The sequence below is a fragment of the Mustela nivalis genome (assembly GCF_964662115.1).
Source record: "Mustela nivalis genome assembly, chromosome: 9".
Classification (NCBI taxonomy): Eukaryota; Metazoa; Chordata; class Mammalia; order Carnivora; family Mustelidae; genus Mustela; species Mustela nivalis.
Window position 1 is genome coordinate 93,846,878 of NC_139028.1, and position 218,374 is coordinate 94,065,251.

At 46.0% G+C, this 218,374-nt stretch overlaps 2 protein-coding genes across 14 annotated transcripts; one reads left to right on the forward strand and one right to left on the reverse strand.

Moving 5' to 3' along the window:
- Positions 1-287: 287 nt before the first annotated feature.
- On the forward strand, positions 288-145,303 carry PRR5L (proline rich 5 like). Of its 12 annotated transcripts, none has more exons than XM_082748970.1 (10): positions 288-425; positions 912-1,066; positions 94,536-94,824; positions 96,215-96,295; positions 109,243-109,291; positions 121,799-121,856; positions 126,447-126,538; positions 129,534-129,674; positions 134,432-134,558; positions 142,571-145,303. In XM_082748970.1, the coding sequence occupies exons 3-10, from the start codon at positions 94,661-94,663 to the stop codon at positions 142,963-142,965; spliced, it is 1,107 nt and encodes a 368-aa protein (XP_082605096.1). In that variant the 5' UTR covers positions 288-425; positions 912-1,066; positions 94,536-94,660; the 3' UTR covers positions 142,966-145,303. The 12 variants fall into 12 exon arrangements, with proteins under 12 accessions (XP_082605096.1, XP_082605088.1, XP_082605093.1 ...); XM_082748967.1 differs by lacking the exons at positions 288-425; positions 912-1,066 and adding exons at positions 74,687-74,975; positions 87,008-87,085; XM_082748973.1 differs by lacking the exons at positions 288-425; positions 912-1,066 and adding exons at positions 74,793-75,090; positions 87,008-87,085.
- A 19,562-nt stretch (positions 145,304-164,865) lies between these two features.
- Positions 164,866-181,448, reverse strand: TRAF6 (TNF receptor associated factor 6). Of its 2 annotated transcripts, XM_082748959.1 has the most exons (8): positions 181,089-181,304; positions 178,558-178,738; positions 177,219-177,536; positions 173,206-173,356; positions 171,700-171,858; positions 170,255-170,326; positions 168,260-168,337; positions 164,866-166,167 (listed from the first exon to the last, which is right to left on the reverse strand). In XM_082748959.1, the coding sequence occupies exons 3-8, from the start codon at positions 177,512-177,514 to the stop codon at positions 165,298-165,300; spliced, it is 1,626 nt and encodes a 541-aa protein (XP_082605085.1). In that variant the 5' UTR covers positions 177,515-177,536; positions 178,558-178,738; positions 181,089-181,304; the 3' UTR covers positions 164,866-165,297. The 2 variants fall into 2 exon arrangements, with proteins under 2 accessions (XP_082605085.1, XP_082605084.1); XM_082748958.1 differs by lacking the exon at positions 178,558-178,738 and having other exon boundaries at positions 181,089-181,448.
- Between the last annotated feature and the right edge of the window lie 36,926 nt (positions 181,449-218,374).

Sequence of the window (218,374 nt, forward strand, 5' to 3'; positions counted from 1 at the left end):
AAGTGACATGTACAGCTCAAGCATGGTCCTAATTGCTTTGCCATGTTTAAACTCATTCAGTTCTCACAGTCACCCATGAATATTCCCAGTTTACAAGTGGGAAAACGAAGGGTCAGAAAATGAACTCATAATCCATGGATAATTAGTGGCAGACCAAGGATTTGAAGCCAGGAGCAAATGAGGTCATTTTGCGAGTTTGCTCATAATAGAGCGCTTGGTCCATGGCGGGGGCGGGGGGGGGGCAGGGGGTGGTTCAGTGGAGGCTGCTGCATAAGGATTCACCTGGGTTCGCAGACCCTGCTAACATGCTGCACAGCCAGGCACTCGTCCTGGTCAGGTGCCCCTCACTAAAGCCAGGGGTTGGAGTAGATGACATATGTGTTTGGAGAGATGATGTCTGCCATTCTTTCTAGCTCTAACTTGTGGTGAGTCTCTGAAAGGTAGCAAGAGAAGAGGGGAGGGAGAGGAGAGGGGCATTTGTCACCACGTGATGCCTGGAAGACTAGTGGATACCCATCTGGTCCCTCCTGAGGGGGCGTCTCCTGTCTCCCCAATTCAGAACCCCATGAGCTGGGAGTCCAGATTTCTTCCCCGGAGCTGGCTAGCCTGGAGGCTGTGATTAGTGGAGTTCAGGGCGCATCGGGCTGGGAGGGCACCGTGGCCTCGTTTCTCACCCTCCCGTCCCCAGGAGTAACACAGAAGTGGCTGGTAAGCCACGGCATTGTCCTCACACACAGGGCCTCTTTGTTTCCCTGATACACAGAGAGGAGGCTGTAACAATGGCCTTGAATGGCACTTTGCTCTCCTTTCTCCAATGTTATACTTGTGTTTTTCAGTTCTGGAATCAGCTAGACAATTATTTCCTGCAGGAGGTATCAGCTTTACATCTTTCCTGTCTGCTTCTCTGGCAGTGCTCAGGCCCCGGGTCGGTGGGAACTGATGGAGAGCTAGGCCTAACGACAGCGGAGCCCATCAGAATGTCACCTTCTCAGGAGGCTGGAATGCAGTGGCACCTCACCTCTCCCCTGCGAGATGGCACCTGTCCTGGAGGAAGGAACCAGACCAGGTAACATGAGAGACAGGCAGAGAGCTGCTGGTGGGAAGCAGGGCCTGGAAGCGGTGGCTGAGGGTCCAGCCCGAGGAGGATGGGTTTCTGTTTTCTAGATACCCTGCTTGCTGGAGAGTGACGGTCCGCTGGCAAACAAATGAATAAGCCAAAGCAACTGAGGTCAAGTTCAGCAGCCTCCTGATTAGGGACACACTCTGCCTGTCTGACCCTTAGTCAGTGCCTCTGATGTCCGGGTAACAAGAAACTTCAGGGTCTGCGTGGATTTATGGAAATGACTATTCCCTTAATCATTGCTGTCATTATTAAGCTCTTCTTGAACTTCCTGTATTTGTGTGCAGATCACTATATGTATCTTATGGTACTGATAGCAATTACAGCAAACACTTAAACAATGTGTTTTCCATTCTCGCTTGGCAGAGAATGGAAAACAGGCAGTCTGGTCCTAGAGTCTGTGCTTTTCATCACATGCTTCTTACATAATGTTTTGCACAATAAATCAAGGTCACTCCAAGGTTGCACCTTGAGAGGCAGTGATGTATAATGATAACTACGAGGAGTATGTATAGTGAGACCTTTGCCCTGTGGCAGGCAATGTTCCAAGGGTTTAGCATCTATGTCCTCATTTATTCTGGATAATAACTTTATTGGAAGGATACTTTTATGGTCTCCATTTTATTGAGGTGGCAATTTCAGGGAAGCTAAGTAACTCTCCCAGGGTCACACCGCAGTCACGTGGCAGAGGCAGGCTTTGAGCTTGGTTCTTTCTAGAGTGTTGTGTGACTCTAAAGCCTGCCCAGCCCCGTGGCCAGTTTGGAGTTAAGTGGCCTCCTCTGGGTCATGAGATAGAGAGGGTGGCGTTCTGTCCCTGGCTTTGCAGAACATCGCTTAACGTTCCTGGCTTGAGGAGTGCAGAAGGTCTGAAATGGTTTGTCCGTTGTTCGCTTTCGCCTTGCTCGATGAAGATAGACCTGCCCGACAGCGGCCAGAAAAAATTTGCAGGGATGATAATTGCTTCACAAATAACCTGTCTCCTTCTTGGCCAGAGCCTGGGCTGAGCCGCCGCCTGGGCAGGAGGACATATGGTAAATAAACAGGACTCATGGGGTGGGGGGGCATTCAGGAAGCCAACTTTACTTTTGTCTATTACCGCACCTCAATTTTTTCCTACACGGTCCCCTTCTTTCCTTGTCCCAGGATGGAAATTAGGGTGGGCCCATGCTGACTACCTTTCTAGCTCCAAAGCAGTCTCAGTTCAGACCTTCAAAGGCTGTTCCACGTGGAGCCTCTCTCCCACCTCCAGCTGGGGCCTGGAGCAAAGAAAGGGAGACTGTGGTTGGTTTCCCCGCTTCCCGCCTATGCTGCCAGCTGGCTCACTGAGGCTTCTGACCCCCAGCAGGGGCAGGAGAGGGGGAGAGGAGGACCCAGAAGAGCAGGGAAGTTCTTAACTTGGTTAACACTGCGGTTAGCTGGCTGGACCTGGTGGGTGTTGGCACCTGATTCTTTCTCTCTTGGCACAATTTTATAAATACTTCAGAGAATACCCTCCTTCCTCATTTTTGGGGATTTCTAAACTCCCGATCCTTTGAAGCTGGCTGCCTAAGACTCCTTCTTCCAAGTCTGAGCCGTGCTTACTAGTTTGGTGGGGTTGCCAAAACAAATACCACAGGCTGAGTGTCTTAACAGAGACTAAGGCGTTGGCAGGCTTGGTGTCTTTTTTTTTTTTTTTTTAATTTTATTTATTTTAGAGACAGCAAAAGCAATCAGAGGGAGAGGGAGAAGGAGACTTATCACTGAGCAGAAAGTCCACTGCAGGGCTCGATCCCAGGACCCGGATATCATGACCTGAATCCAAAGCAGCCATTTAACTGACTGAGCTACTCAGGCACCCAGCAAGCTTGGTTTCTTCCGAGGCCTCTCTTGTTGGCTTGGGTTTGGCCGTTTTCTCCTTGTTTTTCACACCATCTTCCCTTTGCCTATGTGCATTCCCACATCTTGTCTTCTTCTGAAGATACCAGTCAGATTGGATGAAGGTCCACTCTAAAGACCTCATTTTAACCCAGTCACCTCGTTTAAAACCCTAACTCCAAATACAGTTACGTTCTGAGGTACTGGGAGTCAGGGCTTGAACATATGAGTCTGGAAGGGGGCTGGGGTAGGGGGGCACAGTTCAGCCAGGCCAGGTACCGTCAGCTTCTATTTGGGGAAGGGTTCGTGCTCTCCTGGAGGCCCTCTTCCAGAGGATCTACGCGACTCCCAGGGTCCCTTGTTGCACACCTCTGGCTTATCAGAAATACTCAGCTCCTCTTTACCCAGAAAATCCAAAGCCTCCCGGCCCCCTCCCTCCTGCTGGGTGCTCCGTCTCTCTTCACCTTGGGCTTCTAAGGTGTGATGCAGACAAAAGTCCTTAGGGATACTCGAGCTACAGAGATGCGGCTCACTCCCAGGAGGTGGGGAGTGGGCAGCTGGGACTGGGAGCACCTCTGTTGTTCACTCCAAAATTCTCCCTCCGTGCTCCCACTGTTTCCTCGTCCAGCCCTCCTTTCAGGGCTGGGGATGGTCCAAAAAGGGGGAAACTGGTATCATTTGCAAGTCCTGCATGACGGCGTCACAGCTCCCTTGGGATGTGTCCCCGAATGGCTTGTGTCTTCAGCACACGCTGAGATTCAGGTAGCCTTCCCACTCTGCTATCCCTCTGATGCCGCACTTAATTTTCATGAGGAGCCCCATGAGGAAGAGGACGGTGTCCTCGTCGAGCCGAAGGAGGGGAAGCTGGAGCTCAGACCGGTTCAGGAACGTCCCCCAAGGTAGATGGTAGAGACCTTGGGGAGCGGGGAGCAGAGATCCTCTTTGACCCACTTCGGTCACTCCCCTCGGCCTTCCCCACCAGGCTTCTGAGAGCTTCAGACTGCTGCCCTTTTTTGTTCTGGGCTGGAAAGAAGTTCCTTCTTAGCAGAATGTCACCACGGTAAAAAGCTGGAGTCCCCGCCTAGTCTGAATGCTGCATTTGGAATGCAGGGGCTGGTGCTGGGGTGGTGGGTCCAGGGTCAGATGGGGCTCTGTGTCCCCAAGGGATCTCTGCTGGAACCTTCTGCCCCTGCCCCAGCGTAACTCCTTCAGAGCAGTAATGGCGGGCGGTGCAACAGCTTTCTTTGCAGAAGCGCACAAAAGCAAAATTGCATCCTGAAAATCTTATTTGAGGCAGAAGGGGCTGTATGGTCTCACCCTGTATCTCCTAAGATGTACTTGACCTAAAGAAAACTTCAAAATAGAAAGACCTTGATTTTTAAGCTGACTTTTTCTGTTTAGATTTTTAACTGTTTTCTTTAAATATAAGTTCGGGCCTACCGTTGCGCATCCTTGCACAACTTCCCAGGGAAGGAAGAAGGACAAATGGGTCTGGCGGCTGTTTGGAAGCTGTGTGCCGAGGCTATATCCAGGATCTGTCCAGAGGCAGCGCTGGACTGGCCTGGCCTGGCCTGGAGTCTGGGGCCCAGGGAATAGGACAGGGATGCATGCGGTTGCCGCTAACTTAGACCCTTAGACCAGGGAAGAAGGAGAGGATAGTATTTCTCTTTAAGCACTCAGCAGTCATTTAGTGAATATCTATTACACTCAGGGCCTTTATAGGTCCTCTGCCAGGAAGCGACGGGTCATGAATGGTCCCTGGGAAAAGTGACCTGTGGGGCAGGACAGGGCTTGGAGGAGGCAAGACTGGACCACTGGAGAATCAGAAGCGTCAAGACTCCCAGAGCTGGGCAAGGAAGGAGGAAGGACCAGACCACAGTCCTGGCCTCCAGAATGGAGAGGGGAATGGGTTAGACAGGAGACAGTGTGGGAGCTAAGTGGGGTCAACCGACGGAAGCATCTAGAATGCTCCTCTGGTTTCTGACTTGGCCCACGGAAGTGATGCTATGGCATTACCAAAGGGTGAGTGTGTACATGTGTGTGGGGGGGGGGCGCAACTGTGCTGGGATTGGAACTGGCTGACGACCCTTTTCTGCAGAAAGAATTGGGGCATAGAGGTTGTTCTTTCTTGTAACAAATAGGTACTGAGGGTTTGCCATAAGCTGAGTGCTGGGGAGAGGGAAACCAAGGGGACACATTCCATTCCTCTCAGAGCTTACAGCCCAAGTGAAGGAGCAATTCAAATGAAATGTAGCAGAAAGACTGTAAAAGGGAATTGGGGAAGGGCTGGGGAAAATTGGTTACAGGCCAAGTATTCAGCGACATTAGAGAATGATTCATTTCTAAAAGTGTGATTATGGCATTGTATTTTAGGTGGGAGAATACTCCTCAGTTTGCTTCCTTTTTTGGAGATGCAAGTTAAAAGAGCATGATGTCAGTAATTGACTTGGCAACAAAATGAATACACACACAAAGAGAGAGCAAATATGGTAAAATGTTACCAGTTGCTGGGAGTCTATGAGAGCTCATTGTACTGTTCTACGATTCTTTGGGCTTTGGGTTTTTCCATGTGAAAACTTTCATTATAAAGATTTAAAAATACAAGGTAACAAGTGCCTCAATGGGAAGTAAGGGTGCAGTGGGAACACAAAAGAGGGCACCTAATTGGAATTTGATGAGTGAGAGAAGCCTTCCAAAGAAAATAACATCTAAGAGCGGAGAGATGAATGGACGATGGACAGGGGAATGGGGAAGTGCCTTGGGGAGAATATAACAGGCAACGTGTGTGAATGCTTGGTAGCCTGTTTTGTTAGAGGAACCACATAAAAACACACACAAAGACATTTAATGGGAGTGTTGAATGTCAATCAAGGGGTTACCAGGAGGTGAGAAGAGAAGGCACGGGTGCTGTGGATAAATTTGGACTTTGTCCCGACGTGAATATAAGCAGGGGGGTGTGTTTCAGAAAGAGGAGGCTACCGTGTATTGAGCTGTTGGGTCTGGCAGCCGCTGCTGTAAGGGCTCCGTCTGTAGTAGTCCACTTAACCCTCACTGGCTTCCCAGCACCTAGCGATCAGCACCGCTGTTTTACAGATGAGGCAAACTGAGGCCCAGAACATGGAAGTAGTGGCTCAAGTGGCTCAAAACAGGTCTGGAGGAGGCAGGTCGGAACCCAGGCAGCCTGGCTCCAGAGTCATGCTTTTAACCCACAAGGCCACCCACCACCTCTCAGGGCCAGGCTGTTCTCGGTGGAAAAAGATCTGGGAGCAAACAGGACTCAAGGCAGGAAGACCACTCAGGAGGCAGTTGCAAGAGCCCTGGTGAGTGGGGAAGGTGACTCGAACTAACCTAGAAAGAGCAGAGATGGGGAAAATGGACAGGATGGAGTTATTTCAGAGGGAAAGCGCGGGACTTGGTGATCAAATGGTTGTGTGTGTGTTGGCAGGGCATGGAGTGGTGGGGTGGGGAGTCAAACACCCCACTGAGAACCTGCCCCACTTTTGCAGGAGAAAGGGGACCTGGAGCAGTTCTCCTCATGACACACAGTGAGGGCATGCGCAGATCCCTAACATCACCTCCATCTGCGAGGACCAGCCTATCGTACAGCCGACTCACATCTCTCATCCTGGCCTCTGCTAACCATCATTTCTGATGCCATTTGCTATCTTCACTGTTAGAATTTCATCACCTACAGTCCTTGTCATTTCTGCACCCTAAGTTTTCTGGCTCTGGGAGGCCACAGCCCCCAGTTGTTTTCCTAATTGTCTCCCAGCTCACCCAGCACACCGTAAGCCAAAAATGCTGCCAAGGGGAGGCCTGTGCTGCTCCGCCAGGGGCCCTGAATCCTCGGGCCCCCTTCCCTGGGCTCAGCCCGGATGACGAATTAAACAAATATTGAAAAACGATAAAAAGAAAAACACTTGGCGGTGTCCTTCTAATGCTTATTGATTTTTAAGATCTTCCCAGGCATGAAAACGAGATTCACTGCCGTCATCTTGACATTGGATTCCTGTTAGCTGGAAGAGTGGCTCATCGATCAGGGTGGGGTGCCCGGCAAGGCGGGTATGGGCCTGTCTCCTGTCTGGGTCGTCAGCTCCAGCTATGGAGCGTGGTGGGGCTGAGGCGGGGTGGGAGCTAGAGACTACTCGCTTCAAGCAAGGGGCACTGTGGCCTGAGAGGGATCTCTTGGCATCTGGGAAGCCAGTGAGGCCACTTCTCTATATGCAAAGGGTGTGGGGCTTCAGAGCACAACATGAGCTCTTCTGTATATACTGCTCTCTCTCTCTCTCTCCAAGGAAATCGTTCATTTAACAGCAAATATTTATTTAGTTGCTACTATGGGCTACGTCCAGTTCTAGGTGCTGGCGATATAGCAGTGCCCTCCTGGGAGCCTACCTCCCAGGGAACATTGTGAGGAGCTTTGTGGGTAACCTGTCTATGCCTGTATCACATCTGTCTCTAGGCCTGGGTCTCTAGGTTCACGTTGTACACACGATTCTGTGAGTCGCTTCTTCACTAACAGTGTCTTGGAACCCATTCCATGTCAGCCTAAACGGACCTGCCCCGTCTTTGATAGTTGTGTGATGGTCTTCTGCAGGATAAATCCTTGCAGGTAGACATATGGGTTCTTCTAATATTTGCCACCCACAGAGCTGCAGCCAACTTTCTTCTACATATACTGCTGTACACATGGGAGTCCATACATGTACTGAGTGACCATGGGTAAGTTAATGAACCTCTCTGTGCCTCAGTTGCTTCATGTGTAAACTGAAGGTAATAATGGTACCTCCCTCTAATCATGAAGGAAATGCAAACAAATGACAACAAGATGCTGCTTTATTCCTGCTAGGATGTCTATAATCAAAAAGACAGGTATTAACTAGTGTTGGCTGGCAAAGCTATGAAGAAATTGGAGTCCTCGTATACCCCTGGTGGGAATATAAAATGGTGCAACCACTTGGGGAGAAAGTTTGGCAGCTCCTGAAAAGGTAATTCAGAGAATTACAGCAAATGGCCCAACAACTCTCACTTTGATGTAGAGGCCCAGGATAAACGAAAACACATGGCCACACAAAAACATGTATGCAAATGATCATAGCAGCCTTCTTCCTATTAGGCAAAAGCTAGAAACAATCCAGATGTCCAACAAGTGAGGAATGGATAAACAAAATGTGGTATGTCCATGCAATGAATATTATTTGGCATTAAAAAGACAGGAAGTATTGATATATGTTACAACATAAATGAGTCTTGAAAACATTAAGCTAGCAGAAAGTGGCCGGTCACCAGGGACAACATATTGTGTATTTCACTGATGTGAAAAGTCCAAAATAGGCAGATCCACAGGAACAGAAAGTAGGTTGGTAGTTCTCAGGGGACTGAGAGGTTGAGATAATGAGGATTGACTCCTAATAAGTACAGGGCTTCTTTTGGGGGTGATGAAAATGTCCTAAAATTGTGATGATGATAGCACAACTCTGCAAATATACTAAAAAAATATTGAACTGTATACCTTAAAATGGGTAAATTGTATGGCATGTGAATTGTATCTCAGCAGAGCTATTATTTAACAATAATAGTAAGACCACCCTCCTGTGTTGTGAGGATGAACTGAGATGGCATATTGATGCAGAGAACAGTCCCGGGCATCTGGAAGCTCTAAGTATCCACTATTCCTGGTGTCGCTCTGGAACAGAGATTCCCAGAAGTAGAAATGGTGAACCAAAGGGCAGGTGCATTTAAAAAAATTTTAATATTTTAAATTTCAAAGACTGCAAAGTTCCCCTCCAAAACCATCTTCACCATCTCACTGTCAAAAGTAGTGCACAGGATGTCTGTTTTTCTCCTTTCTTCTTTTCAAAGAAGTAGCCACCACAAAAAATCTAGAAGAGCATAGATCACTGTTCACTGTGGTTTTCCTTCAGGTGATGGGATCATGTGTGGATTATCTTTTCTTCTCTCATAGTGTTTATCTGAATTTTTTTCATATTTTCAAAAACAAAACATGTGGTTGTAAATGGCATGAGTTCATTCTTTTTCATGGCTGAGCAATATTCCATTGATTGATTGATATGCCAGTGAAATTATCTATTTATCTATCTATCATCCATCTATCTATCTATCTATCTATCTATATCACACCTTCTTTCCATTCATCTACAGGTGGATACTTGGGTTGCTTCTTCACCTTGTCTATTGTTAATAATCCTGCAATAAACACAGGGGTGCATCTGTCTTTTCATATTCATGTTTTCATTATCCGTGGGTAAATACTCAGTAGTGGAATTACTGGGTCACACGTTAATTCTGTTTTTACTTTTTTGAAGACTTTCCATACTGTCTTCCATAGTGGCTGCACCAGTTTGCGTTCCCCCCAACGGTGCTCGGAGGTTCCTTTTTCTCCATATCCTTGCCAACACTGTTATTCTTGTGTTTTTTATTTTAGCTATTTTGACAGGTGTTAAGTGAGATCTCATTGTGGTTTTAATTTGCATTTACCTGATGATTAGTGATCTTTTCATGGATGGACCTAGAGGGTATGTAATGCTAAGTGAAATAAATCAATCAGAAAATACCATAAGATTTCACTTTTATGTGGAACTTAAGAAACAAAACAAGTGAACAAACAAAATTTAAAAGGAGGCAAAAAAAAAAAAAAACCCAAAACCAAACTCCACAGACTCTTAAATATAGCAGATGGATGGTTGCTAGAGGGGAGGTGGATAGGGGCCTGGGTGAAACAGATAAAGGGAATTAAGAGTACACTAATCATGAGGAGTACTGAGAAATGGTAGAACCGTTGGATCATTTTATCATAAACCTGAAACGACTGTAACACTGTATACTAATTACACTTGAATAAGAATTCTCTTAATTAAAAAAAAAACCAGAACACATAATTACATAATACTTATGAGTGAAAGTATCCCCCATCTAATTTAAACCATGGGACTTTAACTCTTGCCGGCTTTAGTGGTTAGAATGGGAGACTTTACACCTATCAGTCCGCCCTACCAAGACACAGGTCCTTCCCATTATGAAGCTTTTATTGCAATAGCCAGAGGACAATAACATAGGGAAGTGCAGAGATGGCAATTATGAGCCAGGCTTTCTCACTCAGTGTTACCAAAAAACCATACCTGCGCACCATTTGCACCGCTGCCAGACACCAGATCTTGCAAGTTCGCAAATACTTCGTGGGCATCGTCATTTAGCCTCCACAAGGATTCTGTGACATAGTTACAGGTGCAAAACAGGAGCTGGAAAAATCAAGCGATTGCCCAAATGCGCGGTTAGGAGGTGACTGAGATAGATATGGCTGAAGAGGCCTTTAGCTGTGAGTCAGGAGTCACACGCCAGGATCTTTTATTATCTCACTTAAAAGTAAGGACAAGGGGCACCTGGGTGGCTCAGTGGGTTAAGCCTCTGTCTTTGGCTCAGGTCATGATCTCGGGGTCTTGGGATCGAGCCCCACATTGGGCTCTCTGCTCAGCAGGGAGCCTGCTTCTCCCTCTCTCTGCCTGCCTCTCTGCCTACTTGTCATCACTCTCTCTATCAAATAAACAAAATCTTCTAAAAAATAAAATAAAAGTAAGGACAAAGTTAGAGCAAGCTTCAGGGAAGAGGCTGATTCAGTGGCTTGGTGATATCTTCAGGACACCCAACCTTTTCAACTCTTTGCTTTGCCATCTTCCTGTTTCCATCTTCAGAAAGAAATAGGGCTCTAGCAGGACTATCTAGACAGAGCAGGGTTCAGAGAAAGACAGAAGGTCAGTTTATTTCTGGGGCTTTCTCCTTAAAGTGAAATAACTTTTTCTAGAAGCCCTGCCCGCATCCTTCTAGCAAACTTTTCCCATAGGCGCAATTTGTCTCCTGGGCTGCTTCTAGGTCCTTTACCTATTCTTGAACCAACCATGGGCAAAGTGAATGGAATTACCTCTCGACAAATTTGTCCTGTCCCCAGGGTTTGTACTGGGGATGGGTCACTGTTCCTTGAGGAAAGGGAGTTCCCTGAGCAAAACTGAGTGTATTTGGAAGGGGAAGAGGAAATGCGTGTTTTGAGGAGTTGAGCGGACAAAGCCATATTATCCAACATAAGGGGAGACTTATACTGTCAAAGTTGGGAGTGTTTCTTTCTAGTTACTGCACTGTTCTGCATTGTGGCCAAGACTTCCATTGAAGGAAATTGATTTTTTAAGGTGGAGCTTATAAATCAAACACATCCACCCCTTCTCTCTGTCTGCAGGTCCCATCCTCTATGAAGGGAGGCTTGGAGGCTTGATTTACAGCAGATCACTGCAAGTGAAGTAGTGCGTTTTAAAAATATCCCAGTGGCAACTAGGTAATTTCCATTTTGGGATTGCTAGTCTGGAGAGCTGCCATTTCACACTCCCCTGGGGTCTCCCAGGAAAGGCCCCTTTGGGATGATCTCCTCTTGGCAGCTTATAGGACCGACTTTATTAATAGGACAATATCAGTTTACGGATTTAGAAGATTTCAGAAAGAGGTATTTGGCTTCCCTTCATGAGAATCACTTTTTTAGCTCATCGTGATAAATTGGAGTATCAGTCAACAAATTTTCATTCACCTCCCTTGCGGCTTAGGACATAGTATATTTCTTGCCCACAGTGACTTTGGGCTTGGCCATTGACATGACATAGCCAATGGGATATGAATGGATAGGACTCTAGCAGCGGCTTTAAGTAGGGTGTGCTACCCTTGTGCTCTTGTGACCACCATGAGAAGAGAACACCTTAGGGAGCCACTGTCCCTTCTCTCTGGCCTCCAAGGATTAACCACATGAAGCAGACCAAACTCCCAGCGGAAGCAGAGTTCCCCTGCCCAACCTGTAGATTTGTGTGCAAGAAAAATAATGCCTTGTTTTCATAAGTCGCCAAGTCTTTCTTCTGCAGCAGTGTTGCAGCAAAGTTGACTGCTACAAGGGATGTTTCTGAGTGATGCCCAAAGGGTCTGGTTGGTGTGGAAGACCCATAGGACCAGCTATGAGAACATGTCCCATCAAAACAACCGCTGGAATACCACATGCTGAACATAGTTCAGGGAGGGAATGAACTGGAGATGTTTTGGTATTTTCTTGGAATGACCCAAGTTCTAAGAACTTTTTATAAACTGTTCTCTGACCCCTTCTCAACAAAACAGACTTACTGGCCAATAAATTGCTAAACCACGTGTTTCATCACCAGTGTTCAAATGTAGTAGAATGTAGGGGAAAGAGTGCTGGATGTGGTGTGGTTCTGTACCACAGTTCAGCTCAGGTCTTGTCTGTAATATTGGCTAAGTCATTTAATTCCTATGAACCTCATTTTCCTTCTATGCAAGCTGGTGTCGGCAGGGGGTGGTTACAAGAATAAAATAATCATGCGTATCTATGGTTTCCAAATTGTACTTCTAGTGGGTGAGGTTTTTCTCCTAACAAAATCAATATATAAGACTAATAACTGGATACAGAGTTTGCTTAAATATTTATTTGGCACGAAGTTTTTCATTGTTGGCAGAACCTGCCAGGTTCACAGGGATGTTAGAGTTCCCTAACACCCGTTTAAAAACAATTACAGATTAAATTTGTAGAGTAAAACCACTCTACAAATGGCCTTGGTGATGGTACTGGGGATGGCGGTGCTGGTGTATGTTCTCCAAAAATGTTTCCCTGCCCTCTCTTCTTCCCAGATTTCTCCCACTGACAGGAATCTGAAAACCAAATGTAAAGATTTAAGTGTGTGTATGTGTGTTTTGACACACTCTGAAGCTTGAAGAGACTCAATCAACTTCAACAAGTCAACCATAATTACAACAAAGTCACTGCTACAGTGACTCCGTGTATGTGCAGTCGTCTGTGGTTATCCCTCTAGTCACACAGTTGCTGGTCCACCCTAGGTCACTATTTGAGCAAAGTAATGTACCACTCTGACCTGGAAAACTTTGCATCCTCTCAAAAGAACATATGATCATTCTGTGTCTCCATATAACACAGGGCTTCTTTATTCTTGCATGCTACAAATTGGGCCCCGTGTTACTCTGTCTTCAAGGACATTCTCAACTTACAAGTCTGTCTGACAGTGTGTAATAATAAGTGCAATCAATTGTTACAAAAGATGGATTTTACCTGTAGGTCATAATTTGTCAGCATGCCTGTAGAAGCTTCCTGTGTGTCCAAGCCTACTGCTTTAGAATCACTGCTTAAGGATATTTCTTCTTTTAAACTCTCCTCTCTGGGCCCTATCAGTCATTCACACTTTAATCAGAAATAGTTCCTCAGAGTCTCTTTTAAGAACATTAGATGAGAATGGGATAGAGTGTCTAAGTTTGGGTTCCCCTAGAAGCAGATCCTGAGACAAAGATTCACATGTAAATTGTTTACTTGGAAGGTAGGGAAGCAGTACTATAGCAGTAGGGAATTGATGTATGCAAGGGAAAGTAACCAATTATGGATATGTTGTCAATCAAACTACTATGTGTGTAACTGAAGACAAATCCTAAGAAACCCTGGGAACTAGCATGGGAAACACATCGTACAGTTATCCCACCCAAGGGGAAAGGGATATGGGGTATTTACACCAAATTCCTTAGCCACAGGGTAAGTGTGCTCCCAGCACATGCATTTCCTGACTTTTCTAGCCATGTGCATAAGTAGAGTGAACCCTGGTGGCCAGAGAATGACCTTAGGTAAAGAGACGCATCTAGATGGCAAGGCTTGAACACTGAAAGTACCCGCTACAATCCACCCCTTGTACCATTCAGATCTCCCCTTGTCCTCTTTCAAATTCTTTCTGTTCTGTCACTGAGTCTTCAAGATGATGACCAATCATACTTCCTTTATTTTTTTATTATATTCAGTTAGCTAACATATAGTACTTTGTTAGTTTTTGATGTAGGATTAAAGGATTCATTAGTTGCGTGTAATACCCAGTGCTCATCACAACACACATAATACTTCCTTTAAAGTAAACTAAAAGGCTGAAAGCAGAAAACTTGTGGGGGCACATTCACATGCTAAGGGAACTGGGGTCTGCTCTCCTAACCTTCGACTCCATTTTAATTCCCCTAACCCCATTGCTTCGAGTGCCTTATACACCGAGGCCACCCAGACCTCCATCCTTGAAGGATCTGAGCCTTGGATTACTGTGTCTCTGGCAACCCATGGTTACTGTGGCCGACCATTCACAGTTATCACTGCACATGGGAACATGTACCAGTACCCCCAGAGATTCTCTGAATTGCAGACATACTCCTCCCTGCCTTCATTAGGTTCCTTAAATAATCAAGGCTGACATCTTTGCCTGGATAGTAATTCCTTCCTTTGCACCCCAGTTTACTAGCAATTAGGGACCCAAAATGGTGAGGCATCAGTTAGAGTTTTAGGTTTTGTGTGGTTCTTATCATGTCTCTGTTAGAAACATTGTCTTCCCTGTGCATTAGGACTTGGCAGATACTGAAGATGGGAGAATGGAGAAGTACAAATTCTCTAAGTGGTTCACTGGGAATGATGGCAAGAGAAGCCACTCCTATTTAAACTCCTTGGTATCCAAACCCATGTGGTCCAGCCATTGGAGACACAGCACCATACAGGGACCAATGGTTAAAAGTCTACACGACGTCTCAAAGCACCTCACTCCACAAAGTGTCCTCTTACCTGCATCCAACCAAAGTTGCATCTTATCTTACTTGCATTTTTATGAAGTCATTCTAATCTTACCTTAGACAAACAGCTTCTGAGCGATGTGATATGCAGTGGGACCAGTAGATCCTGTGGTTATCATCCCTTCTTGGCTAAAAATGAGTCCTTTGGTGAGGCAATGCTATGCAGACCCCATGTTCTAACAAATCAGACCTTCTGTGAGCCCTCAGACAGTAGTGCTAACCGAGGCACTGAAGGCAGGAAAGGCAAACTGGAATACGTGGTCCATCCCAGTCTCGCCGCCCTATCAGGACTTCCACTTGGTCATAGGAGACTTGCTGGGGCTATGAACTCATCAGGCTTCTCCTATTCTGGGGTATGACTTCATCAGGCTTCGCAACTTTGCTGTTCACATGATTAGATCCTGTGCTTGACGTTAGGTGTATCTGCTGTCTGGCTGTAGGACATGAGACTGTTTTCAAGGGCTTTAAGAGGGGCTATCTGGCTTCTTAGCCATAACTTGGGCTGCTAGCTGGGTGGTTGGAGCCTGTCATTCTCTTTCAGTGCTCCTATTCTACTTCACTTCTGAGCAACCAAGCAGCCCTGCAGTCCTTACAATTATCCTTGATCCCGCATCTCTCCAATGCTGGATATTGCATTTTTTAAAAAGATTTTATTTATTTATTTGAGAGAGAAAGAGAGTGAGAGAGACCATGAGCAAGCGGGAAGGGTAAAGGGAGAAGCAGACTCCCCCACTGAGCAGAGAGCCCGATGTGGGGCTCAATCCCAGGACTGTGGGATCACGACCTGAGCCAAAGGCAGATGTTTGACTGAGCCGCCCAGGTGCCCCTGGATACCCCATTCTTTTTCATCCATGACGCATCCCAATTCACCTCCTATAGTCTTGGTTCTTGTGATGCTACTGACAACACCTCACTTGCCATCAGCAACTGGTCTTTGTTGCCACCTTCCATCTTCCAGAGTCCCATCCTTAGATACTGCTTCTTAAGAAAACTTCTGGTACCAAGAAGACCTGGAGACAAGGATTCCAGAACCAGCAGTTCATTTGGAAAATGAAGGAAGCACTAGCAGGGAGGGAGGAAGTCACCAAGGGAAAGCTGGTAAATGGCACATTATCAAGCAAGTTACCACAATGAGCTTAAACCTGCTGGGGGGGGGGGGGTATCGGGAAAAAAAAAGACATAGAATGCAATCCTTAGACTTATCCCCCTGAGTAGCAAGGGAGCTGGCATATCTATGTATACCAGCTTGAGGGAGTCATGGGTTGAATGCTGCCAGGCAGGCATGGTGGTCTTATTAATCACTGACCCCTTGTAGCCTGTCTCATGCATGAATAAAACAGACCCTGGTAGCCAGACAGAGCCCTTAGGCAAAAGATGCAGATTCTGGTCATGGAAAATCAGACCCACACGCCCTGAAATGTTACCACCCATGGGAATGTGAGAGAGCCACCAACACCAACAACTGCAGGTTGGGGGAGACGGGGGAGATAGTTTGAGAACACACTGACTGAGTTTAGGGAAGGCAGAGATGTTAGGACTAATCAAAGAGCATCCAAATTGTCCTAATTCTCATTTTTGAGGGCTAGTCCCATTCTAAGGAGGGGCTGCTTGGCACAGCTGTTTTTAGCAAAAAAACAAAACAAACAAACCAAACCAAAACAAAACCAAACAACCCCCCCCCCAAACAACTATAAAGGAATAGAAAAAGAAACACGCAACATCCCTTGGTGACAAGTCCAGCACTTCATTGTCCAACTGCAGGCATGCATCTTGGGCTCAGATGGGGGAGGGCTGGGGAAGCGAAGGTCTTAGTGGAGAGGACTATCTCTTAGCCCCTCATGGGCTGTGTCAGGGAGGCAAAGGTCCCAAACTTGGCCTTCACTTGAATTGGTAGGCAAGGCTGGGTTGAATTGTCTATTATCTTAATGAACCCCTTGAAGTTGTAGTTTTAAAAAATGCTCTCTGTATAGATCACCTAGTTCAAGATGTCATTTTTTCTTTGGGGTAAAGAGAAATGGAATATTTGGAAAAATATAGACATGGAAGCCTCTCCTGGTGTAGAAAGATCTTCTTACGGTGGGGCTTTTGCTGAGTGTGGTTTTCTTCTTTGTTCTGTTAGAGTGCAGTGGTGGATAGCGTTGGGATTTGGGGATAACCATCAATCTGTCTCCTTCCTGAATTCAAACCAACTGATATACAGACGCAAGGAAGCAAAGTACCAATTGATGACTAGCAAACCATTGGAGACAATCTTGAATGTTCATTAATAGGTGGAAGGGTAAATAAATATGGAATGACCAGAAAATGGAATACTATGCAGCTAAAAAAAAGGGGGATGAAGATGCTCTGGGTATTGACAGGGGAAGAGCTCTAAAAAGAATGGGAAGGAAAGAGGGAGGGAAACATAAGTGTGTAGCATCCTAGGTGAACCTAATGTTTAGAGGGAATCACTAAAGAAAATACTAATAGGTAGAGCTTGGCAGTGGGCACAGGGTAGGTAGGGGCCTGGGTGAGAGGGAGACTTTTCATGGAATACCATTTTGGGGAAACATGTAAATCAGTACCTATATGGCTAGACACCTAGAAAATGACTCGGGGGAGGGAGGGGACATAGATGGGATGGATTAAAAGAGTTATTGCCCCTCCTCAAAAGTCACCCGGTTATCTCTTGTCATGATTTCAGGAAAGGAGACGGAAAGAGTGGTGGGTGGGAAAATATGAGAAGGTACAAGTGAAGAACTTCATGAAGGCAGAGTATTACCGTGTGCACCTGCTGCCTGTGCCATTGCTGTGCTCCCATCTCCGTTCACTGGGTGTACCTTACACGGAGGAGGTGCCCAGAAATACAACTGCCAGGGTCTGAGTGCACCAGGATTCTGAATAACCTGTTGGCACAGCTCTTGGCTGCTACCCACTTGGGAGGCAGTATGGGGTGATGGTTAAGAGCACAGCACCCGGCAGCAAACTTAGACTATGTTCCTGACTCCACCACTAACCAGATGTGTGGGTGTGAGTGTCTAATTCATCTCCTCCTCATGTGAAAAACAAGAGAAATACTAGCACCTACCTCACCATCATGAAGAGTCACACACAAGAGTGCATGGGACAGCACCTGGCCCATTAGAGATGCTCCAGAGCATTTGGTATTCATTTTTGCCAGTTTCATCATTTATTGCTGTGGTTGGTAGCACAGATCCCGACTCTTCACGGAAGACAGAACAGAGTCTAGCTTCTTGCCTGGGCAGGGCAGCTGACCCTTCCTGACATTGCTGGCTCATGTAGCATCTGCCTGCCTTAGATGCCCTTCCAGCATCTAAGGTCCTGGGGTGGGGCTCACCGGAGGAGCAACTCTGCTGACAGATGTATCCTCTAGGATTCCAGAGGTGATGCCAGATGTTGGCATGCAGCTGTGCTCACAGAACACCCTATCAATGTTTATCCCCTGCATAATTGCAAAGTAAATGGCTTAATGTTATTGTGGAAATGACTCTAAAAGTTAATGGTTCCTCTAAGAGGAGAACCCCGCACCCTCCTCCCTCCTCCCTCCTCCCAATGGCACCAGGTCCTTAGTTCTCAGCCTTTTTCCTGTCTCATGGAAAGGAGCCATGGACCTGATGACACCCTGAGTGAGAAATTCACTTGGAACTCTGCTGGTGATGATCTGATCTTAGTTGTGGTGAAGAAAAAGTAAACAGGTGTCATTAGAGAGCTCCCTTGATTAATTCTGTTGTTTTTTACTCCATCTTGTAAAAGAAGTTTTAAGCCACAGCAATGTCCAAGGTTCAAAAAGTTAAGTGTGTTTCAGGTTTTAAAACCATTTAATACATCGAAGATAGTTTTGTCCTGGTCCCCATGTTCTGGTCAGAGATAAGCTTTGCTTTGTTGTGTTGCTAAATACTGTCTCTTGTTGAAGCAGCAGGTGAGCCGATGACAGACAAGCCTGCCCTTGGATATAACTGGGCAGAGTAAGCTGTGCTCAGAGCAGCGGGACTTGGGGACCAGATATCTGGCATGTCAGCCCCACCTCAGCCCCAGTGTCTTTCCTGTAGGACAAAGCCAAACACGTCAGCAAAGGGGCCCAGAGCAGCCAAGGGCCACTGACCATACGTACAATGCCAATTAACTCTACATGGAGGAAGAATACTAGAGAGAGTACGGACACTGCCAACTCAGCAACCAGACGTCGGATGTTAGCACCCCGCCATTGCAGCCATTCTCCTCAGTGCACCAACCTTCAGGGAGCATGTGCTGGACGGTTTAGTGTTAGGGGTCCAGACCATGTGCTCTGAAAATGGTCTGCCTGAGTTCAAGTCCCAGCTGTGCTGCCTACCAGCAGCTGAGTGGTTTTGATCCAGTCACTTCTCTGTGCCTCGATTTCTTTTCTGCAAAATGGCAATCATAATAGCGTCCCCTTCATAGGGCTGCAGGGAGGGTAAATGAGTTAATATAGGTCAAGTGGCTGTTTCATGGTAAGTGATATAAAGTTGTGGTCTCGGACACCCTGTGATGAGTCGCCCCCACCCCACCCCACTAAAGAACACTCCATTCATTTGAATCATGTAGTTGGCAAAAAGGAACTATAAAAAGCTCCCCGTAAATGACTTCTAGATGGATGTCAGTGAGTCCCTTGGACTTGGGTGTTTGCGTCCACAGGAGCGATCTCTGTCTTGGCCTTGCAGATCTCGGTGCCTCACCGAGTTACCTTAGAAGAGCCTCCTTACAAGTCAGTGAGCAAGGCGAATTTTACTAACAGCATCCCCATGAGGTGTGAGGAGGGGCTGATTGGAGGGATATCGCAGTGCACAGCCCCACACACACGTGTGTGTGCACACCACCGCAAATGACTTTCACACCTCCTTTAGGATTTCTTCCCTCTAAAGCTTGGCTGCACTTGGGTGGTTTCCCTTGTTGCCCTTTTCCCCACACCAGCCTCCAATGTTCTCTCTCTGCCTCTTGGGAACTTTAAATTCCTTGCTCTCTGTAGTAAGCAGGGCTGTCTGACCCTGTCCCAGGTCCAGCGCGCACTTACCCTATCAAACACACAATGGCCAACATCTCCACCTTGATTCAGTAGACGTATCAAGATGGTACATCAAAGCACTTTGCAGACATCCCAAAGCCCAGACCCAGATTGAGTCCCTACTGCTCTGTTATTTACTAACTCTGTGTTGGTGGGCAAGTTACTCAACCCCTCTGAGCCCCCACGTTACTCATCTGAAAAACGAAGGTGAGGCTACGCCTGGAGGGGCTGTTGTGGACCCAAAGTGAAACCCAGAGCACTGCCCGGTTTTGCACAGCAATGCAATCTATGCTTTTTGAATAAATAATAGCCTCATCTCTCACGAAACATAAATGGGATTTCTCCCAGCAGAAAAACGGGCATCCATAACTTTTTATGAGATGTGTACAAGGCACTATGGGACATAAAAGAATGAATACTTAGGTCTATTTAGATGATGCTGGGAACTTTTGCAGGTTACTTAATCACTCTGAACATTAGCCTCCTCCATTGTAAAATGGGGATAATAATAGTACCTATTTATTTGGCTGTGGGGAGGATTAAATGAGATAATGCATATGAAAACAGAGCCATGGTCCAATGTGAAAGTTTAGAAGACTGTAGCTATTATTATTAAAAGCTTATGCCTTGAACTGAACTGCTAGGATAGGGAAATGTATTTGCCTCTTTTTCGGGTATAAAATTCAAATTTGCAAAGTTCAGATGCATTTAGGAAATCCCAATGCTATTTTACTGACTGCTGTAGTCAAGACAGAAATTGATTAATTTAAGCTGATAGCTTCGGCTTTAGAAATTTTAAATCACTACACAATTCATAAACTTACTAATGGCTCTCTCTTGATATTTCATTTTGGAAATCTTAAATTCTTTGTGGGCTGTTAGCTCTGTAGTAGCTTCCTCTCATCAGCTACATGTCAAGAATTAATTTGAGGTACAAGCTAATAGCTCAGCACTTCTGACCAGTGTTCCCTTTGATTTTGTGTAAACTGTGAGCAATTGGCCATATTCCATGAGCAACTAGTTATGAAGATGGAATATGCATGAGCAGAGTTTAGTGCTGAGATCAAATAAGGCTTGCAACAAACTTAATGTGATGTTGTAAAGGAGATGCAAGATCAATATTGTGCTGTGGGGTAATTAGACATAAATGCAGTTCACACAGATGACTGTAGTTTCCTTGCTCCCAGAGAAGTCCTTCCAGGATTAGCTACCAGAGGAAGAGGGGTGGGGGATTTTGGAGCAGAAAGCAACTTTGGGGACCCTCAGAGCATCCTGATGTCTCTCCTTTGGGATAGGGCCTGGGTGACCAGGAAACTTGTTGTTTGGAACCAAGAGATGATGAAAACAACCTCATCCTGGTCCTTGGAGGGGTTTGACTACAAGGAAAGTTGATTAGGGTAGGCCAGGAGTCAGTAAACTTTTTCTGAAAAGGGCCGGATAATAAATACACATGAGGCCATAGGGTTGCAATGACTCAACTCTGCCATTGTATGTCAGAAATAGCCATAGTCTATACGTAGACTCATGGATCTGGCTGTATTTCAATAAAACCATAAAGAAACAGGTGGGGGAGCCTGGGTGGTTCAGTTGTTAAAGCCTCCACTCTTGGTTTCTGCTCAGGTCATGATCTCAGGGTCATGAGATCGAGCCCTGCTTTGGGCTCTGTGTTCAGCATGGAATCTGCTTGTCCCACCCCCTCTGCTCCTCGCCTCTCTTGCATTCTCTCTCTTTCTAAAACAAATAAATAAAATCTTGGAAAGGAAGGAAGGGATGGAGGGAGGAAGGAAGGAAGGAAAGGAGAAAGAAAGAAAGATGATGGGCTGGATTGAGCCCATAGGTTGTATTTCCGGACTCCTGGTCTAGGGTAAGACTCCCAGTGGGGAACTGGAGAAGACAATCCAAACCAACACTTTCCTGAGGCAGGCTAGCATCTGGGTTGATGGATGACATAGGGGTGTGGAAAGTTGGGGTGGAGGGAAACTTCTCTTCCCCTCCTTTACAGGGCTTGCCTATCCTAAGGAAGGCAGCCACCTAGAAAGGTGGTAGAGTATGGGTCAGAATGTGGGGATGGACTGGGATCGGGTTTAAACCTTGGCACTGTCCTTATTTTGCTGTGTGACCTTGGGCAAGTTATTTTACCCCTCTGAGCCCATCTGTAAAATTGGGAGTGTTAGAACTTGTGTCATGGAGTGATGGGAATTAAATGAACCATGTTTTATAAAGTTTAGCAAACACGAAATGGCAGATATAGTGGGTCTGAATATTGTCTTCTATGAGCAACTTAAGGAAGCTTTGAGAGTAATTTTGCCTTTGGGGGATTTTCCCCCCACCTTTCATACAAACTTTAGAATACAACCCCCCCCCCCGAGTTTGGTCTATGTTCAGTTATTTTATTAGTCCCATGATATGCCCAGGACTGGAACTGTTGGGTCGCAGGTTATACATGCTCAGTTTTACTAGACATCCAACTGCTTAGTTGATGTGAAGTAATTTTCCCAAATGGCTATATTTATTTATATTTCCATGAGCCTTGTTATAAGAGCTCCCATTGTTTATGATTCTGGTTTCTGGTGGTTTTCACTGGTGTCCTCCAGTAAGTAATGTTTGTGCACTTGACATTAGTCATTTGAATATCCTCTTCTGTGAAGTGCCTGTTGGAGGGCCAAGTCTTCTTATTGATTTGTTGCAGTTCTTTCTGTAGTCTGGATCTGAGAATGTCAGCTGTTTTCTGACAAACAGAAATCTCTGATTTTAATATAGTTGGCTATTTATTGACCTTTGTTGTGATGTCTTAAGGTTCAATGACTTAAGTAAATTACTGGGTACTATTTATATGCCCTTGCTTGTTACTTCACACGGCTGATCAAGGCACACCAGTTAGAACCATTGGATGAACTCATTTCTTTTTAATCCTGAGATTTAATGAATCCATGAGACTTAGCCAGTTGGTATTCATTTGGTTTCATCTTCAACACACTTGAGAAGGATGGATATAGATGCAAGGACTACTGTCAGCTCCGAACCATGATGTACAAGGGGAATGGGAAGCCTGAACTAGGGCAGGATGTCAGGGGTGAGCGTTTGGGCATCCCTGCAGTGTAGCCTGGGGAATGTCCTGGATATCTGGAAAACTGAAAAGAAATTGAGATGGGGGGTGTCCCAGGATAGATGGGAGGGAAGAGAGATGAAAGGAAAAGACAGAAATTTGGTAGCAAACATCAGAGACTCAAATAAAACAAAAGAAGGTGTTCAGGGTTTTCTTAAATTTTCCCAAATTTTTTAGTAGGAGGTCCTAAAAGAACAAATCACATAGTAATGACTTTTCTTTTCTTTTTCTTTCTTTCTCCCCACGCCCTTTCTTTATACTGGAGGCACTTCATACCCACCATTTTTTTTTCCTGATGGGAAATAAAATGGGTTATTAACTTTTGAATAGGTGCTGTATAACATAAAAGTTGTAAAGGAACTTTAGAAGTGGAAGCCAGCACCGTGTAGAATATATATCCCATGTCAAGATTATACAATTAGTCCAGCCTAAAATAAATCCTTCCTTGTCTTTGAGGGTTCCGTGTAGACCGTATTGGGAGCCCCCGTCTATCCCAAAGAACTCTCGATTGCTACTAAGTGACTGAAATCCAACCTGAAGGCTTCAACGGTAAAAGGGAAATGGTGACTCTCAGATCGGCAGAGTCTAGAGTGGATGCTGGGCCTGGAGCGTGGCTTTACCCAGCCACTCCAGGGACATCACCAGTTCTCCATAATTTTGCTCTGCATTCACCAACTTCATCCGTTGCTGTTATGCATGGTCACTCCCACCCCGAGGTACCCTCCTCACTCCCTCGTCGCAAGAGCAAAACAGCTACAGCAGCTGGAGCCCTCACCCTACACCCAACACCGAAAGACAAGGAAGGTTGTCTAAGGTCTCCACCGCAGACCTGGGATTCACAACCTCTCATTGGCCCACACCGGGTCACGTGCCCTCGCCTCACCCAATCACGGGCTCTCTTTATTAGGCTCCAGCCTGTTGTTGGGTGTGGACCTGGTCCCGCCCACGCTGCCCGGTTGAGCCCCCGGGACAAGTGAATTCGCCAGTAACCGGAAGGAAGCTGGTGCCAGGGAGGGGGAGGGCCCGTTAGACCTAGCAAGGGAGGTTGGAGCATCGGGAAAGCTTCGTGACCTGTGACTTAGGAGCCAAAAAGCAAACAAAGCGCACCTTCCTGAAATTGCTGCCCGAGTCGTGAGACCTGGCTGGATCGTGACTCCGAAGCTTAATAATTGGGTTTCTGAGTCTCAGAAACCGTGGGCAACCTGCTTCCCCCTCTATCTCTCTGCTTAATAATTGGGTTTCTGAGTCTCAGATTCCATATCAGTCCAGCGTGAAAAGGATTCCAGTCCTCTTGTTGGAGAAGAAAAGGAGGGAATATTTTCCGAAAGGCTTTGAACAGTATAAGACAAAACACGTGGATATGAATGTACGGGGTTTTTACTAATAAAAGATCCTCGCAGGAATAAACAACTCCCAAGTGCAGAGTTTCTACTTAAAATTTGACTTGTGAAGCTAATATTCCTACAATGTAAAATTCCTGTTGGGCCATCATTAATAATGATCAGGATCATTGTGCTGATTATGATAAAAGTACCAATCACCAACATCTGTTAGGGCTTTCCACGGGCCAGCCACTGTTCTAAGCATTTTTTTTTTTTTAGATTTTATTTATTTATTTGACAGAAAGAGAGAAATAGCACACAAGTAGGGGGAGCAGCAGAGGGAGAGGGAGAAGTAGGCTCTCCACTGAACAGGGAGCCGGACAGGGGTCTAGATCCTGGGACCCTGAGGTCATGACCTGAGCCCAAGGCAGGTGCTTAATGGAATCACCCACCCAGGTGTCCCTACACACCTTTCATGTATTATTTCACTTAATCTTCAAATAACCTTATGAGTTAAGCGCCATTATTATCCCACTTTACAGATAAGGAAAAGAAGCTGCAGAGAGGTTAGCACCTTGCCCATCATTCCCAGGTAGCTGGTGGGGTTGAGATCCAGGACCATGTTCCTGAAATCTGAATTCCAAACCACTATTTTATCCACAACGAAGGGTGTTGAAATCTACCGCTTAGTGGAGCCAAATTTACCAACACCTTTCTGTGCACTAACATAGCTAGTTAGTACAAAATACATTACGAGACTCATTAGCCTGTGAAAGTAAAACTTAAATAGAAGTAGTTAGTATATGGGGTTTTTTGGTAGTGACTTGCTGCTTAACCTTTGACCTGCATGTGTGTGGACACATGCCATAGCAAAAGCATGTTATTTGAGGGATTACAGCTTGTAGAGTAGAAAGAGTTTGGAATTAAAAGACTAGAATGACCAGCATAGCTCAATTTCCAGCTATAACCACTTCACATTTCTTATTTTCTCTTTTATAAAGTAGAGATCACTCCAGAGAGTGAGCATGGGGCCAAAATCAGGCAGTGCATAGAACTGTCCTTTGAAAGCTGTCAAGCATTATACTTAAGACATTTATTACTTTTCTTTTTTTAAAGATTTTATTTATTTTTTTGACACAGAGAGAGAGATCCCAAGAGAGGCAGGCACAGAGAGAGTGGGGAAGCAGGCTCCCTGCTGGGCAGAGTAGGCGCCCCTACTTTTCTTATTAATAATGCTTCCAGGGGCACTTGGGTGGCTCAGTGGGTTAAGCCTCTGCCTTTGGCTTGGGTCATGGTCTCAGGGTCCTAGGATGGAGCCCCGCATCGGGCTCTCTGCTCCGTGGGCAACCTGCTTTCCCCTCTGTCTCTCTGCCTGCCACTATGCCTACTTGTGATCTCTGTTTGTCAAGTAAATAAATAAAATATTTTTAAAAACATGCTTCCAGAGACCACTTGTGTGATTAACGAATTGTGTCTCATGGAAATAGCATTAATACTTATCTGTTTTTCCATGGTATTGTGCTTTTAAGTTTCCTTGGAGTCTGGCCCTCCTAAGTGGCCTGATTTCTTTCTATGGAGCTGTCAGAATCAGCCATTGGTATGATGTAATGTGTTACTTTACCTACCTTGGGGACTCACCTGAAGTCAGTGTAAACCATTGCTTTATGGAGGTCCTTGAGGGATAATGGGCAGCCTGTATAAACACACAGATCTCTAGCATCTTCTGCTTAGCACCACAAATGTTTTGCCTACTGGTATAAATACTTTGTTTCCTTAAACCCCCATACTATTTCCCATTTTACCTGGTTTATCAGTTAGTGCTCCATAGTGAATAATTGTGTGGGGTTTTGTTCATTTGTCTTACTTACCATCGATTACCGATTTATTTTTATTCTGGTAGAAGAAGTCCTCATTATGGTTTGGGTGCATGTAGCCCAGTGCTGGGTCTGAGCTGGTGAATTAGAGCTGACTGTTAAGGATCAGTCAGTTGTCAAACGTGGCCATTAGTAAAACTTAAATTACATAAACATGCAGTTAAATAGCATACAAAGAGCAAAAGTAATAAACACTCCAAGTTTATCACTTCTTAATTATTTTGCTACATTTTTTATTATCTCTGCCCTTGAGAACATGAGTCTATTGTATCTATGGTGGAAAATACATAACAGTGTGCTACCCGCTCTTTCCAGCGTTGCATTCTGGGACATATGAGAGCTCGAAGTCGGCCACGGTAGGAGAATTTACACTAGGGAATTCAGCTAGTGTAGCACATCAGGGCACTTTCCCCCAGATCCTGGTTTACCCCCACTCTCAGCTCCAGGGGATGAACCCTGATTGAATTAAACCAATCATGTCTCTGAAGACAGTGAAAGGCTGATACCGGCTGATGAGTGTCTGCTTGAAGACTTTTATTTGGGTGTGGAAGGGATGAAGCTGGTGGCCTGTAACCATAAGGGGAGAGCCAGTCCGAGAATCCTGCTCTCACGTGGAGGAAAGCAGCTGGACGTTGCGATGGAAGGCCTGGGTTTTGAAAATTTCATTGAGCCCCTGGATCAAGCTACACCTGATTCACTTCTAAGTCAGGGATTTGCAGACTTTTCCTGGAAGAGGGTGGACAATAAGGGTTTGGGGCTTTGTTTTGGTCATAGCTATTCATCGTTGGTGTTGCAGCATAAAAGCCATAGACAACAACAAACCAGTGGGCATAGCTGTGTCCCAATTAAACTATTACAAAGGCAGGTGGTGGGCAGAATTTGGCCCAAGATCGAAAGTTTGCAGATCTCTCATCTAAGTCACAAAATCCCCTTCTTTGCTTAAGCATATTTGGGTTAGGTTTTCTAATTAATGTAACTCAAAAAACCTTAACTGACCCAGGTTCATGGGTTGTGGACACTAGAAATTGACTCTGAACTCCTTAAGGAAAACAAATTTATTATCAAAAGAGTGTAGCAAAATTCAAATTCCCAGAAGAAAGATTCCCATTGTTCAGGTCACATGATCACAGGAAGGCAGTTTACCCATCCTTCCAAGGCCACATGCAGCAGAGAAGGAGGTGTTTCTGTAGGGAAAATTAGGGGGCTATTATCAGAATAACCAGCACTGGGGGTTGATCTACTCCATTAAGACAGGAAAAGGGGGCTCTTGGGTGGCTCAGTCGGTTAAACATCTGCCTTCGGCTCAGGTCATGATCCCAGGGTCCTAGGATGGAATCCCACATAGGGCTCCCTGGTGAGCAGGGAGTCCGCTTCTCCCTCTCCCTCTGTCCCTCCCCCTGCTCAGTCTCTCTCTATCTCTCTTCCTCTCAAATAAATAAAAATCTTTAAAAAGAGAGAGAGAGACAGGAAAAGATTCCAAAATCAAGTATACCCAGCAAGCACCCCATACATGAAGCTCATCACAGGCAGTTTTGTGTGCTACAAAAAAACTCTCCTTGACAGAAGACCCAGGTCCCAGTTGTACTTCTGTCACTAACATGCTGTGTTGCCTTGGGCGAGATACGAAACTTCTCTGGGCCTTAATTTAAGTACAAAAAGAAGGTGATGAAATGTGGATCTTTAAGGCCCCTTTGAGTGCCAAGTTTTGGTTGTTTCTTCATGTACCAATTACCTGGCTTGTTGGCCTCTAAGATTTAATACTCCTTGCCCTGTGGTTCACCTGTTTGCATAGTCACTAGCTGCAGGAACTCCTTCATATTACTGAATTTATGTGAGTACGAATTTCCTCATTTGTTATTGACTCTACCCTGGAAAGGGTGTGAGGATTAGGATTATGCTTAGAAAAGTGGTATGTGTGTCCTTTTAGAGTTGGGGTTTGGAGTTATAGATTAGCAGGACTCAATCCTTGCATAGCCTTTTTCTTGCTATAACATTGAGCAGATTATTTAAACTTTTGGAAACTTGGTGTTGTTTTCTGTAAAATGGGATTCTTATATGACCTTCATGAGATTGTTGTGTAGATTCATTGAGATACTGCATACAGTATGCTTAGTACATAATAGATAATCTGGAAAGTGTAATTAATTTTATTTATTATAATTTACATTTAATATAGTTTTATTATTTGTTATATTTGCTTATTTTATTTTAATAATTCTAATTGCTTGTTACCGTTTTATTTGGTTTTTAGAAATAGGTTCCTGCTAATAAGTTCCTCTTGTTGTTTTTCTTTTTACTGTTCTTATTATGCAATTTTTCAAAAGAAATTCTTTGAGTTTTGGTGCTGTCGATTGCTTTTAGTTACTTCTCTAAAATTGTAAAGGTAAAACATGCCTTTTTTTTTTAAATTAAATTAATTTATTTATTTTCAGAAAAACAGTATTCAATATTTTTTCACCACACCCAGTGCTCCATGCAATCTGTGAGAAAACATGCCTATTAAAAAAAAAAACCCATATTTGATTTTCTAACTATTAGAGTAGGATGCTTTCAGTTAGTGTTACAGATTTATATAAGAAAGGGCATTTATTGTCCCATGTCATCATCAAGTCCTCTACAGCTTAATACATAACTCAAAAATGTCCTCAAATATTATTTTCTTCCTCTCTCTACATTCTGCCTTCTTTGGGCGTCATGAAATGGTAAAAAGAGACTCAGTCCATGGCCATAGATGGGTGCCCGTAGATCTAGGCACTCCTGCCTCCTCATCCTAGAGAAAGAGAAACGTTCTCTCCAAGTGGCTCTCAGAAGAGCAAGGAAGTTTCTTTACCGTAAGCTTCTAACAAAAGTCCTTTCGAGGCTCATTTGCCCGGGTGAGGTCGCGAACTCATTCTTGAAAGAAATTGTGTCCGCCGAGGTTGGGCATCACTAATGTGCTCAGCCTTGTCCTAGAGCTTAACCCGCGGAGCAGCCTGACTGGCCGGGCAGCATCCCCGAGGGTGAGGACCAGCGCGCCCGTCGGAACCTCCACCGTGACCGTGACCACGTTGTAAGACCAGAGCACCCACTCCTCTCCTCCACCCGTTTTAATCCTCTGTGTGGTTTGTCAGTCCCCACATTCATCTGCTAGGGCTCTTGTAAGGAGACGCCACAGACTGGGTATGGTTCGAACAATAGAATTTCTTTCCTCACAGTTCTGGAAGCTAAAAATCCAAGAACAAAGCGCTGGCAGGGTTGGTTTCTTCTGAGGCCTCCCTCCTCGGCTTGCAGATGGCCACCTTCTGGCTGTGTCCTCACCTGCTCTTCCTTCCGGGTGTGTTTGGTTCTACTCCCCTCTTCTCAGAAGGACACAAATGAGATTGGATTAGGCCCATCCTAAAAACCTCATTTACCTTGATAATCTTTTGAAGGCTCTATCTCCAAATTTTGTCACATTCTGAGGTACTGGAGGTTAGGAACTCAGCCTATGAGGGTTTAGGGACACAGCTCAGCCCATAACAGTTCACAGCCTCCATGACTACTCCTCAGAAAAACATTCTTAAAGAGTTTTGGTGTATAGTTATACTTTATAATTGTTCCAAAAGCATTCTTTGAATCAAACCTATACTGGCATTGCCTCAGAGATGAAGGCAACCATTTTATCCAGGAGATTCTCTCAACAGTCAGGAAATCTCTCATCTGCCTGACACTTTTCCCTTAAAAAAGTTTTAGGGCAGGTGTTACCAGTAATTCAAGTACTTATTTTTTAATATACTCAACATAAATACTTGGTGAACCTCTCAAAATGAATTGGTAATACATATAACCCTAGAAAATGGAACCTAATAGTTTAGAGTGAACTGTGGTGACTATTAGTTTCATGCGCTAGCACACTTTGGTCATTCCACTTCTCTTGGGTTCTTTGGGGGAATTACTTCTCTGCTCCAAGTGACCTTTGGGTATTAAACCATCAAGTTAGTGCCCACTACCATTACTACTCTGGCTTCATCACAGCTTGTGTCCTTGGGACATGGTGATTAGTTGGAGGACTGAAAATATGGGCTGAGTCAGGATTTATCTGAATGTTGAGAAAGGGAGAGGGAGAATAGCCATCCTGTTGTGGGTTGAATTGTGTGCCCCTCAAAAGATATGTTGAACTCTTCATCCCTAGTTCATGCGAATGGGACCCTATTTGGAAACCAGGTCTTTGTAGATATAATCAAGTTAGGATGAAATCCTACCCAGCTAGGGTGAGGCTTCATCCAATATGACTGGTGTCCCTCGAGAAGAGCAGAAGAGACACAGAGACACATGAGGAGAATACCATGTGAGGACGGAGGAAAAGACTGGAGTGATAGTACAGCCAAGTGGCATCTATAAGCTATGAAACACCAAGGATGGCTCCCAGCGCCAGAACCTAAGAGAAAGACGTGGGACAGATTCTTCCCTCAGCCTTCAGAGAGAACGTGTCCTGGTGGCTCCTTGACTTGAGCCTATGGAATTGTGAAAAATGAAATCTAGTTTGTAGTACTTTTGTCACAGCAGCCTCAGGAAACCAGTACAATGCCCATTCTCTTGAAGAGCAAGCTGAAGCTGAGGATTCTGGGTGATGACCATCTCCATCAGCCGGTGGAGAAAGAGTAAGGCCAAAAGAAAGAGAGAAACAGAGATGAGAGATGGACCAGTAGGGAGGGATTTTAATCTCTTGGTCCTGTTCCCATAGCCATTCTTAATGGTGTTGGATTCGACCTACCTCAGAGCGTCCCAGCTCGGGCACCAAAGGCGGCAGGGCTCTAGGTGTCCTGAGAAATGGGTCTCCTCAGCCTCTCATGTAGCCAGGTTGGGGATGAGGTGAGCAGGCTGCCTCCAACTGCCACCAGAGTCAACTCAAGTTAGTATTACCCCCATACACTCTACATACATTGTCGTTTTCTCTCTATACCACGATATGAAAACGTTGGGAAGGGTTAACCTACTCCACAGCCTTCCGAGGGACATGAACCAGTCAGTGCCCATTCTGCAGACACAGTTTGCCCTGGCTTTCCATCATGTGCACTTACAATGGTCCTGATTAGTCCAGCATCACCAGCTCTAATGCTGCTTAGTTGGAGAATGCCTACTAAAGCTATTTGGGCTAAAATGTAATAGGCTGATAGTACTACAGGGTGGCAAAGATAGGGAGCCTCTGAAAGTCTTGTGCCAGTGCAGGTGGGGCTATAAAATGGTCCATCCTCTTCGCAAAGCTGTTCGGCAATTATTTGACCAGCTAACCAGTTAAATAACTTACAAGTTAGGAGAGGTTAACCAGTTATGCACTCTTAGGTATACACGCAAGAAAAATGATTGTATATATCTACAAAAAGACTCAAACTACAAAGTCCATAAAAGAATTATTACTAGGGGTCAATAATAGCTCAAATGCCCCAGAAACAGGATAATAAATACATAGATTATTGTGTATTTATATAATGGAGTTCCATTCAGTTAGTAGAAAAGACCAGACCACTGGAACACATAAGAATATAGATGAATTGCATATATTGTGTTATAGAAGCCAGACATAAAAGACTATATACCACATAATTCCATTTAGAATTCCAGAAGTATATGGAATTCATATACTTTTGATATGAATTCCAAATTGCTTTCCAAAAATGTATTAATTTACACTAGCAGACATAAAAGACTATATACCACATAATTCCATTTCATGATGTTAAAAACAGCACACAACTGGGGAATGGACATTAAGGACAGCACTGGGTGTTCTCTGCAATTGATCAGTGAACTCTACATCTGAAATTAATGATACACTGTATGTTAATTAACTGAATTTAAATAAAATAAGTTACAAAAACAGGAACAGCACAAACTTGTCAAAGTTTATAGAAGTCAAAACAATGGTTACTTCTAAGAGAAGGGAAGGGGGCAACGAACTAGAAGGGTGTCTGAGGGAAACTTCTGAGGAAGCAGAAATGTTCTAAATCTTGATTTGGGTAATGGTTACCTGGGTGTGCACATATGTAAAGAAAAGTCACCAAGTTGGGCACTTGAAATTAGTGTGCTGTAAGGTGTTATCACGCCAAAATTTCTAAGAAAAATAAACTGATTTTTGAGTCTATAAAACATGGTTATTTAACATTAAAAGTCTTTTTAACCTATTCTTTTCTTAATTTATCTGAAAACAAATACATATTTCTTGCTACAATTTTAGAAAATGCAGAGAAGCAGAAAATAAGTCATTCACATTCCCACTTACAAAATATCATTGTTGACTTCTGACTTTCCATTTTCTTTTAAGTCAAGGAAGAACCTGGTCATAGGGTACCAATTGTTTTGTTACCTTTTTTAAACCTATTGTGAACATTTTTTATGTCCATAAGTATTCTCCAACAGCACCATTTTCAAGAAGGCATAATGCACCAACACATTCTTTCGCTATGAGTTCTTGAACTCATTTTAAAATTTTTATTATTTTTTATTCTTTTAACTCCTTTTTTACTCAGAGTCACTATGATTGTTTTCCTTGTTCTGACATAATAACGCCCTCTGGAACACACATCCTCTCAAAGATCTTTACACATATCTGGGATTATTTCCTTAGGATGCATGCCTATGAGTCCATTGTTGGAGTCTACAAAAATGTCGAGGCTTTCTTTTAAGAAGTAAGCATCTTTAGTACTTTTGATATGAATTCCAAATTGCTTTCCAAAAATGTATTAATTTACATTAGCAGCAAAGACGTGTGCTGTCTTATATTACTTTGCTTATTTAAATCTTGAAAATGTAAAATTAGGAGAGTCCCGTGAATCCTCATGTCCTTATTGTCCAGCTTCACTAATCACCATTTGGCTGTTCTTGTTTAATCTCTTGTGCTCTTCTCCACCCATCTGAATCCCAACAGACCCTTCTTTATAATCCTTCTGCTTTGGGACTGATGCTCCAAAACACAGGAAGCATCACTTCTTACAAGCTGTGTGACCCTCGGCAAGGTGCTTAATCTCTCTGAGTCTTAGTCTCCCTTATCTGTAAAATGCAGAAAAACACAGGATTATTATAAGAATGAAATAAAAATTATCCACCCAGAGCTCTTAGATTAGTTTTTGGCTTCCAGTGGGATTACATGTATTTAAGCCCTCTGATTTCCTGCCACCATGGAATTGGAGTTAAAAGAAGAGATACACACAGAAATCAATATTAATAAGAGCTATTTTTAAGTACTAACAAAAATAGTAACAATATTCCCAAAAATCTTCATGAATGCCTACGTCAGCATTTTTACATCTTCCTCACTCCTGTCCAAAGCATTCTCCTCTCCACCAAAACAAAGACACAGCTCAACCAGCAAAAACCAGAGAGTGGCCACAGTGGAAGCTGGATCAGTTGCTGGTTTCTCCTTCATAGGACTTTGACAGCTGGTGGGCAAAAAGAGCAGTTGTTGAGAATATCCTGTGGCACGAAATGAGCCTGGATCTGAGACCCAGCTCCTCTGCTATGTAACCTAAGTGGTTTTCTTAACCCTCCATACCTCATCCATACCTAATTTTTTTAAAAGGTTTTTTTTTAAGATTTTATTTATTTATTTGACAGAGAGAGATCACAAGTAGGCAGAGAGGCAGGCAGAGAGAGAAGAGGAAGGAGGCTCTCTGTTGAGCAGAGAGTCCGATGCGGGGCTCAATCCCAGGACCCTGAGATCATGACCTGAGCCGAAGGCAAAGGGTTAACCCACTGAGCCACCCAGGCACCCCTCCATACCTAATTTTCTGATCCTAAATCCATTATTTCCTAATTGCCTCATCAATCCATCCATTTCTCTCCATTTCCACTGTCCTCCCCTACTTGGATCCACCACCATGTCTTGTCTGAACCCTGGGAGTCTCCTATCTGGTCTTTCTCTTTCCAGTCTTACTTTCTGCAATCCATAACAGGAGCTTTGGCTGACAGTAACAGAAAATCTAAAGTAACATTGGCTTAAACACAACGAAGATGGTGATTTTTTTTCTCATCTAAAAATCTAGGTAGCCCAATGGCACATCCATGAGAATATCTAAAATTTTACAGTCTGACAATACCAAGTATTGGCAAGGATGTGGAACAACTGGCCTTCTCATTCACTGCTCATGAGAATGTAGAAAGCTCTACCCACTTTGAAAATTTGGCTGTTTCTCATAGTGTTAAACAGATATCTACCATATGATGTGTCCATTCCACTCCTAGGTATTTACCTAGAGAAATGAATCCTATGTCTACACAAAGATTTATATAGATGTTCAAAGCAGCTTTATTCACAAGAGCCCCAAAGAGTCAACAACCCAGATGTCTATCAATTGGTGAATGGATTGAACAGTTAGATCTATACAATAGAATACTACTGAGCAATTAAAAGGAAGGAATTATTGATGTGACATGGGTGAATCTCAAAATAATTACACTGAATGAAAGATGTCAGACAAAAAAAAGAGTATATACTGTATGGTTTCATTATATAAAGTTCTAGAAAATGAAAGCTAGTCTATAGTGGCAGAAAGCAGATCAGTGGTTGTCTCATGCTGGGAATAGAGGAATGGGTGAATTGCAAAGGGGCACAGAACAATCTTTTGTGGCGGGGGGTGGAGGGTGGGGGTATGCCTGGCTGGTTCGGTTGGTAAAGCATGTGACTCTTGATCTCCAGGTTTTCGAGTTCGAGCCCCATGCTGTATAGAATACTTTAAAAAGAAATCTTTTAGGGATGGTAGAAATATTCTCCAAGTTGCTCATTACATGGATGTGGAGAACTGTCAGATTTACCAAATTATATGCTTCAAATGAATGCAGGAGGGGTTTTTTGTGTATAAAAACTGTATATAAGATATACCTCCATAAATTAAAAAGCTGAAGGAGCAGTCTGAGATTGGTAAGCTCTCCATAATGTCAAGAACCCTGCATCTTTCTTCTCATTGCTTCTCCCCGCATGGCATCTTCCTCATAGTCCAAGATGACAGCATCTGGATGACAAGTGGCAGGATGGAGGAGGGAACCAAGAGGAAGGCAAAGAGCACATGCAGTTTGCTGCTCTTAAATGAGGGTCTTAGAAGCTCCTCCCGCCTGACAATTCTGCTTGCATGCCATTGGCCATAATTTAGTCACATACACATATCTAGTTGCAAAGGAGGCTGGGAAATGTAGTCTTTATTTCAGATGGTCACATGTATACAGAGGAAGGGGAAAACAAATAGAGGAGCAGTTAGCTGACTTAGTTTTTTACAAAGGCTTCTTCATGTCTTGCCTTCATATTGTGCACGGGATCATAGAACCCTCTCTGCTTAAAACTCTTCAAGTGGCTTTCCACTGATCTCTGAATCAAGGCCAAACTCCTTGCATGACCTCCCCAAAGGTGCTGGATCTGGTTCCTTCCTGCCTTTGTACCTTACACTCTTGGATTGGGGAGCTCTGGCCAGTATTTCCTGCCTTTAGCCATACTAGCACATCAGGGTTTCATTTACTGCTTCCTTCTGTTTGGAACACCTGCCCCTCACTCTGCCTAGTTAACAACCCTATCCCTTCAGCTCTTGGTTCGTCCTGACTCCAATGCTTAGGGCAAATTCCTTGTTTATTTTACACATACCTTTCCTATATGGTGCTTCTCACAGTTTGTAATCTTACATTAGTGTGTCGGTAGGATCACTATCTTTCTCACACGCTAGGCTGTAATCTCCTTTCTGTTTGCCTGTACACACCAGTGTCTAAGGGAGTACCTAACAAGGCAGAAGGAGCTAAATACACTTTTACTGAGTGTGTGAATGAATGAATGAATGGAGAATGAATGAATGCAGATATCCAGGACTGGTGATCGAAGTGAGGTGACTAAGGAGAAGTTTTGTAGTTCTGCTGAGCCCTGATTACCTTTGTTAGGTGTCAGTTTTGAAAGGCTTAATCGTATTTTATTTGATCACTCGCTGTGTACCTCCATCCTAAATGGTCATCTGTGTTTTGAGGGACGATCTTTCCATAAGTATTTTCTGCTTAGGTGGCAGGATGTTTGTGTGTCGGGGGGGGGGGGTGAAATGAGTAACGTTTCTGGAAATAAAAATTACTATACGGTTCATTACCTTCCGGCTCCCTGGAGGGGAGTTGGGGGGGCATTGGAATTATTGAGTGTGGGAACAGGAGTGGCGTGCAAAGGGCTTGGGGGAGGGCAGCAACATTTTTATGTTGTTTATTTAACTGGGGAGTGAGACTCTGTTCATCTACTCGAGGGACAAATTATTCTCAAGTACATGGTATTTATTTAGAATGAAGATACAGTATGGTCTGCGTAAGTGGGAGCTTTGACAGAGTAATTATAGGATATTAATAGAGTCAGAAAAACAGGTTCTTCATGGTGCAACCCATGGTTAGCCAACTATATAATAAGCAAAAGGGAAAATCACTTTTCTTTATAAATATTTTCTTATTCAAAGTTTCCTTGATTTCCGAACTTTTGCCACAGTTAATCCAATTAGTGGGTTTTCTTATAATTTCAAAGTGGAAATACTCTTACTAACTCTTGCATACTCTGCAGAACATAGTCAAAGAAATAAACAAAAGCTCTGAGATATAAACAGAGGATGAGCAGGAAGTTGGGAGTTGGGGATGTGGGCATGCATTTCTTGTGGCGAGCAAAAGTCCGGAAACTCCTTCCAATGGGCACTAAGCTATGTTGGGCCCAGCGTGTCCCAGGTCTGGATCATTCTGTACCACTGTCACCACTTTTGCCTTATCTGCCTACCCACAATGCACTGCTTACTTAAAAAGATAAATTCTGTTCTCCAAACTTAGATTGACTTAGAAAGGACAACTAACTGAATTGTAAACAAAATGTATAATGTCAGCTCAGGCAGGTCAGGAATTCTTCTGTTTTGCTCTCCACTGGATCCCCTCATTGGAAAATACAGTGCCTGGTAGGTTCTCAAAGAGTGTTTGTTGAATGACTAAATGTCATCATCCATAGAGAAACAAGTGTTTCTCTAAGATACGTTATCGGTGTTTGGCTATCACAAACAACTAAAACTGTTCATTTGCTTCCCATGTAAAACCCTCTTGCATGTCACTAGCAGGGTATATGATGCACCATGCATTTTTTTTTCTTTTTTTAAAATTTAAATTCAATTAGCCAACATATAGTACAACTCCAGTTTTTGATGTAGCGTTCAATGACTCATCAGCTGCATATAACACCCAGTGCTCATCACATGTGCTCTCCTTCATGCCCATCACCTAGTTACCCCCTACCCCTACCCCCTTCCCCCTCCACAACCCTCGGTTTGTTTCCCAGAGTCAAGAGTCTCTCATGGTTTGTCTCCCTCTCTGATTTCTTCCCATTCAGTTTTCCCTTCCTTCCCCTATGGTTGTCTGCACTGTTTTTTGTATTTGTGCCATACTTTTCTAAGTAATCATCACTGCAGAAGTGATCTCATTTCATCATTTACTTACTGTCTTACTCACTAGCTAGGTAACCCCCTTCTTAACAGTTTTGTCCACCTCTGTATGCCCAGTGCCAAGCACGGTGTGAGGCACGTAACGGGTATAATAAACACCTGTGTCCGAACGAGTGGCTTATCTCATCTGATTCTTACAGCAACGCTAGCACATAAACTTATCCACACTGTCCTACAGATGAAGAAGAAACCAAGAGATGTTCCATGACTTGCCCAAGGTTCCAGAGCTGGTAATTGAAGGAGCAGGGATCTGACCTCAGGCAGTTAACTCAGGAGCCCTTCTTTTTAAATAGTACACTAGATTTTTTTTATTTTTTCTGGTCCAGCTGAGCTACCGAGCCCATTGATTTTAGTTAGACCAATCAAGAAGGATGTGGATTTTTAACATTTTTATGCCAGTTCTTGGGACGCTTTTCCCTCAAAACAGTTTCTAGCACATACTCAATTGTGATGATTGATTTTATGCATCAACTTGACTGGGCCACTGGGTGCCCAGATTTGATAAAACACTATTCTGTGTGTGTGTCTGTGTTTTTTTTGGATAAGATTAACACTTGAATTTGTAGACTGAGTAAAGCTGATTGCCCTTCCCTATGTGGGTGAGCCTCATCTAATCAGTCAAAGGCCTGCATTCAAAAAAAAAAGGGGGGCTGAGTGAGAGAAAATTCCTCTCTCTACCTGACTGTCTTCAAGCTAGGAAATTGTATTTGTGCTGCCGAAGCGAGCACTTCAAGCTAGGAAACTGATCTCCTCTTCCTTTCTTTTTCTTTTGAGAGAGAGAAAAACAGTGAGAGAGAGAGAGAGAGAGAGAGAGAAAGAGAGAGAGAGAGAGGTGGGGGAGGTAGCAGGAGAGGGAGAGAAAATCTTAATCAGGCTCCATGCCCAGCGTAGAACCAAAATAGGGGTCAATATCACAACCCTGAAATCATGATCTGAGCCAAAATCAAGAGTGCAATGCTTAACTGACTGAGCCATTCAGGTGCCCAGTCTTCTTTTACTTTGCGTTCACACTAAACTATACCATTGGCTCTCCTTGTTGATTACAGATACTGGGATTTCTCAACCTCCAAAACTGCACAACCCAATTCTTGTGTGTGTGTGTGTGGTTAATATATATGAATATATATTAATAATTATGAATAATATATATGTATGTATTCATCTTGTTATTTGCCAGCTCATAAACTTTCCAGTGTTAGCCTACTATCCCAGGATAAAGTATGAAGTCTTTGGCTTGTTCATCAGTTAGGATTAGGTTTGCCTGCATTTTAAAATAAACACCAAAATAACAGTGGCTTAAGCAGCACAGTTTATTTCTCTCTTGTGTGACCATCATTTCTGAAACTGGTGGAGTCATCAGGGATCCTGGATCCTTCCTTCCTCTTCCATCAACCTGAGCAGTCTGCCTCATGATCTAAGATGGCTGCCAAAGCTCCAGCCATTGTGCCCACATTACAGAATTTGCAAGTAGGACTTTCACTTAAGTCTTAACCAAATCAGAACTTAGTCACATGGCTGCATCCAGCTACCAATGAGGCTAAGGAGTGTAGCGCATTCTGGGCAAATAAATTGGAAGTTTTATTAAAAAGGAAAGGGCAATATCTAGTAATCTCTACCCTAGCTTGGCATTAGAAGCCTTTTTCAACCCAGTTTTCCAGATTTCCTTCACCAACCAGCTCTTCTGAACATTCTGTCCCCATCAGATTCCTTTGCTTACTGTCTGTGAAACACACCTAGTACTTTATCACCCTGTCTCTGTTTACTCAGCCCTCTTGGAATGCCTTTTTGTTTCATATCCAAGCCACACCTTTGTCACCATGAGACCTCCGCCTCTCTGCTTGAATCTCAGATGGTTTCTTTTGAGGCTGAGCTCTTCCAGCAATGAGAATGTGTTTAAGTTGTTCAGAAATCCACACACTTCTATCTCAGACTGTTCTTCTTCCGATGAATTGAACAGCATGAATTTTTAATTGTTAATTTTTTATACATTTAGGTCTTGTCTCCTGCCCCCATCCCTTATTCTAGATTCCTTGAGGACAGCAGCCCGTTACTCAATGAACATTCACTGGCCTCCTACCTTATATTCAGCAGGGTGCTTGATGTTGGGGATGTAGTAATAAATAAAGCATTGGACCTGTCTTCCAAGTCCTAATATTTCCCATGGAGTCTTATTAAAACTTAGAAACGTAGGGGCTTCCAGGTGGCTCAGTTGGTTGAGCATCTGACTCTTGATTTCAGCTCAGGTCCTGATCTCAGCTCAGGTCTTGATCTCAGGAACGTGAGTTCAAGCCCCGTGTTAGGTGTGAAGCCTACTTAAAAAAACAAAAAACAAAAAACAAAACCAAAAAACTTGCAAACGTAGGGGCGCCTGGCTAGCTCAGTCGGAAGAGTGTGCAACTCTTGATCTCTGGGTCATGAGTTCAAGCCCCACCCTGGTGGATTACAAAATAATAATAATAATTAATTAAAATTAAACTTCAAAAAATAAAAACTTGCACACCTTACGGACTTCACAAATTTCCATTGCACTGTTGAGCGATAAGAGCTGGCATATACATAAATGATTATTACTTATGCTCAAAATAACATTTATCAAGTAATTACTACATGCTAGGCCTTTCACATGTATCCACTTAATTTCTTTATTCAACAGCTATGAGATAGACACTGCTGATGTTTACAAATAAAAATGAAGCACAGAGAGCTTAGGTCACTTATTCGCAGTCACACAGCTGGTAAGGGGTGGAGCTAGGATTTCATCCAGGCAGCTTGGTTCCTGAGCCCAGGCTCGGAGCCACTATCAAAAAGGTAGCTAGAAAGTAAGGGTGACCTCATGATTTGAAGATTTAGTGGCCCTTTGAAAATACCCACCCACAACTGGGGCTTCTCCTGTCGCCTTGTCCCAACCAGAAGATTTCCTCGACTGGGTTGGCCTTTCCCTGAGGCATGCCCCCCAGACAGGGCCCTGTAACCTCCCATTCACCATCTGAGCCTCAGCGGCACCCCAGGTCCCCTCTCGTTCCCTTGGGATGATCAAATCCTCCTCTGGCTACAAGGAAAACAAGTCAGCACCTCTGTATTTTGCCATCGCAGCATAGCTTCACTCTCACCTCCTCTGACTTGATGGGGTGGAAGCGAGCAGAGGCTGCAGTCTGGAAACCTCTCGCAGGATCAGCCCCCCTGACTCGCTTCATCTTGGGCAGCCTGGTGTTTAATAACTCTTTATAAATTCATTGTCGGTATCTATGAATTCGAGGATGCCATGCAAAACTCTGGATTTTTGGCTTCTTTTGAAACACTGGAAGATTTCAGAAATAGTGGGTCTGTCTGCCCAAGGGCCCAGGTTGCCAGGCTCCACGGAGGCTGTTCCTTCTGAATGGGCACCGTGTCCTCCTCCCTGGTAGCCTGACACCGAGGGCCACCTTTGTGTTTCTGACCCGTCTGCGGCAAACATTGCTCAGCACACGAAGCACGCGTATCGACCCTCCGCGCCAGACCTCGTGCTGCATGTCTTTCCATCGCTTTGGCCGGCTCTGGAAGAGGTACTGCTCCTATCCCCACTTTACAGATGAGGAAGTGAAGGTCCACACTGCTAGTCGTGGACGGGCTGGGACTCACCCAGGCTTTCGGGCTCCGGGCTTTGCCTTGAAGCCCTCACTGGTCCCCCGCTGTGGAGCCCTGCTGGAAAGGGAGAGCGAGACAAGAGGGGCCCTGTCCCTGCCCCACCTCAAAAACACAACCCCAGAGAGCTGACCTCAGATACCAATAACAGGCAAACAGAGAAAGGCTCTGAACTGAGTGGAACCTGCACCAGAGGAAATCAGGGCCCTAAAGGGAAGCTGGGTGAGAGCCTTTGGGGCCATCTCAGAGCCAGCCGGCTGCGGGGGATGGCTTTCCCTAAACTCCGAGTCGGTCTCTCTTGGAAAAGAGAATTTATTGATTCTTTTAAGCCTCCCTCCAACTGTCACTTGAAACATTAGCCCATAAACAAGTGTAATCCATCTCAGCCCCGTGGGCTCCCTGGGGGCAGGTGATGCCAGCCCGGGCAAACGTCGTGGCCTTCACGCTAGCATCCTCCAAGGTCCCCAGCCTGCCTGAGCCCACCTGGGCTGCTGAGTGGGTCCACAGGGGGAATGAATGGAGCCTGCGGCACAGAGAGGGATGCCTTGGGCTGGGTCACCTGCCTGGTCAGCTTTCAAGTACCCTGAGGCAGAGGCAGGAGGGATGCAGCTGCTTTGGGTGGGTGACAGCTGTCCCACGAGGGACAAGCATCTCTGAAGCTGTGGATACAGAGCTGGCTGAGCCTCTGGCACAGTCAGGGTGACCCTAAGATCCCAGAGCAGAGCATTCTGGAGAGTGAAGCACACAGGCTTCAGGTGGGCCGATCTGGGCTCACTGGGACTTGTGGTCACAGCAAACAGAGCCTTTAAGACTCCTCCTGGCTCTGGACAACTTCTGTGGGCAAGTTCACCTCTGACCGATTATTGCTGTGAACACAGGGATGATAACCGTCCTGAGTTCTTACCTCTCGAGAATGCGAGGATTATTTCAGATCATGTGGCTGGAATGTGCTGAAAGGTCCCTCGCACGAGGAGAGGGCTGGAGGCCAAGTTGTTGGGCTCTGGGGACTGAGACGGCTTTGTAAGCTGAGATGCCCCACGGCTTTGTAAGGTGAGCCTTAGTGCTTAATGGCTCTGGAAAATCAAGGGAATTAATAGAGGCCAAAGGAGGGGAAGAGAAAGAGGAGAAACAGAGACAACTGAAAGAGGAAAGAAATTTGGGTGTGGAGTGGAAGGAGACAGCCAAGGAGAAGCTGTCTAGGTCGCGGCTGTGCAGTGTGCTGTGTGATTCCAACAGGCTCACAGGTCTTCAGTGGGAGAGCCATTGCCATGAATCCTTGATCAGGCAGATGTTTTGGGAGGATGCATTGGACTCAGGGTAGGTGGGTGGTGAGAGCTGAAACCAGCCACTCCCGAAGGCTCTCTCCTTTGGAGTTTACGAATTCTGAGGGCTCAGCCTATTGCAGACCACAGGGGGGGCGCCGTTGGTGTTACCTCCTGCCTCTTCTTACTGCAACCGTTCGTACCACGTTACTGCAACCGTTCGTACCATGTTCGAAGGTCACATTCAGTCTATCAACACCGACCTGGAAACACAAAGCTGAAAACCTTTGTTTCAGGGGTGGGTTGGACAGGAGGACAGAACTGCCCCCTGAGGACGAGAGCAGGGGGAGGACAAGGCAGGTGGCTGTTGTACTCTAACACACCATTCCTCTTTCCTCGAAGAAAAGCCTCGCGTGTGGCAGAACCAACCTCATCGGCCAGCCTTGGGCAGCTCCAGGACGGCCCCGGTCCTACCTCCTAAGACCTGAGTGGCACTCCTCCCAGAGGGCTTGTTTGCAGAATGAGAAGAATGTTAATTAATCCTGTTATCTGAGCCGAATGCTTTCTGGTTTAATTTCTCTGATAAAACCACCCTGAATAGAGAGCTCTCAGAATACCAAAGGAGGCCTTTCTATGGGATTCCTGAGGTGCAGTGAGACCTGGAAGGGATGGGGGTGGGGTGGAGATCACCTTTCTGCCCTGGGAACCTTGGATTCAGCATTGACTTGTTCAGTGTTCTGACTGGGGATCCTTACCATGCAGCCTACCTCCCCATTAAACGTTGGCCACACTTCGGAAAGGAATGGGAAAAAAAGAATTCATTAAAAGAAAAGAGAGAAAGAGAAAGAAAAAGAGAGGGAGGGGAGGAGGGAGAGAAGAATCCCTAGTTCATAATCTATAAGGGAGTACATGTAAAATGCATGTACAATGCAATGTCAAATTCAGAAGTTGGTGTTACCTAAAATTTTTGCAGCAGATTTAATAATCACTAATTGCTGTGTGTGGACCCGAGTCAAGGACTAGTGGTACTGCTTATAGGTCCTATGTCTGTAGTTCCCTGTGCATCATGTCAGCGTAAAGCGTGTGATATTTGTGTGTATTATCTAAAGTGACGCCTGGGGCAGCTACCCCTCCAATCGATTGTCCATGCTCCCAAGTAGTCCGCGAGCATGATGTCAGAAAAGTCTAATCCCAGAAGGGACGTCTGAAGGGCTTCAGCTACCTACACCTCTAAGAAACACCAGGTGATTTGCCCATTAGCCAGCTAAGTGTCAGAAATGGGTTTGCCTTGGTGATCCTAGCAACGTGTTGATGGGAATAATGGAGGTCAGAAAGGGGGTCTCAGTTATTATCAGACAGTGTTACTCAAGGTCTATAGATTGGCTAAAATATTTTATTACTGGTACCCCCACCTTCATGTGAAAAGTATGTAAGAATTAATCCTTATGACCCTAAATAGCCCTCTATCTATTTTGAGAATTTCTTCTTGGTTACTGAAGCCTCTTTCCCAAAATGGAGTCGCTTATGCTACCCTCTTCCCCAAACCCAAACTTGACTTAGTTACAGTTTCAGGTCTCCCAGAAATGGAATCCTAAATGACTCAATCAGAAATCTCCCGGTCAGCCCTGGTGCTCTGCCTGATAGATCCTTGCCATCCCCTAAGGGAAACTAAGCTTGCAATAGTCAATCCTACTTTTTCCTTCTAGTATAATATCTCCTTATTCCTGCTTCCTCCTGCTTCCTTCATATAGAAGTTTTCATTTCATAGAATTCCTTGAAACACTTATCTTTCTGCTGGATTGGGTGCTGCCTGATTTGAGTTGATTTTGCTCAAATAAACGTAACATTTTTAATATATTTCACTTTATCTTTTAACACATGCAAGGTGGTTGGTCTGAACAGCCAAAAAAGACAAGAAGGGACTTCAACTGAGCACATAGTGTGTGTTGGGGGAACTACATGATTCCTGCTCCCTACTAAAGTTTAGCATCTGTGGGCAGTGTAGGGGAGGGAAACATTTTCTACTATCTTCTTAGGTTCTGTATCTGGGGACTGTGAATTAAACTGACAAAAAACAGGTGAACAAGAAAAAAAAAGGTTTATTTTGTTTGGGGGGGTTGCCCACAGAAAAGAATGAAAAACCCCCAAAGTGGTTAAGCCTGGGAATTTATACACCATTTTTTAAAAGGGATATGAACTGTGGGAAAATGTTGAGGCGTGGGAAGAGGGCGTGAGTTTCTTGAGGTGGCAAATTATGCAGAGGTAAATATATGGGAGGAATGAATGGACGACAAGGATTGTGCAGGAAGGTTTGCAATGCATATTCAAGTCTTAAACTAGTTCTGTGGTGCAAGCACCGTAAGACCTCCACTTACTGCTGGGAAAACAGGTCTTGGATGTGTCTCATCCAAGGGCACAGAGTCAGGATCTCTATAAATCGGGGTCATTTGATTTTCAATGCACTCAATGATTCTCTGTGACCTTTCCACCATGCGAAAATAAGATGTATGTTTTTTTTCTTGGTTTTGCAAATATCACATGCTCATGGGAAAGCAGGGAAACGTATGAGTGTGTAAGACAGCCTCATTGCACTACTTAGGCACACTTAGTTGAGACTGTACAGGGGTTCATGGTTTCATGTCCTGCTTATTTAACATAAACATTTTTTCTTATCATTGATAATTATTAACATCATTTTTTAAGGCAAACAATATTCCAACGAGAGGTCTGTGTCACGTCACCTATGGTCAGGCATTTGACTTCCTTCTGACTCTTTACACCACCAATAACAAGGTGGCCCTCTTTGGAGATAATCTCTCGTTTGTACTTCTTACTATGACTTTGGGGCAGATTCCTGGAAAGGAAATTTCTGGGTCAAAGGGTAAGAGCGGTTAATGGACATTATGAGGCATTAAAATAGACCACAGGGTACTCTGATTTTGTAAATAAGGAAGATCAACATTACTTTCTAAGCATTACTTTCTAAGACTCTGTTTAAAAAATCAAGATAAACCAGTGAGCATTTCGACCAAGAATGGACAGACCAGTTGGCAGGTTTGTTTGGTGCTACTTTTCTAACCAGTAGGGGGCAGCACAAACAAATATCAGTGGAGAGCCCTTGGCCATTGAATTTGACATTTTTGTAGGTTTTTTTTTTGTTGTTGTTTTTTGCCAAACTTCCTTTGTTAAAATTAGGCACACAAAGCCACCGAATTTACAGGCAAGAGCCAGAAAGGAAAATCTAGTTTACCTGAAAGATTTATGGCTTTCAAGAATGTTCCGGAAGACTGATCCAGATGGCAAAGGGCTTGAGGGAAAAGGCTCTTTCCAATGTAGGCTCTCACGGGAGGCTAGGAAAGCAGGTCAGGGTGAGAGAAGCAGGAAGAATGGTTCTTGTCAGTGGGGTTGGTCAGTGGGCATTTCGTGCCAGGCAGGAGGTGCCTGAGGGCTGGGAAGTGAGTTTATCTTGCCCAACAGAATAGCCAGAGGAAGAAGGAGGCACGTGACAGCCAGCCTTTGGAACAGCAGGCACAAGGTCAGTGATGCAAGGAAGGAAGAGTTAATGAATCACAGAGAAATTTGCTGTGTCAAAGTGATGACAAGAGGTGGGTAAGCCTCCCTAAGGAACGTGACTGCCGTGTACCTGGGGCAGGGGTGGTTAACCTAAGAGTTGTGTGCCATGGACAGCATCTCCAGGAATTCTGTGCCATCTCTGAATTTATGCTGAATTCATACAGAAAAATACACAGGTTTTTCTGGGGTTGCGGGGGGGCGGGGGATCTTTAGCCCTCAGGCATCTACAGCATGATCTGTGTGTATTTTCCATTTCTAGGATCCAAGGCACTCTGTCCCCAGAGCCAAACTCCTTCTGCTCTGTTCCAAAGGCACAAATACCCTGCCTGGCGGGAGGGGTGGGTGCCATCCATGGTACTGCTGTGATCTGTTTTTTATAAACGTGTGACTTTTCCACACCAAGCAATTCTCTACTGCTCTGTGGACACCAGCCAGGTGTCCTATGAGTTGATTTAATTGTGACACGAATTACCCAGAGTTAGCCAGACCCCAGAGGGTAAAGGCCCAGTCCCCAAAGACCACCCGCTTCACTTGGGATGCCAATCAGTGGTGGGCTCTCAGATTGCTCACTCTTCTGTCTGACCTGGGTACAAATTGGGGGTTCCCATGACCCCTTCCTCAGATTTGATAACTTGCTATAAGGGCTCACAGAATCCTGGGAAACACTTTCCTTGCTATTGCCAGTTTATTGTGAACAATATTAGGAAGGATGCAAGTGAACAGCCAGATAAAGAAGTATATAGGGCAAGGTCTGGGGGGTGGGGGGGATCCTGAACACAGGAGTTTCCATCCCTGTGGAGTTTGGGGGGGCACCATCCTCCCCGCACAATGATGGGCTTACCATCTCAGATAGTCTCTGAACTCCTTCATAAAGGGTTTTATGGAGGTTCCATGACATAAGCATGCTGGATTTTATCATTGGCCATCGGTGATTCACTCAGTTTCCAGCCCCACTCCCCTCCCTGGAGGTGGAGAGGAGTATGGGAGCAGGGCTGAAAGTTTCAACCTTCTAATCACATGGTTGCATCCCTTGGCACCCAGCCCCCATCCTGAAATTCTCTAGGGGGCCCAGCAAGCCTCACCTCATTAGCATAAACTCAGGTATTGTAGGAAAGGGCTTTGTAATGAAGACTCAAAATATTCCTCGCAACCCATTGCTCAGGAAAATACGAGGGTTTTAGAAGCTCGTTGCCAGCAACCAGAGAGGAAATCAAAATATACATTTCTTATCACAAGATCACAAGTAGTGACGTTGTAGAATAAATTGCAGTTCATTTGTATTATGAAATATTAGATAACTTTTAATCTTTTTTTTTAAGATTTTATTTATTTATTTGACAAAGAGATCACAAGTAGGCAGAGAGGGAGAGGGGGAAGCAGGCTCCCTGATGAGCAGGACCCTGGGATCATGACCTGAGCCAAAGGCAGAGGCAGAGGCAGAGGCTTTAACCCACTGAGCCACCCAGGCGCCCCATTAGATAGCTTTTTAAAAAGAATGTTAGATCTATACACAGTGACCTGAGAGATGTTCATGATATTATCTAAAGTGAAAGGTTGGAGTGTAGTACATAGGGCAGAGAGGGGCAAACATTTTCTATAAAGGGCTGAAGGGCAAATATTTCAGATCCTGCCATTGCAGAGCAAAAGCCGCTTTAGACAATATGTAAACAAATGGACTTGGCTATGTTTCAATAAAACTTTATTTATAAAAGCAGGCAGCGGGCCAGATTAGTCTGCAGGTCATGGTTTGCTGACACTTGGCATAGGAAGTAATCTTTTTTAAAGGAACCCTTCTATTTTGTGTGTGTGTTTTGCAAAGGTAGGATCCGAACTTAATATTGGTTATATTGGAGAGAAAATGGATGGTATGGGGAGTATGAAGATCATTGGCTTTTTCTTTACTCGGTTCTCTGTTGCTTAATTTAAAATGGAACACCGTGTATTGCTTTTGAAATTTCTTCTTCGAATTCCTAAAATGACATCACAAAGCATTTGCATTTTTCAGCTGTGTCAGAGTGCCTCTGCCCACAGAGTTTTGGAAAAGCTTTGACTTGATTTAAAGAGGTTTATTTGACCACGATCTCCATTCAAATCAGCAGTCTCTTAAGACCGAGAGCCGTTTGAGGCCATGAAAGTGAAAGTGTGATTTTGTGAAAGGTGAGGGAAAGGGTACCAATGTTCTTTGTACCAGTCGAGTCACATCAGGGCTCTCTTTTGAGTTGGGGGTGCTGGGTTGTAAGGCAGGCATGGGCAAGCTGGACTATTGCCAGAGACAGAGCCTGGGAATGGGAAGGGTGTGGAAGTTCTGTGAAGAGGAGCGTGGTTAGCCTGGAGGAAGGGCGGGCGTGGAGGATGCTAGGGTCTTTACCTGGTGGTGAAGTGCAAAGGGGACACTCACCCTCACTCCCGAGTCTGTGTCTACACCACTGTGACCCGCCATCTCTTGTCAGGCAGAGGACGGTCCAGTCATGGGGAGCATTGGATGAGAGTGAGCTAGACATTCCTTACAGGGCCCCTTTCTTTAAAGTAATTTTTTTTAAAGAATTTTATTTATTTACTTGACAGAGAGAGATCACAAGTAGGCAGAGAGGCAGGCAGAGAGACAGGAGGAAGCAGGCTCCCCGCTGAGCAGAGAGCCTGATATGGGCTCCATCCCAGGACTCTGAGATCATGACCTGAGCTGAAGGCAGAGGCTTTAACCCAGGTGCCCCACAGGGCCCCTTTCTAAAATGCTCTAGAACATGCTGGTCTCCGCAGGACTCAGGAAGCAGCTGCTGTGGTGCTTTGACTCCCGAGCTTCAGGGTAGACCTCCGTGGATTTGCAGTTGACCTTGTCTGTTCAGAGCCAGCCACCTTGGGGAAAGTTTCTGAACCTCTCTACACCCCCACTTTTCCTATGTGAAGGAAAGAAAGTTAATAATAATAGTAATAATACTACCTCTTTCATAAAGTTACCATAAGAACCAGATGAGTCTACACACGGCATTTTCCATGACACCGGGGCACAACAAATGAGCGCTTAGTAACCGTTAATAGTTTGTTGTCACGGTCCTTAGTACTCGGGTTGTCACTATGACAACCGCCAGGTTACTCTCTCAGCTCCCCCCTGAAGTTGAGTGTGACCAGCCCGCCCCCTTAACCTTACAACTTTTGCTACATGGTCTTCTTTGACAACATCAAGTGGATGCTTGGCCAGATGGCTTTCTGTGGGTCTCTGTTTTCTCATCTACAGCACAGATTTCGTTGTAGCTCTTGTGCCTCTCCAGTAAGGCAGGTGATGCATGAAAGATGTCAGGGGTCCACCCCAGGAAAGCACAGTGAGGGAGACGAGTGGAAGGTGACAGGACACCCCAAGCTTAGAGCTCCCCACCTCACCCTTGTGCACACCCAAGTCCTGCTCTTCCGATCACGTGGGGATCTCCTGCCACAGAACATTCGTGCACTTCTGTCCCTGTGCCCGTCTGGGCTGGTAAGGCTCTGTCGTCCTGCTCTGTGTCACATGTGCGTCATTTCCCACGTATGTGTCACGGTCACAGCTTTGGAGAGCTGGAATCCATCCTAGGTATGCTCCAGTCATAACTGTTAATGAGAGATCATGAAAAACTGATAATCGATGCAGAGCTCGAGGGGATTGCTGGTGTCAGCTATGGCACTAGATGCCTTCACGCGGAATTAAAATTTAAGATTATCCCAACACCCCTGCAAGGCAGCTACCAGCGTTCTCACTTTATGGATGAAAAACAGGGTGCCGGAATGTCATTAAGCAGCTTCAGTAATTAAGCACCACCCACGCATCTGAAGAGGCAGACTGTTTCCTTCTCTCTAGGGGCTAGCCAGGGTATTAGCACACAGTAGGTGCAGGGTAAACGGGAAGAAAAATACCTTTGGTGCTCCCTATCTGATGAAGATTATAAAAATTTTCAATTTTTAAAATATTTTAAAAATTTAAAAAAATGGCTTTTTAAAGATCTTAATTTAATTTTAAAATTTTAAAAATGTAAAAAAATTTTAAAATTGTTATTTCTAAAACCATCTGAGTTGCTTTCAGAAGCAACACACACACACACACACACACACACGCGCGCGCGCGGGTGCTGAGTTTGCACTTGGCCCCTTCTGCATCTGTTTTCCAAACAGGCAGAGAGCTCACCTGGAACGGACCCAGGGTGCTGAGGGAGGGGAAGCAGGAGGCCCTAGTAGGGTCCAGGTTTCCTGCGGGGAAATCCAGGGATGGAGTGTCCCTGCTTCCTTCTGGTCAATTGTTCATGGGAAGGAAGGCAAGGGGCCTTCTGTTCTTTCTCCAGAATCCCGTGATGCCACTCTTTAAGCAAGCCGAAATAATGCACATCCCTGCCCCAGAGCACGCCACATCTTCCCCTCCTTGGGGGAGAGGGTTGTAGGAATGGGGGTGCAGTCTCCTTCATTGCTTCCTTGATGGCAAGGACGGGAAGATTTAGCTTATCACTTTTCCTAACAACTCATCAGCTTCTGAACCCTCCTGTACCTAAGGCGTCTTGCAGATGGTCCAGATGTAACTGGGCTCACTCTTTCCTCCAATAATTAGAAAACAGAACAAATAACAAAACAAAACAGAACAAAAATGGACTCTGAGACCTGCACATTCCCACGAGGCCTCGGCAAAGGAGAGAGTCCAGCACCATCGCAAACTTCCTGCCATGGGCATTTCTCCATCCCCATCGGCCCCCTCCTCACTGATGCTGGGGCTGCTCAGCTCTCTGCACCACGTAGACCCTGGGGCAAGGGGGTATATTTAGTGCTCTCTCAGTTTTAGTTCCCATATTCTTCTGAGCTAACAGAATTACATCACAGAGCAAGCACACTGACGTGTAATACCAGAAATGCAGTGAAAAGCACAAATCAGGCTGCCCAGGGTGGGGTTCTAGCTGTGCCTCCTACCAGCTGGCTGGTGTAAAGCAAGTCACTTAACTTCTCTGTGTCTCAGTGTCCTCATATGTAAAAGGGAGGTCACAATACCAGTGGGGATTGTTGTGAGGATTAAATGACCTGACACTTGTGAGGGGCTCAGAACCACGCCTGGTGACACGGTTCTGGATAACTAAGCACTAGATAATGTTACTGAATAACTGCCATAGCATCTGAGAGGTCTCCAACCTTGACCTAGTCAAGCTCTGTATTGCTGGGGCCTGTGTGGGCTCTGACCCTGAGGAGTAACTGCTTTCATTTTCTTCCCCATAGACTCCTGGGCCTCTCAGATGTGTGTACAGCCCAGGTTGCAAGGGGAAAGAGAATTTTTATTACTTAATTACAGAGAACACATTCTGCTTCCTTTGTTTCTGCTTCCTCATTCTGGTCTGAGCCAGAGAATCTTCTATACCTAAGGGCTCATCACCATGTTCTTTTAAACAAAAGATGAGTCCACTCCTCTCCCCTCTCCCACCATGGTGACAATAGAGAATATCTCTAACTGTGCACGTAATGCAGAAACAGCTGTGGTGGGTAGTTGTCTAATAATACTTTTACCTTTGTAGGGGAGGGGAAACTTTTCCTCTACCCTCTTAGGTTCTGTAACTCAGGAATGTGAATTAAGCTGACAAATGATGGAGTAATGGGAGAAAAGCACACACATTTTACGTGGTGTTACATGGCATGGGGAGCTTCATAGAGAAAAAACGAAAATCTCCAAGAAGCTCTTCGATTAGGGAGCTTAGATGCCATTTAACAAAGGGTGATAAATTGCAGAAAAGTAGTTGGATGAGTCAGAGGGCTTTGGGCTTCTGGGGTGGCAAAGTGTGGGAGCTTGTCTTGAAACACATCGGGGAAACGAAGGCAAGATAAGGGCTATTTAAAGTGCAGGTTCATCTTAGTGTCAGCTTTCCATCTTAGGTAGTAGAATGTTCTTTTCTTCCTGGTACTAGGAGGCCATCTTTCACAGGGGAAATTTATGCCCAGCTTTTAGGCAGAGAAGGGTACTAGAGTGTGAACAAAGAAGAGGCTCTTCTGCTGACGTTGGGGAAATTTCCATGAAGAAGGATTCTGAAGCTGCCCTCCAGGGAGGGTGGACAGCGAGAAGAAGAGAGAGAACGTTCCCCAGGTCACATGGGAGGGGCTGTTGGGAATCCAGGTCAGAGGATTCACCCTGGAGAAAGGGAGGTTGATTTGGAGCATCGGCCTGTAATCCAGGCAGGGATAGTGGGGCCCTGAGGAGAGGAATCATGCATGCGTGCGAGCGTGCAAGTTTGTGTGTGTGTAGGGACAGTGGGGGTGGTGAAAAGAGGCGATTGCAAGAGGATCTTAAAAGTGGACATAAAGGGCACCTGGGTGGCTCAGTGGGTTAAAGCCTCTGCCTTCAGCTCAGGCCATGATCTCAGGGTCCTGGGATCGAGTCCCACAGCAGGCTCTCTGCTTGGCAGGGAGCCTGCTTCCTTCTCTCTCTCTCTCTCTGCCTAACTCTCTGCCTACTTGTGATCTCTGCCTGTCAAATAAATAAATAAAATCTTAAAAAAAAAAAAAGTGAACATAAAGCTTGCCTTGAAACTGGATGTGAATTGGGGGATAAGTTTGAACAAGAAGTTCGACTTTCAGCATTTGTTAAAACTAGAGGATTTTAGAGCTAGAAGGGTTCCCTTTCCCCACCCTGCACGCACACATACACACACACACACACACACACACACACATACACACACACACGCACATTTTAGATGAAAAGTGGAACCCAACATCTCGCCTAGAGGAGCACATCATGGTAATTCCAAGGTGTCAGGGCCATCAGTTGGATCTCTGGATCCTCGAGCAGGATCCCCAGTTTCTTCCCTGTTCCTTCCATTCAAACAAGAGGCCAACGCCAACCCTGGGTTTCAGCCCTGGGCACTCAGATAAACAGGAAGGCTTTTGCATTCCCAACCCGTCTCGGCCACGAGGACACCACTTTTAGGAAGAGAAACCCTTCCATCAGGCTTCCCAACTTCAGCACGACTGACATTCTGAAACTGAAATTCTTTGCTGTGGGTGACTGTCCCGTGCTGGAGCACCCTGTCCTTAGATGCCACGATGTCCTCACCCCCTTCTCCCCACCCCCAGCCATGGGAACTAAAAATGTTTCTAGACGTTGCTGAATATCCTGGGCAGGAAGATGGTGACGGTCCAAACCCACTCCAGGCTGAGAACCATCACCTTGTAAGGGTGTGCTTGCAGAGAGTTCCAGCCCCGCACGGGCCCCAAACCACAAAATCTTAGAAGCCAAAGCTTTTAGATTGTTTGCTGGGGATGAAATGCTTTACATTTTGCAAGTAATTGTTAGGCGATTCGTTCATTCATTCCACAAATACGTATTGTTTATGTACTGTGTGCTGGGCGCTGTGGAAGTCCTTAGAGAGATAGGGGGTGCATGAGATGGCTTTAAAGGGTTTCTGGGCAAGATCGGGGATGCTGTGAAAATAAATGGAAGAGTCCCACAGCGAGGAGAAGAAGGGAGAGAAGCCAGGGGAGGCCATGGACAGTCATGTGTGGATGGACAACAGGGAGAGCATTCTGCTGCACAAAATCAGCCTAGAAACTGAGCCCCTGAGAGCCTGGGCTTTGAAGTCAGGTGCACCTGTGACTGAACCTCAGCTTAGTGTGACTTGGGCAAATAATTTTCTTAACCTCAGTTTCCTTATCTGTAAAATGGAGATAATAACAATACTCAACTCACGGTTGTTTTGAAGATTCCGTAAGATAACGTATGAGAAGCTCTTCGCACGGAGCTTGGGACCTGGTAAGCACTCAGGCTAGTGATGTAGAAGCTTCTCGAATCATTGCTCTGCTTGCACTGTTTTATAATTAAGAACAAAGCCGGGCTCTAGGTAAAAGCAGATCCACCACCACCAAAGAGGAGTAAGACCTTGGGACAGTTCTTTCAGCCTCTGCCACCTGATTGTTGTATGGGTCTGCTGGGTTGTATGGGTGCTTGGCTTTGAGCCTATTACTAAACCCTTCATTTTCTATATGCGCGAAAGCTCCGAGGTTGCCAAATGTGCCGCTTAAAAGATATTGGCTCATCGTGGAAATGAGAGCAAAGGTCATTTTTTTCAAAGTTGGGCATGAGAAAATGCAGAATTCTGCACGTGAATTTGAAAGAATGCGTTGGTAAGCAGGGACGATGATACCCACGAAGTGCTTAGAAATCGCCTTTGAACTTAGTAAGCAGCCTAGAAATACCTTCCACCACCACCACCGTCCTCATCCTTATCATTATGTAGAACAAGGAAGGAATCAAATAGCTCCTGAAAGATTTTTGAGCTTCTGCACGCTACACTTACCAGCCAGGGGCAAGGAAAAGTGAAGAGCCGATTGGAAAAAAATCGCAAGTACATGGCTACGGCGGAGCGTCAGTCTTGGGAACCTCATGGAAATTTAGGAGGCGCTTGGGGGTTGGAGAATGCAGGGGCTTAGCTTGCGGGAAGTGGAAAGTGCCGCTTGGTGATGTTTGTTGCAAGCTTTGGATGTCCCGTGAATTTAAGATTCATCTGAATTTGTTCTTCATTGAAGTGAATCTTGGATGATCAGAGTATGGATCCCATAATTCTCTGAGACACTTAGGGAGACCCTCTGGGGAGGAAGTGCCATTCACCTCAACAGATTTCCAAATAGTGGATCTATTTTAAGGAAATATGGCCAAGAGAGGGATGTCTGAGAGCAGCAAGGAGGAACATAACCTTCAGAGCATAAACTAGCCCTTCTATTTGGTGTTATGGGAATGGGTCCTGCCAACGAAAACCCTCAGTCACCTCAGATTTACGAATTTTACATCAACAATGACTCACTTTTGTTGAGCGCGTACTACCTGCCAGGCTGTGCGCTAAGCACATTTCGTGGACATTCCCCAAGACTCTATGAGGTACTGCTGTGTTCCCATTTTACAGATATGGAAGCTGAGGCACAGCTTTGCTTAAGGGATCCAGCCAGCCCATTCTGTGACCAAGAGGTGAATCATGCAGTCTGGCTCCAAAGCCCTTGCTCTTAACTACTGAACTTACAAATGGCCTTTTAACCCCTGACCTTGTTTAAGTATAAAAGTTTCCATATTATCAGGACGACTATCGCTATGAGGGAAGCATGGTTGCTGGCAAGGAGAAAGCCGTTTGATTTAGAAACAAGCACATCATTGACCTTGATTGGGTGGTTTCTGCAAAGCGCTGGGATGGCAGCCAGACAGCAAAGGCTTCCGGGCACCCAGGGAAGTGAGAAAAGGGAGGCCTGCTCTGGGAAGGCTTGTTTTTTTTTCTTCTCCCCAAGGTGATGAATACACATTGTAAAGAAGGAAAGCGTGCTGATAGAGGGGAAGAGGATGGAGATGCTGAAGCGGGAGGAAAGATATTTCAAATTAACCTCTGGGAAGGAATGATGCTCTCGGGGCATGAGCAGAGGCTTTGAAGTCCAGCTCGGACTCGGAAGAGATGTTTTCGGCTTTACTTGTTAATGATCCCCTGATGAATCCGTGGTTAAATGTCCAGTAACCTACACTCACCCTGGCCTGAAAGCCCACATTCATCTGATGTGGAGGGTTCGTTATCTAATAGTTCGGAGAAGTGGGGTCTGTCTCAGAGCTGTCACTAGATAGCTATGTGTTCCTGGACAAATAAGTCACTTCTTTTTTTTTTAAGATTTTATTTATTTATTTATTTATTTGAGAGAGATAGAGAGTGCACAAGCAGGAGGAGAGGTGGAGGTAGGGGGAGAAGCAGGGTCCTCCCTGAGCAGGGAGCCCAATGTGGGGCTTCATCCCAGGACCCTGGGGTCATGACCTGAGTTGAAGGCAGATGCTCAACGACTGAGCCACCCAGGTGCCATGCCCCTCCCTTTCCTGTCTTGACTCATAATTTGGGCACCACTTTTTCTTTTTTTCTTAATTTTTAAAGATTTTATGTATTTATTTGACAGAGAGAGGGAGAGAGAGTACAAGCAGGGGATGCGGCAGGGAGAGGGAGAGAGGGAGACTAGCAGGCTCTCCCTGCTGAGCAGAGAGCCCGATGTGGGTCTCCCTTCCAGGACCCTGGGGTCTTGACCTGAGCTGAAAGCAGACACTTAGCTGACTGAGCCAACCAGGCGCCCCAAATAAGTCACTTCTTGTCTCTGAGCCTCAATTTCCCCATCTGTCAAGGGGCAGAGTTGAACTACAGATCCTGGGTCCCTGCACCGGCAGGAGGGTGAACTTCTAATATGAACAGAAAAATGTCCTGCCACTTTGGGCAAGAGATGCATTCCCCTGTCGTGTGATTTTGTTTGAGTCGGAGAGCAGCCGCAGTCACTTCTCTCTGTGCCGGAGAGGGAGGTAATTTGACCAGAATTGTAAATGGGTCTGCCTTATATTTGTAAATGTGTATAATGTTCCTTAAAATGGATTAATTGTTACCAGAAATCTGGCACCTGGATGGCTCAGTCAGGTGAGTGTCTGACTCTTGGTTTCAACTCAGGTCTTGATCTCAGGGTTGTGAGTTCAAGCCCGGCGCCGGGCTCCTCCACTCAGTGTGGAGCCTCCTTAAACAACAACAGCGACAACGGTATGTCCTTTATCAGCCATGTACGCATGTGAGCCTCGGGCCATAGTGCTAGCTGGTTGCTGGAGAACAGAGCTTTGTCGTTTGGCTACGCTTATCCAGACGTTGGTGGTAGGATTGCAGATTGCGCTAAGAGCCTCGTTGTCGGGAAGGAGGACCAAAGGTTGTATTTGTGTGGCCAGCCATCTGTTGGTGACAGCATTTAATAGGTAGCATCTGCCCCAGCCACGAGAACTGTAACTCTGCAGATGCGCAGAGCACCTACTATGTGCCAAGGCACCAAACAGGAAAAGGAGTTTTCTTCGTATCAGTTTTGCTGATCAAAGCCCGTAACCACAATAAAAACACAAAACAGGAAACCATGGTTAGTATCTGACTCTCTGGTGTGCAGCCATGTGGAACACAAGGGGTGCAGTGCCTTAGCTAGAGGTGTGTGTTTCTGTGTGTGTGTGTGTGTGTGTGTGTGTGGTCAGTATGGAATAAGAGGTTGAATAGGGTGGAAGGTTCTGCAGACACCCAGGGAAAAACCTGCACAATGACACCTTTCTCTCATTATGGATATGCTCTTATTCAAGATCACTTATACCTAGTGATCCGGCAGCTTAGACACACACACACACACACACACACACACACACACACACTCCTACCTCTGTAGCACCTCGGTGTACACTGTGACCCTAAGCCAGCCCTTTGATTCAAGATGCAAGTAATAGGGCACAGTAACAGTTCTCCAAGCGTGGTCTGGTGGCCCCCGAACTTGCCTCAGAAGCTGTGCAGTCACGACGGGGGCCCGGCTTGGAGTAACGCTCTGCTGTGGTCGCCCTGAAATGCCCGATACCTTTTGGACAAGGGACCCCACATTTTCAGTTGCACTGAAGCGATGTCTCTGGTCTTACTATTTGAGAGCCTTAGTCATTTGAGAACACTGCCATGGGGTTCATGAGCTCCAAACTATTCAATACTAATACATCGATGACACGGGGCTCCCTTACTTGCCTTTTCTTTTCCCAGTCTCACTCAAGAGCACGGCGGCGTTTTCCAGCAACTGTAGGACATAGCTATTATAACCGAATGCAGAAGCAGATAGAAGAATCCGGTTATTTTCTCTTAAGCCCGGCACTAAAAAGGTTGGCAGAAATGAAAAACAATGCTACTCTTCTCACTGCATTTAGTTTGCTTTTGGAAGATAGAGTCAGTCTTCATAAAAATGCCATTTATGTTAACATGCGATGGGTGAATCCCAGTCTGAGGCTGAAGGAGAAGCTGGAACACCAACGTCCAAAGGTAGGAGGAGAGGGATGTCCCAGCTCAGGCAGAGAGCAGATTCACGCTACCTTTGCCTTCCGTTCTACACACACCCTTCAAGGGACTGGGTGAGGCTCCCCCCCATTGGTGAAGATGATCTTCTCTACTAGGTGTACCAATTCAAAGGCTAATCCCTTCCAGACCACCCTCCCAGACACACCCAGAAGCCTCTTACCAGCCATCTAGGCACTGCTTAGCCCAGTCAGGTTGGCACACAAAATTAACCATCACACTTGGTCATTTATGTCGGTAAATCTATGTCTATCAAAAAATGAGGCAAAGACACTATTTGTTCCTTACCCATGACCTTCTCAGAATTTCCCAAAGTGGCATCCGACGCACTTGCTTTCCTCCTTCATTAAAGTTTCAGGCTGGCTGATTCCTGGTCACACCTAGCCACTGGGGTGTCCCAAAATGGAATGGCTGCTTCAAGAGGCAGTGAACTTCTCTTCCATCTTTTCCCTCCAAGGGTCCAGGTAGAAGCCATTGTTGACCTTTGTTGACCTTCCTGTGGGTGCTGGAGAAGGGTCGGCATGAGGCAGAGAGTTGGGAATAGTGACCCCTGAGGTCTCTTAACCTTCTAGAATGGCAGATGAGAGTCCAAACTCACGGGTTGATAACTCACCCATTGATAACCAATGGGTCCATATCTTAAAAGGAAAGAGAGAGAGGGACATTCTGTCAGCACCAAAACAGTGGAATAGTCCCTGGAGATTTCAACCTTGCTCATGAGACTGGGGTTCCACCTGGAGCCCGAAGAGAACTTTCTCCCAGGGGTGTGTGCCAGGGAGAACCAGGACAGGGAAGTGGTCGGCAGAGTGGGAATGGGAATCGCGTGTTCTCATTCTTATGACTCTGACTCACTGAGATTGACATTTTTTTTTAGTCACTAATATCTCCCTTCCCTTTTTTGGGGCCTCTTTCCTTCGCTTTTAGCACCAAAGTCCTGACAGGCTTTCCCCCCACTTATCTTCTGAAAATCGATCTCATAAATGGATGTTGAGGTGCTTGGCTATACGTAGTTGAACACCTTACCCTTGGAAAAGAAACAAGGAAGTTCCGGAGACAACACCGTTACCCTTGAGGAACAAATCTCCTAAGCAGGAAAGGTTAGAGGCTGGGCAAACTGTACAGACATTTGGGGGAAAGAACATTTTCCTAGCCCTTCTCCAGCCATGCCTGTTGTTTCAAAGGGCTGATCAAGTGTGCCTGTCCTCCCTTCCTCCCGGCATCTGTCTTTCCTTCTTCATTCCCACTTCTCCTCTCCTGTTAAAGCCTCTGTGATACGTCGGGAATTGCTCAGGGTTTGGGATTTGGGGATAAGTAACAAGGCATCGTTGACTGCGTGACTGGTGAGTGGAGACAGGTGAGTTACACATGGAAGCAAGGCTCTGACTTGCTGGGGCCCCCGTGCTGGGGCCACCTGCCTGAGGTGCTGGGGAAGGATAAGCCCTTGACCCGGCTCATGGAAGCAGAGGTGGGTGTTTATCAGGGGGAGCAAGAGAACCAGGTGCTTTAGACCCTGGGAGGTTAAGTAAGCTGCCCAAGGTCTCACTGGTATGTTGCTGGGCCAACCCTGAAACCTGCTTTAACCTCTACAGCCTGCACTCTTGACAGGTGTGCGGCACCGCCGTTTCCCAGACCACCAGCAGCTCCGTGGGACCCAGCACTAGGGGAGGTGGAGGAAAAGAGTGGCCAGGAATGAGGCCCGCGGTCCAGGCCTCACTTAGCATCATCCCTTTAGTCCCAGGGATAAACAGAAAAGGGAGGCAGACATTGAGGGGCCAGAGAAAAGTAAGGCCCAACACTTTGAGGCGCTGTTAACTTACATTCATGTCCCAGGATAGCTACCATCCATTCACTGAGGCCCTGCCCTGCCCCTGGACGGACACCACTCCCACCGTCTGAAGCTCCTGTCCTGCCTCCTCACGGTGTAGCTGGGGACCGGCTTGCTGAGCTAGGCAGGATGCCCTGTGGCTGGTTCTGTCACTCCCACGGATGCTTCTCATCACTTCCTCGGAAGACCTTCTGTCTCTTCTAACAAATAACCTGACTCGTTTTTTCTTTCCTCCTTTCCTTCCTCCTGCTCCCTCCATCCCTGCTTCCTCGCTCCAAACTCCTGCTCCCTCCATCAGAAGAGCTGCGAACTGAGCCCAGGGCAGGTTTCCTGCCTTGGGGAGAACAGGGTCCAGCTCCTAGAGGAGCCAAGTAAGCAGAAGGTGACCCATCTCCGCCGCAGGGGTTTCGTCCCCTTGACCTGCCTGACACTGGCTGAGAGCTTACTTTCCCCTGCCATGGCAGCCGAGGAGGATGCCCCCCCCCCACAAGAATGCAAGGAAACAATCAGTGATTAATTTCCAGTGGGATGAACAGGAACCCACTCAGCCAGGAAATCTAAATTGAACAGTGATTAAGTCATTCAAGCTCCCTGGCCCCATTAATTTCCAGAGCTGAGGACGATTCTGTGTTCCTGTTTGCGGCCATCCTCGCCCCCTGCTAGTGGGAAGATGTCTCACTTTTAAAGACCATTTATTTATTTATTTGGCAGAGAGAAAGAAACGGCAGCGAGAGCAGGAACACAAGCCGGGGGAGTAGGGGAGGGAGAAGCAGGCTCCCCGCCAAGCACAGAGCCCAATGGGGGGCTCGATCCCAGGACCCTAGGATCATGACCTGAATCGAAGGCAGATGCCCAACCGCCTGAGCCACCCAAGCAACTCGGGTGTCTCACTTTTAAATGAGGTGCCCGCTTGCTCTCAGCAGACAGCACTCCGTGGTTCAGCCCAAGGACTAGGGAGCCCGACTCTCCTGGTTTGGATCCCATCTCTGTCACCTGCTGGGTGGGCAAGTCTCCCATCTATGGATACAATGCCTCTGTTTGCTCATCTATGAAGCGGGGATAACAGTTGGACCCGCCTCGTGCTGTTGAATCCTGGCGGTATGAGAGTTAAATGAGTTGATACTTGGGATGTGCTTAGAACGATGCAAACACTTTTATGGGTCAAAAGTAATGAAATAAATGTGTTTAATGATCCAGCTTCAGGTGCTCTGTCTTTCCTTTCCTTCAGGACGTCCGTCATCGGTCATAGGGAACAGATTTAGGAAAAGAGGCTAAGAGCAGGGAGTTGAGGGTGAAATTGCTTCAGTTCAGATCCTCTTTCCACCACTTAATTTGGGGGGGGGGTCACCTAGTCTCCCTTCCCCTCAATTTCCTCATCTGTAAAATGGGGGTTATAATGGCACCGATTTCCCGGGAGTCATGGAAACAAGTTGGGTCAAGTTCTTAGTGTTGTAGATGGGATTGGGAGGGAGACAAACCATAAGTGACTCTTAATCTCACAAAACAAACTAAGGGTTGCTGGGGGGAGTGGGGTGGGGTTATGGACACTGGGGACGGTATGTGCTATGGTGAGTGCTGTGAAGTGTGTAAACCTGGCGATTCACAGACCTGCACCCCTGTGGATAAAAATACATTATATGTTTATTAAAATAATAATAATAAATAAATAAAAGTTCTTAGTGTTGTGCCTGGCACATAGTAAGTGCTCAACGAATTTTGGCTGTTATTGGGGTGCCTGGGCAGCTCAGTCAAGTGTCTGCCTTCAGCTCAGGTCCTGATCCCAGGATCCTGGGATTGAGGACCACATCAGGGTCCCTGCTTGGCGGGAAGCCTGCTTCTCCCTCTCCCACTCTCCCTGCTATTGTTCTGTGTGTGTGGTATGTGTGTGTGTGTCTGTCTGTCAAATAAATAAATAAAATCTTTCAAAAAAATTTTTTTAGCTGTGATTATCAGGCAACCTCCTAAAGTGCCTATAAATGTACCAATTTCTTTTTCTTTTCTTTTCTTTTTTTTTAATGCACCAATTTCTGTTGCACCAACTACAGTAAGGCCAGAGCTGACACCCTGAGCAAGTGTGGCTAGAGGTTCAAGCCAGCTCCTAGGGGCCGGCTGTGTGCTGGTTAGCAAAAACACAGCAGCTTGGCGAGGTGTGGAAGATCTCAGCCACGCTACCTCCGAGTCCTGCCTCTCCTGCTTGCAAGAGGTGTGACGTTGGGCAAGTTACCATCTACAAACCTCAATCTGTTTCCTTCCTCCCTCCCTTCCTTCCGTTAATAAATATTTATTGAGTGTCTCCTCAACAGAGGCACGGTGCTGGGTTCTGGGTGTTTCCCCCATGGACAGGTCAGTGGTGCAACCGAGGCAGACTGGCGGGAGGAAATGACTGCCTGTCTGGCTGAGGGCCCAGCAGGGGTGGGGGGCGGCAGGGGGCCTGATACCCAGCATGTCCGCAGCTGACATGGCTGCTCATGCTAATTTCCCAGCAGAGGTCCTTAGTTCACATCTGTCTCTGCTCTCACCATCGTCTCTTAGGAGGAAGGTGACTGGTTCTCCACTCTTTTCTCCAGCCCAGATGAGATGCTTAAGCAGGTCGGGGAATGATCGTTCAAGGTTACTTGTTTTGTTTCTGCAGTGGAAAGTCAAGCAAGGATATTTTTTTTCCCTGTAAATTTGGATACTATCAGTAGATTAGTCATCCAAGAAATTAAAAATCGGAAAGCAGAGTCTACCAAGTAGACTCAATTAAGATCCTGCCTTGATCTTATTTGATCCCGGGCCTTCTTCAAAGCAAATTTGGCAAGCAGGCACTTCTGCCTAGGATAGCATCACCCTCCTCGTGTCCTGTGGAGCACCATACCCTCAAACGTTGATAGTATTCCATGAAAAGAAATTAAATGATTGAGTTTCTTTCCTGCAGACCACCTCCAAGTTCTTGATATACTGATGCCTGTTACGCCATTGTATGGAGTACTTTCCCCAATTATTTGGCTAAGGAGCCTTTCTCCAGCAACAGTAACTACGTCTTCTGGTATCACCCTTGCTCAGAAGACAGCCTAAGAGTCGCCCATCCTCAAGATCTAAGCTAGACGTCATTGATGGAAGCCATGCCGAAACACCCAAACTCTAGTAAATGAATATTGTACTTAGGAGGAGAAATAGAACAGACGTGGTGAGTAATGGGCTGGTCTGTGCTCCTATCAAGCCAGAACTGCCCCCACTTAATGTTAGAGAATGAACAGGGAGTTCTTTGTGAAAGGTGGCCATCCACTTACCAGCTTGGCTCATCTTGACTGCAGGGGACATTCAAGGACCGCTGGGTACTGCTGTCCTAGGGGACAGGGCATCTTTCCTCCATCCGCTTTCTGCTGCTGCAGAAATCTCCTTATTTCCCATGTCCAGCACAAACCCTCCCTGCAGTTGGTGGTGTGAATGAGAATATTTATCTTCCCCAAACAGCTATGCAACTTCCTCTCCCTCATTCGGGAGGTCAAGTTGACTAAGGGGAGGGAAGCGCTTACAATGGGAAATAAAACCTTGGGGTTATTTTTACTTCTGACAAGTGTGTGACCTTGAGAAAGGACTAAACCACCCCTGTGAGCCTGGATTTCTTCCTCTGTAAAATGGGAGTAATCATAGCATCTATGTCCGAGTGTCTGAGATGGGAGATACTGCGTTCAAAACACCTGACATGGTGTCAATACATCGTATGTTTATGTTAATTGAAGTTGTTGTTGTTATTGATTCCATATTTGTGTTTTCCTGTGTGTGTGTGTGTGAGAGAGAGAGAGAGAGAGAACAACAAGAAGGAGGAGGGGGAGGAGGGGGAAGAGGAAGAGGTAGAAGGGAAGGGCGAGGAAAGAATGTGCAATGCTTTGGGTGTAATGAGGATTCCATCTTGCAAAGGAAGATTGGCTTACAATGGAAAATGAATAAATTTCCTACCAATGCTGACTCTTTCACCTAAAGAGATCATTTACCAATGTGATTCTAAGAAGAGTCCTAGAAACCAATATTACTGACAATAGATTAACTAGTATCTTAATTTGTACATCAGGCTCTGGAGAATCTAGTTACTATGCATCAATACCAATACCAAAAAGCTCACTTTGCACAGAATGCTCCTTGAGGGTATATCATGGTACCCAGGACACCATACTCATAGATAGGACTGCGTGGGCAGTTCTGACTCTGAGGAATGTGGCCTAGATTGTCCCAAGGGATTTTTCATCAGGCCTCTTGACCATAGCCTAGATGAACTGTGCTGGCCAGGACTCTCTGTCTTTCTCTCCCTGTCTCTTTCTTTCTCCTCTTCCCATCACTTCCCTTTCCTCTGTTGCTCTCACCTCCCCCTCAGACAGGAATGAATAAGCATAAACACATTTTTGTTTATTGCATTTGCCTCTGTACATATCCAACACAGACTACTATCTTACATTGTTATAGTAATGTGATTAGACTTTGTTTTACCTGTTTTCAACGTGGGGAGGGTCTGAATGTCATGGTTTTGTTTTGTTTTGTTTTGTTTACTGATTTAAGGTTTTATTTATTTGACAGACAGAGATCACAAGTAGGCAGAGAGGCAGGCAGAGAGAGAGAGGAGAAAGCAGGCTCCCTGCTGAGCAGAGAGCCTGATGCGGGGCTTGATCCCAGGACCCTGGGATCATGACCTGAGCTGAAGGCAGAAGCTTTAACCCACTGAACCACCCAGGTGCCCCTGAATGTCATGTTTTAAGATTGCCATGTTCTTGGTTGAAATCTCCCTTACATTCAGCAGTATTTTTAACATGATGGTAGGTTTGTGTTATGGTTATATAATAAACATTTGAGTATAAAGAAAGGATAAAACATACGTGAACCAAATTGGGAACTGAAGACAATCCTTGGCTTTACCATCAAGGAATCGGGATTATTTATCTAGGAAAACAAACACTATGAACAACAAACACAATGTTTGAATGTGACGCTTCATTACTTTTCTCTGGCCACTCAACAGATTGTACAATAGTGGGGCAAGCACTATATACACTCTCCACAGAACTCTCATAAATCTCATATAGATCTTACAAAATCCCTTAGCCAACTTGTGTCTGCAACATGGATTCCCACAGATCAAGGAACTGCCCCCTGAATAGTACCAAAGTCTAGGCTTCTTCCCCACAAGGAAACACTTCTTGACTGCAAAGCTTGGCTTATAATAGGATGACTGTGCTGATCAAGACGTGTCGCCAAGGACAGCCTTACCCGCGCCCTGTACCCTGTACCCCACTATCTCAAATGAAAAGGCAGGGCCCTCTCAGGGAACCAAGGACAAGCTGGGTTTCATGGGAGCTGGGGCCAGGAAGAAGCTCCTCACCACCCTCCCCCACCTCCCTCTGTCCGTGTGTGTCTGTGTGTGCATACGTTCATGCTGGTGCAACTCTTCTATTGGGTTGTCCTCATGATCTGAAGACTCATTCATCCATTCCTTCAACAAGTATTTATTGAGTTCCTATGCGGCGTGGAGATCACGGGCAACCTTGACAGTGGTTTCCTCAGAAAGGAGAGGAGAAAGCCTGACTGGAGAGGGCCAAAGAAAGAAAAAGAGAAGGAGCAATGAGAGCAATGAATATGGAAAACTCTTTCAAGGTATTCTGCTCTATGTAAACCAACATGGTGGGAGCAGTGACAGGGCATTCCACAACCCCCTGCACCCCCAAACAGAGGAGGCATGTGGGGGATGGGATTTGGTGCACAACGGAGTGCTTAGCCTCAGATTCAGCCCTGGCAGCTCATCTCCAGCAACAGGAGGAGGCAGAGCATGGAAGCAGACTCTGGCAGGTGGATAGGCACAGCAGTGGCAGCGTACAAGTCATAGCTCTGCTGTTATAACAAGTACTGCAGGCTGGGAACCTAAACAACAGACCTCATTTTCTCATGGGTGTGGAGGCTAGGAGATCCAAGATAAAGGTACTGGCAGATTTAGTTCTTGGTGAAGACCCTTTCCACAGCTTGCAGATGCCCCCTCCCATGACTTTTCCTTGGTTGAGAAAGACAGAGACAGACAGAGATTAGCGATCTTGTTTCTCTTTCTCTTTTGGTAAGGGCACTCATGCCACCATGAGTGCCCTATCCTCATGACCTCATTTAACCCTAATCACCTTACAAAAAGCCCACCTCCAAATACCATCACACTGGGGACAAAGGGTTCAATGTATAAATGTGGGGGGAGACAAACCTTGAGTCCTTAGCATTGTGGACATTTTGTTCCTATGTTCTCAAAGGAGCAAAGGTTCTCAGATGAGAGTGAGGATGCGTGAGAAAGTTTGGGATTGTTGGAGACAGTGGGACAGTGACTAGAGACATCTGGTGTGGGTCCTGAGTGGCACTGGAACCCAAGAGGGTGGTGAGTGCGGATTCAAAGTGAAATCAGGGAGTGTGGTTGGGTGTGTTTCTCCAGGCATGTTTAAACTGAGGCAGGCACCAAGGAGAAGGAGAATCAGCCTGGAAAACCTTGACCTAGCAAAGTAGATCCAATGTAGTGAGAAATCGCAAGGGAGTGTAGGGAGCATGAAAGGAAGTTAATATGATAATAGAATCTACTCTGGCTGAGGAGGGAAGGGAGGGATGACAAGCCATGAAAGGTAATGGATTTCAGGCTTTTCAGAATTCTGGGAGTCAGGGTACTGGAGAGGTGAACTGCAAAGTTAGGGAGTGGGAGAAGGTAGCTATAGGAAATGACAAAGTCAAGGCTGACCAAGAGAGTGAGTGACTGCGGTAGACTGGAGAACAAGGTCACTGGAGCAGAGGTCAAAGAATGGAGCTGCCAGGACATTGGAAGGATTTTGTCTATGAATATTGAAATCATCAGGAATTGCAACAGGAACAGTAGCTAAGGCAGTGACCATGAACGGGGGGACTTAAAGAGAGGAGAAAAACCCAAGAGCCTGCAATGACCACAACAAGGAGGGGAAGTGAGTTGACTCATCTGATGGTTTGATGGGGATTTTTAGGAAGAGACGGGGATAGAAGGAGTGTTGGAGAAAACCCACCACCATTTGAGAGGATTGGGGGGAAGGAGAGGTCCTCAGGGAAGAACACAGGCGCCATTAGAACAGTGACTCTCAAAGTGTAGTTTAGGAACCCCAGGGAGTCTCTGAGACCCTGTCACAGATCCACAAGTCAAAAACTTCAAAGTAAGACTACAGTATTATTTGTCTTTTCACTTTCATTCTCTCACAAGTACACAGTGGAATTTTCCAGAGGCTACATGATGTATGATAACACCACAGATTGAATGCAGAAGTGGATACGAGAGTCCAGCTGCCTTCTATTAAGCCAGAAGTTAAAGAGATTTGCAGAAATGCAAAACAACTCCATTCTTCCTGTGGCTTTGAAAAAAAAAAAAAACACCATTAGTTTCCATAAAATATTTGATGGCTTTATTAGTTATTTTAAAGTTAGTAAATTAATTTTCATGGTCAGTTTCAAATCCAGTATATCTAGATAGATATAACCCACCCACAAAAGTACTTTGGAGTCCTCAATGATTTCTAAGAGTGTCGACTGAAGGTTCCAGAGCACATGGCAGAAGGTTCTGGGGAGCAGGGAAGGGCTAGGAGACAGCTCAGAAATGGGAATGGAAATGGCCATGTGGTGATGATAGTCTGGAGGATTAAGGGTAACCTTGATCCCTGGCTTCTTGTGTTGATGGGCAGAGACAGAGATGAAGACCATAGGGAGGCCAGTTCTGAGTACTTGAAGACAGAGGGTAGTGATGAATCTGAGTCTGAGTGCCGCCAGAAAGCCAGGAGTACACCGAGCCAGCTCTTGCTGGGATAGACATGGCGCCAGGGGACCACCATCTTACATAGTATTTGAATCCTTAAAGGGTAGTCTGACTGGTGCTTCTCACCTGCTCTTCTGTAAGGTGCCCCTTCCCAAGACCAGCCATCTGTCATAAGTTGTAGGATGGTTCACTGTCCTGTTCTGCAAAATCTGGAAGAGAGGGTATGTTGGCTGGAAAAGAGGGTATGGTATGGGCAGGCATTCTCGAATGCCTGCTACAATGGCCAAGGAAAATGAAAGAATTTTTTGAGAACACCTTTGAGTATTTATTTGGAATGTTTTCCATTCGGTTTTGCCTGAAGGTGCAGAGCTGGATTGAGCATGTGCTGATCTTACATTGTGACACCAAAAATTGGGGTACATGGTTTGCTATGAACGTCTTCCATTGCCTCTGGATGAAAAAGGTCTTCTGAGAGATGGATCAGGAAATACAATGTCGGCATCTTTGGATGTGGCAGTGGTGAGCGGGTTGACATATATACAGTCAGATTCCTATGTCAGTGAAGAAAGTCTGGAGATGGATCTGCACCCATGGTTGGTTGGTGGAGGAGCTGGCCCAAAGAATCTTTAGCTCAAGCCTATCATTTGCCCAGTTGCAGAAGATACTGTTCACACTGTAATTCCAGTGACTGCTGTCCGTTGTAGTGTGTGAGGCAGAGCACGGACACGAGAACCTTCCCTGTACTTGTCAAAATCTAACTTTGGCAGTGTTCACCCTAACATCTGATCATAGTCTCAACATGGGAATGTATTGCATGCAAAAATGTTTAAGTCTTCCAACCAGATCAACACAATTCCATAATCACAGGAAAGTAAAAGAGCTTGCAAATATAAACATTCAGTGAATAAAAAATAAAATTTTAAAAAGTGTGTTTAAATGTGCCACCTTTGGAGAATGAGCTCAAACGAGCATTTACTTCTCCTACCCCATCCCACTGAACGGTGAGTAGGGACATAAATCAATTTCCCTCTTCATTGGATAATGCCCATCAGCCTTCAAAACATGTCTTACTCGTTATCACCCACTTAAAAGTAATCAAACCATCACATCAACACACTTTCTCTTAACTCTGGATCCCCCTGAGGTACAGCCCCATTTCTCTGCTCCTCTTCATGGCAGAACTCTTTGAAAGAGTTTAGTATTCCCTGTCTCCTTCTCTCCAACTCTTTCTCCCCTCAGCCCTCTGATGTGATTTCCTCCCACACCACTCCACTGAAAGGACCCATATCCAGGTCACCAATGTGGCTTTGTCAAAGAAAAGTTAATTCTCTGTTCCCATTTCACTTTTTGACAGCATTGGACATCCTTGGCCAAGCCTTCCTTCCCAGTACATCTTCTTCTCTAGGGCTCCCTTTGACTTTGCCGTCTCATTAGCATCTCATTGTTTTCCATTCCTCTGCTGGTTACTCTTCTTTTATTAGACTCCTCTATTCTTCCTGGCTTCTCCTCTCTGTCCATACTCATTCCCCAAAGCATCGCACATAGTCCTTTGGTTTTTAGGATCATTTATATACACCGAGAGTTCTCAAATTTATCCATCCCTCAAACCATCTCATATACGCAAATGTCTATATGGACATCTCTGCTTGGCTCTCACCCAGGCATTTCAAACTCCACGAAGCTACCATAGAACTAAGGATTCTCCTTCTGACTGCACTCTCCATCTGTCTCTCCTACCTTAGTGAATGACACCACTTTCCACCTTGCTGCTCAAAAAACTGAAGCCTCACCCATGATGCCTATCCTTCCTCATGTGGCCAACCCATCAGAAAGTTTCATCATCTCTAATTCCATGCTTGACAAATATAATTGCTCCACACTGAATCCAAACATCATCTCTTCTTGGTCTACTGAGGCCACCTCCTCAAAGGGACTGCCCTCACTTTTGCTCTTCTTCTAGTCCATCTGCCACCCATCCACCAGATCATGTTATGATTTCTCCAAATCCCTCTGATGATGTCCCACTGTGGCCAAACTCTTACCCTGACTTACCAGGTCCTATGGGATCTGACCCCAATTTATTTCTTGACCTCCTCTTGTTCCTTTTCCCAGCTGGCTTCTATGCTTCCACCATAATGGTTTTCTTCTCATCTCTTTCACTTGACAAGCTTCTTCCTGACTCAAGGTTTCTGTATTGGCCAGGTCTTCTGTTTGGAACATCCCTCTGTTGCTATAGATTCTTCTTTTCATTTAAATTTCAGTGCCAAAGCTACCCTGGCTGAGAGGCCATCCCGGATGACCCTGGATAAAGCTCTTTTCTTCCCCATGGTCACTCTAGCACTCCATAGCCTCCTCGCAACAAAGGCCAGTCCTCGAAATGATCTCCTCTGTGTGTTCATTTATATGTTTATTGTTGCTTGCTGTGCCTTGATGGTAGAGATGGTCTTGTTCACTGGCATCCCTAGTACTTGGTACTAACAAGTGACCTGTCAGTACCTATCAACTAACAGACCAACTTGGAACTGTGGAAAGGAATAGTTGAAATCTGGATTCCCCGGGGAAAATTCGGGTAGGATTGCTAAGTTCTTTTCACTCTTAAGATGCGCTCATTCAAGTCATTCTCAAAATACGATCTCAAAATAATGACCAGCCCCTTTCAAATAGAGGCCAGATACTTCTCCATACTGAAGTAAAAAATGAGACCAACAACCACCATACCAGGAACATGTCATTTTGCCCGAGGAAAGGTTGAAGAGGACAAAAATAATTTTTTTTATTATCCAAAATTTTTCAAAGAACAAACTTCCGGTTCCTCGGTTTGTACGCTGTGGAAGTTAAAAAGAGGACAGGAGGGCGCCTGGGTGGCTTAGTGGGTTAAAGCCTCTGCCTTCGGCTCAGTTCATGATCCCAGGGTCCTGGGATGGAGCCCCGCATCGGGCTCTCTGCTCAGCGGGGAGTCTGCTTCCTCCTCTCTCTCTGCCTGCTTCTCTGCCTACTTGTGATCTCTGTCTGTCAAATAAATAAATAAAATCTTAAAAAAAAAAAAAGAGGACAGGAGGGCAAGGGTTTTTTTTCATCTGTGCATGACGTCTTCCTGCTCTATCAAAGGTCACTGATTTTACATCCTGGTGTTAGATCAGATTCTGAGCTTATTTCTCAAATGGTCCTGTTTTATGGACGGTGCAGAGCCGTGGATGTATACTGAGCGCTTACGCAAGTTCTGTGTCTAGATTGGTATTTATTATGAGTAACTACATTAACTTATTTTATGACCAGAGCTCTGAGAACCTGAAAAACTGTGTCTTCTACTGCTGCACGCGCTTAGGGGACCTGCCTGTGCTCACAAACTCTGTGCCCAGCATTAGCAAGGGATCTTGGATTTCCAGGGCCTCCATCTTCCTATCTGCAAAAAGGAGAAAACATATGAAAATAGATGATGCTTTTCTTCATTGGAACGCCTGTAAGACATTGTATGAGATGTCAAAGTATTACAGAAGGAGGTCCAAACTTGAACGCCCAAAGTTAGCACGTACTTGTTTTACTACGGATTCTCAAGGCATTCAGTACTAGGATATTGTAAATTCAAGTGATTTTAATTATCATTCAGAGACAGATGCAGTTAATCCTACCAAGAGGGAGCATCGCGTAGTACAGGAGGGCTGAACCGGTATCAGGGATCCCTGCCTTATCCTTCTTTGGACAAGTCACCTCGCCCTTTCTTTTCCTTCTTTCTTTCTTTCCTTCTTTCTTTCTTTCCTTTTTTTTTTTTAAAGATTTTACTTATTTATTTGACAGAGAGAGACAGCAAGAGAGGGAACACAAGCAAGGAGAGTGGGAAAGGGAGAAGCAGGCTTTCCTTCGAGCAGGGAGCCCGATGTGGGACTTGATCCCAAGACCCTGGAATCATGACCTGAACCGAAGGCAGACGCCCAGCAATGGAGCCACCCAGGTGCCCCGCCTTGCCCTTTCTGAACTTGGTCTGGCTAGACTTTGGGGACAGGAATGAGTGATGAAGATGGGGTGGGCGGGCATTGTTACGGGAACAAAGGAAAAGGAGAACAGCACACCTCCAGGAAGAACAGAAACTGGATGGTGGTTTTGATCCCAGGGCAGCCCCTAGGGGGCCTCTGTGTCTCCCGGTCTAGCTGCCCACTTGCCTCCGTATCTCTGCCAGTTTCCTTTATTTCAGCAGTGTGCACGTCAGGTCATGTCAAGCAAGGTTTTGTTGAAAGGAAAGGTTCTCTTGCTGGGGAGAAAATGATCCAAACCCATGCCATTCTCTTGCTTTATGTCTGCTTCCTCGTGGCTCTGGCCCATCCTACCTAGGTGCCAGCATCCCTTCTCTAGCCTCACCCAGGGAAGTGGGGTCAAGCAGTGATTGAGACTGTGGCACACTGAAACCTCCTGGCCCTGTCTAGACAGAGATGGGCTCCAGCACTTGTGCTCCGTGGCTGGGCGGGCTTGCAGAGTAAACAGCGCCACGCCTTTCAGATTTGTCAGTGTCAGCTGAAAATCCACATTTTTGCATGAAGTGTTTTGATCCTTACATAGTGGCGAGTAATTTAAAAAGTGTTGATACTGTGGGGTTCAAAAAATATGCCTGTAATCTACATCTAGCTGGTCCATAGATGATGCAGCTACTAGAATCGAGAGTTTAGATAAAGTCGTGACCTCTCAGCATCTGTTCTGGATACTAGCTCTGTGTGCGTGCAACTGTGTGTGTCTGCATTCCTGAAAGGGATTTTGATTGGCCCAGTATACCTTTTCTGGGCCACAGTTGGTCACAGAGGTTTGTTACAGAGTTTGGCGGCATTTGGGTTTGGTACCTGCCCTTGATCTTAAAAGGGCTGCCTAAGGCCTGCCTTTTCAGCAGGGACCTTGGTTCAGCCACCTTCCATTCCACAGGCTGGGGCCATGGCAAGCTGCATACCTGATAGGTCTTCCAAAGAACTACAGTTTTCATCTCTGTAAACAAAAGTATAAATAGAATGATCTGTATTGGTTTCTCCTAATAAAATTCTGTTTCTTAAAAAAAGGCAATGTTCCATTGGCATTTAGATAGAGTTTTGGTAAAAATGTGAGTGGTGACAAGTATAAGATACTGGTAGTAATTGTTCTTAGAAGCTCTAATTCGATTTACACCAAATGTTGGCTACTTCTCATTTTAAGAAAACTCAGGTTACAAAACTCACAACTCCTAGGTTTAGAAGAGATTTTAACCTCTTTAAACCTCCCTTCTGGTTCTTGAATACTCTTTTATGGCTTCCCCACCAAGCTGGCATCACCTACATTGAGGGTACTTCTCTTTACTACAGAGCACACTTCTTCCAGAGGGAGCCTCTTTCATCCTTGGATAGGCCTAATGATTAAGGTTTCTTTTCTTTTCTTTTTTTTTTTTTTTTTTAGGATTTTATTTATTTATTAGATAGAGAGAGAGAAAAAAAAACACAAGCAGGGGGAGCCGCGCAGTCAGAGGCAAGAGGGAGAAGCAGGCTCCCTGCTGAGCAGGGAGCTCCATGTGGGGCTCAATCGCAGGACCCTGGGATCATGACCTCAGCCTAAGGCAGACCCCTAACCAACCATCCAGGCACCCCTTAAGTTTTTGTTTTCTTATTGCACAATGCCCAACCCATCTCACCAGCACAGTTTCAATTTGCTGAATGAATCCATTCTCAGCGACTGCATGGGACTGAGCAGGAAATCACCATGCACTCCGGGCATGGACTGGCAGGGCACGAGCCGGGGTGGGGGTGGGGGCGGGCTCAGGGAAAGATATTTACACTAGGTGTAAACTGTGTGTCAGGTACTGTTCTAGGATCTTGAATGGTATCAGTGAACAGAACAAACTCATGTTCCTGTAGAGTTGATGTCTTGGCCCTGGAAGTAGGAGGTGGTGGGAGATACATTTTCCAAAAAAATGTAAATTCTATGATACGCCACAAGGTGATCAATGCAATGGACAAAAGGAAAAGTAGAGTCTAGAGAGGGGGACTGGGAGGGAGGAAGGAGCTACAACTTGAAACAAAATAGGGTGGGCCTCCCTAGATGAGGGGGTTCGAATGAGTGTGCCCAGGCTTTCCTAGCTTCCCGCTGCTCTGCAGACATGGCTCCTTTTTGACTGTCCTGAACTTCGAGATGATAATAGTAGTAATAATGGCTTAGTTTCTGTTGAAATCTGACAGAGATCCTAAGCGCTTTCTTTATTTGAATTCATTACATTCTCCTAGTGCCCCTGAGGTCACTCCTACTTTTATCCCCATTTTCACAGGAGTCAACAGAGGCATAGCGGAGCTAACTAACTTGGCTAATATCTGGCAGCTAGTAAAAGGAGGAGGTGGGATTCAAACTTTGGCCTCTGGCTCTAGGCTTTGGCTCTTCAGACCTCCCCATAGCTGCCTCAAGGACATCCCTCAAGTCCCTGGTCCTCATGTTTTCCTTTCCCAGGCACGTGCCTGGAATCTGTTGCTTCTCCATGAGTGTGATTTCTGGGATGAGATTTAAAGTCTTTTCAGTACCCTGGGGTTTGTACTGAGAATTGGTTAATATCATTGGACAAGCGGAGCTTCATCAACCCCCTCCCCCCCTTAAGCCCTCCCTCCGTTGGGCATACCCTGAACAGCAATCCTTGCTTACATAGGTCTTGTAAGGTCACGGTGATCAAAATAAACATCTCCCCCCTCAGTTTTGACATAAAAAGACACATCTTTTCTTCAGCAAATGTCACTGTGGTTTCAAAGCCTAAGTGTGATGTCTGAGCGGGCAGCATTTTAAAAGTATTTCCTGCTCAACCATAGGGTGAAATTATACAAGCCAGTGAGTCCTGAAAACAGCTGCCTCAAATTCTTAACCACCTGCAAAAAGAAAATAATTTTACGTTGTTTTTAATTTTGAGATTGGGGGTTTTCTGTTGTTTCAAACTCTGAGGGGCCCTCCAATTCACTAAACCTTCAGCTGGAAAGAGAATTTGGGAGCTTGAAAAATGTTTTGCGAATCTGAAGGAGAGACTTCACTGGAATTGTATTTTCATTAATGCGCTTGAAACAACTGTTCCTGGAAACGGCCTGGGGACTGTTCCTTGAAACAAGGGCGAAAGTCCCAGGCTCTCGGGGACTCTGGTGAGCCTCAGAAACAGTCCCATGGCTTCTTGGTACAGTTTCCCTTGGTAGGGGGACGTGGTGGAGATCCCTCGGTGGAGGTTAGAGGGGGACCTCCTCTGGTGTGAGCTCTCTCGACCTGTTGCATCCTCCCAGGCTTTTCAAGTTAAGAGTTGGATTTCCTGAAATTGTTGATCTGGATGAAAGTGCAGGCGCCCCCTCCCCCTCTCCCCTCCCCAGCCGTGTGAGAGTCGCTGCAGGGGAGGAGGAGGAGGAGGGGTTGAGGTGGGGTGGGGTGGGGTGGGGGCCGCGGGAGAGAAACTAAAGCGATGAGCACCGGACAGGAAAAGTGGGAGGAGGAGGAGGAGGAGGAGGTGGAGGAGGAGGAGGAGGAGAAGGAGGGGGAGGAGGCGGCCTTGAGAGGAGAGGAGGGAAACGTGTCACCAGCCTGGCTCGGGGAGCTCCGCGGCCGCGGAGTTCGTGGACCCGCGCTGGCGGTCGGGAGGCTGGACTAGACCCCGCAGAGGCCGGCGCTGCGCGGGGAGGGAGGAGGGAGAGCTGGGCAGCGCGCTGCAGGAGAGCGATCCAGATCCTCGTTGCTCGCCGGTGAGAAAACTTTCTCGGGAAGACCGGAAACTTTGTCCTAGGCGCGCCGTCTCGGGCGGAGGCGAGCTGCGGGTGTGCGCAACTCGAGGTGACTCAGCCCCGGGACCCCAAGGGGGTGAGTGGGGAAGTCCCGGGGAGGGGCTGGAGTTGTACGCCCGGCAACCGCACGGGATTGAGCACGAAATCACCGTGCACTCCAGGCACGGACTGGCGGGGCACGAGCCGGGGCGGGGGCTTAGGGAAAGCGTCACATTTGGGGGCAACCGGATGGGGACCCCAGCACGGTGCAGGATCCTCGGATCGCACGCAGCAGGAGGACGGAGGCGAGCGGACTGGCGCCCCCCGGGTTGGGGCGGGGGAGAAAGCCGTGCTGCTTAGCGCGGGATGGGGGGATGCTGCCGACCGCGGGACCCAGGCTGTGCCAGGAGACTAAAGAAGAAAGTTTGCTTGTTTGCTTCCCTCGTTCTCCCTGGGCCCGAGGCGGCAAATCTGTAAGAGCTGCCGCGGCTGGAGCGCGGGCGATCGGGCGCCCCGAGACTGCCCATCTTTTCCTGCCGTCCCCCTATTTGCAGAGACAGGCGTGGGAGGGAGGGCAGGGAGGCCAGCCGCTTTGTCCCGCGCTCCGCTGGGCTCCGCCGCCTGGGGCGGGCCGGGGCGCAGCCCTCGAGACACCCGGCCGGGGCGGGCGGCTATTCGGCGCCGGCGGCACCCGGGTTCAGCTGCGGCTTTCCCGCCCGCCCTCCATTTGGCGAGGCGTTCGTCTGCGCGCCTACTGTGCGCACGCCGGGGGCCCTCCGCGCACAGGGGGCTCTCCGGATCCCCCCACCCCGCGCCCCGCCACTCTCGCGGCTGCGACCCTCCCTTCCCGGCCCTCGGCCCCTGTTCCTGAGGGCGGGCGCCCCGGGTCACTTCAGGCGGTATGCTTGCAAACTGTGCCTCAGCAATCGGCCCTGGGGTGCCTCCCTGGTAGACAACAGGGTTCTGACCCTGCCCCTGCCCTCGGTCACATGCCGCCGCCTCTTCCTCCGCGGGGCGGGGAGCCCGCGTTTTGTTTGTCAGCAGTAAGGCGGGGAGTATTTATAGACGGCGCTGCAGTCCTGCGGTGTGTAAGGTTTCAATTACTGCGATGCGCCCCACAGGACGCAAGGCTCACGCGCGGCCGCTCAGAGGCACGTCTGCTCCCGAGACCCGCACGTTCAACGCTCTGGGCGGGTCCCCGGGCATCCCTGCCGGGGCGGGGTTCTGGAACCTGTTGTCCCCGGGATCCGTGCAAAATGGCCCACGCAAAGGACCAAAGCGGTCAAGGGCGCTAACAGCCCTTACTGCCCCTCCAAAGGCTGCTCGTTGATCAAGCCTCGAACACTGCTTCTTTTGGAGTTCCCTTTGGTGACCCTGACCACCGTGTGTTGCTGTCCTGACATTTCATTGGTCTACGCGGTGCACAAAGTCCCCGGTGCTGAGCTCTGGTAAATTGCTCTCTGCTGGAAGGCGCTGTTCTTGACATCCTGAAGCAGCAAGTGGGTCAGGAGGGGAAATGGGGCTTGCAGAGGCTAATTTAGAAACGGTTTCAATGTAAGCCTCTGTTGAGGTTCCCGGTACTAGAAAGGTGCGGTGGGCTGTCCTCTCTGTGGAACCTGGCCGCAGGGCTGAGCCCTTTTAACCCACCGAGGGTGCATTCCAGAGCCCATTCTATAGCAGATAAAGGGAACAATGCTTGAGTGGTCCACAAAATTGTCTTTGGTTTCTACAACACCAACCACTGTCCTTTCTGTATCTTACCGATGCTTCTAACAGCCTGAACCATCAATAGTGTAAAAAAAAAAAAAAAGACCTTAGAAATGAGCTGGCCCAACTGTCTTACTGCTCCAAGGCTTAGTTTAGACTACCTTGTTTCTTAAGGAGGAAACCTCATTTCTTTCAGATGCAGAGGCTCATGGATATTTATTTTGGGGGGGCGATATTTCAATAATGATTGTTATTTGAACATTATAAAAATAGGCCTTTATTTAGAAAAGGAGGAAGAGGGGGGCAAACACTCCTTGAGCTTTACTATGTCTTAAACTTGGCTCTGATTGACATTGATAATGGAACAAAATCTGCAGGGAAACAGCAATGAGGTAGGTACCGTTATATCCCCACCACTATAATGAGGAGCCCACAGAGGCTTTGGACAAACCATTGAAGTGGTTTGTTCCAAGTCACACACACAGGAGTGGAGCCGAGGAAGGGGTTTGGATCTGTTACTCCAGGCCTCTAGTGGGAGCCGGTCCTGGAGAACTTTCCCTTCAGTTTTTTGTTTCTCAGTTGTTGGCTAGATCATCTTATAGTCTAGTCATTTGGTGGCTTCTTCTTTCTTATTTTTTCTCTATGTCACATAGTAGCACAGAATGGCTCAATTATTGAAGGAAAAAACAATCTTAATCTTGTATTTAGAAAACTGTTACTCTGGTAACCTGAAGATTTCATGCTGGTAGTCCAGACCTAAATGTCATCATCCTCAGTTTGCTTACAGACGGTGTAGGTGCAAGATTTAAACCATTTATCTGTAGAAAATGGAATTATTAGGACTTTGTGGATTTTTGGATGATTTTTCTACCCTCATGACTCCCTGTGGTCATTCCTTTTGCAGAGCCCTTGTACAAGGTCAAGTGTACTGAAATCTTTCTTGAATTGCAGCCTTTTTCCTTCTGATGGTTTTTGCAGAGCTAGGCCAATACAGAATTGATTTGAGAAGTAGGGTGTGAGCTTCTCTGAGAGATCCTTACTCTGTTTAATGTTTGTCATTAAAGTTTGTTCTCTAGAGCTGCCTCCTCTGTATGCAGATGTTCGAAGTAATGCTTAGAGACCATATCATTCGTTAACAAGTCAGTGTGAATATCTTTGTTGCTGAAGGTTGAGAATACAGTATTTTGGGGGTTTTGTGCTGGATTAGGGATTTGGGAACAGAGGGAGTGATATCCTGATAAGCAGAAGGCAAGGGAGCTAGGAAGGAGGTTGGGATTGGGAGTGTAAATGACGCCAAGCGATGATGAGACATCAGAGGTGAACTTGAGTTAATGATGACTTTTCTCAGGGACCGGGATCCAAGGTTTACTTTGAAACTTACACATGTAAAACAAACAAGCCAAGGTATTTCTTGGGCAGCTTTTATGAGCCAGGTACAGCCATGGTGATGTCATTTGAGCCTCTCAGCGATCTGACCAGGTGAATATTTTTTTCCCTATTTGAAGGTGTGAAAAGAGAGACTCAGAGAGGTCAGTTCCTTTCCTGACGGAAGAGCCAATAACTTAAGCACCTTGTGCTTTCTGGGACGTTTTGATATATACCCTTGAAAGCCTTCCGTGAAGAACCCAGGGTGCCAAGTAATCAAGAAAGTCCTGGTGGTTCACATGGATGTTTCTGGAGCAGAAGTGGGTACCTGAGCAGTGTGGGAGCTCTAGAAATGAGGCGGTAGGAGGTGGGGGAGCAGTGGGGGACCTAAGGGACCAGCTGGGTAGTTCTGAGTCTTTCCTCCATGGGAGGAGACAGTCCCTGCAGGTACTTTATAGAGGATTACTAGCCTTGGTCTGGCAGGGGATGGCTCTCACCCCATAAAGCAAGACCTGGCAACTGGCCTGCCCTGGGAGGTGCCCAGAGGGGGACAGCAGGGAAGGAAGGACCCCCACCCCCCTCAGAATACCTTCAGTTGTGATGATGCCTGGTTAGAACCCCAGTTTATAGGCAATATAAATTAGGGAGCTCATGAGACCTGTTTCCATTTTAATTGGACTTGGCCTTTTGTGGTAATAGTCACCTAGTGTCTGTCTTTAAATATTCTTTTCTTATGTTTTGCCAGTTTATGGCCTTTGTAGATCAATCCTTGGATTTCATTTAGAGGAGAGAGAGGGAGGGAAAAAAAAAAAAAATCTGCAAAGGTTAGTGATTACCTAAATTGGATTAAGTTCTGTCTAGCAGCGTTTAAAGAAATGTTGCTTGCTCTCTAATTACCATCAACTAGGAATTTAAACGGTCTATTAAATTTAAGCTTTTTTTTTTTTTTTTAATCCACGATAGTTCTAGTTCTAACATATTCTGGGGTTTTGGAGGCTTTCTTATGTTCTTAAATGTGTAGAGGGCGTTCTCTTTCTCCCCACCTTTTAAACATATTACATTTCTCTAGGAGGATAATAAATGGTGTTATTATATACTGGCTTCATTGAAAAGCAGAAGCTCCTAGCCAGGTACATCTGGCTCTGTCAACCTCTGGAAAGCAAGCTGGTGAACTGAGCTCCTTGTCGGAAATTTAGGGGCACCTATGTGAAACTCTGGAGTATAGGGGATGGACAGAGTATGGACAGAGTATGGACGGAGGCTGGTTGGATGGAGTATGACTAGCTCCTTTATCTCCGTCGTAAAAGGATGGGCCAATAATGAAAATCTGCCACCTTTACTCTGTGCTTGGGCTTTGAATCAGAAACCGGAGTACTCTTTATCCAAGGGGGTGGTGTGTGCGCTCGGGTCTGGGACTAGGGTCAAGCAACTGAGGCATCAAGGGTATAACCACGAAGGGCATGGCCCTAAGAGACAGCGCCTCACCTGCCTGGCCCTCTTTGGGGCCCTGGTATGCTCACGGATGACCTCTGCCCAGAGGGTTTCAGAGAGTGGTAGAACTCACCAGAAGATCTCTCCTTCTTTCGCCCATGCCCCGTGGGAAAATATGATCAACAGTTACCCCTGCCACTGCCCAAAGAACCCATCATACGTGTTTGTACGGTTTATTTTGTGTATAATCGTATGTTACCGGAAGGCATGTATTTATGTCTCTAGGCTTTCATTCTCTTTCCTCCTCCTCAATTTTGGGGTGCAAGTATATGATTTTTCCAGTGCGTTCACCAGTGTCCTGGTTTCGCCACAGCAGGTTGCCAGCAGCATTACCATTTTCTCGCTCCTCTTTACCTGTTACAGAACTTGCTCTGGCTTGGCTGGTTCTTTTTGACCCGGGCTGGGTTCTGTGTTTGGTTGAAAGGCATCTGTGACAGCAGTTAGGTTTTTAGGTTTTTAGCAGAGACTAGGATTAAGGGGCCACTTTGGGCTCCCTCGTTGAGGAACCAGAGTATATGTCCCCTTGAACTGAGCCTGGGAAGATACCTCGAAGAAGCATTTGTTTTTGACTTCTTCCCAAGGACCGGGGACAGGGATCCAGCCAGGGCTGTGATGTGCATATTGTGCTGAACTGAGCTGCCTCTGCCCCTGTTACAACCTGCTTGTGACCTCAGCTGCGTAAATCCTCTGTGGAAACCCATTAACGCTTGCCGTCTAATTCCACATACTCCTTTGGAACTGGCTCACCGTCATTCCCCAGACGTCTTTGCGGTATGTCAACTCCAGCCGTCAGTTCGGGGAATTCTGCTGCAGGGTACCAGCTGCCCAAGTCCCCCACCACGAAGCTGTGTGACCCCTTTCACCTGTCTCTGGAGGCAAAATTGGTGGGTAAACAAAGTATTCCTTTGCTGTGTTCTGAGAAAAGTTTTAAAACATTCTTGACCTTGACCAATAGGACAATCGATTACTTTCAAGACACGCGGAAAGGTGTCGGTATCAACTTTGCAGAGAGAGGAGTTGTTGAAAGAGCCCCCTGCGTTGGTCCTAACTGGCATCTTGGAGACAACATGGGACAAGGAGTTGAGATCTGGAATCTGATCTCGACTCTGCTGTGGGCCAGCTGTTGGACCGTGATCAAGTTGCTCAGTTGCTCTGGGCCTCAGTTTCCCTACCTACAAAGTAATGGGACTGGTCCACTGCGGTTTAAAATATGAAAATTAGGAGACTTGATATTTAAACTTGAGGTTTCCAGCTTTAAAGAAAAAGCAACAACAACAAAAAGGCTGGGTTCTCTGGCGAGGTGGTGTTCCCTGCCACGGCCCTGATAAGAATCAAGTTTGCCGTCCCGGCTTCAGGCCTCCTTGTCTTTGTCTTTAATCACAATCGAATTCTTGTTCTCTCTTCTAGTGTCTTCGTTGCTGGTAGGATTACATCTGGCTCATGTTTGTGTTCAGCGTAGTAGGTGCTCATGAAATAGTTGTCGACCTGTGATTTTTTTAAAACTTTTTTTTTTTCTTAAAGATTATTTATTTATTTATTTGACAGACAGAGATCACAAGTAGGCAGAGAAGCAGGCAGAGAGAGGAGGAAGCAGGCTCCCTGCTGAGCAGAGAGCCCGATGCGGGGCTCCATCCCAGGACCCTGAGATCATGACTTGAGCCAAAGGCAGAGGCTTTAACCCACTGAGCCACCCAGGCGCCCCCGACCTGTGATTTTTTAAAATTCTGTCCTTGCCTATCACAACTGAAAAAAGATACTCAAGCTTCTGAAAGGCTCACGAAAGCTTGTGTTTCCTTCCCCACATTTCCTTTCTAGGCTCCAGCATCCATGTTTTTTAGAGTAACTGGTGAGAAATGGAGAACCCGTGTTTTTCACTTGACCTCTTAATAGCTTTGCCTTTTTTTTTTGTCTTTTTTAAAGATTTTGTATTTGTCAAAGAAAGAGCACATTTATTTGTCAGGGAGCCGCAGGCAGAGGAAGACGTAGTCTCCCCACTGAGCAAGGAGCCCCATCGGGGACTTGATCCAGGGGTCCTGGGATCATGACCCGAGCCGATCCGACTGAGTCGTCCACACACCCCTTAATAGCTTTGCCTTGTAACTAGAAAAGGTGATTCCCCTTTCTGCCTCAATCTTGTCTCCACTGCCCATCTTCCAAGTAGGGTTGTCAATTTGCATTCATCCTGTGACCTGGGGAGTGTTTTTGGCGAGCCCCTGAGCCCCAGGGAGGCAGGTACTTTGTTCTTCCTTCCCTCTGTGCTTTCTCTTCTCAGATCCTGGCACACGCTGGACCTCCTAATGTTCGGTTGTTGAATGAACTTGAAGTGGCCCCGTGACCTCTGTGAAGTGATCAGATCCCGGCAGCCTCTTTTTAGTTTTCTGAGTCTCTATTCAGTGCTCTCTGTCTTTGGCTATGGGACCCAGAAGTTTCCTTTCCCTTGATCCCGCTTTCTCATGGGAAAAAAAAAAAAAAAAAAGTCACCCTGCTCTTTTTTTTTTTTTTTTAAGATTTTTTGTATTTATTTGACAGAGAGGAACAGAGCTAGAGGGAACACAAGCAAGGAGAATGGGAGAGGGAGAAGCAGGCTCCCCGCTGAGCAAGAAGCCTGATGCGGGGCTCGATTCCAGGACCCTGGGATCATGACCTGAGCTGAAGGTAGAGGCTTAACTGACTGAGCCACCCCGGCGCCCGCATGTCACTCTGTTCTTGCAGTGGGAGGGTGAAGCTCATTTTTAACAAATCGCACAGCTTAACCGGGAGCACATTTCCCCACGCTGAAAATTCTTGTTGTCGGCCAGACAGTAGCTTTGGAGCGCTGGGTCACCCACCAGGGTTTTAGATGGTACGTGTCGGAAGTGTAATTGCGCAGGTAATGGTCAGCCTCAGCGACGGCTTCTGTCTAGACATTCTGGTGTGTTGTCTGGTGGGCTCTGCAGCTTCGCTTTTTGGAAGGCATTGACCGGCCACACCCTCACAATTTGCACTCCAAGAAACTCCATCCTTACCGTGGGGCTCTCAGATGAGTAAATAAGATGTGTGGTTATTCCCCACAGTGTGGCTGGACTTGTACCGAAGGAGGGGATTTTTTTTCTGGTGATTATACAGTAGTTTGCGGGCCAGGGTGAGGGCGATGGTCTGATGAAGTCATGACTGCTAGCCCGGCCCAAGTCGACAGCGCTTTGAGTCCTCTGGGCACTGGGAAGGCTCGGCGAGACGGAGATAAGCGCTGGAGCTTGCATCCTGTTGCGCCAATATTTTTACTGTTGCCGAAACTGACCTTCTCGGGACTCTTCTGTCTGGGACTCTTCTGTCTGCGTCCGTTTCCAGCAGAGCGCTGAGAAAGCTGTCTCATTCTTCCAGTGGGGCCTTTTCCATAGTCCCAACTTGACTCTTCATGGTTTCTTGTTGGTGGGAGAGTCTGTCCCTAGGCTGGCTTTTGTTTCCCAAGAGTTGCGAAGAAGTTTGGTCCTTAATCAAAACCAAAGGGTGGCTCAGTGGGTTAAAGCCTCTGCCTTCAGCTCGGGTCATGATCCCAGAGTCCTGGTATCAAGCCCCACATCGGGCTTTCTGCTCAGAGGGGAGCCTGCTTCCTCCTCTCTCTCTGCCTGCCTCTCTGCCTACTTGTGATCTCTGTCTGTCAAATAAATAAATAAAAATCTTAAAAAAAAAAAAACAAAAACAAAGGCAGGACTCTGCACCCAGGCACCTCTCCTGGGCCCCATCTGTAGGCTCCATGCATGGGTAATCAGACCCAGGCTTCCTGGCCCACACAGCCACGGGCCATGTTCCTGTGGACAGTCATCCTTAGGCAGACCCCAGTTCGGTCATCCAGGGAGAATTTTTCTGGTCCCTCAGCAGCGGGAAGGCTGCTCTGCTGGGTGGCCTGGACGTCCACGCGTCATTCCATCATTCAGAGATGTTTACCTTGTATGTGCCCAGCACTGTGCTCGCAGCAGGGCACGGCAGGGGACAGGACAGGCCAGGTCTCAGGCTTTGAGGAACTTACATGCCATCGGGGCTTGTCAGTGAACAAGTAAACAAGCACAATGACCTCACAAGCTGGTTAGGGCCCTGAAAAAACGGTGCCTCCTTCCTGCGAGAGGCAGAGTGTGCCAGGCAAGAAGCTGTTGATGGCGAGCATGAAGGGAAGCCCCGGGTGGTGGTCACCTCTCACCTCTGCGTGTGGCAGATGGGAGTGTTGCTTAAACCCCAGCGGTTAGGAGCTCAGGCTGTGGAATCAGGTAGGATCTTACTCATCTTCTGACTTTGGGCAGGTTAATCCCTGTGCGTCAGTTTCTTCATCGGGGACATGGGAAGATTAAACCTGCCTTGTTAGTTTCAAGTGGAGATGACCTGAGATGCTAGATAGAAGCAGGCATGGCGCCTTCCTGACCGTCCTGGCTGGCCCTGATGAAAGCTAGTATATTCTCTTTGGTGATGGAGTAAAGTTAAGTCATGGTGGAGGATTCACAGAATGGTCTCTGCGCTCTTGAACACCCACTTCTGACTTGGTTCCAGTCTGGTGGGCTGAGGTGGGGTGTGTGGGGGTCAGATCTAGTTTCCTGGGTTGGCTCAGTAGGTCCTGGTTATTACTGTAGGTTTCTTCTCACCATGCCCCATGTGCTCTTGGCTCACCCTGTTGCAAGAGTGTGTCTGTAATACGAAGGGGAGCTCGTGGTTCCAGGGCACAGTCAATGAGTGGGTAGGACTTGGATGGGGTGGTGGCTAGGTGGGGGCTGGTTTTAGGTTTGTGCCCTGTCATGGCCGGGGTCATGGTCACGCTGCCTTGTCTCTCAGAGGTGCTCGGTTCTGTAGGCCAGTCAGTCAGGGTAGGGGCTGAATGGAGAGCTGGCAATGCCGAGGGGCTGGTGGCCACCAGCGAGGCCGAGCTCTTCATCAACTGGTAAGCCAGCAGACCTCAGGAAGGGAAGTGACTTGCCCAAGCCCACAGTGGCTGGTTTGTGGGGGCTTACGTCACACCTGAGAGAGGCCCCTAGGGAAGGTGTGAGAGGGCTGGTGGTCAGAGCTGTGATGGGATAAAATAAAGGTCCCAAACCTCTACGTTAGGACCCTAAAGTGCGAGTGGGCTTGATGGATTTGTTGCCGAGCCACATGATTTCGCATTTTTTAAAAACCTGGATTTTTGGCATCTGTTGGAAACTTCAGATCTGGCAAAATTGAGCTTGTGTCCTGAAGTGGCAAAAGCCGTAGTGGATTGAGGAGGGACTGCCTTCTTTAGCCGGGACAGGTCCTGCCCGCTGTCTGTGATGTTCTACAAAGTGTGGCCAGTTTGGGACACGTGGGGCAAAAAAGGGAAAGAAATTGGTCTTCCTTTCATTTTCTTTTCTTCCCCTAGGGTTTGTTTTTCTGACCTGTGTGTCCCTGTACAAGGCAAGTCCTCTTGTAGAATAAGTGAAGAAATAAATTTGTGTTGAATGAACTATAACTGATCGTTTATTTGGGATCAGAAGGCGAGTTCGAATCTGTACTTCTTCCAAGCGTCTGAGTGACTTTGAACAAATTAATAACCTTTGTGTTTTGTCTTTTGTGAGTGGGGTGGGAAGCATCACCGTTGTTTTACTTATTTATTTGAATATGTCGTACATTTTCATGTTTCAAAATTCAAAGGTGCAAACAGGTTTGCAGAGAAAAGTCTTCCCTGTGTCCCTGTCACTCAGCTCTTTTCCTTGGGGGAAACAGGTGTTCTCAATTTCTGGCTTGTCTTTCCAGAGATACTTTATGCAGCACAATGAAATATATAAATGCTCTTTTCATCTTCTTTAACTTAGATGGTAGCATAATATACACACGATTCTGTGTTTAGCACACTTTCATTTGGACGGGAGGGCACGTCAGTCAGCCCGTAGTTTTCCCATTCATTCTTCGAGCTGCGTGGGATTCTAGCGTGGGGGACACCCAGGTTTCCATAGCCAGGTTTCTGTTGCTGGGCATCTGGGTTATTTCCCATCTGCCACAGTTGTAAAGAAGGCGGTGGTAAAAACCCTGGTTATGTAAGTCCCTTGACATGCCTAGAGTAAAATTTCTGGAAGTAGAATTGCTAGGTCAGAGAGCATAGCCTTTGTCCTTATGGTAGATCTTGTCAGATTTCCATTCCTAGCGGCTGCCCCACACTGCTCTCCTTCCAGCAGTGTGTGGCAGTGCCTGTTACCCCATATCCGAGTTATAGGTCATCTCCTGGAACCTGCGAGGGTTTTGTGAACACAGTGTGTTATGAAAATATTAACACTAGCCATGAGTATAAGGGAGGGGCCTTGGATTGGCCACATGAGATCTAGGTTATCTCATGGAGATGGGCACACCACTCTTTTGAAGATGAGGAAGCTTTGTTTTTTTTTTTTTAAGATTTTATTTATTTATTTAATAGAGAGCACAACGAGGGGGAGCACCAGAGGGAGAGGGAGAAGCTGGCACCCCGCTGGGAGCCCCATGCAGGGCTCAATTCCAGGACTTCAGGATCATGACCTGAGCCGAAGGCAGATGCTTAACTGACCTGAGCCACCCAGACGTCCCTGAAGATGAGGAAACTTGTGTCATTTACTCAGGTCACCCAGATAATCAATTGCAGAGGTTGGATTCAAGCCCAGATTTCTTAGATTTCAATCCCAGGATATTTCATATGGTAAAGCCTTGTGTAATTCTGGGTGCTGGTATTCTCAGCTGACAGGGACGTACAGTTCCTGAGTCTCCCAGTAGTAGTGCCTCTCATGGTGGCTGGTTTATTTGCTCATTCTTCAAGTGTCTGCAGAATTCCTCCACTGTACCAAGTGCCTGGGAACAGGATAGACATAGTCCTTGCTTTTATGGACCTCACAAAAATAAAAACTAATTCTGTAGTCCTTTACTGGGTGACAGGACAACAAAGGGGGTGAGGAGGGTATTCTCTGGGGTCAAGCAAGAGTGAGGGGAAAGAAAGCTCTCTCAGCAAGTAAAAGACAGGTGATAAAGGGTCTGTGGGTTTGAGCCTGGAGAAGTGGATGGGCAGTATTTCACATAGGGCATCGCATATGCAAAGGTCCTGAGGCAGGGAAGAACAGGTCCTGTTGGAGGAAATGAAAGAAGACCAATGAGCTGGGGTGCAGAGTGGCAGGAGGTGAGGTTATGAGGATGGGGTTTAGGGATTTATTCTGAGAGCTGTGGGATGCTTCGAAGGCATGGGAGCAACAAAGTGACATGGATATCAAGGGCTCTGGGTGGTGAGTTTCTTGCCATAAGCTATATGACCTTAGACAAGGTAAACATTGAGCACATCCATTTCCTTCTCTGTAAGGTGGGGATGGTCACAGCACATGGATTCTTTCAAACATTCGGCTGGTACATACAGTATAAAATAAGCAATTCATTTAGACTCCGCACACATGAGCGCATGTGTAATATACACGCGTCCCCAAGATGGGTCGCACTCTAATACTTTCTGTCCTCATCTGTTAAAGGTTTTGGCCGAGACCCCCTAAGTTCATGTTGGAACCACTGAGAGAATATGTCAAGTGTGTGTTTCACAGCGGCCCTCGGTAAGTGGAGCTATCACTGTCCTCATCCACGTTACCATCGAGATGACTCTGGCGGCGACCAGAGCCGACTGGGCATATCCTGACGGTGCTGAAGGACACTGGCCCTTCTTGTCTGTGTTCAGGTCCCAGCGAAGGAGCTGCGCCGGGGGTCTCCTGACTGCAGGAGCTCCTGAGGGGGAGTGTAAATTCGGCCTTCTCAACGGTTTCCCTGGGAACTAGCCTCTCCTTGTTTTCTGGGCCTTCCCATCAACTGTGTTTTCTCAGTTTTCTTTGACTTCTTTGTTATTTACCCTCAGAATGGCTTTTTCCTGGAAGCCTCAGAGTCATTATAAGCCACTCACTTCTTTATTTTAAGTTGGGCCATAGTTCTACTTCCCCTTTCAGAGTGCAGCTTTGGAGCCTGAGTGGAACTGATTTGCATTTTCTACTAAGTACACTGCCCTCCTCGGCCCTCTGGGCTGGCCTGCAGGCCTGTGCCCGCTCCCCCCCTGCGGAGGCCTCTGGGAGGAGAACGTGAGACACCACTGGATTTTTTTTTTTTTGGTTTGTTTTTTGTTTTTTGTTTGTGTGTTTGTTTCCCCTCCAAGAAACCTATCTTGGATCTCGCGTGTGGAGGTTTTCAAAGAAATCCCTGTGTAGTGAGCCTGGGCAGCAAGGCCAGTGAGGGGAACCTCCACAGCCCTTCATGTGTCCGGGACCCCAGCTTTCCAGATAACGTAAGCACCCACCACTTCACCATTTATATCCTTTTAGAAGCACATGCCTCTAAATGTTAACTGGTCCTCCGCAGGAGAACAGCCATCGAAACACCGGTTTCTTTAACTCTGACGCGTTAGGCAAGGAAATTTTTGTGATGATGATGATGATGGTGTTGGTGGTGGTTGTGGCTGAATTGTGTGATCCCCCCCACCCCCCTGCTGCCGCTTTGTATGTTCAGAACCTGGCTCCTGGTCCCTTCGAATGTGACTGTATCTGGAAGTAGGGCTTTTAAAGAGGTGATGAGGGGCGCCTGGTGGTTCAGTCAGTTAAGCGTCTGCCTTCAGCTCAGGTCATGATCTGAGGGTCCTGGGATTGAATCCCTGCATCAGGCTCCCTGCTCAGTGAGGAGTCTGCTTCTCCCTCTCCCTCTGCCATTCTACCACCCCCACCCCCCGGGCCTGTGCTCTCTGGCTCTCTCTACCTCTCTGTCAAATGAATAAATAAATCAATAAATAAAGTCTTAAAAAAATAAAAATAAAGAGGTGATAAAGTTAAAGTGAGCCTCTTAGGTGAGCCCTAATCTAGCCCGACTGGTGTGCATATACTAAAAGGAAATTTGGACACACACACGCAGAGATGGACGTACACAGAGGGAGGGCCCTGCGAGGACACAGGGGGAAGGTGGTCATCTGTACGCCAAGGAGGGGGGTGCCTCAGCAGAAGCCAACTCTGCCGACACCTGGATCTTGAGCTTCTGGCTTCCAGAACTATGAGGAAATTCATTTCTGTTGTTTATGTCCTGCAGTCTGCGGTCTTTGGTTGCAACAGCTTGAGCGGGTTATCACCGTGGTGGTGGCAGGGGTAACAAAAATAAAAAGAATAGGTGGCATTTATCAAGCACTTGCTGTATACCAGGACTATTCTAAGCCTTACTTGAGTCATCTCTTTCACCCCTCATACCAATCCTAAGTCCCCTGCCAGGTCAGACAGTAAGTGATGGCACCTAGCCCGGCTCTGGCACCTTTGCTCAGAACCTTCACTGCACCTGCTTGTCACCCCTAATAGTTCCTGGATCCCTGCCAGGTTACTTCACAGCTCCTCCTCCTCCTCCTCCTCCATGTCGCCACAGGTCTCCAAAGTAACTCTTCCTGTTCCCCCTTTTCTGGATGTCGAGACTGCAGTCAGGGTGGTCCCAGGCCACACTGTGAATACATTCATTTCTCGGGGCTGCAATAAGAAATTAACACAACCTTGGTGGTTTAAAACAGCCTCAAGGTGTTCTGTTGTAATTCCGGAGGTCCGAAGTCCAGAAGTAAGGAGTCCCGGGGCTGTGCTTCCTCCGGGGGGTACTGTGGGAGAATCTGCGTGGTTCCCTTTCCAGCTGCTGCCTGTGGCTGCTGGCGTCTTTTGCCCGCGTGTTGTAAGGATACAAGTGGTGGCATTTGTGGCCCACCTGGCAAATCCAGGGTGAGCTCATTCTCTCGTGATCTTTAATGGAATCACGTCATTTGTCATCGAACGTAATATTCAGAGCTCCCCCTGGGGCACCAGGCTTCCTGCCTGTCACCATCAGTGAGCAGCAGAATGTTCTTTGTTGGGGCGCCTGGGTGGCTCAGTGGGTTAAAACCTCTGCCTTCGGTTCAGGTCATGATCCTGGGGTCCTGGGATCAAGCCCCACATCGGGCTCTCTGCTCAGCAGGGAGCCTCTTCCTCCTCTCTCTCTGCCTGCCTCTCTGCCTACTTGTCATCTCTGCTTGTCAAATAAATAAATAAAATCTTAAAAAAAAAAAAAAAAAGAATGTTCCTCGATGCCAGGGCTTGCCTGATTCCAAAGCCACTCGTGGCCACTCATCCTTGGGAGCTACAGCCATGAGACCTCCCAGCTCCCTTTCGGCCGCGCTATTTCTGGCTAGAGCGGCAGTGGGTGTTAGAGGCATGGGGTCCTCGAAACTGGTAGATACGTTCATTCTTTGCAGGAACGAAAAACTGGAAGCCACCAAAATGGGGATTGGTTACATCAAGTGTGGTATCCCCCCAAACGGAATAAAGGAACCATTAAAAATAATGAAGTAGGTTAGTATGTGGTGATACGGGAAGATAGCCATGATGTCTTAAGAGGAAAGAACAGGTGACCCGTTTTTTATTCAGATAGTGTGTAGACACGTGTGTATGGAGTTAAAAATTACATTAAAATAAAATTCGCTTCCTCAGCCACATTGGCCACGTCGGAAGTGCTCATTGGCCACGTGGCTAGTAGCTACACCTTGGACCGCACAGATCTAGAACATGTCTGTCCTCCCGGCAAGTTCTGCGCAGAGAGCTTCTCGACACTACATGTCCAGAGTAAGGCCTTTTTCACTTTGTATGTTATAGATTTATGTGCATGTTTCCTTTTTTAATGATAAGTAAGTAGATGTGCTGTTATCTGAAAAATAAGAACACGGGGGGGGGGGGTTTCCAAGGTAGCATCCTCTTTCTTAAGCAGGTGGAAGTTTATCATTGTTTATAACGCATATATTTGCGTGTGTGTATAAATTCCTTTTTACGTAATTGCATAATGAAAATATTTTAACATACATACGGGGAAAAAAGAAGAATGTTCTGGCAGGACAGGCTTGAGGTTAGAGGACTTGGGGTCAGATCTAGTTCCCCACCCTAACTGCCTCCCAGCTGTGGTCAAATCACGTAGCCTCAGTTTCCTGATCTGACAGGATCCCTTCTCAACCTGCCGTGCAGGGTTAGGGTAAGATTTACGAGTGTGGCGATGTGTGGAAACGCTCTGAAACTGAGGGACGGCCACACGGAGGTGAAGGTTCAGTAAAGAAGTATGTTGCCGGAGGCATGAGGGGGCACGGCCTCAGCTCTGTGACCACGATGGCAGCTTGGAGGCCTTGTATCCTCCTGAGCGGAGTGTTTTCCAGATGTCAGTAAGGTTACCAGAAACAGGGTAATGTTGCTGTATTTCCACTGCTGTCATTGCTTGGAGATGTAGAATAACAAGTTATCTTATTTATTTAACAAGCACTTACATAGCTGTTTGCCACTACCCATCCTCTCTAAGTGTTTTACAAATACATGCTCATTTTATCCCCCTACGATGCTGAGGTAGTCACCCTTAGGGTGTTCATTTCATGCAGAAGGATGTCAAGGCTCAGAGAGGTCAAGTGACTTACAAAGGTCACAGAGCTGGGGAGGAATGGAGTGTCTAACTAAGGCAGTCAACACTTTTTCTTTTCTTCCCTTCTCCCCACGGCTCCTCTTGCCCCTGTCAGATGTGGTCCTAGAGTTCCTTATGCCCATTTATCTGTCTCGGGCACATGAGATTTAAACGGAAATGAAATCTCATGAGTAGGTGTACTTGACTGATGTCGTAGCTTCTGGTTCTTGGTTGAGTTTGGTAGCATGACAAAATTGGGACAGGCTATGGAGTTAGGTCAGTCTGGACACCAGACAGCAGTCTGTCACCTGGCTTTGTGACTTCTGGCAGATTACTCGGATCTTGAAGTGGGGTTCTGTGAGGGTGGTAATTTCACCTGCTGTGACAGTGCTTGGCACCGCGACAGGCAGGCCGTCAGTGCCTTGTGTGTTCCTATCCTTTCTTCATCTGTGTCTTGGGCAGCGAGCTTAGGCTTGAGGATACGGAGGAAGGGCTGGTGCCTCTTTAAGGAGGTTATGGAACAGCCTAGGTGGGGCCTGGGGAACTTTCTAGATCTGTAGCTGGGGAACCTGAGTTCTAGCCAGTGCCAGCTCCTACTTGAGAGACACTGGACAAGTTGCTCTGGTCCTCTGGGCTTCACTTTGGCCATCTGTACACAGGGCTCTGTCTTGTCATTTTCTGATTTGTCATGGTTAGGTCAGAACCAGTCTGCCTGAGGGGCCAGCGCAGTGGCAGTGGGCGGATACGGTGGGTGGGGCACAGCACCCACTCTTCCCTTCAGGCTGCTCCTGTCCATGCTTGGGGAAGGCCTCCTGACTCTCTCCTGAAGCAGGAATGGTGCAAACAGAGGCAGCTTATCACAGTCTTCAGCCAGTCGGGGTCTGCGGGGGGCAGATCCCACAGGTGACAACGGAGTTGGTGGCAGCTGCCTGTTGTGTGTCACTCTGCAGCTGGTGACAGGGTGTGGGGGCTGTGCTCATCATTCTTAGGGCTGAAAATTATTCTTATTTAAAAGGGGCCTCAGGTGGATGGGGCTGCCCGCCCGTGTGACTTGGTGGATGTGTACACATCCTGGAGCGCGAGGCCTGAGGGCTGCCGACTGAGCACGGGAGGGGACAGGAGCCGGCCCCACAGTCCTCCCTGTCCCACAGCTTCCTGGGTTTGTGGCTGTTGCAGCAGGAAGCCAGGAAGTAAAACACGAGGACGGGCCATTCAGCTCACCTTTCTACTTCCCTGTAGCAGTGCCCTGAGTGGGAGGCCGCTCGGTCACCTCAAGTCTCAGGTCCTCGTAAAAGGAGTTAATATCCTGTAATTACACCAATGTATTGCACTTAGCAGGCGCGTTTAAAGAAGGGCAGCAAAATGGATCCTCTTTCAACAGTGGGACCTTTACTGGGCAAATGAAATCCCAACGCCAACCTGTGGAAGGCTTCTGAAGGGGCTCCATGGTTTTATTTCTTCTTGGCCTCGTCTGATGATTTGCAAAGATCTTTCCAAATTCCAGTGGCACTTGAGTAGTCGTTGAGACTTGGAAAGGGAGCAGGCCTATTTTGATTTCTGCGGTACATACTGAAAAATGTTAAGTCACTGTGGGTTCATCCTGAGAAGCAGGTGGAGGGGCAGATCGAGTCCCACGTTGGGCTCCTTGCTCTGCGGGGAGCCTGCTTCTCCCTCTGCCTGGTACTCCACCTGCTGGGCTCTTGCTCTCTCTCCTTTAAATAAATACAATCTTAAAATTAAAAAAAGAATCTGAGACTAAAATGACAGTAGCAGAGGTGCTGAGGAAAACGAGTTTTGGGCGTGCCATTCTGCTGGGTGCATCACACAATCTCATGTCTCCTCTCGTCAGACCTGCGTGGGTGGCACTGCTCATAGTCTTGGACTCTTGGACCCCATGTGCCCCAGGTCATGCAGCTGGGGTGGGGCCTGGTTAAGACTCAAACCCGGGTTCATTCCAAAGCCATGACCATTAACCAAAAAGCCATCAAGTCCTGGGAACTGCTCAGGGGACAGGATCCTTGAGCCCAGCCCTGCAGGATAAGTTAGATCTAGATAAGGAGAGAAGAAAAGGAAGGGAATTCTGGGCAAGGGAAGCAGTAAAAACGATCAGAAGCTAGGGAGAGGGAAGAAGCATGGCGTGGAGCCCTGCCCACTGGTGGTGAGCTCTACCGGGCAGTGACCGTGTTGTCCAGAGCCACCACTGCATCCCCAGTACCTGGGTGAGTGGCCGGTGCATGATGTATGGTCAGTATATATTGCTTGAAGATAGAGCCACCCTATGATCCAGGAGTCACACCACTGGATATTTACCAAAAAACAAAAATAAACAAACAAAAAAACACCAAAAAAACAAAACAAAACAAAACAAAAAACCAGAAACACTAATTCAGAGAGATACGTGCGTTCCTCTATTTATAGCAGCATTAACTGCAGTAGCCAAAATAGGGAAGCAGCCCAAGTGACCACGGACTGATGAGTGGATGAAGAGGGCGTGGTGTATAAAGACAAGGCAATATTACTCAGCCTTCAGAAAGAATGAAATCTTGCTATGTGCGACATCATGGATGGAGCTAGAGTGTACTATGTTACGCTCAGTGAAATAAGTCAGCGGAAGAATAATACCATACGATTTCACTCATTTGGAATTTAAGAAACAAAGCAAACGAGCAAAGGCAAAATAGAGAGGGAGGCAGATCAAGAAACGGACTCTTACCTATAGAGAACAAACTGAGGGTGACCGGAGGGGAGGTGGTGGGGGGGGTGGGGGGAGCAGAGGCTGCGGGTTAGGGAGGACCCTTGTCACGAAGAGCCCCAGGGATGCGTGGAGGTGTTGGATCCCTGTGTCGTACACCTGAAACCAACACTGATGTCAACTCGGCTGGAATTAAAATTTATAAAAAAAATAAATAAAATCAGGAAACAATAATTATTGTGTATATGGATACACAGACATTTGTGTTCTCAGTAGACCCTGAGCCTCTTGAGGGCAGGGACTACGTCTTAGAAATCTGGATGCTCCACAGCTCCCAGTGGTTAATCGATGACGAACACTCAGTAAATATGTTCTGATGGAATGAATGAGTGAACAGCACATAAGGATGGTGAGATGGGCCCGAGTGAGGAGGCACTGATGCTTCGGGAAATACTGAGCACTACACATGGGCTGGCATGCTCAGGGCAGATCATGGAAAGTCTTTAGTGCCAGGAGAAGGAGCTCCTGTGTTCTTTTGTTAAGGAGTTTTTTAAAAAGCCATCTCTTAATGCACAGTGATGCGGCGTCTACAGAAACCCAGCCAGTGCCCAGACCTTGGTGTGTATAGGAACCACCGTCAAGCACAGAAAAGAAATCACTTTTCTGTAGGATTGCCTTAACCTATGCCCATTGTCACTGGCTTCCCACCTGGGGCAAGCACGGTGTTAGAGTCAAAAGGAGACCCGTGAAAACCTGTGAATGGGAGCTGGTAGGGGATGGATGTTATTGCCGGGTGCTGGAGTCGTTTTTAAAATGGTGTGGCTGGATAATCCCCGCCAATCTCCTCTAAAATGATCTGCTCAACCTGGGACTTTTCAATACAAAGCGTCCTTTCTTTTCAGGTGTTGGCTAAATTTGTGGTTTTAAGAAATCCTGAGAACCGGAGGGCAGCCCTGGGAGAAGCCCTTCCCGGGGGCACTCGGAACCTTCTGGTCCAGAGGAGAAGGCGCTCCCCTCACCTGGACTTATGACCCGCGGCTTCGCTCCCAGTCTGCCCACTGAGTTCCACAAGATGGGCTCCTTCCGCAGGCCCAGGCCGCGTTTCATGAGCTCCCCAGTGCTCAGCGATCTGCCCCGGTTCCAAGCAGCCCGGCAGGCTCTGCAGCTCAGCTCCAACTCGGCCTGGAACAGGTAACGGGGAGGGGGCGATTGTCGTGAAGTGGACGGTGGCCAACGGCCAGAGCAGGGCCTGGGGACTGGCTTAGCTTCTGCTCCTTTGGAGAGCTCTGTTCCAGAAGGTCATGATTGTACAGCTAGGCAGCTGCTGAAGAAAGCACATTTTCCTGTGGACGACATGTCCGCTGCCTTCCCTTGTTTGAGCCCCTGGTGGCCTCTGGCAACCCAAGTCAGTTAACCGGCCCAGGAAATTTGGGTTGGAATTGACAGCTTCTGTTTCTGCTTCTCGGTCAACCCCAGCCTATTCACGTACCTGGGGGTGGGCCCGAGTAAGGAACCTCAAGTCACCTGTTACCTCTCTGGGAAGGTAAGACATAAGCCCCATGAGTGGTATAATGAGCCACAGGTGCATGGGGAAGGTGACACTGGCTTTTATGCAGGGTCTGGTCGATGTTTTATACACCAAGCAATGAGTGGAGACAGAATCAACACCATGTTTTGCATCCCTCTGGGCTGCTGCTTTCGTATCTAGCCATTACTCTTTGGATGAATTAAATGCCTCATGATTTTAACTGACTGAGCCTCCCAAGCACCTAGCATATCATTATTTTAAAACATTACTGAATTCTTTATGCTTTGACTCATTCTGGATTTTCTCATGAATGCACAACTCTCGCAATGGGGCTGAAGATGGGGCTCTGACATGTTTCGCTGTGAATGGATCTGTGTTCTTAAAAAAAAAAAAGCCCTGGGGTCCTCGATAAAGAAGAGATTGCAGTCTGCTGCTTGCTGACATATTGGGCTGGTGCCGCAGAGCCTGTGGAGTCAAGACTTAGCTGTGGCCCCGCCAGGGACTAACCCACCAATGCCTCTGCACCTCCCAGGAGGGGAATGGAAGGGGCAAGAGAGGCTAGCCTCAGTGAGACTCTTCCAAGGTAACCCTATCAAAAAGACAAGGAAAAAGCAGTTCATATCAGCCCCAGGCACACAGGCAAGGACAGGGACCTTGCAGGGACAGGGACCTCCTAAGTGAAGGAACCCCAGGCATCCGCTTGCGCCATTTTGAATTCCTCCAGGCCCAGCGTCCTGAGAGCACATCCCAGCATCTGTCCTTCGTGAGGGCTGCTTGCTAGCAGCGCGGCCGATGGGGCCAGTGAGGAAGACCGGCTCGCCTTTGAGAAACTTGGGGGGCGGGGTCTGCTTTTGGATCTTCTTGGTCTCACTCTTCCTGTCTCTCCACTGACCCGGGGAAGGAAATAATGGATTTCTAGGGATGGAAAACGGGGCCCTGTTTGTGCCATGGGTTCCCTGGCCCTTGCACCTGCTTTTAGCCCTGAGCTGTTGATTGAGGCTGCCCTAGGCAGGCAGATCCTTTAACGAGGGCTCATTTCTGTTTCCCCCATAGCGTCCAGACTGCCGTGATCAACGTCTTCAAAGGAGGTGGCTTGCAAAGCAACGAGCTGTATGCACTGAATGAAAACATCAGGTACGTGGATGACTAGGTCAGGGGCCATTTTCCACCTGTGGACCTGAGGTTCCCCTCTGTCGGCCTGAGCTGGGGCAGTGGGGGCTGTCCCACTGGCAGCCTTAGCTTAAAGTTTTTGTCTGCTTGGTTCTTATAGCTTCTGTCAACTTTTACTGGCTCATAGGGCTACTAAGCTCCAAGACCCTTATCTGTCTAGATAATAATGATCCATGGCGGGTTCATCCATTTATTCCTGTGTGGGGCACGGTGGGGGCAACCACGGGGTGGAGGGTTGACATACGGCAGATGTCACATATGTCACATCTGTACATATGGATTGTGCCCTGCTTAATCAATAGGTGCCATATTGGGCAAGATGGCCTCATGGCTAAAACCAGACTGTTTGGAATTCTGTTGCCCTTGTGGCTTTCACTAACTTAAGTTTCTTACCAACTTCTTTGTTCCTCAGTTTCCTCTTACATGAAGTATGGATGGGAAATGTGCCTACTTCCTAGGATTCTTGTAGAGATTTAAATTGAGATATTGTGGGTGCCTGGGTGGCTCAGTGGGTTAAGCTGCTGCCTTCGGCTCAGGTCATGATCTCAGGGTCCTGGGATCGAGTCCCGCATCGGGCTCTCTGCTCAGCAGGGAGCCTGCGTCCTTCTCTCTCTCTCTGCCTGCCTCTCAGTGTACTTGTGATTTCTCTCTGTCAAATAAACAAATAAAATCTTAAAATAAATAAATAAATAAATAAATAGAGATATTGTATAAATGACCTGTTAGGACAGGGTCGGGGCTCTCGAAGTACTGGGGGCTCTTATGACTGTGTGCGTTGTGGCAGTCATTACGGTAAAGTTTTGGCAATACAACCCTCAGTAAGATGTGGTCCTTGAGGGGTTTCTTGTCTTCCAGAATCTTCTCAGTAGTGTCAGCTTTTCATAAATTTATTCACTCCTTCAACAAATATTTGAGTGCTGCTTATTGGCCAGGCACTGGAGAGACAGCACTGAGCAAAGACCGAGGTGCACCCTGCTGTCCTGTGATTTCAGTATTCAGTCGGGGGGACCATCACTGGTCAACTAATTATACCTATAAAATGTAAAAGTGCTGTTGTGAGAGCTGCTGTGAGGAAAGCACATCTCTATGACTCCCATCTTGTCGAGGCCAGGAGTGATGTCCTGCTTGTTCCATCTTCTGGAGGACCGGTGGGAATTCACCAGGTGAAACTGCAGGTACAAAGGTCCTGTGGTGACAGTGAGCAAGAAACCAAGAAAAGGCCTACGAGCAGAGACTGCCCGAGGTTTGGGGGTGGTACGGTCAGGTTTGTGTTTTGGGAAATGAGGACAGAGAGAGGCAGACAAGCCCAGAGCTGGGGAAGGAGGTTGCACATTAGGCCCTTTAATGTCCTAGTGTTCTTGCTTATCTGGTGTGTTAAGTGCAGAACATCAAGGCAAAAGACCCAGCCCTGGAGTGGGCGGAACAATCAACACGGCCATTGTTTGGGTCCTGTTTACATTTAGTAAAGTTGTGTGTTTTGAGGGTCAGTGAGGTGTTTTAAGAGCTCTGCTTTCATTAAAACCTTTGGGGCTCAGAAGTAAACTGAGGTGTGTTGAATTTCTACCCAGGAGCTTGAATTTCACATAGTAATTACCCAAATAGGGAAGAGACAATAGAGCTGGTCTAGCCCAAGGCCTCCTTTTACAGAGAAGGAAACTGAGGCCCCAAGAAGTCAAGTGACAGGGGCAAAGCAGGGTCAGCCAACCCCTGGGTTGTAGGAACTCTTATTTTACTCCAAGAACTAAGATCCTGGCCTCCCCGGGAGGGTTCTTTAGCTCAAAGTGGAAGTATAAATAAATAAAACAGTGACTCAGGAACGTGCTAATTGTTCTTCACTTCGGGAGACCGATCCTGAAATTGTACTTAAAATCTTTGTTTGTGGGCAGCGAGGAAAAGTACTGGCCCCGGAAGATTCCACCAGACCTCTTATCCCTGGGGGGTTGTTGCTAACTGAGAGGCCTGCAGGTGCCCAGCAAGTCTTCTGAATGTGGGAGGCTGGCTGGAGGCACAGAGGTGAGCGTTGCCCCTGTGTGGAGAGGGGTCTGTGGATCGCCCTGGAAGAACGTGGGGCGGGTGCCATGTCAGCCTCTTTCTCAACCGGAAATTAAGACTTTTATGTGAAATTTCCTGGCTTTTAAATGTTAATAAACAATCCGAATTTCCCCCAAACATTAGTGCAGGTCAAACAAAATGTATCTGTGGGCTGAATGGGACAGAGGCTGTGTGTTGACCCGAGGAGCCCCAGTGTGCGTGAAGGCCATGCTGATGAGGGCTGGCCTAGCACCGAGTTCACATGATGGGGGAAGGGAGCTCATCTGGAAAAGCACGGAGCACCTCTCACCTCCATCGGCCCCCTCGACCCTCCTCACAGCCGACCCTCCTCATAGCCGTGTGAGGTAACTGTTGTTCTTGTAGTTTATCCATAAACGTGTGGATAAGGAAAATAAAATAACTCTCGTCCAAGGTCCCCCAGCTATGGAAAGGGCAGAGTCGGGACTTGAACCCCCTGTCTCAGACACCTGTGTTAGTCTGTTCAGGCTGCTGTCATCAGTGCCACAGGCCGGGTGGCCTCTACCATAGGCATTTACTTCTCGCCGGTCTGGAAGCTGGGAAGTCTGAGGTCAAGGCGCCCTCAGATTCGGTTCCAGCGGAGAGCCCAGGTCCTCGCTGCTCGCTCACTGTGTCCTCCCAGGGCTCCGCCCCTTTGTGCTCAGCAAGCTCTCCCGTTTCGTGTAATAAGGTCACTAATCCCATCTCGAGGGCCACACCCTCATGATCTCATGGAAACCAGATGACCTTCCAGAGGCCCCATCTCCAAGTACCAGCACAGGGAGAGGGGGGGACTTAACACAGGAGCTTGGCAGGGACACAGGTCAGCCTGGAGCAACACCTATGTTCTTAGTACCACCTCCTAGAGTCGGAGGTTTCAGACTGGAAGAAAGTTTAAACGGATGGTCTTGGTCTTCTGCTTTCCTTTCACAAGGCCCCTGAGACCCCGTCTTTCATCATGTGCTATGATTCTTAACCCCCCTCTGCAAAGCATGACCACCCCCGCCGCCCCCGCCTCTACTCCTTTCCAGTTGTTGGGTCTGGGGAACGGGAGGGCAGGGCTGGCTGTTCTTTCCTATGTTTTGAGCAATTTTCCGGCCAGTGAGAAATACGCGTGGTTGGGGTTTGACACTGATTGCCCAGATGTGACGTGAGCCCGGAAGACGTCAAAGCTGTCAAAAACCAGACTTGCAGCTGCCGGCGTTCTTGGCCTTCTCCAGGAGAGTGGTTAGTGTGGAGATGGGTTGTCACATCACAGAGGCTCAGAGCCTGACTGGGCATGTGCTAGGCGTGCCAGGTGTCGGTGTGGCCGGGTGCTCAGTGGAGTCAGGTGCGCAGTGGAGTCAGGTGAGCCGGCCGGCATGCGTGCCCACATCTGCAGGTGCCTGCGTGGGAATGAACACAGCTGCCCCTCATTTCAGCAATTAAGATGCCAGAACAGCCCTGCTGCTCTTTGTGGAGACATTTGGGTTTTGGTTTTCCTTTTCTTTTCTCTTTTGGAAGTAGGTCCATAAACCTAGCAGGGTGGAGGGATGCCCAGTGCGGAGGGTGTATGGGGGGGAGGGCGGGGGCACAGGACAGAAGGAACATAGGGAAGAGAATGTGGAGGGAGAGAAGACCCGTGATTCTCCAGCCCGCTTCGCAGTCCGTTGTGATGGGTCTTTGTGCCAGAAGATCTGTGCCAGGTCCAGTAGAATTTTTTAACTTGTTAAGAGTCGTGTCTAGGGGTGCCTGGGTGGCTCAGTGGGTTCCTTCTGCCTTCCGCTCAGGTCATGATCCCAGGGTCCTGGGATCGAGCCCCTCGTCGGGCTCTCTGCTTAGCACGGAGCCTGCTTCCCTTCCTTTCGCTGCCTCTCTGCCTACTGGTGATCTGTCTGTCAAATAAATAAACAAAATTTTAAAAGAGAGTCGTGCCCAGATTCAGAGAGACTGGGCATCAAAAGGAGACCAGCTGTGTGACCTTAGGCAAGTTCCTTTGTTTTTCTCGGTCTCTGTTTTTCCTTCCATAAAACGGGGATAGGTAGCATCAACCTCAAGGTGGTTGGGGGAACAAGATGGTGCTAAACGCGTCACGAGGGCAGGGTCTAGTGCGTAAATACTTTAACCATTACGTGCCTATCCTAGTGAAATGGTGGTGATAGTAAAGTGATAACTGATGGACGAGTACCACGTGTGAGAGCACAGGGCAGTGTGGTGACTTGCCGCAGGGGCGGTGTTGTTTAAAGACCCCTCCAGCAGTTCGGATGCAGTGAGCTCACTTTGAACAAGAGAGGTCCAGGACGGGCTCCTCCAAGAATGTGCTGGACTTGGAGTCTGGGTGAGGCTGGGTGCTTACAAGGAGCCAGCTGTTTGTCCTTTCCGCCGAGAAAAGAACGAGAGGAAATGACTCTCTCCGTTCTCTGTTCTACTCTAGCCAAACGGTAATAAACTTTGATGGACGTCCAAGTCCAGAATCAAAGCCGAAATCAGCGTCCCCACGTCCCCACGGCCAGCCCTGGCCTTCTTTGTAGCGGTAGGGTTAGTACGTGATCGTGAGTACTTGGAGGTCCTCTTAGTATAAACTCTCTAGGGGGCATCAATGTGGTTTTTAATCCTGTCCCCGGCCTCAATGCTGATGGGGCTGCCGTTTGGCAGTAGGGGCACACCTGGGTCTGAGGTTTGGGTTTGGTGAGCTCGCCAAAGACCGTGTGTGCAGTGGGGGACGAGCACAAGGCAGGGTGCCGGGGGAGTCCAAAAGGGGGGCACGGAATTTTTGGGGGGAAGGTGATAGTTGGAGGATGTTGAAATCTAGAGGATGAGCAGGCGAGGGTCAGTCGGGATATAACCTCCTTGCCACGGCCGTCTTCAGGCCTTCCCACCCCCTCCTCCTCCCCTGGAAGCATTTTTTTTCCCTCTGCCTTAATGAATGCTCAGAGGCCAGGTTTCCAGAAGCCAGAGATGGGTTATCTGCAGCTGGCCGGAGGCAGGAAACTCACATTTTCCTTCTCTTCTCCAACCACGCCGCTTCTGTTCTTGCTGGGAGGGAGGCGGCGTGGAGGAAACCCCAGAGATTTTCAAGGAAAGAGGTTCCAAGAACTGCGCTTGGTCTTTGACGGGTCTGAGTTGAAACGCCCTTCTTCTGAGTCATTTGGCTGCCTGAGCCCCTCCATGCCCCAAAGGGAAATGCACCCATCAGGTTTTCCCATCTCTGTGAGGGAGTCTGTTGGTTGGGTCGTGGGACCCGCAGCCACATGGGGGGAAGCGCTGGGACGAGCTGGGGAGGAGCAGAGTCTGGATGCGGCCCAGAGGCCGGCAGGGTCTGCGGCGAGGCTCCCGGAGGTGATGACGATGGCAGACGTTTGTGTCGGGTTTAGTGTGTGCCAGACTCGATTCTGAATGCTTTCAATATGGCCGTTCTTCTGGAACTCCCCACAGCTCTCTGAGGCAGGTCCCGTATCCCCGTCTTACGGATGAGGACACAGAGGCGCAGGAAACCGGGGCAACATGCCCGGAGTCACAGAGCTGGTCAGCAGCCACGCTGGGATTTGAACCCGAGTCTCCCGTATTCTTAAACACCGAGTAAGCAGGGGACAAGAGGAACGCAGAGCCTGCATCGTCTAGATCTAGGCCTGATGCCCCTGGGTATAGGACCTAGATTCACTACCAGATCCTGAGGTAGGCGAGGCATTGTTTTCTGAGGACCCTGCTTTGGGAGGGCTTACGATGGAGTCTCTTTTCAGCCCAGATGGTTCTGCCTGAGTATATGTGTTGTCCCTGTGTCTGTTCTGGCTGATACACACCCTTGACTTTGGGGGCGGGAAGAGTAGTGAGAGGGAAGTGACAAATCAGAAACCTCTGGGGCTGGCCCCTGTGGTGACGGTTGGCCCGTACGGTGTCTTGAGTCTCCCCTGAAAATCCAGGCCTCTCTGGAAAGTTCACATCGGGTAACACTGGAAGTGTAGTCTGGCCTGGAACTGGTCAGTGGGAGCCAAGGCCTGGCTGCTGGCTTTCAGGGGGTGCACTGCAGCGTCCCCCGTTCACGCCCACCCGTGTCCTCCACCCGTCTTACCAACCTGCCCCTGTGAGCATGTGGGGTACCACGGGCTGACTTTGAGGTCGGCCTCATTTTGGGTGAGGATCTATGTATAGGGCCCCGGGCAAGGCTCTGAGCCATCAGCCTCCTCTCATCTGTGACTCTCGATCTCGGGGTTGTAAGGTTAAGCCCCACAGTGGGTGTAGAGATTACATTAAAAAAAAAAAAAAAAAAAAAGGAAGGCCCGTGGAAGCTCTCTGTTGGTTGTCTCCATCTTTTTTTTACTGTCCCCACTCCCCGCTTAGGGTGTAGGAAAGCAAGAGGTATGGGAGTCCCTGCATTTATTTTCCATGAGTCGTGGACATCGCCTCCAGTGGTCCCCAGTCAAATGGACCCAAGGAGGAAAGCGGCATCGGCAGGTAAGTGCTTAAAGATGCTGCCTCCTTAAAAGAGTGTTCTGTTGCAGAAACGAGGGAAGTGATCTTCAGGGGAGTCAGCAGTCAGGTTGGGGTTCAGATTGGAGGGTACTGACCAGCTACCATATTGAGAACAAGGCCTGGATCACGAGGAGGTTGGGTTGGATCCTGCCAAGGCGCTGGGTTGGGGGGCCTGAGTATTGGGGCAGCCCCTAGTTAGTTGCGGAAATATCGAACGGCTCCTCCAGCCGTCCTGATGGATGCTGGGAACCACGAGCCCCATGACGCCTGTCTCGGAACCACGGCCTCCTCCCCTGGGATTTGGCTGCTCTGGGTCTTTCCCCATGTGCCAGGGAGATGGTGGCTCCTACCCGCGGTGGTTTCTCTCTGTCCTCTGGGCCGCTCCTGCGCCACCTGCCCCCTCGGGGTCCCCGTGCCCCACCACCAGCCCGGATCCGGCTCTGGCCCGGTCTTGTTTACTCTTCAGGCCCACAGAAGTGGGAAGTTGAGTTGACAAGACAGTGAGGGGCGAGATGGCGGGTCTGTGTAATAACAGGAAATCTTGTCATCTGGGGTGATGTCTCGCCCAGTCAGCCTGGGAGGGGAGAAAGGGTGAGATAATACAGGCCAGTGTGTGGTTCCCCATTTTTTTCCCTATTGTGGCCTTTCTGGCTTCTGACTGAACGTCGTGCCCCGTTCCCTTTTGGGTTGGGTCCGCATGAGCATCCTCTGCCATTACTCCCGGGTCCCCACTTCCTCCTTCCAGCTCAGGCTGGGGCTGCTGCTGCTGCTGTTGCTGGTTAGCGGCAGGACGCTGTTTGCACACAAGGCCTGGCCTGGAAGCCTCATACGTGACACGGGCGCAGCTGGAGCCCCGTGAGCCGGGACGTCCCCTCCATCTTCATCAAGCCACCTTTTCCCCCAAGTTTGCGCCCACCTCCCTCCCTTTGTTACCCTTCGTTCATTCAGTAAGGTCTGGCTCCCCGCGGCTGGCCTCCTCCATGAGTTTCACCGGGGCCCTTCCTGCCAGGCTTAGTCCGGCCGTGCTCCGAAGGAGATGCAGAGAAACCGTTGGGTCAGGTTCTTGGGAGTGTGGGCGTCCAGGTCCGCAGCCCTGGGTGGCACGCACCTGCCCGGCTTCGGGTGCCTCAGGCCTGTTCTGGGAACTGCCCGGTTCAGGATGAACTCCTTTAACCCCTGCAGTAGTCCATAGAGTGGTATCCTCGTTACCTCTGAACTCCGGCTGGGGACCGGGCCCAAGGGACTGACCGGTGATGCTGACTTGCAGGGGTGATCGCTGACAGTGGGCTTCAGTCCCGGTCCTCACGCTCCACGAGGCCCCTCTCCTCTCTGTCCATACTGACCTCTGAGGTCGGTTTCCTTGTGGATAAGAAGTGGAGCCACTACCACCACCGGTGGCTCTGTTTGGCTTACAGGAGGAAGCACCTGCTGTGTTTGTTGTGGACCACAGCGCCTGGTGCCTGGGCTTAGAAACCTTCAGTTTGGGGGAAAATCATCCTGCTCCATCCTGGGGAGCATTTACTGCTGATTCCTTATTCTTATCTATTTGTTCCAATAAGGAATTACATTCCTCTTTTCAGAGAAAATTCCCTGGGGGAGGGGGGCTGCCAGAGTCTCAGCCCCCCGTGCCTTAGCCAGAACACGCAGCCTAGAGCTTGGAGTCCATGAGAGTTTTCACCTCTTTCGGATCTAGGGAACCACAAACCACAGGCTCGTTAATTCTGTTGTCATTCCTCCCGCTTTGCTCTCCTTTCTGGTGCTTTCCAAACTCTACTGGCGAAGTTAGCGAGGAAGGTTAGAGGGTGAGTGGACTCTCCGTGAATTTAGGTCTGTGCACCTCTCACGCCTTGGTGCTCGTAGTGTCTGTTTTTGGAGAAGATGGGGCTCCTGTGCCTCATGAGACCGTGGCCCCGGCGGGGAGAAATCTCTGTCCAGGCCCTGTTCATCCCTTCCAGCAGCTCGCACGGTGTCTGACACACAGCAGGTGCTCCGGAAACGGCTGTGATTCGGTGAATGAATTCGTGGATCTCTAATCTCTCTCGGTGGCTCTGGAGGAGAGCTCCTGCCGGGTCCTCCCCTGAAGATGGTGTATCAAGACAGAGGGGTGGAAAATCCCTTTTTTTCTCAGTTCAGCTAAGATCATGTTTTTCAGAAGTACTCTTTCCTTGTAAATCAAGTGCTAGCAGAATAAACACCGAGAATAGAAACAGGTTGGAGCTTGTGCGGTGACTCAGCGACAGTCTGCTCTCCCGTGGCTGGGCCAGCTCTGGCTGCCTCCCCACTTCTCTCTCTGAGTTGAATTCTCAGGCTGCCAGGCTGAAATGGGTTCCCTGGGACCACCCGCTTCCTGACATTGCAACCTTGATGGCAACTCCTTCCCAGAATTCCTTCTCGGCTGCAGGCCATTTGGTGGTAACTCTGGTGGTGGCTCTTGTTAATTAAATGTATGTTTTTTTTTTTCATAGGATTCATGGGGTAGAGAAATTTTAAATAAATAAGAAGCTATAATATAAAGAATCCTGGGGCGCATGGGTGGCTCAGTGGGTTGGGCCACTGCCTTCGGCTTGGGTCGTGATCTCAGGGTCCTTGGATCAAGCCCTGCATTGGGCTCTCTGCTCAGCAGGGAGCCTGTTTCCCCCACTCTCTCTGCCTGCCTCTCTGCCTGTTTGTGATCTCTCTCTCTGTCAAATAAATAAATAAAATCTTAAAAAAAAAAAAAAGAATCTCCCATACCCCAGAAATCTAGTTCTCATTCAGTACCCCTCCCAAAGATAATTACTAGAACAGCAGCTTATTGGACATTCTTCCAGAACTTCTTTATGCATAGGTAAGGAACATATATATGGACAAGCAGCCGGGGGCACTCAGCAGTTTATAGGAGGTCCACAGACTGGGATCTCTATCTCCTCCTAACTTCAGGGAATAAAGTTTGCTGATGTGATTTGTTGCCTTGCTTAATTTCCAGCTGGCTGCAACTTTCTCCAGCTCCTTACTTGGGGAGATGGAGAGGAGGGGACAGAACCCAGTGCATTTATATGTAATTTTTAAAATGCATACATGCTTGGTGTGTTTTCAAAATCAAGGTGCTGTCTATTTCAGTTCAAAGGGCCTATTGGAAACCAAATCACATCACTGTTCCAGAGCAATAAGTTCAAAGAACAGATGTGACACCTGAGTTAATTCATATTCTGTAAATAAAAATACATATTCTTATTTTTCTCTTATCTTTCCACAAGGAAGCATTTTATATACACCTTTCAGCATCTTCCATTTTTTTTAAGACTTTATATGACCTAGATCTTTATGTATCATTAGAGTTCTTTTTTTTAACCATTGCATAAAATTCCTTTGTACGAGTGAACCATAATTTTTTGTGCTTACTTTATTGGTGCCCGTTTATGATGATTCCTATATTTTGCTGCAGCAAAAACTCTGGACATAGATACAGTGACCTTGTCTAACACATAACATGCTCGGAAGTAGGACAGGTTTTGTAAGGGACAGAACTGACTAGTGATTGGCCCCTCTCCTCCTCAGGACAACAGAACATTGACCTAAATGATCCAATGGGGTCTATTCCGTTCGGCTTCATCTGTATCACGAGACCTAGTGGACAGGAGTTTGAACTCGGGACTGAGGAAAGAACACACGTCTGGTTCTCTTACCATACCCGAGCAGAAGTAATCCATTAATTAGGTTGAAAGGGTAGAAGGCGGATTGTCGTGCAGATTCCTCTGTCTGGTTCCTCCTCAGTAAAGGGCTGAGGGTCCTCCCACGTTCTCAGCTTGGTGGAAGCATCTCCGAGCTCCACCGCTCAATCTTCTCCATCGCCATCGCGCTGCTCCTGGTGTGGCTGCTTCTAACTCCAGTCTTAGAAGCTTCAGTCTTTTTGAAGCTTCTAAGTTTGTCCTTGTCTTGGTTGTGTCAAGTTCCTTCCTTAGCCTCTGATCCTTTATCAGCCGGTCCCCACCCCCCTGCAAGCTTTGTCTCTCCGCAATGCTCTGCAGCATCTGCCTGTGGCCATGCCTGGTGGCAGCCCTGGTGGGACCGGAAGATGCTGTACCTTCCCCTCGCTGTGGGTGCAGCCTTTCTTCCTCCCTTGACCAGTCCGGGACCATGCTTCCCAGATTCCTCAGTTGGGTAGTGTGGGGATGCTCCGAGCACGGCAGCGACCCTGGGCAGTAATCACCTGCTGACCGTATCCAGTCTAATGAACGATTGACATGGGTCCCTTCTCCACGGTGCTCCGGGAGGGTTTCCCATAGCAGCTGACCTCAAAGGACTACGCTTCCCCCGGAACACCTTCACCAGCAGTGTCCCAGCACGGATTGCTCGTGGACACCAATTCCATAGCCCGTTACTTGATCTCAAAGCCGTGTCCGTCCCTCAGTGTCACGGGGACCCAAGTAGTGCTTGGGAAGCTCTGTTCAGGGTAGTCCGTTATTATTAGGGCTTCTTTGTCCCCTCCTTGAAGAAGCTTGCCTTCCTCCTCTGGGTTTCAAGGCTTCCTGGTGGCCATGAAGATCTTTCTGGGAGGTGCCTCTCCCTCCAGCAGTCAGAAGCGGCTTCCCTGACTCTTCCTGTTCTAAAGCCTGCACCTGGGGCTCCCCACTGGTTTTTCTTTTCTGCCTGAGAGACGCCTCTAGCCTCCAGGAACCTTGGTGACTGACCAGCCCTTGGCCTGCTGACTGATGCAGGTTCCCCTGCCTCTTGTCAGAGAGGCCCACAACGGGGTGAGCTGCTGGGCTGTGTTTGTGGGGTGGCCTTCCAGGAGCCCCCCGTGATATTAGGTCTCAGAATGCAGTATCCATCACATGCACATTTTCAGCTGTGGGCCAAGGAAGGTATTTTCCTAGCTCAGCACGTGTTTGCAGCTTTCCAGGGGTCTCTCTGGTATGAGAATGTGGACCATGGAGCTCTCTCTCTGTTTCTTTTGCAATCCTGTTGCATCTGTGGTCTGCCCCTAATGATACCTCGCTGTGACTTCCTGTTTCTCCTCCAGCGACATGTGGGAACACATTGTTGGGGTGGGGGGTGATACCCAGCAGGTGTTGTCAGAAGCCTGAGCATTTGCCCCTTCATGACCATGACTGGTGGGATGGGTCAGCGACATCATTTGAAGCGGGGAAGAGCGTACCCCCCTAGGGAACGCCCCAGGTCTGGGGAATGAATTCTTGTTTTTAGCTTTCTCACCTTGTTTGGATCCAATGAAAGAAAGAGCAGTGGGGCCAGTCCCATGACTGTCATGGGGCGAAGAGGGGCTGGTGCCAAGACCTCTATTTTAAAAAGTCATTTTAGGAGCGCCTGGGTGGCTCAGTGGGTTAAAGCCTCTGCCTTCAGCTCAGATCATGATCCCAGGGTCCTGGGATCGAGCCCCGCATTGGGCTCTCTGCTCAGCAGGGAGCCTGCTTCCCTCTCTCTCTCTCTCTGCCTGCCTCTCTGCCTGATTGTGATCTCTGTCTGTCAAATAAATAAATAAAATCTTTAAAAAAATAAAAAGTCATTTTAGCTCTTGAGATTCTGAAGTCATCTTGCGAGTGTGTTTGTGAGCCTCGAGACCTCCTGTGCTCATTTCCGGGTAGCAGGTGCCACCACAGTGTCTGGCACGTGAAGGACAGGGGTCAGTAGAATCCCTTTTCCCTGTTGTCGTCGCCTTTGAAGGACTTCCTCAGTCCCTCCGGGATGGGCAGCAAGACCAGCCCAGCCACGGCACGGAGCTGAATGAGCTGATGGATTTGGAGGAGAGGCCGGGTGGGATTATGGGGAAAGATGTTGAATTTGCAGGAGGCCTGGGTTTGAGTCTCAGCTCTGCCACTGGCTTATTCTGAGCCTCCGTTTCTCTATCTGCATAGGAGGGATAATAATTACCTTCCTTTCGCACATATTTTACAATCATGGGTTGAAGAATGTATGACAGATGTGGTTTAAACCATAAAGTCTACAAATATGGAGGATTCTAAAATTATGGTCTTTCTCCTCTTTGCTTTTTTTTTTTTTTCCCCCGCTTCCACGTGAAGCCAGGTGCCCTGGGCTTGCCTCTACCAACCCTATTAGAATGTCCAGTGGCTGGGTCGTGATCTCAGAGTCGTGAGATTGAGCCTCGTGTTGGGCTCTTCGCTGGGTATGGAGCCTGCTGATGATTCACTCTCTCCCTCTCTATCTATCCCTCCCTCTACTCATTCTTTCTCTTTCTCTAAAAAAAGAATCTGATGTGGCTGCCTGGATCCCCTGTAGGATTTCCATTGCCTGAATTCCCTAAGAACTCTTGGGTTACGAGAGCCTAACACACTCCCTTCTTAGACCTAGCCTTGGTCCCTGTGCCATTGGGGAGCACTCCATTGTCGTCATGCATCTGTGAACAAGACCCGGGGAACTCCATCCAGGACTGCTTGACAGTGTTTCTCTCTCCCCAGGAGGCTGCTGAAGAGTGAACTTGGATCATTCATTACGGACTATTTCCAGGTAAGCTGCGTGGGTCTGAGTATCCGTCATTCTAGAATACGTGGATGCATGTACCGTTCCCTCAGCATCCAGAATTACGGTCACCGAGTCCCCGAAAGGTGCACAGTCAGTGTGGCCCCTCCCCTCCTATAATGGACATGATGGTCTTGGGCAGCAGCCCTCAGCCTTTTTACTCTCACGACTCCTTTACGCTCTTACAAATGACCACTTTCTTGGGTTATCTCTAGGTCTTTACCCTATTGGAAATGAAACCTGAAAAACTTTAAAATATTTAATTCATTTAATATGTAATATTTATTATTTATATTATTTTTATTTTATTTTTTATTTCTATATTTATTTATAAATACATATATACTTACATATATTTATATATACTTATATTATGTATTATATATTATATATATTTATACATCTATATGTTTTTATTTTATTATTATTATTTTATTAATTTATTATTTAATTTAATATTTTTTTTTTTAAGATTTTTTATTTATTTACTTGAGAGAGAGACAGTGAGAGAGAGCATGAACGAGGAGAAGGTCAGAGAGAGAAGCAGACTCCCCATGGAGCTGGGAGTCCGATGCGGGACTCGATCCCGGGACTCCAGGATCATGACCTGAGCCGAAGGCAGTCGTCCAACCAACTGAGCCACCCAGGCGTCCCTATTTAATTTAATATTTAATTCATTTAAATAATAGACCTATTACCCCTTAGCCTAAACAGCATTTTTGTGAAAGATAGCTTTTCCAGAATAAACTCACCGAAGAGTAGCGTTGTGTTAGGCTTGTGACTCTGCTCCGTCTGGTCTCAGAGGGGAGAGCGGGTCCTGGTATCTGTCTCCCGTTCAGTTGTTGCGATACGGCCCGTCTTGTCGTCTCTGGAAAACTGCATGGTGCACTCATGGAGGGGTACAAGAAAAGGGGTAAGCTGTAGCTTAGGGTAACTGAGGAAATAATTTTGACCACGTGGAAAAGGTCTGAGGATCTCCCGTAGGACCCCAGACCTCCCTTTGAGAATTGCTGCTCTAGCTACCTTCCCTCGCACCCCATGGATGGCATCTAAGTCACCATAACTAGAAGTACCCTTCAGCCAACTTATTTCTGGTTTCTAAGCCTCCTGGTCTGTTCTGTTCATTGGATCAGGGGATCTGACATCCCAAACCCTGTTGTTACGGGGCTGTTGAATTCAAGGTTCCAGGCTCAGTTAGAGGACAAATACAAGTTGTTTTCCTGATTCTAACCACAGGCTCATGGGGGCAGGGGAGGCCATGGGGACGGACACATTGTTTGACTGAGTAACTGACTAGGTGACACTTTGGTGAAGTCTGAGCTCTGGCTTTTCACTTATTAGCTGAGTGGTCCTCGGGCAAGATGCTTTGTTTTCCCCATCTGTAAAATGGGAATAAAAACATTAGAGGTCGTTGAGTGGTTTACATGAAATAACACCTGTAAAGCATTCAGCACAGAGTGTGTGGGGAGAGAAGTGGGGGGACACAGTGGGGAGGGAGTGGTCAATATCGTGCCCCCTAAATCCAGATTACCTGACTCCAGATTACTATGCCTGACATAGCCACGTACTAGCTGTGTGACCTTGATCAAGTTGCTTTACCTCTCTGTGTTTTAGTTTTCTGTTCTATAAAAGCAGGGGTAATAGGACCAAACCTTATGAGGTTGTTGTGGACTAACTGGATTATTGTTTGTCAAGTGTTCAGGACAGAGACGAGCACAGAGGAAGACAGAGTAACGTGGTCGTTAAATTTATACATATGCATGTTTGTTATTCTAAGGTGTCATCCATCCCTTTTAAAGGGAAAGTAACATAAAAACAGAAAACATTTTGGTTTCAGGTTGGTGATGTTATTCCATATCCTAGGAGAAAATAGTTTTAAGACAGTTGAAAGAGGTTTTAGGTCTTAAAAACACAGGCATTCTCTTTTTTTATTTTTTTAACCAAGATTCTACTTTTACAAGCTTCTATTTTTATGTGCACTTTTTAAAAAAAGATTTTATTTATTTACTTGACTGACAGAGATCACAAGTAGGCAGAGAGGCAGACAGAGAGGGGGAGGAAGCAGGCTCCCCGCTAAGCAGAGAGCCCAATGCGGGGCTCAATTCCAGGATCCTGAGACCATGACCTGAGCCACCCAGGAGTCCCCACTTTTTTTTTTTTTTTAAGATTTTTAATTTATTTGATAGAGAGAGAAAGAGCACAAGCAGGGAGAGCAGCAGGGGGAGGGAGTAGGAGAGGCAGAAGCAGACTCCCCACTGAGCAGGGAGCCCAACATGGGACATGATCCCAGGACCCTGGGACCGTGACCTGAGCCAAAGGCAGATACTTAACCAACTGAGCCACCCAGGAGCCCTTTAGGTGCACTTTTAAAGAATGACAGATGTCAATCCCTTGAGACACACATGCACAAGCACGCATGTACACATGCAGAGCAGAAAATGGCCACTGTAAATCTGGACAAAGTGAGATGTTGCGGAAGCCTGGAATTCACTTGGCTCAGATGTCTCAGCTGCTGGAAAGAAAGCCCCTGTCCAGGGAGAGACAAACATAAAGATTAAGAAAGAGGTAATGAGTTACAAATGTGCATCATCTCGGTTGCCCTTGACTCAAAGGTCAGTCTTGTCCTCAGCCTCTCCTCTTGCTGTCTGTGGTGATTGATTTTTAAATCCAGCTCCAGAAAAGTGGTTTTTCAATCAGTCCTGGAGGAACCTGCCAGCCTGGCTGCCTTCCTTGTTGACATTTAAAATAGACAGCATTTGCTGTGGTTTCAATCGGGTTTTAAATGTCAGTTGTCTTCTGGCATGGGGGGCTTACCCTAGGATGGGTGGGGAAGGGCATTTGGGTGGGGACTTGTTTATCTGGGAAGCCTTGAGGTTTTTGGGGGCGGTTAATGCTGCTTACAAAGTATGCCAAACACTTAACTAATAACCACACATCATTTTTTTTTCTTTTCTTTCGAGAGCTTAATCAGACAAACTGCTTGGCAAATAGTGAGTCTCTGGGGGTGTGGGGTAGGAGCTGATTTTCACAGTTTTGAATCTGGGTTTTTCCTTAGTGTAAGGTGCTAGACTGGAGTGAAAGCTAGCCTGGGTGCTGTCTAGCTGTCTCTATAAAGTGTAGGTTTGAAGTCTCCTGGAGGAGCAGAGCCCCTTATAAAAAGAGGTGTCTGGTTCCCCAGCCCCTGGAAAGTACCTGGCGTAGAGTAGATGCTCAGTAAAGTTTCTCGGGAGAGAAGAAGGGGTTGTCTGCTGCAGGTAAATGATTTTAGATGGTGGAGACAAGGGCGTTAAAGAACACTCGCCTTAGTGGCTGGGAAGTGTTGCCCTTCCTTTTCCTTTAGTGCTGCCGATTACGCCAGAGAGGGTCTTGGTTTGTGCCGGGGTCTTTTACACTTCTGTGGGACTTGGCGATGGTGTTTCAGGAAGACAGAGCAGGCCTCAAACGTAGAACATTCAGCTAGGGACGCTAATTAGGATTTCACAACTTTTTTGTGTGTGCGTGTGTGTTGAGTTGATGGTTGAGTTACCTTCCATTTATGGCAAATGATGTTGCTGTAATTTCATTTTTAAACATGTGTGTGTTTTAAAAAGTGGATGGATTTAAGAAAAGTAGTCTGCAAAGAGTTAACCGTTTAAGCGGCCCTGGCTATGGCCAAAGGCTGAAAGTGGTTGGAGAGAGATTCGGGGTTTGGGTAGCCCCCTGCTAGGCACCGCTCAAAAATGGGCTGGTCCCAAAACCAGCTGTACCAAGTAGAACTCTCCAGGAGGGAGGCTGGAGGGGGAGGGGCATCCAGGAGCGAGGGTTTTAGAGGCCAGCCTTCGCATTCTACAGGCAGATATAGTTTCAAGAAGGAAAGTCTGAATGGGCTCCAGGAAGAACATTTCTCCAGCAAGGGAGGGGGTTGGTCTGGGGACACATGAGGAACAGAACCAAGGGGTGGACAGGTAAGACACCAATGCTGTGGATGTGGCTGCCTGAGAAGATGATGAATGGGTTCTTGGTGCACTGGGTTCCTCTCTGTGGACAGATGACTCCTTCCTGGCCATCTGCGTTTATCCATGGACACCCATCGCCTGGGACCCAGACCCCCAACCTGGACATCTCCACTTGAGTCTTCTCTGTGACTCTGTGTCTGAAAGTAAACATTCTCATGTTGTAGCTTTAAGTTTTTTTTAGATTTTATTTATTTATTTGACAGGCAGAGATCACAAGTAGGCAGAGAGGCAGGCAGAGAGAGAGAGGAGGAAGCAGGCTCCCCGCTGAGCAGAGAGCCCGACGCGGGGCTCCATCCCAGGATCATGACCTGAGCCAAGGGCAGAGGCTTCAACCCACTGAGCCACCCAGGCACCCCTCATGTTGTAGCTTTAAAGAAAGAGTCATGAAAGGGTATCTTCAGTGAAGAATGATGGCCATGACCTGAGGTGGAGGCAGAGGGGAAGCAGGTGGAAACACGGTGCTTATCATGCACATGCAGAAGACAGGCCGTCTGAGCCACAGAAGCACAGGTAGATTTCCAGAAGACATGGGCCCCCCAAAATTGAACATTTCCAGTATTGAATTTTTCTTTTGCCCTCTGTTTTGAATTGCTCCTGGAAGGAGACTTGGGGTTTCCCAGGGGAACTCCATGTCATGGAGACAGCTCTGTGGGATAATTGGTTCCTTATAACTTTGCAAACTGATGATAGGAAATGCTCTGTGTCTTTCTGTCACCTAATTAGTGGTTAACCACCTTGGTGGTGCGGGGCATGGGGATGGGAGGAGCTGCAGAGAGCATTTTCTGGGCTCCTTCTGTTCCCCCCGATCCCCGCAATACTTACAAACTCCACAGTGCCTTTCTTCCACATACTGGCCAACTCCAAAATGCAGCCTGCACCGGTGTTCTCACCTAAGGGCATCGTCTTCTCCCCTCTTCCTTGTCTTTTCGCTGGAGCGCAGCCCACTTGTCCAACGCCCCATCCCTTGCTAGCCTCTGTCCCCCTGATCCCTTTTTTCCATTTGGGGAATCCCACTGGTTGGGGAAGACTTCCCAGGCTCCACAAAGAGGAGCTGAAAGCTTTCTTCTCTATTCCAGTTGGGTTTGTGGGAAAAAAAAAAAAAAAAATCACACACAAGTGATTTTCCCCACTCTTGTATCATCACTCCACCCAACTAGCTGTGGATTCCTACCGGCGCCATCTTTGTCCCCTACAAAATCTACTGATTCCGGGCCTCTCTGGAAGCCTTTAACCATCCATGCGGGTTAAGTTAACGCTAGCATTTCGGTTAACGCTACATGGTGTAGGACCCATGTGGCTTCACCTACATCCCTGTTGTGTCTGCATTCTCCAACTCCACAGGGGCCATGAAGCTTCCAGGGGTCTCCCCCTCGGCTCTGCCAGGTGCCATAAGCCCTCAATGAACCTTCCCTGATAACGAGGCACCAAGGAGGAAACGGGCCTCCTGGGACTCTTACAGATATGGGTAACCGGGGGAGGTATTTATAGCAAATGCTACCAAGCCATCTATGTATGACCTTTTGGCATTAGGGTGACTAAATGTCCCCCTTTCCTAGGTACTAGCTCATTCAGAGCCACTGAGGATAGACAGTGTTTCTGTATCAAGTGAAACTCCAGTTTCACCGAAAGGAATTTCACTTTCTGGGCTTAGGGGGAAGCTTACAGCATGGTCCAGGCATTGTTTTAAGCCCCTGGTTCTCAGAGTGTGGTCCCTGGACCAGCATCTTTAGCGCCACCTGCGAGTGTGTTGGAAAAGCAAATTTTCAGGGCCCGCCTCAGACTCACAGAAGCAGAAAGTGTGGGCCCTGGGCCCCGCTGTCCATGCTTGTGATGCCTGCGCACTTTCTGAGAGATGCTCTAAACCTTTTTTCCCCTGGGCCATGTCCCTTATTCCTCCTGATGGCTGATGAGGAAGATTTTGTTCTTGTGCAGCCGAAACCTGGAGAAGGGAGGGTGTGCAAGATCGCACAGCTAGGGAAAGGCAGAGCAGGTATCCAAACCCGGGCCATCTGGCCGCAGAAGAAAAATCTTCTGGATTGTACTTTAAATGTTCAAGGATGCCCCAGGGAAGAGAAGTTTCAGTGTTTTTAATTTTCATTTGTTTTGTGTCCAGTGAAACAGACATGGACTGTTCCAAGTTTCCTTGTGAAACAACTTTTTTAAAACCCCAAATACACCCTCTCAGTAACCCCTGAAGCAGGGCTAAATGAAGCATTGGCATTTGTACCGAGTTTTAAATCTTCTCACTCCAGCTGGGGATTTCTGTCTGGTCTTATCACGCCCCCTCACACACACACACACACACACACACACACGCCCCACAACACATACGTGCAAAACACACACCAGGACTGGCTTATTAGGAACTCTCCAGGCTTGGGGGTGAGTCATGTTTATGAGCCTTCTCGCTGTTTATCTAGGAAGGTATTGAGGTTCACAGGAAATGCGGACGTCCTTAGGGACGATGACTGTACTTGCAGAGTTGCGAGGGGAGAGAAGAAGGTGGCCCACCGTTTCCATCACTGGCTGGGTGCCAGCGCCAGGAACCTCTGTAGACCTTGGTATCACTGGAAACATGCGTGGAGCAGGATTGTTGGGTAACGCAAGTTCTCCGGAGGCAGAGGGGCGTGCTTCTAGACGCCTCTGGGGTCGGAAGGAATGTCTCGTTTGGGATTGGAATCTGCTGGGGAGCCAGGTGTTGGCCTTGCTAGACAGTGAGTGGATCGCAGAGAGGGAGGCCTGAGAAAGTACTTTTGGAGAAGCAGAATTTGGGACGCTGCTAGCAGGGTCAGGCATCAGGAATGAGCCAGCTGGATGGAGGCTTTGTGGTAGGACTGAGTGACCTCACCTGAGGTGGCTAAGCCAACTGCTCCCGGCAGGTGTAGAGCCGGAAGACATCTCCTCTGCTTTCCCCTGTGGGCAAGGAGGTAAGCAGCCTCGCCAGGTGCCAGGGCAGGAGAGCAGGACGGCTGAAAGCACCAGCCCTTCCGCCAGGCACATCTGGATCCTGGTCCTTACTGGAACCCTTACTGGCTGGGTGACTTCAGGCCTGTCACTCAAGCTCTCTGAGCCTAGTTTTCGGAGTGGTACGCTAGTTATAATCATGGTACCGACTTCAAAAGGTTGTTGTGGTTCCTAGAGGAGTTGTTATATAGGCCAAGTGCTTGGTATAAAGGGAACAGTCAGCATATGGTGATTTGTGTCTTTGTATCTTTTATTATTATTGCTAAAATAAACCAGGGGCATAGAATGGGAGAAAGACCTGGGTTTGGATTCAGACCAACCTGGGTGCCAGTTCTGGTCTTGCATTTGCTGGTTACTTCTCCAAGCCTCGATTTCTTCATCTGTAAAACAGGCATCGTTTCTGGCAAAGGTGTAATGAGCTAGTGCATGCAGAGGGTTTAATACAGTGCCTGACAAGAGTGAAAACCAGTAAGTAACTCTCCTGTCCTTCCATCATCACTGCTGAAGCAGTAGAAGCGGAGGGTGGCCGGCGGCCTTAGCATCTACAGAATTCCTGTTATGTGGAAAGTTCTTTCCTCTGGGAAGATGGGGTCCATGTCCTTCTCCCCACCCCCCAAGCCTAACGGGTCCCCTGTTTTCCTGAGTCCCTCCGGTGGGAGTGGACTGGACGTGTGCACTGGTGACAAGACCACCTTCTCCTCTGCCCTCCACTGCTTCCTCCTGCCTGTCCTCCATGATCCCCTTGACAGGATGGGGCGAATCTGTCCTGCCCACTCAAGATTGGGTGATTCTAGTGCGTTTCCCCAGACATCCTTGTTTTTTGCATTTTCCTAGCTGGACCTTACTTTTCTGTGGGCAGCCTATTTTTTGATGCCTTAGAAAAAATAGACAAGTCAGCTGTTTCTCACACCCAGCCACGTCTGCCACTTCAACAAAGTGTCGTGTATTCCACGGCTAAGTTCATTTCCAGGATGGGGGTGAAGCAGTAGGTGACCAGGACCCTGGTTCCAAGTCCCACCCAGGTCGTTTCCTAGGTGGCTGCTGTTTAATGTGTTATATTAGCTTGAAGCCTTAGGCCTGGGGAGGTGGTGGTCCTGCTGCCATGGGGCGGAGAATGGGACCAGAGGAAAGTTAGGTTCTTTCCAGCTCTGGCCCCACACTGCCCGCAGCGAGCAGATACTCGGTACCTTCCGGAGTCGGGCTCTTGTCGAGGGCTGGGAGTGCGGTGAGGTGAGTTCCAGGGAGAACAGGTGCCTAGAAAGACAGGCTGTGCACAATGGATGCCCAGTTCAATGCTGGTTCCTCCCTCCCCCACTTTTTTAGGTCTCAGTAGCCTTAAGAAAATCTAGAGACTCCTTTCCTGGGAAAGGTCCACACATATACCATTGGAACTGTGTGTGACCAGTGGATTTTGACCACGAGCTGGGGAGATGCAGAATGACTAGATGCTCCCTTCAGTCCCTTCCCGAGCCTCACAGATGTCAGGTGGCATATCCTTAGGTAAAGTGATAGACAGACAAGGTAGGCTTCATCATTTACAGGGCCCGGTGCAAAATAAAAAATTGGTCATGGCCAGGGTGGGTAAATCCGTCTTCCTGTGGGCTTGCTGTTGTAACCCACGGTGGCCAAGTGACCTCTGAAGAGATTGTAACCTTTGCACCCTCTGGACACAGATCAAGGGTGGCCAAATGTGCAACCCCCCCCCCCCCCCGCACTGAGCCACCAGCACTTGAGGCACAGCTCTGTGAGCCCTGGGAGGGGAGGGCTGCCACCAGGCCCCTCCCCGAGATGCTGCAAGGCGGGCACCCAACTCTCCCTTCCCTGCACCTGTGCCTGGGCGCCCACCGGCCGGACCCTTTCCACCATTGGGAATGGGAGGATAGTGGGAGGTGGGCAGGGCGAAGAAGACCCTGCATCGGGGTCAGCCACCAGTGCGCGGGGACAGCAGATGTTGAAAACCCCTCCTGGGGAGGTGTTAAGAGGCAGGACCACAGAGGAGCTGAGGCCCCAGGCCTTGGCACGTCCTGCATAGTCCTATCCAATTTCACTTACAATACACAAGTTCAAAGATAAAAATATTAAGAATTGAAATGGTAACTGCAGCGCACTAGACCCAAGTGGGAGGCCCTTCAGACCATGAGGCCTGCAGTCACACAGGATCCTAACCTCCACAGGGTCCTGCCTGACTGCAGATTCCCAGGAGATAAAATTGGCTCAGTCTGAGACCTGTGTCAGGGGTAGGGTTGGAACCAGGCCAGCTGGCTAAGCCAACGCTACAGGCTGGGGTCAAGGGGTTTGAACTTGCACAGTGGGGCACAGGTCCATTAAGTGGATGACAGGTGCTTCTCCAAAGGGGGTGGGGGCTGTGGGCTAGCTGGCCCCAGAGATCCTTCCTCTGTGCACGCGTGCTGAAGAAAATTTAGAGACTCCTTTCCTGGGAAAGGTCCACACATATACCATTGGAACTGTGTGTGACCAGTGGATTTTGACCACAGAGCTGGGGAGATGCAGAATGACTAGATGCTCCCTTCAGTCCCTTCCCAAGCCTGTTTTCGGTGCTCTATTTGGTCTAAGTTAAGGATTGCCATGCTGCGTATCATGAGAATTTTTTTTTAAAAAGATTTTTAAAATTTAAAAATTTTGACAGAGATCACAAGTAGGCAGAGAGGCAGGCAGAGAGAGAGGGGGAAGCAGGCTCCCAGCTGAGCAGAGAGCCCAGTGCGGGGCTCGATCCCAGGACCCTGCAATCATGACCTGAGCTGAAGGCAGAGGCTTTAACCCACTGAGCCACCCAGGCGCCCTTCTCATGAGAATTTTTAAATGAAAAATTTCTTTTTCATCTCTCTATAATCCATAAGTAATTTATTTTCCTTGAAAAAAGAAAAAAAAAAAGTTTTGTTTTTTTTTTTCCCAAGTGTCTCCTTGAAAGGGGGAAGATGTAAGAGAGAGAAGGAAGGAGAGTCTGGGCCGTCTTTTAAAGAAGTCTATCCTCTAAGATCCAGACAAAGTGATTTTTACCAAATGAAGAAATGTCAACAAATTTAGGGAGACTGTGTTTCCCTTTCTTCCCTCTTACACACATTCTGTCTCTTATCTTGATTTCTTAAAAGTTCAACATGATCTTACCCCCCAAACAGGCAACATGGACACTCAGCTAATGTCTATTAGCATCTGCTGTGTTTGGGACACTTCTCAGAGCCACGGGCACTAAACTAAGAAACGTTCCTCACCCCTAAGGACCTAGCACAGAGGATATAAGGTTTGAATTCATTTCTTTGACTAACTCAGGATAGGACCAAGATGAGGCTTTTTTTCTCTCTCCACCTCCCAGTACTTCCGGTTCTCCCCGACCTGTGCCATTGAACATGTGCATGACCGCGGTGATGGAACACACTCACGAAAGCTGCCTTCAGAGGGGCGCTGGATCTCATCTGTGGGTGTATCGCAGAGACGTGAGCTTTCTGAGGCTTGTAGGGCTGTTTTGGAAAAAGCCTGGGACGTCCGTGCTGTATTAGAGGTGGTGACAGGGAGTCATGGCATCAGGAGCCTTTGCACAGAGCTCCCAGAGTTGTTCTGAGAACTCATCCGGATGGGGGAAAGGGACCCACGCAGAGGCTTGAGGCCCCAGTTGCCCAGAAACATGCCGATGGAGCGATTGCCACCAGGAAGCTCCTCTGGAACCCTTTCCTGTCCAGCTCATCTGTCACAGAGCCTTGCTTCTGAGAGCTGAAGTTGGGTGCCGTGGTGGTTTCTTGCTTTCTGACCCAGGAGCTGCTGGGAAATGTTTGCTGGGCTGGAAGGAGAAGACGCAGTTGGGGTTTCCCCTTAATTACCTGTTTGTTGCCGTTCTTTGTAAAGGAATTGCTATTTTCATCCTTCAACAGAGTTGGTGCTCTCCCATAAGATGTCACTCTAACTTGAATTTGGGGTTCCATCTTGAAACCAAACAGTGCCCGGCTACTTTTTGAAGTTAGATCCTATCTTTTTTGTTTTTTTTTTGTTTTTTTTTTTTAAAGACTTTATTTGTTTGAGAGAGAGCATGAGCAGGAGAAAAGATTAGAGGGAGCTAAGCAGAGAGTCCGATGCGGGACTCGATCCCAGGACCCTGGGATCATGACCTGAGCCGAAGGCAGAGGCTTAACCCACTGAGCCACCCAGGCGCCCTACAGTGACTAATTCTTACATGAACTCTATGATATTGCTGGTTGGGTACCATTTTACAGATAAGGAACTCAAGAATCAGGGAAAGTAAGGCTGAGATTACACAGCTAGAATGTGGCCAAGCTGGAACTTGAACCCATCTGACATCTAAGTTTTTTCCCCTCTGCTATGCATGCTCTTGTCATCATGGCCGTGTAGGGTTTTATAAAGGAGCATACTAAGAAATGCATTGGTTTTTTTGTGTAGGAGTCCTATCCCCACAGGCCCCCTATGCCATAAACATAGGCCTTTGAGAATCTGATAATATGGGGTGAGGTGGAGAGGCACCAGCACGTCCTTGTTCTCGGAGCTTCTGTGACATGTGGAGAGGCTGTTCTACTTCTTGTGGGACCCGCTGTAGCCCTTCAAGGGAAGGAAGGGGTCTGGGTGGGAAGACTTGCCGGAAGGCAGCAAAGCAGAGTGGAGAGAACATGGCTTCTGGCTCCAGGAAGCTCTGCTCTGTCGCCTGTAGGCAGTGTCTTTCCTGACATCAGCCAAGTAAGGGTGATGGCACCAACCAGAAGAGACTTTCGAGATGGTTGGAATTAGGTGAAATGAAGGCTGTAAACCCTTTGACATACACAGAACACTCAACAGTTGTTAGGTGCGATTGAAAAAGGACTTAACCTGGGCACCTGGGTGGCTCAGTCGGTGGGCGTCTGCCCGTGGCTCAGGTCATGGTCCCAGGGTCCTGGGATCGAGCCTCACGTCGGGCTCTCTGCTCAGGAGGAAGCCTGCTTCTCCCTCTCCCACTCCCCCTGCTTGTGTTCCCTCTCTCACTGTGTGTCTCTCTCTGTCAAATAAATAAAATCTTTAAAAAAAAAAAAAAGTAAAAGAAAAAAGACTTAACCTTATTCTCCCTTTCCACAGCTTAACACACACACGCTCACTGACGGACACATACCCACAGCTGGTTGAAGTTTTACACACAGTCTCTTTCATGCTAGCGTGAGAAACCCTCAATTTATCTTTTTTAAAAAACATTATTTCTGCCTAATTTCCCATTACCTCAGCGCTCCCTCTTCTGAGTTTAGATTAAGGGCTCAAAGGATATTGGGTGCCACAGGGCCAGCCAAGCGCGAGGCCTACCTCCTTCCTGCTTGGAGGGACGGGATGGCGGTTGGGTTTCGCCCCTGTCTCCCTCTTTTGCTGCGGGATGTCTCGCTGACTTCTCCCGAAGCTTGATCCTCCAAGAGGACAAAAGTCTCCTCAGACTTGGAGGCTTCAGAGCCTGCCAGTGCCTAGAACCCGGCGCCCTTAGCCACTGGAAGTGGAAGAAGGTTTTATCACTCTGTGCAGTAGCCCAACCCTTGTGTTCTTTGTTCTCTCTTGACAGAACCAGCTTCTTGCAAAAGGCCTGTTGTTCGTGGAGGAGAAGATTAAGCTGTGCGAAGGCAAGTACAAGGCAGCCCTCGTACAGCGGGCTCTGTGACTCAGCCTCTGGTGTTTGGACAGCTGAAATGCTTCTGTCCAAAAGTGGCGGGCTCCAAGGGAGTGATTCACGCCGACCGTGTCTCCTCCAGCCAGGCGGCCGCACTCGCCTGCAGTCGGCTGCTCGTGGCAGTGCGAGTCCGATCGTATTTTGAGAAGTCCTGTGGAATCGGGGTGGTCTTCTCAGAGACCCTGCTGAGGGTTCTCCCCGGGGACGTGCTGGCGGTCTCCTGGGCAGGGATTGATTACACTCCAGATCCTGCCACGCCGCTCCTTCTGGTCTGATCCAGGCTATTCTCAATTGGCCTTTTTCATGTTTCTTGAGGTCTTCTATTTCACGAGGCCCCTACCCATTTGGGGGACTGTATACCAGGCAGGTCCCTGCTGCATGAGGTCTGATAAGATGGGCAAAGGAAGGTTCCTGGACTTAAAACGTTTTAGAGCCCATGGGACAGGATGGAGAGGCACCAAATAGAGGTGAGAGGTGGGACCAAGGCAAGAATTGGCCAACCCCATGACTCTGGATCCTGAGAAGCTGGATCCTGATCTTAGATCACCACCTGTTGCTTGGGGGACTTTTGGCAAGTTTCTAGTTTCTTTGGATTTTTTTTTTTAATCATTTTTAAAATGATACGATTTTGAAAGGGAGTGTAGGGAATATAATAGGTGTAACCCCATTATCTGGCATGTAGTAGGTCTACAGATGGTTTGTTTTTTTTTTCCCCTACTCTAGCCTAGAAACTTCTACCTGGAGGTCAATCTACTACTATAGATTTACTACTGGACACAGACATAGCGGGCAGGAGGGTGTGCTCTTTTTTGCCCCCTCATGCAAGCAGGGAGGAGGGGCAGAGGAAGAGGGAGAGAAGGAATCCGAAGCGGCTCCACACCCGGTGCTGAGCCTGATTCGGGGCTCGATGTCACAACCCGAGATCATGACCTGAGTTGAATTCCAGAGTCAGGTGTTCAACCCACGTAGGTGCCCCGCGCCCCCCTGGCCAAGGCCTTATTTTTAAGTGACTGGCCTTGATGAGAAGAAGTCTGTGCCCCTTTTGCATGTTGGGGTCAGGCTGGTACACCAGCGTGGGAGGTGGCTGCCTCAGAAAGGGAGGGAAGAGAAGCACATGGTCTCTGGCCATGATATTTGCTTGGAGGTCATGTGGGGAGTTATCACAAGCTCCTGGAAACGTGGAAAACCAGCTTCATGAAAAGGATATTGAGCAAAATCGGAGCTGTATGGTGCTTTTAAAGGGAAGTTCAGGGCCTCTCATTTGAGTGATGCTCACTGTAAATACATTTGGAGTGAAAGCTCAGGAATGCCGGTCATCTGAGGTTCTGTGCCTCTGCCCCCCAAGCACCCTACGGGGCACTGGACCGGGTGTTCTGCCTGGGTCTGCTCTCGTCCAGGCGTCTGAGCAGCTCTACCGCACAGCCAAGGGGCCTGTGGAAAACCTGTAAGGGCCTTGCCTGTCTTCCGAACATCCCCACTTTTTATGTTATGTACTACACCTCCAAGAAATATTTTATTCAGCTAAAAGGATCCTCTGGCTATATTTTTTAAGATTTTATTTGTTTATTTGACAGAGATCACAAGTAGGCAGAGAGGCAGGCAGAGAGAGAGAGAGGAGAAAGCAGGCTCCCTGCCGAGCAGAGAGTCTGATGCAGGATTCGATCCCAGGATCCTGAGATCATGACCTGAGCTGAAGGCAGAGGCTTAACCCACTGAGCCACCCAGGTGCCCTGGATCCACTGGCTCAGAAACCACAGTTAGTACCCATCCTTTCATGGAACAGACCTCCCTGTTTATGCACCTGCAGCATAAAGGCCGCAGAACCAACACACACAGCTCCTCTCCGGATAGGCTCTGTCACGATAATTCCAGTGACATTTCCCCAAGCTTTAGCAACCTTGACCGTGAGGAGTTTCTCATTCCCCTTCTGTAGTCATGCGGTGGTCAAAACTCCCGTGGCCCATTAAGTGTTTGTAGGGTGTCTATCTAGAACCTTCCATCCAGTCGCCCTTCATCTTTGCAGGAAGCTGAGTCCTCTGGGCTGTTTTCTGAAGGTGAAGTCACTTCCTCGTAACTCTCTTCCCCGGGGCTACCCTGTTTTGCTAGCCTGTGTCTGTCTGATGTTCTCCTCTGAATGCTTTCCAAAACGTCCATTACTCTGTGAAGTTTGAAGGCAGCAATTAGACCCAGGTTCCCAGGAGAGGTGCCTTCCTGCTGCTGAGTAGGAGGATTGCCTTGTGTGTCGATGAGTGTTCTGTCTTGGTGGTGGAGGAGAGTCCGTAGGCACCAGCACTGACCTGCAGGGGTCCCCTTCCCTTCCTCCATTTCCAGAAGGTCTCTGCTTGTCTGTCTCGTAGAAGGCTTGGGATACAGGCCATCATGTAAAGGAGCTGGAGGAGCCCTTTCTCCTGGGAAGGACATTATCCAGGTGTTGGGTTCACCTTGTTCTTGGGTACCAGGATGAGTACATCTCAGATGTTCCTTTTGACCTCCTCAACTCCTCTCTGCTGTGAACTAGCATAGCCTGCGTTTGGAAAGATTTGTGCATTCAGACGTTGATTTTTAGTCCACTACGTACCAGGCACTTTGCTAGGTGCTGGGGACACTGTGCTGAACAAAACCATCGTAGGATTCCAGGCCCTCGTGGAGCTCACAACCAGTGGTGGAGGGAGGTACTTGTCAAATCATCATCAACTATAAAACTGTAATTGCAACAGGTACCAAGACTATAGTCCATAGGTTTTCCACTGGTTTGACCAGTGGGCTGGACTTTGGTATAGAGGCAGTATTGGAGCTAAAACTAGAGGGACAGACAAATGTAAGTCAGGCAAAGAGTGGGGTGGGGGCTGGAGAACAGTCTAGGCAAAGGGACTAGCACATGCAAAAGCCCTGTGGTGTGAAGGATCATGGTGAGCATTAAGGGCTGAGGTAAAATCCACATAGTAGGGCCCAAAGGTCAAAGGGAAAGGTCACGGGTAAGGTTGCAGAAGAAGGAAACAGACTCCTGCCCCTGCCCACCAGAATGCCCACTTTTTAGAGGTTTTCTTGATCTGAGAGCAAAGGAAAATGTCGGAGCGAATTATTTAGTCCTGTTCTGCCCTGTCCCATATTTAGATTAGATGGTAACCTCCTTTCACACACCGGCCTTAGCATCTGGGAAAACCTATACACTTGATCCTTGCCATTCATTTACTGAAAGATTCCTAAAAATGGATTTATTGATCCGTCTGGCATCGTGCTAAGCACTAGAAATAATAATGGTGAGCAGGACGGACAGGGCTCACGCGCTTATTCCCGTTCTAGTGGAGGGGGCGGAGAAGTCAATAAGCAATTCCAACTGACTGTAATTAGCAGTCCAGGAGGGAAATTAAAGGGTGCTATGGATTTGCATTTCCCCCCTAGTGTGTTTCTCTCTGACCTTTCAAACTCGGCACATCTTCGGCCCTGCTCACTGCTAGTTATGCCCTTGCTCTGCTCTCTCTCAGCCACTGCTTTTATTGTCCATTAAATTAATAGGCGGAAGATGCTAAATGAATCTTTCAAGATCTGCTCAGTGGAACTGGCAGGGTTTTGCCAAGTGCATCTCTCGGTGTCTAATCTTGGCCGACCCAGTTTCTCTGCTTCAGATGAGCAAAGACAGTGCTCAATCAGCTCTGTCATCTAGGTCATTAAAAAGCAACCACTGTGCGGGCCCCTCTCTCTGCCCGTGCCCGCCTTCCTGCAGTTGCAAAGTTTCTGGCACCGCCTTTCGGTGGCATTGGGGTGACCCGTGTATAGGCAGCCTGGGACTGGTGCCTGACCGTGGTCTGGGTCCCAGGGGCGAGAGTAGGCGCAGCATCCGGTGGGTCCTGTGTCTTGCAGGTGACCACTGCAGAATGTGCTATGTCCCACCCTCTACCTGGCCTCTGGTTATTGCAAACCAGTGGGTGGGAGTGGTACTTTCTAGGCCCTTCTTTCTTCTCCCTGTACTGACAGCTCCAATCCAGAATATAAAAAACAAAACAAAACAAAACAAAAAAACAGTGTTGTCATGATTAGAAAATGAAAACAATAAATAACTGTGCCCATGATCCTCCCCGATTAACTCTGTCGAGAGCATGGGTTCTGGCATCCCCGCTCTGCCTTCTCGCTGTGTGATGTTGAGCTAGACCCTTGGCCTCTCTGAGCCTATAAAATGAAGTCATGAGTTTACTCATGAAATGACCTAGAGATAAGTTGTTTAGCGCAGTGCCTGCGAATGTTGTAACCATTCCCATGATGGCACAATGGTCCTGTGATTTCCAAACTTCAGCTTCCTTTTCTGGCACGGGGGATAGAAGACTTATTTGTCTTTTTTTCCGTGAAGTCTTCCCATCTAATCCTACATTTACTTGTACTAATGCCTCCCAGGGCAAATGTAGATAAGGAGCTTCTTCTGTAGCTCTGTCCCCAAGCTGCCCTGTCCCCAAGCTGCGTTTGACACGGGACTGTCTCTGCCTGTCCTGCAAGTAATGATAAATTCTTTTCTTTCTTTCTCCCCTCCCATCTTCTCGCCCTCGTGTAGGTGAAAATCGCATTGAGGCTCTGGCTGAAGTGTGGGACCACTTCTTCACTGAGACTCTCCCCACCCTGCAGGCAATATTTTATCCAGTTCAGGTCAGTCTCACTGAGGAACGACCTCCTGCCGGCCTTGGCACTCTGTCTCCTTCCTTGGCCTTTGGCCAGCTGGGGCCTCCTGGTGAACGCGGCAGAGGCAGGACGTTGGGCGCCTGAGTTGGCTAAGGACCTCGGTGCTCTCTGGAGGGCTCTCTGGTCTATGTTTAGCATCTAACCTCAAGCAAAGGGAGAGTGCCCGCTTAACCAGCAATTTGTAGGCCCTCGTCATGCTCTTGGTTTTGAGTCTGCCTGTATATTCTTGGAGCGGTTTGTTTCAGAAGTAAAGATGGGGCAGAGAGACTTTTCTCTTTTCTCTTTTCTTCCCCCCTCCCTTTCTTTGAAGCCCACGGATGCTGTTGTCCCAGATTGTAGGAAGGGAATCATGTTGCTTGCTTTCCATAAAGGATGGATGCCTGAAGACGAGTAGCCACAGGAGGGAGCAGAAAGGACACTGGTAGCTGGGCTTGGGCAAACTCATTTCATTTCTCTGTGCAGAGCTCTGTTGCATCTGCAAAATATGGGACTTCCAGCGAAAAATGAGCAGCATCTCCTTGGTATTCTTACTCTGTGACCGGAGCTTATTCTAACACTTGAGTTGACTTCCTCCACCTTCTTGCAGAGGCTGTTAACAGGAATGGTCACTGCCCAGTCAGAGTGGACACCCCTGCGGTCGGGTTGACTGATAGATTGTTCTCCCCAAGATTCACATCTCCATCCTCCATTTATCCTGCCCCCGGTCTGCCCGCTGGGGTGAAGGTGCAGATCTCATGGGGGCTTTGTTGAAGGGCAGGTGTGGGGCCCCACAACAGCACAGCCCTTGGCAGTGATGTGTGCTGGACATAAGGTCCCACAGGCTTTTCTTGCTCTGGATGGTGTTGTATGGGAACTTGGAATTCTGTTAAATATATATCAATATCTAAAAATTGGGAGGTTATGCCTACAGAGTCTGTATCCCATTTCTGGCCTGCCCGAGTAGTTCCAGAAGAGCTCTGACCGTTAGCTCAATGGTCTCTTCACCCCCTCCTCAGCTCCGTCCTATGCCCCTCTGAGAGGGTTTGGAGCGTGTATGGGGTCATTTAAGCTCCGATCCCCACAGACGTCTCCCCTCCTGGTAGTGGTCACTCCTAGGCCCGCATTGGGTCCTAAGAAGACCAACCTGGGAGATAGTGTGTCCAGAGTTAGCAAATAATATTATAGGATGCTGAGTTAAATTTGAATTTCAGATAAACAATGAATAATGCAAAATCTAGCACATACTTCTACTATAAAATTATTCACATTCAACTGGACATTCTCCATTTTATTTGGCAACTCTACTGGAGGGGGTGTGTACATCTGAGTGTCTGTCTTAGGACCCCAGGAGCACGGAATTCCAGGGTGTGAGTATCTGGATGTGGTTAGAATGGGAGTGTGGCATCTGAGTGGGCGTGGCCTTGGTGGGGTCACCGGATGGCCAAGAAGGGCCCTCACTGACATATATCCAGGCAGGATCCCGGTTGTGTGGGTCTGGGATGTTACCAGCTGCTTCTCTTGGAAAATTACAAGCTCCAGTGATAGTTGACTTGCCCCTGTCCACTCCCTGTCCCCCACACAGTTTCCCAAGTGCTGCTGCTGACCCAGACGCCCCCACCTTGAGAGGCCTGGAGTTAGGGGTCCTCATTGCTGCTAGTAACACACCCAGATGTCTGTCAGGTCAGCTCGATCCTCCTTAGAGCCCCTGTCTGGGTAGGTGTCTGTGTCAGACCTAGTTCCTCTGTGGACAGACGGGGTTTTGAAGACCTACTGTGTTCAAGGATGTGGAAGCTTGCCTTCATTTTCCTACCTTAGAAAGTGAAAGGAATTTGGGAGAGGAAGCGAGGGTACAGATAGTTATGAGGTCAGAGGTCAGTGTGGACTGCATTGCCTTGGAAAAGGCAAAGTTGGGGGAAGCACCGCTGCCATTGGAGACATGTGGGGAAGGCAGTCAAAGAAGGGGTGTTTGACCCAAGCCTGGAAAGTGCCAGGGGCGCTTGTGTGTATCTCTGGGGACAGAAGCGGGCAAAGAGGAAGGGATGCAGGGAAGACAAAAGCACTCTGTGTGTTTCTGGGAAGCCCTGAGGAGTTCTAGAAATGTAGATGCTAGAAAAGGGATGAAAAGTGACATCCTGTTTCACAGGTCCCTTCCGATCTCCTCGGCTCTGCCAAGAACAGCCCCCATTTTTTGGTGTGTGCGGTGTGTATACGCGCAGAGGGGAGTCTAGGAGAGAGACCCTCTTTTCTCTTTCTGCTTTGAGAAACTTCGGGAGCCCTAAAATCAAAGAGTTAAGTTTTGAGATCCGGCTCTACCCTGGGGCTAGAACCATAACTCTGGGCTCAAGAGGTTTCGTGTGTGAAGTAGGTTTTATACCAGTACCTATCGTGAAGGGTGGGGATTAATCGTGTTAGTTCCATCTAAAATATTGAAAGTCCTGCCTAGCCCCTGGAGCTTAGTAAATTGTCAGCTCTTAGGATAATTAGTTATTTCCAGCCCCCACCCACACCCTGCGTGGTCAGACTCGTCTGTGTGTTTTCCTTCTTGGCCTGGTGCAGGCTAAGTGCTCACGTACTGAACAGAGTTGAGGAAGCAGCCTGGAAGGGGGTGGGGTGGGGTGTGGATCTTTTCTCTCGTTTCCCCCCATCTTTCTCTCTCTTCCTCCTCCCTGACCGCCCCTCCCCCCACCAAACTCATGACAACATGGTCCCCATTTATGTGTCTTGTATCATCTTGGGTCACGCAGGCAGGTCGAGTCACGCCTTACTGTACATGAAGCTTTCCTTGGGGAGGACCAGGGCCAAGTCTTTGACTCTTTGGCAGCATCCACCCCCGCGCACCCATCGCCCCCGCTCCCCAAGTTCTGCGCATACCTTGTCTTGTCCCATCCTGGTGTTCTGTTCATACTGGGCGTCCTGGACCCTGTGTTGGTGGCCTGTCCACCTGGCTCTCACCTCCCAGTGCTGCCCCCTCTCTCCTCTCCAGGGCCAGGAGCTGACCATCCGTCAGATCTCCCTGCTGGGCTTCCGTGACCTGGTGCTGCTGAAGGTGAAGCTTGGGGATGTGCTGCTGCTGGCCCGGTCCCCGCCACCCCCGTCCATCGTCCAGATGCTGCTCATCCTGCAGGTGGGTTAGGAAGAGACCCTATGGCACGGGGATGGGACTGGGTGACCTGGGCACCTTAGCTCAGCTCTTAAGCTAGAGTGTCATTATTCCTGTTCCTTAGTGCGTGTGTTCATTTGCTGCACCTGTAAGGCTGTGCTCCGTGCTGGGATCCCAGCTGTGGGGGGACATGGCTTGGCGGTGGGGGGTGGGGCGGGGGAGGCGCCAGAGAACCAGGGTCCTGTCATTCAGGGAGCTGACATGGCTCCCTCCTCACCCGTGAGCCACAAGGAGCACGTGACAGCAAGCGCCCCCTGCAGGTGAGTGGAGCCAGACTATAGTCACTGGAAGGTTCTCTAGGGGCAGGTGGGCGTCCCAAGTCTACAGGCGGAAGCTGGACCACGGCAGACCCCAAAGCTTCCAGCCTGTCGCCACCTGCTGGTCTTTCCCGGTCTCTCCGATGCCGGGAAGACCCTGCCCCGTGTCTCTTGGACCGAGTGTCTGTCTCTCCCCCTCCCTCTGCAGACTTGTGTGCACTTCCTCGGTTTGCACGTGGCCAAATGTGGCATCACACACGCAGCTCACGTGTTTCCACTGAGAAATGACCCACATGGTTGCCTCTTCCTCCCCATTCTATATCAACTGTAGGAAGATGAGCTACATACCGGGTGCAGGCCCGGGACTTTGTGTGGTGTGTTCTGAATCAGATCATCCAGAGGATTACCCTGTAGGTAGTTGGTGTTGCTATTTCCATTTCCCAGGTGAAGAAACAGGAACCCAGGTCATATGTGCTGGTCCAAGGGTCCTCAGCCAGAAGTCGTAGGATTCAGAGCTGTGTGCACTCAGGGGAAGGCACTGGATTGGTCTAGCCCCAGCTACCCAACTCTCCTTTGCCAGTCAGCTGTGACCTTCAGTCAAGTATATAAATATGGCCTCAGGGAGCCCAATCCTATGGATGGGGGTGCATAATTCCCACAAAACAGAGATGTGGTCAGGGACTCCCACCTCCTGCAAAAGATGGCTCCGGTGCCTCCATCTCTGTAACAAGTTCAAACATCACAACATTGGGTCTGAGCTGCTCCCTGGGACAGCTGGTGTCACCCTTTCTCAGGCTGGCGGTGACCCCACTGCCCTATAGCAGGCATGAGGTCAGGTCTCCCTCTCCTCCAGCTGCTGTTTTCTGGGTCCCTGAGCTGGGCCGACCTTCTGGGCCTTCTCCTTTCCTGAAGTCCCAGAGGAGCACGAGTTACCTAATACCATGAGGATACTTGTCATTGGCTGGAGAGCCAGGTCGGGTGTTTTCCGGGCAGGAAGGAGAAGGAAGAGGGTCTGGAAAATATGCGGAGGATTCATGTCTGAGAAGTGTAAAGTGGAGCTTGCATCCCGAGTGAGGAGTCTAGACAATGACCCCTTTGGGGTTCAGATTGGGAAGATTGGGAAAGAGAAGTTAAGCTTTCCCCTTCTTATTTCCGTTTATGCTGTTTTAAGGACGAGAGGTGATTTTTTGTTGTGGGTGCTGTTTTTGTTCTTGGTGGGAGACTAGGGGTGAGGGCCCCCACCTGCCGATAGCAGCCGAGGAAGGCCTCTGTCTGTGCTCATGGAAAACATCCACCACGTTCCCACATGGGACAACCCAACAGCCGTATGGGAAGGCAGCCATCATCCCCTTGCAGCCCCGCAGGGGTGGGCCTGCTTGCCTAGGAGACGCTTCCATCACCCACCCTCACCTCTAGCCTGCACTGCTGTTTATGGGGTTCCCAGTGATCTGAGGAAAATGGCCTGATCTGTGTCCCGGCCTCTGGTCCTCCCACCTCCCCGGCCTCACCTGGAGCCTCTGGTCATACTGGTCCCTTTGCCTCCCCCTGCGGCAGGAGAGTCTTCGCACTTGGGTTCCCTCTGCTGAGAACACTGTCTCCCGGGGCCCACAGCCATCTTCCAGGCAAGGCAGGTCCGTCCGTGTTCCCTCTTATGCTTTCAGCACGCAGCACATGGTAGGCACGTGGTAAGCATGTGGTAGGCACGTGGTTGGCACGTGGTAGGTGTTAATGAAACATGTCCGGCGAGGGATGGCACAGCTAGCGAAAGCCTGAGCGGGACTGACCCCAGGCCTCTGGCCTCCCTCCAGTCCCCTGATGGTGACCATCTGCAGGGATTTCTCTCCTGGCCGAGGGAAGGAAGTACAGAGAAGCTCTGTGGTTGGGACAGGTGTCTGGGACGTTGAGCAAGGGGAGCGTCCTTGTTTTCCTAGTTTCGCAGATGAGGTGAAGGTTCAGAGTTGGTCGAGCATCGTAAGGTCACATAGTAATTTATAAGAGTGAATCTGTCACCCTTCCCTCAGCCCTTGGTCTTTCTATCGACCCATCCGGCCTTGTTTAGGTACCACGGCCTCCCTCCTACAGTGCCCAAGAGCCCTGGGAGAGACCGCAGAAGCTTCTAAGATGGTCCGCTGTTCTGGTCATTTGGCGCTGTTTCCCGGAGGGTCTCGTGGGACGAGTCCTGGCTCTTGTTCTTCCTCACTCTGGAAACTGTAAAGCCCAGAGCTGGGAATGTGACAGGGACGAATAGGGATCCTTGCCCCGTCCAGGTCTATCTTCCTGAGCAGCAGGACGGCAAGTGCTGGGTCTGAATGCCCTGGAACCATGCCCACTGCAGGAAATTGGGGCCCCAGTCGTTAGAATTGCTCCCTTCTCTCCCCAGGCCCCTGCTTGCCCCAGTGCCACGAGATCTGGAGCTGATTTCTCCTCGCCTGACCCTCATACAGTGAAAAGAGCCATTCCCCAAGCCTTCAAGTGTCCCTTTTCCACTGCTCTTCCAGATGTCCCGGAACAAGCCCCTCCCTCCCCAACACATGCAAGGGGCTGCCAAGTCCCCTGCTCTCTGGGTGGCACGCTTCTGTCCCCAGGGGCTGCCCCCCAGGGAGAGGCTGAGCCTGGGCTCTGGTTCCTCCGGGCAGGTGCCGCCAGGTCCTGAGATCATCCTGGGACAGTGCCTCCTGAGGGGCACCCGTGCAGTCACCCGGGGTCCCCTGCCAAGCAGGGCCCCATGCTGGGTTTACTCTCTCCCATCGCCGTCTTGAAATGCCTAGTAATTTTTGCACAAGGAACCCCACCCACGTTTTCATTTTGCGCTGGGCCAGCCTGGCGGCCGGGCTGAGGGCTGTGTGCAAGTCGGGTTGTCCGCGGCTGCCCTGGGAGATAACTGTCCGGCTCCAAACCATGCACGGGTTACCCATTTTCTCCCCACCTCTTGTCTCTTCCCCTTTCTCCACTGTCCCTCTCTTGTTGAGTCGAGAGAAGGCTTGGGGCGATAAGGCAGAGGAGAAATATCAAGGAGGAAAAAAAATTGAAGGAAAAAGAAAAGTCTCCTCAGCTCTGAACACCAGTCCAGGTGGTTTTGGGGCTGAAACTGCCCCGGTTTGAGTCCTGAGTGGTTTCCAGGGAGCCCAAGGGAGGTTCCCTTCTCCCTTCTGCGGCCTGGAGGAGTCCCTTCCTGGCTGAGGTGCTTTCCCCCTTCATTTCCACTGCTGGATTTTCCAGGGCATCAGCCCAGGCCGAGGGCCAGATGTCAGAGCCCAGGGGCCATGAAAACCCTCCTGCCTGCCCCCCCCCCACGCCCGTGCAGCGCTGGGCAGCCTTCACTGCGGCCTGTTTGTTCTGCATGTCCTCCCTTCTGACCCCCCTCCTGTCCCTGAGTCTTCTGCCCTGTAACCCCCTTCCTTAGCCTGTTTGTGTTTCCTGAAGCCAACCCCCCTCCCTTCCACCGCCCCCAGCCCTCCCTGTCCCTGGGGGTCAAGTCAGCTGGCATCCAAGGGAGCCTCCGCCTCCCGCAGCCATCCCCAGCCTGTGGGACGGGCTCTTCTGGCTTCAGCCTCCCACCACCATCTTTTCCTCCCATCCCCCCAAACTCCAGCACGGTGGGGGGGGTTCTTACTCTTTAAGTGAAGGTCATGTACCCTCCCTTCCGATGTGAGACTTCGGTGGGACATCCGGTTGGGCTGAGCACAGCTCTGCTCCCCTCCAACTCCTCGATACCCAGCAAGGCTTCTAGAGTCCTTTCCAGAGAGAAACTGGATTCCCTAAGAGTGTGCGGGTCTTCTGGAGAACCTGGGTCACTTTTGGTCTCCTTTTTTTGTTTTTGACCATGGTCATTGGTGTTAGTTGGCGTTTGCCGAGGCTTAGCCCTGAGGACGCCTGTCCTGTTGGGCTTTTGAACCGACTCTTCATCTTGATGCTGGATTCTATTCCCCGTTCTTTTCTAGCCTCTTTAACAAGTAGCGGTAAGAGGGTCTCAGAGCCAAAGCCGCCTGCATTCCAGTCCTCGGTTACACGAGCCTTCTGGGTCTTCACTTTCTTGTCTGCAGAAGGGGGATGATGGGGGCATCTGGCTTCTTGCATTGTTGAGAGACCTCTGTGCTTTGGTCCGTGTAAAGTGCATGTGCAAAGTGCCTGCCGAGTGCGAAGCAGCTGCTGTTGAGAGTGGGGTGGGGTCCTGTGGTCGGGACCCGTCAGACCTCAGCCCTGAGCTGGCGTGTCCCGTCTGCCCTGCGTGGCTGGGGCCCGGTGGGAGGAGATGCCGTGGGGGCACAGTTCTCATCACTGTGACCTGTGGCACGTGACTCAGGCTTCGGGCCTCGGATTCCTTCATTCCAGCCACGAGGATGCTGCCTGCTGGTGTCCCCGCTTCCAGTGTAGCCTGAGGGCAATCAGGATTTGCTGGCTGGGTGCCCGCTGGCCCTGGCCGCTTTTGACTGACCTTTGTCTCTCTCGGCTGTTTATTTCCAGAGTGTTCACGAGCCCACGGGCCCCAGTGAGGGTTATTTGCAGCTGGAGGAGCTGGTGAAGCAAGTGGTGTCTCCCTTCCTGGGCATCAGTGAGGACCGCGGCGTCTCGGGTCCCACGTACATGGCGGGTAAGGGGCGAGGCTCTTGGGTTGTGGGGATCCCCATTGAGAGCTGCCAGCGATGTCTTCCTGAGCCTGGACGGTGTTGCAAGCTCTTTGCTGCTGCTGTGGGTCCAGGCCGATCTGCGCGTGTTAATAATCACTTGTGTTTCCCACTGGCCTGTGTCGCGGTAACCTCCCCGCCTCACGATCCCTCCCGGGGGACGGATGCTGTGCCTCTGTGGTCTTGCTTGTCTGATCTGCATCTTTGATCGGTGGCTTCAATCTTTTTTGTGTGCCTGCGGTGTTCATTTTCCCGTACGTGATAACCAGAAACTGCCTGGTTGCGTGCATCCCCCCACACACTGGAGTGGAAAAACCACCGGTAGTGGATTTTCCCTTGAAAGCAGCTTGAGATGGGAAAACAGCTCGTTTTGTGTTCGGCCTGATGAAATGGAACTGCTGTTCCTCGCTCCTTGTCTGTAGGTACTGCCAAGGAAAGGCGCTCCTCGATGTGGGGGGCAAGTCCTGTTGGTGGCTCTAAAGCCAGCATTCGTGTCAGCCTCTGCACTCAACACCCTGGAGAATCTAGAGGTGGATGGCATCTGCTCCTTCTTTCTGTGAAACTGCAGTCCAGATGCAGAAATAGCCCTATACTAGCCTTATCACAAGACACATTCTTCAGTTACCTTTTGAAACAAGAGCCCCCCCAAACGCAGGAATTTTCCTATCTGCAGCAACTTTAATGCTGGTTCGCATATAGTAGGCAACCCTCAAAAACTTATCTATTTAGGTGGGTGACAGGCAGTTGTACCCCAGGCAGGGGAGACCAGCACCTACACAGAGGTGCAGAGGCGCCAAGGGATTCCCTGAAATTGGAATCTTTGGCCCCGCTCTCCTGGATTCTGTGGAACTGTGGCTGAGCTTCGAAGGAAAGGGCAGAGGAACTGTGTCCAGCGAGGTTCTGCCCCTCCCTGGGCCTCACTACTGCAGGAAAAGCGGGGCTGGCTGTCCGGTTTCCTGTCCCCTTCATGTGTCTCTGGAGACACCACACATCTGGGTGCTGGCCCCAGCCTTCCTGCTGGGTTCTTCCCCCCTCCCCCCACCCCTTCCTCTTGAGCTGGTGGAATGATCCTCCAGCTCATTCCACCCAGGAGCTGGTGCGAGCCAGAGTGACCGTGCCAGCTGAAGGAAAGCTGTCCCCCCGCCTCCCCAGCCATGAGCAGACTGCCGCGTTTCTCTGCCCTCCCTGCAGCCCACCTTCTGGCTTCGGCTCAGCCCTAACCCTAACCTGTCTATGGCCGGAGGAATCGGGCAGATAATCAGGATACAAGCCGGTGAACTAGGTCGTGGCAGACACTTGGCCATCCGCTGGGCCTAGAGCCAGGATTAAGGATAGATTTGGAAGTTTGTTCAGGAGTACTTACTCTAAGAAGGGATGCTTTTGGCTTTCCAGTTAAACTCAGAATAATACATACTTTTGGCAAATGATAAAGGCCTGAGGTTTTCTTATACCAAGGACGGTCCTCCTGTCCGGGCTATTGTCTCAGGAAGGGCAGAAGGGGAAGAAAGAGACTCTTTTTGATTGTTTTATTATTATTGTAGCAAATGTGTCCTGAGGCCCTCCCCCAGGTGCCGTGTGAGGTGTGGTGCTGCGGGTATACCCGTGACTCAGACTGACCCGTCATGGCCCTGTGGCGTGCACAGTCCGCGGGGGAAGTCACAAACAATAGATCACAAACAATGATTCATCTGTGTACAGGGACTCTTGGGGGTGGGGGGAAGCTCATTAGCCAAGGGGCCCTTCACCTGGACTGGGAGATCAGGGGAGGCCCCCCCAAAGGAAGTGATACCTGAGATGCGTCCTGTAGGATGAGTTTGAGTTAATCTGCCTTCCCCATGTACTCAGTTGTCCCAGGCAAAGGGAAGGATCTTTGGGAGGGCTCTGGGGGAGGGGGAGTAGGGAACAGGAGGTTGGAGCCTTTGAGGAACTGAAAGACCTTCAGAGTTACAAAGTGACCTGTGTTTGGGGAAGGCTCGGCCACAGACTACCTCTTGCGCAGGCCCTCTGCCGGGTGGGCTGGCTACCCTCCCACAGAGTGGGCCCCAGTGTACCCATTTTGCAGGTGAGATAAATGAGGATTAAGGTCGCATGGCTGTTGGAGCTGGGATTTCAAAGCCCCACGTTGGTGGCACTTGAGCAGCTCTCCTACGTGCTCCAACCTCACCCCTGCCTACTCCTGTCAGTTTCTAGAAGCTGATGGTGATTTTTACCGAGGGACAGCTGAGGGGGTTCCCCAGCCCAGAAGGGTTCTGGGGCCAGACCTTTCACCCTGAACCTCTGCATACCAAACAGCTAAAATGATGACGGTGGAGCCCTTCCCTGTTGAGGACACCCCTTTGCCAGATAAAGTGAAGACTCCCTGAGCCTCAGTCTTCCCCTCAGTAGAATGGAGACCAGGACCTCTGTCCAGCCGGAGTGTAAAGCCCCAGGAAGGGTTTGCTGTGGTCCACTCAGGGTCCATTGGGGCTGGGCATGGTCTGAGACAGCTGGAGGGCTCATCTCAGAAGCCACCACTTACCAGATGCCTGTCATGCTGCAGGTGCCGCCCAGGTGCTTGTCTTCCTTGTACAGCCTGCTGAGGGGTGGCTGCTGTGCTGACCTCAGGCTCCGACTTGGAAAGAAAGCTCCTGAGGAGTGGTTCCCGGGGGACTTGGAGGCCTGTTTGACTCCATGGGGATGCTTGGAAAGGCTCTCTTGTTGTGAGCGAGGCCGATGGGTTTGTGAAGGGAGCCTCACTCCCTGAACGTGCAAGGCTTGGGGGGGTGGGGGAAGTCACGTTGGAGTCATGTTGAAGTCCTGTTGGAGCAACAGTATGATGTACGGTTCTCCTCCAAAGCAGTCACCTTCCCAGGGCAGTGGGGAGGTGGTGAGGAGGAAGGGTGCACACTTTAAAAAATAAGTAAATAAAAATTTGTCAGAGGCCAGGCCCACATCCTACTTTTCCAGTTCCCAGAGTTTCCAGGCGGCTGGCCTGGCTGCTTCCGGGGCCCTCGGAGCAAACACTCAGGAGCACTCAGCGTGCTGTGTTTCTCCCCCACAGAAGCCCTGGCCTCCCACTGATCTTCTCCTCCGTTATGTCTCCAGGGGGAGGGCCCTTGTCCTCAAGATACTGTAACTTCTCCTCGGGACAAGTAGGCTTTCGTGGGCTTCCAGGTGCCCGGGGCCCGGAGAGAGACGCCCACGGTGGGCTTTGGCGTGCGGAAGTCACAACACCCACATTGTGGCGGCCGCTCCTGCGCGCCCTGGAGATCAAAGGCCTGGGAACCGGGGGCCCCTCAGAGGCACTGAGGACCGCCTCATCCAGGCTCTGCTTCTCCCGGGGCTTTGAAAGGAGCTGCCGTTGCCCGCTCCGGTTCAGGGGAATGAATGCCCAGAGCTCCGCAGGGCGCCTGGGGAGTGAGGAAGGAATAAAGGCTCCCCCAGGCCCCACCCCGTGTGAAAGGCAGGAGGAGGAGGGCTGGAGGTGGGTGCTGGCTGAGTGGGCAGGGCCCAGCTCCTCGCCCCGCTCGAAGGGCACCCCTGCAAGGAAAGGACACGTTTCAGCTCCCAGGGGCTGTCCACAGCTTAATCGGTCTCTTGAGGGGAGATTTCCTTCTCTGAGTGGCAGGGCCTGGCTGGCTCTCCCCGGTACAGATAAGAAGGCTGGGAAGCTGGGGGGCAGCCCCGGTGTGGGTAGCGTCTCCGCTCCCAGCCCAGTGTGTGGCCTGACCCCACTGGGGACGCAGCTGACTTGCTTGTCTGAGGTGGACTCTGGAGTCTGGCGGGAGCTTATCGAGGAAACACTGTCTGCCCAGGGGAATCCGCACAGCCCAGCGGCCCCTGCGGTCTCTGTACTGCCCACACCCAGTCCTGGGAACCAAAACATTCCCCTCAGAAGGCAGAAGAGTCCTAGGCCACTCCTGTGAGTCATGAAAGGGGAAGAGCCTCACGGAGAGAGGCGGGGCCGGCCACAGAAGGAACTTGGCCTTGAAACCACAAGGGCTGGGCTTCTGCTGTGTGGCTTGGTATGATTACTTGAGTCTCTGAGCAGCAGAGGGCTGAGCACAGAGAAGGAAGAAGGTGCCGTATCTCTAGGGCCTTCGGAGCTGATACCGGCTGGTTATGGGCACTGGCTAGAGGGTGGCCTGGCCTCCTTGGAATCACTCCAGAGGAGAGATTGTGCCTCTCCCTGGGAGCCAAGACCACATCCTGGCCCTTGCCATGCTGTGTGGTCCTGCCTGATGACCTGTCAGTCTCCCCCACAGTCTGTCAGCTTGCTGGGAGTGGGGAGCATGTGTAACCCTTCGGACCCCAGGCCCTAGCACGGCTCTTTGCTCTGAGGGAGCGAGTGAGTGAATGTCTGGGTTCTGTCCGTCTGCCAGCCTGGAACCCGCCCCTCAGAAACGACTCCTCTTCAGGACTTCTCCTGACGTCCCAGCGAGCTCCTGCCTTTACCTCTGCCCTGCCGTTGGTTGACTGTGTCTGTTTTTAATTCCCTTACAGGTCCCGTATGGTATTGCATTAATTCCAGGTGTACAGTAGAGTGTTTCGGTAGTTCCATACTCATTGACCTTGTCCAAACAGTTACTCGTGTGCGGGCTTCCCAGCGGGCACAAGCGGGGGCTCCGCCGTGAGCCCTCAGCTTGAACCCTGCTTCCATCACTAACAGGCTGCAAAGTCATTCAGCATCTTGACTTCAGGTTCCTTTTCTGCAAAATGGTCAGAAGACAAGCATGTCAATGAAGCATCTCCTTTTGTGATACAGTACCCCGCCCACAGTAGACGCTCAGCTAGTGACGGCTGCCAGCACCCGATCCCTCACCACACACGGGCACACACATTCACGCACGCGCACTGGGCTCAGGCCCCTGTGGCAGGCCCCAGGGCAGGTTCGCATTTCTCCCTCTCAGCAGTGACTGCAGGGTTTTGCACATCACAGTTCAGAGTTTCTGTTGAAGAAGGGGGCAGGTGTCCCGGGGGAGCTGCCCCTCACTGTGGCTCTAGTTCTCTCAGCAGCAGCTGAAGTGGCCTCTTGTTTTTGCTCCCTGTTAAACCTGTGAGGACTTTGGGCTTCTGGGATAACAGCAGGAGAGAGAGAGAGAGAGAGACGGGTAATGACCAGGCAACCCGTCTGAAACACCTTTCCTGGCTCATTCTGCTGGACTGGGGCCCCCAGAAATGATCAAACAAATGGTCATTTCCTCCAGAGATGCTGAGTGTGTCCACTATCTGTCCCCCAGGCCCTCAGCTTACCCTGTGTCCCCGGCCCAGCCTTAGCTCCTGCTCTTTCGTCTTCCTGCATCTGCGTGTGAGCTCACAGAATGGTCTAGCCCAGTCTCCAGCCCAGCTGGTTGAGGGTTTGGGCCACAGTAGATTTTGCAACTGCCAGTCCTAGGTGCTTGCTTCTAACAGCTGGCAGGAGACAAACGAATTGTTTTCAAGAGCATTTTTTTTTAAGGATGGTTTATTAATGGGATCCTGGCTTCTTTCTACTCTTCTGGTGCCTCTGTCTTATAGTTTCTGATTTTTGTGATTATAAATGTTATACATGGTTATTGTAACACTGTGGGAACATTATAGAAACATTGAAGGTATGAGCACCCGTGCTCCCAAGAGAACCTCGGCCAGTGCTTGACATAGATTCTTCCTTCTCGGTTGCTCCTTGTCATTTCATCTCCTATTAGTTCTTCCTCAAAGAGAAGAGCCACTGACCCAGCCTCTCCCAGCCAATACCAGCCTCTTGTTTGGCCCCTCCTAGGGGACAGTGTCTGCTGTTCATGGCGTCAGAGAGGAGTGCCTCTTCTGAGGGCAGCAGCTGAGCCCTGAGACGCAGTAGCATGCTGTGGGGAAGATCTGGGCACTGCTGTTCAGAGCCTACAAGAGTTGGGCAGAGCCTCAGTCTTCCTCATCTGAACAATGGGAAGAGTGAGAGTAGCCCGGTGTTTCAAAGGGAGCCTGGGACTCAGCAGTGAGAAAATGGATGGGAACACTCTACATACCATTCTTTGGTTTTGAGAAGTAATTATTATTACCTGTCGGCTCCCTTGGGGCTCAGAGCCAGCAGACTTGGTGACTCAGTCCTAAGGCTTAGGATTTCAACCTGTCAACCTCTCTTCACTGAATGTGGACATATAAAACAGGAGCCACCGAGAGCCTTGCAGACGGACACGCCCATCGAGGAGTGTGAGCTCTGGAAGGGACGACACTATGTCTGGGCCCTGCAGATCCACGGCAAGAGCCAAGAGTGAACTAAAGCAGAGTGGACTGCGTGTCCCCAAGGACAGTCTCTGAGCTGCACGGTTTCCTCTCCCTCTAGAATCCAGGTCTTCCCCGGGGATCCTGTCTATGTGCAGGAACACCACCCCATCACGCTTCTGCCCTGCTGCCTGCTGAGAAAGGGATGGGTTTCTTTGGGGCGTCTCAGGGACATGGAAGCCGTGGAAAGCCAGGGCAGATGAGATGGGGTAGGCAGCTGGATGGCTGGGGGGAGTGTGCACTGGTAGGAGGAAGGTTGAACGGAACCCACTTGGTCCTCAGGCCTCCATTCTCAGTCCCCTGTCTCCCTGGGGTCCTCCAGCCGGCCCCTGACAGAGGCAGTGCCGATGTGGGGGAAGAGGGGCGGTGCCTCTTAAGGAGCATAGGAGGTAACTGCCCCAAGACTGAGGGGATGTAGGCTTGATGTTGCCCCGGCTTTCCTCACTTCCGGCCTTGCGGGCTCCAACCCGGTGTCGCTCTTGCCAAGTGCATCTTTCTGGAGCGCAGCCTCCAGGCCTCCCTGGCCCCCACGGCTTCTCTGATCACAGAAGCTTCCATCTGGCTTTCAAGGGCCCTCCTGCTTGTGCGGGTCTTCCATGTTCCAGCCAGCCTGTGGCCAGATGGCGCCCCTGGCTCAGACCTGGCTCAGGCTGCTCCCGGGGCTCAAAGTGGCTGTCCCTCCCCCTTCTGGGGGTTTCGCGTATGGAAGGCTCAGCTCCAGGGTACGTCCTCCCCGACACGTGGATCCGCTTTGTCCTGCCTCGGAACCCCATCCACTTGGCTCGCCCTTCCCTGGAGATCCTCAGCCCTTTCTAGTTACACCTGCTTCCTGGGGGTCTCTGGGAAGAGCAGGGTCTGCAGTGAGACCTCACCTCACTCCCAGCCATTCTGCAGCCTCGCTGTGTGCACGTAGGTCAATGATCACCCCTCTGATACTCCGTGTTCTCATCTGTAAAGTGGGGCTAATAGCATATCATGACTTGAGCTCCATTTTTAAGAGGAGTCAAAAGGCTCAGTCAAAAGATGAGTGCATAGCAAGGCAGCTTCTGGAATGTGGGGGGCATGCAGGCAGCGGCGGTTTTGCATTAATTTGTGGCCAGGCCTCTCCTTTGGGGTCCGCCTCCACAGGGCCATCTGTGAAGCCTCGCCCGTTCCTTGGTGCTGCCAAAGGCTGCTGGAATTGTGGATCACTGGAACAGAACACTGGTGTCGGCCCCTTGACCTGGTGGGAGGAGCGTGTGGTCCCCAGTCAGGATGTCCCATGGCCCTCGCTTTGATAGCCGAGGTCCTCTTAGCTGGACTTGGGATTCAGGGGCTAAGTCATCGCTGTCACCCGAGAGTCCCCTACTTCCTTCTGAACAGAGCCAGAGGGTGTCTTCTAGAAGCTGGTCCGGCCAGTGCCCAGGCCTTTAGAGGAGACTGGCCGAAAGGAAACATAGGGCGAATGCAAGGAAGCTCGGGAGGCAGCTGAGAAAGAGGGGAGACGCCCTAGAATGGGAGGCACCCTGGAAAGCCCTCTGGGCCCCCTGCTCTGGCGGGAGTGGGGGTTGGGGGTGCGTCCAGCAGGCGCAGGCATTGCTGCAAGAACAGCCTGTCGGGTTTCTCCCCGGCCTTCCAGAAGGTCTGTACCTCAAGCTGTTCCTGGACGTGGAGCCACCACCTCCCTCTTCCCCCAAACGGAGGCGCCGGTTTTGCACTTGTCACCCCTCCCCAGTGACAGCCTTTGCCGGTTTGTCTCTTGCAGCCAGACGCCACTCCAGGGTCCGGCCCAAGGTCGCGGTCCTGAGCTACGCCTGCCCGACGGCCGCCCTCAGCCGGCCCCTGAACGAGACAGCTCTGACCCCGCTGACGGAGCAGGAGGGGGAGGCCTACCTGGAGAAGTGCGGCAGCGTGCGGCGGCACACGGTGGCCAACGCCCACTCGGACATCCAGCTGCTGGCGATGGCCACCATGATGCACTCGGGCCTGGGTGAAGAGCCTGGCGGGGAGGACCAGTGCCTGCTCCTGCCGGCCAGCTTCTCGCCCCCGCACCGACAGTGCTCCAGCGAGCCCAACATCACCGACAGCCCCGACGGCCTGGAGCAGGGGACCGCGGGCAGCGAGGAGGACTCCGAGCTGAACTGTGCTTCCCTCGGTTGAACGCCCAGGCCCAGGACTTCCCAGCTCCGGCCTGCCACTGGCATGAGAACGGCTCCATCCCCGGGGTCAGTGGGGAGGGGGGCTCACCAAGGGGCTCCTCCTGGAGGCCAAGTCCAAGTGCCCGGTTGTGAACCTCTCCATGTTCATAACTGTGACCCCCTCTCTGCAGCCACACAGACCCAACTGCCTGAGGCTTTCTTTCTGCTTGCTTGACTCCGGATACTCCTCTCTGGGCTCTTCCGCCAGATTAGTGCTGTCGGCTGCTCCCGACCATATCGCCCGGGGCCCCTGGGCATGATGACAGCGGGAGGTCGGATGAGCCGCCCACGAAGCTGGCAAGGGTGCGCTGGCCTGCGGAGCTCCCCTGTAGGGGCTGGTGACGCGGGGCTCCTAGAGCGGTACCTCTCCTCCCCTGTTCTGCGCTGGGTGAGAGCAGACAGCAGCTCCTGCCAAACAGGACATTGGGAACGCGCCTTCTTTATTACACTTTCGGAATTCCTGGGAAGAGTTGACCCCGGCGGGTGCGGGTTCTTCTCACCTGTATCCAGATCCTACATGCCGCCTTTGGCTTTTGCTCCCAGGGGGCCACAAGGCTAGAGAAACCCCCTCTTTGATGAAGCTTCAGCGCTCTCCTCTCCAGCCTCCTCCCAAGCACAAAGAACTAACCTCCCTGGTGGAGTAGCTGGTGCCTTTGTTCCTCTCTCATTTCAGAAACTGACCATTTTCCTGCTGTGGGGTGTGGGGCCAGTGGATGCCAACCAAGTAGTCTGTTCCTGGATTTGACTTGAATTTTTTAAATGTGCATCGTTTCAAAAAAAAAAAATAGTTTGCAAATATTTGCACGTAGGATCTTGCCCTGCTCATTTCCAAGGGGGTTTGTCTTCAAACTAGAAGATAAACAACTCCCCCCTTAGGAAAGGAGCCTGGAAGTGGCTCAGGGTGCAGGCTGGGTAGTGGTTGGGGCTGATCAGCTGCGGAGCGCTGGAAGCAGCCGTACTTGAATCCAGAGTGGCCTGTGTTTGTGAGTGTCACGGTCTACAGCACCGAGGTGGGGAGCCTCAGTTTGCCTGGAGCAGAGGGTCGTGGTGAATGGAATGTCTCAGTGCTGTATAGCAGGGGAAGATGAGGGAGATGTGGGCAGGACCTTTTAGAAAGATGTTCATTCCCTGTGATTGAAGAAGTGCCTGGAATTTCTAACATCTGAGCTCTCAACGTGCTGTGTGGGGCAGCAGGCTTTGGTACTGTGCTGAGTCCTTGACACTGCTCCCTCCAGGTCTGGGCTCTTTGTCCACCTGGAACCACTGTTCTCTGTATTTGCCTGTATTTGTTGGCCCCCCTGGTAACAGCTCCAGAAAAAAAGAGAAGGCTCTCCTGAATCCTTCTGGTACCTTCTAGGTGTCCAGTTAGTCTTTAGAAACCGTTAATGAGGCATGAGCTACCTTGGCTTCCAATATGGCAGGAGGTGGCTGGGAGGGACAAGGCCAGTGTGAGCCACCAGCAGGGAACGAGGCCTTCTCAGCCTATCTGAGCCTTGACGGCACATCCCTTCTGGGCGAAGATCTAGGACCAGAGTCATGCTTTGGATGGCTTGTACTTTGGAAAGTTTGTATAAAAGGTTGTCTCATTTTTATTCTTCTAAGAGAATGTGGAAGAGAAATGCCCCAGGGAGAACTTCGGAGAATGTCAAACAAAAAAAAATCATCTCTGTGTCTGCGTTGGGTGAGGTCCACAAATTGACTAACGTGCATTAGCGATCTAGAACATCCGTGAGTAACAGCGTGATGGTTTCTTTGACTGGTGGTCTGTCCTTACTGGTACACTTAGCACTTGGGACTAGTATTTATTGATCCAGGCAAAGTCATTAATCATGTCTGGGTTTGCTTTTTTAGTTTACAACATTAATGATATATACGCTTTTAAATGCCTTGCGTGTCTCCTTTAGGAGAACAGCAGTCGTGGGTTAAACGTGAACTGTTGGGTGGAGAACCGGAGGGTCGGGATAGCCCCAGTACACTCAACGGCTGTTGACGGTCAGCCAGTTGACGATTTCACCCTTGATGTCCTGCCCGATACTGTGCAGCGCCTATTTTAGACTCTTCGGAAAAAAATGTTGATGTTTATGGGCATTTTAGCCATCAGAGCTGTGGCGAGGGTGACAGCTGTAGTGTTTGTAAGCTCTTTTTCTCCCTCTGTGAGATAAGCTAGGATCTCCTGGGGGCTGCGTTTTAATGACAGGAAGCTATCACGGCTCTGAGCTCTGGGCGAGCTCACAACCCAAAAACGTTTCATGTTGTCCGTTTCCAAAATAGATTCAATAAACATCGTTTTGTACACGTCACTCTGTCCCCGTGCTGTGTGGCTTGACAGGATCGGCAAGCGCCGCACTCCCCTGGCTCCTGGTGCGTCCTGTCCTCATGCCCTCGGCCAGCTTTTCCTGCCTCCATGTCCCTCTTCCTGTCGCCTCCACTCCAGGACTCGGCAGCAGCCTTACCTCAGCCAGCGTCCCCTGGTTTTGTTTGCCATCCGCAGCTGGATTGGCAAGTCATTTCCTGGACCAGCAGGCTGTCTGAGGAGTGTGGAAAACACCGAACAAAGTCTGGGAAGGGCAGTCATCTTCTAAAGCCAGCTCGGGCTCTCCCGGAGGGGAGGCTTACCGCGACGCATGGACTCTCTCCGTACACTCCCCTCCGATTTTGTTTGGCAGAAGAAGACTTCAGTCTACACTCTTGTTACTCTCTGCATAGATTTTCCCAGGATGGCCGGAGCCGAGTTGACCTGAGATGGAAGGGTTATTAGTAAGAGCATTTAACGGGGTGTGACCCAAGCTGACTGAGGAGTCCTGGGAAATGCAAAGCAGGACTTGGCCGTTTGTGTTGAATATTGAGGCCGTAAAGTGGGAAAGAGCTGTGCCGTGGGAGATTCCTCGTCACCGGGGCACTGTCACATTGGCTTCTGCATCTGCTCAACTACCCACCGAATGTGGGGGGCTGGGGGCAGCTCCCACTATGTTGAACGCCCTTCTCTTGGAGCGGGGGATACAGCCATGGGCAGTCTGCAAGGGGCCTGCCCACTCTTCCTGGGGACAATCCAATGGGGGCAGGCTGGCGATCAGGTCAACACAGGCATTTCACATAACGACCAACAACCCAGGGGAGTCAAATGACAATGCGGTGGCCCCGGGAGAGGAGAGGGCGACCCTGGGTCGGGTGGCTAGAGAAGTTCTCTCTGCAGTTGACTCGAGCTGGCCTTATAGTCAGCTTCTGTTGCCTGACCTGCCATCACAAGTGACCACAGATGGTAATGGCATTGAGTGGCTTAAAACAACACACATTCATTATCACAGCTCCGTAGGCTGAAGTCTGACGTGGGTCTCACGGGCCCATGATCAAGGTGTCAGCAGGGCTGGGCCTCTGCTGGAGGCTCGGGGAGAATGCATTCCCTCCCCCTTGCCAGCTTCTGGAGGCCACCTGTATGCCGGGCTCCTGGGCCACCTCCTCCAGCGTCAAAGCCAGTTACGGTGGGGGGAACCCCTCTCACACGTGCATCGCAGTGGCCTATATTCTATCTCCTTCTCTCACGTTCAAGGCCCCGTGATTCTGTCTGTCCCACCTCGACAACACAGCATGATCTCCATCTTAAGATTTCGTGGGCACTGCCTCTGCTGACCTCACTGCCAGCATCTCTCCCGAGAGGAGAAAAGCCACCATAGGGAGTGCTGGGGGCCCCACAGAGTTGAGGCTCCACAGGGCAGGCCGGTGCTGGTCTCAGTGTCCAGGGGCCTTCAAGCCTGTCCTCCACCCACCCAGGCCCGGACTCCCACACGCACTAAGATTCTGGAGTCCCTTGCTCAGACTTTTCTCTGATTTCTAATCTCCCGTGCTGGTCAGGCCCTCATCCTCCCGTCTGGACTTGTGGGTACTCCCTGTCTTTGGCTCTAGATGCCATCTCTCCCCATGGATGGCTGAGTGGATCTTTCTAAAACATAAACTTCTCCCAGGCTTCCAATAACATCCACACACTTGAACATAACTTCAAGGTGCTTTCCAAGCTGGCCCCCACCTGCTTTTGCTGCTCTGTGACTCCCTGTGAACAGGTGTCCGTCTCACTGGATGGTTCTGCCTTCTACCCCCACACCCTCCCACCTCGTTCCTGCCGCTCCCCCACCCCCGCGGGCCCTGCCCACCGCTTCTCCAGGTAGGAGACACTTATGTCTCTGCACGTGTCAGGTGCTATCCCAGGAAGGCAACGATATGTGGGATTTGTGTTTGCCTGCCTAGGGCTTAGCAATACAGAGAAAGTTCTCTAAGTCAAGTGCATTGGACGGATTAATGGGACGGTGGTAATTCTGATGGCCACTCTTTCCCTCCCGTCTATTTGTACAATAGACCTTCACCCACTTAACTTTCTCCACAGGCAGAGACCTTCCCCATGCTGCTGCCTAGTCGTGTTCCCTCTGAGGCTATGTGGCCCAGCAACCTGGGAACACGGAGGGGGGCCAGGCCTCGGCTCTTTTTGCAGCCCCTCCCCTTCCTGCTCCAGCCCGAGGCCGCCAGTCCCTGTACAGGGCTAACCCTGTGCACAGGACTGCGGCTTTGCTCCCGAGCCAGCTGCTTCCTTCTGGGCGTGTCCCCTCTCTGTCTGTGGTGAGAGAGTCCTTCAGGGCCCGGAGCATGTGCCCGTTGTTGGCACACAGCCTTCTCTTTGAAGAAGTTCTCCTGCCTAGAAGTAAGTGGGAGTCTTCCTGGCTGGTGTGCTTAGGCACAAACCTCCTGGCCCTAACCCAGGATAGCTCCAGCAACAGGGAGCTTTAGAGTCTGCCCTGGTGTGCAAGCACAATCCTGTCCCCCACAACAACTATGCAAGGCAGATAGTGCCCCCATTTTGCAGATGGGGAAAGTGAGGCTTGGGTTCTTTTACCTCATGTCCAGTGATCATCCTTCCTCTATCCCATGAAGTGTCCTGGCTTGGTAGAGGTTGAGGAAGCAGAACAACTAAGTCAGGGGCATAGCCCCCTCAGCTCGCTACACGGCGAGATGGTTTCAGGGTCTCCAGAGAGTGGAGAAGCAAAGCTGCCTCTCTTGCTCTTCTCCAGCTACTTCTAAAAACACCTCCTGAGGGGAGGGCATGGGGGTGGGGAAATCCCGCTTGTCCTGAACAGTCACTTTCCTACTCAGAAAAGATTTCAGTGGGCCTTTTCCTTAAAAAACTAATAAGTTTAAATTTGGATTTTAAAATAATATTTTAATAAGTTTAATAATTAGTATTCATTTAATAATTCAGTTAATGTTTTTGGAATCAATATTCAGTTTATTTAAAAAAATAAAAAAATTTTAAAAACTTAAAAGCCTTTCTTAGGCTTTTAAGTTCAACTTAGAAATTTTATTATTCTATGTGTCTAGCAGATTTTAGCATTAATTTTGGAGGAGCCTTTAAATAATGCTTGGTCCTATTTACAAGCTTAGCTCAGCACTTCAAACACTTCTGAATACATTTATAAATTTAATATTTCTTTTTAAGTACTTCAGTTTTTCTAACAGCATATAAAATCTTCCCCAATCCTAACTAATTCTAGAAACTAATCAATTAAGCTTATAAATAAGGGAAACTTTAAATGTTTTTACGCTCTACTTAAGCTTAGACGACAACATAAAAAAAAAATCACAAGTCTTAATTAATTACTCTATTACCCATTTTTAAATGGAATTATAAAGCTGTCACCGAACAGGGCCTTATTCTCTTAAAGACCACATGTGTCTAAAATACCGACTATGCGTAGATTCCTTCCTCACATAAAAGTCTCAGCGCTCTCGTTTGTTTCTTTTAAATCTTCCCACACTTGAGTCTAAATCTTTCTGGCCTGTTGGTTGTGAAGCTGTAGTCCTTTAGCGTCTGGCCTTTTCCGTATTTGGGGAGGCTGGGGCTGAAGTCTAAAACCCCGGTCCCGCTTTGTGGGGCTCCGCCTGTAGGAGGCGCTGGAGGGCAGCTGGGATGTTTGGGAGGCAGTGGGGAGTGAGGAGAGACCAGAGACCTGTTCATGCCTGTTTCCTGCCCTTGTCAACATCCGGGGCAGGACAGGTGCGCTCAGCGGTGGCAGCTGGGATCAGTTCGCAGCTTTCCCGCAGTCCACAGGCGGCCTCAGGACATCAACCCCTCAGAGCCAGCAGCCCCAGCCGGCCTGGGCCCTCCTCTAGCCCTTTCAACCACCCCCAACTCAGGCTTTTGTTTCCCTCCTCTGAAGGGTGGAACCTGCTTCCTGCATTTTCCACTTCTGTGATTTCCTCCGTGTCTCCTCTTCGCCAGCTGACTTGCCCAATACCTGACTCGCAGTTCTGTATGTTAAATTCTCTGTTGCATTGGTAGATGCGGCTTTTGTCCCCTGATTACACCCTGGCTGATACACCACCCACTCGAGAAGACTCAGATCTTCTCTGTCCACCCAGGTTACTCCAGACCAGAAATTTCCTTTGGGAATGCGACCCACAGCCTCAGACGTGCATAGCGATTCCTCTCACCCTGACCTATGCACCCCAAAACATCTTTTTAAGTAATTTTGGTGACTTCCTCACATCCTTGAGTTTACTGGTAAAGCATAATTTGACTCTTGTCAGAATCCCCAGAGACACTGGATGCTGTTTATGATTCCTTATTCAGTAACTTCATAACCTAAGAGAAGTGACCTTGTAGGCAATGGTCTAATCCAATCGCCCAGTTCTTCAGTCTCCCTTCAGAAGTACGCTCCTCTCACCAAGTCACACATTAATTTGGTTCTTACTCTTTCAGCCTACGTCTGGGCCTCTGAGAAGAATCCAAAGCTGTAAATAGAGACTTCTAAATTCTTGCAGGTTCTCAGGGCTACATAACTTTCAACAAATGCCTAAACTTCAGTCTGATTTCAATGAAATATCTCAGCTTTGTCTGGGAGCCAACTTTTCTTTTCTTTTCTTTTTTTTTTTAAGATTTATTTTTTAGAGAGAAAAAGAGCATGAGCGGAGGTGGGGGAGGAGCAGAGGGAGAGGGACAAACGAGACTCCACACCAAGTGCAAATCCTGACACGGGGCTCGGTCCCACGACCGTGAGCTGAAACCAAGAGTTGCACTGACTGACTGAGCCACCCAGGCACCCCTGAGGTCCAACTTATAAGGTCCTTCCTCTCCTTGTTGACTGAACTAGGATCAAGTCAGTCGCCTGCCAACAGAAACTTCGGTTGCCCACTCCAAGGCAGTTTTGAGAAGGGCTCAATAAATGGGAGCAGTGCAACACTTCTGCTTCTGGCCAGAGAGGACTGGCTTGTATCAGATTAATCTTCCTGCCAAGATAAGGATAAAAACTGGACACAATATATAGAGCAACTGTTTGAAGGAGCTGGAGAGCACCCAGCACAAGTCTGAATGGCTGTGATCCCCGAGAAGGGTGAAATGGACAGTCATCCCACTTTTTCCCAAAGGAATTTTCCCAAATCACGGGAGGGGTGGGGGTGGGAGGAGTGGGTGGGTGAGAGCAGAAAGCTGACTTCTCACTGGGCTGAGATCAGAGGTGAAGGCTGCCAGAGTAGCTGGAACTCGAAGGGAGGATGCTGGAGAGGAGCGAGTGAGAAATCTGCATACATGTTTCCCTCAAGGTGTTGGCTGACTCCTAAACTGAGCACAGCAGAGAACAGCGGCTGGGGGGCTGGGGAGCTGGGGAGCATAAGAGCTGAACAGATTTCAGCGGCTGCATAAGGCCGAGGAGCCAGAGGTTTGAGTCCTGCATAGTGGGGGAGAAGTTCCGGCTTTTGGTTGAGATCCCAGAAAAGCCAATCCAGTAGCAACATGGTAGACAAGCACAAACAATAGCAGTCATTATGTTAAATGTAAATGGGCTAAACACTCCAATGAAAAGACCAAGACGGTCTAAGTCAAAAACGGAGAAATAACAATACGCTATTTATTAGGATGCAACTTTAAATATTGGGACACAGATTGAAAATTAAAAAGGTGGGAAAACATTTACCGTGTAAACACTAGCAAAAGAAATTTGGTGTAGCGTATTTAGAGTCATGCGTATCTCACAATGATAAAGGGTCGATTCAAAAGGAAGATAGAAATTGTAATACTTAAATGGTCGCTTATTGGTCATCAACTATATGTCAAGCACCAATCTGAGTATTTCACTGTGTTTTGTAATCATCTGAGGGCTTTTTTGAAGTCCATTGTATCATCCCCCTTAGAGGAGGAAATTGAAGCACAGAGAGGCTGAACAATTTGCCTAACGTCACACAACTAAGAAAATGATAGAGAAGATTCAAACCTAGTTCCGTCTGACCTCTTGCCAATGAGCTTTAATCACAGCTTTGCTTCCTGTGGTGTGTTTGCCTGAACCAGTTGGAGAGGGCCCCTGAGGGCACAAGAGTATGTTTTAGCTCAAACGGAAGACATTCTATGGGTGCTGCTGGGACTCTGGACTGGAAACCCGTCAAGACTAAACTCTCTAAGATTGTCTCTCACACACTCACACTTCTGTGTAAATACTTGCTCTTCCCTACACCTGATCCCCAAGAGGGACAGAGACCTTCCCATTAATGGACTACTGTAGCACGATTCTTTGAATTTCTGTCTGAATTCTCAAGAATATGGTCACGTTCAGGAATCACGACACCACTCCTGGTTCAGTCAGCCAGCTGCTGCTGAAGCGCGCCATCTTAACCTGGTTTCAGATTTAGCTCTGCTAAGTCCTTCCTTTGGAATTGAAGGGGAGGGCTCAGCAGTTATCAGGAGGAGAGACTCACCAACTCCAGACTGAATCCATGCCTATGTGGGTGGGTGGGAACCAGAGCAGAAAACCCCCAGAGAATCCTTCTCAAGCCACCGCCAGCTCTGGTCTTTACGTCAAACATAAGATGGCTGAGGCGGAGGACAGGCAGCAGACTCCTTCAGAAGAAGCCCCAGGAGAGAGTGGGGGACAGAGGTGCTTCTCATCAGGGTAGGAGGGGAAGCTGGAGGAAACCACGAAATGAAGTGTTCTCCAAAATGGACAGTCTGGGCGGGAGCCCTCTCTGCCTGTGAGCTACCAGGGGCAAACTTTTTCTCAGGGACAATTGTCATCAACTGCCACTCCTCTTACTACCTCGGCAGGCACCACTGGAAAAGCCTACAGAGAAAACAGACTGAAGTTTGGGGCATAATGTGCTGTGCTGATGGACAACCAGAAGGATGCAGGGGCCCCATGAATCTTCTAAGCTTCTGGAACCTTCTGTAGCAAGTAACTACACTAACCACTTTTAATACTTATTCAGGGCCTGCTATGGCCAGGTGCCAACATAGTCTTTGCTCCTTCTCTATCATCGCATTTAAACCTTCTAACAACCCAGTAAGGTAGACACCATTATTATTCACATTTTACACATAAAGAATCTGGAGCACAGAGAGGATGAATAACTTGCCCCAGGCTGCAGAGCTAAGCAGATGCCAGAATGTGAACTTAAGTAGTCCAGCTCCAGAGGCCTTGCTTTTAACCACAGTGGTAAACTCCTCCTCTGCTCTTGGAAAATGTCATCTAAATTACCAAGCAGAATTACAGCCACTGGGGAAAGCAGGAGCTAGCTGGGGGACCCCTTGGAGCTCCTGGTTTCCCGAAACGAAGTAGTTCCACTCGAGGGAAATGCCCTCTGTGAGGCTCCCCCGCCAGTGTGCCTGGGCCTCTGTGAGGCTAGGTCCCCAAAACCTGCCACTTGAGAGCCAGTGAGTGCATGGTAAGTGTCTGAGTCCTTGGAGAACACGGAGGCCACTCGTGATAGTTTAAACTTCTCCTCTGTCACCCCTCTCACTGCGGGCAGTCAGACCTTTGCCCATGCCCAGCAAAAGTAGCTGGGTGAACTTTGCCAGGTTGCTTAACCTCTCTTTTTCTTCTGTGAAATGTGGCTGATTTTGCCTGTCTTGCTGGATTAGAGAGGAAAAAAAAAAAAAACCCCACAAGCACACACAAATACACACACCCATATACATACACATACTTACACACACATATGTAGGCATACATATGGCATAGGAAAGGTTTAAACTGACTCTGGGTTAGGTAAAGTCATGACTGTTCTTGGTAGCATTATACATAAAACCAAAAACCAAAAACAACCTCAGCATCTATCTATTGATGAATGGGTCGACGAAACGAGGTATATCCACACAGTGAAGTTCTATCTGGCAATGAAACAGCAACAAATTACAGACACATGTTCCATGATGGACAAACTCCAGAAATGTTCTGGTAAATGAAAGAAGCCAGGCACAGAACAGCACATTTTGTGTGATTCCATATACACAGAGGAAAAGTCCAGAAAAAGCAAATTTATAGAGTGAGAAGGCAGATTAGTGGTTGCTTCAAGGGTGGGGTAGGAATGGGGCCATATGGACTGTGGTGGGCATTAGGGATCTTACTGCAGGGATGAGAATTACGGAAAACTGATTGATGGTGATGTTCCATCCCTTGGTAAAGTTACTAAAAGGAACTTGAGCTGTACAACTGAAATTGCAGGTTTTTTTTTTTTTAATTGTGGCAAAATATACATAACATAAAATTTGCCATTCTAATCATTTTTAGGTGTAGAGTTCAGTGGTTTTAAGTACATTCCCACTGTTGTGCAACCGTCACCACCATCCATCCCCGGACCGTTTTCATCTTTCCACAGTGAACTCTGTCCCTCGCAAGCAGAGACTCCCCACGCCCTACCCTCCGACCCCACCAGCCCCTGCAGCGGCCATTTTACATTCCCCCTCTTTGAATAGTCCCTCCGGTAAGTGGAATCATACAATATTCGTCCTTTTGTGACTGAATCATTTTGCCTAAAATGATGTCTTCAGGGTTCATCTATGTTGTAGCATGTGTCAAAATTTCCTTCCTTTTTTTTTTTTTTCTTACTTTCTTTTATTTCCTTCCTTTTTAAGGCTGAATCATATTCCTCTGTAAATATAGACCACAATTTGTTTGGATCAGTCATCCAGCGAAGAACTTTTGTGTTGTTTCCTCCTTTTGCCTCGTGCGAATAATACCATTATATCAGTGTATAAATACCTTGAAATGGGTGGATGTTATGATATATAGAACATATCTCAGGAAAGGTATTTATTTTATTTTATTTTTTGGAAGATTTTATTTATTTATTTGACAGAGAGAGAGATCACAAGTAGGCAGAGAGGCAGGCGGGGGCGGGGGGCTGGCGGGAAGCAGGATCCCCGTGGAGCAGAGAGCCTGATGCTGGGCTGGATCCCAGGACCCTGAGATCATGACCTGAACTGAAGGCAGAGGCTTACCCCACTGAGCCACCCAGGCGCCCCTTGGAAAAGGTATTTTAAAATAAAACTTCAATTATGTTTTCAAAACTTAGAGAGCCAATACATCGTAGATGCTCTTATTATCAATAACTCAAAGAATGATAAATTTGATCAGTAAAGGGAGTTTTAAGAAAATTAAAAAGGAAAAATACAAAAAAAAAAAAGTACAAAGAAGAAAAGAGAGCTCTGTAATCTCACTTCCAGAAAACCACTGAAGGATTACTTTTTAAAAATGACTGAATTTTAATTTTACCTGAAAGCAGTAGAAGGAACTGAAATGAAGACACCTGCTGAACTTTCCAATACTGATACACTCACTCCTAAGCTATCCCTCTAACGGCAAAAGCAGTTAGGAAAAAAATATGGAGGTTGAGTTGGGACACGCAGTATTTCTATTCCAGTTCACGTTTCATGAAGCTCAAAGTTTACTCCTGGAGTTGGACAATTGTTTCATAAAAATTAGAGGATATTTCTGATGTTTAAACAAATAAAGTGCCTGAATTTTTAAACACAAAAGAACAAAGCTAAAAAAACCTTAGTAGGCTATTGAGTTAAACTTCTAAGAGAAATTATCAGGGAATGACGAGTTTCTAAGTCAGGTAACTAGAAAGAGGACAAAACACTTACTTACAAAGCAAGAGGAAGTGATTATGGCTAGTGTCTGAAATAAATCCGAGGAGGTTATACGTGACTTCTGACAGTTTTCACCTCTCTCTGGATCAGGTGGCTCTCAGGTTTGAATATATCTGCTCTAGCCTGAATTTTCTCACTCAAGAGAAACAGAGTCCACACACTTGATGTTCTGCTATCTTTGCTCCCTGTAGAACAGAATTGTTTAAAACTTGGAAATAAGGCAAAAAGTTGGGCTGAGTGTCCTTTCAAAGTTATACTGGGGAATTATTTAACAAAGTCACCCAGGGATGTTTAATTTTCTAGCAGAATGTATTTGTGTTTGGCTTTGCTATTTATTGTTTCATGATAGCCAGATGCTGCAAAGTTACATGTTAATTTGTATTTTTTTTAATCTGGTAGGAAAGATAACCCCACAGGTTATGGTTGTATTAGCCTGGAGGATATTAACTAGCTTCTTATTTAACCCAGCAATCTTATTCTAAGATCTTTTGTTTTGTTTTGTTTTGAAATGCTTTTTCTGTTGGCTTAATAAATTATTTTTCCCCAAATGCTCTTGGAATCAGCTTTACCGTCTAATGGTTCTGCCATAAATTCATGAGCTGAACAAAACCTTTGACACATGTCCATTCTATATTTGAATGAGAGCCACGATTTTACCATTTTAACAGTTATACTTTGATATACCTAATAGACCTCAGCTCATAGTCTCTCCTATCTCCTGGGGTTACCTACTCTCATATTTTGTTTGCTTCAGAGTTACCTGGGAGCCTACTTAGAATACAGATTCCCCAGCCCAGGGCCCAGCCATCTAATTCTGGGGGTTTAATGAGATGCATTTTCACAAGCACCCCAGGAGACTCTGAAGCCAGTGGTCCTCAGAGCAGACTCTCTGGATAGTCTCTAGTGAACTGGGTTGGGTGATGGTCTTAATGCCATCTCGGTTTTCACTGTTCAGAGTGGTCAGAATAGGTTGGGGTTACACATCTAGGCCTTGGGGTGGATTGGAATCCAACAGCCCATTTTCCTAAATTTCAACCTGAAGGTGGCAGTTGATCTCACGTATTAATCTACCCACTGGCTGTATCAGAGTGGGGGCGACCAGGAATTTGTATATGTAAGTTGAACCTCAGCAAATTGCCAATATTCGTCCTTTTAGTGACTTTACAAAAATGACAGTTTTGTATGGTTCAACCTAATAACTCCTCAGGTGTTTCTAACTTAAAGCTAATTTGGCAACCAAGTTGTGAATACGACAATGAGGACATGGAATTTCCAATACTTGGGGAAAGTGCTCTGTAGCTTCATTAGACATAAGCCAAAAAAGAAAAAAAAAAAAAAAAAAAGAAACAAACAAAAAAAGACTCTCCTCCCAGAAAAATGTAAAAAGTAAAACTTTTTTTTTGCATACAATCCCAGGGACTCAGTCCATGGACCCCAGGTCAATCCAATTTTACAAATTTCTTTTTTGTGAAGGCTGCTTTCTTTAGGAGTGGAGCTTTGCTGCCCCCTACTGCCACATGGTTCTTGAGCGGGGTCTGCACTACTCTGGACTTGGTTCCAGTTTGGAGCTTTGTAGGAGCTGGAACAAGCGGTCACCTCACACCAGCTGTCAGAATAGTCCACTTCTAGGGGGGAATGGATATTTTGTGCTTTGATGGAACATTACATTATCTTGTCTGGAGCACAGCCTTCGGAGTTATCAGATTCTGACCCAAGAAAGCTATTTTTCAGCTCTGTCCTGTAGATAACGTTGAGAAATGCAAAATAATTGTTTTTAGAAATGCAAATTATATCCTGTGGGGAGAGATTCACCTGACATCCCTTCGCTAGGAAGAGAGAAGGTAGTTTTGCCTCTATTTGGACATTCATTTAAGTATTCCCTGCCCATAAGTGTCTGTTCTTCGGATTTGCCTTTGAACGGGTTACAACATCTACCTGGTTCCCTCATTAAGAATTAAGTAAAATCTTTAACTTGTATTCATTTGATATTTATATGAGAGTCATAGTTTGACTCTCTTTTGAGAAGGCCAAGATCATATTAGATATCTCAGATTCCCAACCGAGATAGAGAAAGTTTGGTCCTTTCCTTGAAAGCTCATGGTCTGATGAAGGAGACAATGTTGCCAGTAACTTGGAGATATCAGGAAGAAATCTGCCTCTCCACTCTCCACCCTTCCTCCCTCCTGCCCCCCTTCATTCAAATAATACCCTGAGAGAGAGAGAGAGAGAGAGAGAGAGAGGCACCAGCCTTCTGGGCTATTTTTAATCCTCAGATCTTGACTCAAGAGACAAGCTGTATTCTGATAAACTCATATGGGTTCTGGGGCTTCATTTAAAAAAGAACAGAATGGGTGCCTGGGTGGCTCAGTGGATTAAACCTCTGCCTTAGGCTCAGGTCAAGATCTCAGGGTCCTGGGACTGAGCCCCCATCTGGGTTCTCTGCTCAGCGGGGAGCCTGCTTCCCCTCCACTCCCCACCTCTTGGCTTACTTGTGATCTCTCTCTCTGTCAAATAAATAAAATCTTTTTTAAAAAGTAAAACAATAAAAAACTTTAAAAAATTAAAAAGAACAGAAAATACCAGAATGCATCAAGATGAAATAAAATCCAGTGCTTCAAACATCTTTTTCTTCAGCTGAGTCAGTGTACATACTATTTATTCATTTATCCCTATCATCTTTCTATATTTACCTGTGTATATAATTTACTGTGGGTCACAAACAAAAATAACAAAAAAGATCACCACAATAAACAAAACAAAACAGAAAAAAAAATATTGCAAAACACCGACCCTACAGGTATCAATCAAGTCAAATTCAGGTTTATTAACCTAGTTGTTTTCAGGAAACCTGCTTGCTTTCTTCTTTCACAATGGCTCCAGGAGAATAACAGATTAGGTTTGAAAAAAATTTCACTTTCAGGCTCCTAACCACTCTAAAGGAAATGACAAGTTAGCTTTAGCTTTCTCAAGCACTTCTGGTGGGGCTTTGTCTGCTTTATGTAGACACTTAAAGGACTGGCCAATCAGAAAGAATGAATCACCCACCATTTGCTTTGACATGGATGGAATTGGAGGGGATTATGCTAAGTGAAATAAGTCAAGCAGAGAAAGACAATTATCAGTTGGTTTCCCTTTTATGTAGAACAGAAGGAAAAGCGGGAAGACCATGGGGAAGGGAGGGAAAACTGAGCAGAAGAAATCAGAGAGGGAGACAAATCATGAGAGACTCTGGACTCTGGGAACCTAATTGAAGGTTACAGAAGGGAAGGTTTGGGGGTTGGCGTAACCAGACGATGGGTATTAAGGAGGGCACATGATGTGATGAGCACCGGGTGTTACACACAACTAATGAATCATTGCACACTACATCAGAAACTAATGATGTACTGTATGTTGGTTAACTGAACATAATAAAAAAAAAAATACAGTTATATTTAAAAAAAAAGGCTGGCCAGAGGGAAGCAGCTGGGATTAAGAAACTAAAACTTCTCGAACAGGGTTTTGTTGTTGTTGTTGTTGTTGTTGTTGTTTTTAAATCAACCTCTGACAATCAGGGCAGAGCAGCAAGTGAGAAGGTCTGGGGTAATGATGAGGATTATTTTTCAGGATTTCGGAATCTGAATCTCAGTGTGCTTTTATTAGTTTTCACAAGTGTAAATTCTGTGAAGTTCAGACTTGCTGATTCACTTTTATATTAAAATGTGCAAATCCCTACGCAGACCAAGCAAAAATTATTGTGATTATGCATCATTTCCTGACAAGATTAAGACAGTCACTTCAGGAACTAACCCTGCCCCTGCTGGTCCCCATAAAAAAGGTAATTTTAAAAATGTGACAAGTGTAACAAGGCATCGACAAGAATAGACTAGAAGTAAGGTAAGTGTCAAGAAACCCAAATTAGAGGCGGAGTTTAAAAAAAAAATTATGGCTTATTCTGGGATTAATAACAGTATTTTACTTTTGGAACTTTCCAAGAATTAAGATGGCATTTTGTAGAACACTTGCATGCTTAACCAACCTGTATGTTCCACTTAGGGAAACTGAGTCTACTTTAGAAGAGACGGGATTGACCCATAGAAAGCTTCTTAAAAATGCTTTTTTTGCCGCACAATAGAGGCAGCCATCACTTAAAAACCTGTCTGGGGGATTTTGCCAAGGAAGGAGCGGTGGGATGGCCTTGGCCCTTGGAGTTGCTGTTTTTCATTTATCAGTTAGGACTAAGTCCATGCCATTTCTGGCTTCTACTGGGCCTAAAATGGTTGTGGAAATGTTTCTTTCTCTTTGAGCCCAACTTTACTTTGCAAAATGCTGTTTGAAAAGACCAAGGAAGAGGGGCGCCTGGGTGGCTCAGTAGGTTAAGCCTCTGCCTTCGGCTCCGGTCATGATCTCAGGGTCATGATCTCAGGGTCCTGGGATCGAGCCCCCGCATCGGGCTCTCTGCTCAGCAGGGAGCCTGCTTCCTCCTCTCTCTCTGCCTGCCTCTCTGCCTACTTGTGATCTCTGTCTGTCAAATAAATAAATAAAATCTTAAAAAAAAAAAAAAAAGACCAAGCAAGAAACTACAGATTAAACCAAGGGCTAGAATGAATCCTCATTTATCATTTCCTGGAGAAGCAAAATATTAATTGTATTTCATATGTGAACAAGTACCTGGGATCATTCTTCCCTCCCAATGTAGTGAGTTGGTCTCCAAAATAAAACAAAGGTAAAGCAAAAATCAAAGCAGTGTGGTTATTTTATTAAAACAAACACTTGGAATACCAGTTATATTCTAATATATATAGTTCATTTTAAGTAGGACTACTTCTTTGGTAAAGCTATCGGTGCTAAATGCAGGCTGAGAAGAGAAGATCCACAACAGATGGGAGTGGGTAGAACTGTCAGTCTGGCCTTTGTCTTCGTCGACACTAACATTCAGGAAGGTGCCATTCAAGAAACACGGATTTGGTTGTATTCTTGTAACCACCAGTAAGAATGATGTAATGTAAAATCTCTAAGTGCCTTTGTGACAGAAATGTGAATCTATATGCATAACCTAGGGTTGGAAAGAACAGGTGACACGTATCTACTAAATGGAGGGGAGACCCTGCTGGTCCCGCCGCCAACCCTGCAACTCCGTTGTACTGACCTGACAGGAGATTGGGGTGGGGGTGGGGCGCGAGGCTTGTTCTCTGTGTGGGGCATGGGGACGGAGGGATGGTTGGAGGGGGCAGTGAACAGTGTGCGGCAGTGAATCTGGAGAATGCCTTTAAGCCCTCCCTTCCACATATCCTACTCTTCCGTTGCACACTGGTTTTCGGTCTACGGTGAGCCACTGGCTCTCATCTTTTCATTCACTCCCTCTCACAAAGCATTATTTTGAGTCCAGATGGATTAGGAAAACTGCTCACAACTCCTGTAGCCAAAGTAAATTCTGAGCCACAGCAGGCTTTTTGATGACACTTTGACCCCTGCACATGCTTCCATTTTTCACGTCAGTTTTCACCCCATAGCTTGGCATAGTTACAGAATTATAGTAGCCTCCCTGGATTCGTAAAGCTTCTTTTTTAATAGATCCAAGCATTAATAAATGTTGCCTGTTACTTAATTGTATCTAAATTTCAGATTCTATCCCAATCTTTACAGATAAATAGACAGACACAAAGACAAAGAGAAATGATTTGCCCATGGTCAGTCAGGAGTAAAACCTAAGTCTCTTAGCTTCTAGTCTAATGGTATATATACTAAATTACATTGCTTCTCTGGGAACATAATCCTGGAACCCTGTGTAAGCAAAATGGGCCAAAAATTACATTCTCACCAGAGAAATTAATTGGATAATTTATCAAGTGTGAAAATAACATCAGAATATTCTGCACAACTGATCAAGAACTTTCAAATAAATCCATTATAAAAAGCATCCCTTCAGGCAAAATAAATAAGATTAAAATTCAGCGTAACAGATTTACAAACTGAAAACTAGCTGAAAGTGAAGACCACAATTTTAGCTACAACTCAAATACCACAAGTTTCACCAAAGAGTTTAAGACAACTTGACTGAAGCTAATTAATTATCTGAAGTTTTTAAAGAGAAACCAAACTTAAAGAAGTTTCATTAAAATTAACATGTACCAAGCGATAAAGCTAATGTTACAAAATGTTACCTGTAGGTTCTAGGTGGTGGCTGTTCGCTACAAAATTCATCCAACGTCTTTGCATGTTTGAAAAATTTCATAAAGAAAGCACTGGGGAGAAAAGCAACAAAACAGAACAAAACAACCAAACCCATCTACACCAAGCCATCTGAAACTTACATGACAAATAAACTACCAATTAAATTAAAACCAATTTAACCAGTTTTTTCATTAACAGTTCATTACTAAACATGCAAGTGTGTATCTTAACCTGGCACTGTGCTGAAACCGTGAACAGAACACTGGCCCTGCCCCCCAATTTTCATTCTCCTTCGGACGGGAGTGAAACTGTAATTCTGGGCTTCTAAGACTGGCAGCACTTCTTTCTCGAAATACAGGAATCCATGTGCTCTTCTTCCCATTGGCCCCTTAGCTCTTACCCTGAAATCTACCTGCAAGGACTCGGATAAACGCCATCAGCTGGAAGAGGCAAGGCAGCTCTAACAGGAGAAGGCTCTTCCTTTCAGAAACCACAGCTGGGAGGGGGAATTGCCACGGTTCTCTGGTGCCTTTCCAGTGGGGGCATTCAGAGCTGCAAACCTTGAGAGAGCAGAAGAGTCAGCCTCTCCTTCCCTCTTGTCCTAAACGCGGGGCTAGCGTCCAGCTGAGAGCACCAGGAGGAGGAAAGAAAAGAGCACATCTCCTCGCTCTACAACATGCCTGCCCCATCTAGAATGATTTTTCAGTATTTCATAACTTTATAATAACAATTTTGGGGGAGGAAAAAGCTTTAAAACATTAAAGGCTTAGGTGACATTTAGAGAAACAAATAGGCCTCTCTTTGCCAAGCGTGTGACTGAAAGTGAAGGCTGTAACTGAACATCACAATCTGTAGAGAGCCATCTAATTAATGATTTCATCAAATCAACTTCTGGAGACTGGGAATTCGGAAGTGTCATCTCCGTTCTATAGAACGCAACGGCATCAACTATGAAACTTAACTGTGACTTATCATGTGAATCTGGAAAATTTAGGGAAAAAATCTATTTCAAAAGAAAAGTACAAGTGACTATTGTCTATTTTTCATTTCTTTAAGGCATTGCAGTCCTTAGGTTCTGTTGGAACTAGGCACCACAAAAGAGACCTAATGGTATTTTATATAAACGATGAACGAAATTCATAATTAAATTGAGGCAAGCCAAGAAGAGAGCTGGAGTAACTGAAGTACAGTGCTTTCAAGGCTTAAGTTAGAAAAACCTCTCTCCTAATTGAAAATGTTTTCCGGTCACCAGAGATCGGAGGGTTCCCTGGATAAAGGAATGACAAGCAACTGCTCCTCTTACAGGAGAATATATTCTAATTGCATGCATAATTCCTAATTCGTAATTCATGCTTAGTTTATCTAAGACTTTACTGGTACAGAAACAGTAATAGACACTTTAATTTTACACCTGTCACAAAACTGTCAGGTATCATCCAACATCTCTGTATTAGCCCACTATTAGAGGAAAAAACTCGCCTTTTATTCCATTTCCCTTGACTGGCCCCCACAGTAAAAGCTGAATCATCCTGTACGAAAGCTGGAAGCTTCACCACTGTCCTGGCCAAAGGACAGTAAAAACTCCCGAACTACTAATCAACATCCTGACTTGTTTTCCCACAGCCAAATACATGACTTGTGGTCAGTTCCCTCCAACACTGGGTTAGACCTCTCTGGGAAAAGAGGAAACAATTTCGCTATGTTCGGGAATGATGTCAGAAGATCAACATGTTCAAAGGTTAATAAAATAAAAATACACGGTGCAAACACTTGAAAGCTGGTTGAGTGAAGCCGGCATGTTTGAGTTGGGTAGACTGAAAAAATGTAAGAGACCGGCTTTTCCATCTCAGGCTTGATTCTGAGGTCAAGTCTTAACAAAAATTTCTATCTGGAATGACAGTTTGAACATTACTTTCATTTTATATTCCCAGTGAATGACCAGTATATAAAGTGCCTAGTTTCTTACAAAATGCCACATGTTTGGGGGTGAAAAATAAACTGCTGATTTTAATTGAGACCCAGCTGATGGGATACTACATTTGAAGTAAAGTATGATGTCAGCAAAAAATAAGGTAGAGCAATTTCCTACTGGCAAAATCTTTTAATAAGTATTGTCAACGCTCTACTGGTTAGGACTTAATTTCTTAAAACAGAATTTTATGGCTGAAGCGGACCTTAGAAACACATCTACAGCAATTCATTCTATAAGATGAGAAACTTGAAGCTAGAAGTTGAAATTAGGCAAAAAAACTGCTTTTGTTTGGATTAAACTGAGTTAGTAGGAAAAAAAAAAAAATAAACTAACCAAAGCAGGAAATGACTGGCTTCAGTACCTAATGCACAGCCCTGCTTTTAATAGAAATTTGACCAGGAAGTTTTTAAATAGTATTTCCTTTTTTGGTGGGGTTCAATGATTTGTGGCAACATTTTTTTTCCCTCTGATAAAAATATAGGTTTATTGTAGGAAATATAAAACATACTAAGAAAGCACAAAGACTAGAAGTTATCAAAAATAGTTGAGTGTATCTCCTTCAGACTTTTTCTATGCAACAAAAAAAGCTTATCGTTTACTTCTTAAATGGAACTCAACAATTATTCACTGACAAACAAGCACAAGAACAGTAGCAGTGCAGGGCTCCTAACCCAGAGAGGGGTGCTGCAATGATTCTAAGGAGCTAGTTGGAAGGCACAACAGCAAAGGGACACCAACTGCCAGCAAGTAAACTGGGAACCAGTGATGAGCAGGTGGTAAGGTTGGTAACTCTGGGGAACAGGATTTCTGCATGACCTTTATTTTTACTGTGTAACAGGAATGCATCAGAGCAGAAGCCTAAATGCGGGGTAGAGAGGAAGGGCAGAAACACAAGTACAGGGAAAGGTCAAAGTGACACTTGCTAGGTTTACCTGGAACTGAAACCTTCTTCTACACAGACAAGGTCCTCTTGGCTTCTTCTTGAAATTAAGGCTCATCTTCAATGCTGGTCAGGGAGCTCTGATTTGGCCCCTTGAAAGATATAATTCCATCTCTCATGACCAGACAGCATTAAACAATCTTGTGTAAACAGCATAGAGTATGAGTCCTCTCAGATTCTTCCAAGAGCCTATACTAGCTGTGGGACTCCCTGAGAACAAAATTTCAGTTAATATTTAGTATCTACAGGCCTTAACAAATCAACGGCACAAAAAATCATCTCTCCCTATCCCTATTAGGAACTTTCAGCCACTTCAATACATTCCACACAATCCTCCTCAACTAAGTATTGTTGGACCAAAGCAAGCTACTCAGGCTAAGTCCTGATAGAATCACTGTGACTTCCCACCTTGATCTGATGACCTCTCAGGTTATCTCCAGTGATCTTCCAAGTATTAAGAAATTCTGTTTTTAGGAAATCAATTTTGTTCCAATTAACAACTACCAAAAGGTGTTCAGTACCTTCTGTGGAATTCACTCTGCACTGAACGGACAGAGAGGGGATTTACAGCATAACACTGGCAGTCGGTACCCACGTGGTTGTCAGTATTCTTAACTCTGGAGAAGATGCTACCAGTAGCCCTAAGGAAATATGTAAGCCAGACAGAATGGAATATTTAAATAAGACAAGGTGTTTACACCAAATAAGTAAGGTCATATTTAGGGTTTCAACTAGTTTCTGTATATCCTTAGTAACACCCTGGGAGTAGGGGGGCTAGAGTGAATGAGAACTTAAGCTTTCCAAGGATTAATGTTCAAATCCTCTGAAATCCATACAAGGTCAAATAAAATGAGAACTCAGCTCCAGAGTAAAAATTCTCGCTGGCACCAGCACGAGGCAGTAGTGATTCTCAAGTTTAATATATTACATATAATATAAAAATAAGCTGAAGTTTTAAGGCATGTCCATTATTATTAAAAGGTCTGAGCTTTTCTAGTCCAACCCTGGGCTTTCCGACAATCAAACACACTGAGCAAAAGCCCACGGAGGTACAACAGAGAGGTATACTAAATGACAAAAGAGCCCCTGCGATATGCCACAGGCACTTCAGTTTTTGAGAAAGCACAGAACGTGCAGATTCCCAAGGGGGGAAAAACCGCTTCAGAGATTTGTAACAGGAAGAAGTGGTAAGTGACCCGTCGAACAACATTCCCTGGTGAGTATTACATCCCTCCCACTTCTTTTTCGCTTTGCGTCTTACTGTGAACCAGGCAAGGAAAGACACTGCTTTCTCCAGATGGCTTTTGGTTTTGGAACAAATGCAGGGAAGCTATATCCCTGAATCAGTACTTCGTGGCTGAAAACCCTCCCTCCGGAGACTGCCCATGTCGAAGCGGGTGGAGACCTCACAGCGTACTAATAAAGTATCATCCTTGATGAAGGTTCTCTGCCTTAGGGCTTCCAGATGCATAAAAGTCACGTAGCCAAAGCCTTTTGGGTTTCGTGGAATCGTGGGTCTCTGGAAGGCGAGAAGCTCGGGTTTGGCGTCCATGATCTCTTCATGGTTTTGCCTTACCGGCGCTTCAGACTGATCAAGGATCGCAAGGCGTATTGTACCCTGGAAGGGCCAAGGGAGGTGGCTGTCATACTCCCCCTGCATTGTGTGCACGAAGAGGGATATGTAGTTAGCGCAACGCTGAGCAGTGGGGAGCTGGAGGTGCAGGCGCATGCACAGTTTGTACCCGGGTTTGCCCGTGTAGAAGCCAGGGCTGTGAATGACCACGGGTTTCTCCTCTTCCTGAGACTTCAGGTGCATCCCGAAGTTGCCGATCTTCCAGATGTAGATCCCGTTGCACTGCTGCGCTTCTATTTCAGCAACTTTGTCTTCGAGTGTTCGAATCGTTCGTTTGAGCTCACTTACGTGCATGCTCTGAGTTTCCATCTTAGCAGTTAGCTCTCGGATTTGATGGTCTTGTCTCACGAGGCGACCCTCTAACTGCTGAATGGTTTCTTGGAAATTATGGACCTCTGGGTGGCATGAAGCGGAGACCCGGGACACGGAGGAGGAATCGTACGGCGGCATGTCACGCGGAGGTACAGGAGCTAGAGCAAGGCTCACACTCTGGACAGCCTGAGCCAGCATTCTCATGTGCGACTGCGTGTTCTCTTGCAGGTGGCGAGCCAAGTGATTCCTCTGCATCTAAAAACCAAGCACAAGCGTTAGGCTGGGACTAGATACTGTGAGGACTAGGAAAGGGACCTAGCCAAGCCACATTAAAGGTTCTGAAGTAATGTCACCACTTCCCTCAATCCCCCACAACCTTCCGTCTTCGTCAGATTCTTGATCCAGTGAGATGATCTTGTGTCTTTATTCACTGAAAAAGTGAAGCTATGCGCTGAATACTTTCACCTTTCACTCAGAGAAATCTCCCTCCCACCTACTACAGTAGCAGGATCTATACCTATCCTTCCCCCCTCTCTCTGCCTGTCCAACATTAATGCTTCACCTGGGCTCTCACTGGCACCCACCTTTTTAAGACCTAGGAGGTTTTGCTCAGTTATACCCTTTCTCCTTTATCTTCATTCCCTCTCCTTTACCCTTTCCCTCAGAATATAGTACAGCTTTTCTACTGAAAAAAAGGGTCCATCTCTTTGTTGAGCTCGTGTCTCTCTTCAGCTAATACCATTTTCTCCCTCTTCCTTTTACAGCTGAAAAGAGTCCATCTGTGCTGTACCCAATTTGTTTCCCAAATGCTACAAAGTATAATCTTTCTTGTCTCCACATTCTTCTCATATCAAGAACATCTTATTATATGAAAAAATATTTGATATAACTTTTATTATAAAAGTAAATCACATGTTATCAAAAAACAGAAAATACAGATGACCCCCCCCCAAAAAAAAAGAATTATCTATGATCTCACCTAACTACCACTAACATTTTTTTAAAGATTTTATTTATCTGAGAGAGAGACAAAGACAGTGAGAAAGAACATGAGTGGGGAGGAGAGGGAAAAGCAGACTCCCTACTGAATAGGGAGCCTGACTCAGGGCTCAATCCCAGGACACCAGGATCATGACCTGAGCTGAAGACAGACTCTTAACCAACTGAGCCACCCAGGCGCCTCCCCCATTAACATTTTGATATATCTCCTCCAAGTCTTTTTCTCTCTGCATACAATACAGAATCTTCCCAAAAAATGTAATCATAATGTATACCATTTCTTCACTTTATTCTTAAAATTACTAAATGCATGCTTATTAAAAAAAAAAAAAAGGTTAAAAAGCATAATGGAAAAGTAAAAGTATAGCTGGACTCTCTAGAAAGAATGACTTATCATTAATAACCCACTGCTCTCTGGAGCGCCTGGACAGCACAGTGAGTGAAATGGCCGACTCTTGGTTTCAGTTCAGGTCATGTTCTCAGGGTTGTGAGATCAAGACCCTCAGTTGGGGCGGGCTCTGTGTGGGGAGTCAGCTTAAGATACTTTCTCTCTTTGGGCGCCTGGGTGGCTCAGTGGGTTGAAGCCTCTGCCTTCGGCTCAGGCCGTGATCCCAGGGTCCTGGGATCGAGCCCCACGTCGGACTCTCTGCTTGGCGGGGAGCCTGCTTCCCTTCCTCTCTCTCTGCCTGCCTCTCTGCCTGCTTGTGATCTCTGTCTATCAAATGAATAAATAAAATCTTTAAAAAAAAAAAATACTTTCTCTCTTTGCCCCTTCCCCTGGGGCACACACGCTCTTTCGCTCTCTAAATAAATCAATCTTTAAAAAAAATAGCCATCAGTGGGGCATCTGGGTGACTCATTTGTTAAGCATCTGCCTTCGGTTCAGGTCATGATCCCCAGGTCCTGGGACTGAGTCCCGCATTGGGCTCCCTGTTCGGCGGGAAACCTGCTTCTCCCTCTCACTCACCATGCTTGTGCTCCCTCTCTCGCTGTGTCCCTCTCTGTCAGGTAAATAAAATCTTTAATAACCATCAATCTCAAATATTTGACACAACCGATCACTAGTATTGAAACTAATTCTGGAGAACGTAACAATACCACCTTTTCCTTGCCTGAGTCACCAATTTCTAATACAGTCTGTTCATAACTCCTTTGATGGTCTGCTTCTCCTTCCTGTACATTCACTCTATATGATCTCGATTGACCTTCCATTATCATCATGAACCACTTCCCCAAATCAATATTCTGAGTTCCAATTTCTCTTTGGAGTTCAAAACTTACACACTGCATGTCAACCATATCCCCTTCTTCAACATTCAAGTATAAAAAAGAAAGAAAAAACTCCTACCTTTACATGGCAACCGAAAGTACTGAAAGTGCATGGAACTGGGGCTGTCGGACAGTCTAGATCATAGTGATTAGGCATCTGAAAACCAAAACGAAGGTTGAAAAATGGTTCTCCCTGCATATCATGTTCTAGTTTAATGATCAAATTTGAAATAAAGATTTACATTTTATCTGAACAAAATCACGTATTGTCTATGAGTGCTTTTGCACAATGCAGAGTTGAGTAGTAGCAATAGGAATCATGTGGCCCTCAAAGATCAAAATAATATTTACTTCCAAAAGTCACAGAGAAGGGAAAGAGCAACATTTCATACCATCGCCCCAAACCTCTCAAATTTCCAGAAAATGCCTTTGTTTTTATTGCTAGGAACTAACCCCCTCTAGTGGCACTTCAGAGAAAAAGCACCTTCTGACTGCAAATAGGGATCAGTTAACTGCATACCCTGAAACCACTGGCTGCGGCCATTATTTCCCTCGTGACTGGCTCTCATAAATCTTCTTTCTTTTAACCAGAGCAGGTTTTGGTTACCATGGGCAGATGCAGATGTCAGAAGGTATTTTAAGCACATTAAGAGAAGTTCTAAAGAAAGTCTCAGCCTTTGATTTGGGGATTCTACAACACATTCTTCAAGGTGAGATCCATTATGCAGAATCATGTACTTTGAAAGTGGTGCCAAATTCCCTTTAGAAATTTAGTTAGACTATATTCATCATAACTACTTCAAGCAGAAATGACTGTAGAAACTACTTAGTCCAATTCTTCATTTTGCATAATTTAGAACAGTGGTCTGCAGAATTTTTGGTAAAGGGATATATAGTAGGTATTTTCAGCTTTATGGGCTTACGGTTTCTGTCACAAGTATTCAACTCTTACTGTTGTGGTACAGTAGCCATGTACAACACACCCACATGTGGGCATGGCTGTGTTCCAGTAAATGTATTTACAAAACAAGCAGTGGGCCAGACTGGCTGATGGGCTGGTCTGCTGATTCCTGATGTAGAATGTCACTTTTCTTGTCACAGACCAGTGGGCAAGTTAGGGGTACAGCCAAGATCAAAATCTAGGTTTTCTCTTAACTTCGAGTTTTTTTCCTACATTATTTTATTTTTGTTGGGTTTAATATGTGATACACAGTTTCCCTCAAAGGAAGAGCAAAAAAGAAAACCAATGAGGTGAGACTTCATAAGCAAAAAGAAGTTTAACACCTTCAAATTAAAGCTTTATTAGGAAAAGAGCCCTAAAAGACTCTGTTAAAAGACAAATGGAAAAGTTTAGTCAAGTGATGGGTTTTGCTTGCTGCTACTTAGTCAGGTAATCAATTATGATCTCGGGTTTGCAGGTTTCATGGGTGTATAAATATTTAGTGACTAATATTCATATTTTGTGGGTAAACTCCCCAAATGTCAAAGGATAACAATCAGATGGAATTTTCCTTTCTCCATTAATACAAATGTGCAGTTTTCTATTCTAACTACTACTTTTGATGATGCCCATTAGCAGTCTATGGCAAGAATGAATAGAGGCGCTACCGAGCTCGGAAATCGCAAAATGTCCCACTATGTCTCAGGGCTACAGCTACAAATAATGCTTGGCTACTGAACAGACTTGCTTTCATCGGTTTCACTGTTCTCTCACTGTCACCTAAGATCCCTGTTACACAGTGTGCAAATACGTATTTCTCTAAGTTTTTTCTTTCTTTAAATGGGTATTTTAAAAATTATTTTTATCTTAAAATGATCCAGGTTTGGTAGGAATTTTTATGAATATATATAAACATGGGTATTAGGTTAATGACTTAGGAATTTTAAGTACTTAGGTCTGAATATTTTGTTCTTTTGAAAGTACTATATTAATTTACATGAAAACTTTTCAGTTTTAATACTTCTTCAACCTGTATTCATTTTGCCTTATTGATTCAAACTTCCCATTAAAAACCTAACTCATTTCTTTAATCTACTAATGAAAATATTCACTTACAAAAGGGAATCACTATACCTGTTCTCTGATGAGCATGGTATTGCAATATTCACAGATGACATTTGCCAAAGGACAATTCTGGTCATGGATCTAAATTTTATTAGAGAAATATAAAAAAAAAATCATGAGAAAATCTGAAAAAGTAATCTATTTTTATAAAAAGTAATTCACTATAAAAAAAATTAAGGACCTCAATTGGTGCCCAACACAATTGTAAGATTAATGTACGAAGGTTATTTTCTCTCCAAAGGGAGCCATGTGTAGTAATGGCAGATTCATCTCACCTTCCAGCTCTTTAGAAGAATATGAGTAGTACACACAAGAATCTTTTAAATCATTTCTTTTGAACTTCTTCTGTGACTAGTTTGGATAAAATTTACCAATAGTATAATTGTCCAACAGCAGCAGGATGACTACTTAACTAAAACTCTTACCAGGAAGGTTAAAATACTAGAAGTATTATTAGAGCAAGAAGCTTTGGTGCCCAAGTTCTCATATGCCCCAGGTGAGCTCTGTCCTTCCAGAATACAGTGAACTTGGTTTAGTTGATATACTGAGAAGTAACGAAGCTTCCCGGTTAAGTCCACTTAACCTACTTAAGTTTAGGAAGACATCAACTTGCTCAAATTTTGCCTCAGATTTCTCTATGTGTTTAGCAATTTAGCGGACTTCTCTAATATTTCATCCACTTAATGACTATGCTTGACCTTCTAAGAAAGTAGGAAAAAAATTATCAAGATAAATTTATAATAAGTAAAGTTTAAAGCAGAATCTTCATAGCTCTAAAAAACATAACTTATAGGTAGGTTATTTTAGTAAAGAGGACACAGGATGGGGATCCTGGACTAGATCTCAGTGCTAGCTTTGCCACTGACTATATTAACATAAAATTGCTTAACCTCTTTACATCTCAGTTTCTGAATGGAAAACTGCTCTAACAGTATGATGCTGTCAAGCATCATGACATTTCTTTTTAAAGATAAACATTTAATTGAAGTATAACATATGTACAGAAAAGTGGCTTCACTACACAGGTGTAGCTCAATAAATTATCACCAAAGGAACACATTTTGTGGTTTTTAATTTATTCTCCATAGAAGTTTTAACCACCCATTCTCTTTTTCAAAAAAGAAAAGTGTAAGTCTGACAAAGTACTTATTCTACTTGTTTGTCCCTAATCCAAAATTAGTGCATTTAAAATATCCCATAGAAAAGGAGATCAGCATTGGTCTTCCCTAGAAGCTTGTGTTACTTGCAGATCTACTCCAGTGGTTAAGTAGTATAAACAATGTTTTCTAAGGTACTAAAATGGTTTACTGGCCCCTCTTTCTTAAAAGTCAATCTTCCCACCCCTGATAATACAGATTTAGATTGGGAGTAACATCCTCTTCTATATCCTCAAATGTGCATTAAAACTTTTTTGAGAGGAGTAGTGAAATGAACGAATCCAAGTGAGTACATGCCTCTTTATCTTCAAAAGCCATCAACACAGCACAGTTCATGCAAGAAACCTGTCTCCTCGGGCACTCTTTAAGAATGTGAATATTAAGCTGGCATTTTTGGAAGGGACGTTGACACTGGGGACAATTCATGAGAGTAAACTCACAATGTGCTTGGTGATCCTGTAATAAGGAAAATGTAATTGATTAGTATTTGCAATCCTTATGAAATTTCCTAAAAAATAAATCTAAGATTGTACTGTTCCCTTTTATAGAACAGGCTACTGAACCTGCTTTGTCTAGCACACACCATATGAAAGTCTTAACGAAATTATTTTTTATTTAAAGATTTAATTTATTTTAGAGATAGAGAGTGAGCAAGCAGGAGGAGGAGCAGAGGGAGAGGGACAAGCATACTTTGCACTGAGCACAGAGCCAAACACGGGGCTCGATTCCATGACTCTGGGATCATGTCCTGAGCCACCATCAAGAGTCAGACACTTAACGGAGTTAGCCACCCAAGTACCCCTGGCCTTACTGAATTTAAATTATGATTGTGAATTACAGGTTTATACATAGAATGTGAATTGTCAAGTTCATGTATCCCATTAGGGAAAGAAGTCAGATTTTCTGATTATTAATTTATTACCATGTCAAAAGGACCATTCCTTCAAAAGGAGCTAAGTAAAGGTGGGCACGCTGCAAATACATTTTATTATTATTATTTTTTAAAAGATTTAATTGGCTTCTCACTGTTAAACCAAAGTTTTGTTTTAAGATTTTATTTATTTGAGAGAGACAGCAAAGCACAAGCAGGGGGAGCAGCAGAGGGAGAGGCAGAAGCAGGCTCCTCACTGAGCAGGGAGCCCAACATGGGGGTCAATCCTAGCACCCTGGGATCATGACCTGAGCCAAAGGCAGACACTTAATTGACTGAGCCACCCAGGTGCCCTACAAAAACATTTTAAACACTTAATTTCAAATACAACATAAACAATATTTAATTCCTGTAAAACAACCAAGAATTGTTTTATTTAATTTAAAAGCTAATGCTTTTAGCTAACTGTGTCAACTAATCTCAAGCTGTAGGAGGACTCCATTTAGCTCATGATAAAATGCACAACTTAGAAAAACTGAGAAAAAAAGTATGGTTAGGATTCTCAGATGATGGGCAACCATATGGAGTTTGCTGCTTATTTCAAAAGAAGAGAAACAAAATTAAGAGATTAACATGTGACACTTACATTTGAAATACTCCTGGGTTTTATTGCAGATAATGTCCACCTAAAAAATTTGTAGTAGAATACTGATTTCTTTCTTCTTATCACTGGGGCAAAGCCAGGGTATATGGAATAAGAAATATATGGTTTCCACTCATATTTATACTCAATTATGAAAGAATTGGTATTAATTCAACAAGAATTTATTAACCAATTATTATATGCTAGGCACAGATGGGACACAGCAAAGTGCGTATCCTCTAGGGATGGCTGTGAATATATGCTAACAGCTAGAAAATAATTTTAATACCTCAAGATGCCTCAGTTCCATCTTCTGCAAACAACCTTCATTTGGACACTTCACCATCAGAGAAAGAATCTCTCGTTTTGCAAAATTATCAGGAAATAGTTGATTTTCCAGCAATATTTCATTGTCAACTGGACATTTGTGACCAGCATCCCTAAAAGAAACAAGATACATACACTTCTAGTAGATTTAAACAAATATTAACATTGGAAAACACAAAACTTTAAGTCACCGCATATAAGTTCTCCATTGATTATTTCCTATGGAAAGTAACTTAACAACGTCATACTGCCTATCACCAAAATATACTGTTCTTTTGTGGACAATTTAACAAGGGTTCTTTACTGAAATAAATACAACTAGTACCATTTGGTTACCTATCAAAAACTATGTGGCATTTTAGATTTGGGGACAGATTTAAAGCAAAAAAATGAGAAAAATTACTTGAATAAAACTATTTTGATTGGCATGAAGTGAAATGAAAGTTAAGCGTGGACGCTCTGGCAGTGTGGCAGGCCTCTGTTCCCTAAGCAGCCAGACAGCGCGCCTGTAGTGCGCTGCTCGGTCACAACAAAAAATTAAACCCATGAGCAAAACCCATACAAGGTCACGTTTTTGGGTTTACTCTGAACAGTCATTACAATACTCTGGCTCACTGGCAACAGAAGGTTTCCTTTATGTTTATTTAAGGTACAGTGTAGTAGGGAGTTAGAGCATCTCTGTGTACTGATTCCCAGTGGTTTATTCCATCTTATGATAGAAAAAGCATCCTCAGGAAGCTTGGGTGTCTGTCACTCCCCTTTAACTTTTTGGAACATCTCAATCTTCAAAAAATATGGCAGGTCAAGTAGGCTACTCAATCATTCAAATATTTGTCGAGCACCTCTTACATGTAAACCAACTAATTGCTGCTGTAGGTAAAAAGTTGCTGAAAAATGGGTCTGCTGTCAAAGGTCTCAGAATTAATAAAGGTGAGAGCCATGATCTTTATGAAGCCTCTCTCAGAGTGCATGTTATTACTACACTGTCAAATACTTTCTGGGAAGCAAAGAAATAGATGCCCAGAACCTATGTGACAGAAAGTAAAAACAACCTTACAGAGTAAATTGGAAACCACTGTCCAAGGTATTAGCAATCACTCCAAAAGAAAATGGAATTGAACTGAGATAGATTTTGATTCCTTGAATGACTGTAAGGGATGAAAAATTCCAGCACGGTTCCTTTAAGAACTTCAGAGTTAAAGTTAAATGGTCATTTGTGACTTAGAGGGAGACAGGAAAAAAAAAAATGGCTCAGACTTCCTTTTGTGGCTTTTACTTCCTTTTCAGACCAAGTCCCACTACTTGCATGAACTCTAGTAAAAAACTGCTAAAGGGGCATCTGGATGGCTCAGTGTGTTAAAGCCTCTGCCTTTAGCTCAGGTCATGGTCCCAGGGTCCTGGGATGGAGCCCCGCATTGGGCTCTCTGCTCAGTGGGGAACCTGCTTCCCCGTCTCTCTGCCTGCCTCTCTACCTACATGTGATCTCTATCAAATAAATAAAATCTTTTTTTAAAAAACTGCTAAAGATTAGCTACCTTCCTCGGATGTGGGACACTTGGTAAAATACTATACATCTGTACCCACAGGAAAACCAACAATACACTTTTATTGCCTACATAATGATGTAAACAAAAATCATTATAAACAAACAAACAAACAAAAACTGAGCCTTTAACATCATTCTCATGCACATTCTAAACCAGTGGTCTCAACAAGGGCAATTCTGCCCCCCATGGGACATTTGGCAATATCTGGAGACCACTCTGGGTGAGTTGGAGAGAGGGGGGATACTACAGTTTCAATGAGCAGAGGCCAGGGATGCTGCTAAATCATTCCACAATAATTTCACACAACAAATTATCTGGCCCAAAATGCTGTGGAGGAGGGTGAGAAAACCTACCCTCAATAGATCTCACCAACTCAACAGTGGGTAACACAGTTTTTTCAAGAATTGACATAAGTCCCATGTTCCTTGTAACTTAAATCAAGCCAAGTCCCAAGTATGGATGTAGTTACCCTAAATTCATGTTTTATGCTAAAGTAAATTTAAAAGTTGAAAGAGAAAAACTTATAAGACAAGTGAATAGCCAGCTTAACCTACTTAAGAATGATTTTACCAATATAATTAGATATTGACTGAAAAACATAACCCCCCCAACTTCTTCTATTATTATTATTATTTTTTTAAGATTTTATTTAGTTATTTGAGAGAGACAGTGAGAGAGAGCATGAGCGAGGAGAATGTCAGAGAGAGAAGCAGACTCCCCGTGGAGCTGGGAGCCCGATGCGGGACTCGATCCTGGGACTCCAGGATCATGACCTGAGCCGAAGGCAGTCGTCCAGCCAACTGAGCCACCCAGGTGTCCCTCTTCTATTATTTTTGTTCTGTATAGAATTCTTTAGTCATCTGAAAATATTCCCATCTACTTCTGAATTATAGTAAAATGTATATTTCTTAGGAGATGAATTTGAATCACTTGTGGAAATTCCATCTACCTTCATATTGGTTAAAGCAACTATGATTTACTGAGCACCAACTGTGCGTCAGGCACTGTTCCTGGCAATTAGGACATATCAAGAAATAAGAGATCTCAACCCCTGCTCTCATGGAGCTTATCTTCATAAAACAAGCAGACAACAGACAAATGACCCAGCATTTCAGAAGATGAAAAGTGCTAAGGAAGAAAGAAAAGTAAATAATGGGAGACTGAGAGAGTGGGGGAGGTAGTCATGCTGTGGTATAAATAGGGTGGCCCGATTACCTATGAGAAGGTGAGATGTGAGCCATACTGGGGGAAGGAAAGCGTATTAGCTAAGCAATTAGCTGAAGTAACAGTGCTCCAAGCAGAGAGAGCAGTTAAAGCCAACTCCCCAGAACAAAGCACGCTTGGTATGTTCAAGAAACAGCAGAATGAACTGGAAGGAAGGGGAGTATAGTAGAGAGGTGGACAGAAAACGGACTATCATACAGGACCTTGGCTTGTATTCTCAGATGACTTGCTGCAATGCTCTGAGAAGTGATGATATCATCTTATTTTACCAGGTTGTACTGAAAACAGTCTGGAAGAAGGCAAGGATAGAAGCAGGAGGCCTGTGAGTGAGTCAGATGGCAGTAGCAAGTGGAGGCAATGAGACGGGATTTGATTTGGGATATATTATGAAGGTAGAGCCATCAATTAATACTTTCTTTAAAAATACCCGTTTTTTTACAGTTGTCCATAGACACCAGGTAACAGAATTTAACACAGCTAAAATAAGAATAATCACTTATGTAAACTTAAGTAAATCACTTAAGTAAACATTCTTTATATGGCTGGGATTATCAGATTCTAACAGCATCATCATTTAAAGTACATTTTTTTCTAAATTTTATTTTTAAGTACTCTCTGTACCCAACATGGGGCTCAAACCCACAACTCTGAGATCAAGAGTTGCATGTTCCTCCAACTGAACAAACCAGGTGCCCCTAAGACACATTTATTCTATATTATTTTCTTAAAGCATAGAGTCTCACCCTGTAGTCTGCAACAGAACTGCTTTAAAAAGAAATAGCTAATTTGCCTATTTATTTATCTGAGGGTTAGGAGGGGACAGAGCAGCAGTTACCTTTCATACCACAGCAGAAATGAGGAACAATCTAAATTTCTCAATTTTCTGTCCAGTGTGCTTTTCCCTAAGTAACTTTTTATGTGTAAGACTACTCTTGGGAGGTCTTGTGTTCTATGTAATAATGTTCTCTGTATTTGGTCCTATTACTGGATACAGTTCTTATGCTCATGTACCTTTTTTTTTCCCCAAGAGTTATTTATTTATTTGAGAGAGAGAGAGAACACATGCACGCAGTGGAGAGGCAGAGAGAGTCTTAAGCAGACTGAGCTGAGTGCAGACCTTCATGACTCTGAGATCACCACCTGAGCTAAAACCAAGAGTCGGATGCTCAAATGAATGTGCCACCAAGGCACCCCACTCACGTACCTTATTGACTTGATGATGCAAGCTTTACAGAACCTGTGGCCACAGGGTGTTTGCACTGCTTCCCGTAATGCCATCAAGCAGATGGGGCATTCATACTTGCTTTCCAGGGGTGGGTCAAACTCCACATCATACCCCTGGACCTCTTCCATAAAAGAACTGGAGAGGTTCCCCGTGCTGGCGGTCCCACTCACACTGTCATCTTTCGCAGCAGCGCTACAGGAGCTGGTCATGGCAGCACAGCAGTCACTTTCAGAGTGGCTGGATCCACAGCTGTTTTCACAGTGTAGCAGACTCATAGTAACGTGACTATCAATTGCTCTGTAGAAAGAGTGAGGAAAAAATGCCTTAACACACATATACATACACACATATACATGTCACAGCTTATCTACGCAAATCACTTTTTAGTTGAAGTACGTTAGCTATGCTGATATTATTTACAGAAAACTTTTAAAGTTCTTTGAGCTTTGCTTTATGGCTATGATTTTTTGAGCTGTGGAGTTCATGATCTAGGAGAGAGAATATAAGATTGAGAGAAGAAAAGCACCTCAACAGTAACACTTAGCTTTATCACAATTATCTGCTTATGTGTCTGTTTCCTGTGACTGAACTCAGTATCTTCAGTACTTAGCACAGATCTTTCATATAACAGTTGCTCATAAAGCATCTGCTGAAGACCTGAATTATGCTACTGAAGTTCCTTCAAGTATCATAAGGTGAAGAGCACAGAGTGACCAGCAAGCAGTGCAAGGAAGAGCAATGAGCAAGGAATCGGGTGATCATGTGCAAATACCAGTTGTGGGATTTGGGGCAACCTAACAATTTGGCTCTTGGTTTCTTCTTCTAGATTTAAAATTCTACAAGTACTTCAAAATGTTCAATGTGGGGATTTCTATTATGTAGAAAGAATGGAATTGAGAATATATATGTGTATGTCCTTTTGCCTTCAGTCAGGTCAAGTGACTATGTCTCATTATTAATGACTGGAAAAACACATGAGATTTCATTGGCCTACGGAAAACTATTGCTTTCATGGGAGGTGGGACGCCTTCAAATTCTGAACCATTACACTATTTATGAATTAGAAGCCAATGTCTAAAAGTGATACCCAACATATGTAACCAAGTCTCTGTTGCAGATAATTACACCTGATAATTAGGCATTATCTGGCACAGATATAATAATGTGCCAGATATAGTTCTATAAACAGAATGTAAGCCTCTAGTCAATATGGTAGATGTTTATCCCCCTCCCTGTCTCAGTTTCATATGAAAATCCTGGCTGCCACTAGGCCAAACAGTGGGTTAGGATGGTAATCCTGTATCTTTTACTTCCATACCTCCTTCTTTTTCCAGACACCTTCTTCTCAAAAAGATCTACAAAGGAAGAGGCACTGTTCTGGCTGGAGAGGCAGTGGGTGAAGCTTAGATGCTGGAATTTGAAGACAGGGGTTTAATTCTTTTCTCCATTATTTGGTGTAGGACCTGGATGAATCAGGTAACCTTCTATGCTTCAGTTCCCTCATGTATAAATAGAGATAATGATGAAGCCCACCACAGAATTACTGAGGATTAAATGTGTTAGTATGTGCAAAGTACTTAGAACTGCATCGGGAAGAATGAATTATTATGATGTGCAGTTCCATATAGCAATTTTATTTAACAATTTTACTGCCTCAATTTTACCAAAGTGGAAACTATGGAGCATAAAAGAGTTAAGTAACTTGCTGGAAATCATAGGCAAAACCTGAAGTGTCCCCCCAAGGTTGATACAAAGTAACTACTGGCCAATTCCCTATCATTTAAAGAAGTTCTAATATTAAACTGAATAGCTGTGAAGAATGAACAGTCACAGTCTTCTCACTTGTAAGGTGCTTTATAACAATATCCCCTGAGCCTCAGTCCATGTTTTGGTTCAACTGTTCCTGGTTTGCAAAGAGTTTTTTGCTGTGTACAATAAAGTTTTACCAATTACTACTTCAGAGATTCGCTGGCTTGTACTTCAACTGTTTTTGAACTTTGACAAAGCACAGCCTTAATTAAATATTGTGGGATATAACCACTGATGACTTATTTAGACTACAAAATGAATAAATATTGTCATAAATCATGGCTTGTCATACATCATGGCTTAAATCCACATACTAGTGTCTGGGTTTATATTACAATCCAAAGAGTACAACGTTAAGTATCTGAGGGAAGGGGGTAGTATGGTGATGCCAAAAATGTGCTCCTCTACAATCAACAGATACTAATGAGAGAAAGCATCTCAACTAAAGAAATCAACAAGGTATGTCTTGAATTGGTCAATTTTAAGTCAATGGAAAATTCATTCATGGCAAAACACAGAAATCCTATAAAGTAAAACGATATAAAACAAAATACTGAGAAAGTACCTTTATTCTTCCACTAGCTTTAGAAACAACTATTCACAAACTCTTTAAAATCTATTCCTGGGGGCGCCTGGGTGGCTCAGTGGGTTAAAGCCTCTGCCTTCGGCTCGGGTCATGATCTCAGGGTCCTGGGATCAAGCCCCATATAGGGCTCTCTGCTCAGCGGGGAGCCTGCTTCTCCCTCAACCCCTCTCTGCCAACTTGTGATCTCTGTCTGTCAGGAATAAAATCTATTCCTGAAATGCAAAGACTTGCAAAACGTGCAGCACTGGCCAAGGAGTGCTGCAAAACAGTCAGCTGTGAGATCTGAATTTTGAATACAAATTCAAGAGGCATTCTCCTTCCTAGGCACTATTTGTTTTCCTCCTAGAGGCAAGGATCTGAACCACTTCTTAAAATCCACAGAGCCAACAGTGTATCAGCATCACGTATCCCAACTTACCACAGAAAAGGTCTGGCCTTTACAATTCTGAAATACTGAGAAGTATATAGAACATGCAGGTTGAAACTCTGCTCATCACATGGGCAACAAGTGCCTGAATGAAACACATTCCTTCCTTGAGTCACTAAAAGGCCACTCTGTCCTTAAACCACCCCAGCCTCAAAAATCAGCAAAACCCTTTCTATCTTCCCCAGCCATCACAGAGGAGTGGATGTTATGGCAGTGGGTTGGGTTCACAAGGCCAGCACTCAGACATTCTTGACAAGTTTTTCTCCTTTCTACCCCCGTGTAGCAAGACAGTAGTAACCTGTTCTCCCGAGAAACAAGAGAAACATGCAAATACTATATATTCCAAGCTGCTAATACTTTAGGTGCTTTCTGTTCACATTCAAGACAGCCCTAACTCTCAACTGGGGTTCCCCTATAGCCAAATACTAGGAACAGCTTTATCAGCCCTGCGTCTGGAACAATCTCTACAACTACCGAACGCAGGGGCGGAGGAGGAAACATTCATATCATCTGAACCTTTTTTTTTCTTTCTTTTTAAACTTGATGCCTGGGACCTCCATCGAGTTCAACAGGGAACCCCAAAATAGCTTTCCCCCACGACAGGGACAGAGAGCGATGGGAACTTAAAAAAAAAAAAAAAAAAAAAAAAGCTGGTAACAGCTCCGAGGGACGGGAAAATCCAGGAGGCAATTTCCTTTTCTGGAAAGGGGAATATGCGGGGCGAAGGGAGGCAGGGCTAAGGAAGGGGGCGCGGGATTCCCGCCGGCGGAGGGAGGGAGGGGTGGGGGTCCCCGCAGGCAGGGGGAGCAGAGATGAGCGGAGAGGGGTCGGCGTCCCCAGGGGAAACGTCCCCTCGTTTCTCTCTGAGAAATGAGGAGACAGAGGGCGGCCTCCCCAACCTCTGGGAAGCGAAGGGACAGGGGGGCGGCGACCCCAACCTGTGAGGAACCGGAGAGGAGGGCACGGCGTCCCCAACCTCGGGGATAAGGCCGCGGCCGCCGGGAGGAGACGTCCGAAGACGACTCACCGCTCTCGTCCGCTGGGCCGCCGACTCCAGCCGGCAGCACGACTCGGCTCCGCCAAGGCTCCTCACTTCCGAGCTGAGGCGACCTGGAAGCCAATCTCCCTACCCGAAGGCCGCTTCAGCTGCGACCCCGGGCCCGCCCGGAGCCCAAACCCCAGCCGCGGACGCCCCTACTTCCGCCTTCTCCGCTCTCCCTGCGCAGCGAGGGGCGGGGATCGGGCGGGGGCGGAGACAGAGCGGCCTAGCGGGGCCCGGGTGCCCCCTGGCGGCAGTCCTCCACGGACCCCGCAGGCTTCGGCGCAGGTGTGGGGCAGGTCTCGCTGTCAATCAACCCTGTGCGCTCTGGCTGGGCTTCCTTTGCGGCTCTCGAATTGGGTATCCCACCTTGGAATTCCACACACCGCAGTCCTGAACTGGTGTGTGTGGGTGTGGGTGGCTGTGTGGGCGGGTGGGTGGAGCGTTTCTATAGCTTCCCTATCCAAGCAGGAAAAAACCCCAGCTGGGTTAGATCACTTGACCTTCGGGAATTCTTAAATCCCTCCCCAACTTGCCAGGAAGTTTCCACAGTACTTAGAGCCCTCTGTTATTATCACCTGGTCCTTCTCCTTTAACCAGTCGAAGGGAGTCAAACCCATATATTAAGCATATCTTTGAAACTGCTGCTAATGACACCATCTTCTTTTCTGTCCCTGTCATGGGAAAGCTATTTTGCACTCCCTGCACTCCCTGTTTAACTGGAAGCAAACGTCAAAGGAATGTCACTGATACTTTGCAGGAGATACACAAAAGATTCCCATCCACCTCTGCAAAGGTGGCTCATGTTCACCGCTAAGGGGGGGTGGGTATTATAGGGTAATGGTAATACAGTTTTAAAATCACTTTTAAGGGACTTGTGAGAGGAAAAAAAAAAAAAGACTAGTAGGTAGAGAGTTGTAAGAGATGGAAACAGAAGGGCAGGCAAGGGCTAGATCATGCAAGGTCTTGTAATCCATGCAAAGGAGATTTATAAGAGGGAAGAGATGTGAAATCATGCATGGGAATCACTCTGGCTGCTGTGTGAAGACTAAGGACAAGGATGGAAGCAAGGGCGAAGGGGAAAAGGACATTGTGGTGTTCCAGGAAAGGTGGGGACTTGAACTGGTGGGCAGCAGTGGATGTAATTAGAAGTGGGCAAATTCTGGACGCATTTTGGAGGGAGAGCCCCATGTCATAGGACTTGCTGATTGGGTCTGAGCAGGTGATAATGAGGGACTGTTATATATTTTCAAAATTTTACCTACTTATTTGAGAGAGAGGGAGAGAGAGAGAGAGCACGAGTAGAGGGAGGGGCAAAGGGAAAAGGAAAAGCAGGCTCCCTGCTGAGAAGGAACCCAGGGATCTTGACCTGAGCCAAAGGCAGACGCTTAACTGACTGAGCCACCCAGATGCCCCAGGACTCTGATATATATATATTTTTTAAATATTTTATTTATTTATTTGACAGAGATCACAAGTAGGCAGAGAGGCAGGCAGAGAGAGGAGGAAGCAGGCTCCCCGCTGAGCAGAGAGCCTGACGTGGGGCTGGATCCCTGAAACCTGGGATCATGACCTGAGCCGAAGGCAGAGGTTCTAGCCCACTGAGCCACCCAGGCGTCTCCCCAGGACTCTGATATTTTTGATGAGCAACCGAGTGGATGGTGAGGAATGAGAGAGGACCAGGCTGGGAGAGTAAAGAATCCGGAGTTTGTATGTTTCCACCCGCTGAAGCTTGAAATACCTACTAGTACACAATTAGAGATCTTTAGTAAGCTGTGGAAGTAAGGCCTCTGACCCCTAAGGGAGAGATCAGACCTGCAATAGTAAATTTGTGAGGAGCAGCCATATAAACAGTGTTTAGAATCACCTGAATGTTATCGCCTAGGGAGACTGTACTTAGGGAAGGGATGCAATCTGATACCCACAGTGTGGACAAAAGCACCTTCGAGTCAGATTCCTTCTCATGCCGGAAGCAGTCAGAACAAGAAAATAGATATGTTAATATTTGATAAAATTACAGATCAAGAAAGAATGAGTCAATCAGAAGAGGAATTAGAAGTGATGGAACCTAGAAAAAGGCCAGAGATGCAATATGGCATTTCTCATGTACATTCTGTTTTGGGGAGAAGGTGCCCAGGATCAAACTCTCCCCCTAGCTCTCTATTTTCAAAGGCAGGAATTTGGGAAATGGCCTGATGTCATTAATCTTTGACATGTAGAAGCAATTGGTAACAGGGGCCAGACAAAGCCAGAGGAGAAGGAATGTTATCCAATGGAAGATTCTGGTCTTGGAATATATGCCAACTATGCTAAGTTTCAGAACAGCCCTCCTTATTTCTTTTTCCCTGTCCCCACCCAATTCCCATTCCACCAAAATCAGAGCAGGCGTGTGAGTAGGTAATGAGGAGTGAGGGTGGGCAGGTGGGGGCGGGAGGTAGGGAGCTCAGAGGGAAGATGAGTGAGGTGTATATACTGGTGGATATGTATGAGAAGGCTCCAGAGGGGAACTTCAGACAGTTCTAACAGGCTTTGGGGCTATGCACTTAGCTCAGTCTCCTGTCCAGGTTGAAACCAGACTCTGAGCCACTAGACGGCAGAAATTTAGCTTTAAATCTGCTTTGCAGTTTATAGAAGTTCCTAAAATTCTGTATGGCTGGCGGGTCTGGCTGACTCATTCAGAGGAGTGTGTGACTATTGATCTCAGGGTTTGGGGTTCAAGCCCCATATTGGGCATAGAGATTACTAAGAAAGTGAATAAACTTTAAATAAATTGTTAGGGCAACGAGTTTTCTTTGATAAAGCCTGTCTCCTAAACAAGAACTTAAAAATAACTTGTGCTGGGGCGCCTGGGTGGCTCAAGTGGTTAAACCTCTGTCTTCGGTTCAGGTCATGATCTCAAGGTCCTGGGATCCAGCCCTGCATCTAGCTCTCTGCTCAGCAGGGAGCCTGCTTCCCTCCCCCGCCCCGCTCCCTCCTCCCGCCTCTCTGCCTACTTGTCATCTCTGTCTGTCAAATAAATAAATAAAATCTTAAAAAAAAAAATAACTTGTCCTTCTCCACCCTCTTCCCAAATTCTAGTCAGAAACCTAGACATTTTCTGAGTACATTCATCTTTCTTGCTCCTGGAGAAAGGAGGGGATTCTCTTTTTTTCTTCATGTGGGAGAATGGGAGATGGTGGGTAGATGTCCAATGCACTGGGACTGGTTTATTTCTTGTTCACAGCTCATGAAGAACTTTGAGATGATATGTTGACCCAATTTACTGCTTTCCTTGAGAGAAAGAATGTACCAGCTAGAGTAGGGGAGTATCTATTTGTGAGTTGTATTTTTAATGTAAATAAATTGCTTTTGTCTGATGTGTATATTTGTTTTCCATGAGCTGTCTTAATGTAGGGGCACACTGGGTGGGAAAAATCAGTTTTTGAACTGACAGAGCTAAGGGACAGGCTAATTAATCAAGGTAAATGATACCGTATGACTTCTTTTGGTACATTCTCTCTGGATATATTTTTAAAAATTACTATCAAGAAAAATCATCCAAAATTGAAATAAAGGAAAACGAAGGCTGGTATTCTTTCAGTGTCATTTAATAACACATTTTCCTAATAATTCTTTAATTATCGGTGTCTGAGAATTCACCTATGTGTGATTTTACCGGTTATTATTTGATTAGAAATCACACATTGAAGTTACATGGTCGCTTACAGATTTCTGTCTGGTTAAAAAATACAACCCCAGAGGCTAAGGCACAATATGATATTAGCCAATTTTGTATCTAGGAACCCCATAAATTCAGTTCGGCATTCCTTTGGCCGACCACATAAAATCTGCTTCTCCAAGTCTTCTTTGAATCAGCTTTTTCATCTTAAAGATACCCTCATTAATTGTTTGAATAAAATCTTAGACGTGTTCATCCTATATTTATCTGGTAGCCTTGTGTGTATTTTTTGAAAATTATACCTTAACATTATAACATTCCTACGCAACTCTGCTTCTTTCCAATATTAACAAATGGAGTAAAAATTGGAGTACAAATTGCTCAGTCAGATTTATGCATGTTTGATGGTTAATCTTTTGAATGGGATAATGTCGAACCTCTTAGGACATCCAGATGCTTCTAGAAAACTTTAATCATGGCACTGTAACACAAAACCACAAATGTATCTAGAAGCTTTTGGCTTATCCGTAATTTGGAACACATGGAGGCTTATCATTTAGGAAGTTTCTAAGTTCAAAAGCCTGATTTGTGTGTGTACTACTGGATGCTAGGTGTGGAAATTCTCACACCAGCACGAGAGCAGAGGGTCTGAAACAGAGCGGTAAAAAGTATCTGTGCCTTGAGCTTGCTTGGTGGGAAGAAGAGAAAAACTATTTCTGTGTTCCCGATTAGAATTTATAATACAATTCTTCCAAAAGGCAATTAAGTAAGTAACGATTAGTTTCTTTGAATTGCCCACAATGTGGTTGAAATAATGTCTTTTATGCAATGGAATTATTTTCAGCAATTGTATGTTTTTACTGTAAACGTATTTCAGATATGGTATGAGTCAAATAGTCTTTTGTGGGGCAGACTGAGAAGCTAGTCCCAATTTATAACATTGTTTTTTATAGAAAACATGTATTTGGTTCCAAACAACTAAATAAAAATGCTTTGGGGGAGAATATACAGTTCTTTTATAGATTGGGAACAGCCTATAATGAGGTTTATTACAATGATAAAATTAAGCAAATTAAAAGCTGTTTTGCTAAAAGGATATAAAGAGAAAGTGTGTGTGTGTGTGTGTGTGTGTGTGTGTGTGTTTTGTTAATGCTGTTATACCTTTTAGTTTTTGGTTTTTTTTTAATCACACAAAGTAGGACATATTCCAGGTTTCTGAAGCCTTTGCCCACATTTGTCTTTTTCATATGGTGCTATCGTTAATACTTCATGATTGTTACAAACAAAATAATTTTCAATTTCAAATTAAGCTTGTAGCATTTCATCCACCAAAATCTTATACTTACACCCCAATTTCTGCCAATACAGAGCAGATTTCTTTCTGGACTTTCTCAGTAGAACATTGCATTAATGAATAATGAGACTGACCACTTCCTTATAACAAAGTAATTTTAGTGTTCTGAATAACAGCTAATCCTCTATTTCTTTCCGGAAGGAAATTCTGTGGGGTATCCAGCATTCTAATAATTATGGTAAATTAATAATGATCTTTGAAGATTTGACATATGCACACTAGAAGATATTCAAAATTTTTTGAGGGTTGTGGTGATGGTAAATTTTTCATAAGGCATTTATTAAAGGTCATTTACATTTTCTGTTTTCTGCATTGGTGAGCTAAGGATATAAGCAGTCAATGCCAGAAATCAATGAACAAGAGATCATGTTAGCCATGACCAGAGAGGCATGTTTCCTAATGGGAAATCCCTCAGAACTAAATTGGGAAAGTGCCAAATATCATATTCCAGAGAGGAAATAAAGTGTTAGAAATTGGAACAAAACTGGAATCCAGAATGATTCATCAGCTTTCGTTCCATTGCTCTTAAAATAGTTCATACTTATTTCGCTTCTTGTATCAAGCCTTTCCTATGTAATTAAAATGCCTCAAAATAACTTTAAAGAATGTACAGTTTCCTGTTTATGACTATGCCTATAGTAATTTAACTATTCCTCAAGGCTGTTTTTGCTATATTTGCTCTTATGTATCAGTGAACTTCTGTGCATGAATTTTTGCCATATTTAACATTGTGCCTTTAAGATGGATGCCTTCACTGGAAACTGGTAGGTCAAAGGCTATGAATATTTACTACTTCTGTTACAAGAGACTTTTCAGAAATACTGTCAATTTGTTTTCCATCTGGTTCTTAGTGTATATATTGCTTATTTTCCCCAGGATTCTAGGATTGACTATTATCTTAAAAAAAACCAAATGAACACCTCCTCCCCACTCCCAAGCAAACCTACCTCTCCCCAGACATACCCCTGTAACATTAAAAAAATTAAAATTCACAAACACGATAACATAGCCATGCTGATGTATAAAAAACTTGAGGATTTGAAGCCAATGGCCAAGAAAGAATTCTTGAGACATCTTTGGTGCAAAAAGATGGTTTTATTAAGACACAGGTGTAGGACCTGTGGGCAGAAAGAGCTGCACCAGGGTCATGAGAGTGGCCCATTATATAGTTTCAGGTAGGGAGGGGGTTAGGGACAGCTTAAGTCTCTAAGGAATTTGAAAGCAAGGTTTCCAGGACCTTGAAGGGGTTAGCTATCATTTGGAAAGTGTCATCTATTACTGTGTAATAAAACCTGAGTCATGAGACCCTTCAGGTGTACAACGGTGGGCTATGTGCTTGGGGAGCTATTGCCAATATATATCTTGGAGTGTGTAGAGATAAAGGAATTTCCAAAAGAATTCTTATATGTTAAAGTAGGCTTACAGGATCCTGGAGGTGAGGGGGAGGGGTCAGGCTAGGATTGCCTTTTGCCCTTACCAAAGTGTCAACATCGAGAGGTTTGAGGCCTTGAAGGAATGTCACTCTGCTATTTCAAGGACTTGTCAATGGCCTGTAGGTAGTAAGGAAATTTAATAATTTTCCTTCTGCCTTTGTTTCCTACATCAGTGCTACAGAAGGGCGAAACCTGAATGGCGATTTTCCCCCTTATTTTTTGAAACTAGTTCTACTTTCTTCAGGTAAATATATCACCCTTGTGATATATATATCCAACCTAACATTTGAAAGCCAGGTGTTGCTATTTATGTAACCTCCATTTGGGAAGGAGCAGACTGTGAACTGCTAGAGGTTCAAGGTCACTCAACCAGGATCCCCGCATTCATTAAGTTCACAACACTCTGGACATGAGTGCCATCTCTACCACCTCTGAGAATTGCCTGTGGTTTTTTGCAGACATTCCAATGGGGAAGATGAGTCCCAAACACGTCCTGACAGGAAGGGAGGTGGACTTTGGAGCCATAAATAGGCAAATTTGAAAATGGCAATTTAAAGGTATTGATAACACATATTTGGAAAAGATAAAAGATTATAGTATCTCCTCAGTAAAACATTAAAGGCTTATAAAAAAAAAAACTTATGGTATTTACCTACGATCATGGAAAGGAGCCACTGTTTGTCTTGGGCAAACAGTGCTTGGGCAAGTAAAACATTAGAGATTCCTAGTGTGGGTCAAAGTTCATAACTATTGATTATTGAGGTCTTTTTTCTTCATCGCTACTCTAGAGTGTCCTGCCTGTTTGCTTATCTTTCAGAAACGCTCCGTGGCGCTGCTCACTCTCTCTCTTCTACTTCCCTCCCTCTCCCCTCTTCAAATTATTGGAGAGGGTTTTTTTTTTTTTTAATTGAGAGTTAGGTGCAGACCCTGTTATATATTATCCCTATGTACTTAAGTATACTAAGAACGAGGATAGTTACATAGTCTCCAATATATCTATAATAGCATTCTCACGTCAAAAATGTACCACATATATTATCCAATACACACCCAGATCTAAATTTCTTTAAGTTGTTCCCATAAACAATCCTTTATTTTTCCATCCCATCCAATCCAATTGGCAGCTGCATTTGCTTGTCATTATCTAATTTTTTTAAAATTAAACTTTGATTTTGAGATTATTATAGATTCCCACGTTAATTGTTAAAAATGAATACAGAGAAATCCCACTTACCCTTTACCCAGTTTCCACAAATGATAACATCTTGCAAAACTATAGCCTGACACGGATATACGATTCCATCAAACTGAATATTTCCATCACCAAAAGGATCTGTTATCTTACAGCACCCCCCTCCCCGCTTACCTGCTTCTGCCTCTTCTCTCCCTAACCTGGAAACCACTCATCTCTTTTCCATTTCTATACTTTTGTCGTTTTAAGACTGTTACATAAATGGAATCGTATAGCATGGAAACTTTGGGATTGGAATTGATTGTAAACATTCCTCTACAGGTTTTTGTGTGAACATAAAGTTTTACTTCTCTGGGTCAGATATTCAGGAATATAATCGTGAAGTCATGATGGTATTTGCATTTATTTTTTTTTTAAAGGTTTTATTTTATTATTTATTTGACAGAGAGAGAGAGAGAGGAGCGGAAGAGGGAGAAGCAGGTTCCCTGCTAAGCATAGAACCCAATGTGGGGGGCTCGATCCCAGGACCCCGGGATCATGACATGAGCCAAAGGCAGACGCTTAACCACCTGAGCCACTCAGATGCCCCATGGTATTTCCTTTTTAACTTTTTAAGAAACTGCCATGTGTTATTCCAGAGTGACTATACTATTATATATTCCCACCAGCAAGGTAGGTGTGATTCAGGTTTAGAGCAGTTACAAATATCTCTTACTAAAATTTTTAAATATCTCATATTTTCCTATTTTGATATTTTATATTCTGCTTTTGTGACTGATAGTCTCCTCAAATATATATTCTCTGAATTTTCTTTAAATGTTGTTTTATTTAAAAAGCAACAGAAATATCAGAAAATGCTGGGAAGTACAGAGAAAACACTCAAAATTATTTTTGATTCTCTGACCTAGAGATCTTATGTGTTAATATTTTTATGTCTACCCTTAGTCTGTGAGGAATATTTTCATGTGTTTTGTGTAGAATATACAGTATGTTAGTATTTTTACGTGTATCCTTTTATTTTTAAAAATATTTTATTAATATATTTATTTCAGAGAGAGAAAGTGAGAGCATGAGAGAGGAAGCAGAGGGAGAAGGATAAGAGACTCCGCCCTGAGCACGGAGCCTAACTCGGGGCTCCATCCCATGACCCTGAGATCATGACCTGAGCCAAAATTAATCATCTGATGCTTAACCGACTGAGCCACCCAGGCGCCCCTATGTGTATCCTTTTGAAACACAGATATTTAGGGTGTCTGGGTGGCTCAGCTGTTAAGCATCTGCCTTCAGCACAGGTCATGGTCCCAGGGTCCTGGGATCAATCCCCGAATTGGGCTCCTTGCTCAGTGGGGAGCCTGCTTTTCCCTCACCCACTCCCCCTGCTTGTCTGTGTCTCTCTCTGTCAAATAAATAAATAAATAAAATCTTTAAAAAAGTAAAAATAAAACAGATATTTATATGTATGCTTTACAAAAGTGGTATCATGTTGTTACACATGTAACAATAATTCAGAACATTTTTCTCTTTCCTTCAACAACGTAATTGTAATAATTTCACCTGTGGAAAACGCTCCCCAGAGATTTGTTTCCTTTGTTGTGAATCTGGGAAAGTTATCACACTTCAGGACAGTCATTTCATATGTAATCCCTTCACTAAACTTTTAATAATTCTTATACATTTATAATTTATTCACTGTATTTTCTAAATAGGCAACCATCGTGAGGAGAAATAATGGTAATTTTGTCTTTTCAATTTTTTAGTTCCATTTCATATTGGATTATCCTAGTTAAAATTTTCCAAAAAAATTGGGTGTGCCTGGGTGACTAGGTCGGTTAATCACCTGACTTTTGGTTTTGGCTCTTGAATTGAGCAATTGAGCCCCCCCCCCCCCCGTTGGGCTCCACTCTCAGTGAGGCGTCAGCTTGGGATTCTCTCTCTCTCCCTCTGCCCTTCCTGCTATGCTCTCGATCTCTAAAATGGGTAATGAACCTTTAAAACAATGTTTTTTTAGGGGTGTCTGCCTTCAGCTCAGGTCATGATCTCAGGGTCCTGGGACCGAGCCCCGACTCAGGCTTTCTGAGTCTGCTTCTCCCTCTTTCTCTTACCCTGTTCATGCTCTCTCTCTCAAATAAATAAATAAAATCTTAAAAAAAATTTTTTTTTAGAAAACGTAAAATAATGGTGACTGTGTTTTGCATTTAGTTGCTTTCTCCATCTTCTGGATTTTTTGTTTGTTTGTTTTGGTTTGGTTTTTAAGATTTTATCCATCCATTTGACAGAGAGAGAGATCACAAGTAGGCAGAGAGGCAGGCAGAGAGAGAGGGGGAGATCCCGATGCGAGGCTCGATCCCAGGACCCTGAGACCATGACCTGAGTGGAAGGCAGACGCTTAACCCACTGAGCCACCCAGACGCCCCATCCTCTGGTTTTAAATGAGGATGTGTCTATTCTCATTGTTGAGTAGTGTGTTGGTTGGTGGTTTGATCTGGAGTAGGTATCTTTATTATTGATATTGAGATAAACATTACTTTTGGCTGAGGTGATCACATGTATGATAGAAACTATATTTAATTACTAATCGATTCCTAATATCCAACCATCCAGGGAAAAATTCCACTCAAACAGGCGGAATAATTTTAATAATGCCATGCTGAATTTGATTTGGTCATATTTTATTTATTTACTCATATTACTTTTTGTCAGGTTGTGGTAAAAGGCTTATGCCTGATTCACAAATGTATTTCTAGCTTTTTAAATAATCTGAATCAAATGTATATAGCTCTATAATTAGCTCTTCTTTAGAACTTTGAAAGAATTCATTAGCTAAAAAAAAAGAAAAAGATCACTGATTCCTTAAGAGTTTTTGGAGGTCAGGGGCACCTGACTGATTTCAGTTGTATTTAAAAGAAAAAAATGGGGAGGCCTGGGTGGCTCAGTGGGTTAAAGCCTCTGCCCTTGGCTCAGGTCATGATCCTAGGGTCCTGGGATCAAGTCCCGCATCGGGCTCTCTGCTCAGCGAGGAGCCCGCTTCCCCCACTCTCTCTCTGCCTGCCTGCCTCTCTGCCTACTTGTGATCTCTGTCTGTCAAATAAATAAATAAAATCTTAAAAAAAAAAAAGAGTCTTTGGAGGTCAGTTTTAAATATTTATGCTTCCATAACTGCTCTCTTCAGATATTCTACTTCTGAAGCAATTTATGGTTCAAATTATATCCTCAAAAACTTTCCACAGTAGTAAGATTTTCAAATTCTTTACCAAGTAATCTTGCATGACATAATAATTTATTTTTAAAAACCTCCCTTGAGGGAAAGAATGTCCTAAGAGCGAGGGACAGAGTGGGAACAGTCAATTGCCTTGCTCTACCAGAGGAAGTAAAAACTATTAAACAAATAAGATGATGTCAGATCCTAATAAACCTTATATTTAATTTGCTCACAAAAAATGTCTGGTTTTCCTTCTGGCCACATAGTAGGGTTGTGCTGCTCTGCCCCTCGAAGTTACATATGGCCGTGTGATTGCTTTCCCAGTAAAATGTGGACAGAAGTCTTGTTTCAGCTCTTGATCTATAATCTGATCATGATGGACGGACTCTTTCCCTCTGTCAGCTGCAGCTGCTACTTCTGCTGCAATTTATGGACCACAGTAAGTCCTGAGGCCCAGCTGGTACTCGGGGAATCGATGCTCTTTGTCTTGAGAGGTGTGGCAAGGTCCCATTGCAAAAGGTGTAGATTCAGGTAAGGGTGAAAATTGGGAGCATTCTGTAGTCAATAGATCACCATTATTTTCTGCTTGGATTTTTAAATTTTCCTTTTTAAAAATCTCTCTCTCTTTTTAAAAACTTTTTAAAATTTTTCAGTCGAGTACTGATTTCAATTGTATTTAAAAGAAAAAAATGGGGGGGCCTGGGTGGCTCAGTGGGTTAAAGCCTCTGCCTTTAGCTCAGGTCATGATCTCAGGGTCCTGGGATGGAGCCCCACATCGGGCTCTCTGCTCAGCAGGGAGCCTGCTTCCCTTCCTCTCTCTCTGCCTTCCTCTCTGCCTACTTGTGATGTCTGTCTGTCAAATGAATAAATAAAATCTTAAAAAAAAAAAGAAAAAAATGTAAGTACTACTATTTTGATCTGTTTTTATCCACAGAACACTCCTAATGCCAAATGTGTGGCATTTTTTCCTCATACCAACCAATTCTGCCACTTTCTGGGCACCCACAGGCAGACTACAATTTAATTCAAATCTGACATCAACTACTCAGAGTTGGCACAGACCCACAGACTACAAGATAGCCCCCACTCCAGAAGTCAGTCCCAAGTCTGGGCAACTATACTTCTGACTTACCGGCCACGAATTTGGAGGTTCCCATGATCCCTGCTTCATATAATTGGCAAGAATGGCTTACAGAACTCTGAGAGTCATTTTACTTAATATTACTGATTTTGGGGGGCACCTGGGTGGCTCAGTCATTAAGCATCTGCCCATGACCTGAGCCAAAGGGTCCTGGGATCAAGCCCTGCATCAGGCTCCCTGCTCACCGGGAAGCCTCCTTCTCCCTCTCCCACTCCCTCTGCTTGTATTTCCTCTCTTGCTGTGTCTCTCTCTGTCAAATTAATAAAAATAGATAAAAAATTATTACTGACTTTTTATAAAGGAATACAACTCAGGAACAGCTGGGTGGAAGAGATGGATGAGGCAAGGTATGTGCAAAGGGCCTAGAAACTTCCATGTCTTCTCTAAGCATGCCGTCCTCCTAGAACCTCCCTGTGTTCACCAGCTCAGAAGCTTTTGAACCTCGCTTGGGGTGGGGCTGGAAGTTCCAACCCTCTTAAAGCTAAACAGGGGCCCACCAAGAGTAACCTTATTCGCATAAATTCAGATAAAGTTGAAAGGAGCTTAAAATGAATAATAAAAGCTGTTCGCCTTAACCCTATCACTCAGGAAATTCCAAGAATTTTAGGAGCTTTGTGCCAGGAACCAGGAACAAAGAGCAAATATATTTGTCTAATTATATCATAATATCAGAAATATATTTAGACTTACAAATTTCCATTTGAGTAAGGCTTTTGGTATCCTATCAGATACCACATGTTAACATGTAGTGGTCTTCCTCATCTTCTTCTTCTTCTTCTTTTTAAGATTTTTATTTATGTATTTGATAGGGAGAGAGATCACAAGTTAAGTAGAAAGGCAGGAAGAGAGAGGGGGGAAGCAGTCTCCCCACTGATCAGGGATCCCACTGCGGGGCTCCATCCCAGGACCCTGAGATCATGACCTGAGCTGAAGGCAGATGCTTAACCATCTGAGCCACCCAGTCACCCTTCTTTTTGATTACTTTGTAAATAGCCAAAGTTGTAGTTTTCCTTTTTTTTTTTTAATCTAACTGCCATTTAAGTTTATGGTTTTGTTTTTATTCCTTTCCTTTTCTTTTTTAATTAATATATAATGTATTATTTATTTTAGAGTGACAGGTCTGTGAATCATCAGTCTTACACAATTCACAGCATTCATTATAGCACATACCCTCCCCAGTGTCCATCACCCAGGCACCCTATCCCTCGCCCCATCCCCCAGCAACCCTCAGTTTGTTTTCTGAGATTAAGAGTCTCTTATGGTTTGTCTCCCTCCCTGGGTCCCATCTTGTTTCATTTTTTCCTCCCTTCCCCACATGGTCTCCCACCCTGTCTCTCAAATTCCTTATATCAGAGAGATCATATGATAATTATTTTTCTCTTATTGACTTATTTCACTTAGCATAATACCCTCTAGTTCCATCCACATCGTTGCAAATGGCAAGATTTGGGGGGTTTTGATGGCTGCATAGTATTCCATGGTATGTATGTGACATACCACATTTTCTTTATCCATTCATCTGTTGATGGACATCTAGGTTCTTTTCATAGTTTTCATAGGCTATTGTGGACATTGCTGCTATAAACATTTGGGTATATGTGCCCCTTTGGATCACTACATTTGTATCTTTAGGGTAAATACCCAGTAGTGCAATTGCTGAATTGTAGGGTAGCTCTATTTTCAACTTTTTGAGGAACTCCACATTGTTTTCCAGAATGGCTTCACCAGCTTGCATTCCCATCAACAGTGTAGTAGGGTTCCCCTTTCTCAGCATCCTTGCCAACACCTGTCATTTCCTGACTGGCTAATTTTAGCCCCTCTGATTGGAGTGAGGTGGTAACTCACTGTGGTTTTGATTTGTATTTCCCTGATACCAAGTGATGTTTAGCACTTTCTCATGTGCCTGTTGGCCATCTGGATGTCTTCTTTGAAGAAATGTCTGTTCATGTCTTCTGCCCATTTCTTGATTAGATTATTTGTTCTTTGGGTGTTGAGTTTGAGAAGTTCTTTATAGGTTTTGGATACTACCCCTTTAACTGATATGTCATTTGCAAATTTTTTCTCCCATTTTGTCAGTTGTCTTTTGGTTTTGTTGACTGTTTCCTTTGCTGTGCTTAAGCTTTTGATCTTGATGAAGTCCCAATAGCTCATTTTTGCCCTTGCCTTTGGTGATGTTTCTAAGAAGAAGTTGCTGTGGTTGAGGTCGAAGAGGTTGCTGCCTGTGTTTTCCTAAAGCATTTTGATGGATTCCTATCTCACACTGAGGTCTTTCATCCATTTTGAGTCTGTTTCTGTGTGTGATGTAAGGAATGGTCCTGTTTCATTCTTCTGCATGTGGCTGTCTGATTTTCCCAACACCATTTGTTGAAAAGACTGTCTTTTTTCCATTGGACATTCTTTCCTGCTTTGTTGAAGATTAGTTGAACCTAGAATTGAGGGTCCATTTCTGGGCTCTCTATTCAGTTCCATTAATCTATGTGTCTGTTTTTATGCCAGTATCATACTGTCTTGATGGTTACAGCTTTGTAAAAGAGCTTGAGTTCTGGAATTGTGATGCTGCCAACTTTGGTTTTCTTTCTCAACATTCCTCTGGCTATTCGGGGTCTTTGCTGGTTCCACATACATTTTAGGATTATTTGTTCCATTTCTTTGAAAAAAAAAATTGGTGGTAATTTGATAGGGATTGCATTAAATGTGTAGATTGTTCTAGGTAGCATAAACGTTTTCACAATATTTGTTCTTCCAATCCTTGAGCATGGAACATTTTTCCATTTCTTTGTGTCTTCCTCAATTTCTTTCATGAGTACTTTAGAGTTTCCTGAGTTCAGATTATTTGCCTCTTTGGTTAGGCTTCTTCCTAGGTATCTTATGGTTTTGAGTGCAATTGTAAATGGGATAGACTCCTTAATTTTTCTTTCTTCTGTCTTGCTGTTGGTATATAGAAATGCAACTGATTTCTGTGCATTGATTTTATATCCTGATACTTTACTGAATTCCTGTATAAGTTCTAGCAGTTTTGGAGTGGAGTCTTTTGGGTTTTCCACATAAAGTATCAGATCATCTGCAAAGAGTGAGAGTTTGACTTCTTCTTTGCTGATTCATATGTCTTTTATTTCTTTTTGTTGTCTGAATGCTGATCCTAGGACTTCTAATACTATGTTGAATAGCAGTGGTGATAGTGGACAGCCCTACCATGTTCCTGACCTTAAGGGAAAAGCTCTCAGTTTTCCCCCATTGAGAATGATATTTGCTGTGGGTTTTTCATAGGTGGCTTTTATGATATTGAGGTATGTACCTTCTATCCTTACACTGTGAAGAGTTTTGATCAAGAAAGGATACTGTACTTTATCAAATGCTTTTTCAGCATCTATTGAGAGTATCATATGGCTCTTGTTCTTTCTTTTATTAATATATTGTATCACATTGATTTGCAGATGTTGAACCAATCTTACAGTCCAGGAATAAATCCTGCTTGGTCGTGGTGAATAATCCTTTTAATGTACTGTTGGATCCTGTTGGCTAGTATTTTGGTGAGAAAATTTTTGCATCCATATTCATCAAGGATATTGGTCTGTAATTCTTTTTGGTGGGGTCTTTGTCTAATTTTGGGATCAAGGTAATGCTGGCCTCATAAAATGAGTTTGGAAGTTTTCCTTCCATTTCTATTTTTTGGAACAGTTTCAGGAGATAGGTATTAATTCTTCTTTAAATGTTTGGTAGAATTCCCCTGGGAAGCCATCTGGCCCAGGGCTCTTGTTCGTTGGGAGATTTTTTTTTTTTTTAAGACTTCTATTTATTTGACAGACAGATCACAAGTAGGCAGAGAGGCAGGCGGGGTTGGGGGGGGGGAGCAGGCTTCCTGCTGAGCAGAGAGCCTGATGTGAGGCTTGATCCCGGGACCCTGGGATCATGACCTGAGCCGAAGGCAGAGGCTTTAACCACTGAGCCACCCGTTGGGAGATTTTTGATGACTGCTTCAGTTTCCTTACTGGTTATGGGTCTGTTCAGATGTTCTGTTTCTTCCTGGTTCAGTTTTGTTTTGTTTTTTAAAGATTTTATTTACTTATTTGACAGAAAGAAATGCAGTGAGGGAGGGAACACAAGCAATGGAAGAGGGAGAGGGAGAAGCAGGCTTCCTGCCGAGCAGGTAACCTGATGCAGGGCTCAATCCCAGGATCCAGAGATCATGACCTGGGCCAAAGGCAGATGCTTAACAACTGAGTCACTCAGGCACCCTGTTTTGGTAGCCTTTAAGTCTCTAGGAATGCGTCAATTTCTTCCAGATTATCAGATTTGCTGGTGTATAGTTGCTCATAATATGTTCTTGTAAGTTTATATTTCTTTGGTGTTGGTTGTGATTTCTCCTTTTCATTCATGATTTTTATCAATTTGGGTCCTTTCTCTTTTCTTTTTGATAAGTCTGGCCAGGGCTTTATCAATTTTATTAATTCTTTCAAAGAACCAGCTCTTAGTTTCTTTGATCTGTTCTGCTGTTCTTTTAGTTTCTATTTCATTGATTTCGGCTCTGATCTTTATTATTCTCTTCTCCTGCTGGGTTTAGGCTTTCTTTGCTGTTCTTTCTCTAGCTCCATTAGGTATAGGGTTAGGTTGTGTATTGAGACCTTTCTTGTTTCTTGAGAAAGGCTTGAATTACTATATACTTTCCTCTCAGGACTGCTTTTGCTGTATCCCAAAGATTTTGAACAGTTGTGTTTTCATTTTCACTTGTTTCCATGTATTTTTTCAATTCTTTAATTTCCTGGTTGACTCATTCATTCTTTAATAGAACGCTCTTTAGCGTCCATGTATTTGACTTCTTTCCAACTCTCCTCTTGTGGTTGAGTTCTAGTTTCAAAGCACTGTGGTTTGAAAATATGCAGGGAATGATCCCAATCTTTTGGTACCAGCTGAGACCTGATTTGTGACCCAGGATGTTTTCTATTCTGGAGAATGTTCCATGTGCAATGGAGAAGAATGTGTATTCTGTTGCTTTAGGATGGAATGTTCTGAATATATCTGTGATGTCCATCTGGTATCAGTGTATCATTTAAGGTCTTTATTTCCTTGTTGATTTTTTGCTTAGATGATCTATTTCAGTGAGGGGGGTGTTAAAGTCCTCTACTATTATTGTATTATGGTCTATGTGTTTCTTTGATTTTGTTACTAATTGGCTTATGTAATTGGCTGCTCCCATGTTAAGGGCATAGATACTTAAAATTGTTAGATCTTATTGGACAGATCCTTTTAGTATGATATAATGTCCTTCCTCATCTCTTATTATGGTCTTTGGCTTAAAATCTAATTTATCTGATAAAAGGATTACCACCCCAGCTTTCTTTTGATGTCAAAATTGTTGACATGGTAAATTGTTTTTCATTCCCTCACTTTCCTCCCTCACTAAACTCACTTCCTGGTCTGTTATTTTTAGGCTCCCTCTTTGCATAGAGGACCCATCACTTTAAATCTGGAGGTGTCAGGGTGCCTGGGTGGCTCAGTGGGTTAAAGCCTCTGCCTTCGGCTCAGGTCATGATCCTGGGGTCCTGGGATCAAGCTCCACGTCAGGCTCTCTGCTCAGTGGGGAGCCTGCATCCCGTCCCCCCTGCCCCCCGCCTGCCTCTCTGCCTACTTGTGATCTCTGTCTGTCAAATAAATAAATAAAATCTTTAAAAAATGTCCAAAGGTGTCTTTGGGAGTAAAATGAGTTTCTTGCAGACAGCATATCGATGGGTCTTGTTTTTTCTATCCATTCTGATATGCTGTGTTTTTTGATTGGGCATTTAGCCCACTTACATTCAGGTTAACTACTAAAAGATATGAATTTAGTGCCATTGTATTGCTTGTAAGATGTTTGTTACTATATATTGTCTCTGTTCCTTTCTGGTCTATTAGTTTTAGACATTCTCTTTGTTTAGAGGACCCCTTTCAATATTTCTTGTATGGCTGGTTTGATGTTTTCAAATTCTTTTAGTTTTTGTTTGTCTTGGAATCTTTTTATCTCTACTTCTATTTTCAATCACAGCCTAGCTGAATATAGTACTGTTGGCTGCATATTTTTCTCATTTAGTGCTCTGAATATATCATGCTAATCCTTTCTGGTCTGCCATGTCTCTGTGGATAGGTCTGCTGCCAATCTAACATTTCTACTCTTGTAGGTTACAGACCTCTTGTCCTGAGCTGCTTTCAGGATTTTCTCTTTGTTACTGAGACTTGTAAGTTTTACTATTAGATGATGGGGTGTTGACCTATTTTTATTGATTTCAAGGGGTTCTCTGTGCCTCTTGGATTTTTATGCTTGTTCCCTTCCCCAGATTAGGGTAATTTTCTACTATAATTACTCCAATATGCCCTTTGCCCTCTCTTTCTTTCTTCTTCTTCTGGGATCCCAATTATTCTAATATTGTTTCATCTTATGGTGTCACTTATCTCAAATTCTCCCCTCATGGTCCAGTAGTTGTTTATCTCTCTTTTTCTTGGATTCTTTATTCTCCATCATTTCTCTCAAATTCTCCCCTCATGGTCCAGTAGCTGTTTATCTCTCTTTTTCTTGGCTTCTTTATTCTCCATCATTTGGTCTTCTATATCACCAATTCTTTCTTCTGTCTCATTTATCATAGCAATAAGAACCCTCCATTTTTTATTGTACCTCATTAATAGCTTTTTTGATTTCAACCTGGTTGGATTTTAGTTCTTTTATTTCTCCAGAAATGGATTTTATTTATCCAGAAAAGGATTCTCTAGTATCTTTTATGTTTTTCTCAAGCCCAGCTAACATCTTTATAATCATCATTCTGAATTCTGGTTCTGACATCTTACTAAGGTCATATTGATTATGTCTCTAGCCATGGTACTGCCTCTTGTTTTTTTGTTTTTGTTTTTGTTTTTTTGTGGTGAGTTTTTCTGCCTTGTCATTTTATCCAGAGAAGAATAGAAGAATGAGAGAACAAAATAATAAAAGGGTAGCAATGACCCCAGAAAAATATACACTAACCAAATCAGAAGCGACTTGAAACCAGGGAGAGAAGAAAGAAAGAAAAAAAATATATATATATATATATATACATATATATGTGTATACACACACACACACACAATAGAACAGAGCCACACACTTGATTTTGGGTGTATTTTGGCCTGTTAGAAGAAAATGCCTCCCAAAATTTTAAAGAATAAAAAACTTGTATATATATGAAAATAAGAATAAACATGATGAGGGGGAGGGGATGGAATATGACTGTAAAGATGAAAATTTAAAAAGATTTTTAAAAAGGAATTGATAAGAAGTTGGTTGAAAAAAAAAAAAAAGAGGAGAGAATGTGAGGAGGCTGGAGGCTAGAACAAAGCCATACACTAGATTTAGGGTATATTTTGATCTGTTGGAAGAAACTGTGTCTCAAAATTTTAAAGAAATAAAAACTTATGTGTATACAAAAAATAAGGTTAAGTACAATGAAGGGATAAAATATAACAATGAAAACTTAAAAATATTTTTAGAAAGATACTGATAAAATAGTTAAAAAGTTTAAAACAGGAAAGGGGAAAAATTTAAAAAAATAGAATAAGAAAAAAAATTTTTAAACTTAACTTTGAAAGACTAAAGAATCATGGAAAAAAGCTTTGAATTCTATGTGCTGCATTTGCCATAGCTCTGGAGTTCTGCTGTTCTCACTGATCAGTGAGCTTGGTCTTGGCTGGATGTTCTTGCTGATCTTCTGGGGGAGGGGCCTGTTGCAGTGATTCTCAAATGTCTTTGTGGAATTGCACCACCCTTGCCAGGGGTCAGGCGAAGTAATCTGCTCGGGTTTGCTCATGTAGCTTTTGTTCCCTTAATGTTTCCCGTAGAGCTTTGGAGGAGGACAATAAAGATGACAGCCTCCCAATCTATGACCCAGAGGAGCCAAGAGCTCGGGGCCCCACTCCTCAGTGTGGCTTCAGAGGAAAGCAGTCAATTCCTCCCATTTCCCTGGTCTCCAGCTGCGCTCTGTGCTCACCCGGCCTATGACTGGGTGTTTCTTTCCCTTGTGCATGGCCCCACCTGGAGTCTCCAAACCCTCAGACACCCTCGATCTTTCTGTGATCCCACGGAGCCTGAGACCACACTGTCCCAGCAAGGGCTCCAGCCCCCACTTAGCCTCTGGAGAGATGCCCCTCAGTGGAGCAGACTTCTAAAAGTTCTGATTTTGTGCTCTGCTGCTCTCTCACTCGTTGGGTGCTGGCCCCTCCCCCCAGATTCACTTCTCTGCACGTCCTACCTTCCAGAAAGTAGTCGCTTTTCTGTTCATAGAATTGCTGCTCTTCTTCTCTTCAATCTCTTGTTGAGTTTGTAGGTGTTCAGAATGGTTTGATAACTATCTAGCTGAACTCCTGGGACCTGAGGAGATATAGGCCTCCTACTCCTCTGCCATCTTGCTCCTTTTCCTCCTACCTGTTATGTTTTAAAATGTCCAAATCATCAGGATTTTCTCTTTATCTTTGTTATTAGTGACTGTATTATATTACATTTTGACGGGAGGGTATTTTTCATATAATTGTGCTGCATCGAGATTTATTATTATATGGACAGTCTTCAAAAATGTTTCATGGGTTCCTGAAAAGAAGTTGTGGACATTTTTAAATTGTATGTAAAGTTTGAGATAGATGTGCTTGTACGTTCAAATACATTAATTAGAATACATGAAGTCTTGAAGTACACACACACATATAATTTATTATAGACAGAGAGTATAATGTTAAATATCCCATTACAAGCAAGTTTCTGCCCATTTATCCTCTTTTTTTTGGTTTTAAATATTTTAATGCTTTGTCATTAATATATGAAAGATAATTATTAGTTCATCATTTTTGATTATATATAATTTAATTTCTGGTCTTTATCAGGCATTCATTTAGATCTGCCTGACTAAAGTGAACCCATATCAAGTTCCTTTATTTCTGTCAGAAGCAAGAATTCCCAACCCCTTCAAGGTCCTTCTAGGTGGAATAAGAAATTGACATGAGACTGATTAACGGGGGAAATTGAATTTAATAGCATTTGTCTGGGGGGAATCTATGTAGACAAGGAAATTCCAAAGACAGGCAAAATGAGGTATATGTCATTCTGAACTAAGAAGAAGGAGGTTAGGTCTGGTACTTCAAAGGGAAGAAATGCAATTTATAAGAAGAAGAAAAACAGTAAAGGTTTGGTAGACAAATGTTTGCAGGGCCACAGGGAAACAATGCGGCATAGAGGACTTTGGCCAATAGATCTTGCTAGTTTCCTCCCTATCATACCTATTTCAGATCATAATGTAGAGCTATGGTGATAGAGCTATGGTGATAGCTCTTTTCCCGCAGTAGGCCCTCTCTCCCAATTCTTTTTAGGGGGCTCCTGGCTGGCTCAGTCAGTAGAGCATGAGAATATTGATCTTTGGGTCATGAGCTCAAGACTCGCATTGGGTGTGGAGCCTAGTTAAAATAAAAAAGCCTTTTTAGGAAGCTGAGAGGGAGGTAAAGAGCTTTTCCTGAATCTGCTAAGTTTTTATTACTTTTTAATTCAAAATTATCTTCATGCTGAAATGGCCCATTTGGGGATGGCATGTCCTTATCCCCTACATCTGATACAGAGTTAATGGTTAAGGGATTGTGTCTTTCACATGTTGGGGAAAGAAAGATAAGAAAAAAGTAGAAAAGAGGTATTGTTTGTCATAATCAGTATGAATGGATGAAACTCACCTATTAAAAGGGAAGGATTGGATTAAAATACTAAATCCAATATATACTATTTACAAAAATCTCAGTTCAAATGAAATACTATTAGTCAAAACAGGAAACTCAAATGGCCACCAACAGTAGATGCTTGAGTAAATTGTGGTATATTCATACAATAGAATACTTTATAGCAATGAAATCGAAGCAGATCTGAATCATCAAAGATTAAGATGAATAAAAACTGTCAGACATAGAAAAAAGTTATTACTATTTAATTTATACAGATTTCAAAAACTTGCACTTAGGGATGTATTTCTAGATTGGAAAAGCATAAAGCAGACACTCTCTCTTTTTCATTTAAGGCTGGCAATATAATATTTTTTAATTTGAGTTGTAGCTCTGTATAAGAATTCACCAGAATTTTATTTTATTTTTTCACACACATATTTTTTTGCACATATATTTTTTAACACATGAATAGAGCATTTTATTAGTTTCCTATGGTGCTTAATAAATTATCACATATTTAGCAGTTTAAAAGAACATTCATTTACTATCTTACTGTTTCTTTTAAAAATTATTTTATTTTTAATTTTTTCCCCAGCTTTACTGAAATATAATTGACATGCAACACTGTGGAAGTTTAAGTGTACAACTCATTGATTTGACATATTACACATCTTGCAAAATGATTACCACCACAACAGTAGCTAACACCTCTATCCCAGTACATAATTTTTTAACGTAAAATCTACCATCATAATACTTTTAAGTGTACAGTTCAGTGGCACTTAAGTACATTCCCATTGTTGTGCAGTGATCACCACCATTCATCCATCTTCCCAAACTGAAGCTCTGACCCCATGAAATAACATGCCATCTTCCCCATCCCTCCAGTCCCTGGCAACCACCATTACACTTTCTGTCTCCATGGATTTAACTCCTCTCAGCACCTCACAGAAGTGGAATCCCGCAATATTTGTCTCTGTTTTCTTGTTGACTGTTAGCCAGGGGCCTGCTCTCCCTTATGGGGTGGGCTGCCAGCCTTTCCCTGTCAGGTGAGGTATCCGTGGGCCCTCTCAGTGTGGAAGTCTGCTTCTTCAAACCCACAAGGGAGAAAAGTCTCTCTCCTGGCTACCAAGATAGGGTATTATAGACCCTAGGTGATCGTCGCCTTTGCCACGTTCCCTCACTTAGAGCAAGTCGCAGGTTCCCTCTGAATTCAATAGGAAGACATTTGTGCACAAATGATTTTATGCACTCTTCTCTAGGAGTAATATATTAATAGCACATTTTTTAAAAAATATTTTATTTATTTATTTGACAGAGAGAGATCACAAGTAGGCAGAGAGGCAGGCAGAGAGAGAGGAAGAGAAGCAGGCTCCCCACTGAGCAGAGACCCCCCCCCCCCCAACGAGGGGCTCTATCCCAGGACCCTGCAATCATGACCTGAGCCAAAGGCAGAGGCTTTAACCCACTGAGCCACCCAGGTACCCCTATTAATAGCACATTTAAAAAACAAGTAAATTAAAAGGATAGAATAGCATGGATAGGTAAAAAGAACCTACTGAGCCACCCAGCTGCCCCCATAATTTCTGTTTTTTAAAGGTAATTTTTTTCCATGAGTGGATATTTTCAAGATTCTTTGTTATTATTTAAACTTCAAAATGTTAAAAGCCTGTGTTTTGGGCGAGATCTCTGCTCTTTATCAGAATATGATGATGAGCTTTCCTTCTTTGTTTAGTGCTGGAAAACTGACTTCAGTTCTGTCTTGAGTAATGCTTTTATTCCCTTCCGTCGGACTGGATTAGTTAATTTTGGGGGAGCACCACCATTCTTGGGAGTTCACATCTCCATTTCGTTTGTCCCAGAGTATCTTCTTTTCTCTTGTTATTTTCATCTCTTGTTATTTTTATCTCTGGTTATTTTCATCTCTTGTTATTTTCATCTCTTATTCATGTCCTGCGTGACCAAGAGCGTGTTTCTCCAGTTTGTCTTCTGTATCACCAAGTTGCAAATGGGTCTTTTTAGCACATCCAATCTATTTATCTTATGTCTTCGTCCTGGGTGTTAGTTTCCTTGCCCTTCCTTCCTATCTTGGTTCATCTCCTCATGTACACTGTACACTTAAAAGTATTATGATGGTAGATTTTATGTTAAAAAATTATGTACTGGGATAGAGGTGTTAGCTACTGTTGTGGTGGTAATCATTTTGCAAGATGTGTAATATGTCAAATCAATGAGTTGTACACTTAAACTTCCACAGTGTTGCATGTCAATTATATTTCAGTAAAGCTGGGGAAAAAATTAAAAATAAAATAATTTTAAAAGAAACAGTAAGATAGTAAATGAATGTTCTTTTAAACTGCTAAATATGTGATAATTTATTAAGCACCATAGGAAACTAATAAAATGCTCTATTCATGTGTTAAAAAATATATGTGCAAAAAAATATGTGTGTGAAAAAATAAAATAAAATTCTGGTGAATTCTTATACAGAGCTGACCCCTTCTTGTTCGATCGAGGTGATTCTTTCTAGAGACATAAGTAAGTAAGTATTTTCCCATTTTTCTTCTGATTCAGAAAAAGCATTTTTCCACTGAATTATTTGGTCATCAGAAGAGTTTTACTTTGTGCTATAGAATTTCTTCATCTCATGTCATATTGATTGAGTTCTATTATTCATCCTAAAAAGAGGAGAATTTTATGTAGAGAAAATGTTGAAGTATACATTTGTCTACTTCAACTGGGATGCTCAGATTTGCCATTCCAGGGGCTTCCTGCATTTTCAGCTTGAGTTTAAGGCTGGACCTACCTTGATAGGAAAAACGATGTTGGCTTTCTCTCCAAATGTAAAACTCTTCAATGCAAAAGCATTGAGATAGTTCTTACCTGATTCACTGGGTTCTTATTTGGCAGAATAAGAAGGCCAATAAGGAGAGGCACCTGACCTATTGCGTATTTGCAGACCCTTTTCAGGTTCATGAAATTTTTTTTTTTCATATGGTAAAACAAATCCATAGCCGTTGAACTCAGAATAAGTCTTAGGTGCATGTAAAGCTGCAGTTGCAGAGAGGCAGAGAAGAGGGGCGCCTGGGAGGCTCAATCATTTGGCTCAGGTTATGATCCCAGGGTCCTGGGATCCAGCCCAGCAACCTTGCTCAGGGGGAAGCCTGCTTCTCCCTCTCCCACTCACCCTACTTGTGTTCCTTATCTTGCTATGTGTCTCTCTCTGTCAAATAAGTAAATAAAATCTTAAAAAAAAAAAAAAAAAAAAACAACAAGAGGCAGAGAGGATTTTAGGGGCGTTGTCTGTGGGACTCTTTAACCTTGCCTCTCGGACTGTTTTTCTGGTTAATGCAGGGCTGCTTGCCTGGAATGGATTTTTTATTTTTGTCTTTGGAGTCCGCTTCCCAGATACTTGAACAGCTGCTTATCTGAGGTACGTTTTCTCTTCTGCTCCATGCTCCAAAACCTTTTTACTTTGAGCAACCCTGCTCCTCGGGGCAGCCTCCCTCCCCATCTTCAAGGTGGAAGGTATCCCTGGGGCCTCACTTCTGTTGTCAACAGGCTTTCTCTTTTTTTCTCCCTGCCCCCCTTCCTTTCTGTCTACCTTCTTCCTTGTGCTTTCCTTTTTTAACTTCCAACCTATTTTCTCTGCAAAAATTGAAGAGTGGATGGGGATCCCGTTACGGCCTCAGCTGTGTCCCTCAAGATTTGTATGTTACATCCCCAGCACCCAAAGTGACTGTCTTTGAAGACAGGGACTTAAAAGGGGCCATTAAGGCTAAATGCTGTCATATGAATGGTTTCTAATCCAATAGGACAGGTGTCCCTCCATGGAGAGGAACAAGCAGCAGGGACATGTGAGCACAGAGGAAAGACCCCGTGGGAACATAGCAAGAAGGCGGCCATCTGCAAGGCTGCAGGAGAAAACCATACCTGCTGACCCTTTGGCCTTGGGCTTCCCACCTCCAGAACTGTCAGAAGGAGAATTGTCTTTAAGGCACCCTGTCTATAGTGTTTTGTTAGGAAAGCCCTAACAGGCTAATATACACCCTATTGACCCATCATTCTGCTAATCTGTAGGGACTCCTCCTGGGGATCCTGGCATAGGTCTCATTTTTATCCCTAATATCTGATCCTGATGAATTTTTCTTGCATTTTAGATGTTTTATAGACCCTTTAATGGGCACTGGGAAAGAAGGGTCTGTTTGCCTTCCCTTAATCTCCTCTGAAACTTCACATTTCTTCTCTAGCATGTAATTTAGCAGTTATTTCGTATCTTGTTCCACTCATTAATAGCAACAGCTTTAACATCATCTGCCCAGTTAACCTATAGCTTGCAAGCAGCAGGTTATTATGTTCCGTAATTCCTGTCTAATGCCATGCTGTGCTTAAAAATGCTGGAGGGTTGGTTGATTGATTTAAGACCTTGAATTGGATCCAGGGCACAGGGATCTTTTTGATCCTTTCTGTTTCCTGGTTCAGATGGTGAATTCAGATACCATGGGGAATGAGGGTGGGGGCTGGGCCTTCTCCCAACACATGTATTTTGGAGACCCCAGTTCTGGTTTCCACACAAAAACCAGCCGGTCTGTCGTTTTCCCTTGGGGACCTAGAGGCAGATGTAGGCAAACAGCAGGTGAGGAGGAAGAGCGGCTGGAGCCCACCGGGCTGTAAACAACCAGAGCTATATTAAGAAAGGTCTTGCTTGGGCAGCGCGGATCTCAATGCTGCCACCCACTGGGCATTTCCTGAACTGACTTTCCACAGTCCCTCAGGCTGGGACAGGTGTGGAAGGATTTGTAACATAAAGGAGTCTTTGAGTTGGGAGGAGTCTTATCCATCATATCCTTTGGTATTTCACAAAATCCTGTGGTGATACATGAAATGATTTGGGGTAAGATATCAGACGATTTTAGGTGGAGACCTACTCACGTCGGATGTGCATTAACAGCAAATTGCTTTTCCAGTGTTCTTTCAGTCCTTTTGATATTGGGAAGGGGAAACTGTCTGGTGCCAGCAGACCTTGACACTTGATAACCTTCCCTTCGAACAGAGAAAGCATTTTCCCTCTTATATTGTTTTTCTGTTACTACCATTAGATAACATATGAAAGTCTTTCCTCATGTAAACAAGGTGACTTCCTTTAGAGACAAATATTAAATAATGGTGCAGGATGTTATTTGAATAGGGCAAAACTAGCAAAGGTGGTACAAAGTGAGATTGCTGGCAGCCCCTTTGCTTCTTTTGTAATCTTTCCGTGAGATTGGGATTTGGAATCATTGGTGGCATCGATGATTTATGAGCAGGATGCCCAAAAAAAAGGAGACTCCCCGGAAGTAACCAGAGCTTGGCATCTGGATGGACCTTCATAATGGCAATGCCTGACACCGAGAGAAGGTCTCCCAGAAGCCATCCTTCCACTGGTCACCGGAAGAAACAGAGAAGAGCCGTGCTGGGAGAAGGAATATTAAAATTTAGGAGTGTAGTCTCTGTGGGTTAAAAGGCCTGAGAAACCAGGGGGGACTTTCAGTCAAATCAAAGGGGCATATGAACGGGCAGGGCTGTGCAGAGGCAACAAAGCTGGGTGTCAATAGTTGTTGATCTTGAGGTCTTAAATTACATTTTAGATTATTTTCAATAATCAAATAATTATTGTTTATGTTATATACTTCTTTGTAGAAAAATATGAAAAAAGAGAAACTATACATAAATTATTTTAAAACTATATATAATATATAAATATTAAAATAATTTTTAAATATATAAAACATAAACATAAAGAATGAAAATATACAAATAGAAATTATATAAAATATATAAAATAAAAATACATAAAACTATGAAAAAACAATTATAAAATATATTTTAAAACTATGTGTACAAATAGAAACTATATATAAAATCCATATGCAGAGCAATTACAAAATTGTGCAAGTAAGTGAATTTCTTTATTTTCAGAAGCCACCAGAGTCACCATTAGGAACTCTCATTCAGTCTGAAGATTAGAAATTAATTTAAAAAGTCCTTTATTTTCCCCAGTCATTTCAGATGAAACCAGTCACTCTTGTATTTTCTCTCGTGTCCTCTATGCTTCTTCCTTGGTTGCACCTACATTTATTTATTTTTTCTTTTTTTTTAAGATTTTATTTCTTTATTTGTCAGAGAGAGAGGAGCGAGAGCAAGCACAGGCAGACAGAGTGGCAGGCAGAGGGAGAAGCAGGCTCCCTGCCAAGCAAGGAGGCCAATGTGGGACTTGATCCCAGGATGCTGGGATCATGACCTGAGCCGAAGGCAGCTGCTTAACCAACTGAGCCACCCAGGTGTCCCTGCACCTACATTTCTGACATTATGGCTTGGAGATGGAGGGTGGGGACCAAGCTGACATCTGCTCAGGAGCTTGGGTGTGGACTTCATCACACCCCGGGATCTGTGGACATAACTGTTTTTCATCACTGGTCATCTGACTTTAGTTCAGCTTCCTCTTCTCTCAACTGCCTGTGTGCTTTTCAGACACCAGCCTCAGAGAACCCATGGCCTTGTCTCTGACCTCTGATCCCCTGCACCCCTACACAGTGTCATCAGCTCTGTTGCTGGGTCTCATAAAGGCACATAAAGGCGTGTTTTAGTGCAATTGTGAGATTTTGCTCACTTTTCCAGGTTAAACCTAGGAAGTCAGATACTCTGTGCTCTCAGATTCCCCAAATGTGTTGGGACTTGGCTTTATTGTTACCTTCCCTTCTCCCAATTTTATTCAAGCTAGGCTGAGCCCTGGCTCCCTTCTTAGGGGCTCTCATCAGCATCTCTGTCTTGATTGGTCTGTCTCCTCTCCTCCACCCCTCCTTCCAAAACCCCTTCTCCTCCCTAGGATAATGATTACATCTGGAAATGGGATGTCTTAGACCTTGGTCCAAATCTATTGGAAGCTATTGGAAGGTTAAGAATTGTCTTTGTTCTCCTTCCCAAGACAGTGGTCATGGCCTGCCTGAGTTCCCGATTCAAGTTTATCTAGCAGTGTACACAATAGTAGAAGAAATGCCTGATTCATCCAAGTTGTATATCACTAGTTTGTTCCTTTTCATTGCTGAGTACTACAGTATTGATAGACCACAATTTGTTTAAGTATTCACCTGTTAAAGGATGTCTGGATTATTTCTAGTTTTTGGTTATTGCAAATGAAGCTACTGTGAACATTTGTGTACAAGTTCTTGGGTGAACACAGTTTTATTTATCTGGGATAAATACTCAGGAGTGCAATTCTTGGTCATATTTTAGTTGCATGTTTAGTGTTTTCAGTAGGCTTTTTGAAAGATTTACTTATTGGGGCACCTGAGTGGCTCAGTCATTTAGCATCTGCCTTCAGCTCTGGTCATGATCCCAAGATACTGGGATCAAGTACCCAGAGCCTCAGGCAGGCTCCTTGCTTCTCCCTCTCCTCCCCACTGCTGCTCTGGAGACTAGGAAAAGCAAGGAGCCAATTCTTCAACTCTTCCCTAGAACCTTCCAAAATTCAAAAGTTACTAGAAGAATCCAGAAGCTTCTCTCCAGTACAGTTCCTTTTCTGAAGGCAACCAACGTTACTACATTCTTGTTCATCTTTCCAGAATTGTTTGATGTATATATAAGCAAAATATTTTTGTACATATCTCCTCCCTCTTTTTTAGGTGTACAGTAGCATATACATTGTACATTGTACATTCTGTTCCCTCCTTTTCCCCCCCTAACAAGAACTCTTGGAGGTTGTTCCATATAAATACAGTTTATTTTTTCCTTTTTATGTACTCATTCTATTCCATTGAAAAGCTAAGGACAATGTTAGTTGTTCTCAGGGTTTTATTGCTGCAAACATGTCTTACTGAACTTCATACATATAACATTTTGCTGACAAACAGGTATATTTGAATGTCCCTAGGATAAGTTAGTAGATGTGGAATTTCTAGGTCAAAGTATTGGCACATGTTAGGGACTGACTTATGTTGTTCCCAAATTCATATTGAAGCTCTAATCCTCAATATGACTGTATTTAAAGAAAATGCCTTTAAAGGGGTAATTAAGGTGGTGCCTGGATGGCTCAGTTCGTTGAGCGACTGCCTTCAGCTCAGGTCATGATCCTGGAGTCCCGGGATCGAGCATTGGGCTCCCTGCTCGGCGGGAAGTCTGCTTCTCTCACTGACCTCTCTCCTCTCATGCTCTCTCTCTCTCTCAAATAAATAAATAAAATCTTAAAAAAAAAAAAAAAACAAAACCCAAAGGGGTAATTAAGGATAAGTGAGGTCACAAGGATAAAGTTCTAATCCAGTTGAACTGATGTCTTGTAAGAGGAAGATACACCAGAATTCACACACAAAGAGAAAAGACCATGTGAAGACACAGCAAGAAGTCAGCCATCTTCAAGCCAAGGAAACCAGCCTTGCCAGAAACCAACCCTACTACAACCCTTGAACTTGGACTTCCAGTCTTGAGAACCATGAGAAAATGAATTTCTGTTGTTTATGACACCCAGTCTGTGGTATTTGTTATGGCAGCCCATGCAGACTACTACAGTGTCTGCATGGTAATTTTGACAATTTTTGCCAAATTCCTCTCCATAAAGACTGGACATTTGTATTTCTTCCAGTCTCTGCTCTTCTGCTAATGGACATTTACATTATTTTTAATGTTCATTAAAAAAACTGCTGCAGGGGCGCCTGGGTGGCTCAGTGGGTTAAGCCGCTGCCTTTGGCTCAGGTCATGATCTCAGGGTCCTGAGATCGAGTCCCGCATCGGGCTCTCTGCTCAGCGGGGAGCCTGCTTCCTTCTCTCTCTCTCTGCCTGCCTCTCAGTGTACTTGTAATTTCTCTCTGTCAAATAAATAAATAAAATCTTTAAAAAAAAAACTGCTGCAATGAACATCTTTTTAATTAGTTTTTCAAAAGACTTTAAAAAGTAGTTTGTCTTACTGATTAATAATTGTATACCTGATAAAAAGATAGTCAGACACTTGCTTTCATCAGAAACCCAAAAATGAACCAAATAAAAACAAAAATAAAAACAGAAACGGTTGGCTCTTATACTCAGGAAAGTTTGCAATTTTTATGTTGCCCACCAGTATTAAGAGAGGCTCAAAAGTTTCAAACAATTCACTCATTAAATTAAGCTTATGATGTTATCTCAAATTTCCAGGAAGCCAGGGTTTCTTAGAAGATTCACAACGGCAGAAGAAAAGATCTGCATGTATATTAGTTAGGACTTGTTGTGGTTTTGTGGGACAGAAATCCAATCAGCTTAAGGAGAAAATGGAATTTCTTGGCTTTTATAATGGAGAAGCTGAGGTTGTAGCATATTTCAGGCATAGTTGGATCCAGGAGTTTAAATAATGTCATCAAGTCTTTCTTACTGTCTCTTTCCTTTACCTGCTTACTTGGATTTCATTCCCATATAGATTTTGTCATAAGGTAACATGATGGCCTTGGCAGCTACAGACTTATGAAATCCTTTTGGGCCCACAATCTTGGAGAGAGGAGGGGGGTCCCTCTCATTTGTTCATATCCATCTCCCAGAAAGACTCTACCTTTGAGGGTCATGTGACTAACTCTGGCCAGCCACTATATCTAAGGGATTGGGAAATTTGTTTGGAGCTGACCTTGGCTTGGTGAGGAAATCAGGGCTGTGAGACTGACCACTTGGTAGAGTCACTGTAAGTGGGGGAAAAGCTGGCCTCAGTTGGACAGACAAAAGAGCTGATATCAACTTTCTTATAGAAACTCAAATTATAGTCAGAATGTTGCTTGCTGAAAATCTAACCAGAGCAAAAGATTTAGTGGGGTGATTCAAAAGGGTAACGATTTCAGGCAACGATAAGCTTGAGGTGTTCTTCAAGCTATACACATCCCAGTGATAGGAAAGTGGCATTTTGGGGATTGATAGCCTCCTTTTTTAGTGAATATATGTGCATATCTGTAGGTCTTTCTGACTTCAACTTTCTAAGTTTCCATTAATGACTACATTTATTTTCTAGTGCTACCATAACAAAGCACTATGGACTGAGTGGCTTAAAACACCAGAATTTACTTTCTCACAATTCTAGAAGCTTGAAGTCTGAGATCAAAGTGTCAGCAGGGTTGGTTTCTTCTGAGTCTGGTTTGCCCTCTCATTGTCTGGTAGATGGCCATCTGCTCCCTGTGCCTTCACATGATCTTTCCTCTGTGTGTGTCTGTGTCCTGATCTTTTCTTGAAAGGACACCAGTGCTTTTGGATTATGACCTTATTTTAATTTATCTCTTTAAAGACTCTATCTCCAAATATAGTCAATTCTGAGGTACTAGGCATTGGGAATTCAATATATGAATTTTGAGGTGACATAATTCAGCTCATAACAATGACCAACAACCTCACTTTGGTTAATAAATTCTTTTCATATTTTAGTATCTGTCTTCAAGTTTTGTTCAGCCTGGAAACTATTGTATTTTCTTCTTTAAAAAAATTTTTTTAAATGTTTTTATAAACATATAATGTATTATTAGCCCCAGGGGTACAGGTCTGTGAATCGCCAGGTTTACACACTTCACAGCACTCACCATAGCACATACCCTCCCCAATGTCCATAACCCCACCACCCTCTCCCTACCCCCTACCCCCAGCAACCCTCAGTTTGTTTTGTGAGATTAAGAGTCTCTTATGGTTTGTCTCCCTCCTGATCCCATCTTGTTTCATTTATTCTTTTCCTACCCCTCAAACTCCCCATGTTGCATCTCCACTTCCTCATATCAGGGAGATCATATGATAGTTGTGTTTCTCCGATTGACTTATTTCACTAAGCATGATACCCTCTAGTTCCATCCACGTCGTCTCAATGTATTTTCTCCTCTTGATATGACTTTTCACATCTTTGTTCTGATTTGTTGTGGATTAATTTTATAGTGTAACTCTAAGAAGGCAAACTTGATTCAAATTTTTTTAGGGGGTGGATATTTCTCCGATATACCATGTAGCTCCTGATGTTTATTAAATGCCTGCATAGCATCAGACTCTGATCCAGGCATTTCCTCTAATTATTTAATCCTCATCAGGATTCCAGAAAGTAGGTGTTACCCATTTTTACATAAGGCTAAACCAAGAAAGTGTCATTATGTGAATAGTTCAAGGTCACAGAGCTACAGAGTGACAGAGCAGAAAATATGTCTCATATCTCTCGACTCTTGATTCATAATCTCATTCTCTCTCTCTACTCTACCAACGACTCTAGATTTGCTTATTTTAACTCCACAATAAATTGCATGTTCATAGAAGTCAGAGGCAGCTGTGATGCTTACTTTTATGTGTCAACTTGGCTAGATCCAAAGTGCTTAGATATTTGGCTAACCACTCTTTCCAGCTGTGTCTGTGAGGATGTTTCTGGATGATATTAGCATTTGAGTCAGTAGACTGAATGAATGGAGCAGATTGCCCTCTTCAGTGCACATGGGCATCATGCAATCTGTTGAGGGCCTAAATAGATCAAAAAGGTAGTGGAAGGGAGAATTCTCTCTCTGTCTCCTTGACTGTTCCAACTGGGACATCAGTCTTCTCTTGTCCTTAGACTCGGTCTTACACCACTTGTTGGCCTGGGTCCTAGCTTACAAACGGTTGATCACGGGACTTCTCAGCTTCCATAATCATATGAGCTACTTCCTCATAATAAATTCCTCTTCTGGATCTCTAGAATAGAGATATCTCCTATTGGTAGTGTTTCTCTGGAGAACCCTGTCTAATACAGCAGTGTCTAACATAATATTTCTGGCAGAGAGGATAGCAAGCGGAAATATATATGGACTTTCTGGGGAGCAGCATAAGGGTCAGTGCGACTGTAGTAAGTGGGGGAAAAAAGTAATGCTCCTTGTTTGTCCTTGTGAAGTCTTTGGCTTTTGCTCTTACCAAGATGGGGAACTTGATCAGAGAAGTAAAATGATCTGACTTGTAATTTTAAGACGACTAGAATTTGTTGACTTTGTTGTGAAGATTTGTAGAAAGATAAATGAAGGATGACTTTAGGCATTTACGTTGAACTAAGGAGTTATTTGCTTTTAAAGAATATGAAACAGACAGTGAGGACAGAGAGTTTTGGGGGAGGATGGGGAGTTCTTGAGGAAACATTGTGTTTAACTGAGGGTTAAGCATCTTACATGTATTAGTTCATTTAATTCTCCTAAGAACATTACCAGGTACTACTATTTTTTTTAAAGTAATATTTATTTATTTGAGAAAGAGGGAGAGAACAGAGAGGAGAGTGAGAGGGAAAAGCAGACTCCCTATTGAGCAGAGGGACCAATGAGGGATTCCATGCCAGGAGTATGAGAGCATGACCTGAGCCAAAGACAGGTGCTTCACTGACTGAGCCTCCTGGGTACCCCACTAGGAATTACTATTATTCTCATTTTCAAATAAGGAAATAGAGTCAGAGAGGTTAAGAAGTGTGCCCAAGATCCCACAGCTTGCAAATGGCTAGAATTTAAACTTTGGTTAGTGTCAGTCCAAAGTCTGCAGTACCCAGTACCACAGCCCAACACCATACAGATAATAATGGCCATGAGAGCCATATTTGCTCAGGAAGACTGAGGCCTAATGAGTATCCTTAGACTTGACCATCTAAAGAGCTTCCTCTTCCTTAGGTAGGTGGATAAGGAAAGTGTCCAGAGTAAGAGACGTTATCTATACCATAAGGGTCTGCTTGGGTTGCCGTAACCAAATACCACACAGTAGGTGGTTTAAACAACAGAATTTTATTTTCTCACAGGTCTAGAGGCCAGAGGTCAGAGGTCAAGATGCCTCAGGTGTGGTTTCTTCAGCTTGCGGATGGCCCTCTTCTCTTTGTGTCCTCAAGTGGTCTTCTCTGCTCCTGCATCTCTAGATGTGACCTCATTTCTTTTTGAAAGGACATCAGTCAGATTGGATTAGGGCCCACCCCTATGACTTCACTTTTTCTTAATCGCCTCTCTAAATCCAGTCAGGCACGGGGGGGTTACAATTTCATCATGTGAATTTTGGGAGACACAGTTCAGCCCATAACACCTTCAGATCAACAGGCATAAATAAAACACAAATTATCTTAACACTTTATCATGCTACTGATTGTTACCAAGGAGAAATAGCTTTGTTGGAGAAAGGGAGTCATGAGTCCAGGTTGCTGAAAGGCCAATGAGCCTGGAGTTGATTCCTGGTATTTTACACATAGTTTCTACGTAACAGTTTATGGGTGATGAGAAACAGAGAAGCCACAAGAAGACTTAGGAGGTCTAAGAACCCTTCATGATGTCATGTTATTGAGAACTTTCTTTTTTTTTTTTGGTCTTATGTATGGCTAGTGAAAGATTATCACAGGTTTAGTTACTTTACGATTGGTGATTTTTGGGGAGGCAGGGGGTATTGAAGAGATTGGAAATGTTAAGAGAAGTTGGAGGAGAATGATGATATTTTCTTTTTTTGCTAGAAGTACAAAGGATGGCAAATCTCACTAAAGCTCAATTCAGCTTGTCCCTCCCTTCCTGTCACAAAGCAAAGATATTTTTTAAGATTGACATGAAGACAGGAAAGAGTAGACTCCAGATTGGTCTTTACAAAACTTATTTAATAAAGTGAATTGTTACTACCAATAGCCATCCCTAGATGTGGAAATAAAGAGACAGACATTTCTCTTTTCTGTAATGATAAGGGCAAAGTGAGATTTTACTTGCATTTGGAAATTGTGCTCTTTGTTTGAGTGGGAAGAATGTCCCAGGAAAAGTATATAACAAGATAAGTATATAACAAGATAAGTATTTGACTCACATAGTAAATTATAAACTATTTTGAAAGAAACACATTATAAACAATTCAAGGGCAGATTTTTGCCCTTGATAATTAGGAGTTGATTTTATCTTTCCCTCTCTCTCTAGAACCACTATTCATAAGTTGAAAAGAGCAGTTTTTCACTAACATTTATTAAAAACATAGCAATTGTTTTCATTATATAAAAAAATCAAACCCCATTGTAACAGAAACACAGTTAAATAGACAGGAACAGTTAAATTAAACAGAAACATGGTTAAATTAATTTAAATTGTAGTTTAAGTCCCTTTGTTTAAAAGTATCTTTTTTTCACCCTCCAAAAATCATTGTGAAATTTTGGAAACCCCCAAATTGTAGAGCTTTTTGTTGTCCAGTGTGGCATTTTGTAAAATTGTCTTTTGTTGTCCTGTGAGTACTAATTTCAGGCTGTTATGTTTACTCTAGGCTGAGAAAGCTCATTCCTCAAACTTGAATTCTAGCTTTAAGAAATTTCGATCAAATTCATCCTACACTGATGTTGTAACTCATTCTTAGACCCTGACAGCTAAATATGACAAAGAAGAAAGAAACAACTTCTTATATTTGGGGCTTGAAGATGGGTCAGATGCCTGCAAATCAGAAAGGATGTCTAGTAGAGTCCTAAATACTGGACATCATTCTAAGTTCCTCCAACTCCCTCGTGAGGGTACGGTCTTCATGTCTTTACTTATTTTCGGAGTGAAGAGAAGGTATTTATTACATGTTTTCTGGGGCCAGTTAGCAATGCTGAATTTCATGTTGGACCTCCCTTGACTTCAGGGGAAGACTGCAATTAACTAGGTGTGGGGTCTTGAGGAAGTTGCTTGGATAGCCTAAACTTTTGGCATTGTTTCTTCCTCCATAGGAATTATGGGGGAATCCGACGGAGGTAGGGGGTGGTGGAGGGTAAGGTTAAGGAGGATAGAAGTTGGGGCGCCTGGGTGGCTCAGTGGGTTAAGCCTCTGCCTTTAGCTCAGGGTCCTGGGATCAAGCCCTGCATCGGGCTCTCTGCTCAGCAGGGAGCCTGCTTCCTTCTCTCTCTCTGCCTACTTGTGATCTCTGTCTGTCAAATAAATAAATAAAATCTTAAAACAAAAAAAAAAAGAATAAAAGAAGAAGAAGAAGTCGGGGATAAGGGGAGGAGAAAAGAGAACCAAGCTTAATGACTTCTGGAATCGGTTCATGGATCCGATTTCAGACTTGCTTTAGGCTCAAGAAAGGCTTTTCCTGAGGGACTTCTTTTGCCCACACGATGGCAGTGGTTGTTTAGAAACAGCCTCCCGGACACCAGAAAGCCCGCTGCGGTACTCTAGAATTTGTGGAGAATGAGCAGCAGCTGACGTTCAGAGCAATTAATAACACATTAGAAAATTTACTAACAGGGATAATCCACATTGAGTTAATTAGAAAGCAATTTCAAGACTGGGGAAGGGGGGAGCAATGAGCGTGTAGAGATGCTGACTTTCGGCTCCCGGCACTGGGGCAAGTTCACGTTCTCACCGAAGGCTCTCATCTAGCAGTGACCTATGAAAACTCTGCTTCTTTGCCAGCTCAAGTTCCTTTCCAGGCTAAGGGAAGCCAGATGGCACGGGGGCGGGAGAGGAGAGGGAGGAATGCTCCCATTCTAGCGCGGTGGGAAAAATCTTGTCCTGGGATCCTGGGATCCTAGAGACCTGGTCTGTAATGCTATTTCTGCTTCTAATTCTGTCCTGTGACATTGCCCTTTGGGGACTGTTTTTCACCTATGAGACGTGTTCATCGGGTCCGATAACCTCCAAGTTCCCTTTTAGCTCTGGCGTTCGGGTTG

Coding starts and splice junctions, on each gene's coding strand:
- TRAF6 (XM_082748958.1), bottom strand. CDS start 177,514: ATGAGTCTGCTACACTGTGAAAACAGCTGTGGATCCAGCCACTCTGAA. Junction 171,859..173,205: donor TGGAACTGAGGCATCTTGAG/GTATTAAAATTA, acceptor TCCTTATTACAG/GATCACCAAGCACATTGTGA. Junction 170,327..171,699: donor TGGCTTTTGAAGATAAAGAG/GCATGTACTCAC, acceptor AATAAAATTTAG/ATCCATGACCAGAATTGTCC.
- PRR5L (XM_082748970.1), top strand. CDS start 94,661: ATGACCCGCGGCTTCGCTCCCAGTCTGCCCACTGAGTTCCACAAGATG. Junction 109,292..121,798: donor TCATTACGGACTATTTCCAG/GTAAGCTGCGTG, acceptor CTCTCTTGACAG/AACCAGCTTCTTGCAAAAGG. Junction 121,857..126,446: donor GAAGATTAAGCTGTGCGAAG/GCAAGTACAAGG, acceptor GCCCTCGTGTAG/GTGAAAATCGCATTGAGGCT.